At 32.6% G+C, this 268455-nt stretch overlaps 18 protein-coding genes across 25 annotated transcripts; 5 read left to right on the forward strand and 13 right to left on the reverse strand.

Annotated features, from left to right (window-relative positions):
- Positions 1-16435: 16435 nt before the first annotated feature.
- On the reverse strand, positions 16436-24262 carry LOC140051729 (uncharacterized). The gene is made up of 12 exons (XM_072097024.1): positions 23970-24262; positions 23504-23827; positions 23195-23360; positions 22571-22881; positions 22105-22428; positions 20706-21029; positions 20240-20563; positions 18645-18697; positions 17442-17628; positions 16975-17298; positions 16678-16832; positions 16436-16449 (listed from the first exon to the last, which is right to left on the reverse strand). Exons 1-12 carry the CDS (start codon positions 24260-24262, stop codon positions 16436-16438), a joined length of 2799 nt encoding a protein of 932 aa, XP_071953125.1.
- Positions 24263-27997: 3735 nt separating this feature from the next.
- Positions 27998-43416, reverse strand: LOC140052519 (uncharacterized). The gene is made up of 13 exons (XM_072098128.1): positions 43230-43416; positions 41417-41767; positions 40628-40735; positions 39315-39479; positions 35733-35916; positions 34778-35155; positions 34170-34493; positions 33717-34040; positions 33268-33591; positions 32814-33137; positions 32359-32682; positions 31923-32226; positions 27998-28027 (listed from the first exon to the last, which is right to left on the reverse strand). The coding sequence occupies exons 1-13, from the start codon at positions 43297-43299 to the stop codon at positions 27998-28000; spliced, it is 3210 nt and encodes a 1069-aa protein (XP_071954229.1). The 5' UTR covers positions 43300-43416.
- Positions 43417-44239: 823 nt separating this feature from the next.
- Positions 44240-55238, forward strand: LOC140051465 (coiled-coil domain-containing protein 178-like). The gene is made up of 19 exons (XM_072096686.1): positions 44240-44355; positions 44691-44902; positions 45372-45419; positions 45626-45871; positions 46707-46877; positions 47115-47339; positions 47549-47699; positions 48371-48440; positions 48873-49015; positions 49795-49898; positions 50337-50482; positions 51228-51364; positions 51600-51783; positions 52170-52394; positions 52634-52747; positions 53143-53288; positions 53625-53784; positions 54150-54299; positions 54483-55238. Exons 2-19 carry the CDS (start codon positions 44827-44829, stop codon positions 54750-54752), a joined length of 2766 nt encoding a protein of 921 aa, XP_071952787.1. The 5' UTR covers positions 44240-44355; positions 44691-44826; the 3' UTR covers positions 54753-55238.
- Positions 55239-55532: 294 nt separating this feature from the next.
- LOC140051466 (cilia- and flagella-associated protein 53-like) lies at positions 55533-61622 on the reverse strand. The gene is made up of 7 exons (XM_072096687.1): positions 61387-61622; positions 58770-58999; positions 58460-58633; positions 57836-58139; positions 57068-57286; positions 56384-56600; positions 55533-56000 (listed from the first exon to the last, which is right to left on the reverse strand). Exons 1-7 carry the CDS (start codon positions 61453-61455, stop codon positions 55657-55659), a joined length of 1557 nt encoding a protein of 518 aa, XP_071952788.1. The 5' UTR covers positions 61456-61622; the 3' UTR covers positions 55533-55656.
- A 5390-nt stretch (positions 61623-67012) lies between these two features.
- LOC140051439 (uncharacterized) lies at positions 67013-73868 on the reverse strand. The gene is made up of 4 exons (XM_072096656.1): positions 73763-73868; positions 69607-69669; positions 69188-69306; positions 67013-68852 (listed from the first exon to the last, which is right to left on the reverse strand). The coding sequence occupies exons 2-4, from the start codon at positions 69653-69655 to the stop codon at positions 68427-68429; spliced, it is 594 nt and encodes a 197-aa protein (XP_071952757.1). The 5' UTR covers positions 69656-69669; positions 73763-73868; the 3' UTR covers positions 67013-68426.
- A 2958-nt stretch (positions 73869-76826) lies between these two features.
- Positions 76827-96712, reverse strand: LOC140051644 (coiled-coil domain-containing protein 112-like). The gene is made up of 13 exons (XM_072096919.1): positions 96687-96712; positions 95683-95783; positions 95349-95470; positions 89429-89518; positions 88098-88173; positions 86841-87036; positions 86297-86383; positions 84640-84789; positions 84087-84221; positions 82874-82969; positions 79296-79541; positions 78978-79096; positions 76827-78102 (listed from the first exon to the last, which is right to left on the reverse strand). Exons 1-13 carry the CDS (start codon positions 96705-96707, stop codon positions 78072-78074), a joined length of 1470 nt encoding a protein of 489 aa, XP_071953020.1. The 5' UTR covers positions 96708-96712; the 3' UTR covers positions 76827-78071.
- A 259-nt stretch (positions 96713-96971) lies between these two features.
- LOC140052717 (sperm-associated antigen 8-like) lies at positions 96972-99994 on the forward strand. Its single transcript, XM_072098408.1, has 4 exons — positions 96972-97122; positions 97838-98018; positions 98532-98755; positions 99736-99994. The coding sequence occupies exons 1-4, from the start codon at positions 97048-97050 to the stop codon at positions 99853-99855; spliced, it is 600 nt and encodes a 199-aa protein (XP_071954509.1). The 5' UTR covers positions 96972-97047; the 3' UTR covers positions 99856-99994.
- An 860-nt stretch (positions 99995-100854) lies between these two features.
- Positions 100855-121653, reverse strand: LOC140052716 (myosin-IIIb-like). 3 transcript variants are annotated; one of them, XM_072098405.1, is made up of 29 exons: positions 121474-121653; positions 121248-121313; positions 120661-120794; positions 120115-120217; positions 119676-119778; positions 118956-119112; positions 118608-118713; positions 118007-118126; positions 117654-117882; positions 117294-117394; positions 116396-116482; positions 115596-115661; positions 114624-114740; positions 114263-114374; positions 113653-113732; positions 112985-113050; positions 112577-112696; positions 112172-112257; positions 111743-111838; positions 110480-110736; positions 110122-110234; positions 109730-109929; positions 108945-109034; positions 108317-108434; positions 107591-107638; positions 106567-106647; positions 105411-105545; positions 104122-104160; positions 100855-103996 (listed from the first exon to the last, which is right to left on the reverse strand). In XM_072098405.1, the coding sequence occupies exons 1-29, from the start codon at positions 121582-121584 to the stop codon at positions 103928-103930; spliced, it is 3210 nt and encodes a 1069-aa protein (XP_071954506.1). In that variant the 5' UTR covers positions 121585-121653; the 3' UTR covers positions 100855-103927. The 3 variants fall into 3 exon arrangements, with proteins under 3 accessions (XP_071954506.1, XP_071954505.1, XP_071954507.1); XM_072098404.1 differs by having other exon boundaries at positions 105372-105545; XM_072098406.1 differs by lacking the exon at positions 105411-105545.
- Positions 121654-123621: 1968 nt separating this feature from the next.
- LOC140052521 (chondroitin sulfate proteoglycan 4-like) lies at positions 123622-151682 on the reverse strand. Its single transcript, XM_072098129.1, has 3 exons — positions 151610-151682; positions 127899-132527; positions 123622-127678 (listed from the first exon to the last, which is right to left on the reverse strand). Exons 1-3 carry the CDS (start codon positions 151680-151682, stop codon positions 125208-125210), a joined length of 7173 nt encoding a protein of 2390 aa, XP_071954230.1. The 3' UTR covers positions 123622-125207.
- Positions 151683-153170: 1488 nt separating this feature from the next.
- Positions 153171-163552, reverse strand: LOC140052373 (RNA polymerase II elongation factor ELL-like). Its single transcript, XM_072097956.1, has 11 exons — positions 163323-163552; positions 161808-161855; positions 161604-161701; positions 161110-161229; positions 160400-160699; positions 159951-160071; positions 159501-159607; positions 158893-158992; positions 158016-158254; positions 157095-157311; positions 153171-156790 (listed from the first exon to the last, which is right to left on the reverse strand). Exons 1-11 carry the CDS (start codon positions 163452-163454, stop codon positions 156680-156682), a joined length of 1593 nt encoding a protein of 530 aa, XP_071954057.1. The 5' UTR covers positions 163455-163552; the 3' UTR covers positions 153171-156679.
- Positions 163553-163596: 44 nt separating this feature from the next.
- Positions 163597-172492, forward strand: LOC140052372 (N-alpha-acetyltransferase 35, NatC auxiliary subunit-like). 5 transcript variants are annotated; one of them, XM_072097952.1, is made up of 16 exons: positions 163597-163689; positions 165023-165091; positions 165388-165487; positions 165574-165760; positions 166182-166349; positions 166945-167055; positions 167370-167420; positions 167543-167626; positions 167839-167968; positions 168335-168513; positions 169121-169357; positions 169812-169910; positions 170159-170325; positions 170424-170628; positions 170983-171246; positions 171538-172492. In XM_072097952.1, exons 2-16 carry the CDS (start codon positions 165046-165048, stop codon positions 171670-171672), a joined length of 2163 nt encoding a protein of 720 aa, XP_071954053.1. In that variant the 5' UTR covers positions 163597-163689; positions 165023-165045; the 3' UTR covers positions 171673-172492. The 5 variants fall into 5 exon arrangements, with proteins under 5 accessions (XP_071954053.1, XP_071954052.1, XP_071954054.1 ...); XM_072097951.1 differs by having other exon boundaries at positions 163624-163693; XM_072097953.1 differs by lacking the exon at positions 163597-163689 and adding an exon at positions 164053-164090.
- Positions 172493-173413: 921 nt separating this feature from the next.
- LOC140052374 (uncharacterized) lies at positions 173414-181745 on the reverse strand. Its single transcript, XM_072097957.1, has 6 exons — positions 181653-181745; positions 178464-178547; positions 177300-177593; positions 176555-176842; positions 175867-176139; positions 173414-175346 (listed from the first exon to the last, which is right to left on the reverse strand). The coding sequence occupies exons 2-6, from the start codon at positions 178513-178515 to the stop codon at positions 175255-175257; spliced, it is 999 nt and encodes a 332-aa protein (XP_071954058.1). The 5' UTR covers positions 178516-178547; positions 181653-181745; the 3' UTR covers positions 173414-175254.
- A 2454-nt stretch (positions 181746-184199) lies between these two features.
- Positions 184200-190283, forward strand: LOC140052088 (phenazine biosynthesis-like domain-containing protein). 2 transcript variants are annotated; one of them, XM_072097484.1, is made up of 9 exons: positions 184200-184364; positions 184786-184885; positions 185085-185183; positions 186079-186188; positions 186470-186499; positions 186996-187087; positions 187677-187870; positions 187967-188029; positions 188437-190283. In XM_072097484.1, the coding sequence occupies exons 1-9, from the start codon at positions 184248-184250 to the stop codon at positions 188553-188555; spliced, it is 924 nt and encodes a 307-aa protein (XP_071953585.1). In that variant the 5' UTR covers positions 184200-184247; the 3' UTR covers positions 188556-190283. The 2 variants fall into 2 exon arrangements, with proteins under 2 accessions (XP_071953585.1, XP_071953586.1); XM_072097485.1 differs by lacking the exon at positions 186996-187087 and adding an exon at positions 186826-186914 and having other exon boundaries at positions 188437-190280.
- A 4138-nt stretch (positions 190284-194421) lies between these two features.
- On the reverse strand, positions 194422-200992 carry LOC140052522 (arylsulfatase J-like). The gene is made up of 8 exons (XM_072098130.1): positions 200738-200992; positions 199698-199884; positions 197917-198089; positions 197645-197794; positions 196287-196347; positions 195911-196181; positions 195154-195314; positions 194422-194822 (listed from the first exon to the last, which is right to left on the reverse strand). Exons 1-8 carry the CDS (start codon positions 200990-200992, stop codon positions 194536-194538), a joined length of 1545 nt encoding a protein of 514 aa, XP_071954231.1. The 3' UTR covers positions 194422-194535.
- A 1822-nt stretch (positions 200993-202814) lies between these two features.
- Positions 202815-216456, reverse strand: LOC140050997 (inorganic pyrophosphatase-like). Its single transcript, XM_072096053.1, has 13 exons — positions 216273-216456; positions 212349-212410; positions 211548-211604; positions 210587-210706; positions 210056-210142; positions 209270-209333; positions 208687-208749; positions 208501-208541; positions 208011-208097; positions 206496-206581; positions 205680-205755; positions 205157-205190; positions 202815-203793 (listed from the first exon to the last, which is right to left on the reverse strand). The coding sequence occupies exons 1-13, from the start codon at positions 216427-216429 to the stop codon at positions 203762-203764; spliced, it is 966 nt and encodes a 321-aa protein (XP_071952154.1). The 5' UTR covers positions 216430-216456; the 3' UTR covers positions 202815-203761.
- Positions 216457-223096: 6640 nt separating this feature from the next.
- LOC140052523 (nodal homolog 2-A-like) lies at positions 223097-226035 on the forward strand. Its single transcript, XM_072098131.1, has 3 exons — positions 223097-223521; positions 224694-225403; positions 225697-226035. Exons 1-3 carry the CDS (start codon positions 223167-223169, stop codon positions 225979-225981), a joined length of 1350 nt encoding a protein of 449 aa, XP_071954232.1. The 5' UTR covers positions 223097-223166; the 3' UTR covers positions 225982-226035.
- Positions 226036-226327: 292 nt separating this feature from the next.
- Positions 226328-250667, reverse strand: LOC140051450 (synaptic vesicle 2-related protein-like). The gene is made up of 13 exons (XM_072096671.1): positions 250582-250667; positions 241097-241197; positions 235864-235962; positions 233360-233431; positions 232684-232805; positions 231701-231761; positions 231293-231421; positions 230856-230984; positions 230274-230535; positions 229788-229899; positions 229187-229358; positions 228592-228705; positions 226328-227690 (listed from the first exon to the last, which is right to left on the reverse strand). Exons 1-13 carry the CDS (start codon positions 250607-250609, stop codon positions 227643-227645), a joined length of 1449 nt encoding a protein of 482 aa, XP_071952772.1. The 5' UTR covers positions 250610-250667; the 3' UTR covers positions 226328-227642.
- Positions 250668-251788: 1121 nt separating this feature from the next.
- Positions 251789-267210, reverse strand: LOC140051139 (bifunctional 3'-5' exonuclease/ATP-dependent helicase WRN-like). Its single transcript, XM_072096261.1, has 29 exons — positions 267164-267210; positions 266424-266690; positions 266058-266189; positions 265732-265801; positions 265251-265326; positions 264679-264746; positions 264198-264306; positions 263467-263541; positions 263218-263300; positions 262984-263090; positions 262537-262643; positions 262360-262437; positions 261697-261871; positions 261205-261277; positions 260690-260798; positions 259982-260083; positions 259451-259531; positions 258837-258990; positions 257364-257419; positions 257007-257038; positions 256773-256918; positions 255556-255726; positions 255204-255316; positions 254609-254777; positions 254310-254414; positions 253694-253790; positions 253243-253308; positions 252680-252831; positions 251789-252466 (listed from the first exon to the last, which is right to left on the reverse strand). Exons 2-29 carry the CDS (start codon positions 266673-266675, stop codon positions 252308-252310), a joined length of 3117 nt encoding a protein of 1038 aa, XP_071952362.1. The 5' UTR covers positions 266676-266690; positions 267164-267210; the 3' UTR covers positions 251789-252307.
- Positions 267211-268455: the final 1245 nt, after the last annotated feature.

Consider the following 268455-nt stretch of genomic DNA (forward strand, 5'->3'; position numbering starts at 1 on the left):
AGTACCGTTAACATTAGTGGTATGCATTTCAATTATTCCTGATGACTTCTCCAACACGCTAAAACAAAACAGGTAAACAAACAATAGTAAATTTAACAGAAAATAATATCATCAATGAACATACAGCCTCAATACTTAATTTCCATAAAATATGGGAGAATAACTTTGGTTTGTAACCGAAACATATTATTGAAAACTTACGTTATGTTTGTAAAAATAACTGGTTCAAGACACTGGTCGTCAACACAAGTTTGAATATGAACACAACCCATTGCATACGGTGTAGTAAATGTTTCTGGTAATTGTGTTGTTTGTTCCCGACATTGGAGAATAAGAGCAACTTCGCTACAAGTTCCTACTTGACAATCACCGGTAGTTTCCGGAGTGACTGTTGCATTGGCAATTGATCCATCTTCACATAACGCAGAAACAGTAATTGATTCACTGACCGTAGCAGCAACACATACAGTACCGTTAACATTAGTGGTATGCATTTCAATTATTCCTGATGACTTCTCCCACACGCTAAAACAAAACAGGTAAACAAACAATAGTAAATGTAATAGAATATAATATCATCAATGAACATACAGCCTCAATACTTAATTTCCCTAAAAAATGGGAGAATAACTTTGATTTGTAACCAAACATATTATTTAAAACTTACGTTATGTTTGTAAAAATAATTGGTTCAAGACACTGGTCATCACCACAAGTTTGAAAATGAACACATCCCATTGCATACGGTGTAGTAAATGATTCTGGTAATTGTGTTGTTTGTTCCCGACATTGGAGAATAAGAGCAACTTCGCTACAAGTTCCTACGACACAGTCACCGGTGGTTTCCGGAGTGACTGTTGCATTGGCAATTGATCCATCTTCACATAACGCAGAAACAGTAATTGATTCACCGACCGTAGCAGCAACACATAAAGTACCGTTAACATTAGTGGTATGCATTTCAATTATTCCTGATGACTTCTCAGACACGCTAAAACAAAACAGGTAAACATACAACAGTAAATGTAATAGAAAATAATATCATCAATGAAAATACGGCATCAATACTTAATTTTTATCAATTATGGAAGAATAACTTTGTTTTGTTACCTAAACATATTATTTAAAACTTACGTTATGTTTATAAAAATAACTGGTTCAAGACACTGGTCGTCAGCACAAGCTTGAATATGAACACAACCCATTGCATACGGTGTAGTAAATGTTTCTGGTAATTGTGTTGTTTGTTCCCGACATTGGAGAATAAGAGCAACTTCGCTACAAGTTCCTACCACACAATCACCGGTGGTGTCCGGAATGACTGTTGCATTAGCAATTGAGCCATCCTCACATAACGCAGAAATAGTAATTGATTCACCGACCGTAGCAGCAACACATACAGTACCGTTAACATTAGTGGTATGCATATCAATTATTCCTGATGACTTCTCCAACACGCTAAAACAAAACAGGTAAACAAACAATAGTAAATTTAACAGAAAATAATATCAATGAACATATGGCATCAATACTTAATTCCCATAAAATATGGGAGAATAACTTTGGTTTATTATTTAAAACTTACGTTATGTTTGTAAAAATAACTGGTTCAAGACACTGGTCGTCAGCACAAGTTTGAATATGAACACAACCCATTACATACGGTGTAGTAAATATTTCTGGTAATTGTGTTGTTTGTTCCCGACATTGGAGAATAAGAGCAACTTCGCTACAAGTTCCTACAACACAATCACCGGTGGTCTCCGGAGTTACTGTTGCATTGGCAATTGATCCATCTTCACATAACGCAGAAACAGTAATTGATTCATCGACCGTAGCAGCAACACATACAGTACCGTTAACATTAGTGGTATGCATTTCAATTATTCCTGATGACTTCTCCAACACGCTAAAACAAAACAGGTAAACAAACAATAGTAAATTTAACAGAAAATAATATCATCAATGAACATACAGCCTCAATACTTAAATTCCATAAAATATGGGAGAATAACTTTGGTTTGTAACCGAAACATATTATTTAAAACTTACGTTATGTTTGTAAAAATAACTGGTTCAAGACACTGGTCGTCAGCACAAGTTTGAATATGAACACAACCCATTGCATACTGTGTAGTAAATGTTTCTGGTAATTGTGTTGTTTGTTCCCGACATTGGAGAATAAGAGCAACTTCGCTACAAGTTCCTACTTGACAATCACCGGTGGTTTCCGGAGTGACTGTTGCATTGGCAGTTGATCCATCTTCACATAACGCAGAAACAGTAATTGTTTCACCAACCGTAGCAGCAACACATACAGTACCATTAACATTAGTGGTATGCAATTCAATTATTCCTGATGAATTCTCCAACACGCTAAAACAAAACAGGTAAACAAACAATAGTAAATTTAACAGAAAATAATATCATCAATGAACATACAGCCTCAATACTTAATTTCCATAAAATATGGGAGAATAACTTTGGTTTGTAACCGAAACATATTATTTAAAACTTACGTTATGTTTGTAAAAATAACTGGTTCAAGACACTGGTCGTCAGCACAAGTTTGAATATGAACACAACCCATTGCATACGGTGTAGTAAATGTTTCTGGTAATTGTGTTGTTTGTTCCCGACATTGGAGAATAAGAGCAACTTCGCTACAAGTTCCTACAACACAATCACCGGTGGTCTCCGGAGTTACTGTTGCATTGGCAATTGATCCATCTTCACATAACGCAGAAACAGTAATTGATTCACCGACCGTAGCAGCAACACATACAGTACCGTTAACATTAGTGGTATGCATTTCAATTATTCCTGATGACTTCTCCAACACGCTAAAACAAAACAGGTAAACAAACAATAGTAAATTTAACAGAAAATAATATCATCAATGAACATACAGCCTCAATACTTAAATTCCATAAAATATGGGAGAATAACTTTGGTTTGTAACCGAAACATATTATTTAAAACTTACGTTATGTTTGTAAAAATAACTGGTTCAAGACACTGGTCGTCAGCACAAGTTTGAATATGAACACAACCCATTGCATACTGTGTAGTAAATGTTTCTGGTAATTGTGTTGTTTGTTCCCGACATTGGAGAATAAGAGCAACTTCGCTACAAGTTCCTACTTGACAATCACCGGTGGTTTCCGGAGTGACTGTTGCATTGGCAGTTGATCCATCTTCACATAACGCAGAAACAGTAATTGTTTCACCAACCGTAGCAGCAACACATACAGTACCATTAACATTAGTGGTATGCAATTCAATTATTCCTGATGAATTCTCCAACACGCTAAAACAAAACAGGTAAACAAACAATAGTAAATTTAACAGAAATTAATATCATCAATGAACATACAGCCTCAATACTTAATTTCCATAAAATATGGGAGAATAACTTTGGTTTGTAACCGAAACATATTATTTAAATCTTACGTTATGTTTGTAAAAATAACTGGTTCAAGACACTGGTCGTCAGCACAAGTTTGAATATGAACACAACCCATTGCATACGGTGTAGTAAATATTTCTGGTAATTGTGTTGTTTGTTCCCGACATTGGAGAATAAGAGCAACTTCGCTACAAGTTCCTACTTGACAATCACCGGTGGTTTCCGGAGTGACTGTTGCATTGGCAATTGATCCATCTTCACATAACGCAGAAACAGTAATTGTTTCACCAACCGTAGCAGCAACACATACAGTACCATTAACATTAGTGGTATGCATTTCAATTATTCCTGATGACTTCTCCAACACGCTAAAACAAAAGAGGTAAACAAACAATAGTAAATTTAACAGAAAATAATATCATCAATGAACATACAGCCTCAATACTTAATTTCCATAAAATATGGGAGAATAACTCTGATTTGTAACCAAACATATTATTTAAAACTTACGTTATGTTTGTAAAAATAACTGGTTCAAGACATTGGTCATCACCACAAGTTTGAATATGAACACAACCCATTGCATACGGTGTAGTAAATGTTTCTGGTAATTGTGTTGTTTGTTCCCGACATTGGAGAATAAGAGCAACTTCGCTACAAGTTCCTACTTGACAATCACCGGTGGTTTCCAGAGTGACTGTTGCATTGGCAATTGATCCATCTTCACATAACGCAGAAACAGTAATTGATTCACCGATCGTAGCAGCAACACATACAGTACCGTTAACATTAGTGGTATGCATTTCAATTATTCCTGATGACTTCTCCAACACGCTAAAACAAAACAGGTAAACAAACAATAGTAAATTTAACAGAAAATAATATCATCAATGAACATACAGCCTCAATACTTAATTTCCATAAAATATGGGAGAATAACTCTGATTTGTAACCAAACATATTATTTAAAACTTACGTTATGTTTGTAAAAATAACTGGTTCAAGACATTGGTCATCACCACAAGTTTGAATATGAACACAACCCATTGCATACGGTGTAGTAAATGTTTCTGGTAATTGTGTTGTTTGTTCCCGACATTGGAGAATAAGAGCAACTTCGCTACAAGTTCCTACTTGACAATCACCGGTGGTTTCCGGAGTGACTGTTGCATTGGCAATTGATCCATCTTCACATAACGCAGAAACAGTAATTGATTCACCGACCGTAGCAGCAACACATACAGTACCGTTAACATTAGTGGTATGCATTTCAATTATTCCTGATGACTTCTCCAACACGCTAAAACAAAACAGGTAAACAAACAATAGTAAATGTAATAGAAAATAATATCATCAATGAAAATACGGCATCAATACTTAATTTCTATCAATAATGGAAGAATAACTTTGATTTGTTACCGAAACATATTATTTAAAACTTACGTTATGTTTGTAAAAATAACTGGTTCAAGACACTGGTCGTCAGCCCAAGTTTGAATATGAACACAACCCATTACATACGGTGTAGTAAATATTTCTGGTAATTGTGTTGTTTGTTCCCGACATTGGAGAATAAGAGCAACTTCGCTACAAGTTCCTAAAACACAATCACTGGTGGTCTCCGGAGTCACTGTTGCATTGGCAATTGATCCATCTTCACATAACGCAGAAACAGTAATTGATTCACCGACCGTAGCAGCAACACATACAGTACCGTTAACAATAGTGGTATGCATTTCAATTATTCCTGATGACTTCTCCAACACGCTAAAACAAAACAGGTAAACAAACAATAGTAAATTTAACAGAAAATAATATCATCAATGAACATACACCCTCAATACTTCATTTCCATAAAATATGGGAGAATAACTTTGATTTGTAACCAAACATATTATTTAAAACTTACGTTATGTTTGTAAAAATAACTGGTTCAAGACATTGGTCATCACCACAAGTTTGAATATGAACACATCCCATTGCATACGGTGTAGTAAATGATTCTGGTAATTGTGTTGTTTGTTCCCGACATTGGAGAATAAGAGCAACTTCGCTACAAGTTCCTACAACACAATCACCGATGGTTTCCGGAATGACTGTTGCATTAGCAATTGAGCCATCCTCACATAACGCAGAAATAGTAATTGATTCACCGACCGTAGCAGCAACACATACAGTACCGTTAACATTAGTGGTATGCATTTCAATTATTCCTGATGACTTCTCCAACACGCTAAAACAAAACAGGTAAACAAACAATAGTAAATGTAATAGAAAATAATATCATCAATGAAAATACGGCATCAATACTTAATTTCTATCAATAATGGAAGAATAACTTTGATTTGTTACCGAAACATATTATTTAAAACTTACGTTATGTTTGTAAAAATAACTGGTTCAAGACACTGGTCGTCAGCACAAGTTTGAATATGAACACAACCCATTACATACGGTGTAGTAAATATTTCTGGTAATTGTGTTGTTTGTTCCCGACATTGCAGAATAAGAGCAACTTCGCTACAAGTTCCTAAAACACAATCACTGGTGGTCTCCGGAGTTACTGTTGCATTGGCAATTGATCCATCTTCACATAACGCAGAAACAGTAATTGATTCACCGACCGTAGCAGCAACACATACAGTACCGTTAACATTAGTGGTATGCATTTCAATTATTCCTGATGACTTCTCCAACACGCTAAAACAAAACAGGTAAACAAACAATAGTAAATTTAACAGAAAACAATATCATCAATGAACATACAGCCTCAATACTTCATTTCCATAAAATATGGAAGAATAACTTTGGTTTGTAACCGAAACATATTATTAAAAACTTACGTTATGTTTGAAAAAATAACTGGTTCAAGACACTGGTCGTCAGCACAAGTTTGAATATGAACACAACCCATTGCATACGGTGTAGTAAATGATTCTGGTAATTGTGTTGTTTGTTCCCGACATTGGAGAATAAGAGCAACTTCGCTACAAATTCCTACAACACAATCACCGGTGGTTTCCGGAGTGACTGTTGCATTGGCAATTGATCCGTCTTCACATAACGCAGAAACAGTAATTGATTCACCGACCGTAGCAGCAACACATACAGTACCGTTAACATTAGTGGTATGCATTTCAATTATTCCTGATGACTTCTCCAACACGCTAAAACAAAACAGGTAAACAAACAATAGTAAATGTAATAGAAAATAATATCATCAATGAAAATACGGCATCAATACTTAATTTCTATCAATAATGGAAGAATAACTTTGATTTGTTACCGAAACATATTATTTAAAACTTACGTTATGTTTGTAAAAATAACTGGTTCAAGACACTGGTCGTCAGCACAAGTTTGAATATGAACACAACCCATTACATACGGTGTAGTAAATATTTCTGGTAATTGTGTTGTTTGTTCCCGACATTGGAGAATAAGAGCAACTTCGCTACAAGTTCCTAAAACACAATCACTGGTGGTCTCCGGAGTTACTGTTGCATTGGCAATTGATCCATCTTCACATAACGCAGAAACAGTAATTGATTCACCGACCGTAGCAGCAACACATACAGTACCGTTAACATTAGTGGTATGCATTTCAATTATTCTTGATGACTTCTCCAACACGCTAAAACAAAACAGGTAAACAAACAATAGTAAATTTAACAGAAAATAATATCATCAATGAACATACAGCCTCAATACTTCATTTCCATAAAATATGGAAGAATAACTTTGGTTTGTAACCGAAACATATTATTAAAAACTTACGTTATGTTTGAAAAAATAACTGGTTCAAGACACTGGTCGTCAGCACAAGTTTGAATATGAACACAACCCATTGCATACGGTGTAGTAAATATTACTGGTAATTGTGTTGTTTGTTCCCGACATTGGAGAATAAGAGCAACTTCGCTACAAGTTCCTACTTCACAATCACCGGTGGTTTCCGGAGTGACTGTTGCATTGGCAATTGATCCGTCTTCACATAACGCAGAAACAGTAATTGATTCACCGACCGTAGCAGCAACACATACAGTACCGTTAACATTAGTGGTATGCATTTCAATTATTCCTGATGACTCCAACACGCTAAAACAAAACAGGTAAACAAACAATAGTAAATTTAACAGAAAATAATATGATCAATGAACATACAGCCTCAATACTTAATTTCCATAAAATATGGGAGAATAACTTTGATTTGTAACCAAACATAGTATTTAAAACTTACGTTATGTTTGTAAAAATAACTGGTTCAAGACATTGGTCATCACCACAAGTTTGAATATGAACACATCCCATTGCATACGGTGTAGTAAATGATTCTGGTAATTGTGTTGTTTGTTCCCGACATTGGAGAATAAGAGCAACTTCGCTACAAGTTCCTACAACACAATCACCGATGGTTTCCGGAATGACTGTTGCATTAGCAATTGAGCCATCCTCACATAACGCAGAAATAATAATTGATTCACCGACCGTAGCAGCAACACATACAGTACCGTTAACATTAGTGGTATGCATTTCAATTATTCCTGATGACTTCTCCAACACGCTAACACAAAACAGGTAAACAAACAATAGTAAATGTAATAGAAAATAATATCATCAATGAAAATACGGCATCAATACTTAATTTCTATCAATAATGGAAGAATAACTTTGATTTGTTACCGAAACATATTATTTAAAACTTACGTTATGTTTGTAAAAATAACTGGTTCAAGACACTGGTCGTCAGCACAAGTTTGAATATGAACACAACCCATTACATACGGTGTAGTAAATATTTCTGGTAATTGTGTTGTTTGTTCCCGACATTGGAGAATAAGAGCAACTTCGCTACAAGGTCCTAAAACACAATCACTGGTGGTCTCCGGAGTTACTGTTGCATTGGCAATTGATACATCTTCACATAACGCAGAAACAGTAATTGATTCACCGACCGTAGCAGCAACACATACAGTACCGTTAACATTAGTGGTATGCATTTCAATTATTCCTGATGACTTCTCCAACACGCTAAAACAAAACAGGTAAACAAACAATAGTAAATTTAACAGAAAATAATATCATCAATGAACATACAGCCTCAATACTTAATTTCCATAAAATATGGGAGAATAACTTTGGTTTGTAACCGAAACATATTATTTAAAACTTACGTTATGTTTGTAAAAATAACTGGTTCAAGACACTGGTCGTCAGCACAAGTTTGAATATGAACACAACCCATTGCATACGGTGTAGTAAATATTTCTGGTAATTGTGTTGTTTGTTCCCGACATTGGAGAATAAGAGCAACTTTGCTACAAGTTCCTACTTGACAATCACCGGTGGTTTCCGGAGTGACTGTTGCATTGGCAATTGATCCATCTTCACATAACGCAGAAACAGTAATTGATTCACCGATCGTAGCAGCAACACATACAGTACCGTTAACATTAGTGGTATGCATTTCAATTATTCCTGATGACTTCTCCAACACGCTAAAACAAAACAGGTAAACAAACAATAGTAAATTTAACAGAAAATAATATCATCAATGAACATACAGCCTCAATACTTAATTTCCATAAAATATGGGAGAATAACTCTGATTTGTAACCAAACATATTATTTAAAACTTACGTTATGTTTGTAAAAATAACTGGTTCAAGACATTGGTCATCACCACAAGTTTGAATATGAACACAACCCATTGCAAACGGTGTAGTAAATGTTTCTGGTAATTGTGTTGTTTGTTCCCGACATTGGAGAATAAGAGCAACTTCGCTACAAGTTCCTACTTGACAATCACCGGTGGTTTCCGGAGTGACTGTTGCATTGGCAATTGATCCATCTTCACATAACGCAGAAACAGTAATTGATTCACCGACCGTAGCAGCAACACATACAGTACCGTTAACATTAGTGGTATGCATTTCAATTATTCCTGATGACTTCTCCAACACGCTAAAACAAAACAGGTAAACAAACAATAGTAAATGTAATAGAAAATAATATCATCAATGAAAATACGGCATCAATACTTAATTTCTATCAATAATGGAAGAATAACTTTGATTTGTTACCGAAACATATTATTTAAAACTTACGTTATGTTTGTAAAAATAACTTTTTCAAGACACTGGTCGTCAGCACAAGTTTGAATATGAACACAACCCATTACATACGGTGTAGTAAATATTTCTGGTAATTGTGTTGTTTGTTCCCGACATTGGAGAATAAGAGCAACTTCGCTACAAGTTCCTAAAACACAATCACTGGTGGTCTCCGGAGTTACTGTTGCATTGGCAATTGATCCATCTTCACATAACGCAGAAACAGTAATTGATTCACCGACCGTAGCAGCAACACATACAGTACCGTTAACATTAGTGGTATGCATTTCAATTATTCCTGATGACTTCTCCAACACGCTAAAACAAAACAGGTAAACAAACAATAGTAAATTTAACAGAAAATAATATCATCAATGAACATACAGCCTCAATACTTCATTTCCATAAAATATGGAAGAATAACTTTGGTTTGTAACCGAAACATATTATTAAAAACTTACGTTATGTTTGAAAAAATAACTGGTTCAAGACACTGGTCGTCAGCACAAGTTTGAATATGAACACAACCCATTGCATACGGTGTAGTAAATATTTCTGGTAATTGTGTTGTTTGTTCCCGACATTGGAGAATAAGAGCAACTTCGCTACAAGTTCCTACTTGACAATCACCGGTGGTTTCCGGAGTGACTGTTGCATTGGCAATTGATCCGTCTTCACATAACACAGAAACAGTAATTGATTCACCGACCGTAGCAGCAACACATACAGTACCGTTAACATTAGTGGTATGCATTTCAATTATTCCTGATGACTCCAACACGCTAAAACAAAACAGGTAAACAAACAATAGTAAATTTAACAGAAAATAATATCATTAATGAACATACAGCCTCAATACTTAATTTCCATAAAATATGGGAGAATAACTTTGATTTGTAACCGAACATATTATTTAAAACTTACGTTATGTTTGTAAAAATAACTGGTTCAAGACATTGGTCATCACCACAAGTTTGAATATGAACACATCCCATTGCATACGGTGTAGTAAATGTTTCTGGTAATTGTGTTGTTTGTTCCCGACATTGGAGAATAAGAGCAACTTCGCTACAAGTTCCTACTTGACAATCACCGGTGGTTTCCGGAGTGACTGTTGCATTGGCAAATGATCCATCTTCACATAACGCAGAAACAGTAATTGATTCACCGACCGTAGCAGCAACACATACAGTACCGTTAACATTAGTGGTATGCATTTCAATTATTCCTGATGACTTCTCCAACACGCTAAAACAAAACCGGTAAACAAACAATAGTAAATTTAACAGAAAATAATATGATCAATGAACATACAGCCTCAATACTTAATTTCCATAAAATATGGGAGAATAACTTTGATTTTTAACCAAACATAGTATTTAAAACTTACGTTATGTTTGTAAAAATAACTGGTTCAAGACATTGGTCATCACCACAAGTTTGAATATGAACACATCCCATTGCATACGGTGTAGTAAATGATTCTGGTAATTGTGTTGTTTGTTCCCGACATTGGAGAATAAGAGCAACTTCGCTACAAGTTCCTACAACACAATCACCGATGGTTTCCGGAATGACTGTTGCATTAGCAATTGAGCCATCCTCACATAACGCAGAAATAGTAATTGATTCACCGACCGTAGCAGCAACACATACAGTACCGTTAACATTAGTGGTATGCATTTCAATTATTCCTGATGACTTCTCCAACACGCTAAAACAAAACAGGTAAACAAACAATAGTAAATGTAATAGAAAATAATATCATCAATGAAAATACGGCATCAATACTTAATTTCTATCAATAATGGAAGAATAACTTTGATTTGTTACCGAAACATATTATTTAAAACTTACGTTATGTTTGTAAAAATAACTGGTTCAAGACACTGGTCGTCAGCACAAGTTTGAATATGAACACAACCCATTACATACGGTGTAGTAAATATTTCTGGTAATTGTGTTGTTTGTTCCCGACATTGCAGAATAAGAGCAACTTCGCTACAAGTTCCTAAAACACAATCACTGGTGGTCTCCGGAGTTACTGTTGCATTGGCAATTGATCCATCTTCACATAACGCAGAAACAGTAATTGATTCACCGACCGTAGCAGCAACACATACAGTACCGTTAACATTAGTGGTATGCATTTCAATTATTCCTGATGACTTCTCCAACACGCTAAAACAAAACAGGTAAACAAACAATAGTAAATTTAACAGAAAATAATATCATCAATGAACATACAGCCTCAATACTTCATTTCCATAAAATATGGAAGAATAACTTTGGTTTGTAACCGAAACATATTATTAAAAACTTACGTTATGTTTGAAAAAATAACTGGTTCAAGACACTGGTCGTCAGCACAAGTTTGAATATGAACACAACCCATTGCATACGGTGTAGTAAATATTTCTGGTAATTGTGTTGTTTGTTCCCGACATTGGAGAATAAGAGCAACTTCGCTACAAGTTCCTAAAACACAATCACTGGTGGTCTCCGGAGTTACTGTTGCATTGGCAATTGATCCATCTTCACATAACGCAGAAACAGTAATTGATTCACCGACCGTAGCAGCAACACATACAGTACCGTTAACATTAGTGGTATGCATTTCAATTATTCCTGATGACTCCAACACGCTAAAACAAAACAGGTAAACAAACAATAGTAAATTTAACAGAAAATAATATCATCAATGAACATACAGCCTCAATACTTAATTTCCATAAAATATGGGAGAATAACTTTGATTTGTAACCAAACATATTATTTAAAACTTACGTTATGTTTGTAAAAATAACTGGTTCAAGACATTGGTCATCACCACAAGTTTGAATATGAACACATCCCATTGCATACGGTGTAGTAAATGTTTCTGGTAATTGTGTTGTTTGTTCCCGACATTGGAGAATAAGAGCAACTTTGCTACAAGTTCCTACTTGACAATCACCGGTGGTTTCCGGAGTGACTGTTGCATTGGCAATTGATCCATCTTCACATAACGCAGAAACAGTAATTGATTCACCGATCGTAGCAGCAACACATACAGTACCGTTAACATTAGTGGTATGCATTTCAATTATTCCTGATGACTTCTCCAACACGCTAAAACAAAACAGGTAAACAAACAATAGTAAATTTAACAGAAAATAATATCATCAATGAACATACAGCCTCAATACTTAATTTCCATAAAATATGGGAGAATAACTCTGATTTGTAACCAAACATATTATTTAAAACTTACGTTATGTTTGTAAAAATAACTGGTTCAAGACATTGGTCATCACCACAAGTTTGAATATGAACACAACCCATTGCAAACGGTGTAGTAAATGTTTCTGGTAATTGTGTTGTTTGTTCCCGACATTGGAGAATAAGAGCAACTTCGCTACAAGTTCCTACTTGACAATCACCGGTGGTTTCCGGAGTGACTGTTGCATTGGCAATTGATCCATCTTCACATAACGCAGAAACAGTAATTGATTCACCGACCGTAGCAGCAACACATACAGTACCGTTAACATTAGTGGTATGCATTTCAATTATTCCTGATGACTTCTCCAACACGCTAAAACAAAACAGGTAAACAAACAATAGTAAATGTAATAGAAAATAATATCATCAATGAAAATACGGCATCAATACTTAATTTCTATCAATAATGGAAGAATAACTTTGATTTGTTACCGAAACATATTATTTAAAACTTACGTTATGTTTGTAAAAATAACTTTTTCAAGACACTGGTCGTCAGCACAAGTTTGAATATGAACACAACCCATTACATACGGTGTAGTAAATATTTCTGGTAATTGTGTTGTTTGTTCCCGACATTGGAGAATAAGAGCAACTTCGCTACAAGTTCTTAAAACACAATCACTGGTGGTCTCCGGAGTTACTGTTGCATTGGCAATTGATCCATCTTCACATAACGCAGAAACAGTAATTGATTCACCGACCGTAGCAGCAACACATACAGTACCGTTAACATTAGTGGTATGCATTTCAATTATTCCTGATGACTTCTCCAACACGCTAAAACAAAACAGGTAAACAAACAATAGTAAATTTAACAGAAAATAATATCATCAATGAACATACAGCCTCAATACTTCATTTCCATAAAATATGGAAGAATAACTTTGGTTTGTAACCGAAACATATTATTAAAAACTTACGTTATGTTTGAAAAAATAACTGGTTCAAGACACTGGTCGTCAGCACAAGTTTGAATATGAACACAACCCATTGCATACGGTGTAGTAAATGATTCTGGTAATTGTGTTGTTTGTTCCCGACATTGGAGAATAAGAGCAACTTCGCTACAAGTTCCTACAACACAATCACCGATGGTTTCCGGAATGACTGTTGCATTAGCAATTGAGCCATCCTCACATAACGCAGAAATAGTAATTGATTCACCGACCGTAGCAGCAACACATACAGTACCGTTAACATTAGTGGTATGCATTTCAATTATTCCTGATGACTTCTCCAAAACGCTAAAACAAAACAGGTAAACAAACAATAGTAAATTTAACAGAAAATAATATCATCAATGAACATACAGCCTCAATACTTCATTTCCATGAAATATGGAAGAATAACTTTGGTTTGTAACCGAAACATATTATTTAAAACTTACGTTATGTTTGAAAAAATAACTGGTTGAAGACACTGGTTGTCAGCACAAGTTTGAATATGAACACAACCCATTGCATACGGTGTAGTAAATATTTCTGGTAATTGTGTTGTTTGTTCCCGACATTGGAGAATAAGAGCAACTTCGCTACAAGTTCCTAAAACACAATCACCGGTGGTTTCCGGAGTGACTGTTGCATTGGCAATTGATCCGTCTTCACATAACGCAGAAACAGTAATTGATTTACCGACCGTAGCAGCAACACATACAGTACTGTTAACATTAGTGGTATGCATTTCAATTATTCCTGATGACTTCTCCAACACGCTAAAACAAAACAGGTAAACAAACAATAGTAAATTTAACAGAAAATAATATCATCAATGAACATACAGCCTCAATACTTAATTTCCATAAAATATGGGAGAATAACTTTGATTTGTAACCAAACATATTATTTAAAACTTACGTTATGTTTGTAAAAATAACTGGTTCAAGACACTGGTCGTCAGCACAAGTTTGAATATGAACACAACCCATTGCATACGGTGTAGTAAATTTTTCTGGTAATTGTGTTGTTTGTTCCCGACATTGGAGAATAAGAGCAACTTCGCTACAAGTTCCTATTTGACAATCACCGGTAGTTTCCGGAGTGACTGTTGCATTGGCAATTGATCCATCTTCACATAACGCAGAAACAGTAATTGATTCACCGACCGTAGCAGCAACACATACAGTACCGTTAACATTAGTGGTATGCATTTCAATTATTCCTGATGACTTCTCCCACACGCTAAAACAAAACAGGTAAACAAACAATAGTAAATGTAATAGAAAATAATATCATCAATGAACATACAGCCTCAATACTTAATTTCCATAAAATATAGGAGAATAACTTTGATTTGTAACCAAACATATTATTTAAAACTTACGTTATGTTTGTAAAAATAACTGGTTCAAGACACTGGTCATCACCACAAGTTTGAATATGAACACATCCCATTGCATACGGTGTAGTAAATGATTCTGGTAATTGTGTTGTTTGTTCCCGACATTGGAGAACAAGAGCAACTTCGCTACAAGTTCCTACCACACAATAACCGGTGGTTTCCGGAATGACTGTTGCATTAGCAATTGATCCATCCTCACATAACGCAGAAACAGTAATTGATTCACCGACCGTAGCAGCAACACATAAAGTACCGTTAACATTAGTGGTATGCATTTCAATTATTCCTGATGACTTCTCCAACACGCTAAAACAAAACAGGTACACAAACAATAGTATATGTAATAGAAAATAATAACATCAATAAAAATACGGCATCAATACTTAATTTCTATCAATTATGGAAGAATAACTTTGATTTGTTACCGAAACATATTATTTAAAACTTACGTTATGTTTGTATAAATAACTGGTTCAAGACACTGGTCATCACCACAAGTTTGAATATGAACACATCCCATTGCATACGGTGTAGTAAATGTTTCTGGTAATTGTGTTGTTTGTTCCCGACATTGGAGAATAAGAGCAACTTCGCTACAAGTTCCTACTTGACAATCAGCGGTAGTTTCCGGAGTGACTGTTGCATTGGCAATTGATCCATCTTCACATAACGCAGAAACAGTAATTGATTCACCGACCGTAGCAGCAACACATACAGTACCGTTAACATTAGTGGTATGCATTTCAATTATTCCTGATGACTTCTCCCACACGCTAAAACAAAACAGGTAAACAAACAATAGTAAATGTAATAGAAAATAATATCATCAATGAACATACAGCCTCAATACTTAATTTCCATAAAATATAGGAGAATAACTTTGATTTGTAACCAAACATATTATTTAAAACTTACGTTATGTTTGTAAAAATAACTGGTTCAAGACACTGGTCATCACCACAAGTTTGAATATGAACACATCCCATTGCATACGGTGTAGTAAATGATTCTGGTAATTGTGTTGTTTGTTCCCGACATTGGAGAATAAGAGCAACTTCGCTACAAGTTCCTACTTGACAATCACCGGTGGTTTCCGGAATGACTGTTGCATTAGCAATTGATCCATCCTCACATAACGCAGAAACAGTAATTGATTCACCGACCGTAGCAGCAACACATACAGTACCGTTAACATTAGTGGTATGCATTTCAATTATTCCTGATGACATCTCCAACACGCTAAAACAAAACAGGTAAACAAACAATAGTATATGTAATAGAAAATAATATCATCAATAAAAATACGGCATCAATACTTAATTTCTATCAATTATGGAAGAATAACTTTGATTTGTTACCGAAACATATTATTTAAAACTTACGTTATGTTTGTATAAATAACTGGTTCAAGACACTGGTCGTCAGCACAAGTTTGAATATGAACACAACCCATTGCATACGGTGTAGTAAATTTTTCTGGTAATTGTGTTGTTTGTTCCCGACATTGGAGAATAAGAGCAACTTCGCTACAAGTTCCTATTTGACAATCACCGGTAGTTTCCGGAGTTACTGTTGCATTGGCAATTGATCCATCTTCACATAACGCAGAAACAGTAATTGATTCACCGACCGTAGCAGCAACACATACAGTACCGTTAACATTAGTGGTATGCATTTCAATTATTCCTGATGCCTTCTCCCACACGCTAAAACAAAACAGGTAAACAAACAATAGTAAATGTAATAGAAAATAATATCATCAATGAACATACAGCCTCAATACTTAATTTCCATAAAATATAGGAGAATAACTTTGATTTGTAACCAAACATATTATTTAAAACTTACGTTATGTTTGTAAAAATAACTGGTTCAAGACACTGGTCATCACCACAAGTTTGAATATGAACACATCCCATTGCATACGGTGTGGTAAATGATTCTGGTAATTGTGTTGTTTGTTCCCGACATTGGAGAATAAGAGCAACTTCGCTACAAGTTCCTACCACACAATAACCGGTGGTTTCCGGAATGACTGTTGCATTAGCAATTGATCCATCCTCACATAACGCAGAAACAGTAATTGATTCACCGACCGTAGCAGCAACACATACAGTACCGTTAACATTAGTGGTATGCATTTCAATTATTCCTGATGACTTCTCGAACACGCTAAAACAAAACAGGTAAACAAACAATAGTAAATGTAATAGAAAATAATATCATCAATAAAAATACGGCATCAATACTTAATTTCTATCAATTATGGAAGAATAACTTTGATTTGTTACCGAAACATATTATTTAAAACTTACGTTATGTTTGTATAAATAACTGGTTCAAGACACTGGTCGTCAGCACAAGTTTGAATATGAACACAACCCATTGCATACGGTGTAGTAAATTTTTCTGGTAATTGTGTTGTTTGTTCCCGACATTGGAGAATAAGAGCAACTTCGCTACAAGTTCCTATTTGACAATCACCGGTAGTTTCTGGAGTGACTGTTGCATTGGCAATTGATCCATCTTCACATAACGCAGAAACAGTAATTGATTCACCGACCGTAGCAGCAACACATACAGTACCGTTAACATTAGTGGTATGCATTTCAATTATTCCTGATGACTTCTCCCACACGCTAAACAAAACAGGTAAACAAACAATAGTAAATGTAATAGAAAATAATATCATCAATGAACATACAGCCTCAATACTTAATTTCCATAAAATATAGGAGAATAACTTTGATTTGTAACCAAACATATTATTTAAAACTTACGTTATGTTTGTAAAAATAACTGGTTCAAGACACTGGTCATCACCACAAGTTTGAATATGAACACATCCCATTGCATACGGTGTAGTAAATGATTCTGGTAATTGTGTTGTTTGTTCCCGACATTGGAGAACAAGAGCAACTTCGCTACAAGTTCCTACCACACAATAACCGGTGGTTTCCGGAATGACTGTTGCATTAGCAATTGATCCATACTCACATAACGCAGAAACAGTAATTGATTCACCGACCGTAGCAGCAACACATAAAGTACCGTTAACATTAGTGGTATGCATTTCAATTATTCCTGATGACTTCTCCAACACGCTAAAACAAAACAGGTAAACAAACAATAGTATATGTAATAGAAAATAATATCATCAATAAAAATACGGCATCAATACTTAATTTCTATCAATTATGGAAGAATAAATTTGATTTGTTACCGAAACATATTATTTAAAACTTACGTTATGTTTGTATAAATAACTGGTTCAAGACACTGGTCGTCAGCACAAGTTTGAATATGAACACAACCCATTGCATACGGTGTAGTAAATTTTTCTGGTAATTGTGTTGTTTGTTCCCGACATTGGAGAATAAGAGCAACTTCGCTACAGGTTCCTACTTGACAATCACCGGTGGTTTCCGGAGTGACTGTTGCATTGGCAATTGATCCATCTTCACATAACGCAGAAACAGTAATTGATTCACCGACCGTAGCAGCAACACATACAGTACCGTTAACATTAGTGGTATGCAATTCAATAATTCCTGATGAATTCTCCAACACGCTAAAACAAAACAGGTAAACAAACAAAAGTAAATTTAACAGAAAATAATATCATCAATGAACATACAGCCTCAATACTTAATTTCCATAAAATATGGGAGAATAACTTTGGTTTGTAACCGAAACATATTATTTAAAACTTACGTTATGTTTGTAAAAATAACTGGTTCAAGACACTGGTCGTCAGCACAAGTTTGAATATGAACACAACCCATTGCATACGGTGTAGTAAATATTTCTGGTAATTGTGTTGTTTGTTCCCGACATTGGAGAATAAGAGCAACTTCGCTACAAGTTCCTACTTGACAATCACCGGTGGTTTCCGGAGTGACTGTTGCATTGGCAATTGATCCATCTTCACATAACGCAGAAACAGTAATTGATTCACCGATCGTAGCAGCAACACATACAGTACCGTTAACATAAGTGGTATGCATTTCAATTATTCCTGATGACTTCTCCAACACGCTAAAACAAAACAGGTAAACAAACAATAGTAAATTTAACAGAAAATAATATCATCAATGAACATACAGCCTCAATACTTAATTTCCATAAAATATGGGAGAATAACTCTGATTTGTAACCAAACATATTATTTAAAACTTACGTTATGTTTGTAAAAATAACTGGTTCAAGACATTGGTCATCACCACAAGTTTGAATATGAACACAACCCATTGCATACGGTGTAGTAAATGTTTCTGGTAATTGTGTTGTTTGTTCCCGACATTGGAGAACAAGAGCAACTTCGCTACAAGTTCCTACTTGACAATCACCGGTGGTTTCCAGAGTGACTGTTGCATTGGCAATTGATCCATCTTCACATAACGCAGAAACAGTAATTGAATCACCGATCGTAGCAGCAACACATACAGTACCGTTAACATTAGTGGTATGCATTTCAATTATTCCTGATGACTTCTCCAACACGCTAAAACAAAAGAGGTAAACAAACAATAGTAAATTTAACAGAAAATAATATCATCAATGAACATACAGCCTCAATACTTAATTTCCATAAAATATGGGAGAATAACTCTCATTTGTAACCAAACATATTATTTAAAACTTACGTTATGTTTGTAAAAATAACTGGTTCAAGACATTGGTCATCACCACAAGTTTGAATATGAACACAACCCATTGCATACGGTGTAGTAAATGTTTCTGGTAATTGTGTTGTTTGTTCCCGACATTGGAGAATAAGAGCAACTTCGCTACAAGTTCCTACTTGACAATCACCGGTGGTTTCCGGAGTGACTGTTGCATTGGCAATTGATCCATCTTCACATAACGCAGAAACAATAATTGATTCACCGACCGTAGCAGCAACACATACAGTACCGTTAACATTAGTGGTATGCATTTCAATTATTCCTGATGACTTCTCCAACACGCTAAAACAAAACAGGTAAACAAACAATAGTAAATGTAATAGAAAATAATATCATCAATGAAAATACGGCATCAATACTTAATTTCTATCAATTATGGAAGAATAACTTTGATTTGTTACCGAAACATATTATTTAAAACTTACGTTATGTTTGTAAAAATAACTGGTTCAAGACACTGGTCGTCAGCACAAGTTTGAATATGAACACAACCCATTACATACGGTGTAGTAAATATTTCTGGTAATTGTGTTGTTTGTTCCCGACATTGGAGAATAAGAGCAACTTCGCTACAAGTTCCTAAAACACAATCACTGGTGGTTTCCGGAATGACTGTTGCATTAGCAATTGAGCCATCCTCACATAACGCCGAAATAGTAATTGATTCACCGACCGTAGCAGCAACACATACAGTACCGTTAACATTAGTGGTATGCATTTCAATTATTCCTGATGACATCTCCAACACGCTAAAACAAAACAGGTAAACAAACAATAGTAAATGTAATAGAAAATAATATCATCAATGAACATACAGCCTCAATACTTAATTTCCATAAAATATGGGAGAATAACTTTGATTTGTAACCAAACATATTATTTAAAACTTACGTTATGTTTGTAAAAATAACTGGTTCAAGACATTGGTCATCACCACAAGTTTGAATATGAACACATCCCATTGCATACGGTGTAGTAAATGATTCTGGTAATTGTGTTGTTTGTTCCCGACATTGGAGAATAAGAGCAACTTCGCTACAAGTTCCTACCACACAATCACCGGTGGTTTCCGGAATGACTGTTGCATTAGCAATTGATCCATCCTCACATAACGCAGAAACAGTAATTGATTCACCGACCGTAGCAGCAACACATACAGTACCGTTAACATTAGTGGTATGCATTTCAATTATTCCTGATGACTTCTCCAACACGCTAAAACAAAACAGGTAAACAAACAATAGTAAATTTAACAGAAAATAATATCATCAATGAACATACAGCCTCAATACTTAATTTCCATAAAATATGGGAGAATAACTCTGATTTGTAACCAAACATATTATTTAAAACTTACGTTATGTTTGTAAAAATAACTGGTTCAAGACATTGGTCATCACCACAAGTTTGAATATGAACACAACCCATTGCATACGGTGTAGTAAATGTTTCTGGTAATTGTGTTGTTTGTTCCCGACATTGGAGAATAAGAGCAACTTCGCTACAAGTTCCTACTTGACAATCACCGGTGGTTTCCAGAGTGACTGTTGCATTGGCAATTGATCCATCTTCACATAACGCAGAAACAGTAATTGATTCACCGATCGTAGCAGCAACACATACAGTACCGTTAACATTAGTGGTATGCATTTCAATTATTCCTGATGACTTCTCCAACACGCTAAAACAAAAGAGGTAAACAAACAATAGTAAATTTAACAGAAAATAATATCATCAATGAACATACAGCCTCAATACTTAATTTCCATAAAATATGGGAGAATAACTCTCATTTGTAACCAAACATATTATTTAAAACTTACGTTATGTTTGTAAAAATAACTGGTTCAAGACATTGGTCATCACCACAAGTTTGCATATGAACACAACCCATTGCATACGGTGTAGTAAATGTTTCTGGTAATTGTGTTGTTTGTTCCCGACATTGGAGAATAAGAGCAACTTCGCTACAAGTTCCTACTTGACAATCACCGGTGGTTTCCGGAGTGACTGTTGCATTGGCAATTGATCCATCTTCACATAACGCAGAAACAATAATTGATTCACCGACCGTAGCAGCAACACATACAGTACCGTTAACATTAGTGGTATGCATTTCAATTATTCCTAATGACTTCTCCAACACGCTAAAACAAAACAGGTAAACAAACAATAGTAAATGTAATAGAAAATAATATCATCAATGAAAATACGGCATCAATACTTAATTTCTATCAATTATGGAAGAATAACTTTGATTTGTTACCGAAACATATTATTTAAAACTTACGTTATGTTTGTAAAAATAACTGGTTCAAGACACTGGTCGTCAGCACAAGTTTGAATATGAACACAACCCATTACATACGGTGTAGTAAATATTTCTGGTAATTGTGTTGTTTGTTCCCGACATTGGAGAATAAGAGCAACTTCGCTACAAGTTCCTAAAACACAATCACTGGTGGTTTCCGGAATGACTGTTGCATTAGCAATTGAGCCATCCTCACATAACGCCGAAATAGTAATTGATTCACCGACCGTAGCAGCAACACATACAGTACCGTTAACATTAGTGGTATGCATTTCAATTATTCCTGATGACATCTCCAACACGCTAAAACAAAACAGGTAAACAAACAATAGTAAATGTAATAGAAAATAATATCATCAATGAACATACAGCCTCAATACTTAATTTCCATAAAATATGGGAGAATAACTTTGATTTGTAACCAAACATATTATTTAAAACTTACGTTATGTTTGTAAAAATAACTGGTTCAAGACATTGGTCATCACCACAAGTTTGAATATGAACACATCCCATTGCATACGGTGTAGTAAATGATTCTGGTAATTGTGTTGTTTGTTCCCGACATTGGAGAATAAGAGCAACTTCGCTACAAGTTCCTACCACACAATCACCGGTGGTTTCCGGAATGACTGTTGCATTAGCAATTGATCCATCCTCACATAACGCAGAAACAGTAATTGATTCACCGACCGTAGCAGCAACACATACAGTACCGTTAACATTAGTGGTATGCATTTCAATTATTCCTGATGACTTCTCCAACACGCTAAAACAAAACAGGTAAACAAACAATAGTAAATTTAACAGAAAATAATATCATCAATGAACATACAGCCTCAATACTTCATTTCCATAAATATGGAAGAATAACTTTGGTTTGTAACCGAAACATATTATTAAAAACTTACGTTATGTTTGAAAAAATAACTGGTTCAAGACACTGGTCGTCAGCACAAGTTTGAATATGAACACAACCCATTGCATACGGTGTAGTAAATGTTTCTGGTAATTGTGTTGTTTGTTCCCGACATTGGAGAATAAGAGCAACTTCGCTACAGGTTCCTACTTGACAATCACCGGTGGTTTCCGGAGTGACTGTTGCATTGGCAATTGATCCATCTTCACATAACGCAGAAACAGTAATTGATTCACCGACCGTAGCAGCAACACATACAGTACCGTTAACATTAGTGGTATGCAATTCAATAATTCCTGATGAATTCTCCAACACGCTAAAACAAAACAGGTAAACAAACAAAAGTAAATTTAACAGAAAATAATATCATCAATGAACATACAGCCTCAATACTTAATTTCCATAAAATATGGGAGAATAACTTTGGTTTGTAACCGAAACATATTATTTAAAACTTACGTTATGTTTGTAAAAATAACTGGTTCAAGACACTGGTCGTCAACACAAGTTTGAATATGAACACAACCCATTGCATACGGTGTAGTAAATGTTTCTGGTAATTGTGTTGTTTGTTCCCGACATTGGAGAATAAGAGCAACTTCGCTACAAGTTCCTACCACACAATCACCGGTGGTTTCCGGAATGACTGTTGCATTAGCAATTGAGCCATCCTCACATAACGCCGAAATAGTAATTGATTCACCGACCGTAGCAGCAACACATACAGTACCGTTAACATTAGTGGTATGCATTTCAATTATTCCTGATGACATCTCCAACACGCTAAAACAAAACAGGTAAACAAACAATAGTAAATGTAATAGAAAATAATATCATCAATGAACATACAGCCTCAATACTTAATTTCCATAAAATATGGGAGAATAACTTTGATTTGTAACCAAACATATTATTTAAAACTTACGTTATGTTTGTAAAAATAACTGGTTCAAGACATTGGTCATCACCACAAGTTTGAATATGAACACATCCCATTGCATACGGTGTAGTAAATGATTCTGGTAATTGTGTTGTTTGTTCCCGACATTGGAGAATAAGAGCAACTTCGCTACAAGTTCCTACCACACAATCACCGGTGGTTTCCGGAATGACTGTTGCATTAGCAATTGATCCATCCTCACATAACGCAGAAACAGTAATTGATTCACCGACCGTAGCAGCAATACATACAGTTCCGTTAACATTAGTGGTATGCATTTCAATTATTCCTGATGACTTCTCCAACACGCTAAAACAAAACAGGTAAACAAACAATAGTAAATGTAATAGAAAATAATATCATCAATGAAAATACGGCATCAATACTTAATTTCTATCAATTATGGAAGAATAACTTTAATTTGTTACCGAAACATATTATTTAAAACTTACGTTATGTTTTTAAAAATAACTGGTTCAAGACACTGGTCGTCAGCACAAGTTTGAATATGAACACAACCCATTACATACGGTGTAGTAAATGTTTCTGGTAATTGTGTTGTTTGTTCCCGACATTGGAGAATAAGAGCAACTTCGCTACAAGTTCCTACTTGACAATCACCGGTGGTTTCCAGAGTGACTGTTGCATTGGCAATTGATCCATCTTCACATAACGCAGAAACAGTAATTGATTCACCGATCGTAGCAGCAACACATACAGTACCGTTAACATTAGTGGTATGCATTTCAATTATTCCTGATGACTTCTCCAACACGCTAAAACAAAACAGGTAAACAAACAATAGTAAATTTAACAGAAAATAATATCATCAATGAACATACAGCCTCAATACTTAATTTCCATAAAATATGGGAGAATAACTCTGATTTGTAACCAAACATATTATTTAAAACTTACGTTATGTTTGTAAAAATAACTGGTTCAAGACATTGGTCATCACCACAAGTTTGAATATGAACACAACCCATTGCATACGGTGTAGTAAATGTTTCTGGTAATTGTGTTGTTTGTTCCCGACATTGGAGAATAAGAGCAACTTCGCTACAAGTTCCTACTTGACAATCACCGGTGGTTTCCGGAGTGACTGTTGCATTGGCAGTTGATCCATCTTCACATAACGCAGAAACAGTAATTGATTCACCGACCGTAGCAGCAACACATACAGTACCATTAACATTAGTGGTATGCAATTCAATTATTCCTGATGAATTCTCCAACACGCTAAAACAAAACAGGTAAACAAACAATAGTAAATTTAACAGAAAATAATATCATCAATGAACATACAGCCTCAATACTTAATTTCCATAAAATATGGGAGAATAACTTTGGTTTGTAACCGAAACATATTATTTAAAACTTACGTTATGTTTGTAAAAATAACTGGTTCAAGACACTGGTCGTCAGCACAAGTTTGAATATGAACACAACCCATTGCATACGGTGTAGTAAATATTTCTGGTAATTGTGTTGTTTGTTCCCGACATTGGAGAATAAGAGCAACTTCGCTACAAGTTCCTACTTGACAATCACCGGTGGTTTCCGGAGTGACTGTTGCATTGGCAATTGATCCATCTTCACATAACGCAGAAACAGTAATTAATTCACCGATCGTAGCAGCAACACATACAGTACCGTTAACATTAGTGGTATGCATTTCAATTATTCCTGATGACTTCTCCAACACGCTAAAACAAAACAGGTAAACAAACAATAGTAAATTTAACAGAAAATAATATCATCAATGAACATACAGCCTCAATACTTAATTTCCATAAAATATGGGAGAATAACTTTGGTTTGTAACCGAAACATATTATTTAAAACTTACGTTATGTTTGTAAAAATAACTGGTTCAAGACACTGGTCGTCAGCACAAGTTTGAATATGAACACAACCCATTGCATACGGTGTAGTAACAATTTCTGGTAATTGTGTTGTTTGTTCCCGACATTGGAGAATAAGAGCAACTTCGCTACAAGTTCCTACTTGACAATCACCGGTGGTTTCCGGAGTGACTGTTGCATTGGCAATTGATCCATCTTCACATAACGCAGAAACAGTAATTGATTCACCGATCGTAGCAGCAACACATACAGTACCGTTAACATTAGTGGTATGCATTTCAATTATTCCTGATGACTTCTCCAACACGCTAAAACAAAACAGGTAAACAAACAATAGTAAATTTAACAGAAAATAATATCATCAATGAACATACAGCCTCAATACTTAATTTCCATAAAATATGGGAGAATAACTCTGATTTGTAACCGAAACATATTATTTAAAACTTACGTTATGTTTGTAAAAATAACTGGTTCAAGACATTGGTCATCACCACAAGTTTGAATATTAACACAACCCATTGCATACGGTGTAGTAAATGTTTCTGGTAATTGTGTTGTTTGTTCCCGACATTGGAGAATAACAGCAACTTCGCTACAAGTTCCTACTTGACAATCACCGGTGGTTTCCAGAGTGACTGTTGCATTGGCAATTGATCCATCTTCACATAACGCAGAAACAGTAATTGATTCACCGATCGTAGCAGCAACACATACAGTACCGTTAACATTAGTGGTATGCATTTCAATTATTCCTGATGACTTCTCCCACACGCTAAAACAAAAGAGGTAAACAAACAATAGTAAATTTAACAGAAAATAATATCATCAATGAACATACAGCCTCAATACTTAATTTCCATAAAATATGGGAGAATAACTCTGATTTGTAACCAAACATATTATTTAAAACTTACGTTATGTTTGTAAAAATAACTGGTTCAAGACATTGGTCATCACCACAAGTTTGAATATGAACACAACCCATTGCATACGGTGTAGTAAATGTTTCTGGTAATTGTGTTGTTTGTTCCCGACATTGGAGAATAAGAGCAACTTCGCTACAAGTTCCTACTTGACAATCACCGGTGGTTTCCGGAGTGACTGTTGCATTGGCAATTGATCCATCTTCACATAACGCAGAAACAGTAATTGATTCACCGACCGTAGCAGCAACACATATAGTACCGTTAACATTAGTGGTATGCATTTCAATTATTCCTGATGACTTCTCCAACACGCTAAAACAAAACAGGTAAACAAACAATAGTAAATGTAATAGAAAATAATATCATCAATGAAAATAAGGCATCAATACTTAATTTCTATCAATTATGGAAGAATAACTTTGATTTGTTACCGAAACATATTATTTAAAACTTACGTTATGTTTGTAAAAATAACTGGTTCAAGACACTGGTCGTCAGCACAAGTTTGAATATGAACACAACCCATTACATACGGTGTAGTCAATTTTTCTGGTAATTGTGTTGTTTGTTCCCGACATTGGAGAATAAGAGCAACTTCGCTACAAGTTCCTAAAACACAATCACTGGTGGTCTCGGGAGTTACTGTGGCATTGGCAATTGATCCATCTTCACATAACGCAGAAACAATAATTGATTCACCGACCGTAGCAGCAACACATACAGTACCGTTAACATTAGTGGTATGCATTTCAATTATTCCTGATGACTTCTCCAACACGCTAAAACAAAACAGGTAAACAAACAATAGTAAATTTAACAGAAAATAATATCATCAATGAACATACAGCCTCAATACTTCATTTCCATAAAATATGGAAGAATAACTTTGGTTTGTAACAGAAACATATTATTAAAAACTAACGTTATGTTTGAAAAAATAACTGGTTCAAGACACTGGTCGTCAGCACAAGTTTGAATATGAACACAACCCATTGCATACGGTGTAGTAAATATTTCTGGTAATTGTGTTGTTTGTTCCCAACATTGGAGAATAAGAGCAACTTCGCTACAAGTTCCTACTTGACAATCACCGGTGGTTTCCGGAGTGACTGTTGCATTGGCAGTTGATCCATCTTCACATAACGCAGAAACAGTAATTGATTCACCGACCGTAGCAGCAACACATACAGTACCATTAACATTAGTGGTATGCAATTCAATTATTCCTGATGAATTCTCCAACATGCTAAAACAAAACAGGTAAACAAACAATAGTAAATTTAACAGAAAATAATATCATCAATGAACATACAGCCTCAATACTTAATTTCCATAAAATATGGGAGAATAACTTTGGTTTGTAACCGAAACATATTATTTAAAACTTACGCTATGTTTGTAAAAATAACTGGTTCAAGACACTGGTCGTCAGCACAAGTTTGAATATGAACACAACCCATTGCATACGGTGTAGTAAATATTTCTGGTAATTGTGTTGTTTTTTCCCGACATTGGAGAATAAGAGCAACTTCGCTACAAGTTCCTACTTGACAATCACCGGTGGTTTCCGGAGTGACTGTTGCATTGGCAATTGATCCATCTTCACATAACGCAGAAACAGTAATTAATTCACCGATCGTAGCAGCAACACATACAGTACCGTTAACATTAGTGGTATGCATTTCAATTATTCCTGATGACTTCTCCAACACGCTAAAACAAAACAGGTAAACAAACAATAGTAAATTTAACAGAAAATAATATCATCAATGAACATACAGCCTCAATACTTAATTTCCATAAAATATGGGAGAATAACTTTGGTTTGTAACCGAAACATATTATTTAAAACTTACGTTATGTTTGTAAAAATAACTGGTTCAAGACACTGGTCGTCAGCACAAGTTTGAATATGAACACAACCCATTGCATACGGTGTAGTAAATATTTCTGGTAATTGTGTTGTTTGTTCCCGACATTGGAGAATAAGAGCAACTTCGCTACAAGTTCCTACTTGACAATCACCGGTGGTTTCCGGAGTGACTGTTGCATTGGCAATTGATCCATCTTCACATAACGCAGAAACAGTAATTGATTCACCGATCGTAGCAGCAACACATACAGTACCGTTAACATTAGTGGTATGCATTTCAATTATTCCTGATGACTTCTCCAACACGCTAAAACAAAACAGGTAAACAAACAATAGTAAATTTAACAGAAAATAATATCATCAATGAACATACAGCCTCAATACTTAATTTCCATAAAATATGGGAGAATAACTCTGATTTGTAACCAAACATATTATTTAAAACTTACGTTATGTTTGTAAAAATAACTGGTTCAAGACATTGGTCGTCAACACAAGTTTGAATATGAACACAACCCATTGCATACGGTGTAGTAAATGTTTCTGGTAATTGTGTTGTTTGTTCCCGACATTGGAGAATAAGAGCAACTTCGCTACAAGTTCCTACTTGACAATCACCGGTGGTTTCCGGAGTGACTGTTGCATTGGCAATTGATCCATCTTCACATAACGCAGAAACAGTAATTGATTCACCGACCGTAGCAGCAACACATACAGTACCGTTAACATTAGTGGTATGCATTTCAATTATTCCTGATGACTTCTCCAACACGCTAAAACAAAACAGGTAAACAAACAATAGTAAATGTAATAGAAAATAATATCATCAATGAAAATACGGCATCAATACTTAATTTCTATCAATTATGGAAGAATAACTTTGATTTGTTACCGAAACATATTATTTAAAACTTACGTTATGTTTGTAAAAATAACTGGTTCAAGACACTGGTCGTCAGCACAAGTTTGAATATGAACACAACCCATTACATACGGTGTAGTAAATATTTCTGGTAATTGTGTTGTTTGTTCCCGACATTGGAGAATAAGAGCAACTTCGCTACAAGTTCCTAAAACACAATCACTGGTGGTCTCGGGAGTTACTGTTGCATTGGCAATTGATCCATCTTCACATAACGCAGAAACAATAATTGATTCACCGACCGTAGCAGCAACACATACAGTACCGTTAACATTAGTGGTATGCATTTCAATTATTCCTGATGACTTCTCCAACACGCTAAAACAAAACCGGTAAACAAACAATAGTAAATTTAACAGAAAATAATATCATCAATGAACATACAACCTCAATACTTAATTTCCATAAAATATGGGAGAATAACTTTGATTTGTAACCAAACATAGTATTTAAAACTTACGTTATGTTTGTAAAAATAACTGGTTCAAGACATTGGTCATCACCACAAGTTTGAATATGAACACATCCCATTGCATACGGTGTAGTAAATGATTCTGGTAATTGTGTTGTTTCTTCCCGACATTGGAGAATAAGAGCAACTTCGCTACAAGTTCCTACAACACAATCACCGATGGTTTCCGGAATGACTGTTGCATTAGCAATTGAGCCATCCTCACATAACGCAGAAATAGTAATTGATTCACCGACCGTAGCAGCAACACATACAGTACCGTTAACATTAGTGGTATGCATTTCAATTATTCCTGATGACTTCTCCAACACGCTAAAACAAAACAGGTAAACAAACAATAGTAAATTTAACAGAAAATAATATCATCAATGAACATACAGCCTCAATACTTCATTTCCATGAAATATGGAAGAATAACTTTGGTTTGTAACCGAAACATATTATTTAAAACTTACGTTATGTTTGAAAAAATAACTGGTTCAAGACACTGGTCGTCAGCACAAGTTTGAATATGAACACAACCCATTGCATACGGTGTAGTAAATGATTCTGGTAATTGTGTTGTTTGTTCCCGACATTGGAGAATAAGAGCAACTTCGCTACAAGTTCCTACCACACAATCACCGGTGGTTTCCGGAATGACTGTTGCATTAGCAATTGAGCCATCCTCACATAACGCAGAAATAGTAATTGATTCACCGACCGTAGCAGCAACACATACAGTACCGTTAACATTAGTGGTATGCATTTCAATTATTCCTGATGACATCTCCAACACGCTAAAACAAAACAGGTAAACAAACAATAGTAAATGTAATAGAAAATAATATAATCAATGAACATACAGCCTCAATACTTAATTTCCATAAAATATGGGAGAATAACTTTGATTTGTAACCAAACATATTATTTAAAACTTACGTTATGTTTTTAAAAATAACTGGTTCAAGACATTGGTCATCACCACAAGTTTGAATATGAACACATCCCATTGCATACGGTGTAGTAAATGATTCTGGTAATTGTGTTGTTTGTTCCCGACATTGGAGAATAAGAGCAACTTCGCTACAAGTTCCTACCACACAATCACCGGTGGTTTCCGGAATGACTGTTGCATTAGCAATTGATCCATCCTCACATAACGCAGAAACAGTAATTGATTCACCGACCGTAGCAGCAACACATACAGTACCGTTAACATTAGTGGTGTGCATTTCAATTATTCCTGATGACATCTCCAACACGCTAAAACAAAACAGGTAAACAAACAATAGTATATGTAATAGAAAATAATATCATCAATGAAAATACGGCATCAATACTTAATTTCTATCAATTATGGAAGAATAACTTTAATTTGTTACCGAAACATATTATTTAAAACTTACGTTATGTTTTTAAAAATAACTGGTTCAAGACACTGGTCGTCAGCACAAGTTTGAATATGAACACAACCCATTGCATACGGTGTAGTAAACGTTTCTGGTAATTGTGTTGTTTGTTCCCGACATTGGAGAATAAGAGCAACTTCGCTACAAGTTCCTACTTGACAATCACCGGTGGTTTCCGGAGTGACTGTTGCATTGGCAATTGATCCATCTTCACATAACGCAGAAACAGTAATTGATTCACCGACCGTAGCAGCAACACATACAGTACCGTTAACATTAGTGGTATGCATTTCAATTATTCCTGATGACTTCTCCAACACGCTAAAACAAAACAGGTAAACAAACAATAGTAAATTTAACAGAAAATAATATCATCAATGAACATACAGCCTCAATACTTAATTTCCATAAAATATGGGAGAATAACTTTGATTAGTAACCGAACATATTATTTAAAACTTACGTTATGTTTGTAAAAATAACTGGTTCAAGACACTGGTCGTCAGCACAAGTTTGAATATGAACACAACCCATTGCATACGGAGTAGTAAATGTTTCTGGTAATTGTGTTGTTTGTTCCCGACATTGGAGAATAAGAGCAACTTCGCTACAAGTTCCTACAACACAATCACCGGTGGTTTCCGGAGTGAGTGTTGCATTGGCAATTGATCCATCTTCACATAACGCAGAAACAGTTAGAGATTCACCGACCGTAGCAGCAACACATACTGTACTGTTTTCATTAGTGGTGTACTTTTCAATTCTACCTGATGAAATCTCCAGCACACTAAAATATAGGTTACAAAATAAACATTTTTAATTGCATTTTTTTCAAATACAACTCCATTATTATAAATATACAATAGTGAGAAAGAGTAATCTTTTTTTTTTATTAATAATTCGATTATTTGAAACTTACCTTATGTTTCTGAACATAACTGGTTCAAGGCATTTTTCGTCACCACAAGTTTTTATACGAACACAACCCATTTCATATGGTGTAGTAAATGATTCTGGTAATTGTGTTGTTTGTACACGACATTGCAGGATAAGAGCAACACTGCTACAAGTTCCTACTTGACAATTACCAGTGCTTTCCGGAGTTACTGTTGCATTTGCCATTGATCCATCTTCACATAACGCAGAAACAGTTACGGATTCACCGACCGTAGCAGCAACACATACTGTACCATTTTCATTAGTGGTGTACTTTTCAATTCTACCTGATGAAATGTCCAGCACACTAAAAAATAGGTTACAAAATAAACATTTTTAATTGCATTTTTTTCAAATACAACTTCATTATTATAAATATACAATAGTGAGAAAGAGTAATCTTTTTTTTAATTAATAATTCGATTATTTGAAACTTACCTTATGTTTCTGAACATAACTGGCTCAAGGCACTTTTCGTCACCACAAGTTTTTATACGAACACAACCCATTTCATATGGTGTAGTAAATGATTCTGGTAATTGTGTTGTTTGTAAACGACATTGGAGGATAAGAGCAACACTGCTACAAGTTCCTACTTGACAATCACCAGTGCTTTCCGGAGTTACAGTTGCATTTGCCACTGATCCATCTTCACATAACGCAAAAACAGTTACGGATTCACCGACCGTAGCAGCAACACATACTGTACCGTTTTCATTACTAGTGTACTTTTCAATTCTACCTGATGAAATCTCCAGCACACTAAAATATAGGTTACAAAATAAACATTTTTAATTGCATTTTCTTAAATACAACTCCATTATTATAAATATACAATATTGAGAAAGAGTAAATTTTTTTTTAATTAATAATTCGATTATTTGAAACTTACCTTATGTTTCTGAACATAACTAGCTCAAGGCACTTTTCGTCACCACAAGTTTTTATACGAACACAACCCATTTCATATGGTGTAGTAAATGATTGTGGTAATTGTGTGGTTTGTACCCGACATTGGAGGATAAGAGCAACACTGCTACAAGTTCCTACTTGACAATCACCAGTGCTTTCTGGAGTTATAGTTGCATTTGCCATTGATCTATCTTCACATAACGCAGAAACAGTTAGAGATTCACCGACAGTAGCAGCAACACATACTGTACCGTTTTCATTAGTGGTGTATTTTTCGATTCTACCTGATGAATTTTCCAGCACACTAAATATAGGTAACAAAATAAACATTTTTAATTGCATTTTTTTCAAATACAACTCTATTATTATAAATATATAATAATAAGAGTAAAAATTGTTTTATTAATAATTCGATTATTTGAAACTTACCTTATGTTTCTGAACATAACTGGTTCAAGGCATTTTTCGTCACCACAAGTTTTTATACGAACACAACCCATTGCATACGGTGTAGTAAATGATTCTGGTAATTGTGTTGTTTGTACACGACATTGGAGGATAAGAGCAACACTGCTACAAGTTCCTACTTGACAATCACCAGTGCTTTCCGGAGTTACAGTTGCATTTGCCATTGATCCATCTTCACATAACGCAGAAACAGTTACGGATTCATCGACCGTAGCAGCAACACATACTGTACCGTTTTCATTAGTGGTGTACTTTTGAATTCTACCTGATGAAATCTCCAGTACACTGAAATGTAGGTTACAGAATAATCACTTTTAATAGCATTTTTTCAAATACAACTCCATTATTATAAATATATAATAGTGAGAAAGAGTAATTTTTTTTTAATTAATAATTCGATTATTTTAAACTTACCTTATGTTTCTGAACATAACTGGTTCAAGGCACTTTTCGTCACCACAAGTTTTTATACGAACACAACCCATTTCATATGGTGTAGTAAATGATTCTGGTAATTGTGTTGTTTGTACACGACATTGGAGGATAAGAGCAACACTGCTACAAGTTCCTACTTGACAATTACCAGTGCTTTCCGGAGTTACAGTTGCATTTGCCATTGATCCATCTTCACATAACGCAGAAACAGTTACGGATTCACCGACCGTAGCAGCAACACATACAGTACCGTTATCATTAGTGGTGTACATTTCAATTTTTCCAGATGAAATATCCAGCACACTAACACAGGTTAAATAACAAGAATATTTGTATTGTACATTGTTTAAACAATAAGTCTATCTTGATTATATTATTCTAATGAAATCTCCAACAAACTAAACAGAACTTGTAACACATTATTAAAGTATTAAAACGTAAAACAATCTAATCTGCATAGTATTTAATGTGCAATGAAATTTAGTTGTTCTGTCGAAAACCAAAAATTGTTATGAGAAACTCTCCACATGTTAAATGTGTAATGGTGGTGATTGCGCTAAAACTAATAATGGGTGTATTAAACTTACTTGACATCGTAATCGGGGACATAAGTTAGACATTTGTCATCACTACAAGTCATTATACGAACACACCCCGATTGGGTACAGTTAAATTCATCACTTCCGTCACTACAGTCCATTTTTCCATTACATAATGTATCATATCCAATACATTCACCACTTCCACACATAAAACCATTACATGTAAGACATTTCATAAGAAAAAGAGCTTTAGAACATTCTGCATCTTGGTTGGTTGTATTCAATTGTATAGTAATGGTTTCATTATTGATGGTGCAACGGGTTGTCACATTTACTTCAGAGTTTGTCTTGACAGTGAAAACTACTTTTCCACTCGCATCAGTGAAATTTGAGTATCCATATGAATAACTATGTCCGACAATTCTGGAGAAAAAAAAAACAACCGAAAATTAATTATGGTTATATGTCTGCTGGATATATGGCTATGACAAAACGTTCGAACCTATGACTATGGCAACAATGTGAAAAAAAGAAATACACAGTCTTAGTATATGACCGGCATTGAATCATCCAACTAACTTTTAATCATGTGTGTATGGTTATTTTTATTCCATTGACATTAATATAAAGAAGCCGATACAAGAGGTGGTTTATTTTATAGATAGGGTTCTTTTTAGTCAAATATAATTGTAGTTTACGTCTATAATATTACTGTTGAATGCGTATAAAAAACAAAATGGTAAATTTTATACGGCGGACACTGCAGGTTGACAGGTTGCTCGAATGTGATCAGTCAAAGCCTCATATCGCGCATGTGGTTTCTCACTGTTTAACAAAACTAAACGCCCAAACCGAAATTGCAGTATTCGCATATAAAGACATTGCACACTCAATAACGTAATAATATTTCACTAAAACATTGATTGAATATTATAACCTACAATCCTCAAAGACAAAAACCTACTTAGGTATGTTAATTACAATCATAATAAATACTTACTCAACGTAATGGTCAGGAACAGGTTGCGTACAATCATAATCTAAACACACAGATACATTAAGACAAGTTTGCTCATCAGAAACAATTCCTCCCTGCCACAGTGACAAATGTGGGAGTGATGCTACCCAGTACAGCTCACCAGAAAACACCTCAATATGTCCATAGTCTTGTGGTTTCCATGCACCTAATATGTATTACAGTAAAACCTGTTTTAGTGTACTATAATTTGTTGTTTATTTATTGTTCTTTGTATGTTTCATTACATGACAATAAAATGACAATATAATTTACTCTGAATCTTCATTATCATAAATAATAAGTGTTGTTAGTTTATCAATAATAGGATAATAAAATGTTAAATATTTTTCCCCCCTGTACACTAAATTTCAGCTTAATATTTAATTTAACAAAGTAAAAAACACACATAATGACAAGTCCTTTTTTGTTATGTTAAAATACCTTTTCCACTTTAGCGAATGACAATATATTATCAAGTCGGCGCTGGATGAGGTCGTGCAGTATATTGAGTTACTGTGTTTAGTGTATCTAAGACTATATATAAATTTACGTAAAGGCAAAATTCGGTAAATCGCGTGTTATTTCTAAAATATTTACTCGATGGTATATAAAGTTGGTTAGAATCTCGGTACTGATTTTAACCACCTGATTTAACCCTTTTTACTAATTAAATTTAGTTAGATAATTAGTTATTGACAATTAAAACGAATTTAGGTTCAACGATTTGCCCCCAATAGGGGTGTTTTCTGATCGTGGTATACACTGTCTAATGGATATCCTCATGAAAAAATACCTGCACACAATAATACGAGGATACTTCGCATTTTCCTATCTCCTCCTACGATAATTGTTTTCAATAGCTGAAAACCGGTTGAACAGCTCGAGTACAGTATCATAATGTTGAAGACAGACCGAGAATCTCGGTACTGATTTTAACCTGATGTAACCCTGTTTACTAATTCAATTTAGTTAGATAATAAGTTATTGACAATTAAACGAATTTAGGTTCAACGATTTGAACAGCTCGAGTACAGTATCATAATGTTGAAGACAGGCCGATTTTCTTTAAAAAATAATATTTTGATAGATTTAATATACGTTTATACAAATGTATTGATTTGCAATGAATGGAACATTCCCAATTATTTGGTTTAACCATGCTTGCATACATCCATAGTTTAACACAAGTAAGTAAATTTATGGGCCCTTGGAGAATAAACATAAACAGTATTGTAATGCTATACAATACTATAGGTATTAACCACGTTTGATCATCATAGTCATATATACTTTATTGTCCATTTAAAAAACAGAAATGTGATTTGAAAACTGGCAAAATACAAAAATATAAAATACAATTTACAAAAACACACACAAAAAGTTAAGAGGCTAAAAATTGTTAAAATTAGATAAAAATTATTATTATTTAATTATATTATATGATTTATTATTATATTGAACTAACGATGATTTAAAGTTTATATAAAAGCATTAAAACTATAAAAATAAACAAAAGCGGTTACATTTTACCTTTGTACTCTGGAGTTATATAAGTGTATAGCATTAGGTACAAACGAGCACCTAAACCGTTTTGTTTTGGTATTAAGTGCACGTAGTCTTATCGCCATTTAAATCGCATTTAATTTCTTATTGTGTGTGTTTGTACCGCTAGATATAATATAAACAAATATACTAATAAACTTTATTACTGTGAGTGTGGGTAGCCCCTACTTTTAGATTATAAACACATAACAATAATTATAATAATTTATTACTGACAGTTGCTTCTCATCTTTTGTATAAATTAATAATTACAAAAAAATATAAACGTCGTAGTGGTGTATCGTTACACGTACTTTACTATTTCAATCGACTATGACAGTGACAATTTTAACATAGTTATTAAATCGGAAATGTTTTACTCTATTTAGTGGTATATTATTTATAAGCCTATAAAAAAATATGTCGTTACTTATAAAAATAAATATAAATAATAAAGAAATATAAAGAATAATTTATTATAAAGAATATATTAAAAAAGTGTTCCTCTTTGTATCCCTCATCCCTAACCCTCAACAATAATGTTAGATAGAAAACAAAAATTGGGTTTGTTAAATAAATCCAAATCAAACATTTGGACTCATTTTGTGACAAGTTTCTCTTTTGGAAGTAATTTCCAGGGTGCTAATTTTGGTTGACTACATAAATTATTGTGTCTATTTATTTGTTTATGTAAACGACAATGTTTTATAGTCATGCGTTACGTACATTTGAAATCGCCAGTTCTTTTACGCTGAAATTACTATGTAGGCCTATTCGAGAACCATCTGTGGACATGATCTAGTAATACATAATTGAAGCTAAAGTAATTTTGGTAAATAATTATTTCTAGATTGTACATGAATTGGATAAAGTATAATATACGGAAATCAGCAAGCCATGACGTTTACTTTCATTATTCATGGTAGTTGTAATATTGTGATAAGTGGTGTCACTTTAATGGGCCATCATTAGTAAAACTACCTTATGTAAGTCAGGATTCAGAACCTTTTTTCTGCGAAACCAACATACATAACCATACATGTATAGCGTTCTGATTTTTTTACTGATAATGATACTCGTCGTGAAGGTAGCGATAAATCATCGCTTGTTTGGGTTGTTCCATACCTTTTCTGGCATTCTACAATTTGTTTCTTGGCTCGTTTTACTTCAAAATCCGAGTCGATGGCAATTTGCGTTATTTTTAGTTCATATATTTCGGCCTTAACTATGGATAAGTTATAGGCCTATGCTCTGTTTCTATAACTTGGTTCACGTAAAGATTTTATTTGTTCTTCTTTGTTTATTATACATCTTGTCCATGATTTTAGTTTTGAGTCGGGTGGGGGGGGGGGGAGTGGTAGTTTAATTAAATTTAAATTAATTAAGATTTCAGAGATTTAATTTCCGTTCTGAGATTTATATTTTCAGTTCCAATAGAGAGTTTCAGATTTTTTAATTATCGCAAATTTTCAACACCACTCACGTTAGACAGAACGCTTACAGTTTAAAAGTAGCGATTGTGAACAAAACAACGATTACGTAACATGAACAAAAGGCACGAGTGGAGAAAGCACTGAACTCAGTAGACCGTGAAGAATGTTAGAAATCTCTCAGTGAAAAAAAAACCAATATATTTGTTAGCCCAGAAAATAAACGCTAATTACAGGGCAAAGGTACAGTCAGAGTCGGTACAGTTCGTTATAGTGGTGGTCTATTTTAAGTGACTTAGCTTAGAAAAACAAAGGTTGTTTCTACTCTCCAGTATTTGAAAATCATGCCTTTATTTCCCCATCAAGCTAAGATAAAGTTATTCCTGAATTTACCTGTGCAGTTGTGGTTACCTAATTGATAGATTTGAGCACAAAATTGAGATATCAGTTCAAATGTACAGTGTACTTGTGTTAGACTGCCTTCGGTATTAACGGCATCAAGGGGGAAGACAGGATGTACCATGACAAGCTAACTTTGGTTAGGTAGGCCTAAGTAAAATAATTGTAATTAATAAATGAAACATTTGCTTACCGGTTAACTTCTCGTAATAAAAGGATTGGACGACATCACCTTGTTTTGCTGAACCAGGTAGTATAGGAACAGAAACAATAATTGATTCATTTAAATTAACCTCCTGACCAGTGTTTTTGTCTATCAACGTCAGATCAAAACGGGTTATCGGCTGAATGAGTTTACCTGTAGAGAAATTGTACAGTTAGATAAAACATACAAATCAAATAGATGACAGCGTATGTTTTTAGGGCAATATAAAATAAAAAAGATGACAGTTTTTATATTTCGTTACAAAGTCTTCATTTTGTCCTCTTTCGAGTTCCCCGTGTTGTCCTGTTTTTTTTTATATTTCAATGTTATGGGCTGCCTCTCACGAGCTTTGCTTTTCTCATTTACAGCTGAGTGCACTGGGAGTTGTCGGGAATTGAACCCGGGTCTGTGTGGTAGGGTGGCCAGTTCCTTTCCACGCCGCCTTTTTCTCCCTAGTATTTTCAACTAGGTACTCATTTACAGCTGAGTGGACTGGGAGTTGTCGGGAATTGAACCCGGGTCTATCTGTATGACAGTCAAGTGTCCTAACCACTCGGCTATCCAACTCCAACTCTTTAAATAATAAAATACAAATACAAACAAAATAACATTACAATATACTAATAGTGACGGATACAAACACTAATAAATAATAAATTCTCTTATATTATGAGGAAATAGCAAAACAGAGTGATACATGTTATGATTACAATATCTATATGAAGAAATAGTAAAACGAACATATTATTACAAGTGATACAGGACAGTATTATATGGACAAATAGTTAACTATTTAATTATTATAATTTATTATTATTAAATTATTCTCTCCATTCAATCACACAAGCCCACAAGAGAACCACGTTTTATCACGGTATCTAAATATTCCCACAAAAACAAGTTAGTAAGCTTTCTTCGAGAGTTATATAAATCATATATTATGTATATAATTATATAATTTTTACAATATATTGTAATAATATGTATTTCAACAAAATGATTAACACAAGCTCTTACAGTTGTAGTTTGATTGTTAATGCCGATTAAAGAATTTCGTTTACGTGGGACTCAAACGCTATGCTCTGATTCTACTGTATTCCAAAGAAGAAGAAACTAAATATATTCAATGAAATCTAAAAGCGTAGCCAATGCCAAATCGAATCTATTATCCTTAAAGTTTAACAGTCAAGGTAAATCTAATGAATCTAATAGATTAGTCTACACCTACTTAAAAAAAAATAAAAACCTTTCATTTTAGGTATACAATAGTTGTTTAAAGGTATTTAAACAGTTCGACTCACCTTTCGGATCAACAGACGTAGGTATGTTTAATAACTGGGTTTCATCACCAATGTTAGTAAAACAAACTGAAATGTCCACTGTATCGTTACCAAGGTTATCTAAACTTCCTGAAAATGTAAGGTAGTTTATAATTTATTCAAGATGAATTTTGCAAACTTTGTTATATATTTTGTTATATATTATAAATAACAAACTAAAACAAAACAGAACATATTTTCGAAATGTATGGTCCTACAAATAATACAATAATGTTCAGTGCATTCATCTTCTGAAACCAATAACTTTCTTTTATGAATCATCATAACAAACTTTATGAACCTAATTAAAAATTAATCATGTGAGCATGATAGTAATTATATATATAATAATATAGGCCTACATTAATTATATAATAATTTTTTTTAATCAAAGATTCATTAATTCTCTCATTTATCTTCTCATTTATCTTTGAACGCAAGATGCTATTACTTTAACTAATATCGCTAATGATAATAAATATTACTGATTAATATACTGGGGCAAATTCATAATTATGTGGTATGGACGCGAGATTAATATGGACCTCTAGTTGGCCAACAAATTACAGAACCAGTACAATGTCTGGAAGTATGTAAAGTGAAAATGTATTAACTGACCAGGATTGATATGAAAATTTGCAGTAGGGGTGGAGCTGGGAGTACTTAGCCGTGTTTGGAGGGAGAGAGAAGAACATGTTTAACCAGGAAAAGATATCATTTGTGAGCGACACTTGAAAACTCTATATCACCTTTTTAAGTATGCAAACTTACCAGGTGTAAATAAAATTGACATTTGTCCTCCCGACGGCATATCAATTTCCACCGACGTACTCAAAGTAGTATCTACTTTTATTGTTGAGACAATCGTTAGTGGTATCAGCTCAAATTCAAAGGTTGTGTACGATGAAGTATGTTCTGGAGTTTGCCAAATTTTACTTGCTTCCAAAAAACCATGTACGTCTATGGTTATTGTGCCACTTGAATTCCCTGGTAAAAGAAAAACGTTTTCCTGTCCATCGTAGATTATAATCAGACCACCACTTGTATGTTGAACAACTGTTACAGACGGGTTGTTTAGGTCAGCCCAACGTATGTTCGTTGGCCTTAAATAGACATAAGAATCTGCAAAATAATGTAAATTGTTTCAACAAAAATGACTACTTCCCAGAAAACTGTTGCAACAAAAGCGATTAATCTACTTACCAAAAATAACATAAATTGGTTCAACAAAAGTGTCTACTTCCCAAAATAATATAAATTGGTTCAACAAAAGTAGCTATACTTCATATACCAAAAAAATGTTTATATATATTTACATACCGTTAGATAATACCAATTTTCATAGATAGACTATTTTATTGAATCATTATCGACCAATGGACTGCAACGTATCTTATTTATTATATTTATTTATAACTGTGTAGGACTTAATTAATTACAGTAACTAAATTTAGTAATTATTTTCATACTGATAGCATAAATACTATATATTTTTCTATAACCAATTATTTAATTGTCAGTTACACTAATTGTTCTGTTTGTATTTTTCACTTTTTATGTCATGTTTGTTTTGTTGCTGTATTTATTATCTCGTCTTGAATTTTATACCCAGGTAACCACATATCATGTATGTATTTATATGACGATGAATAAAGAATCTTGAAAGTTTTAAAAAGGGCGTTACATATTTCTTTATTCAAAATATTTATAATATTTTGTTGATTTGATTGAGAAAACGTTTTACTTCTAAACCAGATCCTCAAAAAAAAAGAAACAACATCTTTATATTAACATTTAAATATGTTATATATTTATGTTAAATATTTATGTACTAATATACTTTTTTTCTTGCTTGAATACATAATACTATTATTGCGAAACTGAATATTTGAATAAAGAGAATAAATCATTTTGAGCACTTATTTCTGTAATAACACACTTGGCAGCCATATTAGGCCCACAGCAAATGTATTCATCGTTTTGCCCTTTGTATTTAACAACAACGATATTCAAGTATTGGTATTATGTTATACTGCAAAGAATTGAAGAGACAGAAAAGATTTAGGTTAGGGCCTAGAGAAATAGGTGCCGCGACTATGGTCCAACAAAAGGCTGTACAACGTCAACTGTTTAGTCTGATAAATTGTATAGAGGTAATATTGACAGTGTGGAAACAAAGTGTACAGCGATAGTGCAATGTTGTCAAAGTACATCCAGTGTCATTTTAAATAATTCAGAAAACTGGGATGATAAAAAAAAAAGATATTTTAATTGATGTACTTTAAAAAGGTATATTTTTCTAACACCATGATCACGTAAAGATTCGAGTGAGACATTAAATTTAAAGTTTGTTAGCGTACAGTGTCTCTGGTGACACGTACTTCATGCATGGCACACTAGACACTGTTGTCTGTTTTGTATAGACAGACATTAATAGCAATTAATTGTAATATTCCTATTTTATATTAATTTATTTTACTTTCGCATCTATAAACCTTTTCTCACTATTCATAGCAAAATCGTTATTAACCATTAAATTAGTTGATTCACTGTGCCTAACTAACTATAGTCAGTAGCCACTAACCTGTTTCCCTGGCATTTATAGAGGTGTGTGTTGAAACAAAGAGAAAAAATGACAAGATTAACCGCTTCATTTTTCTCGATAGACCGTAAGCACGTCTCAATCTTTAATAGGCCTACTTATCCATGATATGCGGCAAAATCAGTTATATTTCCTACAGTATGTTTCGATATGTGTTTGTAATATCAGAGCTAGTTAAATATTGGTTATTGAAAGGCAAATTGTATTGTATCCTTTATGAAGGTTCTGCTTAGCCAAGCATATACAACTGATCAGTACAATTCAATTTCAACAGAATGTGTGTGTATTGTATTGGTTAAAAGCAATTGGATAAGTGAATTGACGTTGATTTATCTGTATTTTGACTTTTATATCCCAATTTAGAAAGTCATGGTGAGATGGAATGGGAAAATAACTAGTGGACAAATGGATGGAACATTTTCTTATTTTAACTTTTAAAGGGCACTATAGTATTTTATTTAGTGACATATATTTTAATTTTAATTTGAAAAATGTATTTTTTATGCCCGTTTTTATGTCATTTATTTACTTTTTGTTAATTAAAATCAATCAAACTACCACTTCTATTCAGTCTACATTTTCAGATTATTGTTTTCTAACAATATATAAACACGAATGCTTATGAGTGTAATGTGGCAAATAATTTCAGGTGAAAAACAAAAATATGAAATGTCATCTTTACACTGAATGAACTTATATGCCTCACATGCACGAATGTAAAACATAAAACGCTTTAGGAGTGCTTCATAAAATGTATTTAATTGAAAACCATGTGGCCCACAATTGTCCCATCAAATGACAAGAATCTAGGCTACGTGTGGGTTATAAAAAATATAGGTCTATGCCTATGTATAAATGTTATACTATTCGCCATCTTCTCCCTCTCACGCGCGCCAGAGCGTAAAATATCGAAAGTTTGCCAACTTCAATAATATTACACGCATGGCGTTCCATACCCCGGTGCCTGGAAACGGGAAAACAATAATAACTTGCATACAAAGGGTTTTCCCCGTAGTAGGCCGTGCCGCGACGGTCTCTTCTTGTTGGGCAAATATTTATAAATATGTTGTGGGTCAATGGCAGCTCAAGGAAGGCCAAGGCATTTTTGGTAGGCAAATGTAATTGAAATAATTAGCATAGTTAGCAGCAGTAGCTAGGGCTAGGTTGTGCCGAATAGGCCTATATACCTAGTACCTAGGCCTAGCCTATTATTAGGCCTAGTTAGGCCTAGCCTACTAGACAGGGGCGCGGTGGCTTGCCGTTGGGCTAGTGGCTAGCTATCCTAGCCTATAGAGGCCTGGTGGCCTAGCTAGACAGGCTATACTACGCATAGGCTCAATTATGGGACTACTACTACTATATAGTATAGACATAGGCCTAGCCTAGGCTAGGCCTACTTAATTTGAGTAATTTTACCATAATTTTTTATTCTGTCAATTATAGATTATGTTCTTTTCTGCATGATCAACATTCATCTTGATTGAGCATTCCATCTTTTTGCAATATGGAAAACAGCTATTAATATTATTGCGACTCTAAAACAATCTATGCATCAGTAAATGAGAATCCAGCACTACCTATGGATACAGAGGTTTTCATTACAGAGCCAGGTGGTGTAGTGTCATACACAAGAAGTTCAAGATCCTCTACCAACAGTAATAACAATTAATATATAAGACAAGGGCGTATCACTTGTTTTTGTATTGTGAATTGGATCCACAATACTGATTTAAATAATATTATTTATTTTATTTTGTTGGTATTTTACATGATAAAATCCCTAGGGTTAATGGTGGGATGTCATATCAACCAGAACATTTTACACTTCACCAGGAGGAGAAAATATGTGACTGGTCCCTGCTTTATTAACTGCATGTTAATCAATCGTAATGCTTTTTCATGAGAATCATGCTGCCTACCACAGCTGTCAATGGGAGATGCTTTTGTGTCTTGACACAAAGGCCGATATTGACATATATTACAAAATACTATCTTAACAGTTTAATAAATTTGGCTATACAATACCACTGTCATACGTTAGAATGTATACTGATTTAAAAATCCTTGACTATAAATATATTTATTAGGATAGTTAAACGTTTCAATTTTGTACTATGCTATTAGGTGAAGGAGATCAGGAACCTGGTGAACTTCTAGAAACCAAACCAAAAGGTATGAATATGAGACATTACAGATACGTCAATTTACAAACAGTCAAAAAATTTCCAATAAATAAATTCACAGGAAAAATTTAGACTTTTCTCTCCATGAAAATAAATGTATGCTTGCCCTTGCCCTAACTAATACCGAGAAAGACTTATTTTTTATTCATAATAAATACTATTCATAATGTAGTGGGTTAAACTTTTTTTTTCAAGCTTATCAGATTCCAGAAGGATGGCCAAAGCTTCATGAAGTTATATTTAAAAAACGGGCACTTTACTTCCAAAAGCCTGCCTCAAATAGCGTCAACAGAGTTGCAGAGAATCTTCAGAAACTGCAGGACCGTCTTGAAGAATGGAGTAAAGATGTTGAGTTGGAAATTCTATCTAGTTGTGGATCTAATCTTTCAGCTTCCAAACTGGCCAAACTCGTTACCTCAAGAAAATCATCAGAAGATAAAGGTGAATTGACAATAATAATAATAGTTTGTAAAAATCATGAACAACATGAGAGACAGTGAGCATTCCCATGTTATCTATATATAAATTTACGTAAGGGCAAAATTCGATAAATCTCGGTTTATTTCTAGAATTTTTACTCGATGGTATATAAAGTTGGTTCATACTTTCGGTACTCATTTTAACCATCTGATGTAACCCTGTTTACTAATTAAATTGAGTTAGGTAATTAGTTATTAACGATTAAAACGAATTTAGGTTCAACGATTTGCCCCAAATAGGGGTGTTTTCCAATCGTGGTATACACTGTCTAATGGATGTCCATCTTGAAAAATACCCGCCACAAAAATGCGAGGAGGCTTCGCATTTTCCTATTTCCTCCTACGATAATTGTTTTTAATAGCTGAAAACTGGTTGAACAGCTAGAGTACAGCATCATAATGTTGAAGACAGGCCGATTTTCTTAAAAAAATACTATTTTGATAGATTTAATATACGATTATACAAATGTATTGATTTGCGATGAATGGAACATCCCAATCTCACAGTCTGCCAGAGTTTGGTTTAACACAAGTAGGTAAATTTATGAGCCCTTGGTTTAACACATACGGTAGGTAAAATATATGGGCCCTTTGAGAATAAACTTGCAATAATTTGACAATACTGTAAATACATATTAACTATTTTTGGTCCTCAATGCCTGGATGTCCATCTTGAAAAATCGAAGCGAGCGTACCATCTAGTAATAACAATTCATTGTATTCATTCCATTGCAACTGGTACCAAGATTGAATTTATTATTGAATTTGTTTTCAATTAATATTGTTTTTCTTTTTAGCATCAAGAAGGATTCGATTTGCAAGTCATTCAAGTCATTATGATTCCTCTTTGTTACCATTTAGTATGAGTAAGCATAGCAGGCCAGAATTGGTGTCGACTTCGGATGATGGAATAAGTGAAGAATTGTCAATCCAAGGAATTGGAGCTGTCATACCAACTTCCATTTCAGGTATAATCATTTCTTTTTTCATAATACAGAAAATCTTTGTTACCAGTGTGTAACAAAGGTTTTACAATAAAATTTAATTTAATCAAATGTATTACTTGATTATTGTTTATTTATAGATATCATATTGTTTCGATATTATTAAATTAAAAATTATGCTCCATCTGTTGGATACAGTCCAGTTTTTCTTCGAATTTGTTGTTCACCTTTTAATTAACATCTATGGTTTAACAAATACAGAAACCAAAGCTGCTGAAAATATTGATGAAGAATCTGAAATACCAAACTTAGGAGCAGAACCAGTAATAGATGAAGTTGTAACATTGTTAGGACGACTCGAGTCTGACCGTGTTGATACTGAAAAGGCACTTTCAAAAGAAAAACAGAGGGTCGTCTGGCTTCAAGAAAGAATTGATAAGCTGGCCAATCAAAGGATGCAAGAACTGCCTAAAGCTGTTCAAAATGGTCTGTATTCATTGTATTATTAAAGAACTTAATGTTTGGAATTATTGTTTGTTACTGTATTTCCAATTAAAATCAGTGTATCTTGTAGGCCCCAACTACATCTTATTTAATAAGAATGTAATAATCCTACTTGTACCTTGCTCTGTTTTGAATGTTCCATTTACAATGTTAAAAAGCAAAACAAAATTGTGTTTTATTTTCCATTCTAGAACATGAAGCTTGCTCAATGGATATCAGTGAATTAAAATGGCATTGTTCATATCGTAATCGACAAAAATCCCGCAAACAAAGCCATGTTGAGGTGGCGCAGACATTAAATTCACGTCTCAAGGAGGACATAAGCTTTGTCACAAAGCATTGGTTTGTATTTATTAGCAATATCAACAATTACTATACAACTAAATATATTTATCACATTAGAATTGATTTCATAATAATCTTTTTAGTTTTTCCTTAGCTTCATTTAAATACACAATCCTAATGTTAAATCATGGTTCCTACTAGAGGCGGCAAACAAGAACGTAGATGCAACACAACTGAGTTGACCTATGGCAAGCAACAGTTCAAATAATCCTTCGCTTGTGATAGGTCAAATCACTTGCACTTACATCCTTATGCGTTGTGTCTTAAGCCTGGTTTCCATAAAATCGCTACATGACAGAGCGGTAGCGATTCTATGGAAACGCTAGAATTTATCGGGGATCTAGTACGCGAGCGCTAAATATTCTTTGGTACGCGTATACGATTCATTGCAGACACAATCGGCAAAGTTGAACATGGTTGAACTTTGCCGATTTGACTGCGATGAATCGGGGAGCCTTCCCGATTGCGTCGGCGACATCTGCGCGTGTAGCGATTTTAATGGAAACCAGGCTTCACTGGGAACTAAGCCTTAAAGTGCAGTCACTCTTATTCCTGACATAATTTAAATGCATATGATCTCAACCACGTTCTTTCATTTGGTGATTTAGTACTTTTTAGCTTATTGTAATGTTTAATATTTTATTTAATATGATTATTATTTTATTTAGTCCTCTTGTTGAAGAGAAGTTAGAACTTGAAAGAGGTGCAATGGCATTGATTGACAATGCACAAAAACAGGTATTTATTTTTTATTTATTTAGGATATTTAAATGGCATTGTATTGAGTGATAAATAATAAATAACTGATCCACTAAATGTTCTGAATTGTAATACTACATATTTTATTACACTTACTTATTTACTATTACAATAAAAATAAGTGCAATTTCTGGTATATATTTTTTTTTCTCATATCAGGTCTCATAGGGGTCAATGTTTTCAAATCTACCCCTACCACCAAATCATGCCTCAGCCCTATAAAACATTTTTTTATTTTACAGTATATTACAAATCCAGCATCACAACAAAATATGCTCTCAGTTACACATTGATTTAATTATTTAATTTAAAGAGTGATTGTAGTAATTATATTCCTTGACGTTCCATTTCTTAAAGAAGATAGTTTAATATACAGTAATTGATTTTTTTGTGTTAAATATTGCATTGCAGACTACACTAGAGCAACTGAAAACAGAAGCCAAGTTAAAGCGTACAAAAGATAAATCAAGAGAGGCTCATGGGAAGGCTAACATGGAGCGTGCTCATATGAGAAAGGAGCTAGACTCTGTCTGGGAAGTTCTGAAAGAGATTAAGTAATCATAATAAACTTATAAATGATTTACAAAAGAAACCAATATAATAATATACTGGCTTAATTGTACCCCTTCTGACTAAACCAAGTCTATTAGTTTTATTACCACTTGTTAGTATTATTGATACCAAAATTGTGTTGTTTTTTGTTGGGGCCATTTAGTATTCAAGATTCAATTTATTGTCATATAATATTACATACATGACATTTGTTTCCTGAGCTTAGAAACATAGTACAATACAATTTAAAACACAATATAAAAACTTAACAGCTTTACAAATTATCTTGAAAAATGTGAAAATGCACAAATATTCAGACATCAAATTAAGTTTAATTATTTGGAAAATTACCATTCATAAATGTATTATTATTATTATTATGCCACTTTTACCTAATTTGTATACATTTTTATTTTGTATTATGTTTTGTTGGGTCTTTCTGAGACAGGCCTTGGCCTCTAAGTCTGATCCAAATTAATGATATCTTTATTTGTTTATATTGTTTACATTGTTTAAGTTTCCATTAATTGAATAAATGTGAAATGAAATGAAAAATGTACATTATATAGATGAAAAGTATAGAAAAAAAGAGTCTCTAAATCGGTTGGTTTTAACTTTGCATTGCCAATTTCTCAGACCAGATCTATTAAAACTTACAATACTATCTAGTGTTGTAAGTTTTAAAAGATCTGGTAGAAATTGTCAATGTTAGTAATTTATCGTTAATTATACATACTAAATTTCAAAATTCATATTTTGTTTTGTGGGTTTGTTATTATAGAATGGAGTTAGATGAAGCTAAGGCCTTACATTTAAGCTATTCTCACAACTGTACTGACTTAAGAGATAAATTGAATGCAGACAAACAAGAGAAAATAATACTTGGTATGTTAGCTATATTATTAGATCAGAAATCTCTGATTTTGTTGGATGTAGTATTGTGATTATAGTAAAGAACCTTTCTTATTCTTGGTTGTTTATCCAGAATTTTGTCCTGTAGCTTTTTCTACAATCCATCTAATCTATAAATTATATGTCATAAAAAAAGCAGCTGCCATGTTTACAGAATCAGTAACTGATTGTCTTTGTAAGTAAAATTAATTTTCCAATGTGTAGCAATATGTGAAAATGGAGGCTGTCTACTCTTAGTAAAGCTTTTACTTATTTTCAAGAAAGGCCCGTTTTCACACAAACACGTCAAATTTAACGGATGTATAACAGCGTAATTTAGTGAATGAATAATGTAGTGTTTTTAATACAGCATGGTTTCCATATTAATAGTAATTTCATTGTATTTAAAATTAAACACATTTACATTTACAGAAACAAAGAGTCAAAATGCAAAAATATCTGAAAAAATGACAGCTAACAAGGTTAAGACAATACAAGAGAGTATAGTGAATGCTGAATATGAACACAGAAAACTGGCTGATGATAATTATGTTATCATTAATGCAATTGATGAAACAGTGAGTATATAGTTTCTTTTTGTTATTCTCCACAATTTAGTTTTGAATGAGAACAAATAAGGTTTTAATCAGTGCTATCACAATAGCTTACATGCAGTATAATATGGTGGTTATAATATGAATGATTAGATACAATTCCTTACAAGGCATAGTTCATACTAAAAATAATAACATTTTATTTTTACTATTTAAAGAAGAACCCAATCTGTCTTATTATGTAAATACAAGAGAAAGACCAAAATCAACATGGATGATGAAAGTTAAAAAGGAAATCAAAATTTATGTAGCCACAACTCAAAACCATATCCTTCCCATAACAGAGTAAAATGGCATACAATAGTTGAAAGCATCATTGCAAGATGAGAGGCATGACTGATAAAGATAAATACCACTGTAGCGCTCCATATATACAGTGGTGTCATGTAGGATAAACAATTATCCTCCTTCTGGCATGGAAATCACACCAATTGGTGATCTGTACCAGAAGAAGGATCGCCCAAAAAAAGATTTTTCACAATCACAACTGGTGATCCACTTTTGGGTGTGTCGAGTTGGAAATCTCAAGTGTGTTATTTAGTAGACCAACTTGATGATCGATAAAATCGACAGCCCTATGCCTACCGCCAATAACACATTAACATTAATTCATCATTTGTTCATTGTTCAGGTGCTCATACAGTATTTTGAAAGTTTAATCTTGAAACAATCATAAACTTTAATACGCACAATGCTTTTTTTTTTCTAGAAAAAGAAAACTGAAAAAGTCACAGAGGCAAATGTGAAGATGGAAAAAACCACATTAGAGGAGTTGCGGCACATGCAACATAGATCAAAAGAACTGCTAATGGAAAATGAAGATATTAGAGAAAAGTTAAGAGGAAGGTTAGTATAGTACAATGTATATGAAATCTAAATCTTTCAAGATTCTATGTGAGACATTTTTATCAGCCTTTATTGACATGTATATCAACGGATTTTTCACAATACACTGAATTTTCTATGTTTTTAAATGTTCAATTCAATGTTACATTGCATTTGTGCTGGTCACTTAACTCATCCTGGTGAGATGAGTCATTTAGTTCTTTTACTAATGTTTTCCCCCTCTCTTTATATCTAGTGAAAAACAGAAAGTTTCAAATGCCAAGAATTCTGAAAGGATACGACGTGAATTTGAAAAAGTAGATGTTCAATTAAATGTTGTAGATGAAGAGTTTGAAAAAATAAAAGTGATATATGAAGCAATGAAAAACAAACTGTCGGGTGAAGAAGACAAGGCTAGACTATCTGAAGATAGTTTTCAGGTACACTTCAAAAGATCTTGTTTTGAATCTGAAAAAAGTAAACTTTTCTGTTTTGATTTAAACTTCTTAAAACAAATATAATTTGCACACAATGAGTGAATCTAACTCAAAATACAAAGCCACTTCTATCTATCTATCTTACCAAAATTTGGACCAGAATCATTATAAATTGGGTTTTCCCGATTTGTGATAGTCACAAATACAACAGTTTGAAAGGTTTTAAGAAAAGCTGACCATGTCATCATTGAAGAAGAAAAAATAATGCCCAAAATAGCACATGATACATAATCAACCAATCAAATGGCATAGATACAATGTAGTTTTTTGGGATTTTTTTCCTAACCGTTTTACTGTTTAAAGTAATATTATAAATATTTTATAATTAGGGAACATGTGATAGTTTAAGGAAACAGGTTAAAGAGGAAACTCATTCTAGAACAGTTCTGCAAGCCAGGATTGCATCTGACACAACAGATTTACAGAAGCAACGTGTAGAAGCAAGAAAGAAGAAGGCAAAGGTGTCAAAGAAAGCCACTGAACTGCAAAATGCTGTTGCAGTATTGTTAGCAGAAGTAAAGAAACTCCGCCAAGAACATTTTGAAAAGTCACAGGTATATCAAATCTCAATGACATTTATCTTTGACTTTACTTCTACATTTTCTGCTATAAAGCTGTCTACAATATCAAACCTTATGTTACAAAAAAGTGACGTCAATTCACTATCATATTTGGACATATTACTACCATATTTTGACACATCACACCTTTTGCCTACTGTTGATAGTGCAGAGAGAGCTTAAGAGTCTTTGGAAGTTTTTGTAGATGAATATAAGATTTATTTTTCTTTTAGGCAAATGGTAAATTACGAGCCTTGATTGACAATTCAAAAACAGAAACTGTAGACACAAATAATGATCTAAAAGGCATGATTGAAAAACTTCAACCAGAAAAGAAAAGATTAGCAGTAAGTATTATTGTGAAGATGGGTTGGGTGAATTATTTTTTTGTCAAGGGTCAATAATTATTCACATTTTGAGCAATAAGATTGAGTTACTGCTTACTTATTCATTGGCTATCAAATTTAAAAAAAAAAAAGTGCAAGGAACATGCATAATATAACATATGCAATTCTTGTACATGCAATACTATAATGCAAAATATGTTCATGTAAATGACATGCAAGTCAATTGTAGAACTAAAAAACGTATTGTCTGTGATATACGTCATAATAGCATATTACTCTAGATGGGCATTATCTCATAGATATAAAACTATGACTATGGCAGTTCATCTCATATATCTATATAATAGATCAATTACACATGGTGCCTATAAGTAAATCTGTATTTTCTACCACAGACAGAGAATCTGAACAAAGTGAAACGTATAGATCATATGAAGTATCGTACCGACCTCATTCATAACAAGCTAGAAGAAATGGAGCAGTCAGCCAAGTATATGAACAGAGTGATCAACACAACAGAAGATGCTATAGAAGATTTAGCGTAGGTTTTTTTTTTGTATAAGAGCGTGTGTGTTGGACATTGCATTTCTGATCGTGAGCTCGAAAGTTTGATTTCAATGCTCATTGAATTCACTTTACTTGCTTTTTTTTACTTTGCTAAACTCTACCAACATGTACAAATGGGTACCTGGTAAGCACAAACTGCGCGGCTTTCTATAGCTACCAGATATGGAAGTATGTTTCAAAAAATTGAATAGGGTAATAATGTGAAGTGCTTAGAAGCGTTTTTGAAACATTTTATATCTTGTTTATAGGAGTAACATATGGATGTATGTAGGATACTGTTACTACTCGCATTTAAATGCTTTTATTTCAGTGAAGAGATGAATGAGGTATCAGTTCAATTAGAAACAGGTCAAAAAATGCAGGAAGAGTTGAAGTCATCTCTTGAAGAAGTATCGCAACAGATCAATGTGCGTAAAAACCGTCATGATGATCATATGACAGAACGACGCAAAGTTTGGTATGATCTTGAAGTAAGCTGGTTTTTTGTATTGATTAATAATAGATTAAAATATTTTAGAAGAATATTATATAGCTATAAAAACCATTTACCCTATGACTGGAGAGGGACCCCAACATCCATCATTGCATACATATATAAACTAGAAAACATTTTAGTATCCATATAAATATGCAATTGCTGATACAGGGATAAAACTATTAAATTAATAATAACTGTAAATAGAATAGGCATAAGTATCAAACATCGCAGATTAATAAATTTCGCTCCTAGTGGCTTCATTTACCCAGTGTCCATAATTAAGCCTGATTTTGGGACATTTTTGAGCCTAAATAAAAAAAAAGTTATTGTTTGCATGTTATATTACATTTTTTTAAGGTTGAGCTTTGTCAAAAGTTAACAGAGAATAAGAAGCTTGCATCACAGTACCGTGGTAAACAACAGCGAATGTATAGCATTAAAAACAGACTGATGAATCATTTTGAAGATCGTATTAAGATGGAATCAAGCTTGAAAGACCACAAACAGGTAATTTAGTATTATTAGTGAAAATATATTCACAAGGTGTATCCACGCAGCCTACAATGTATGATACTGAAGCCTACAGGAATATTGTGTAGTTTTTCTAGACGCTTTTCTCTCAATACTTCGCTTCACTATAATATGTATATCTTCACAATATAAATTTAAACTTTTTTTTATCATTTGTAGTTAAATGGTTTACAAAATCGTTTGCACAACACATTGGCGCAGTACTATAAAATCCGTGGACTGTACAACGAAAATGAACTGTCTCGCTTTGAGGAGATCTCAGATGCTAATTCTAGTAGAATACTGGATCTCCAAGAAGACATGGACACATGTATCGCTACTGTCAGCAAATTCCTTTTAGATCAGGTTGATGGAACAGCAGCTAAAATGGTCACAGCTACTGCAAGGGCTGCTCTGAAAGATGACAAGCCTTCTATTCAAGCACAGTAATTGTCGGAATTATCTTAATTATTAAATAAAATTAATTTTGTAGGTTGTCAGCTTTGATAAAAGTATTTGTTGTTGGTTTTTTTTTTTATTTACGTATTTAAAATTGGCATTTCAACCACATATAACTTTTGAACAGGACATTAAATACTTTTTTCAGACATAAACTGTGTTATATAATAACTATTGTGCGATAAAGTGTAATACTTATTATTTCATACAGCACACTGGAGTAATTTTGTGGATTTGTCTGTGTGGATAATGATGTTTACACAGGCCCTAGATTTGAAGGGTGCTACTGGATGTAACAATTACATTTTGTCATTTTACATCCAGTATATGATTTGTCTTTCAATTTACATTGATGATGATGCTATGTTCTTCCAGATAGTAAATAAGTTTACTTATTTCTTTACTTATTGTTTGTTTTTTTTGTTGTATATCTTTATTTGCCTGAATAAATGAAATTCTCATATTTACAAAATAAAATTTGTCTTTTTTTCATTCTGTAACTTTAATTAATCTTTTTTTAATATAGCAATAACAATGAAATAAATAACATTTCTATATACAATTGTTGTAATTTTAGTTTGATTGTATTTTGTTAAAGATAGTTAAATTACCAATCATATTTATTTTATCAAATTGTAATAGCCCTGTTTCTATGTTTTGGAAAGGCCCATTCAGTTTCCTTCGGAATAAAGTACTATTGAATTGAATAAATTTCAATATTATTTCCAAAATTACGTCTATTTTTCATATCATAATTACTTAAAAAAGAAGTTTACAGTAATAATATTAAATGATTTAATATGACAATAAATGATTTAATCCTATTAACAAACATATCTACAGTACTACACACTGACATTTAAACAAATTATATACAATTTATTTTTAAATGGAATTATAATAATGGACTGCCTGTTTTGCTATTTCTTTGCATGTGAACTCGTCTCATAGGATGGGCTTTGTCTACATTTGGTCTAGCAAGTGCCTCTTTTAACTTTGCCTGGTAACTTGCTTCTGCCTCTATTCCTTTAAGGTAATGTCTGTATTCCTCATCTTTCTTAACTTCTTTTTGCCGATTTATGTATTCTGCTTGTTGCAATAGGTCATTCTGATATTTCAAATTTTGTTGTCTGATATTCAACTGGTGTTCCTCTTCCAGGTGTTTGTGCTCTGTCATTGCAGCCTGCATCAATTCACGCTCCTTCTGTGCCACCTTTTGAGCTTCAGAATTTGCAATTACTAAATAAATACAATAGAAGTCGTTATCAAATTAATCTATACAAACTTATAATTAGCAAATAATATTACCGTATGTGACATGGTATCAAGGGCAAGCATTTTTTAAATGGGGGGAATCGCTAAACATATAAAGTCTGTCAAAAATAAATATCAAAAAGTAGTTTGGATCTGGATTAGACTCCAAGTAGAATCTCATGTTAAGCTTAATTCCACCCCATTATTTAGGCTACATTTAGACAATTATCTTGGAGTATAATCCCATCCTTTAACGTTCATCAAATTTCATACCCAGATCATATACGGTAAATAATCTAATATTTTTTTTAAAGTAATTATACTGTCCTGAAAGTTATTAATAAAAACAGTTACAAGATTCAACTTACAACGTTCTTGTACTTGTTTGTGTCTGACACTAAGGACGTTATCCATTAATTGTTTTCGTGCTGCTCGTTCCTTTGCCCATTGGTCTAGTCTTTTTTGCCATTGTTTACGAACTTCTTGATCAATCATTTGATCGATTGCTTTATCTCTTCTAGCTTCTTCTTTCATTTGTTGTTTTAGATAATCTCTATAGACTCTATCTTCTTCTCTTAGCACTTGCTAAAAAAAACAAAGATACAAAAATGTTAACTACAGAAAATTGCATTAATTTGAGTCCAATTCAGCATGTACTGCATGAGGTACTATAACATAGTGGGATTTATCCCTTACTCTCTTAAACCCCTAGTTAACAGGTTGCAGGTTCTATTAATTAGTTAGTTCAGGTTCATTTTTAATACTACCATATATAACATCAGTAAAGAAAAACATAGAATGAATTGTAACAGTAAAGTATACAAAAGACAATTCCTCCAAAAATTGTACTATATATTTTTGTGAGAACAAAAATTGGAAATGTCACTCTCACTATGACTTAGTGTTGCCAAAATCAGAAGGAGGTACAGTAGGGCTATAATACTAATTGAGTAAAGAAGACTTCACAGGCTGTGAGAAGATCATCACCAGCAAAATATGCTAGCAATTTATTTAATGAAAGCTTTCGATGAATAAGACACAATTGTACTCACTTTCTTCTGGGCAACCTCAAGTGCTTCATTGTGTGTTTCCTGCAAAAGGTTCTCTAAGATGTTCATTTCATGCGCTAATTCCTCCTGCAATTCTCTTGCTTTAATCTTCATTTTTAGCTTAATTGACGTATCCAAATCTTGTCTTGTTTCTGCCTGGCTCCTGTGTTTTTCTCGGACAGCCAAGTCTTCTTCAAGTTTGCGAAGTTCTCTTTCTTCGGACTATGGAGAAATAAACCTTACTGATTATATAAAATCATCAGTGTAATCGACCTTTTAGTCTATATACGATTATTTAAATTTTCTCAAAAATTTCATTATTCAATGTTGTCACCATCACAATTATGTTTCATGAGTATTACATTACTTTCATTTTAAGACTGAAAAATTTCAGTCATATACCTATTCAAATAATACAAAATACAAAATACAAAAAAAGTTATGTGCACATATTTTAACATGCAAAAAGTTGTGTTTGCTCAGACCATATAATCAAAGATACTGCAAATGATGAATGAATGATTTAATAATATACAAATATGTTTATGAATGTATGGTACAAATAATAGCATGAGGTGAATGATAAAAGGTTATATCAGATTTTTTTTTTTCGTGCAAGTACTATTAAACAATCGTTTAATAGTGCGTACAATTGCACGCCATGTGATCCACAATCATCCAATCAAATGACAGGAATTTATATAGGTGTTATATAATATATTACACACATGTCAATCCACAAGTTAAACCCTGTCTCTGTATATAACTTACCAAAAGTCTTCCTTCTTCTTCCTTCAATTGTTTTTCCTGCTTTCTCTGTTCCTCGAGAGAAGCTCTTTGCTTCTGTAGTGTTTCCACCATCTCTTTATTCCTTTCATGTTGTTTTTGTGACTCATCTGCCTCTCTTAATGCCTTTGCCTGTCGATCCTGTTCCCAGAGGTCTGCATACATTTTATCTTCATCTCTTTTTTGCATTTGCATTTCACTCTTCATGCGAAGCTGTTCAAATCGTTCTGTACACACCTCATCCATATGACGTCTTGAGAGTGTCGCTCTAAGTTCCTCACATTCCTCTCTTTAAAAACATAACATTGAAAGATCATTGACACAGTGCTTCTTGTTTAAAAAATATATCATAAGTATGCTGCAAAAAACTATCCAGTCGACTGGTTTCAATTAGTTGTTTGGAAATTTGAGAGGTTCAATTCAACAACTAAGATGACACTCCAGTGGAATTAAAACTCATCCTTACTAGCTTTTCCACAAACAATAAATCTACTGAATCGTACAACCCTGGCCTGGTGGTATGTGTCTTTATTGGAGTTTTATTTTGATGATTTGCTAATACTAATCTAGAAAGAATTTAATTAAATAACCATAATTTATATACTGTACCTCCATCTTTGATCAAGTTTCTCAGCAACTATTTCAAGCCTTTCATTTTCTCGTTTTTCTTTCAAAAACTTTGCTCGTGTTCTCATCTTTGCTTGTCGTTCCAACAGTGTTTCTTGGCTGGCTTCCATTTCAATAATGTATCCACGTTCCTCAGTAGCAAGTAGGTTTCTCAATCTAAATTATCCAGAAAAGTTTTTGAAAAGAAAAAGGAAATGGAAGTCCAAAAAATTGTAGGTATAACTTAATCAAACCTTGGACAATAAATAAATAATCAATTGAAGAATAACGAAAAAAATCTTTATCATAATACCTTTCTCTCCTGTCTTCTAATGCAAATTCTTCCTTCTGTAACAAACAGTTAACTCGACCAGTCACTGTGTTGTTCTGAATGCGTTTGTCTGTGATTCTCTCCCAATCATTTTTCAGATCACACAGCTTGTTATATTTTGTGATTGATTCTGCCTCTTCCCTTAAATCATCTTTACGTCTTCGTTCTAAAATAAGATGATCTGTAGGCTGCTTGCTGGGATATTTTGCTCTCTAATTTAAATAATAAATGTATTTGTTACATTATTACAGAGATACAGTAGGACCTACCTAGCCTAGGCCTATGTACTATTAGTAATAAAACTGGAAGTAGCCTAGGAGGCCTAGCCTACGCATAGGCTAGTATATATTCGTGAATGTCTTAAAAATGCTTCACACCAACCAAACATTATGGTACTTGTTATTGTTAAGGCCTAGTTAGTCTAGTAGTACTAGGCCTAGGCCTAGCTAGGCTAGTATCAATACTAGGCCCTATTACTATTAGTATAAATGTTATGCGCGATTTGAACGATTTGCGCAATTTGAAATTGCGCAAAAAAAATCCTTGCGCAATTTGAATTGAAACATGTGTTTCAAATTGCGCAAGCAACGTATTAAATTGCGCAAGTAATCTGCAAATTGCGCAAGGTTTTTTCGACAGATTGTGAAATCATGCACACCCATATTTTTATAGTAATTTCTAAGAATGATTCAAAATTAAAGATAAATATCGCATTTCCTTATTTTAGTAGTGCAAATATTGTTATAAGTTAGCATACCGTCGAAGAACCGACGAAGGAAAACGAAGCGGTGGTGTTCCACCAGGCGGGCGCGGCGCGGGCGGCCGGCTATACTACTCTAGCCTAGCTAGGGTCTGGTGGACTACTGATACTGACTAGGTTACATGGCCTAGCTTAAACTAATATTAAAAACTTAATTTTTACATTTATTTTGATTTATTTCAAGTTACAGTGATAATATTATTTAATTGTAATAATAAATGTTATGTATTTATTATACACATGTTATCTTCGCATTTATTATGTTTTATTTTGAGTTATTTAGTTTCCAATAAATTATTATACGCCGTGGTTAGGATTCCGGCACCGGAACTCAACTGCCCACCGTTAGGGAATCCGACACGCTATTGCGCATGTCCAGAGCTCTGGGAAGTGAATTAATTATAGCTTGCACTAATAATAGTGCCACACCACGGAGAGTCGGAGTGTTATAGGGATTTACTGTAGCCTAGATAGTCGTTGCGCGAGCGAGAGAGCGATGGATGAAACTTGGCCTATGCCATACATGAATTAATAATTAAAATATGACTACGCGTTAAAATAATTATAATGATATTAATAAGTATCAGTATCTATCTAAGAATCGTAATGCTGTTTTTAGCGTTGTGACCCTGACTTCCCGAACAGTTTTTTCACATCCACGCGGTGGCTGCCTTCAACAAATCAACTTGTGATTGCATGTTGTATATGTAGGCCCTACAGTATAATGCGTTATGAAAAATCAAAAAACTAGTCATGTAATTATATAATTCATAATGATATGAATTTAATATATGAATGAAGCAACCACTTTTTAATTACAAAATAAATACTATAGGCCCACAACTGGTCACGTAGTCTAACTGGGATGCTAGTCAAGTCGCCCCATCGCAAAGTCGCCCCATACAAAGTCGCCCAATACAAAGTCGCCCCATCGCAAAGTCGCCCCAAAACAGTCGCCCCATCGCAAAGTCGCCCCATAACAAAGTCGCCCCGGCACAGTCGCCCCATCGCAAAGTCGCTCCATCACAAAGTCGCCCCAACACAGATATGATTAAAACAGCGTACTAACTTTGTATTGGGCGACTTTGTATGGGGCGACTTTGCGATGGGGCGACTTGACTGGATCCCGTCTAACTGGTAGCCCTAGCTTAGATTAGTGGATCCCATATTAGAAGGCCTCTAGGCTAGTTCGCCGTGTGGCGCAGCTATGAAATAATCCATCGCTGTTGATAAGTATAGAGTCGCCGATTACCTCGCTCTGGGCATGCGCAATAGCGTGTCGGAATCCCTAACGCTGGGCAGTTGAGTTCCGGTGCCGGAATCCTAACCACGGCGATTATTATAATACCGATTGTCTGGTAGAATTTTGTTGCGCTATTTGAAAATTTACAGTTCGTTTTCAAATTGCGCAAAGGTGTCATATTGCGCAAGAACTATCTTGCGCAATTTACAAATTGTGCAGCGCAATTTAAAATTGCGCAAAGATTTTCTTGCGCAATTTGAAATTGCGCAAAAAAATCCTTGCGCAATTTTAAATTGCGCAAGAATTCTTTGCGCAATTTCAAATTGCGCAAGGATTTTTTTGCGCAATTTCAAATTGCGCAAATCGTTCAAATCGCGCATAACATAAATAATAAGTAAATACATTTTAATATCTCAATAAAACTGGAGCCTAGCTAGAGCCATACAACATCATGTCCTGGGCCTAATACCTAGGCCTGGCCTAGCCTAGTCCTACAGTATATATCCTACATGTTTTATTAACATGCATGCCTAGTAGGGCATAGTAGGCCTAACTAGGCTAGGCCTAGCTAGAGTACTAGCTAGAAGGCTACTTACGATGGCAACCGAGTGAGGCGTTGGGCCCGTAAATTCACGTGTTTTTCTGGGTTTTTGGGTGGCTAACATGGTAGTTGTTCTCTTCAAAATTGAACTGTATTAACAAAAAACAATTCAAATTCTGAATATGTATCCAAATAAAATGTTTAACAACAAGAAACCAATTTCATTCTAGGCCTACGTGCAAGAAAAACCATTTGCTGTCCCACAGTGATACAGCACACAACAACACACATCGTTTTGTGTCATCGCTTGTTGACAGTACATCACGTTGCCGTGGTTATATGGACTACTATGGAACGCCGTTCATGCAATAATTTATGGACCCATAATTTATTGAGTTATTTCACGCGAAATACCAGGGAGTTATAAATAGCCGGTGGTTATTTTAATGTAATTCATTGAAATAAAAGCTAGTTCTCATGGAATGAAATATTAGTAAAACTCAAAAGCCTGTTTAGGCCTAAGTATTACTATATTTCATTTATTCCACATTTATTTAGTCATCAATTACAGTACATCATAATTACAGTACAACTGAGAACAGGGATCCTGCATAAAAAAGCTGTAGCTTCGTTTTTTTGTAGGACCCTTTTACGTTACATTAGGTGGGAAACCCACCAATCTCATAATCAACTTTGTTCCACACAGCATAAAAATTAATTTAAACTTACAGTTAGTGTAGTAGTAGAGGCACAGCAAAATCGGTCAATGAGTTCAAATCGGGCATTGCTAAATATTGGTCTGACCACCACATCAAGTTTCGCCCGTACGTTAATGAAGAGTTTGCAGTTATGACGATGGAGGGACAAATGAGCTAGTTCTCAATGTCCGAAGTTCAAGGTAAATTCAAGGTAAATTCTGAATAAGAATTTCCGAAACTAGACATACTGCAAACACTCGTTTTATTGACATCTTGTAAACTAGGACTGAGCATGCTCAAACCCTAAAGCACGTCTTGGGGGAAGAAGCTGGAGGGAGAAGAAGAGAGAGAGTAGAGTATTATTGTTCTGAAATAAACAAGAAATATTTCTTACAAAAAAGTTGCTCGCTTGTTGACGTAACTGTTTTAAAGATATATTTTCCCCCTGAAAAATATTTTTTATTTCAAATTTTTTTTTTAATGTGTCATTTTATTGTCACATAATATAGTTATTAATTGCCTGAAGAAAAAAAATGTAATTTAAAGCAAAAAATACATACTGTCCCTGTCAGACAATGGTTTTTGGGTTATAATTAAACGTTTCTTTTCTGTTTTTATATGTGAATAAATATTTACAGAAGTGAATTATAACTTGTTTGTATTTGAAGTAAAATACAACAAGATATACTTTGATATGTCATAATTGTGCAATTGAAATTGAAAAATAAAAAATACTGAATCTCTAAAAGATGTGCTTATTAAATAATTTATAATATTACTTTATTATACTAAACAGACTCAATTTTTGTCACTTTAGTTTATTTTATTGCTAAGGTCAAGTATGGGGGTCACTTCATCAAGCCTCAAGCCTTCATTCATAATTCATATCTTTGTTTCTTTGCAAGTACAGATCGTTTCTCGTTCGAAATGCCATTGAAGATGTTGCCATTTGCTCCCCAGTGTTTTCTTTAACTACAGGTTTTTCCACTATATTGCTTCTTCTGTCTTAAAATATTTTTTTAATGATGGCAAAGTAATAGTAGGCCCCTAATAGATTTAATGCTCCATCTGCATTCAAAGTTTCGATTCCATTTCCTGAAATTTTTTTTAAATACTGCTTGTTGTAGAAATTTAAATACTGTAATTAAGTACCAATTATCAATTTATTCACCATTTCAAATTATTTCAAATTCATAAAGATTTATAACAAATGCTGGTGTGGATGACATAAGATCAAAGCTTGTTTACCGGTCACCGGTAGTGATGGCAAGTTAGAAAATTACCCAAACCCTTTGAATACCGTTGATATGCAGTATCTTTAACTGATGGTTCTTCATCCTTGTTGGCACAATATAATGTCCTTTATGCTCGATGAATCTTGGAAACAGCATTATAATATAAGCCAAAAAAGTTGTTGACTTGGTCACCAAACAGGTAAAATTCTAGCAATGAAATAGCAACTTTGATTGCAGATGAAGATGCTCACTTGTTATACCAAAAACTGCAATATGACATTATTTATTTCATGTGTCATTTCAATTTTGGATGTTTCCATACACGTTTGATCCAATAGACTGGAGTAATAATGTTTCACAACATTAGGCGCTATATAAATCCACGATATTATTGTATGAAAACTATTAATTTGATATCTAATTATTATACTATATGTGTATAGGCCTACATATTACCACTAATTGCAAAGCATATATAGCTTAATATTTAATGGGCTAGGCCGGCTATGTGCAGGTGTTCACGGGTCCCCAGGGCACAGAGAACTACATGCACAACAGGCCTAGGATATGCGCAAAAGCAAGGGCAAGTCAGAAAATTATGCGAGGCATCGTTTTACCATCATCAAAAAATGCGAGGCATCATTTTATCATTTCCCAAAATTTAGGATCGATTATTATTCTTTGAAAACAGAACAGTATCAGCAGTAACATATTACAGCATTTTTATTGACAAATTAACAAATATATTGAGATTAAACGTGTTTTTCACCAATAAATGCATGAGAAATTGACTCATTCCACTTTGTTTTAGTCCTCTATTATCATTTTGGCCGTGAAGCTTAATAATTCTATTTCCTTATTCTGAATTGAAGGCATATAATACTGTAGATGAAAAAACCTCAAAAACGAAACCTCTACTTCCTCTGGTATCCAGTATCATTTACACTATTGATAATTTTATAAATTACAGTAGGCCTACGTTTTTTTTTGTAAACATTTTGTACTGTACTTTTATAAGTGTTACCCTAAATTTCACAACAATCATTAATATAATATGGTAATATCAATGCATAAATAAAATAAATTATACACTACTTTTTAGCAGTTTTCTCAATTTATATATTATTATTATTATACTGATGTCTTTATCAATTGTTGTTTGTATACATGTAACATGTTTGTTTTTTTACCAATTTTACAATCTATTTCTATTCCGAGAAATGTTTTGATATAAATACGTTGTTGTTGTATTGAATTAATTCTGTGATGTCTTTTTGACCAACTCTTTCATTATCATTATGAACAAACAATTTGAACATTGTAGTCAACTTATACACGATATGACTTGAATGATAAAATAATAAAAACAGTCGTTACATAAAAATAAACAACATAGCATGATGAGTGTATACACGAATCTATTTCGATACGCTAGGCCTATTTTAAAAATATAAATAATTAATTATTAGGCCTATAATATAGCATAATAGCACGTTAAGAAATGTCTCGCACCTTTTTGAAATTGTAAACTATATGCCTCGCACCTTTTTGAAATTGTAAACTATATGCCCCGCATGCCTCACACTTATATTTGGTGTGCCTCGCTGCCTCGCACAATCAAATTGGAACAATACAATGAAAACCCCAGTGGTCTAATGGTTAGGAGATCTGCATATCAAGCAGAAGGTTCCGGGTTTGAATCTCGGAGAGGGCTTTTTCTCATTCTCACAGGTTTCGTTATTTTTATTTTTTCTAATTAATTAAATTTCATTATATCGGGCGGATTAGAATTTATTCTGTGATGTTGATATACTGTATATATATATTTTTTCTCTTTTGTGGCGCAAACACTACTTTTATTCACATTCCTATTATCTCATGTCATTAAATCATATTATTTAACACATTTTGTTAATTCCAAATGTCATCAGTAACATTTTTACATTTATGAATTCCGTATTACCTCCTTTTTTCATTAATTTTCTTATATTTTTCTAAACACTTGACAATGATCATCATTATCATCTATCTCGTTTTAAAATATTTTACAAACAAAGAACAATCCCTTTGTGAGTTTTTTATTTTCATTTCTTTGTTTGCCTCGCACTTTGTTACTACCCTGTTTGTGTGTGTGTTTAAAATAGGCGCCATCTTTGATTTCAACATGGCGGCTGTTTACAACTTTAATAACAATATATTTGGAATCCTCAGTATCACAAACATAGGTACTGTATAGACATCATTTCTAACCTACTATGTTACTTATATGTCAAGTTATAAGCCAAAATACGTTTTAAATGGCGACCATCTTGAATTCCAACATGGAGGCTGAAATAGAATATTTACAACTTTAATAACAATATATTTGGAATCCTCAGTATCACAAACATAGGTATAGACACCATTTTTAACTTACTACGTCACTTAAAAGTCAAGTTATAAGCCAAAATAAGTCTGAAATGGCGGCCATTTTGTTTTTCACATTTTAAGGGTGAAGATCTAAAAATTGAGCTGGGTAAACAGCAAATTTGAATTCAGCACCCCAAAATTACCCTAAAACACATGTTTATTCGCTTTTAACACGAAATGCCTACAGCATCTTATTAGAGTGGAAATATGACTATCTTGACTAGTCTAATATATCTTTATTATTCAAATGTAAACAGTACGATAAATTTGAACAAAGTACATCGTCGAGATTGTACTTAATGCTTTTAAACGGAGCGAGGTTTTACACCTTTTTACCCACATTGTGTCCGAAGTCATTCTGAATCATGCAACATTCTACCATGGCTTCTTGCTGTGGAGTCTGGTGTAACTGGTGTCAGTGCAGGGTTGGGCTTAAGAATCTATCATAGGTCATTACGACGAGCTTTGAAGTTAAATTTGACGATGTGTACGTCACTGGCTATTTTACCTTTTTTACCAATCAACAATGACTCGTTAAGTTGTTGACATCTTGAGGTCGTTGCCTGGAAGTATGATTGAGAAAAATCCCGCCTTTGTCAACTTACAATTCGTGCTTGCTTACCTTACTAAATGGACCAATGATACAAAACGGAAAATAAATCCGGCTGTCCGGTTGTATTCTTGTCGTCGACCACCTCTTCCAGAAATCGTCGACCTACGTATACTGCTACATGTTGCTACACGGTTAAAATTCTTGGCATCCTTAATTTTTGATGAGAATTCAAAATGGAACAGTAACACCGATTCTCTATTAGACTGGGGGTGTGTGGTGTAGGCCTACTGCTAAAAGGTAAAGGAATACAATGCGAAATTTTATACAATTTGAAATGTCACCAACACCATGATCAACGTTCAATAAGAGAAATCGAAAAGTGTAGTTTAGCTATAAAGTATTTTTTGAAGATATTAATCAGTACAGTACTTTTCATAGTAAGTAAGCGTCGTAATGTATCTTTAATCACTTACCATGACTTCGGGAATGTGTTCGATTCAAGTTAATATATAAAAAAGGTAATCAGTTTCGCAGCAGCAGCTGCTAAACACGTTGTTCTTGAAATAAAACAAAAACCATGAGTTTTAAAAAGAAGATTGCAATGTCTTTTGTTAACACATGGGAGCCGCGAAATTATAAACCGAGCGTGTGTTTTTTATGTTTTTGTTATTTAAGCGGAACGTCCCAGTGACCAGTTCGATTACAATCAAAACGTCCTGCAACACAAGAGTTGTTGTAATTTAATTGTGGTGTGATTTACTGTATAAGCCAATAACAAAACAAGTATTCCTGTATTTTTGGGAGTATTTCAAAATTTAATGTATTTCTCTTGCATCAGTTAAAACACGTCATATGAAGAGAATCATTCAATTTTTACGTAATTATTATCGCATCGTTAAAAACAGTATGGTATTCCTAAAGTTGTATTGTCCTCCAAAAATCAGACTTTGAAAATGCCATTCAATCGTTTTAATAAGGTCAATAAAAAAAACCCGGAAAAATAATGTGTTCAGTTTAAATAAAAGAATTCAACCTAATTTGTTGTTTATATTATATTAAATGGCATATTTAACAAATATTTATTTGTTATTGTTTTTTTAGGGGACAATATATCTTTAAATTGTTATTGTTTAGAAATATTAAAAAAACACAGACTTAATATAAAAGGCAAGACTGAAATGGTTACTGTAGCTTAATAACATTAATAATCTAAATACTGACTACAACGATACTGTAAGAACAGTAGCTGGCTGTGGCGTAAACACACTCATCGATAAGAAATACTAATAGATCATACATGGTAAAATTCATAACACATTTGACCATACAGGTATTTATTTTCACAATGATTTCACCGGCCAATGAATTTCTGTACGGAGAAACAACCGTGATGGTATTTTGACTACTGTTTAATTTCATGGCGGACATGGGCTACAAAGCGTGTGTTATCACTAATTGCCGTGCAGTTACTTTGCGGTAATTAAGTTATTTACCCGTAAACATGCCCTTTATAAACAAAAAAAGAACAGTAAATTCACACGATAGTTGACTTTACAAAACCGCCACAAAATTGGCAAGTTTTAGCACAAACTTACATCTACATGAGGGACCGATATCAGCTGCAGGTCTATCAGTAAGTGGCCATAGTAGGTTTCAAGTTGATAGAATGGCTACTTACGATTCTTTTTACTGTTTTGCAATCATCCTAAATAGTTTCCAAGGCCCTAAATACCTTCCCATGCACACATTTCTATCGGTTAAATTTGGGATAGGATTAGACATGCCAAATTCATAAATAATCTAGCGCTCGCTTTGAAAATTATCATCTATGCAATTTCACATTTTGGCCCATCCTTCATTAAAGAACTAGACGAAAATAGCGTATTGTTTATAGTTGAGTTGAGTGAATACTTGTTAGATATTATATAAAACTAGAATTCGTGGAGTTGGTAGATGGCAACATTTCGCATTCGAATAAACCGACGCTTTCGCACAAATAAATTAGTCTCTAGTGGAATATAGGCTTCACTTCTACTCTGTGCCACGTTTCGACGTGGAATTCGCTGTTCCCCGCGTTCAGTGCCACCGACATTTACACTTTATAATTGGAATTGTTACGCAGTAAAAACATTCCACAGTTTCAAACATGAAAAAAAAACATATATTATTTTAAACTAACAAAGACTAATGTAATTGATTCCTAAAACATTGTTGTACTAAGCAGACTTGTGAACATAATAGTTGCAAGATTAATAACAACACTAACAGCACTTGATGGCGTTGTCATATCTTTGGCTACTGGTTCTGTTGGTTCAGGTTCTGCTACCCCAGCTCCTCCAGCTCCTCCGGCTCCAGCAGCGTCTCCGGCTCCCCCAGCTCCGCCTGCACCTCCGGTTCCTGCTGCGTCTCCGGCTCCTCCAGCTCCGCCTGCACCTCCGGCTCCGCCTGCACCTCCTGCTCCGCCTGCAGCAGCAACAAAATCTCCATTGCAGTTATCTGTATCACAGCAACTCATGCATATGTCCATTCCTTCGACATTCATACAACCTGCCATACAATATTGCTCGCAAGTCCTGGAGTACAATACCATTTGGTTTCCCATAACATCCATCGTTGTTTGGGAGGTCTGAAAGTGAAAAAATAGATTTGTTTACCGTATGTCTATTGCAAAGTTTAACTAATAAAATTAGTGAATTTTTCAACCCTATAATTGTTGAACGGTTACTTATAGTAACTACAGTAGTCTAAATATAAATAAATAAATACTGTAGAATTATTTTCTATTATGTATGTTGCCGGCCATATTGTTTGAAATAGGATCAACGACGCATGTGAATTAACTCAAAAAGCGAGAGTAAGATGATTCATCGCGTCGTAATTGGTCAAATTATTCACGATTACGTTGCGTTTCAGTGACAACCAATATTTAATAGTAAAATACCGTATGTTCCATAGACTTACCATGCACTTTCCTGTACATGATACTTTTTGAATGCCGGCAGTGGCTCCTAGCGTGGCTCCACAATTAGTTGGATTCTCCATCGAGGTACAATTGTAACACATGAATGCGTTGCTAACATCTGTAAATCAAAATAATGAGTGTTAATCACATTTTTAGATTTTATGCAATCGTCCATCAAACGTCTGTGGACAAGCTGTTATTTTAGACTGCAGTATTACGTTAACTTATACCCATTCTAATTTTTATCAAATTGATACAATAAATTGTTGAAACTATTGAAAATTAAATTGCCAAGAATAACACAATTGGACAAATTTTCTAAAACGATGCATGTCTGCAAAATGCGTGTTTCATTTTAAAAAGTTAAATTTTAAAGCCATAAACATACAACATCATTAGTGTATTGTATTATACTTACCAATCATGTACAGTGTGAACACTGCTAAAAGTAATGATTTTGAGTTCATCTTTGGATGTTAGTCTATACATAAAAGAAAAAAAAACAATTGTTATTGTATTGAAACTATTAAATCATGATTGATAATGATAATGATAACTGATAGTGATTAAAACCCGAATACAGTTACTAATTTGTCAGTAGGTCAAAGTATATTTAAGGAAATTTTGTAGGCCTGTTCCTATATTCCAGATATGGAATACAGTACAAATTCTTTCAGGCCGGAGAGAGATGTGTCCTGTCAACAAGATCTGAAGGACCCACCAGATTGTTACATGAACTTTGTTGTACTTTTCCGAAAACAACATGAATTAGTCTGCAGTTCCTTATCAAATTAATTCGAACAAGATGGCAGGTGGTCATGTTATACAGTATATAAATTTAGATGCCCCAAAGTCAGTTTCTGACTGAGATTGACGATATTTTTTAATACATGTCAATATGCTTGAAGAGAAAATGTTATATGTAAATTCAAGGATTGATGACCACAAATATAATAAATGCGTCGACCAATTAATTGTGTGTTATAACGCAGCTTATTCTGGCATCTTTCTGAATTTTCTTAAAAGCCAGGTGCGAGCAAAAAATGTTTATTTATCATTAATTCCAATATTTATCAATCTATAGTTTCCCGGTCCCCTATAATTTTTTTTAATTTATATGTTTTACAAGATCTTTGTTGAAAATAAGCACTATTTACACAGTAAATCTCTAATTTTTTTGTACACTATATTAATGCCGAAAAGCAAGAGGTTCTCGTGGTTAATGGATTAACAATTAATATTTCAGAAGTTACAACCTAGACTAAAAGTTATGTATCGCATTTAAACGTTAGCCACTACGAATGATTTACGATTAATGAAAACCCTTAAGAAGGACTCGGACTGCGATAAGTCAGTCCTTGGAGCCAAGTGGAAAAAGATATTTCCGGGAAATTATTAAATTATGATGCTACATCCGTTATCATTATAGGCCTACAATTTTATAGTGATGTACGTATTATTTAGTCTGTCGCCCCCTATAATAATTTTAAACGCACTCAACTTACTTTACAATTTATGATTTTTTAGTCAGTATTTATTTTTCAGTCAGTATTAATTATTCGAAACACTTGACACATTTTACGCCTATTGTGTAAAAGACAGTCTGTGCAGATTTTTAAATATAGGCCTAATCGGTGTTTTTTTTTTTCATTATGAGCATGTATTTATTTTTCACTTTTTAATATCTAAAAAGGATTGAAAAAATCATGATACTATAGGATATTCGTAACGGTTAAATTAATTTAACAAGTTAATACAAATTGCGATAGAGTACTTGAATACAATAATAAAAGACAGTTTATACAACATACGACAACTTTGAAATTACAATAAGTTATGCGTTCTATTTTTATAGACGATAATGGCAAACCGGGACGCATTATTTTTTCCTGTGAGGTTAAAGCTCGAGTCCCACGATCGGGTTTTTTCTTCAGTCTTCCAAAGGGACACTGTATTGATTGATGGAAAGTGCCTGTTTCCAGTCACCTTTAGGGTCAAATCTATTATTTTAACTGCTCCCTTGTGTATAAAAGAGAGAAAATAGTGACTTATAAGTTTTAGTGCATGTCCTATTATTAACGAAACTGACACCAGTTTTTTACACCAATAGCCAATCAGATGGGCAGGAATTTGGCTTGGTAGGGATCAACATCTGAATATTGTAGCAGAGAGATATAATATAGTTCTTTTGATTATAGATACCTGAAATAACATTAGTTAGGAGTTGAATGGAATACAAAGATTATAAAGTGTTATTAAAAGTCATAATATATTATATATTTATATATAATTATAGATAAAATTATTATATTTTTCTATGTCTTCTACTTCCAGTTCCTTTATTAAATCATGGTATGAGGAAATCTGTGATAATATATCAATCAATCAATCAGATTTATATATCGCCAGTATCCATAATAATGTTCAAAGGCGCTTGACAAAGTTAAGCAGAAAATGCCTCTGTGTAAAAATGGGTTTTTAGTCGTGTTTTGAAAGTGTTGATGTTTTCAGATGTCTTTATGTCGATTGGCAGTTTATTCCACAAAATGGGTGCTGCACAGGAAAATGCACGATGGCCTCCATATGTCTGAAGTTTCCATTTAGGAACATGAAGGAGAAGTTTATTAGATGAACGCAGTGTACGAGACTAAGTGTAAAGTACAAGAAGATCAGCAATATACTGAGGTGCAAGTCCATTTAGAGCTTTGTATGTAATGAAAAGCAGTTTGAATTTAATACGGAATTGAACGGGCAGCCAATGCAAGTTCCGAAGTACTGGTGTGATGTGTTCATGTTTTCTAGTACTGTACGAGTGATGATCAGATTCTGGCAGCAGTGTTCTGAGCACGCTGAAAAAGAGATACCGTATGAATCCGGTAGGTAGTCCAAACAAGAGTGCGTTTCCATAGTCGAATTTAGCAGAGAGTACAGCGTAGATTATGGTTTTACATGATTCCGGAGATAAATATATTATATATACAGTATAAATAGCGACTTAGTAGTAGTAGTAGTAGTAGTTTAGTAGTAGTTAAACCGAATATAGGAAAAGGTACATACAAATGATTTCTCTAGAAATCAACATACATCTTAATTTGTATATTGTTGCTTTTTGCGAAAGTTTCGGGTTTTTTCTAAAAAGAAAATTAAACCACACCCTAGCAGATCAGATGGTGATTGTTGTTTTTGTCTACAGTATATTTTTTTATGACGATGGTTCTGACCTCGCATTGACCTGGGTTGCATGAGGTATCCTCCACGAGTGCGGTCTCCCAACATGGTCGTCTTTGACATTTTTGTGATACAAGGAGAGAATAGCTATACTTTTCTTTAACCACGGTGTTAAATTAAAATACAGTATATATTTTTATAATATTTCTATAATAAAAGATAATTTAAATGTATGTGATTTCTTTTAAATGTCAATAAACTGAAAACTTTGAGCTAATACAAACAAGATACTGTACATAAAATTGGAATTGCAAGATATCTAAAAACCAATAAAAAGTACAGAAAAGCAAACATTTAGAATTCGAAATTGCGACGTACGACGAGAGAAATTAAACTAAAAGATTAGAACTATAACCACTAGAGGTGTGTATTATCATCATTCTAAAGATTTACTTCTTTCTGATCATCAAATATTCGATGACACGCGAACTTCCACATAATAAAATCTATATTTTTTTCGGACATACAGGTTTTTCTCTTTTCATAAGCTTTACATAAATAGGTTGCAAAAGACTAAATTTTTTGGGTTTCATTGTTTACAAACATATTTTTTAACATGTATACATTTAAATCAGAGATACATTTTTTTCTTAATGTTTTTATAAAAAGGACAATAAAAAGAAAATGTTTTTCATCTTCTAAACTTAATTGATCACAAAACATACATATTCTAGATTATCGGTTAATTTTTAAATGTCGTCCCTTTTCAATGAACAGATTATGGCACGATAATCTAAAGCGTGATATTAGTGTTCTATACTTAAAATTTAAATCATAAAAAACTCATCGTAAAAATGGTCAAACTTATTATTTTTATAAAAATTAAGACGTGTATTATTACTAATAACAAGACAAGAATTGAATATCGTATAAAGCTAAACTTATATTGTTTTAAACATAAATCCAAGGCTCGGGCGTGGCACTTGGCTACTCAACTTCTTCACAAGATTGTGTCAGAGTTGAACATTATGTCATCACATGTCTTCTGCATTATGAGGTATCGCCGTTTAAACTAGTTATGGATGTACACAACTGACAGTACACACAGGGAGTGGCTCGCAGATGTGAAATATATTTAAAACTTCGCTGAGACTCAATGTACCATAATTTCAACAATTAACTGTACCTTGGGCTACTTTATTGTTCAATATTAAGGAAAATTATAAAATACGAATTGAATTATCGTTAAAATAAACATTTTTTTGCAAAAAAAAGAAAACAATTTTACATCTTTTTTCCTAAGCTAACATGGAAAATGAACCATCACAAATTGATAATTAATATAATAATAAAAGGAAATTGAACGAAATATAATTTATTGAAATAAAAAACAACTATTAACTTACTGTAAACCTGATAAGAAATCCGAGGTTTCGAACGAGTTAAAGCGGCAGGAGAAGTGATGGAAGTATTGTAGCATGAGCAAAGCGATGCTGGTTATGCTAATCATGACCTTGTAGCAAACCGGCCAATAGAAACAACTGAAGACAAAATGATGAATGCACTCTCGGGATTGGATCAATTCCTAATCGGACGGCCAAGAAAGGTAATACTGTACTTACTGTAAATCATGTTGATTTTAAGAAAGGTGGTGTCTGGTACCAACCTGCTCACCATCTACGGTCAACGCGGATTTTTGTATACTGCGGTGTCATCAGGTACCAACCAAGAACAAGACATGAAAATACATACAAAATCCGTTTCATGAAGGTTACATATTGTTTAACAATCAGAAAGATAATTATGTTGAGCAAAAGTAAGTTTACTGTACATCATTAGTCTTAAAAATAATAAATTAAAGTCTAATAATGTATAGTAAACTTACTTTTACACAACAGATCTTTCGGATTGTTAACAATTTTTAAACCTACATGAATGGAATGAACAAAGTGTAAATGTTTGTTTCTGATTAAGTTCACCAAAATTGGAAATCAAGAAGTTGATTAATTAGCATAAATAATAAAGGCCGCCATTTAGGCCTACCAGTTTCTTCATGATTTAACATAGGCATACATCCACATTATAACTGGGCATGCATCAAAAATATTCTGGAGACCTTGGAAAGATTACACAGTTTCCAATTCAAAGTTAATCCTTACCGAAAATTAATGATAGGACGTGGCAATATCCGATCTTCTATTTTTTTACTGATTGTTTATCCTGGCCCCGATCCTGGCCTGGACAGAAGATTGCTTGGCTGAATATTTAGAAAATAATCTTCATCACTTTGTTTCTTTGAAAAGGCAGAGCTTACGATTCTAAATAATCTGGAATTGTTTCATCATAACAGTTCCGTTTCTGTCTATAATAATAATAAAATAATAATTTATTTTAACAGGGAAAAGCTTTATCACCACAAAGGTGTTCTTCTACAAGGAAGAGCAAGAAAATAAACGAGTTTAAAAACTATATAATACCAATATAACTAACTTATTGTATAAGAATATTCGTTGATATTCGTATGATCATACCGTATGAACGCAGTAAGCCACAGTACCGAGCTTTGAAATTATAATTACAATCATTAGTAAATTATATAAATTACATGTCCTTGAACTTGTAGTAAAAGTCATCAACAGTGGTAGTGTACCGTACAAACCTATTTCTCCATGACCGTACGCAACATTACAATACCGGGTACAATGCATACACTTTTATTATGTAGATTGTGTAAATACGATTAAGATTAATAGAAGCATGTTCTAAACTATATTTGATGGTGCTCAGCTTATATTTGTTCTATTGAATCAATGTTATCTTTTTCTTCGATTTTTTTCTCTTTCACAATGCAAGGATTTGAAAATAAATGTCATAAAAAATCTATCCATCTATTTTAAGAAAGTATCAGACCGCGCTATTTAAAACATCATTTTTAGAACATGTTTCTTCTCTTCATAATTTATTGGAATAATTTAATTTAATTTTCATCAAAATATGTATTAATTGCAAATAAAAATAGCTACATTGCTGCTCAATTTGTTTTTGGATTTTTTTCCCATTTGTTTTTGGTATTTTTAGCTTAACATTGTGTTTTGTCGTGTAGCGTGATGCCCACAATGTAGTTTTTTTATTTCTTGTTTTTCTCTATTATTTCTTGCATCGCACACGTGGATGTGTGCCACTGTTACCAAATTGGAATTTCCTAATAAACATTATTATAGCAGATGTATCGGAAGTTTGTAGATCGTGCAGGAAACTCTCACTTTCGTTTTAATTTAACACCAAGGCTCAAAGCTGGGTACTGTATAACCATGGAGCTATAAGTATTAAGTAACAGTTGATATATTCAACATCCATGGTTGAAGCATGAAGAATTTCTTTCTTTATGGTTAAAGCACTGTGAGGGTGAGCGCGGATGTGAACCAAAGTCAACAATTTCCATTTTGATTTCCAAACGATATAATTTGGTTATGATGCGAGTTTGTTGCACAATTGATTTATTCAATAATATGGCAATGTATCGTTTCTACATTGATGAAAATAAGTCGCAGTTTCAGAAACCGTTTTATATATGTAGATCGCGAAAATTTTAAATTTTAAACATGATTCTTTTTTTGTGAACCCATTTCTGCAGTCAAGAAAATACCGGGTTTGGGTTTTTTTGTTGTCAAAACACGGTATTAATACCGCTCAACTGAAACAGGCCCGTCATCAGAGAAATGCTTCTTCTCATGTGTGGCAATTATAATCTGTATTAATCTTCTCACTTTGGATGTTGGGGGAAAAAAACAAAAACGTCTCTGCCGGATTGATTATTGACTTATGACTAATGCGTGGTTTGAAATTGATGCAAACGTAGAAACAAACATGTTTATTGCCTAGGCGTCTTTTCGGGCACTGCGTGTTACAATCGCAAATGTAGAAATCGCCACAGGTAAAATAGATATATATTCATGTATAACGTATAGGCCTAGGTCTCTGTAAACTTTGAACTCCAAATAAGCAGAGGAGAAAGAAAGAAGAATAAGGAAGACAAATATCCGTCCTGTGTAGAGGTAATTATTACCTCCGCGGTAATAGCGTATCATATTGCGCGCCAGGCCTATCACATTTTGAACGTCACACACTTTTGTGATGTAATGTCATTGAAAGGTACCGTACCACCTGGTTGCATGTCACGGAATCGCCGATCACGAAATTCTGCTTGAGCCTGAGGGTAGGAGGAAATCATAGGTTTAAAGCTTTATATATTGCATTATTTTGGATGTACTAATAATTCAGAAATACTAATGTTTAGAACTTATTTGTAAAAATATTATCTGAAGATTTGCTAGACCTACATTTATTTATTGTTTTTTTTTTAAAGGGAAGAAGAGAAATGTAACATTAAAGGTCAGATCTATCAGAATATCCAATTCAATTCTTAATTAATATTTCCATGAAGTAAACTACAACAATTACAAAAACACATTTCCATGTCATTATTTTTATTTCATTTATAGCCAACATAAATTATTCGAGACATTACATTATTTTAACACTCTTCTTCATTATTTATTTTTCCAAAATAAAAGGCAGGCAAGCTTCTACGTGATAGTGATATAGTTTCCTAATGTTTTCGTCCTCTTGAATATAACTGGCGAAAGGCGCGGCGGGAAAATATGCGTGAAACGTCGACTGTGACCTTTCCATTACAAAATCCACTAATTGGCATAAATTTGGAACCACGATGTATGATGTGTACATACAGTAAGAATGCACCCATTTAGAACAAAATAATGAATCATAAGTATTTTAGGTTAATAAAAACAATAAAAACAACAAAAACAGAAAGTATAAGTACCATGAAGTAAAGAACAAAATAAAGTGAAAATGTGTTGTTTAATAATATATACTGTACTGTATATATTAATGTAAAATCTGTGAAATAGTATACATATAAAAACCTTGAAAATATTCTGAGAAAGTGGTGTCGACTTTCAATAAATATGATGACCCAGTTATGCAATCACCCTACAAACTGTATAAAAATTAGTAACCTTTCCTTAACATTTGTACATGTACCTGGTTCATGGTTTGTATTTTAAAGTTAAACTAATTTGTATTTGAGGTCCGGGGGAGGGGGACGGGGGTTTGTGTTAGTGGTGTGGATAATTGTTTTTCCCACTAAATCATAATATCTATATTACGCCAGCCTCATTAGAAATTATGTTACAAATAAATACACCAGAATGACTTAAATATTAAAAATAGATTATGAATTTATGAATGGTAATAGGAAAAAATAATAAAAATGATAGATTGCACATTAAATGCAGAAAAAAAATGTTAAATAGTTTATGGATGATGAGTAATGGATACTGATAATAGTGGTGTGGATAATTGTTTTTCCCACTAAATCATAATATCTATATTACGCCAGCCTCATTAGAAATTATGTTACAAATAAATACACCAGAATGACTTAAATATTAAAAATAGATTATGAATTTATGAATGGTAATAGGAAAAAATAATAAAAATGATAGATTGCACATTAAATGCAGAAAAAAAATGTTAAATAGTTTATGGATGATGAGTAATGGATACTGATAATACAAACTGGCGAATATGTGCAGTAATATTGACACTATGTCATGCAATCCCTCAGTTATTTGATTTTCTCGTAGAAGTCCTGCTTAAAATAAGTAATGACGTCACTTGAAATACGAATTATCATAATCCACTTCTCCACGATGGTACAGCTCTAAAATAAGGAATCAATAATTATCTAGCATTACTATCATGTTATCAGGAGTAGTCAAATGGAACTTTTGTTCACTTTAGCATAATTATAATAATTTTCTCATCTTTATAATTTCATATTATAAGATTATCAGTATTGATGTTCTTTTGTTAATGTTAGTACACTGATTTACACAAAACTGTAGTACAAATGACTTTAATGCTTATGTCAATAATCTCTTCTTACACCCTTGATAGTAAACAGAAAAAGGACAAGAGCAAAAATAATGGAAGCATCATAATAGTAAGAAGGTTTGTCATGACTACTCTGTATTCTGTTATCCAGTAGGCAATACATTCATGTCATTAGAACATTCATGAGTTCTCATTGGTGTAACATTTTTTCACATCACAAAAAAACAAAAAAGTAGTTAAAAATGTAATTACAAAATTCAAAGTTAAGTTTCTGATTTTAAGTATAGTCTAGTATGTCAATTGATGTAAAATTAAGAATGTTTATCCATCAGTATTATCAAAATGAGAATACACAGTTGCACTAATCATGGAGTAAAGAATCTGATTCAAACCATGGAGGTATAAAATATTATTTTATACCTCCATGTTCAAACCATACTTCCCTACTTCCACAATCGGACCTACATCAGAGTTGGTGAAAATTGGTTTTTAAGATATTGTAGGTTGGTTTTGTGGAAGTTGCTTATATTGTTAATTTTCTGGTGTGTAATTTTTTTTCTTCTTGTTTTGTTTTGTATGATTTGTATAATGGATGTACTATGCGAAATAAAGAAATCCATGAATGAATAAATCATTCAATCACAACCTTTTCTTAGTGCACTTGCTTTAAAATGTATAGCAATTAAAATATGATGTAACAACCTGTGAGGTATGTGAAGGACCTGTGCATTGCCTGATGGTCCAGAATCCTTGGTACGCTCCTTCCATCCCTTAGTCATGCGGTAGAGACGTGTGGGATCCCTTTCAACATTAACTGCAACCTTAAAGCAAGGAAATAGGAGTAATCAGATTATTGATAGATTTACAACAAGTCTCAAGTTATTGTTTTTTACAGCACTACCAGCAGGCTTTTAAATTCCAGCTCAAGTATCAGAATAAGATGCTATGTATGTCAAAATATAAGCTGCATCAATATGATAATTTATTAATAGCATGTTGCAAAATATGTAAATTACTTACTGTTTCTTTTAACCTATGTAACCTCTCCTCTTTTTCTTTGGCTGCTATCTGTTTTTGTTTATCCTTAATTATTTTCTTGTTAATGTTATCTTGGTCACGTTCTTGAAATCGTTGTATCTCTAACTGACCAAAACGTCTCTTTTCAGCTTGTTCCCTTTCTTTTTGTAATTCATTTTCAACATTCTGTTGTTCTTCCATTTCGCGTTTACTTTGAATATAAGATTCCACCTTAGATCTTACTTGAATCTATAAGTAAGTCACAAGATATTATGTAATTCCACTAAATTTTCAATTTTTTATAATTATGATTAATAACTGTGTGAATAAATTACCCTCAATTTCTTTGCTGCAGAACCAAGACAAATCGATTTAATAAAGGTTGTTAAATGGCAGTGCGAAAAAAATGGTTAAAAATACCCATTGCGGGATAGGACGCCATTTGACAGTTATAGCTGTGCATTTTTTAGCTGCAACATGGTTATTTCATTGACTGCTATTGAGCTTATCTTAAGCCAACCGAATTGACTTTCTATGCGCATTTCACTTTGGCCAACAATATCCATTGACTACCACCCATTCATTTGAACGGTTATTTGGGAGCAAAAATTAGCAGAAATGCAATCAATATAAAAATTATATTTGACATTTTTCTTTAAATAAACGGTATGCAGCAGAAACAGACCCAATAATAAGATGCTGAACTTTATGTAACCAAGAAAGTCAATATTATTGATTTGGTGAACATACTGTATTCTAGAACTGGTCTTATACAGTATATGAAGTATACACTGTTGCACTATTGTGACCTTTTAAAAAATTACCAGTAACACCACATAAAGATCATATTTTTTTAAAAGGTTGAGATTGAGTAATAAAGCTACAGTCAACAAAAAGGAAAAAGTACATTGTGCTTCATGAAATCTGTCTTATTATGTATGTGTCCTGTCATTGCCATGTTTTTATTGTTATACAGTATATAGTAGTTCTTTATATAAATATGTTTGTGTTTGTATATAAGTACAGTCACATTACCGAGCATTGCTGTTTTGGTTTTTTGAAAATAAATGTAAATAAGTGGATTAGTCTAGGTTTTAGACTCTGTACTAAGAAGATAAATAATTTTGGCACATTTTAGATAAAAATTTAAAAGCGAACTGATGGAGTAAAACATAAAAAATAAAATAACTAGACTTAGGGCAAGTCTATAAGCACATAATCAAAACAGAAAAGTAAAGTATATTTACAATAAAGACAATAAATGACATACAGTAGGCCTACTTGAGTGGGAGAAAACAGTCAAAAGGAAGCGGAAAGGGCAGAAGGATATCTAAATTAGTCTTGAAAATTCTAAACCGTTTTGGGTGTCACAAAGGAGGGGTTCTACAATAGTAAATAACATTTAAATAACGTTTTAATTTTATCATTGTTATTTTGTCAAAAAAACTGCTTTAGAATCTGCATATGCCACCAAGTCTTGGTGGCATATGCAGATTCTAAAGTATGTAATTACCATGCACTGTTAATAAGAACAATTATTGGTTGAAATAGTAAACAACTAAAAACAATTTTTGAGATTGGGACAACTTGTTATAAGAACAAAAAAGTAGTCTAGTCATATCATGCTTGTCTGTTCAGTTTATATATTATAATAAAATATGAACATTTAACCCTAGGAATGTACTGGTGGTTTATAATGGAGAAAAAAAGAAGAGGGTTGTATTACCATACCGTACTGTAACTGCTTAAGGGCCTGTTTCTGCTAAAAACTGTTAATTTAAAAAAATATAACTTTTTATATCTGTCGATCGAAACATGCAAATGCAAGGTGGCCAAATGTTTAAGATTCTACAGTTACTATAGACCCACGTCATTGCAGTATATTAAATAAATGTTTGTTTGCATTGCAGCAAAGAGGTGGGTGTTTTTAACTGTTGTGAGAATACATTTCAAACAGTTATTGAAAAAGTATCCTGTTTCTGCTGCTGCCAAGAAATTATGGTTAAATTTGGTTATAATTAATCCTTATTTTTCACAGCAGAAACTGCAGGTCCATTGTTTTGTTTAGGAAATGTCTACACACACAAGGGACATTAGTAATACAATTGTTTCAGAGCATGTGACCTTCAGCTTTCCTTAGGACTACTTTTCCCCAAGGCATGGAAGCTGTCAGGATTATTATGAGATAACATATGGGATGTGTTCCTGCCTGCATGCTGCAAAATCAATGGGTCATCATTGATGAAAATGTCATCATTACATTACCAAATTAAAACAAACATAGTCTATTTACATATATACATATTTACAGGCATTCTACTGAATATTATCTATAAATTAATTTAGTTTGTGTTTCTCTTCTAAAATGTGTAATTCACAGGTTTCATATCAGAATACTGTCAATATTTTGAGAACATTACCTAACTGATCAGAAAATGGAGGTTATAATTTATTTATGTCATGTGACCAATGTTGACAATACACTGTATGATTTCTATGGCAAAGCTGATTGACTAAACAAGATAAAAACATGGTTGTTGATGTGATTATCACAGTTCAATAGTTTGATTGACCAAAATATAAATTACATTTTGTGACGCTCAGATTTTATAGTTTGTAGTAAAATCCATGATTCAATAACTATTACGGTATTTGTATTCATTCTGTTTTAATGCGTTAATCATGTAACCTTTAAATAGTTTGTTATTTGCTATTAACAGTTTGATATCATATATTTAATTAATTTTTTCGACATTATTGTTATTGTTGTATTTTTTATATTGAAGGATGCACCTTTGTATTATTAATTATTAAGTGTGGCAACGATGTAACAATGTAAATCCAAATAAATAAACATGGTATTAATAATACAGTAATATAAAAAACCTCTGCAATAATAAACACAACTCATCTGCTGAAGCCACAAAGTACAAGTTACATACATAATGATTACATACAGTATTTGCGAATGCTGCAATAATGTTCACGTTTTATTGTATTTATATGCCAAGTTGCAATTCTTCTTGGATGTATTTAACTCCATTTCCATACATCCTAATTAGGCAGGATGTCTCTGTCTGATATTTTGACTATTTTCCTTCACTCAATGTATGTTTTCAATTATGCATCATTGATGATGAAGAGATTGTACCTAGTTGACCTTGCCATTTACTTGGCAGTGTGTAAATTGTATAGCAATGACATCATTGTTGACCATTCAGAGAGTAGAGGGTTGTAATTGGTAAATGAGAAGGTTGTAATTGGTAAATGAGAAGTGTGTAATTGAGAAGGTTAACTTATAATCATGGCAGAATTATCAAAGACCGTGTTCGTACGGCGATTGAAATACACGTTTATTTGGTTTTTACCCTTGGGGTAAAACCCACTCCATGGTATACTATATAATAAAACAGGTTATATTATAATATGATATTAACCAATTCTTTTAAGCTAAACAAAATATAAAATCAATAAATTATTACTAAGATAAATAGATGGAAATTAATATTAATTAAATACCTGCATGAAATTAATAAAAAAAAAAGTATATGACCAAGAATAGGAAAACTATACGCATGTACCTGTCTCAAGCGTTCTTTTTCCTTTTCTTTATCCCTCTTCATTTCCTGTTGCAGTTTTGTCTCTTCTTCCACAGCTTTTTCTAATTCCTTTTGAGCCTAAATTTAGAAAAATATACATGAATACAGACAATACAATGTTAAATCATTGTGTGCATGTGGTTGGGATGTTCTTCCTCACTATATTTGGTGGTTCCTAGGCCGCAATGCACAACACCACATCAATGCATGGGTGCAGGTCAAGTCGGCCCTAAACCGTCTCGGCCAAAGTCAAGTCGGCCCCACGTCAACTCGGCCTCAAGTCAACTCGGCCTCAAGTCAACTCGGCCTCACGTCAACTCGGCCAAAAACTAATCGGTTAACTCGGCCACAATAAAGTATGGAACGCAAAAAGTGCTTAATATTATTATGATTCTTACTATCCACGCTTTAAAAAAAATAAAGAAATAAAAAAAATAATATAATTAAATAATATATAAAAAAATGAACTCATTGCCGATATGAATATAAGTACCTGCATGTTATAAAAACACGTGCAGGTACCGCATTTTAGTAAATCGAAGACAACATTTGGCCATAGAAAAAATGATCGTACATATCGTTTTTGTCCATGATTTGCGTTTTTAAAAAAGGGGAATCCCCCGGTCAGTGAAAACACGTAGCAGTTGTAGATCGAAAAAGCTGCCAAAGGCGCAGGGAGGCGCGCGCAGCTACGAATTGTTTTCAATTGTGCAATTTGAAATTTTATTAAACGTAAATAAAGGAAAGTTGGTGAAATCATTCCTATTTTTTTTGCTAAATATATTATTGTCTAAATATTAATATTCATTAAAAGTCAGAATTATTTATAGTTAAAAAATTGTGAAGAAATATTATTCTATCAATCCCCTTCATTTGCACTTTTTGCGTTCCATACTTTAACGGGGCCGAGTTGACCGATTATTTTTTGACCGAGTTGACGTGAGGCCGAGTTGACTTGAGGCCGAGTTGACTTGAGGCCGACTTGACTTGGGGCCGACTTGACTTGGGGCCGACTTGACTTTGGCCGAGACGGTTTAGGGCCGACTTGGATCGAAATCCAATGCATAGGTCAAATCAATAGCTCCCTATTACATGTCCAAGGCATTTGGCAAACTGGATTCAGCAAATTGGTTGGGTATATTAGTAGTGAAACAAAATATTTTGACTGTTATAAGAAAATACAGAATTTTCCTACCTTCCAGGCATTTAGTCGCCTTTGTTTTTCTCTACGTTCTTCTTCAACCTTTTTCAATCTAACTTGCTCCTTTTTTGCCTTCTCTTCTATGCTTTCCACATCATCCTCAAGTGTTAACATTTCATCTCGTTTTAACTGAAAATAAACGTGTAAAACGATAAAAATTATCTGGATACAAGATACACGTAGATTATGCAGATAAATAAATAATAACTTCACGTCCACTCTCACCAAATTGTTTAGCCACATGATTTATTACTTTGACATACTATTACTATGTAAGAAAAATGTTAAGGTGTAGTGATGTAGGCATTTTACAGTAAAAATTATAGTGTTAAGGAATCATAACTTTTAATTTGTAAAGAAAAGAGTAACTTGTCCTCCAAAAATATGCAATTATATTTTTGTTGGTTATGCTTCACTAATCAGCATTGTTTATCATTTATCAAAAATGTCTTCTGTACAGTGAAGAAGGTGTATTCACTGATTTTCGTGTAGGAAAATTATAGGCCTACTGTAGATAAAGGTTTAGAGTGCCTTCTAGTCATTATACCTGCTTTTGTGATCTCCATTTTTCTATAGCCTGCTTTTTCTCCTCTAATAATTTGTTGTACTGCTGATACCAAGTTTCATGCTGTACTATATCTGTAATGGATCGTATAGGTAACTCATTTACTGCAACATCCATGAATGCTGATTTTCCCTGTAAAATAATTTAGGTTTTTGGGGGATTGACTTTAGAAAATAGTGCAAAACAAAAGGTACAATTCTGTAGATTATTAACAGTATTAATGATTATAAAATATCAAGTAATTCTACAGCAGTAAACATCTATAAATGTAATGCTGTATCAATGTGAACACTAGTAGTCTAATTTAATGGTAGGAAGGTACTTTAAAAGATTCCAGATTTGAATCTCGATTGGGACAAGTTTGAATCTCAATTGAGATAGCTTATATATAATTAATTTTCAATATATCACAGGGTGGTTGGAATTATTTATATACTGTACATACATAAATTAACTTTGATTGGAATTAAACCCACAATAGTGATTAATTATTTAAACAATATTTAAGACACAATTAAATACACCAAAACAAATGCATACACGTCCACATCCTCCTCCAAACACACACAGATTAATATATAACAAATACTATGAAGAATAAAATAGCATTCACATTAAAAATAGTTGGTAACAGCTAGTAGTAATAGCCTGAGGCTCATTATGAAGAGTTTTAACACTAGTAGCAACATACCTTAATATAAGGGTATGTTCAGACTCGCGGAGTTACGGTGGAGTTATGTAAGCGGCATACATATTTTTGTGTCTGAACCATGCCGCGGATTAGCGTTAGGAAGCTGTTACGCGGTGCCAGTGGCGTTAATAAGCAGGAGAGGGTAGATTTCATAACGCTAATCCAGTGATGCATCGGTGATTTTAACCTTAAACAATGAAAATACACAACCACGATTTGCAGACAACAACTACATACTCGTACCCTATGATACGACAGCGAAATAGCTATGTCAAATGTATTTTCAAACAGTAAAGTTGGCGTCAGTAATGATATATTCATAAATTAAATCAATTATTTGAATTAAAATGCTATTCTACAAGTAGTAAGAACAAATCATTGAAGGTAAACATATAAATAAAAATTTGAAAAAAAACCAATGTAAACGATGTAAACTTTCATGCATTGTCATGAATGTATATATATAGTTCTATCAGATAAACAGTGGGGGTGGTTGGGTTCGAAATCTGTTGAACAATAACTTGGCCACGGTTTCTATTGTTACTATATTCTGTACAGAGATAAAGTTGGCAGAAACAAATACAAATTCATACATCATTGAAAATATACTACGGTATGAATTTATTAAGACATTTTATTAACCCACTGTATTCTTTATGCTGAAACATACATTTTAATATTTATGTATATTATATGAACAGCATAAAAAGTATTGAATAGATGGCAAAGCATATAGAATTTTACACATTTTAACACTGGCATTGTACTATTATAGCATTGCATGAACTAATGGAATGCTAATGACATTGCCTACTACACAAGCAACACAAAGCATAATTGCAAATGTGATCAAGTAAAAAAAAGTGGATTTTTTATTGACAGATAATTTAATCAATAGTGCTTAGATTAGAATAGTAACATAATCTTACCATCACATAACCAACTTACTTTGAAAGTACTACGAATTTTAAGAAATGTTTGATGATCATATTCATCCCATCCTCCTCGATTACCTCCATTTTGTTGGAGAAATTTCTACATATTAAATGAAAGATAAATATCAAAGGCATGCAATGTTGAATTGTTCAAATGGTGAGTCGCTATACCGTATTTATTTGAATAAATGCCTACCTCCAATAAACACCCATCCTAGAACATCTGAATAAATGCTCACCTTGAATAAATTCCCCAGGGCCTTTATTTATTTCCTCTAATAAACACCCCATAACACACAATATTGTATTAGAACACAGTTGTACATTAGTAGAATTCATTGATTGACATGATATAGAACTTACCAAGCAATTTTATAAAGATTTTAATGTATCTTATAAACTTCCCGATATTAATTATGTTGTATTTTTCATATCTAGGGGGTATTTATTTGATCATATATTACCATATTACACCTAAAAAAACGCCTCCCACGAAATAAAAGAACAAACGAGATAAAACAAGTATTTCTAGCCCTGGTTAATAAACAAATATCAACCTCAAATGTTATGACTTCTAGGGGGTAGTTCTGAGCAGTAGTAGTAGTGGACGACCTCTGTTTATGTTTAGCTGAAATGCTAGGTTTTGTCTTTGCAATTGGTACACTTGTTATTTTTGACCAGGCTTCAAATCTCTTCTCAAGTGCTATTACTTCCTGGCAACAAATCTTCTCATCCCGAATCAGTTCTTCATAACTGGTGAATTAATGAATGGAGAATTGCAGATTTATAGAGTTAGTTTTAAAATATTATCATTAAGAGTTACCAATCTGGGAGATCCTATTGTGTGACAGATTCCACTTGTTGGAGGAAGTGTATAGACTCTTGTGGGGTGGACACATTTGGCACTCTTTGATGGTTTCATAATATTATTTTATTGACAATATCAATTAAAATTGCAGCATCGTTTTCACCCATCCATCTGCGCGCACACGACTTACTAGAGAAAAGGCCGGTCTACACAACAACGCATTTTTCAGTAAAATCATTTTCAAAATGAGGGACCATCCTGCACGATATAAATAAGACAGTTGGTAAATATGATTCATCAAAATATAGGCTCCTTATTCAACGAATATAAACATACTAATTTCATTGTGTCTAGTAAAACTGTACTTTACTTAAATTTTATACTGAACTGAACAAGATAAATAATTACTCAAATGGCATCAAAGATACATAATTAGCCTGCATAATATTATTAATTATTAAGTAACACTAACTGTACACAGACATGACATTATCAATTAATTAATAAATCCCCTCCGCTGTTATTGTTAAAAAGGATGCATTTTCATGTTACATCACTAGATTAGAAATGTGCGAATTAGTGGCTAGATCTTAATGACCGATACAAACCAATAAAATAAGCTATAAGTTTAAAGAAAAGAAAAGTTGGCATGATATTGATCTAAATTATATAAGGAATAAGCGACTCACTTGCTATTATTTTTTCTGATCGATTTTTTCTGTAGTTTTTCAAAAACGAGTAAATAATGATGTACTTTCATAACATAACCACGATGTGCAGGACAATTGAAATACCACTAATTTTTTTAGCTGTAATTAATGCTGCCACGTTAAATATTTCAGAGTTCCGGTTAAAAAAGGTCCTAACAAAAAACCCTTAGATTAGCTTAAAATATTCTATTCCTATTGATTGAGGAAAATCGAAATACTGTCACAAAAACATCTTGAGATTTATCTTCAATACGGGCAGAATGACAAGTATTTAATTCATTGTTATTTTTACTTACACTGTTTTCTGGTTTTCTTTGAAAGTGTTCATGTGAATCTCAATGTCTTCCATCATAATTTTTAGTTTTTCAACAACTAAAAATAGTATAAACAATTGTATATTAAAAGGAGGTTGTCATAGTATATGAAAAAACCATTTTGTAAAAATTTGCAAGGATGTTGATCAAATTAACTTGGGTGAATACAAAAAAAAAAAGAATTTTAGGGCTAGGTTTATGTGAAAGGAATGTTCCTATTGGCATTAGTTATACATTTTAAACAGAAAGCAAGGGAAAAAACCTAGCCTAATAAGTAACAGGCAATTAGCACCATCTATCACTAGTGTTAACATTACAGTATATCGAATTACTGTATGTGAAATGCTTCACCCATATATGAATGTGTGTGTGCGTGTACATACATATTATGTATTGTTTATTTCATGTTTTTCTTTGCGATAATATATTTTTTGTCTTTTTTTGCCAATATTGTAACAATGTAAATATTTATATATTTTTGAATAAATGTGGATGATGATGATGATGACTTGGAAATGAGGAGGATGAAATGAAGAAAATAAAATAAATATTTTTGGGAATCTCATATAAACTAAATTTAATGAACAATAAAAAAAGGTGGTCATGATTCATAATAAAAAAAAAAGAAGTTATAGTCAACTCTAAATTGAACTTCCTCAACAGGATATTCTCCAAAAAGCATAATTTTCTTAATCCATACATTATATTAGGCAGTTTTCGACAGAATATGTACCCTTTATTGGATAATTTCACCATTAAATAATACGATAGTATGCATATGAGCATTAATAATAGGCTCTATTATAATAGAGTTATCAATAACTATAACATACAATTTCTTATTGATTTTGATTCTCTGGTTAGATGCAACATACATTCTCTGCAAAATGTACTATTTGTATAGAAAATCATAACCCGATGGAAGACTTTTTATAAAAGTGCATTGGTAAGGTGATTTGGAGCTGAATTATTCTTTTTTACAGATTTATTTTTAATAAAAAGTATTCTTATGCTCTTAATTCTGCAATATTATTAATGAATTCATACATGTATGATCGTAATGTTTCAATATCCCTTTCTTTGATGATAATTAAAATAAAGTTTTTGTAATTGTATGGCTTCGCATAAATTAAACTTTAGGCATAAGCACATCAATTTGTTACCATTATGCAGAATTTGCACATAGTATAAAAGTTTAAATGTTCTGTCAAAAACTCTCCGTTATTTAAAACATTCTGATGAATGAAAACTTTGGAAAACAAGATATTTTTGGGAAATCTCCAGTCCGGGGTGTCTGATTGTTTTGAACTTACATTCAGGAGATGGTTTAACATTCTGTAACTCCTTTTGAAAACGACCTACAGCTCCTCTCATTCTATCCAGGTGTTGCTTCAATTTGATTTCTTTAAAAACAAAAATTAAATGAAAACATACTGTGCAAGAAATGTGATCATCAAACAAGGTTTTTGAAAGTAATATAGCAAATGTATTTTTAATAGTATAATAAGATGAAATGCTCTATTAAAACTTAAATTACACCTAAAGACAACCTTAAGACACCAAAATCTATTATTGTGTTATAGGCTAATTCTAAAAAATATTTAATTTCTTTATAGAGTATCATGGTGCTGACGTCACAACGGTAGGTGGCGCTGCGTGGTTGCTAGCGCAACCAAAAATACGTTCAGCCTGCCTGAGTGACTCCAAGATCACCAATGGTTTGGAATAGGCTTATTGAAGTAGTCATTTTAAAACTTAATAACAAACAAACTAAAATTTCAAAAGATCACTAAAAATAGTAAATATTTGTTTTTAATAATCTATTTATTCTTCAACTACAGTTTAAGTTAAAAAAAATCAAGCTAAGATACATAATTTGATAGAAATACAGATCTTTACTGTTTATCAACATCGTAGTGCTGAACGCATTTTTTAGTTGTCTAGCAACCATGCAGCGCCATCTATCGTTGTGACGTAGCATCGTGATGTCGTACTGCTGTTTGCTTCTATTTTTTATTGATTTATTGTCTCAATTGTTCACTTGTTAATTATATTATATTAGTTCGGATAAGGGTCTTATAAGTGACAAGAATAATTTATTCTTCTAGTATACATCCTCAGTATCATATTGAAATAAAAATAACCATCGGGGAAAAAAAATTAGGCACTTTTATATTATAGGCTTTATTACAAAATATGATGAAATGGAAACAAAATTAGGATTAATATATTATAACACTATTATGAGATACATCTCATTAATTAGTCCTTCCTGTTTACATAAATAAAAGCCACTTGCTGATAGGCTATCCTTTTCTTTAACCTCCCCACGACCTGAATGTGTGAGGTTCGAAGATTGCTATTTCAAAGAAGAATTTTCATTCTAATATTATAGCTAAACACATCAGGTGAATTTGAGGGTTGCCCAGCATGAATGGCTCCATGGATTAGGAGCAGATATAGCACCCAACACCTCAGCTATTATAAAAGCCATTGCTGCTAAACAAATTGGCTCACATGGGCTCAAAGTATCAAGTCTTTCTATTCATAGATTTTATGCCTAGACATCATATTACTGTAAGTCTCTGGTAAAACCATGGAACTATAATATAAGTAAAACCTTTAGATTATTAGACTATACTTTCTTATCCACTACTGGTAGGGAGGAATTTTAATGAATATTTAATTAATTTATTGAGCTTAAGGTCCTATAGGATGCAACCCAAGGAAGATTGCACAACAACATTGCAAGTTATTTGATTAATCTCAATTGCTTCAGTTTGGATGATCCAGCGCTTGTGATTGGCCAAATGACTTGTACTGTGTATAGGTCATTGCATTTATTCCATAATTCTGTAAAGAGAGCATCTAATTAGGGTAAACAGCAAAGCTGAAAATATTACTTTTTTGATTCATGTAAAATATTTGTTCTTCTTTCCCCAATATAAAAGGTTTTATTATTAATTAAGTACATTACTAAATTTGTATTAATAATGTCATCGATCATCTACCATCAGCATCGATATACCCTGAAGAGACAGAAAGTCAGCTACCTCAGGAAATTGGTCCAGATTTTAAATAAGCATCATTGTTGAAAAATATGATTTTTGTCAACAAGCATGTACTGATAGTTGTTTCCCTCTTTTATATTATTAATGATGAATCTTTATATGCCTTTTTTGTTTAATGTTCAAAAGGTACTGTACTGTACTCACAAAACAGTGTATCGGTCGGTCGGTTGGTCTGTCGGTCGGCCAGTCGGTAAACACTAACTCAAATTTGCGCACACGACTGCAGCCATGTATATGGCCTTGCAAGTATTTCATGTTTTAATTTTCTATTGCGTATTGAATTGATGTGTTTTAATGTCCAATGATTTTTTTTTACAACCCATATATTTTTGCTTTTTGATTGATTTTTCATATCGAAATTGGACTTGATTTAAAAATAAAATATAGTCTTTAATGTGTAATTGTGTAAATAAAAATGATAAAAGAACTTGTTTAAGAGTTTCTTTACATTTTTTGGTAAAACTTATTATTATCATCGCCTTTAAAGATAAGTATTAAAATAAAAAGAAGATTACGAATCCTAAAAATATTTTTGGATCTATCAATATGATTGCAGGAGAGACATGTTTTAACAAAATAGTCACCACCAAAAATGTGTTGATCAGTTTCCTTCAGGGGAAATCAGGTCAGGCAGAGCTGTTCCTTGTACATGTTGCAATGCATGGTAATATTAGATGTTTTGACCTTTCATGTCCTGTTACTAATTAAGGTCCTGTTTCTACTGTGAAAAAATAAACATGAAAAAATTACCCACATTTTCTAATAGCAGAAACACAAAACATTGTCAATATCTGTTAAATAGCAGAATGAAAACAACGGTGTTAAAACGACGCTATTTAACTGGTTACCCAGGACTGGTTATCACTTGGAAACTTTTAGGTGCAATGCAAAATAAAGGTTATTTGATTGACCTTGATTCAACTACACTGTAGCAAAATTTGATTGATCGCCAGTGTAATGCTAACGATTTCAGTTGGCAACAAATTGAGCAGAAATGCATTCGATATTAACATTACATTTTAATTATACTGTATTTCGAATTAAACAGTTTATTCGGTGAAACGCAGCAGAAACAGAACCTATGGGCCTGTATGCTGCAAATACATAACAATTAATAACTGCATGAATATATAGAAGAAACAGGCTCTAAGAACCTGACCTCTTTAAATGTATTGTGTTTAGTTGACATTCAAGCCAAGTTAGTTCTGAATCTTAGCTGGTAGCAATATCCATGGTATCTCACAAGTAAATATGTTAATGTTTAGCATCCCTGACCATAGTGAAATGTGTTCAAATATGAACTCTCCTTTACGATAATTTCCAGTAGGTAAGTAATACCATACTGTATTACATACAGTTTTTTCATGCTATTTGGTTTATTCTCATAACTACTGTTTTAGAAACAAATCAAGTATAACCCCAAAAAAGTATTGTCCCCCAAAATCATGAAAAATAAAGATTTTTAAAATCAGACTTTGAATAGGCCATTTTGCAGTTTTAATGAAGTTGTTCACTTCCATAAGAAAAAAAAACGGGGGAAAAAATTATTTCACCTATAAAAAGACAAAATAAACAGTTAAATTACCCAAAAACTCATTGTCTTCCAGACAATTTGACCATTTTTTTGCTTTAAATTACATTTTTCTCAGGTAAATAAATTTTTTTCAGACCCAATTTTTTGTGAGAGTGAATAACTATTATGTGACATTAAAATAACATATTCAACAAAAAAATTTAAAAAAAAATATTTTTTAGGGGGACAATATATCTTTAAGTGTTATTTTCCATAAAAAAGGTGGTTAGTGCGTAGCATGGAGTAATAGTAGAGGAAAATTGGAGCAAAAAAAAAATTGTACCGCAACCGGCAAATTAACAAGCTGAAACATGTATAAATATGTTCTATGACATATTGGGGTCATAAAAATGGATGATTTAATTTTTGGTTACCCTCATCTCCACGCTGCCTTTACAGAGAATCCTAACAGACCTGGGTTCGGAAATATGTATTCCAATGTTTCAGGTCTGTTAGGATTCTCTGTAAAGGATCCATATTGATGACAGCGTGGAAAGGATCAGATGAGGGTACCCAGGCTTAGGCCTAAGAGGTTAAAACAAAATCGCGAGCGGGAATGACATACGCCGCCAATAGTTTGACTTTTCAATTCAATTCAAACATTTCATTCAAAACATTTCATTCAAAACATTTCATTCAAAACATTTCATTCAAAACATTTCGTTCAAAACATTTCATTCAAAACATTTTATTCAAAACATTCAATTCAAAACATTTCATTCAAAACATTTCATTCAAAACATTCAATTCAAAGCATTCAATTCAAAACATTTCATTCATATATCGCGCCATTCAATTCATATCGATGCATTTCATTCACATATCACGTCATAAAATTCATATCATCAAAATGTTGCGTAAACGGAGTTCCATACTATATTGTTTAGTAGACTAAATTATCAATATTCAGAGGAATAAAATGTGTGCGTATTGTGGGTAACATATTAAACAAGACCTTTGACACAAGCATATCCACAGCTTAGCAAGACACAAGGAGGTGAAAGAACATCCAATATGGCTGTATAATACGATATGCCAGTGTCATTGCCCCTAGCATCCATCTCCGCAAGTAATTAATTGACATTGTATGGTTCAGTGCAATATCAATTACAGTAGCGTAATATTATATATCATATAACTATATTTATTAATAAATATATTATACCCTTGACATTAACAAAGGAATAATGTCCAATACTACATATAGTCAATACTACATACGGTAAAGATAATTTAAAATTCAATATCTTTTGCAAATTAATCCCACACTCAACTAAAGTCCTGATTTTTTATTAGGAGGTGTCATTTTTAGTTACCTCCGCCTTCTGTATGATATGTTGTAACCACCCTGTGTAGAGGCCGTTTTTATCTGAAACCAACAATTTTGCCACAATGTTCTATGACCCAACATATTGATTTTGAAGGGGAAGGGTCGAAGGTCAAGCTTACTGTACATCCACAAAAAAGTAATTTCTTATATTGACAACCTACAGACCACATTTAATTTTTATTTGATTCTTGCCTATGATCCATAATCTATGGCTAGTTAAATTTTAAAGGGAAAAAATAAAATGTCACAATCACAAATAACAAAAAATCACCCACTTAAGACAAAAAATCAATAAAAAACAAATTTAAAATTACTATATTAAAAAAAACTGCCATCACAGGGTGGGGGAGGGGGGGGGGTGCTATAAGCAGGATCAGAAGTAGTTTCAACAATCACCTTTGTCTTGGTTAGGAAACTTGCACAATTACTTGAGGGCAGCAGTCAATTCAACTGGATGAAAACATTTTATTTGTTAAAGGGGTAAACTAGTGGCCACATTTTCGAACTTTGATTGACTGTTGAATGACTGTACGATCTTTTCTGGAAAATTCTGATTATAAATCTGAAATTCCCTTGCCCACATGTCTTTGCAATGACTTTTATTTGCGAACTCTTATTGACTGTTCCGAAAAAAATGAATGACTGTACGACCTTTTCCGGAAAATTCTGATTACAAATCTAATATTCCATTGCCCACATGTCTTCGCAATGACTTTCCTTTGGAATCGAAATATTAGTAAAAGAAAAATCAAAAACATGATTTTCCAAAATATCTAAAACAGTGTATACCATTGGTGTATAGAAGGAGCATGTGGCTAGTGTGTTGGAAGTTGGATTTCTGATCGCTTGATTGGGAGTCCAATGCATGCCTGTTGCATTGGCTTTGTCTTAAGCAAGACACTTTACCCAGGTGTACATATGGGTACCTGGATACACTAGGTCAAAACACCAACTGCGCTGATTTCTGTCTGTAAACATTATGAGCGTACAGTATGTTTTCCTATGTGTTTGATCGATAAAAACTAACCGGGCGGTGTAATAATGCAAAAAGCGTCATTTGAACAACGAATTTGCGCTATATAAATGAATACATTATTAATATTATAATATGTGAGTTCTTGATATGAATGTCAAAAGCCTTTATAAAATGTATCATTAAAAATAAATGCACAATAAAATATATCTGCTGGTCAACTAACAAAAAAAAATGATTATGTTGCATTGGATTATATATTCATATTTCCATAGAAATGACTTACTCTCTGCTTTCCTCTCTGTGTTCAGTTTAAGTTCCATTTCTTCTAATGGGCAAAACTCTTTCCTGAAATCGTTTCGTTTGTTATATAATTGAGTGTTCTTCTCGCGATCTATTGCTGTAATCCTGTATTTAATTCAAGAAAATAATATAGGTTTCAATTTCTTTATTGAGCTTTCTAAACCAACTAAAAGTTCATTAGAGAAAGAAGGAATCACACAATTAGCTGTGGTTACTATATTCAATGTTTAATACTTCAATTTCAAACTTCATTCTTGGACATCTCTCTAAAAACTTTCGACCTTAAATATTTCTAGCTTTAAAAATCAATGTCTTACTTGTGTGTTAACTGTTCAAGTTCCTTGAGAACTTCAATTTTTTTGGTCTTATCCGATTTGGATTTGACGGCCCATGAGGTGCCCTTGTCTACAGACATATTCTAAAGAAAACAAGATTCAAGCAAGTAATGCACTTGTCAAATTTGTATGACCCCGGGAGAGGTGCGTCATTTACAAATAATTACTGACACTGGGGTACATAAAAAAACCTAGAAGGTACGTCACATCAATGAACAATTGTGTGTCAATGTCCGTCACTTTACCACTCAAAATATCATAAACAACATGGTCACAGTGCGTCAAAATGGGTGTGTCATGGTCACCTAAAGGCAAGTCACATTTAATTTATTACGCACCCATGCGTCATGGTACTCATAAGGTATGATGCACATCGGACAAATTACGCACCTCTCCCGGGGGTCGTATAGCCTAGGCCTAGTGGGTCAAACAATTGACAAGTGCATAGTAGGCTAGGCCTAGGCCTAATATTATATCACGATATTTTTTATAAACAAATTTTATCAAAAAAACACAAAGATATAAAAAAAAGAAAAAATACATAGGCCTACAAAGTAAATAACATTAATAACAATAATAATTACAAAAAGCACAAAACTATTTTTTTTAAAGTGGAGCTTTTTAATTGTGATAAATAAAAAGATGTGAGGTGAGTCGACTACTACTACTCCTATTCTAGGCCTAGCTAGGCTTGCCTAGTAGGCCTCTAGCTAGTAGGGCCTAGTCTAGCTAGAGGCCTCGCCTCTCCTAGCTAGGCCTACTAGGCCCTACTAGCTAGACCTAGCTAGTAGTAGGGCATAGGCCTATATAGGCCTAGGCCTAGGCTAGGCTAGCCTAGCTAGGCCTAACTAACTCCTAGGCCATTTAGTTTCTCTTTTAATCCATGTCTTATTAAACACTAGGATTAAGCCTTTTAATTTCTTTCTTTCAAGTCATAACCTGCCAAGGCATGATGTGTAAAAAATACAACAAAAAGTGTTTTTTACCTTCTTCGCGGACGTCGCCATTTTGCTCTTTTATCGCAGAAATTCTGAAATAATGTTTTTATAAAATATATTACCAATATATAAAATTATATTCTTTTCTTGTTTTATCTTCTAAAAATATTTATATGACTAAGTGTTATTTTATATTTAAATTATTTGTTTTTCTATTTGAATATCAACATTTATTTAAATCGTATTATAAAATACAATATAAATTCCATGGCAACGGCTTAGCAACGCTACGCACTGGGACGTTTTTAACCAGCATATAAAAACTCAAACAGAGTAGGCGCGCCTAGTCAGCAGAGCGGGAGAGAGAGAGAGAGCGGTAGCTTCTTGTCTAAAATTGAAATTGTTGAGAATGACCACTCTTAATGCTACTAGAACTATCAATAATTCTGATGGCAGGTGCCTTCTGGAGAATTGGGTAGAAGAGGTAAGATAATAGACAACAGATTACCGTTATTGAACTACTAGGCCTAGGCCTAGCGGCCGCTTTGTTGGTTGGTTGGCGGCCGCTTCGACCGTAATCCCTACCGTAATCTCTATCTAGCCTAGCTAGGCTAGATAGAGGCCTAGGTTAGGGTCATGGGCTAGGCCTAGCCTCCTTTACTTTAGGTAGGCTAGGGCCTAGGCTTATCAGATTGGCTTATCCTTGGGCCTACTAGGTTTAAAACTAGGCCTAGGCTAATAATACTAATAGCCTCGTAGTAAGTAGGAATAGGCTAGCCTAGCCTAGGCTATTCCTACTTACTACGAGGCTATTATTAGCCTAGTTTTAAACCTAGGCCCTAGGCCGCCTAGCTAGCCTAGGCCTAATTAGCTAGGCTACTAGCATACTAGGCCTAGGTCAATCTAAACTATAATAGATAGGCTAGGCCTAAAAGCCTAGCTAGCTAGCTGGGCCCTAGCCTAGCCTAGGCCTAACTAAGACTTAATTTAAAAACTCATTTATTAGAAAATTTTAGGATACAATTCCCAATGATCATCTTTTTTGAATTTGTGCTTGCCTATATAGGCTAGGCTAGGCTAAGTATATGGATAGGCCTAAATGTTTGCTTAGCCTAGGATATCGTAATATTATTATTATTATTTTTAACTAGGCCTAGGGCCTAGCCTAAATAAATTATTATCTATTTTTCTTATTTAAGAGATCCTGTAAAGATTTGGGGTATGAAGAAACTTCACATCAAGACAATGAAAAACCAACAACTGCAGCTTTTAAAGATGGGCACCCAGGAATCATGTCAATTAATACAAACGAAACTGAAAAATTAACAACTTGCAAAAACTCCTACCAAGAACCTCCAAAATCACAAGTTCGTACTAAAGGTAGGTCACACATTTGTTCCTCTAATTAACCTGTATTCTTTGATACCTTCCTTTTTTTGGCATATCTGAGCAATGCTGTTACTACTAGTACTACTTACTAAATATTAATGCTAATATTTTAATAATTAATATGTGTAGTCTTTGCTGTGGTTTTAGCGTTTGATTGTTTGTCATTTGAATGATAAAATATGCATTGATGTACTTGATAATGTCAACAGTTTATTATTAATAGCATTAGTAGCATTTTATGATGATAATTTAACAAAACCACAGTACAAGTTTTATGATTTTATAATCAGCCTGTAAAGTTATTGAATCTTAAGTTGTCAATCCGCTTATGCCTTATATAAAAAGAATGGTACTGTACTATATAGAAACTCATTCACTCACAACTCAGTGCATACAATACTTATAATAATGCTACCGTTGACTGATAATTCCTTGCACAATACCTGTACATATGGTTTAACTTATTTTTTAGTTTTTGATAATATATTCATCACTGTTTGATAGGGCGGAAACGTGAGCTTTTAGAGAAGGCACTGTTTGAACAAGTAGCACAAGAAGTAAACCAGGAATTCAATCCTCCTCCTCCAGATGTAGAATATGTTTCTATTACCAAAAAAGACTTTACCGTGGAAGGTTTTCAATCGAAGGAAATACAACCTCAATTTGAGCACAATGTAGAGACAGAACAGCCAGTAACATTTTGGAGTACACACAAAAATAAAATCCATGTAAGTGATACTTGTGCATTCAAACAAAATTAATTTCAGTAGTCCTGCTTAAAAATGTTCATAGCAAATAGACAATTTCAGCAATTTTTTTTATGCAAACTTGACATTGCATTGTCAAGTTTGCATAAAAAAAATTTCTGAAATTGTCTATGTTATAATTATAACCTATGAGCCTTCAAAATAAAAGGCCACCACACTGTCTTTTATGTTTGGGAAAAACCTCGGAAGACAGACATTTTTGCTATGTGGGGAATTGATTTATTCATAATTATTTATGTGTTTGCTGGGGTTTCCCATAATTAAGGAAATTTGAATTTAAGGAAAGGCTTCCTGAAATTCTTTTATTTATCACACATTTTATAATCTATCTATTTTTTGTAAATATTCTTGCTCTTTTAATTTTTAATTGCCAAAATGCTTGCAAAGAATTTGCCAAGGTGTGTAAATAATAGATGCCCATGCCTATCGATTTCTTAAAAATCAATATGATGATGTCACAAACGCTTATTGCAATCTTGAGTTACTGTACTGTATCATCAATAAGATATTCAACATTACCTCAGTTTATTAGCACTTCATTTATTCAACGTATTCCATATTAAACACATCAGCTACAAAAATATAATATTTACTACTACTATTCCTTTAATCTACACTCATACACCCAAGTCTCACTATTTATCTAGATTTCCTCGGCATCATAGGAAAATTCTGTAATAATACAGCATCACATGTGTGTCATATGTATCACCTAGTACTTTCATAGACCATAAACTATAAACCTACATGATACAGGTCATTGATAGACATGAGAGATGCTGTATTCAAGAATTTTCCTATGATACAGTGGAAATATTGTTTTATATGGAGATATAGCTCTGAGAATGTTGTGTAATATTGTACTGTATGTTATGTTACATGTGCACATCTATATTTCAAATGATAATAAACTGATTTTTTTATTTTTTATTAATTCACAGGGTGTTACCCAAGTTAAAACTGATACACCATTCAAGAAGAACACATCGTTTAGTAAACCAATATCAGAATACACCGATGAATCTCAGCCATATGACGCTGAACGATATCCATGGATGTGAGTGTCTGTCGTAGCAAGTGTAATAAATATATTTTAATGGATTTTTCTTCATAATAATTGTACACTAATAATACCACTATTTCTGTGAGGCATGAACATAATATTTTGATGATAAAATATAGTACATAATGGGGTGAAAATTGTTTTGTTTGAGTGGAGAACATATTTTATATCAATAAAATTATCAAAAACAATACAATTTGCCCATTTTTCATTGAAATGCCTATTTACTAATGTAATAAATATAACAGTAGGTTCGTGGTTCGGTATGACTTTCATTTACCATGCACTAAAAAAAGGTAACTCTGTCTTTACCATGCAGTGATATTCCAAACTGTAGGCCTATAGATGGATTTAAATAATTTATTGATTTATTTAAACTTCTTTGCAGTGTGGTCTATTGAAATTAACAATTATCCTAACACCCCTGCTGGCCAAATACGCCTTCCATAAATTGTCTAGCTTTATACGAAAATGCATATCAAAGAATAGAATTTGACCTGTACATGGTTTTTCACTCGACTAATTGTGTCCATTTATGAATTTATAATTACGTGCTGTTAAAAGGAATGAAACTGAACGCCATTTACTGGAGTCTCATTAACATTTTTAAATAATTTTTCAAAATTAGTTTCTAATAAAGTCTAGTTTTGCATAAATCCTGAACGTCAGATTTTCAGGGAGTAGTATGTGAATGTTTTTTTTTGCATTTGAAAATAATACATGTACCAAAAATAGTAATTTTAAAATTAATTTCATTGTCAATTTCTGAGATTTCAGTCTTAATTGTGTTCCTAAGTACAATACATCTGCTTCAGGAGGCAATAAAGATTACATTATGATTTTGGGGTAGGTCTTTTTGACTTTCCCCTTCCCCTCCCCACATCACTGAACTACTTTTTTTCATAGTTTAACTATTTTTATAATGTCATTGTATAATATTAATTATATAGTTGTTATGTGGAAATAAATAGAAATTGAGAAATTAATTAATGTCCAATGGATGATTTATTCTCATTTATGCAATTCGTATGTGTATTTTTTATTCATGAACAATTATTTATATGGAAATAAATAATAAACAAATGGAGTACTGTACTCAAGTAAACTCGATTATCTTAGATACCTGATGAGGCTATATTCTTTATACAATCAGCATATATTTATTTATTCATACACAATTATTATTTATTCATATGTACACTTCATCAATGTAAATTATACTTTATGTAGCTCTCATATGTAGATTTTGGAATAAATTTCACCATTATTTGGTTATTAATGTCTTCACTGTTGTGAATCGTGATGAATGCTTTTGTCATTGTTTGTAACTACTGTGGAGTAGCTTTGCATCAGGATGTTGAGTAATTGGTCAGATGTTTTGCCCTACTCTGACGTAATTTGTTGCGTATTTTTTCACAAGTATTACTTGCATATTTTTTCACAAGTCATAGTCATAGTCATATATACTTTATTGTCCATTTAAAAAAAACAGAAATGTGATTTGAAAACTGGCAAAATACAAAAATATAAAATACAATTTACAAAAACACACACAAAAAGTTAAGAGGCTAAAAATTGTTAAAATTAGATAAAAATTATCGGTTACATTTTACCTTTGTACTCTGGAGTTATATAAGTGTATAGCATTAGGTACAAACGAGCACCTAAACCGTTTTGTTTTGGTATTAAGTGCACGTAGTCTTATGCCAGAATTCATGAGAGCAAATTGTTTGTGAAGAGGATGTGTTTCATCATCAATGATACTTTTTACTTTTTTTAACACATTTTCTTTATACAAGGATTCAACATCAGGTAAGTGCTCTCCTACTAGTCTAATTGCTCTATTTCCTATTCGATTAAGTTTAATTTTATCTTTTTGCATTGTATTACCATAAAAACAAACATTACAAAAAAGTATTACACTGAGAATTACAGAGTTATAAAACAATTTAAGTATAGTTTTGTCAATTTGTAGGTACTTCATTTTTCTTAAAATAAACATCCTTTGGTTGGCTTTGCATGTGGCTTTATTTACATTATTTATCCAATTTAGCTTATTGTCAATTATACAACCCAGATATTTGTACTCATTTACTACTTCAATCTCATTTTCATTTATAATCAGAGGTTCTAAGGGTTCTTTAATTTTCCTAAAATCAATTTGCATTTCTTTTGTTTTCTTTATGTTTAGTTTCAGGTTGTTATTGCAGCACCAGTGATAAAAATCACATCCTAGTTGTCTATAGCTTGTTTCATCATTGCCAGTAATGTATCCAGTGATGACTGTGTCATCTGCATATTTTACTATACAACATTCATTTGAATTGGCTCTGAAACTGCTGGTGAACAGTGAAAACAACATTGGGGAGATAACAGACCCTTGTGGCGTGCCAATGCTAACAGTTCTTTTATCAGATAAAATACCGTTTAGTTTAACATACTGGAACCTTTTTGTTAAGAAATTATATATCCATGAAGTCAATGTGTCGTTTACGTTCATTTCTTTAAGTTTGCGTACTAATGAACCAGGTTCAACGGTATTAAAAGCACTAGAAAAATCTATATACAAACATCTTACATATGATTTAGGCACATCTAAATGTTGGTAAATATTATGTAAGTGGAAGAGCACAGCATCTTCAACACTTCTATTACTCTGATAGGCAAATTAGTATTCTCAATGTACTTAGAATGAAGTACAAATTACGTCAAAGTAGGGCAAAACATCTGACCAATGAATGCTTTTAATAAATAATATTGAATTTTCAGTAACATTTTAACATGTTGCCAAATCAGGAATACAAAATACACTCATTAACAAAGGAGACAGGAACAACCAATAATTGTTTTTTATGAGTTATTATTTATGAAAAATCACTTCAAAATCAAGGCATATTTAAGTTTTTACTTGCATTAATACGTTTTTTTAAGTCTGTAAATGCCATATACCATATATACCATTCTATTCTGTAGCCTACTTTAGAAATAATACAATATATGAAAAATTATTCTCTATACAAATGTTTTAATATTTTAGTTTTAAAATATATATTAATTTACTTTATTACCATCAATATTTAAAGTATCACTTAACTTTTGAATCTAATTATTTCATTACAGCAGTAAAATAAGTTGTTGTGTTAAAATCGACTCTAATGCAAATGTATACAAATAAAAGATGTCAAATTATATTCAGTGGTACAAATATTTGGAATATGGAATGTCTATTGATTGGGTATATGCAAATATTCATTTTAACACTTAATGAAGAAAAATGTGCTTGTTACATCCTGGTACCATTCAGTACCCAAATTGAAAGCATCTACAGTACAAAAATTCCATAAAATATGTCACAATACAGTATTTAGAAATTATTTATTTATGAATAAAATTAACATATGTTTATTACATATTATTACTGCAAGCCATTGAAATTCTGAAAAATTCTTTATCATTCCTTGTTATTACGATATACGTGTATTTTTATAATTAAAAAAAATATATTTTTAACCCGCATGTTTAATTATATATTCTATGTTGAAATATTTCCACCACCAAACAATTTACCATTATTCTATAAAACATTGGTACAAAAATCTTTACCTAGGTAACCTTTTAAATTTATTTTCAAGAAGTGCAAGGCAACACTTTTACATATAATTATAAAAATAAGAAATATGAATAATTCCACTTTATTATACACAGTCACATACTAATAATCTAATTAATACTACTAATTATTAATAACTAATAATAAATTAATTTGCATTATTAATAGTAAAAATTAATTATTTTGTTAGTAGTGTATGATGAATGAACTTTGATACATTAATTACACATAATTAATCAAAATTGTTATAAATTTGCACCATAATTTTGGTTAACAAAATATAATATTTGAAGAATTATAGTTAACTAATGCAAGTCATTTCGTTTACGAGACTATGACACAATACTGTATTAACATTCTCAAGACCCTTTATACTATCGTATTTATCATAAAATGTGATATCCAGGCAAATAAGCGATATTCTAGGTGGTTTAATATAATTTATTTTCTTTCAACAACTTTACTTCTTAGAAAAAAATGACCGAATACTGCCAGCGATAGATGTTCTTTTATCTTTATCAGCGGGCTTCTGTAAATGAAAAGAAACCAAAAATATATAAAAATACTAGAGATTGCGATAGTAAAAATTGGAGTGAAAAAATATTTTAATGAAAAAATTATAGAAAATGTTTATTATATAATGGTTGTAAGTACCTCTTTTACTTTTCTGACTTGAACAGGGGCAACTGGTTCCTGAAAAAGATGCATATAAAATACTGAACACAACTGTTAAAATAATGTCATACATTCGGTCATTTGGTTGGAAAATTTCTAACACTGTTTCCTACTGTACTTAGATAAAATATAGTATTTCTCTCATCCTGTTACCTGTACCGGCAATTTTTAAAAAGCTGTACATACAAAGTACAAAATTCATTCCTATATGAGAACGTATGTAGTTACTGTATCATGAATTAATTAGTCCCATATACTATCACTATGTTGTAAGATTACAGTAGCTAGCTATTATACTAGTGTTATTAATGTTGAAACACCATTGAGAAAAAACCAGTGTTAATTAATCCCTGTTTATACAGATCATTCACAGATGTCAACAGACAGCAGCAACTTTATAGACAAATAAAATAAATTGAAAATGTGATGATTATTATACAGTAGTGTGCAGTGAAGTTTCATACAGTATAATAATGAGTGATTAAAGTGGGTAGTTAATGATTGTGCAATTGAAATAAACTGAAAAAAATATAACTTTATATAGCTAATATGACATTGACACATTCAAACTACATAAATAACACCAAGAAATCATCATGTACTACTAATAATATGATTAAAAAAAGTGTTTGTGAAAACAAAGCTGGTTATTAAGGCCAAATGCACATTACCATGCACCATCACCCCTTCCCCCACTCTCCCCAAAGAAAGAACAAAACAACAAATCTGCTTATAATGTAAGTTAATTTAGCAAGCTCAAAAATGTCTCAGCAGCTAAGTCAAGTGAACCAAAATTATTATACAAAAATGAACTTGTTTTTAAAACAAATAAGCAGGCCATGATAACAAAAATTCTCTAAAAAAAAAAAAAAATGATGGTATTCAGAAGATACCTGTATGAATGAAATGCTGCAGAACCAAAAGCAACCTGTATGAATTAAATGCAGTTGCAAACCAAAAGCAAGCAGTTGTCAATTATTTTTGGCACCAGTCATTTTGGCCGCCGTTTATAGAACGCCTAAATTCATGACATGCCATTCTCATTACTTCATAGCTTTACTTACCAATCTTCTAATATGGCAGGGTAATAAATACATTCTCAACTCAACTTGGTGTTAGCCAAATGAAAATGATATTTGTCCTTTTTGGCGAATCATGAATTTGGGCGCTCCATACTTGGTGGGCAAAATGAACAGTGGCCGATATGCACTGTGACCAAGCAAGCATACCTTTTCCCCAATAAGACTAATGTAGGAGGCTCGACTTACAGCTGTTTCACCAGACGCATTTGTAGTTTTTTCCTTAGATGTGAGACGGTTTGGCGTTCTTCTTACACTGGCTGTATCACTGCTTGCACCTTCACCAGCCATAGCATTTCTTGGGGAGAGATAGTCTTCTTGGGGCTATGTGAGGAACAAGTTATTCTTGCTTTTGCCTTTCTTTTAAAAACTACTCCAAAAAGTAGTTGTATATAGGTTTCATTGTACATTATACAAATAAAAGATGTCAAATTCAGTGGTACGAATATTTGAAAACATAGAATATTTGATATTTGATATGTAAATATTCGTACCAAATAATAACATTTATTTATTTTGTATAACACTTTTATTCAATTCTTTCAACAACTGTGTTGTTTCACCCTGGTACAGTAAATGAATGTGCAAGACAATGACATAGAGTTTAATACAAATTTTATTTTATTTCTAAAATATAACGAGGGTGGTCCATTCAGTCGAAGCTGATCATTATCAATGCTTATAATTGATATATGGACAATACTTTAAACCTCTCTGCTCTAAGCCCATTTTAAATGCATATTCAGTACCACCATTTTAATGGGGCCATTAACAAATGAGAAAAAGGGTGGAAATGATTAGTCATAATAAAAAGAATAGAATTGAAATATCAATGCAAGAATCTATATGTGTCAGTTGATAGCAGGTGATGTGATTTTAATCTTTTGTAAAAAAAAAAGTGAGCTCATGATAAGGCCAGGCAAATTACAATATATGGTTCATATCAGCAACATCTTGGTGCAGGATTTTAGTAAACTTTCCTCTTCAGATTATAATCACATGCGCAAACACATTGACTCAAGGTCAACAGGTCATAGTAATTATAAGTATCCTGTTAGGCCAACACTTTTACTATGGATATATGAATACAAAAAGTCATTTTGTGAATAGAATGTAACATACTATCCGCTATTTTCATTTTTCCCGGTCAATCTCAGTTGTTTTATTATATTTCTTAAAAAAACAAGAACATTTTATGATAATTTCCAATGAAATCAGTTGATGAGAACCATATAATGTACTTCCCATGGCCTAAGATTAAAATAGGATTAATTAATCATTTCACCAACATTTTTATCATGACCATCATTTTTTTTTTAACGTTTGGAAAATTTGTAAAACTTACTGCAATTGGTTCAATTCCTTGGTAATCATCTGATTCCGATTCATTAATGATCAGCTCTGCATAATCAAAGTCATCAGATACCTGAATAAAAGTTACTATTCATTATCAAATTTCCATACAAAATTGTTAATACTAGGCCTATAGTTGTATGGGAAATTCTGTCTCAAGAACAAATATCTAAGTTTGAGACTCTCAAATTTGTTCAAGGTTGACTGGAGGATATTGATCAAACTATTTATTACATTATAATTATATACATACACTTTCAGTACTAGTGTAATGTGGTAAAGATTTATAAAACTATATGACATTTTGTTAAATTTATTATAAATTAATTAATTATAGTCTGAAATATTATATTGTAATGAAGAAAATACAGAAAAGCATACACCAATCCATTGCAGTATTGGTTACTATTAATGGGTTACTATTACAGTATTACTACGTAGTATTAATAGGTTACTATTATTTGGTTACTAAAAATACTGTATGTTGTTTACAAAAGTACAGATTACCATTACAGTATGGTTTACCATAGAGATATTATAGTTCACTATAATATCTCTATGGGTTTACTCAGTATGGTTTACTATTACAATCAATAAAGTCGGCTCTTGAAATGATGTTTAAATCTATAGTTCATAATATATATAAATAACAGTACAAATTTGTATTTATCTTAATTAAATCATCTCCAAATGTTCATATCTAAACCTTTTTATTCCCCAAATAGGCATCATTTCCCAGGGCCTTGCCACCTGACTCGTCAGGTTTAACCTTTTAACAGTAGGCCTATACCATTGATTGGTTGATTGATTTATCATTAAGAATATTAATAAAATGCATCTACATTAATGCTAATAGTACAAAATACACATGACAGCCACATGACCACTTCTACCTAAATCAATCGTTACAATCTAACTTAGTCACATGTCTATTACTAGGTTACAGTTTGGTACTGACTCCTACATATGTAATTATTAGAGTAATGTGTTATTAATTAATATTAATTAATACACACCTGTCCACATGCTTCAGTTAAGTAGTCAGAATAAGGAGATACTGGATTCTGTAAAACAAAATGCATTTCATTTGAATTAAAACATTTAAAATAATTTTTATCTAGATTTAGTATTAAGAGTATTAATTTATTTACAGACATTCAGAATTATAAGTTAACTAAATTTTCAATGAAAAAACAACTCAACATCCCCAATCAAAAGGACCAATCCAATACTGCGAAGTATTGTAAATCCACAAAGAAAGCCCTATTAAGCTCTGTCTACACTATCAAACTTTATGTGACAAAAAAGTTTGATGTGCCCAAATATGGTTGTGATATGCCCAAACATGGAAGTGATATGACATCATCATGTCCATATATGGGCACATCACATTTTTTTGTCACGTAAAGTTTGATAGTGTAGACAAGGCTTTACAAGCAAAATTAAGGTACAGATATATTATAACCTGTGTATCTTGCGATGTAATTAATTAACTATTTATTATAATAAATTATTTATCTGCTTTGTTAATGGAATTGTATTTGTATGTCTTTCTATAATCTAAAAAAGAAAAAATTGTTAACCATAATTGTTGTAACTTTTGGAATTTTCCTCTATTATATATGCATGCATTTCTTTAATCATGGACCATTTGTAAGAACATTATTTAAATGAAAATGTCATCCATGTAAAATAAGTTTATAAATAAATAAATAAATTATACAGTAGATGTGTACCAATACCTTTTGGTAGTATGCAACCATCTCATTTAGTGTTTTAAATACTGGTAGCTCCCCAACCACAACATACTTGCCATTGCGTAATTGATCAATCATAAAATGCTTAATTTTTGATGGTGTCCTAAAAGAAAAACATTTTTTCCTTATTAACATGTACACTGTAAAATCACTGCAACACTTCATGACGGAAATGTACATAGGTAGTCTAGCATACGATGACATACGATAGGTGTGTAGGCCTATATACAGGAACATATTTTTAATATTATAGTAGTGTAACCACTCACAATTATACAACAAACAAGAAATATGTACAACATTTACATAAAAAGAACTTATAATCAAAATATTCAAATTGAAATGTCAAATTGAACCTAAAGGAATTCATTCTCAAACCATGGAGGTATATACCTCCATGCTCAAACACACGCAATGTGAATACCACTAATTACATAATATTGCCTACCATTAAGAAGTTAATAGTGAGAAATACAGAAACAATGTTGATACTGAAATATATGATATAAATTTTTAATATTGTTTGGAATCTGGTATAATTCGACTCAAACCTTTTCTTAAGGCTACAAACTACATTGTGATCTGATTCATAAAACTGATACACAAAACTTACTTAATTGACATCGAATAACCAAAGCGACTTTCACTAACACGTATCAAGAAACATCCAATTGTTTTATTTTCCAGTAATTGCTCAGATGCTCTGAAAATGGAAAATCAATACATTTAAAACAATGAACCATCAGAGTAGTATTCGAAAATCATGTTCATCCAACAATACTGTGTATGTGTCTTTAGCCGAAAAGAGTAAGTGATTGCTACTGGCAGCGAAAGGTCTGTGGGTCCTCAGTTACAACCTCTACATTTGATATGTCCCTTTCAATTAAATGAGGCCAATATTTCATAAAGTGACAACTGAGTGAAGTGAATCTAATAATGTAATGACTCAATTAAATATTAGCGATGGTAGACAAAGAATGAATATTAAATCAAGCATACATTCCCAATAATGAATTTTTTTAATTACTGTACAGAATCTCAGTTATTCTGCTGTGATTTGACAAAGGGTAATAAATCTTACTTTACATATTACTTTATGGAAGTGATCATAATTGAAATAAATGAAATTATAAAAATAACCAAAAAATCAAGGGTCATAACTTTATGACTATGATGATAAGGACTTTACATTTAATAATGTCTTGATAATTTCACAAAACTTATTCTTATCTATTTTCCCTTTCACACCCATATGCTATACAGTGTATGATATAGTTGTTTTACAACAATTAGTAGATTGTGTTAGGAAAAAAAGAAAATTCAAAAATTGAATCTATTTTACAGTAGGCCTATATAAACTTTTACACATGCACAGTATATAAAGATAGGCCTACCCACCTCCTCGTAATGATACCATGAAACCAAGGCGCAAACTGTCCATCTGATGTCTGTCTAACTTGGTCTGTCTGTGTCTGTTGAAACCAACGTACAGATGCTGCCCGTGTTCCCTTTTCGCCAAACTTTCCAACCTCTTTTGTACGAATAAATTCATCTTCCAAAATGTCCTCTTGATCTGTATCACCCCCTGACTCATGGGCCTAAGTTAAAATATTTTTGGGTAAATTATGAGTGCTTGATCTATCACTAACTGGCTCAATAGTTAAAAGTGTCACCAGAATGGGTTACTCCTAACACCGTTCACTCTACCCCTAAAAAATGGCATTATTGATACTACAGAAAAGGTGCCTCCCTGAATGCAAAGGTCATACTAAATGGTTCAAACTACTCACTTCATCTCTATTCTCTGCTGTAGTAGATGCAGGAGCAAAGTTTACCGTTGGTGGTGGTGGTACATCAAGAATTTGAATGACTGGTGCTGGTTCATTCTTTTCATCAAAATAATCTGAGAAAAAGTGTATACAGCAAACCGGTCAACAAGAGTATTTTAGTATGCAAGTTACAAAGTGAAATGCTATGAACACATACTGTGTTACTATTTACGAATGTATATTAAAAGAAACCATATAACAAAATTGTTTTTTTTTTTAACTGGGAATTTTTCAAATGGTATTGAGGCTCAATAAGTTTTAATTTGTTTTATAAACATCACCTTATTGTTGAATGCAAACTCTTGCAATTAAAAGTTACCTGAAGGAATATCCTTATCTTGTTCAACTAATTTCAACTGGATTTGTTTGTTCTCTAAAGACAATTGTTTCATCTTTTCAAGAAACTCCTTTGCCTCTCTTGCTTCACGGCGTGCAACTTCCAACATTCGTCGGAATTTGACACGTACCAAGAAGCCTCGTACAACTTTCTGCATCTGAATGGCAGACTTTCCCATTTCAACCATTTTCTCTTCCAGTTTTTCTTGATGATAGTACTTCAGGAATACTTTTGTCTTTCTACAGATATAGGATTAATATTTATTTATAATATATTTAAATTTATGATACTAGAAATTAATTAATCAATTATATACATTTAACTCATTTAGAAATTTTAAACCACCCAGTGATATACTGGAAATTAATTAATTAAAGGCATAGGGAAATTCTAAACCACCCAGTGATGTACTGAATTGATTACTTATATACATTTAACAGGCATATCATTATATTTATAAATTACTACTTATTATAAAGCTGCCTCAACCAAGATTTGAACCTACAATATTCTGTTTGATATACAAACATCATACCATTAGACCACTGGGGCTTTTTGATATGGTTCTTCAAAATCAATTATAATAATACAGTAATAAAACAATACAAAATGACTTCACACTTTATTCCCTTGAAGTTTAATAAAATAGATTCATCTTTTATTTCTTTCTTCCTTCCTTTAGGCGATGATGTTCACATGTTAGTAGCTGTGTATTAATACTACAGATCTCATTATTATTATGATAGTCTGACTCATGCTGAAATTGATTTGTTTCTGTGGCATAAGAGTGTGAACTATAGCTGAATATGAAATGGGTCAGACCATCAGCGCACAAATGTCAATGCCTTGCATATATTTTAGGCTCAACTTATCTTTAAATCCAATATCATGTGTTTTTTTAAATATATTAATTATTACACAAAGGCACCTCACAAGTTGGAAAGACCTTTGCTTCAAGGTGCCTCAGCTAACAAATACAACATTTTAAAACAAAAAGACAGAAACATCAATCAAATCTTCCAGAATTAACAAGAAATTGTTGTACATAATAAAACACTAAAGCATTTACACAAGTCGAAAGAAGATCATGTTTTATTATCATCATAGACAATTAAGCATTGGATTTGATTGATTATTCTGTGCATATATCATCACTACAAATTATCCAAATTATGTTAAATTGAAAAAGTATACAAATATTTTTGAGAAAATGTAAAATAAAAAATATAATATAATAAATCCTACCCAATCTGCCAATCAGTTAGTTTCATGTCAGTCAAAATCTTGATAACTCCACGGTTATCTGTTACAAGGTTTGGACTTAATGCCAAGATACGGTATCTGTAGAGGGAAAAAAACAATTACAAAAAGTCACTTTACAAATTTTTAAATTTTGAATGTTTTTTTAATCTATTTTTGCTGTCATATTTTCATATTCATGTTGTTAATTTTAAGGATTTTAAACACATTTTAAACAGAAGTAGGTTGATTGCAAAATGTAACTAAAAATTGTGTCTTTAGACAAAATTCAGCATCGTGTTATTTATGCATAATTAGTGATCCATTACAGATTTTCAAACACGTACACATTTATTTAATGCAAAGTTTAACTTTAAATGGCATCCCTAGAGAGACATCTACAATATAAAATATAACAGTAATTGATACGGTAACCTTTTAACAAAATCTGCAAAAAGAGGTCGAACTGCATATCCAAGCTTCCTAATCCTAGTTGTCTCAAGCATGCCTGTGTAACGGAGCTAATAATAAAGCATAATGCATTAGTGTGGTACTTCAAATCTGTTCTATAAAAGCATCATCAACCTTTTGTATATCTCAATATTTAAGTTAATAGTTGAAATAAATACAAAAAAAATGCTTGTATGCTTTTTTCATTGTCCTTTATATGAAATATATAACATAAATGGTTTGTCCCTTTCGATTTGACTTTGTACATTGGATACATTTGTGATGTTCGGTGTTTGAACAATTATCTAGTCCATGATGAATACTGTTATTTATACTCTATTCACATGAGGAAATAATATTGTTATAATAATTGTAATGTATGATTCTCACCTGAGCAGTGACAAATTTTGCTTCAAATTTCCGAGCAGCTTTTGAAGTGTTTGGTTTCACACATCGAATAAAATGAGGGTTGGATAGATCTAGTCGTTCCATTAACACTGACAGTGAGTTCTGAAAATTTAATTATAGTAAATGTAGGCTTACATACAGTACAGTACAGTGTATAGATATTAGTTTTATCTATTTATTTGTTGACCATGCACCTTTGAATCAGTGGCATTCCTTATGTTAAGATTTTTAAAAATTGCAATCAATATTAAAAATTACAGAAAAAATATGTTAAATGTTGATGCATATTATGTTTACATAGTTTGTAAAACATTATTAGTTTATTTTTATTCCATTGAATTGTAAATTTTTAGTTCACTACGACTTGGCCTTAGAAATTATAACAATTACCTTAAACTGTGCACAAACAGTAAGTTTCTTCTTTCCAGCTGCAGCCTTCATTACTTTAGGTGTTCTCTAAATGTAATATACAATTTACATTAATATTGTATAAATTATATAAGTAAGCCTATAGTTCTCCTAAAGTTAACATAAATCTGTATTCTTATTAGCCGTTTACACAAAAATTTAGTGGGTTCTTTTATATATTCTACTATTAAACAGAACGTACGGTGACCATGCGCTCATGGATATGCACCAAAACTTTGGTATAAGCTTCCGGCTGAACTCCAAACAATGAAATCTTACGAGTTATTTTTCATACAATATCAGCAAAACTTGAAAACAAAAATATGGCTTCTATATTTTCTTTACATTTTGGCTCGCAAAACTTTTGTGTTTGGTGTATCAGGTGAGTTATATTATAATCTATGCTCTTTTCACACATAAATTGCAGCATATGCGGTAATGAAGCTAGTATTGCTACAGAAAGTAGTTCTTTTTAGTTAATTTTATCGTTTTATGTGTGAATTGGGGACAATTTGCATCTTTACAGAACAAAAAGGATTTTTACACACAATCTGGAGTTTTGTGAAGTTATTGTAATATAACCGTCTCACTGATCTGTGTAAAAAAAGCTATACTATAGAATTCACTTATTTCTAACTCAATGTTCTTACTCTTCGTCTTCTTGATTTAACTGTTGATTTTTTGCTGCTTCTTCTCTGTAATGCAAGCGTTCCTGTGCGTGATATAGTACCTGAAAAAATTTTTTTTTTAAATTATTAATGGTGCAACAGTAATAATGCAATGATGATAGACAGTTCAATCCAGTTTGTGTAATTTGTGTAAATTGATATAGGTAAATATGCACCGTAATTGAGCTTAGCTACTAGTTAAGATTACATTTAAATGTCAGGTAATTGAAACAGATGTGTGAGGTGTCCTGAATGATTGGTTTGGTCTACTAGTGTTCCTGTTCCCAGACATGAAAGAAATTGAACAAAAGTTTTTTTTTTAGAGCCTGTTTCTACTTAGCAAGAAAATACAGATTATAAATACCATATTTAAAAAAAACAGTATTTTTTTGCCAGCAGAAGAATTGTTTATTGGTTTTAAAATCCCAATTGATTGCAATTCTCGTCAAATACCAGTTTTTAAAATGTTTCTCTGGAGAAATGTTTAGTTGCAAAGCGATCCTTTTCATAAAAATGGTTTCTTAGGAAACTGTTCTTTTGACATTTTTCAGTAGAAACATATTTTACAAAAAGTGTTCCACTAAAAATATACCTTTAAATATAAGGCTAAGAAGATGGATGCTTGACCTCTGAAACACTTGCATAGTTCCATTTGGTAATGAGTCACGATTCTTCTCAAGAAAATTGTTAGCATTGTATTCAACCTATAAATAAAATACAGCACTTTAATATTTAATATTTTAACATACAATTATCACAAATAAAATTTTAAAAATTCTTGTCATACTAGTAGAACGCCTACTTTGTTTCTATGAAACAATGAGAGAAATAAATGCGCTATATAGGTAGATACTAAAAGTGTGTTTTAAAACCTCATTATAATCACGGAGTGATGATGATGAAGGTTTGAACTAAAAACCCTATGTCTATATGGTAAGCATAATTATACTGACCCGTCCAGCATAGTGGTCAATGCTGAAATTATTACTGGTAGACACTTTTGCCTTTATGTAATGGTGATTCTTAGAAAAGTTTTGACCCATCTTCTCAACCAGTGAATGGTCAGTTCCCTGTATACACACATAACAAATATTATTGAATATTTAAAATAAAAAATATCCATCTGGAAAAATGTAATTATTAGTGACAACTTGTGAAACTTATTTGAAATTAATTGAATATTAAATAAGTAGGTTATAAAAATTGTTAAACTCATGGTGATAATGTTGAATTGACTTTATAATCATTTTGCTTGGATAAAGATGGTGTTAATACAAAATAACAATTTGATTTTAAATTGTTCTAGAATGAATTCATTCATACATGCAATTTATACAATTTTGAATTATTATAATTTTTAAGGCATATAATGAGAGAAGATCAATTATATAATGTTAAAAAATGATCATACAATTACAAGTAGGCCAAGTAAAAAAAAATGTAGTTTCATGTCCAAAATTTATTCCTTTTTTTTTACTATTTACTTTATTTTTATAATTTATTTGGTAATGGAAAACTGAAAATTATTATAATAATTTTACTAATGATTGCAAGTGGGTTTTTGTCTAAATTTGGCAGTTTATTACGTTTACGGATTAGTTTTCCTTTGGTTTTCCACAAGCGACTTTGAGCACTTTGGTGGATATATTCACTCAACAATGTTGAGTAAATTGAATTTCTTTTTTTAACTGAATAAAATCATTTGTCTTTTTTATGAAAAAGAAAATATATATGTGTATGCTAATCATGCTAATTTTATAAGGGAGTGGATGTGAAACTAACTTTTTTTTTGATTTGGCCTTATTAAATTATGAACTATTGCACTCTGAGGAAGCAATATCTTGAATGATTTATAAGAGAGCCTACGGACATGTGATTGACAGATAAGACAAGTGATTTGCTGTTTAAAATTAATATTCACAAACCTTGGGGAAATGGCTTTCTTCATCCAGGAGTGCAAATATTCCAATTGGCTTTGCAAGAAACAGATCCTTTATAAAAAATAAAATTGATTGTTTACAGGCTTTGCACAAACAATCACTATACACACTACTAAATAAATTATTAAAACAGTGCTCATATTCAGAACATATTCCTGATATAAGCAATGTTTCAATAATTTGACAGTATGATTTATATATATTGCACTGATGAAGGGCTAGTGTTGCCCGAAAGCTCTACTAACTTTTCTGACTGTTTTACTTTATCGTTTTGATTTAGCTTTTCACTTTCTTTTTGTATCTCCATTGAGATCCAGCCACTGATACCCACAGCATTGTCATTTTTTTCAGTAATTTGCCTTTGGATTTATATATACATACACACTATATACACACAGCAGGCAGAAAACATGAATTCTAAACCGCCTGGTGGTATACTACACTGTACATTGGCAAAAATCTGAAATTTTGAGACAGTGAAGGAAATTGTGAACCGTGATGATGTCACTAAAAATTTAAAGTTCTAAAAATTTTTGTTTGTTTGTGGTAATGTTTTTTAACAATATTCGAAAAAACATGTAACAACATGAATATAGTAGAACAGTCAGAACAACAGTTAATACATCTTATCCGAAGATATTTTATTTAAATTATATTACCTGAACTTAAAGAAAACTACTAGAATAATGGTTTTAAAAGTTCCTATAATAGCATATCATACATAGGCTATTTATATAAAATGGTTAAAATCTATTTTGTATAAAAACAGAACGTTGAATACTAACCAACAGTGGCTGGTTGTTAACAAATGGTATATTTTTCCAATCAACTCCTTCATTCTTGTACTCTTCTTGCTCCAGAAGAAAAATGTGCTATATAAAAATATTAAAATTGGTGTAATGGTCAATTTCTATTTAGAAGTTAATTTAAAGTTTTTTTTTAAACTGGTATTTTAGTGCCAATATAAATGGTTCCTCACAGTAAGGAACACGTTTTTATTATAATATGAATTTTATAAAATGGCAACATATAATTCTTCTTATTTCAAAAAATAAATAACTAAATTTACATGTAAATTTGTTCATAATAGCATGTTATACACAATGATTTGCAGAATTATTACTGGACAGGTGGTTTTTGGCAACATCTTTCTATCCATTAATATTTATGGTGCCATAATGCATAATGGGGCAATTAAGCAATATGATATTAACAACAGCAAAAATTAACAGTGCATCTCTCAAACATGATGGTTTCAACGTGATTGACATTTTCATAAACTTAAATATGAATTTAGGTCAGGGTTAAACCAATTGAATATTAAACTCCTTGATTTAACAGAAGCTTGAGGAAATGCATTTTTTTGTCCATGTAAACATGTAATAAGATTGTAGAGGGGGCACTACATGTTTTGAAATGTATGTACTTCTATACTACGTTTGCTCATAAATTCCTTGAGTGATATGCAATAATTATTTGGGGAGTTGCAGGGGAAACGAAGCTACAGAGAATACACATACTTTTTAAGAGCTTCGGCTCATTACATACCCATTTTGTATCAAATACGTTTTCCATTCATTATGATTTAGATTAAACTTATAGAAATATTCTTGTAAAAGAAATACTATATATATAATTATAAATAAATAGTATGTATAGTACCGCGAATGATGATTTACTTACCTGGTTAAAGAAGAATTGAAGCTGCTCATTTGCAAGGTTAATGCAGGCTTGTTCAAAGCTGTTGGTTTGTAGATGTTCAAATCCAAATATATCTAAAATACCTGTGAATATACAGAAAAGGAACATTTGAATAAAAGCTGCCCTTTTACTGTTATCTGGTAGTTAGGAGGTGAGGCAGTGCATCAAAACATGTTGGGAATATGGATCACTTTTAATAGGCGCCTAATTTAACTATGTTTTTACAAATGTTCAACACACAGATGAGCTGGACCACCTTTCAATGCCAAAGCCTCTGGTATATTCAGGTTTAAGCCTCCCTAAGAATTTGAGAAAGGTCCAATTAAAAATAATTGTTCTTACCAACTTCTGTACATTTACTTGCATCTAGATCTTCTTCAGAGGCTAGAAGCTGGTTAATTTTATTCACAATCCAACTAAAGAGACGGCCATACAAAGCTTTAGTCATAGCATCTCTAGCGTCACAGGCTTGCTCTGCAGTGTAGTTACGTTGAAAGACTTCTCCATGAGCAGAACTTGTTGCATATGTCAAAATTCCACATAACTCATCCTTCTGCATTCCAAGCAAGTCCTACTCAAATAAAACATTTAATACATTTTTAAATTTGCGTTGAATCAATAACTAGATTAAATAAAAGAAAACAATAGGGTGTATTATTTTGTAACATAATTTGACCGCTGAACTAAATACTCACACAAATAACTTGCACTGCCTGTGGATTCTTAATGATGGCTGCATCATTATCATTTGTATCAAACTCAATTTGACCGAATGCCAGAACCGCTGCAAGGATAACAAACATGTCCTCTTTTTCCTAAAATACAATCAAAAGTCAACAATTACAGAATAACTACTTTTTGGACCACTGAGGTTTTTAATTAGTGACCATAACAGAACATGCTTAAAAGAGCTTAGGGTCTAAGCAACAGAAAAATGGAGCTACATAACATTTTATTAATACTGTATCAAGAGTTTATAGAAAAAGAACTATTCATTTCTTTATATTTCAGCTTCAATCCATGGAAAACTGTAAATATCAGATATCTTTAAAATCTAATCCACAAATTATATATATATACAGTAAATGTAATATTAATGATGGTTTGGCCAAAACAAGAGGGAAAAAGACATGAATAGCTTTTACATATATACATTACCAGATTTCTCTGTTCTGTTTCTGAAAAGTTGTAATTCCAAGTTGATGGTTACAAGAATAATCTTCTTATTTGAAGATCATTTTATTTACATAAAAATTAAAAGACCAAGAAAATAGAAAATTAAAATGTCTAACTCACCTCATCAAGGAAACCAACCAGATCCATTGCATTATTCACTTCAGAAAACAGTTTTTTTGTTTCTGCTGATTTTGTCTGAACTCTTCCAGAACCATTTGTTAAATATCTAAACAGAAGAAAATAATTTCACAGTTTGTCTATTTAAAGTGTTTTATTGTTTTAATACTTCTCTAAGGTAATAATTTGTTGTATTAACGCCGGAAAGTTCAGAACTTACACTGGGTAAGTTTAGCTCAACGGCAAAGATATCTTGCAGTGCTTATATCCTATTAAGGCCCATTACAAATACTAAATAAACAGCTTTACTCAATATAAAATAAAAATATGAAACTGATTTACTAATCTTACTTGTAGTTTTCTGCATGTTTTAGTTTATATCTTTTAGAATCTTCTGTACTTAAACCAGCAAACATATAGTAGAAGATATGAAAATTCTCTTCCTCTGAATTTTGATAAATAACACGTGACTTCTCAAGCAGATATTCTGAAATTTTAGCTCCCATGACTTCATAAAAAAAACACAGTTGTATTAGAAATATAAAAATAAATTTCTACAAATGGTCACAAATACCAATTGATAATTGTGCTGCACCAATACTTTGGCATATTCTTACAATCGAGAATATCTACTTTTCTACGTTCTACTAAGTACAAATAATTTGAACATTCCTTGTACTGTATTTGGAAAAGATTTTAAGTTTCAAATAGAAAATAAGGCCTAGTGTTTAACATTCATACTTTTTTATTTACAAAAATGTTTTTTATTATTCAATTAGAATTTTGAGAACAGAAAGAAATAATATGATGGCAGAAATAAAGTTCTAGAGATGGATGGGGCATGGTCTGACGAAAAGATGAAAGGGTAAATAAGTTAGAAGTTGGATGTAGAAAAGTAAAGGTGACCTGCAAAGATATGATAAAAGAAAGATCAGTTTGGAAGAAAATGATGCACAAAACAGGAAGAAGTAGAGAGATCGTGTAACAGCATGGGTGAGTGTCAGTGACTACTTGGAAGAAGGAGAAAATTGCTTTTAATAAAAGATGATGATTGGTATGCCTTTAACTTACCAGCACCATTCATGAATTTAAGCTGAATATATTTTCCAAATCTACTTGAGTTATCATTCATAACTGTTTGTGCATTGCCAAATGCCTCAAGTAGAGGATTCACCTATAAATATAGAAAAAAACAAAGCCATTATTATTTGAATTTACAGTTATTTACAGGTTATGGAGAAAGCATCATCTTTTACTCTTTTCATGCATATAATTCTAGTAAGTTATTATTTGATTTTTTTAATTTTTCAACTCTTTGATATGAAGTTTATTATATCTGCATATTTGTTTAATTTCATATATCTTTCATATTTATATTTAGTTTGTGTCTCTTGATAAAATGTCTTCTTTCTTCTTCTGTAGGCATATTTTATTAGTTATGATGGTTGTCTTTTCTAAAATTTTATCAGGTAATATAACTAAAATAAACGCATTTATCATTTTTAATTACCTGTAGAATCTGTTGTTCAAGTTGAGATTTGCCATGACAAATGTCAATGAGGTGTTTAATGATCAATTTGGTGCTCTCTGTCTTCCCAGCTCCACTTTCACCACTTTAACAAAAAAAGAATATCTTTAAAAAAAATTATTTTTAACACCATACTGTTCAATTGCATACTTTGTTTTTTTCAAAAATATATTATTCATTCTCAATTGAGGACATTTGGATTGGGTTCTCTGTGTACCAACAGCATGCACAGTGCAACGCTCACAATGTACTGCTGTACATGGAAGGGGCTGATATTGATCAGACACGTCACCAAGGTTACCTCCAGAAATGCACTGGGTTCTTGAAAGCGCCTACGAGTCAGATGTGTACACTAGAACTTAGTACTCGTCCGAGAAGACTTGTTCTATTATCGAGGAGAGCATGAACCATTTGTCCATTTTATGGCACTATATGCATATTTTGTTTATCTGTTGTAAAGACCAGATAAACCACTGCTTTATACTTGGGTCAGAACGCAAAAGCAATGGTCTCACAAAAATAAATTACCTGATAACAATACACTGGTTTCTTTTACCCCCTATTGAACTTCCCGTCACCATAGCCTGATATGCAGCATCAGATACTCCAAATATATGTGGCGGATTCGCAGTACGCTTTTGGCTCTTGTATTTTTCAGAAACCTAAAGAAAACATTATTTTTATTGAATTGGATGAGATACTATACATTATATTTTCTTTTGATTGTCTGAAATGTAAGATTTAAATATATATTATATAAATCCAAACTTGCGTTCCATATTTATATAATAATAATGTATTGTTGTATTGTTTTGATATAATAACAACAATGCACTTTAGTACTTTATGCCCTCTAATATTGGAAAGATAAGGCATTACAAACGTTTTTCAATCAGGGTACTACTGTAATAAAGTACATTAGTACAAAATACATTAATTGGTTTTGTTTCAATTATTACTATGCACTTTTAATGTAACATTTCCTGTTCGCTATCAAATAAAACAGTATGCATGCATTATTACGTTCTCTGTAAACATTGACCTTGGATTTATTTACTATTGTTATGATACGCATGGCTTTGTTATGGTAATTTTTGTAAAGTACACCTTCTTACCTCTTTCCCATAAATCCCAATGTCTCGAAATGGATTCACGGCTACTAAAATATCTCCAACATAGGTCTGAAAAGATTATATATTTTTAATATTAACATACTTTGTTTAAAATGCATTGAATTTTCAGTACTAAGCCTACTACGTCGACTCTTGTACCCACTACCAATGACGTGTACTGTAAACAACCAAGAAGGGGCTCTAATTATTAGCCCTGAAAGTAACTCACGTAAATTTTATCCTGGTTGTAGCGGCATTTCAGTTCTTCAAGTAGAATTGCTTCATCAAGATTAGAGAGAGTTGCTAAATCGTCTATATTTCCAATATCAGTTCGAGACATATTTAATGATTACAATCCTCAAAGTGTCTACTACTATTAGGTAGTATAATACTACCAACTCATTATATCGACAACAGGTGCGGTCATTCCGAATAAAAATAGAAAAGGTATTGTCACTAGCATATACAATACAAACAATATATACCAGTATCTGATTGGTTACCTTTATTTAATGTATGCGTCATAATGCATCATCAGGTAAGTTATTGAAGTTTACCGATCAACCATGATATAACGGGCGTATACAGACGTTCTGTTACGTCAATTGCTGTAAACTGAATTAATCATCACACAATTTAATGAAAAATACTAACAAAATAACATAAGCCTATCTGGTTTCCTAACCTTATTTTGGTTTTTTTAGATAGTACCTAGGTGATCAGGTCTGGGGGACGAGCTTTAGGCCTACAACGTTACACTATTTACTTCCACACTGTGCTAATAGTATCCTACCTTGCAATAATGTGTATACATAATATTTTGGACTACAAACTAGAAAACTGTACATTAAGTTCTGAAACTGTGTATGAAAACAAACATTATTTTATATCGACATCAATATTCTAGAATCAGAATAAATTCTAGTAAAGGACGATCATACGGATTAACATTTACAACCTAAAAGACAAAAGTCTTTTAAAGAAAAAATCGTATAAAGTTGTGTAAAAATAGAATGTTTATGAACAGTTACAACTTATATTTACCTATTGGTTTTGCTCACTTTATATTCCTGTTTTGTGATATAAAAGGCATTATACTTAATTAAAATAGGTAAATCTTAACTTAACTCAAATATATTTTCCAAATCCACTGAATTACTTTGATCCAGGCATTGTCTCTTTCGGTTTGTAAACTGATGTATTTCCGTCAAAATGTTCCCTTCAACGGATCAGCTCTTATAAGACAATTTAATTCCAGCTCGATTTGGGCTATTTCATATACCATCAAGTTTTCGTGGCATTTTTACATATGTGTTCGTCTATATTTTTATCTGCATACTTAAAAATATCTCCTTCCTATTCTCACTATCGATAGGATGTCATTGCCCAATTGATTGATTGCAACATTTACAATTTGACAGAAAATGAGCTAATACATCTTCTGAATCGGCTGGGTACATTTGATTTGCGTTCAAGCGCTTCATTTTAAAAAACATGGAACTCTTTTTGAGTGATTATCCTGGAAAGCATTCTCGGTTTGTGGTTCAAACATATCTCCATTGTTGGACTTGAGTATCCGCTGTTCCTGGTAAGTTGTTGTCATTCTCTATTGGGTCACGATTGCTGAGATTATCAATATATATTTTATTGTTCTTGTTGTTATTGGTGCTTTTCCTCCCTCCTATTGTCATAGGCAAATTACTAATGACAAACATTATCAAGCAAAACAATTCATTCCTTCAATATCATGCATGGGTGCTATCTTGTTCTTAAATAACAAATGAACACATTTCTCTACTCTCTTTTTTTTTACGTGTTTTAAAACTTTCTTTAACAACTTTTTCTTTGTAATTTTAGTGGAGTTGCTTGCTATTCTCGTACGATTAGGGTTACTTCTTTTTTTTTTCAATTTACGAATAGTTCGTTGATGAGGTCAACCACTTAAATTATCTAGGCTCAGTTAAAACATCCACTGCAAACTGCACAATTGATATTAAGCCAATGTTTGGAATGGCTAAAAGATAGATAGAACTTCAGGAATGATCACGGTCTTACAACAGCACTGAAGATGAAATTAATCAAAACTTGTATGGAGTGTATTTCTTTACGTTAAGAAAGCCAATGCGAATCGGATGCTTGCTGCTGAAATGTGGTTCTTAAAAAGATTACTAAAAATCACATGGGAAGAGAAAAGAACAAACAAAACAAGGAACTTGGTGTGAAGAGACAACTGCTTTGAGAGATCGTGAAAAGAAAGCTAGCCTACGTTGGCCACATCTTAAGAAGCGGAAGTGCACTAACACTACAGATTTTTTTTTCGTCAACGGTTATTTTTATTTCAATATGAGATGAATACAGAAAAAGTTCACATAATAGACAATGAAGCAACTAGAATCATATTGAGTATATACACTAAAAGAATAAAATATTCTTGTCACGTAACGTCACGTAAGACCCTTTTTAAACTAAAATCATATATTTAATTAACTACCGGTAAGTAAACAGATAAAGTAAATCAGACAATAAACCAAATATCGAATAAATGAAAACAAAATATTAATAAGAAACATCAGTACGACATCATCAGATAATAGAAAGAAGGGTAGAAGGGAAGAGAAAGAGAGGACGGCAGAAGAAACAATAGTTTGATAACATCAATGAGTTGACAGGATCGAATTTAGTTCAAGCCAAAACGGACCTGCTTGGAAAAACAAATGAGATGTGAACAGATGGTAGCCAATCATCAGTATTGACGACAGCCGAACTTGAACTTGAGTACGCATTGTGATTGCATTTTTTTATTTTGTGATAAACCCCATGATTATATACCATATATTTCATTTCTTTTGTTGTATATGCAAATAAATCCTCTTGCACTTAATAATGTCATTTCAAGGTAAATAATAAAAGGACACTTCTTGGTGAAACAGTCTAATAAATACAATGTAGACTGGGTTTTGGAGTTGCATACATTTGATATATTTATTGTATCTAAAACATAATTAGCATAAAAAAGACTATGGTCAACTTTTAAACATAAATATATTATATTAACATATGTATAAAGAATAGTAAAATGAAATATGTACAAGATGAAATAGACTACTAACAACACTAAAGTCAGTATTTACATTATTTACAAAAAAAGAATGTTCAGCTCCCAAAACCGCGTAATTCATGTTGGAAAATAGACATTATTACTGTAGGCCTATATTACATTGTTACTTGGTACATGGCCAAACCATTTTTTTTCCTTTAACAATTTAAATATATTGAAATGTTTTTTAAATAGTTCTACAAATAAAAAAAAAATAATCTGTTTTTTCAAACTTAATAAATACTTTGTATAAATTAAAAACTTAGAAAAAGTAGTTTTTTATGTTTAAAACTGTTAAATTGATAATACAGTAGTAATACTGTTTGTAAAACTTGAAATTAAAAAAGCATTATACGGTTTGTGTTTCAAACCGTTTCTAATATACATGTTCTTATAAAACTTACACTACTTTCTTTGGTGTTTGGAATTTAAAAAGTCAAATTTATATTGTCATAAAATACAATAAATGTATATTACTGTATAAATCATCAATTGTTTTTAAACTACAGTAATATAAAATGTATGAAATTAAAAGTAAAAAACACAGGTATGGTACAGTAGGTGTCAACAAAAACAAAGCTAATATGGGTTTAGTTTTACTTTCTGTTGATAATACTGACAATAAAAACCAACTGACAAACCAGTAATGGTTCGAGTAATAAGGTACGCTAAAATGTAATCTTGCTTTTAAGAAACAGGCACATACCTGCTTCACACTATAGTTTTAGGCAGTGCAACTTAGCAGAATTGAACACTATGGCTATTATGAAAGCATACAATGGTAATTAGTATTAACATAGCAAATGTCAGAGATTATGCATATAATTATGCAAATAATTATGCAAAATTAATCAAAACTTGAGATATTAGACCCAATACTGGCTCTTTTTTAATTTAGGAGTATGCATTCCATGAGAGTCATGAGATAGACTATAAGACAATGAACCTGTGCCATTTGAATTTATACTTACCATCGACGATTTCTTAATAGAGGACGGAGAAGGAGGACGTCCAAGTGCTGTGACAGTTACCTGTGGTACTGCTGGACTTGCCACAGGACGATGTAGTGAACCAGATCCATTGTATGGAAATTCATGCGATGCTGCACTATAATTCACAGCACACACATTGAGAGGAGGTAAAATACCAGCTCGTCCTGGTATTGTTGAAGCACCCGGGTATGGCCCACCATCCATGTCTGGATATGGCGACTCTCGTCCACTATTACTTTCCTTTCGCTTTTTTTTCACTACAACTAAAACTACTACAAATATTATGATAAGAAAAGCAATGATTACAATAATGATTGGAATGATAATTGGAAACAGACTACTGTCCGAAGGAACATTGTCAATATTCTCTTTAATATACACTGGTAATGTTGTAAGTGGTTCTTCTGTGCCAATATCTTTGGCAACACTTGACAGATCAAAGTCTGCAACAAAATTAGGCCCAACTACTGTACCACTACCTGTATCAAATGAAGTTGTTTCAAATATTTCTGTAGTAGGTTGAAAGGGAGAGGGGAATATTGTAAAAAATCCATTTAATTGAACAGGTTGGGCTTTTATTGAGCTAACAAGTAAACTGTACATATCAGTCAAAGTTTCATTATCTTCAAGATCAACATGATGCATTTCAACAGCAACAAAACCTTCTGTTAGATCCATGAATGTAAATTCTGATAATTGTATCGATGTTGATGCATTTATTATGGCACCATAAGCTGGGTTATCTACAACGGTAAAGATTAGATCTGTCTCAGTATTTTCCTGAAGCTTGGTTGCACTGATTTGATCTGTAGAAAGTTGGAATGTATCTTCAGTAGTGACATTGAAACTGTTAAGAACAAATGCAGGTACAACAGTGATGTTAAGCGAGCACTCTTGAGAAATTGTCTCATCAACTGTTGCAACATATGAGAAACTATCACCAGATACAGAAAGATCCCACTGTACGTATTGAACCAGTTCCATGTCAACGTCATCTTGTAAAAATACTGTTACAATTTTTCCTTGCATCACAAAATTTCCAAATTTAGGTGCTGTAGTAATGTTGTAAGCAAGTTGCAATTTGTTACCATTTGTTGTTGAATTTAAATTGGATCTGTCAAGAAATATTTCAGTATTTCCTTGAAGAAGAAAAATATCTTTACCAGGCATTACGTCTATTGTGGTTGGAATGACTTTAACACTGAGGAGTTTGAACAAAGGTTTATGAGCACCATCTGAGACTTCAAAGGTAATGGCACCTGGTGTTGTACTGCCATCCTGAATAAACAGTATATCATGTGCGTTTATGTCTCCTTGTGTGAATGTCATGACATGGAGCTGTATGTTAGGTTTTAAAGTAATATACCCATTGGTTGGTTGAGTAAGAAGTTTGTATACTATCTGATCTGGTGGAGTGTCTTGATCGATGGTCTGCAAGTCATTTTTAGTGACAACATATTCTGCTCCTTGTGGAACCTCCATCAATAACTGCTTTGTAACAATCTCAAACATTTCATCATTAACTGGAGTAATAGTAATATTAATTAGTTCACTTTGACTAGTAACAACCAAATTCTGTTCATCTACAAGTGCAACTTTGATTTTTATAAAGTCTTTTTCAGTGTCTGAATCATCATGCACATATGTAATCTCATTCTTTTCTATGTTTTGATTTGTAAAGGTTTCATTTAATTCCATATCAATGTTATTTAACTTGAGAATTCCTTTATTTGGAAGTTCCGTTACAGCATAAAGAATTTTGAGATTTTCATCTTTTCCATCAGAAAATGATGGAAATGTAAACAGCTTCTCAGTAAACAGATTTGTGACACGAATGACAACTTGTTCGCCTTCTGTTACATTCAAACCACTATTATGTATATTCATGCTCTCATTAGCCTGAAGTGGGGTAATAGTAATGTTAACCATTCGATTAGTGAGGTTTTGTGAAAAAGGAACAAAAACATCAAATCTGAAAGAATCATGTATTGCTGGATTATGTATATCTGTATGTAGATAACATATAGTGCCATTTGAGATGTCATTCTGTGTAAACTGGCTAACTTGAAGGTGTGAAGAACTGGTTGCAGAAGTTAATTTTACAATCTCTCCATGCTGAGGATTCTGAGTGATGACATAAGTGATTGGATATCCTTGAATTTCCTGATTGGCAGTAACCAGCATGTTATCAATTGTGATTGGTTTTAAAGAGTGAGTACTAACTTTGAAAGGTTGGTTACTTGTTAAGCGTATTCTAAGTTCTTTTGCTGTAATGCTGAATATCTGTCGATTTGAAGTGTGGGTACCATCTGTAACATGAAAGGGAAATCCACCCGTACAGGAACCTAGAAGAAAAACAAATAAAATGGAAATTACTATTATACAATCAATAAAAGGCATTCAGGCATTATTAATAACATCAGCGTCATAACTGAATAAAAGTAATAAACTAATTTACAGCACATTTCCAAGAAATCTCTTATTTGGAGTGACATATTTTTTAATGAAACATGTTTATTTATGATTAGTACACATTGAATATTGTATTCGGATTTAGTGTATTACCTCTGTGTACAAAAATGACTTTTTCCTCATCCAGATCTTGCTGGGTAAAGGTCAAAATCGATTGGTTCCTGGCTCCTTTCATAATCAAGTGACCATTATTTGCTGAAGTTAATGTGTACACAAGTTCATTTGGACCAGAATCTTCATCAACGGTTCTTAGTACATCTCCAGAAAGAATTGCAGTAGAGTTAATGATAACCCCAAGTCCTTTATTTACAAGAACATTTGGTTTGTGATCATTAACAGTTAGCACATTAACCAGCATTTTGTATGTGTTGCTGACCTTACCAATTTTGGTGAAATTTGCAATGAAAGAGAAGCTATCAAGCAGGGTATTGCTACCATCATGAACATAGTAGACAAACTCATCTTGGATATCTTCCTTTGTGAAACTGGTGATGGGAACTCCTGCATTTCTATAGTGATCCAATATTCCATGTGATGGATTTGTAGTCAGTTGGATGATGTAATCATCTCCTTCATAGTATGGATGGTCAATACTAATGATTTCTGGTGTTATTGCTTTAGATCCACCTTCTTTCACAGTGATATTGTTAATAGTTAGTGGAATAATATGTGGTGCAATTTCAATAGTAAATGTAAGATTATAAAGCATTGATTGTCCATTATTAACATCGTATGTAAATGTATCTTGACTTTTACCTGCATCTTTGGTTTGAATATATTCTACTCTTCCTTGATTGACATCATGCTGAGTAAAAGTGAATTCTGCATCTCTTCTTTTTCTTGTATGTCTATTGGAGTTTAATTGTAAAATACCATATCTAGGTAATTTATTCACCATAAAAATAATATCGCCTGGTAAAGAATTCTCATGGTATACTCTAAGGTTTGACTTGCTCAGGACAACAGCTTTGCCTTGCTCCACAAAAAAGGGCTTGTTCTTAAAAATCTTTGGTGGAACCTGATGACTTTCAACATAAATGCTAATGGTAAGTGATCCATCCGTAACTAGATCTCTAGAAACAACAACAAAATCAAATCTATCCTTTAGATTTTCTAGACTATTTGTCTGTTCCGTACTCTGGTACTCAATTTTCTCCAAATACATATCTTCAAATGTAAATGATGTAACTGGGGAACCAAGATTCAGGATTTGTCCAAATACTGCAGGTTTCACAATATCAACAACAACATTTTTGTCCTTTATATTCATATTTGTTTCAAGTTGCAAGTATGAACCAGTAATAGTAGTGGTAGCACCATGTTTTACAGGCAATTCAGAATTGGTTGTAACAGTGAGAAATGGATCAGAAGCTATGACTTTAAAATAAGAAGTTGTTAATCGACTTTGATCATCATCTCTAACAACCAACAACATGCGAGCCTCATCCACACCATTGTGCTTAAATAGTAACTTTTCTTCATCAATATCTCTCTGGCGAAACCTATATACTTGCGTTTCAACATCATGAACCCAAACAAACTGTCCATTGCGTATTCCCTGTCTTCTGATTTCAATATCAGCATTATCAAAATTGATATCGTCATCTACAAATTTCAAATCTCTGTTGGTGAGAAGTTTCTTCCCATTCCGAACAACATGAAAAGGTTTGTCTACAATACGTCTAGGTTTATGATCATTGATCAAAATCACAGTTATATTAAAGTATCCAGGCTGTTGCACTTCATGCATTATTCCGGCTTGGTCAACAAATGAAGTTGATGCTAAGAAATTAAATGAGTCATTAAAACCTTCTGAATGATCATGTTGGTAGCGAACAGCACCATCTACAAGATCACTGTTAAAAAATGCTGAAATATTTCTAGATACAATTTTAGATGTTGAATCAATCAGCTGCAAAGAACCATGTTGCAAAGTTGATGTTAAAATGAACTCAAAATCCTCATTTTCCTCTACACTCACATATAATTGTTGAGCAGTTATTAGGCCTGATGCACCTTCTTTAACTGTGATTCCCAAATTTGTCATATTTAGTGGTCCAACTTCCGACACAAAGGAAAGATTGAATTTTAAGTGTGATGATTGCGCATTAGAAACAAAAGCTTGAAAGAGAAAAGAATCATTAATAGTTTGACCAACATCATCATTTATTTTATACTCTATGATTCCATTATTTATATCTCTTTGAGTGAAATTTTGACCAACCATTATTTTGTCTCCATTTTTTAGCAAATGACCCTTCAATGGAGGTCTGAGTATATTAAATCTTACTGGTGATGGAAAGGGTGCATCTATAACATCTGCTGACAAACTTTCCTGTGTAATCAATCCTTGTCGTTGTTTATTAAGTGTTAATCCAGTGTTGTTCAAGATTCTAATTTCAGTAATAAGTATATTTACTAAAACTCGTATATCCTCACTGGTTTGATCCAAGCAAGTCGCACGAACAGAAAAGGCATCACGCTTTCGACCGGCTCCATAATTATAATTATTAAGAATGTATCGTAACTTGTGTTTATCAATATGCCGTTGAGTGAATATGTTAACCTTTTTCCAAAGATTTCCATTTGTATTTTTCTGTATCTCACCATATCGTGGATTAGCAACTATTTCATAGCTTACGTCTAGTTCTTGATTGTTGGCATTTGATTCTATATCTAAATTCTCTTTTGTTATGATGACAGAATTTCCTGGATTGACACGCAATTTAGTACCATGAATCACAGACAGCTCTAAAGGGACTGCTTCAATTCGTAATGGCACTGGCCGGCTATATTTAAATCCATCGTTAACACGTAGTGTAACTCTTGATTTATTTGTAGGCCCAGTATGTACAAAAAATACCCTCCCTGCATTAACATCAGCTTGTGTGAAATCTTTTGTACGTAAATTGTCTACCGTTACATAGCCAATTTTTCTTGAATCTAAAACAGAATATGTTAAATTGCTTGTGTCTGTATCAGGATCATTAGCATTTAGTTCAGTTGATGACAATACAATGCTGGACCTTCGAATTATTTTAAGAATGTTATCAGATGGTATCAAAAGTTTTGGTGGGTCATTCACAGGTATTACATTCACATCTAAATTAAATTCTGCATTTTCAAACTGTTCTGGTAAGTTGTTCTTCCCAATCACTTCCAACACTAGCTTGATCTTATCTTTGAAATGTTCACTACCATCATGCCGATATGTAATCTTAGAAGAACCACTTAAATCGAGTAGAGTAAATTGCTCCGTTTTATCATTCTTCCTTAAAACATATCGATACAATCCACCATGCTTCGGCGGTTTTTGCTGGCGAAACAAAATTTGGGATGGACGTAAACTGTATAACGTAAGGTCAATGTTCAAGCGAATATTATTTGATGTTATAGTGACCCTGCCACCTTCTAGTAATGTCACCGGTTTTGTGCTAATTGGTTCGTTAATGACATCTACTGGAGGAAGTGTTGTAATTGTTTTAGTTGATTGGGAGATGTATAACGTAGGGTCCATTGTAGTGGTAAAATCTGCATTGCAGCTTTGTGAGGCACAATTACATTCATAGTTCTCTGTACCTATATCTGTGCAAAGTTCTTCTGCTTTGCATGGATTATCGTAACAAGGAAATCGGTAAATACATCCCATGCTAACGCCATGTGTAACACGTGTATCAGCTAGGGTTAGCTGTTGATTATTTACTTCAATATCACGTATACATCCTTGGAATGAACCACCTCTACTTGAATGCGTTATAGAATGAATGCCACTTTGAAGCGCATCAAGACGCGACTTTAGCACAACACCACCGATAAACATCATTTCATTCATGTTAAATATTTCGGAATCAGCTTCCAGCTCTTGGACCTCTGCTTCATAATCAACACTAATACTTATTGATGTGTCTGTAAATTCAATGATTAAATAATGCCAATTTGAGTTATCAATTTGTATACTAGAACTGAAGTCTACAGCACCGCTTCCTCGATTAAAAGTTGTACGTACTTTCCCATCTTTTAATTCTACAGCAATGAAATCCTTCGTGATTCCTCCTTGATAGAGAATTAAACCATTTGAAACGGACGTTTTCAACCAACAAGCAAATGAACCTCTTGTTAATATAGCCCATCTTGGCATCTGTAAATATGCTGTGTCCGATAAAAAGCTTATAGGGTCATTTGGGGCAGCAACAAATTGTGCGCTGCAGTTTGGAGTGATGTCATTTGATGTGGCATCATCAGTTTCCAGAGCCAGCTGGAATACATCAATATTATTAAATAAGACATTCTCAATGCAGCCCCTAAATGACTTTTCCACTTTACTTGAATAAGTGTGATTAAAGTGAATTGATGTGCCTCCGATATATATTCCATCTGTCACATCAAATACATAATTATTTCCAGGGAGATCCACTATTTTTGAGAATTTTTGATCAACAGAAAGCTTGACTGATCCTTCAAGTTGCTCAATAGATATCTGATGCCATTCAAGGTCATTGACCTTGATCTTCTGGTCAAGGGTCATATGAATTTCACCAGATCCAACTTGCATCCATACATGTATTCGGGAAGATTCAATCTGTATTATGCAGTAATCTGTTTGGCCTACAGCCATAAACAATAGTCCTCTTGTACGACTGGTACGGAACTGAAAAGAGATTTCATTCTCAGATGAGACATCTTCAAGTGGAAGGTGGATGAAACTTGTTCCATAGAATGAAGCTATAATAATAAAAAAAACATGATTATTAGTATACAAATATATATTTCTACTAATTAACATACACCATTCACATACTGGCTAAGGGTGGGCTAAAAGTCTTGATTCTTTAAATGTAACAAATTTGTAACACAACAAATCCTGGCAGATCCAGGATTTGTTGCTTAAAAATTGCATATGTTCTATCTGTATATGTCCTGATTTTTTTCTTCTCACTGACATTAGTAAGCGGGAAGTTAGTGCCTCATCGGCAGACTAGTTGTCGATGAAAAGTCACAAACTATTGTGGCGTATGTTATTCCCGCTCACAAGTTTTTTCTCAACCTCTAAAGCCTTGGTACACTCTTCTACACGGTCAAGCTACCAAGAGAGCGCAGTGGAAATGATATACGTTACCATAGTTTGACTTTTTCAAGCATTCAATTCAATCCATTAAAAACATTTCATTAAAAACATTTCAATCAAAACATTTCATTCAAAACAAAACATTAAATTCAAAGCATTTCATTCAAAGCATTTCATTCAAAGCATTTCATTCATATCGCATCATTCAATTCATATCGATGCATTTCATTCACATATTGCATCATAAAATACATATCATCGAAATGTTGTGTAAACGGCGTTCCATATGCAACAGACATGGTACTGTGGATAAAAATATGGATTTGAGTTTGAGTAATCTGTTTCACATTTTTGTACAAAATATGGTAATTAGGTATTTAATGACATTTATGTTATGTACAATTAAGTTTTATTTGCATTTAAATTTACATAATCTTGGAAATAGCGAACATCTTGATTTCAAAAGCGTAGTCATTTTACATGTAGTAATTGATTTACCTAGAACAGCTGAGATGATAGCCAACTAAAATAACTACTACTACAGTATAACCCTACAAGTCTCTCACATTTCACCCAATCTCATCTGACATAATAAAGGCATGTTGTTTAGTTCTCTGCAATAAGCTGTTTAGGAGTATTTAATTCCATTGGCATACACCCTACTTTTAACAAGAGGCTAGGCCAAGGCCTAAACCATAAAATCTTTCGAGACGAGTAGGGAGTTACCCCGGTGTATTACTACATCACAGCCACTGACCACCAACTGGGCCCTCTGGGAGATCAGTCTTTGACTGAAGAGGTCACCCAGTATAAAGATAAAACAAACAAACAAACAAACACAATTTGTGGAGGCAGTCCATTCCAATTTTGTAGAATAATTATAGACGGCGCACACTACAGGCTGATTTTCGAAAGTGCCCAGTCAACAGCCTATCCTTGTGTTGCGCGTGTGGTTGTTGCTCATTAAACAAGGATGAACCACATACAACAAAATTCAATGGGATAATTTACAAGATTGCACTTAAAATGCATAGTTGATGACATAAGAGTTCAATGGAGTAGTTATTGAATATCATCTGACCCACAATCCTCCAATCAAATGTCAAGAATCTACTACTATGTTACAATAAAGGAATAAACTCTTTACATTCAAACAATTGTTGTTTATTATACTGGGTAGGGCACTAGGAAAACATTTTTTTTCGACAAAATGAAGATTTTTTATTTACATTCACCAAAATAAATAATCATTATATATGCCTCTTTTGTTTTTATTTCTTTTATTCCTGTCCACTTAAGCAGCGCTTGTCTGATATAAATCTATCTATCTTGTCCAAGTACCTTCACTTGCACTGATGAAGGGCTAGTGTTGCCCAAAGGCTCTGCTAACTTTTCTGGCTATTTTACTTCATCGTTTTGATTTAGCTTTTCGCTTTTTTTTTTTATCTCCATTGAGATCCAGCCACTGATACCCACAGCATTGTCATTTTTTCAATATTTTGCCTATATATATATATTCTAAAATATACAGGCAGTACTGTAGAAGACATTTGTATGCCAAAGGTTACAACATTTATATTGAAATACGTTCATCTGGCAACAACTCAAACATATCAATATGCATTATTTGCAATTAAGTAAATTAAAACATTGATCTTTCAGCAGGAATTATCTGATAAGTTTCAAATAACATTAAGCTTGATACTAATCAACGTGATAGCACATGACCGTACAATCTGGTCTAGTGAATACATTGACATAATTAATAGGATTCAAATTTTACCAATCATAGCGATATTATACATAATAAATAGGACTACAGGGCATTCTAGTTTATAATAAATAAATGCAATTAAAATTACTACTGCATATTATTGAGCTAGTGATGTGTTTTGATTTAAAGAAGATGACTGCCACCTGGAACTTGATGTTTAATTTCTTTGCAACTCATAACAAAGCTATTCTGGGTTTGCCAAAAAAATGTGCAATAACTTATTAGGTTACTGAACTGAGGAAAAACACTGGTGCATTGAAACTCATGTTCTTTGTCAACTAAAAAAAATGGTGGAGATTTTGCACTCATTGCACAATGAATTACTAACTTGAAGCAAAGCAAACTTCATCCTCAAAAATAATAACTTTTATGTAAATAATTCTTCGTACACATCCGTGTTAGGAAATCAAACTGGAACTAAACTCATTTTAAAGATAATTAAGTTTTTTTAACCTCTACATTTATACATTATAAATAATTATATTATAATATTATGTGATTACAGTTTTTTAATTAAATGTTATGTTGTCATTTAAAATCATTTGAAATCAAGCTCGAACTACACTCATTTTAAAGATAATTAAGTTTGTTTAACCTCTACATATTTATATTATAATTATGTTAATAATATGCAATATCAGTTTTTTAATTATGTTATGTTGTCATTAAAACCGAATTGCATGTTCAAGGTTAGTGGTCACCCAGTGAATGACATCAAATAATTATCTAATTCTGAAGAGATACAGTTTAAAAGTATTTTAAAATGTCATTTGTAATTTGTATTGTACTGAAATTTGCCAAAGTCCCAAAAATGGTTAAGACACAGTCACTTCAAGTCTTCCACTTATAAAAAATAAATTAAATCAATTTTAGAGAAATATAATCCAATTCATAATTCCAGTTTGTTAGCATTAGCAAAACTGCGTTGTTAAAAAAACAATTATTATGATTCACAAATCAGCAGTCCTACAATATAGCAGGGAGTTGTAAAATATTTTCTTATTTTACAACTCCCTGAGTATAGCAACATATTATCTGATAGGTTTTATGGGTTTTAGCATGGTCCTAGCAAACATCCTATCCAGCAAACCCGCTCTTAAATAGTAGGCCTTAGTATTATTTTTTTTTAATGTTATAGCATTTTTAACCTAAGGGTTTATTTCTGCTGCATATAGCACAACATAAGCCATTTTAAATTTCTAAAAAAGAAAAAGAAGCCCTCCAAAATAAAAGAAGAAGAGTTTCAAAATTTGGCCAAAATGATATGAATAAGCTCTCACGCTGAGAGTAGGCTATAAAGTCAAAATGAGCATTAAATTAAATCACTGACGCCATGTTGATGACAAACATGTTTTAGTACAAGTTTAGTACAGAGAGAACATTGTTTTGCGAGTAACATCCTATCTATCTTTAACATCTAATTTTATTTTAGTACTTATCCAATTCTTGATCTTGTCAGTTTTGCTTCCAACGTAATAATCTGTTAAAAACAAGATCTCCACTCAACTCAAACTAGATTTAGAATGAATTGAAAATCAATTTGCCTTGCCCTGAGTTGAAGAGATAATTGTTGTCAGTTTTCTTTTTTTCTTTTCTCTACTAAACCATATTTTGCATATTAAAGGGAAAGTTTTGTATTGTACTTATGAAAATAATGTACACTTTAATTTGTCAATAATAGTAATATAGTATATTGAACACACACTTGAGTGTATTCTTGGTTAATAGGTTAATTTCATATGTGCGCTGCTCACTATTAGTTCAAATTAAATAGCACAGAGTGAAATACGGTATTCTCTTAATTCAATGAATACAAAACATTCAAAATATTTTCACTATTTAGTTTCACCATTTATTTTAACTGATTCATGTCAACCAATGTTAACATCTAAAACAATGATATTAATATACACAACATAAAATGATAGGTTAGAATTTAAATTTATTTGTCGTACTAATTCATACAAGACAATTGATAGTCACTGGTCTACCAGTGTTGTGCATTAAAGATTGTATTGTATTGTCCCGTCCCCTTAAAAAATAATTTTTACAATTTTGTTTGTTGAATATGCCATTTTAATGTCACCTAATAGTTATCCACTTTGAGCAAAAATTAGATTGGAAAAAAATGTATTTACCTAAAAAATGTATTTTAAAGCAAGAAATAGTCAAATTGGCTGCCAGCCAATATGGTTTTTTATGGTTTTATGTTATTTTATAAGTGAAACATTATTTTTGTCTATGGAAGTGATTAGCCTTATTAAAACTACAAAATAACCTATTCAAAAGTCTGATTTAATTAATCTACATTTTTCATGTTTTGTGGGGGGACAATACATTTTTAAATTAAAATTTTACTAATCTACACAAGACCATTGATGGTCACTGTGCATTAATGTTAAATGATTTTGTTTATTCTTGCGATACTTTACAACCTACTAGAAACGAAGAAGAAACCTGACAACTAATTGCTTTCAACCTTAATAACGAAATCAATAAAATTAATTGAATATGGAAACGTGATAATAGCCATATTGAAGCCTGTATGAGAGAGTCTAGCTGCCTTTGAATGAAACCAATTACAGTACTTTGTCAATGAAGACTAAAATTTACTCTTTTCATCAATGAATTATAATTAGTAAATTTGAGAATGGGTCTAATAAGAATTGTGTGTAGTCAGCATACTGTAGATTCCAGGTAACAATATATTATAGCAAGCCAAGAATAAACCAATTTAGAAAACAGTATTTTCATTATTAATGCTGAAGCTGAATGAAACAGTGTTCATAAAAATACTTATTACTGTATATTTATCTCAATTGTTTATGTGTCATAGGTAAACAAAATTTGTATACATATGTTTTATCCGGGTAAAAAAACGATTGGGATTCCCGGGATCCCGCCCGGCAGTGATTTGCGTAAAATCCCACCGGGAATTATGGTCTGGATCGATTCCTGGTTGCTTTTCACGCAAATCCCATCAGGATCCCGCTATAGTATTGCGATGTTTAGATTGTTCTACTCAATATTCATGAGTTTTCATGTTAAGTAAGTTTGTGTTTTTAAAGTGCACATTCCTAGTTTACATGACTCATGTAATTCAAACATCCAGCTTAATGACAATATAAGCACATTGTAAACAATTGCAGTGAAATGAACCAATTACCATAAAGAATGTTGCTGTTACTCATAAGTAAACTAAACAAGCTTAATTGTCTGTCTGGTGATGAGAGAATTCTATCAAAATATCATACAACCAAGGAAAACCATGTTACTAAAAATTGATTGCAAATATATATAAAGACCCTTGCACTAAACTATCATGCAATGTTCTCAACCTAATTTTGTATTACTGGTAATTGCATGATTTGATCTAACAATTATCATATATAGGTCTGGTAACAAAAAATAAAGAAATTCTTTTTACTCGGGGTACCCGAGTCTAGGACTCACTCACCTTCTCCTCCATCCGACACTATTGAGTAAAAAATGCGATTTATAAAGTACTACTCCTCCCTTATTCGTTGTAGTATTGAGCTGGGATTTGGCATGAATATACTACAGGGACATGTCCGCAAAGCTATAAAGCCGGATTTTTAAATTTCAAACAGGATGCAGCCATATGACGTCTCAAAGACGGTACCGTATAGCCGTATAAACTATTTGGTAGCGAGGTTATTGATGTGTATGTGATGTCACATCCCGTCTGACATCGACGTCATTACAGCTTCTTTTGTGGTACCGAGTATCGCACATTCGTGCTTGTTTTTTCTATCAACAATTGTCAACAATTCAACACACTTCATTTAAACAAATAAATAAATTAATAAATATTAATATTTTCTGTACTGTACAGGGTATGTAATTGAGAGATTTTACTGTAACTAAATATTGCTGTATTATTTTCCCAAAATAAATGGATACTGAATGGATTATTTATTAACATGATATACACAGAAGCTATTCTCAAATGATACACAGAAGCTATTCTCAAATGATACTCATCATCTAATATCTAATAATACAATGAAAATTAAATCACAACTGACCACCAGATAGCGATCATCAGTTCAAGTATATTGACCAATTAGTTAACATCTGGTAATGTTTAACATCACAGGTTTTTTATGATAAACTAGAAAGAATGGAACAAATTACACAGTCCATTAATTTCAGGGATATGGTACCTCTTAAGGAATTAACACTGCATAAAAAATGTGACTTGAGCAAGAAAAAAAAACCTTTTCTGTGTAGACTAGGAGATTACCTTTTCTTTAAAATAATTTAAAAATTAAAAGTATATTCTAATACTTACTGTATTTTAATAATTAGACATAGATCTTACATATTGTACACCATTCCTATTTCTCCTGCAAAAAAATAAATGATTGAAAACCTCCAATTGCTGAAAACTTTTAGGTACAACACAAACTAATTTATTTTCGCCATTGACCTTAAGTGACCTTACTACTGTACAGTAGCATCTTGAACATTTGACCACATGAGAGTATTGCATTTTGGGTGATGTTAACATTAGTTTTTGACACCACTGATACGGTTATTTGGGAGCACACATTTAGCAGGTTATTCAGCAGAAACAGACCTATATAGTGCTACATGAACTATTAAATGATCCACTTTCCGTGTTGTTGTTTTATCATGCTAATTACTTCCTCATTTACATACAACCTGTCCTATTGGTATATAAGTACTCTAGGCATGGTTTTCTGTTCCAAAATGAGAATAGTTTCTCCTAAAAATAGCACATTTTAAGGCAGTTTGCCTATTCTTTAAATGTCTCACTATAGTTATTTTAACTTGAAAGTTCAGTGGAATCATTCATGAACTAAATGACTTTTTAAAATAAGTTCCAGCATGTTTTTATTCTACTGTCTAATATAAAAACAATGAACTGATCACAATGATTGACATGCTGTGTGTGTTGGTATATAGTAACCACTCTTGTCTTATATTGGTATCAATTTCATCAGTCATCAATAAAGCATATATAATTGTGCATTAATTTAGATGAGAAATTATTGATGAATTCTAGGTTTAGTCATGTATAAGATATCTATTGCAGCAGGGAACTTGATCTATGCCTTAACACCTCTTCCTTGTCACCTGGCAATTAATTGTTTTGTTCATAGCTAACCTACTGATGCAATTTTTAAAATATGATTTTAAATATCATGCCAATGGAAATCACTGAGAAGCAGCAGCAAATATGAAGAGAAAAAGAACAACTAAAGCATTAAGCCTTTTACATAATTCTATATAACCAGTTGCAGCCGGTGATTTTCTTTTAATTTAAATTCATTTTCAAATCCTATTTTTGATTATTTAACTACAATGGTATTAAACTACCTGTACATCTATAAAACAGATTAATTACTATTTAAGAAAAAGTTATAATAAATTATCACTTTTCAAAATATGAAGTACAGTATTTGTATTAGTTTGCTGTAGGTGTGTTACAGGAAAGGTGACTAGACAGCTTTGCCATCTAATTGCTCATGGTATAAAAAATACACATTTAACATATATCTATTTTATATTCTAAATAATCAAATTAATAGTAATAGCCAAAACAATGAATTTCATAAAAGATATAACTCTCCTCTACTACTAATTTGTACATTCTCTTAATATACAGTACAGTACCTCAAAGATCAAAGGGCTTTCTTCAATGCATAGGCATACAACACTCTATTATTCTCAATAAATATTTTACTGAATAATAAACAAACAGCTAATATATTGTTATTCATTGTTCTGCCACACTTTATACAATATAGTCATTCACAGAAAGCTAATAGTCTACACAATGAATACAAAGATTGTTAACAGGCTAAGTATTGTAATTGCTTACAATTCCACATCTCGTTTTAACTGCCAGAAAAGTACTCATGGATTATATTAAATGATGTGATGTAGGCCCATATAAATCATTTTTGTGGTAGCAGAAATTAGACCAAATTGTTTTAAAACTTCAAATAAAGTGATTATTATTCTCAGCTTATTGTCTGTTAAAATTTGATTTGAGATCTGGTTAACAACAGCAATGCAGAAATATAAACAGAGAAAGATGTTTGCCTGACACTTAAAAAAATATATTACAGAAATTGCACAGAAGAACACAAAGAGTATTTAAATATGCCTATAGTATATAGAATGTGTAGTAATTATTCTAATTATTTCCCAGTATATTTTAATAATAAAGACACTTAATATTCACTTTAAGAATAATAGCCTTGATGCTTTTCAATACTGCACAGTGGTGTTCTTGTTTACTTTAGTAAAAGTCAAATATTGAAATAAGAGGTTAAAATAAATAATTACATACTAAACATTGTAAATAATTGTCAGTGCATTAGGAATTTGCAAACTGTTTTATCTTACAATGTATCTCTACAATTACAAGCATGGGTTATAAATATTATTAATATTGGCAGGTACAGTAGGCTTTCATTCAAGGGAATCTATGATTTGTAAAAGGTAGATACTTAAAAAGTGGTACTGAGGTATACAGTATATAACAGTAATATAGTAGATCTAGTATACTGTTAACATATTTTTAGTTATCCGCATTGAGCGGATAACTCCTTGTAACTGTACTGGATCAATTTCTATGTTTTTCTTCTTTCTTTCCTCCACTTTTTTGTGGCTCATGTATCTCTAAAATGTGTTAACATAACATTTCATAACTTTGTCAACATATGAACATTTATATGAAGTTGTGCAGCATGTATTTTTTAAATACGTCAGAGTTGCGCAACATGACTTACGTGCGATTTTATGAATTTCAATGATTGATCATAGATTAAAAACCAAGCATAATTTTTTTTTTACACTTTGTGAAAATTTAAGTCATATCAAGGGCAAACTTTTTGTGGATTAAAAATGGCATGTTTTACAAGAAGTTACGCGCACACGCGCATTTAAAATTTCAAAATGCGCAAAATTTATTTCTAATCAACTTTATACGCGTTTCATGTCATTTTAAGCTTGTCAAAAATTCCCAAGGATGCGCAAATTTTTGCGCGCGCGGTTTACACAAAGCGTGAAATACGTCAATGTTTTACGTAAATCATATTTTTCCAGCCTTTTATAGTAATTTTACCAAATATGGAACCATTTCTACTTAAAATTACGTCAATACGAGCACGTCGAATTGGACAATTTGCGCATGTTTTTGATGAAAAAGTTCAAAAATTCGTCAAAATCATGCCCTTTTTTAAACAGTCATAGTTTCTAAACTAAACGGTGAAAGTTATTTTTATTACATATTCTGGAAGTTGATGAGTTGTAGATATCGGTTCATGCTTTAATATGGCTAACCGGACATTGTGACGTCATCGTATGGCCACGCGAATATAAAATATAGGATTTTTGTATCTTTCGTCATAGCTCATCACATTTAATAGAGCGCATCTCCACTTATCTGTTTTTCATTTTCATCCCGATTTTTATATTTTCTAGGTCAATCAACTATCTTTCGCATGAGTTAAAAATATTTTAATTTTTATGACGTAATGATGTCTAAAAATGTAGATAACCTGGGTCACTTATTTTCATCTTTACAGTAAATTTCAATCTGTTATAGCTCGTCAGAATAAAACGTGATAATCATGATTAAAACATTTTCAGGAAGCTATTGGATTGTAGATACGAATTCATGTGAACATTTGCCAATTAGATGTTGTGATGTCATCATATGGCCAGTTAAATAAAAAAAGTCGTATTTTCATCTTTTGCATCATAGTTCATTACATTTAAAAGAGCGCGCATCAATATTTCACATATTCAAATTTCTTAAATACGTTAATATGTTGTTGCTGAGATAATTTCCTTCCGAAATTGCTATCTTAGTTTTTCATTTTGATACCGTCGCCATTTTAAAAATTGGAATAAATAGCTGGTCCCGTAATTTCACCTATTCTACACTGTATGAAGTATACAGATTATACCGTTTGCACTGTATATACCATATGACACAAAATTGACAGAATTCAGCACTAAACAGCATATCATATTCTTCAGTTCAGGTCATAATCTTTTTCTGTGTGCAAACTGTCAACGTATGACGTGCACGTGGCGTTTGTGTGGTGCGGATAACTAACTCGTCAAAGTGACGAGTTACATGTCTAGTGTACAGTAGCTGTTGTATTTTTTTTTATATTTTAAACATATTAATCTCTAGAGCTCTAGAGTAAAATTATAAATTATTTTTTAATTTAAAAAATATTTTCTCTTCCATAAACAGATTATAATAAGTGAAGTGTCAAAAGAATTGAATCCAGGAATTGGACATCAAGCACTGTGCAATAAGATGGTTGACTTTCAAGAAATGGTCAAAATCTTCAACAGGAGATAAGAGAAAGCCATTATTTTTGAAATAAACAAAGAGACTCATAGATAGGCTGTCTATTTAAAGCTGTAAAAGATAATGAATACATTACTGGTGATATTAAAATATGGCCTGACCGAAGTTAAGCAACGTTGGACTCAGTTAGAGCTTGGATGGGAATACCTGCTGAGGTCCCATTAGGCATTTGAAATCAGCACTGCTGAATGTTATGGCAGCCCCTGCATCTAGTATCTGCCTCAGATGTATTGGCTTATGCATCTCCTCTGGTTAAGGTGGGCACTGGACGAGAGAAGCCCTTGGTCAATGTTGGGACCAGCCAAAGGTGAACAGTCCTGGCTTTAGTCATCAGTCAGATGAATGTAAGACTAATTGACATTTTCGTTTACAACAGAAGTTGGCCATATATACATTAAAATAACAAACTCCATTCATGTTCAGTTTACAGCAGACTTTAATAAACATGAATACTATAAAGTGTTGACATCCTTCTAAACCTGTACACTCTTCTTCGTAATTGAGACAATCAATCAAGTTTTCACTATTAAATCACAACACATGATGACTAGACAGTGATTAAAGTACTCATGCTTTAAGTTTTAATAAGCTTACACGCTTCAAATACAAGTCGATGAATCATACATTACTTTAATATCACAAATTATTAATGAGGTAATTTCAATAAAACATTAAATTGGAATGATGGAACTTTATGACTTACAAAGGTTTAGTGCAGCCAACAAAATCTATTAATCATACTGTTTAATAATTATCGATCTATAGTTTCCTCTTAGTCTTATCTTAAAAAAATTGTGAATAAATAATGATATATATAGGCTATATGATTTTTTTTTTGTTTATTGAGATATTTCAAATTAACCAGTAAAATCCCTATCCTTTTGTACACAAATGTTGTAGTAGAGCCATCCAATAATATGAAAAATAAACTGTGTGCAAAAAAATGTTATCAGATGAATATATATAACTGTACTGTAATGTAGGTAATTTAACTTGGATTTTTGGGGCATCTGTAAAGCTACATACTTTCACACACATTTCTGTTTCATGGAATGGAAGACGTTAAAAACGTTTAAATAATGAAAAACTATACAGTATAAAGAATTTAACTCTGCCATCTTCCAAAAACAAAAGTGTGAATGTAGCTAAAGCACAGTAAACCATAGTAGCATACTACTGTATGTATATAAAAGTACAGCTATTAAGGCCCTGTTCAGACCCATGGCGTTAGACCGTTTTAGCGTACAACGTTACTATCAAGGTCACGTTACAAACCGCAGAGAAAAAAACGAGGTGTTCAGACCCATAGCGTACGATTATCGTTACAACGGAAGTACGTCATCCAGGTTGTTTCTAGTTGCATATTCATGTGCTCTTACCCACGTGTTTTCATCATTATTTCCACTGTATATAGGCCTAGATCTCAGCCCTACAATTATGACAAAATTTGCCGTAAATAAAACATACCTCAGCATTTATTTAAAAAAAAAATATAGTAAAGCCAAATTTCTGTTTCTATTGTTTTTATTTTGTAGTAAAAAACATTTTCCCCAGGCTCTTGTGTTACGAAAATAAAGCAGGCCTCGTAATGATGAAGAAAACAATGATTGTGATTAGTCTATCCAGTCCAGTCAAAGATATATATTCTTTAGTTCAGTCGGTTGAAAATAACCCTTAACTTGCTAATAAAAGGGACACAGCTCCCCTTGTTTGTTTACTGATTTTTTTAGGAGTTAGGGGGTTTTCAGCATTAAACTTGTCCAGTCTAGTCTGCCTTGATGAATGAGTGACTTGATGTCCCACGCTAGTTTTTAGCTTGAATGAAATGCGTGAATGGCTCTAGGCCTAGCTAGGCCTAAAAGCGGATGGGATCGTAGTCCCTATGTTTAAATACAAGGTGCATGTATTTATGTCATTTGTTAGAAAATATAATGGTAATCAGTTGATAATAGTTTGTTTGCCTTTGTAACAGTTGTATTTGTAGTGTAGTTAGGCCTTATTTATTCTGGCCTTTTTGTTATTGAAATCCATCTCACACATTGACGATACAAGATGTCAGCCTAGGTCAAACCTTGTTTCGCGTCATAACAGGAAACGTTCTGATTGGATACAACGTTGACTTACAGTAGCGTCGTACGCTAAAACGGTACTATCAACCGTTTTCCACTACAACGCTACAACCGTTGTACAACGCGTTGTACGCTAATCCCCAACTGTTCAGACACACATTCTTTTAGCGTCGTACGCTAAAACGGTCTAACGCCATGGGTCTGAACAGGGCCTAAAATAAAGTATGCCTGTCTATCTACAAATATTTTAGCATTACTCTCTAGGGTATGCAATATAGAAATGGAATTATAATTGAAAACATGTGTGCATTGAATTAAATATCCACCCTTCTGTGTACAGGTCACTAGGGGTTTAAGAAAGAAATGCTGCTGGTATTGATGTTGGTAAATCTATCATTCATTTTTACAGTGGTGGAGCCAGGATTTGCCTGAGAGAGAGGCTAAAATAAGCAATCGTTATTCTCCATAGTTAGCAATTCCACTGGATAACAATTAAAATTTAAAAACAAGAAATATTTCTTACAAAAAACGCCGCGTAACTTTTTGACTGGACAGTTGTAAGAACAGTCTTCATTAATCTAATATAATAGGTCGGCCAATCAAAACGCAAGTGAACAATTGGGACTTTACTTGTGATTTATGTCATTGGCCTGTCAGCACAGTCGTTTCTTTCTAGAATTAAACGCACAAACTTGTACTGTATTGGGAATAATGTATGTGGTTATTACTATCGCATTTAGGTATTGATAATAATAATAATATGGCTTTTGAATATATAATTACTGTCTGTAGAATAACATTTATACATTTTCGGTTCGCGATGAAAAGTTATATGAATGGATTTGTAATAGGTATTTATAATAATAGTATATGGGTTGTATTATTGCTAAGCTATCACCAAATCGCGTTATAACATTATTTCTCAGGGTTTTTTGCACCATTGATCAATACCAAACGCGTATCGGTATTATAGTTTTTAATGAATCATTACATTAATAAAAATACCCAATTAAATCAATCGCGTCAGTCTAATTCCGACTTATGTTTCAATCACATAGTTCTGTGTCTACACTGTCCCAACTAGTTTAACAAAAAAAGTGTGATGTGCCCAAATATGGTAGTGATATGCCCGATTATCGTAGTGGTATGACATCGTCATGTCTATAATTATAATATGGGCACATCATATTTAGTTTGATAGTATAGACAGAGCTTAAGGATTATATTTAAAAAATGTTTTCTTACATTTTGAACGGAAGTATTTATTTGTTTATAAGCCCAATTTTCCAGTCTTAATTTTACATTTTGAAAAAAAGTATTTATTTGTTTATAAGCCCAATTTTCCAGTCTTAATTTTACATTTTGAAAAAAAAGTATTTTATTTGTTGATAAGCCCAATTGTGCAGTCTTATTTTACATTTTGAACGAAAGTATTTATTTGTTGATAAGCCCAATTTTGCAGTCTTATTTTACATTTTAAACGAAAGTATTTATTTGTTGATAAGCCCAATTTTCCAGTTTAATAATAATGACCCCTTCCACAGTGCTTATACCATATACATTTTACATGATATTGACCGTGGGTTCTTTACGCCTCTGATGCATTTGTTTTTATTGTACCTTTTTAATAAATTATTATATGTTTAGGCCTAATCACACCCAATTTAATGAAACGGTCAGATTCCGATTTCAATTGAACGAAAGTAGTACTGTATTTATTATTCATTGATAAGCCAAGGGTCCCATGGCGTTAGCCGATATCTTGAGCATTTGACTCTTGTGTCAACCTGTAACACAAATCATTCTTCAAAATCTAAAGAAAGAACCTCACACGTCTTTTTTGTGAGTGATACACTATGGATATGCCCACGGAAATAATATGTGGACATTGCAAACAATCATAGGCCTACAGTAACAAACATAACATGGCTAATAAGCATAACATTCAGACTTGCTTGTTTTCTAGTGGATTTTTATTTACTTTAGCATGTAGAATAAAACTAGTAACAGTGGCTATATTAATAATTATACTGATTATCCTTGATGTTATCGCGTCTAATAATAAAATATTTTGTTGTTGATAAGCCCAATTTTTCAGCCTTGATTTTACATTTTGAACGAAAGTATTTATTTGCATGATAAGCCCAATTTTGCAGTCTTAATAATGACCCTTCCACAGTGCATTTTACATGATATTGACCGAGGGTTTTTACGCCTCTATAGCCACTGATCAATACCATAATTAATGTACTTTTTTAAATGAATATTGAAATGTTTCAACATACCCAATTCAAAAAAACGGTCCGTTTTCGAGTTCAATCTTTTGATTAGAGAGGTTGGAGTTTCATTTTGAACGAAAGTATTTATTTGATTGATAAGCCCAATTTTGCAGTCTTAATAATGACCCTTCCACGGTGCATTTTACATGATATTGACCGAGGGTTTTTACGCCTCTATAGCCACTGATCAATACCATAATTAATGTACTTTTTTAAATGAATATTGAAATGTTTCAACATACCCAATTCAAAAAAACGGTCCGTTTTCGAGTTCAATCTTTTGATTAGAGAGGTTGGAGTTTCATTTTGAACGAAAGTATTTATTTGATTGATAAGCCAAATTTCTAGTCCTAATGATTTGAGATTCAACGGGTTTTGCTTTCAATTGTATAATAATATAATTATAATTATATATATATATATATAAATATAATATTAAGTATAATTATGAATTCACCAACACTTTCAGGCCCGGGGCCGAGTTTGTGTAGACCAGACTTCCATGCACAGCCACATGTTAAGGAATATGAATCTCTTTATGATTTTAATATGGTTCGAAATGATATTACATAGCAACGATTAGACAGCAACTGTGCAAGAGTCCAACTAATAAAATCGAAATGATCAATTAATTGAACATTTGCAGCATAAGGCCCATACACTAGGACGATAACGATCGACGATAAATAGACAAATGTGCATTTTTAATACATAAACCAAAAGAAATATAAACAATTCCTTTGATGAAAATTATATTTTCACACGTCCAATCAAATGACGTCATGATTAGTAAGACCAATAATATCGTGACAATACAGCGATTTTATTGTTTTTATTTATCATGACGTCATTTGATTGGAATTTGAATTATTTTTATCAAAGACAGCATAAATGATTATCCTATAGGTCTAGAACGAAAACCTTTCTAATTTCTTTTGGTTTATGTGAAAAAAATGCATGCTATATATTTATCGTCCGTCGTTATCGTCATAGTGTAATTGAGCCTTTATACAAAAAAAAAATAAATTGATTACGAAGTTACATGTCATTTTCACCTTTCACCAAAAAACTAACCTTTTCAAAACTAATTAATTGTTACGAAGCCAATTTATATTATATATTTCATTAAAACTGAACTTTACGGTAAATGAAGAGTGAGTATCAGTTAATATGAATAATATAACTAGTAGGTCTATGAACTTGCGTCCAGACACAGAACTGTGACATTACTATCATAAATGTTGAAACCACTTATAAAACCTTTTTTTTAAAGAAAATATAATTGTGTTAGGAGAAGGCTAATAAACAAATAGATAATGTACAAACCTTTTTCTGGATTAATTAATGGAGCAGGCGTTCCTAATAATCTGCTGCTGCTACTAGACTGATTGTTCACCTTCTGACGATAATTGATTGGACCCCCCACGGCATCTGATAACCAACAAAAAATTTACGAGGACTGTTTCAATGATTTAATATCTGACGGCGTATTATTATAACATTGGCCTAGATTGACAGTCAAAGAAAGTCATTGTAAATACCTCCCTTTATGTTGACAGAGCCAAAATAAAGTTTTGACCATTATCGAATGATTATTTGACAGTGACTTATTATAATACCGGCCTGGTTGACAGCAAAAACGAAGTTATTATTTATTGATCAAGATTTTACAGATTTCCGTCTACATCTCAATAATACTGTATTATCAGCAAAGGCTTTCATATAGACTCTCTTCTCCCAGACGTTTTTTGGGTCCAGCTACCTATAAATTATAGTCGAGTTTCCAAATTCACAAAACTGTCAGCCTTAGATACTAAAGCTACCGCTATGAAACAGCTTATTAATGAATGTGTCCTCCTGGGACATAGCTGGCTAGAGCCGCGGCGCGACAAATCATTAGAAAATACTGTACTATATAAAACCCATTACCCCAAAACACTGTTGACTTGATTGCCACAAAAACAAAGTGTATCAAAAAACAGTTACATTCAAATCAAAGTAACTACAGATAAAACCCGTCTTCAGGCCTGGTAGTAAAGTACAGTTAGAGGCTAATGTTAATAATACAACATGAAATTATGAAACTTGACTCTTAAAACACAGCAGGCTGCAAATTAAATCAATATTATAAAGAAGTTTGAATTTCCAAGGTGTACTTGAAACTATTATTATATATCAATAAACAAACTGGGAAGAAACAATTTTTATTGTGACGTTCAAAGAATATGAGATCTTATACTTACAAGTTCAGCCCAGGCTGAATTATGCAAAAAAATTAACCCTATATTTGAAGTCTGCCCCAAGCCAACCTAAATTTAGTTTCAACCAGTTTAAAGTTCTTTGTGCATGAACTGGAGTGAGGGCAATTTTCTTTCTGCAAATTTTTTCTTTTATTTCAAATTAAAAAGTTGGACATAAACAATGCCTAATACAAGTATGCCTATGCAATTAATAAATAAATACTACAATTATTACAAATTAATGCTATGAGGTGGAGAGAATATTGTACCTATTTCTACAATATTACTATAATCAGCATTTTAGGTACTTATGTTTTTTTCTAGTAGCTACACAGATGTTAATGTCCAAGAGTATTATTATTATTTTTAGTAATGTAGGCTAAAATCACTGATGTAGGACAGTATTTTGGTATTAATTAATATTCTTGGAAATTGCAGAATTAGCTTATGTTTTGCTTTAAAACATTTCAAATCCATTTTAATCATGGCCTAATTCCAAACTTGAAATGCCAATATTTTCAAAATACACCAACCTATTATATCTTGAAAGTATCATAATACCCCTTGAGAAATATAAGTGAAACCATGGTAAATTTATTCCAAAAAGAAAGTCTTTATCAAGCCTAACAGTGGTCAATTTAATATACTGTAACTGTACACAGAGGTAGGCCTATAATTGCAGTTGCAAAATATAGTTTCAAAGAAGATTTAATTGTGTGAACATCTCCAGAGACCTGTCACTACCACTTATGCCAATAAAATATACTCACAATGTTTCCCTTTTGTATATTTTTAAAATAATTGTATTCTAAATTTAGGTACCAGTATAGTTGTCTGTTTATTTCATTGACATCATGAAAATAACATGATTAAACCAACCAAGTAATTCTTAACATAAGGTATAGTCCCATATGAGGACCAATCACATCTTCCACTAGATTAAAAGAACAAATTTATTTCTGTTTTTGATATAAGAAAGAGTGTGTATTGAATACTGTATACGTAGTGAAGCTGAATTTTACTACAATTGCTTTAGTGTAGCAATTTAACTTTGAGAAAAGAAACTGTTTAATTAAGCATAAGAACATTGTCTACACAACAATGAATCTAGAAACATAAACAATCTTTTGCTTCATTGGCATAGAATTAGGTTTCACACCATCTATATAACTTAAATTAGTATCAAATTGTTGTACTTATATTTCTTGGACTTTTAGACACCTTGACCCTCCTTTGACCTTAACAAAATAAACAAACTTGTTTGTAGTGGTTGGGGTCTTGCTACTGAATGGGTCTTGCTATATTCATATAATTGATGATTGAAAACTAGAATATAACAAAAGTAATACGCAAACATACGCATCATTTTAATCCCATAGCAAAAGTCTGAGTGTGTCATATCTTATTCTTACAGCATTTTTGTTAACGTAACCTATTTCAAACATCTTTGTATAGAGTATTACCTTTGATAACAATATAGAGTCCAACGGCAATCATACATATTTTAGGCAGCAGCAAAATACTGTACTACATCTATTTGCACATGCCCCATTAATCAACAACCATGCGAGATATGTACGTTTAAAAGCGTTTAAAAAAACTGTTACTGCTACAATTTAAAAGTCATCTCACTTCATTAACCATTGCCTGTCTGATAAAAATTTGCTGTCTTTTTAAAAGATTCTAATATTTTTTAAATTCTCCAATTTTTAAAAATTGTCAAACCAGGTCCATTATTATTATGATGGAGAAATAAAACTCTAGCATGGACCTGGTAATTCCTAGTGGTAGACTGTTGCTTGACATGACATAGCGTACATATAAATAAATTGAGAATGTATAGGGATTTTACATTTATGACACACCACTATCTGTAGTGGTACCATAGCAAGCAGCAGAGAACCGACCTTGATAATTGGCCTACTCTACATACTCCCGTCTTGTTGAAATGTTCTGCTTGGTCCGTGTTTGATGAAATAAAACAGACTTACCTGCGTAGCTAAGCACCTGGATGGAGAAGAAAATCAAAAGATAGCAAGATAAACGTTTAGCATCCATTGTCATCTTTGCTGTTCATTAACTTTCATTGGAATTACTCGACTTTTATTTAAGCATCTCGGCGAGTACAGAAGCATATTCGTCGATAGGCTCGATTGCGTCTGGTGGTATGCAAGAAGGTTAACGCGAATGTATGGAACGCCGTTTACGCAACATTTCGATGATATGAATTTTATGACGCGATATGTGAATGAAATGCATCGATATGAATTAAATGGTGCGATATATGAATGAAATGTTTTGAATTGAATGCTTTGAATTGAATATTTTGAATGAAATGTTTTGAATGAAATGTTTTGAATGAAATGTTTTGAATGAAATGTTTTGAATGAAATGTTTTAAATGAAATGTTTTGAATGAAATGTTTTGAATGAAATGTTTGAATTGAATTGAAAAGTCAAACTATTGGTGGCGTATGTCATTCTCGCTCGCGATTATTTTCTCAACCTCTTAGGCCTAAGCCTGAGTACCCTCATCTCTTTTCTTCCACGCTGCCTTTACAGAGAATCCTAACAGACCTGGGTTCGGAAATATGTATTCCAATGTTTCAGGTCTGTTAGGGAGTCTCTGTAAAGGATTCATATTGATGACAGCGTTGAAAGATGAGGGTACCCATGCTTAGGCCTATTAAGAGGTTGAAAAAAAATCGCGAGCGGGAATGACATACGCCGCCAATAGTTTGACTTTTCAATTCAATTCAAACATTTCATTCAAAACATTTAATTCAAAACATTTCATTCAAAACATTTCATTCAAAACATTTTATTCAAAACATTCAATTCAAAACATTTCATTCAAAACATTTCATTCAAAACATTCAATTCAAAGCATTCAATTCAAAACATTTCATTCATATATCACGCCATTCAATTCATATCGATGCATTTCATTCACATATCGCGTCATAAAATTCATATCATCGAAATGTTGCGTAAACGGCGTTCCATACGAATGCTTACACTTTGTAAACATACCACGTGAGTAAATATGGACCAATCGTTTCATCGCATTAGGACCAATACTTTAAAAAGTTACAAAACAATGATGAATGCTTTTTTTTTTTGTAAAAATGTATAGTTCCAATTTATTAAGAGTTAACAATTATTGGATTTTAAATAAAAAAAACAATTTATTTTCTTTAATTGTAGGGAAACTACTTTCTATACTTCATTCATAGACAGTTCCCTATGTGGCAGTGAGATGGCCTACTAATATTAATAATACAATTACTTTTGTTGAAACATAAAAAAGATACCATTGTACTGTATTTCAATATATACTGCATCAATTGGCTTTATTGTATTGTATAATTTGTATTCATTCAGAGGCATTCAGATTGAGTGTGATATATGTGTTATTGTTTATATTGTAAAATCCAGAATAAATTGAATTGAATTGATACAAAACATCAAATCTTGTCTTAAAATATGTCACTAATAAGTTACAAACAAACAATTTCTATCTGGCTATCAACAATATCTGTTACTGTTGAAAATCAGTGTTTTTCTTTTAATATCCACTTGAAACAATACAAATATAACATAGCAAATATCTTCTAAATATTAAAAATGCTTATCATTCCTAAATAGAACAAAAATTAGATGACATCATTCAGTGTTGGTTAAAGATGTATTGTACTATAAACAACAGAATATTTTTACAAAAGTAAAATATAATTGTTTTTTTGAATTATCAGAATTAACAATTTGAGTTGATGTACTATACAAAATTAGATTTTTATGATGGAATAAAACAAATAATTTTGTGTAGACTGGTAGCTACTTCCTGATTTTTTTTTTATTATCTGATTCCTATAGAAAGTAACAATTTATATTTCAATACAAAATCTAATGACAAAAAGACTTGGAGATCAATGTAATGACCATCATGGAACCATTTTCAAGATAAGTATGCTTCCATGATGGTTCATCTTTCGTTTGTCATTCAATTTTGTATTGAAATAATATAGTTTTAATTACTAATTTATATTTTCAACTTAATAACTTTGTCGACACTTTAAAATTAGCAAATTACGATGTTTGGTCAATTTTTCGGTTATAAATTGAATTTGGAGTACAACTCAAGCCTTTATGCAACAGTAAACAAAACAAGCATGAATTGGCTAAACATTTTTACAAAGCAATTAACAGATAAATGAAAGTCTTGTTTTGTATTATAAGTTTACTCAAAACTATATTTTGTTATTTATAATATATTGCAAGAAAACATGTTTTAATGGCAGGCAGATAAGCGTTACATTTTTATGTAGAATTTCACATTTTAAATCAAAGATGTTACTGTTTATAATTATATTAGAAACAGATAATATTAATATTAATTTTAGATATAAATCATCTATATAATATTTATCATTATAGTAATTTAGTACCTTATTTAAGTAGAAGGTTACTTTGATATATATTCTGTAAAAAGATGTGATGCATATTAATTGACATTCATAAACAATTCTTATGTAAAAAAAAAACCAAAATCATTAGGACTTTACATATTTTGTTATTTTAAATGAAAATCTCATATCAGTAAAATTTAGTCTTTAAGCTTGGTACCCGCTAGGACGCAATGCAAGGATGTCGACGCAATGACAACTGACAGCATAAGCATGGTGCCGTAGACGTATATTTAACACCACTTTCTGTATGTCACAACAGTGATAATTCAACTAGGGTGTGAAAGAAGTGTTTCTTTACCGCTCATTATGTTGCGTTGCAGTTTATTTCTAGTGGGAACCAAGTTTTAATGCTGTTACTACTGCATGTTATGTAACTATTAATAACATTGGTCACCCTGGTTAAAATTCATATTGTTTAATTATAAAATACAATCAATTATGACCACACTTATTAATGCCATTTTTCATGTGAAAACGAATGAGTGACATTTACCTGTTAGATTTATGGATTCCAATGACTACATTAGTTACATAAACATAAAATATTACATTCTATGTAAATATGACTGCTATTCATATTTAAATAGTTTTTAATAAATCAAAATTGCATCAATGAGAGTACCTTTTAGTAAATATTTTCAAACGTGAAAGAGTCATTTTTTCAAAATGCTCATTCTGCTAATTCTTAAGCAAATCTATTGCATAATACATTTAAACAAATATTTGACAGGCAGGTAATCTAATGCTAAATTCTTTACCACAAATCTCATATTTTGTATTAGACCAGTTTTCATTTTTCCTTAAATTAAATTAAATCGATCACTGAATAAATAAAATATAATTAACAAAAAATATATTTTTTATGAATAAATTAAAAGTTTTTTTATAAAGCAAAAAAACGTAGGAGATTTACTGTAAATTCATTTCACAGAATATCTGTACATAATTTTGTTTCTATAAAATAAATTACGCATGGACAATACAAAAACCTACAAAATTGTGTTAACATGAAAGATGAACAATACAGTATACCTTTTGCTATGCATAATTAACTGTATTAACAGTGTACAAAATGTTTTGTAATTAAATGTAACATAGCTTCATTATTTAATGTACAATTAGTTTATGAGAGTCTCATGACACAATTCAAGCATATTTCGAAAACATTGATGGTAAATTAATCATTTTGGATAATCTTATTTTGTACAAAAACACAGCATTCCTTTAATGAATTCTTTCAATGAAGCATAGAGCTTATGGGTGTTTATCAGACAAATTGTTATAGGAATCATAGTGCACTGGAAGCGAAGCTTATTAGAAAAGAACATGTATTAGAGCAAGTACAGTAAATACAAATTATACATTATAAGTTTAAATTTAAAGAATTGTTGTATATTTTTTTTTAAATACTAAATAGTCTTTATTTCATAGCCAAGGCACTTTTGTAATAAAACAGTTATTTAATTTCAAAATGAATTTAATATTTTAGCACCAATTAAGTAGTTAGCCAGAGACAATTTCAACTACCAAATCAAGTATATTCTTTCTTGTCTTGTCTATTCATGATACCAGTTTTATTTTGTGTAATTATTTGTTATTTCCATTGATGTATTATAGACTGGCTAGAGAGCTAACTATCCATCAGCGAGGTGATGCCAACAAGGTTGGGGCTACTAAATAAAGGCTGCCACATATCTGTTCAAATATATCCAAAATATTCAGAAAAACACATTTCTTAAATTTATGCTTAACACAGGAGTAGCAGTACGTTACTGCGTAGGGGGATTGCCTTCAAACTGGTGTATCTTATTAACCGATTGCTGCAGCCATATACTGTGTACTTTCTCCATGATGAATCACTTAACTGTGATAACACTGGAGTTAGCTCTCTAGGCAATGTATTTAACTTTTTAACTTTAAGGAGCTTTCAAAGTGGCGATGCAGGGTGGCGAGACATGAAAGTCAGTATCACAATAAATAAAATCACATATTAGGGATGCATACAGAAAAACCAATTTTACAATGTAAATTTAGTCAAATATCAATTTTTAGGCTTCTGTGCCTATGACAAACTACCTTGCTTACGTTCACATGCACCGCCAAATCATTCATAGATTATTGCCTGTTGTCTGGTCTATGGAAGTTCTTTTGTATTCGCATGTGTATTATAAATAACAACAAAGAATAAAATATTTTTTAATTGTATGCTTGGTTGCACATGGTACAGTGCCACATTTAAAAAGCTCCCTAGTCTATGCATGTATACAACAGGTTTGGAAATATGCATATGTTTTCTAATACTCTTTGTAATTATCTGTGCTGTGTAAAGAAACTGTATTATGCATTATGCATTGTTATACAAAAGCTGAATATGAACCAAAACAGGAAGTTTCATTAGAAAGACTGTACAGCATTCAACTCATATTTTTACTGTGTTTTGTAAACACAAACATTTGTTAATACACTTCCAAAAATGTTATAATAATAAACTATGTATGGCCAGCTAAAGGATTAGAGACCATTACCCCCTTTGGTAATACTTTTGTGTCAAAGAAGTTCCCTTTAACTATAGGTCCTATATCCACTTTCATTACTATGTAAGTTCTTGTTGGGCATTGTCATATTCTAGTACAAGACGTTTGATGAATCCAAGTTTTCCATGTAGTTCGTCAAACCTTGCTCTTTCCATTGCATATTTTTCATCCTGAGAAATATCAAGAAACAATTAAAAAAACACAGTAAGTTAGAAAATGACGATCATAACTTAATCTTGAAAACTAAGACAAGAAATTGATATCAAAGAAACCAAATTATTGTGACAACCAAATAGGGATTGCCAAATGGAGAAAAACAGAATGGCAGCAGGCATTTATTTGAGGGGCGTTTATTCAAAGCTTATTTGAATAAATACACTAAAATAAATCTACAGTGTTATATAATGCAACAGCAAACCATAAAAGGTAAAATATGAAAAAATGCAAGGATTTTTACAACTAGTGATCACCTACCTCTTGGATCTTTTCATATTCTTCCAGCACCTGATTTTCTATCCGTTCATATTCTGAGCTATTTCTGTCCACTTTGCTTAATCTTTCTTTTAGGTCACTAAATTTACATTGAACATTTTCTATTTTTTTGTAAACATTTAAATACTCCTTGTATTCTTCATTGAAGACATTTTTATATTTAAGTCGTTGTTCAGGGTTGGTAATCCTTTGAAAGTTGCTGGAAAAATAAAAAGTTAAAATTGAATTAGTTCTTATACAATGTATTTTATGAAATACCATGTCAATATAAAACAAAAGTATACAAGTATATTAATTCAAGACATTGTATATAGTTGAATAAACTTTAAATAAAAGAAAATAATAAACAACTTTGATATGTGAAACAACATACAGTACAACAGGATTTTATTAGATTTTGCATTGCAGCACATCAAAATAATTCATTAACAATTTAATGTTCTGTGAAACTCCTCTTTGAGCTCTTTTTATTTCCCGTTGTTGCGTACTGAGTTTGAATTTACTACACAATGAAACATTTCTTCATCAAAAGATATAACAGAGCAATATTATCCTCTTCATTAGGTAAATATCAGGGCCTAGCCAGCATGAGGCAGAAGAGGCACTTGCCTCGTCTGAAATTTTCAATTTTCACCACTCACCCCAATTCACCTTCACAGATCATCATATTTTATATAAACAATTATATTTAAATTATCTTTGCCACATCTGTTTTTAACCTCCCGCTATAGCCTTTAATACATAATTTTATTCTCAGATTTTAAACTAGCCAATCAGATACTAAATTGAATTCATCAAGACATCAGTCATTAATTGAATTGTATCGGAATCTAAGAGATTGAACACAGGATTGATTGATTGATTGAACAAACCATTAAATTTTAAAACAAGAAAGCTTCTAACCTCATATACTCTGGTGTTGACGAGGTTGATGAGACACCTTCTGTGGGTGATGGTGCCTTTTGATCAGCATTAGAATCTACATAATCATTATCATACTTAGGAGAATTTTTACTTGTGGTGACCTCACTAGGTGATGAAGGTGTACACACTGTTTTTTCATCGCCTTTTTTGGAATGTGCTATTCTTTTCTGGATTTTAGGCAATTTGTAATCGGCAATTTCTGGCAAGATTGGTCGTTTCTACAAAAGAATTTTATATTATATTATTAACATACAAGTGTTGAAATTTCTTTTTCTGATGTGAAAGCCTAGGATTGTGCTCAAATATCTCTCTGAAAGCCTCTTCCACTGAGATGTTCCAGGTTCTGAAATATGTTTCATGTTATCAATAAGTAAGAGAAACCACCGTATAAGGGCCTGTTTCTGTTGCATAGCGCAGAATAAATCATTTATTTAAAAAATGTAATTTTTAGAAAAACCACATTTCGGGTAAATTTGTGCTCCGAAATAACTGTTTAAGTTAATGGTTGAACATTGACAGAAAATGTTAACAATAAAACCTAATAATGCAATGTGATCATGTGGTCAAAGTTCAAGATACTACAGCTGTCAATAAATAACCGTTATGTTGCGTCACAGTTAAAAGTTAAATGAGGTTCTAAACCCTAATCATTTAGGTGTTTTTAAATGTAATTTTCACACTGCCTTTTAACCGGTTATTAGACAATTTCTGCAATAAAGAAATTGGGAGCAATTTATTCAGATGGATATTATTTTTCCAGCAGAAACATGCCCATAACAATGTCTATATTAGTTAACATTTTTGAAGACAAATAAAGGAAATAAGAGAAAAATAATAATAAATAGAGCAACCTTACCACAGCTTTGGGTGGCTTTTTTGGTTTACTTTCTTTCTCAGTAGTAGGCTTTGGATGATAGTTTTCCTCATTTTGCTTTTGATTAAATTGTTGCAATTTCCTAAAGAATAATATGTCAATTAAGCACATGACTAACATATAATACTTAAAATCAAATAATTAAGATTTGGTATAATTGGCCATGTATATTGTAAACCATGATTGTTTTTCTCTTTCCCTATTCCTGAAATTTCAAACAATAAACTTTAAAATAAAAACACCATACAAATTAAAATTTTTTTTTCTAATAAATAGCCTACATATGTGATTCTTACAGATACAGGCACATGTTACTATTGTATAACAATTACAAGAATGTTTTCCTATCAGTTGTAATTTTAATTTAAATAATATTCATTTTTACTGTATAAATTGATGCATTTTATTTAGTCAATATTTTGACGATTCTATACTCATGTCAAAGCTTAACACAAAAAAAAAACAAGAGAAGGAACGATCGGCCAATCAGAATAAATGTATTTATGAGGTAATTTGTATTATTTTTATACTTAAATTATGATAATTACATACTTAGATTAATGTACCAAAATCTCTGTATTATATCTTACCCTTTCAGAATATCTCTATCTGCTGTGGAATAGAGAGGCCAGTCCTCCCTCACCTCATTGTAAATGTGTCTTAGTAGGGTATAACTATTGTCCTTGGCGGAAGCTACCTGTTTTAACCGAAAAACATTATGCATTGTAAGACACACAATTTGTAACGATATGGTATTTAAAAAGTTATTAAATATAACTAAATTATAAAACAAAAACAAAATGCGCATTTTTAGTAAAGCATATAAAGCTATTACAAAACATTACTGTTTTGCCATACCACACCGAAAATGTTAAAGAGTTGCTATTCAATCGGGTTTGAACTACACAATGAAGCCCCAGTGGTCTAATGGTTAGGACAGCTGCATATCAAGCAGAAGGTCCAGTTTCGAATCTCGGTTGGAGCTTTTTCTCAGTCTCACAGATTTCCTCATCTTATCGTTTCAAATTAATTTTCTATACCTGTTGTAGGGTGCTACTGATTTTATCCTTTGAACTACCAGAAAATCCTTCTTTTGATAACTTCAATATTAACTCTACCCTTTTATAAGGTCTGACAGCAAGTGCATGGATAATGTGATCCCTAGAACACAAAATGATTTGTAAAAAAAAAAATTGATTAAGCACTCAGAAACTAGCGAAATACTAAATAATAATGAAAGCAATAGAGGATGTGCTATTTACTATTACGGTCCATATTGAAGATAAAGATAACTCCAGATTTATCATATCACCAATATATTGATTTCTCTGAAAATGGCATATTTAAATGGTCAAAATTCAGAAGAACAACTTTAAAAAGTGTCATGTCATTGTCATCAATGCAAACAAACAGAACAATTATTACAAAAGTATTATTAAAAAAACAATGACAACTATTAATGAAATTTCAAAAAATATCTTGTGATTACCTGCATGGATATTTGCTTGTCTGCTTTGGACTACTTGTATTGCTAGAATTACTATTTTGACTGGCACTGCTATAACCACTACTACTGCTACCGTTACTACTACAGCTGCTGTTACTCATGGGTGTACTCGGTGTACTGGGTTTTTGCACTATACTAGGCTTGCTAAGAGTGGTCTTTTGTTTCCATGGAGGTATTGCACTTTCTGTTTTTTTCGACTGAAATTTTTGAAGAGTTGAGGTCGGTGTCCGAATCTTTACTTTGCGTCCTTGTTTGAGACCCTTCTGCTCAATCACTTTTGTACTAGAATGAAGCGGAAAAGATGTTACATTGAAATATGGTACTACATGGAAATGATTGTATACATAAATGTAAATATTCTCAAAATGTACAGTGTAAGTACAATTAAAACTCCAACATACTGACTTTATGCAACTGAAATGATCCGACATAAGTAAAGTCCAACATTATTAACCTTTTTATATTTGTATAATTTTGTTTGTGCTAATTTTAAATATAGTAGGTATGTTTGGGTTTATGCCTAGTAAATTATGTACTATATTTCACTAATCATTCTTTTAAGCTCTGTCTACACTATTAAACTTTGTGACATAAAAAATGTGATGTGCCCATATGGACATGATGTCATATCACTACCATATTTGGGCATACCACTACCAGTTTGATAGTATAGACAGAGCTTAATATTATACCTGACTTTCTTCAGTTCTTCTTCAGCTTGCTTCATCTTATCTGACGTTGCAGTGTAGCTATCATCTGTTGCCTTTATTGTCACTTTGTTCATTATGCAGCCAATACTTTCAATCTGATCACTAAAAAAAGCATATCTTAGATTATAAATTGTAATTACATTTTTAAGTCGAAAAATGAAATATTGTGATAGTTTGTATATGTATGTAACACTCTATAGACTGATAACGATTGTGTTTTATATATATATATATATATATATATACTGGTGGCCAATAACATCAAAACAGTGATTTATTCTGCCATTGTTGACAGGGGTTGTGATGCAGAATACATGAGAGTTTGGGTTAAAAACAAGTATTATATGTATTTAACAAGATTTACAATTACCCATACCAACCCCTCCAAACCCCCAGCCCTGAACCCATCTTGCCCTGACCACATCCCCCACCAACTCTCTCCTTTCACTTCCTGCCTTCCATAAAGCAATACTTACTAATGCTTATGCTGAAGGCATTCACAGCTGTTGTCTGGAAGTGTTGTTACTTGTATTTTGAATTCTCTACATCCTGAAACACCAGGCAATGATATCGTCTGAAAAAAAGAAAATAGGAGTTTAATTACAACTATATCAAATTAAGTTTTCTAAATTTATTTTGAGTATGTTAATGAACTGAACAAAAAATAATATAAGACTTACGCCTTGGTTGCTGTTAAAGGATATGCTTCCTTTACGTTTCGGGCCATTCTGAAATCATAATTTGAATACATACATTATTTTAATTTACATGTGGTAATGTTACATAACAAAAAAACCTGCACATTATTATCAGTAGAATAACAAACGCATTTTCAACTATAAATAATTAAATCATTTTACAAATTGTGAACTGCAAGCCAGACTTAGTTAGCGAAGGGTTCTCAAAATTTTACACAGGATTAAATTCAAGGCAATACGTGGAATACTGTGCAGTCTGAAGAATAAAAAATTAATCATGTTTCTAATGGTATGCAATTCGGAAAATTAAGTAAGAGATATATTGACAGATAACCGTATATTTAATATTGCCTTGTTTTTTATAATTCTTCAGACTTCAGATCATTCAATTCTAATCAACAGCTGAAATCAGGGAGTTGTACGGTAAACGTTACCTTTTAAAGATGACGTTTCCAACATTCTATTCACTTAACAGCACTTGTTTGTTTTGTTTTTATTTGAAGACGGAAGCATAGACCGAAACGCATGTGTCAAATAAGGTTCTCAATGTATGTAACAAAGTTAATATTTTTGTAATATTTACGCATGTGAAAATCGTAAGTGGTCAAAGCTTGCCTGTTTTTCAGGTATTGAGAAACTATCGTTAAAACTGACCAATTATTCAATGGTTTACACTTACAGATTATGTCATTATAGTTTGTGTACAAAATACGCATGCGCCGATAATTCTTGACTTTCCACAAAGCGGTGTTTTTTACCCAGTTGCATGTGCCTTCCTTCGGTTTGCAACACTTCATGTGAGCATGAGCAACTCTCGATAACACCAAGAATTATCACTTTAAAATGTGTATATTGTTATTTACAGTATTCTCAACTTTTATGAAACAATTTGAAAACTCTCCACAACTCTACGTCAACTGGAAAACCTGCTTTTAGGAAATAGCATTAATGTTTAAATGCTTGTGCGGAAACTCCCTATACGTAATCTCACTGCTCAGTCAATGAGTAGCTGCGAAAATTCAGTTACCGTCAAAAATCGCACTGATAGACAATAAATAGCAAATAACATGCACGGTTGACTGTGCCATTGCCATGCCAATGGTGGATCACCTTATTAGGAAATGCTAGAATTAAAAGACTGGTATAGTAAGTTATTATAGGCCTATCCTGCTCAGTTTTGGCAAGTCAGCAACTATTTTTGTAGACATCTGTTGACAATAATTTAGACCAGTCTGTCTTATTATGCGCCTGACTATTATTATGTGTACCCGTTTTTTTAAACTGTAAGAAGTAATTGGTTAATTATTAACACAACACGAATTTAACACAGACAAATCTATACAAAAAAGTGTGTTTTAAGACTTTAAGAATTGGCAAATGATTTTAATAAGATAAAAACGCTGGCGCCCTAACATAACACAAAAACGTAAGATAAAAGACTGACGAAAGAAGTTGACACTTTTTAGAAAGTGTTAGATTAAGAAATAAAATGTGTACCTTTATTTTTTGAAAGTCCTCAAGTACTTTTAAAGATGTGTCAGTTAATTTGAGCAATAGCACAGTTTTATTTCTATTTGAGAGTTTACTACGATCAAAAACATATTGCTCATTATCTTTCAAATCCGCCATATTCGACGATTTGAGGTTTTAATTCCAGCCTTCAATGTCCAGACGTTAACAATTTCGAGACACACGTTGACGACGACGGAAAGACAAATTATTATAGACTAATTTATATTATTTATATTTAGAGGGCAGCATCTAGGCTAGTGGTTTTCTTTATTTTTGTTTCTTTAAAAAAAAGAACAGAAAGACAGTTTGTAAGTTATATCTCACCTCCCAGCAGGGAAAGTGAAAGTAAGTGGTGAGTAAGTATTGACATTTTGTTATTAACCTAGACCTATGCTATAACATTCAATCAGTAGTAAGCCTATATAGAATAGCAGTAAGCAGGCCTCTCTCTAGCTAGCTAGAGGGCCTCCTAGCCTAGAGGGCCTAGGCCTACTATACTACTAGCCTAGGCCAGCCTATAGGCCTAGGCTAGGCGGATGCTACTACTCTACTAACCTAGCCTAGGCTAGGCCTAGCTAGGCTCTAGCTACTACTAGGCTTAGCTAGCCTAGGCCCCCTTGCTAGCTAGGCTAGACCTAAACTAGAGGGCACTCATTATTGTGGTGGGCTAGCTAGACGGTGTGTGACCGAAAAGGCTGCCGACTGAAACGGCCGCCAACATTTTCTATGGGACGCCAATACAGTATTATAAACGTACAGTAAAGCCTATGAAACCACGATGGAGGAACAAATAAATGAAACCAACCAATATATGTTTAAGAATAAAATCAAATGACAAAGAATAAACATATTTTTTAGTTAAGTTTTTATGAAAATAATGTTTTAATTATAATAATTCACCATTCTGAATTTATTTAACGTATTCAAACAAATACTGTATCAATTAATGAAGTTGAAATAGGCAAAACAGTCGGCGGCCGATTTTAATAATATAATATTTAATGTAATGTAAAATTAAAAAATAATGATAATTAAAAACATCTATATAAATATTTATTAAGTCACATGCGTCTAAAGTCATTTCAATCTGAAAAAAAAGTAAAACAATTGTATTAAACCACACGTCGTTTTGATTACACGTTGTTGACAAACGGCACACGCGACGTTTCATACATTCAATTGTGTTTTAATTGGCGGCCGTTTAAGTCGGCGGCCGTTTCGGCTGTAAACCAGCTAGACCAATTAAAATTACTACTAGCTAGCCTAGGATAGGTGGCCTCGGCTAGGCCTGGTTCAGGCTTGCAGTTCAAAAATTATTTATTGTTTTTGTTCTGAGATGTTCCAAATTCTTGCTGCATGCGTATTGCCCTGGTATTAACTAACCAATCATAGTAAATCAAATAGGCTAGCGCTCAACTATTCTTTCCTCCCAAGATTTCACAAGGTTCGCATATGCGCATACGCGAACCTTGTGAAATCTTGGGAGTGTGAAAACTTGGTGTGTGAAAATATGTCTGGAGATCAAACCTGGTTACAATACAACTTGTACAAGTTGTAACAATTTATGCAGATGTGAAAAGGTTATAAGTTTTTTTTTCCATTTGTAATTTAGTTTCGTTCTCTATCTTTCTTCACCGCTCCCCCTGGTTCTGCCCCTGACTACTGCTTTATTTAAATAACTGTAGGTAAAAGAGCAAATACAACAAAGATGGATGGAGGTGAAACAAAAGAGGTACCAAATGCATTTTCTCAAGGTAAGTGATCTTAATTTACTGTTCTTTAAATTTGAATTAATGATGTCCGTTTTAAAATTAGAAAAATGGGATTTTTAATTTAAATGCCGATTAAGATAAGCATCACTTAAGGTAAGGTAAGCATCATCATTTTATTTTTTCTTAATTAAAAATATCCAGTTTTTTTACAATTCTTATGAATTCTCCAGCTTATTATATCAAGCAGCCGAAATGTCTTCATATTATCTGTCAAGTGTTTTAAAGTATAATACGCTATTATTTTATTGATTACATTTTCGAACAACTTTTTTTTAAAGAATGTTCAACACAAGCACTGTATAATTGGTTAGATGTCACAAGTGATTTTATTGAAGCTACAGAAGAACTTCAGCAAGGAGAACTCTTTCATGATTCCAGGTTTGTTTTTCTTTTCCTTGAATGGTGTGAAATCCCCAGATCATTTGACAAATAAAACTTTGCTAAGCACCTTTATTTTTTTTTAGTTTTGGATTGTTTGAAGCAATGTCAGCAATTGAAATGATGGACCCCAAAATGGATGCTGGTATGGTTTGCCATCAAAAATGTGAAATATCAAATCTTGAACAAGGTATAGAAACGGGAAAAATTAAAATAAAGGATATTTCATTGCCGGATCAGATTGCAATCATTGATACAACATTTGCATGTTTGGTAATTTTTTTTGAATTTCTATTTCTATTTTCCACTGTAGTTGTTGCATTTAAGCTTTTTGGTCAGTCTGTCAGTTTTACTATCATTATTTTCTAATGGATTTTGCGGATTCCTCTTTCAAACTTAAGGTCAAGGAAGCCCTCCACATCACGTGGAGTAAACCTGCCTTGAACAAACAAATCTATAACTTATGTGTCACGCTTGCCATTATGATTGTTTGTTAACTATGTTCCTGGTTGTTTTATCATGCTAATTACTTCTTCACTTACATACAATCTGTCCTATTGGTATATAAGTACTCTAGGCGTTGTTTTCTGTTCTGATAATGAGAATAGTTTCTCAAAACATGTCACATTTTAAGGCAGTTTACCTATTCATTAAATGTCTCACTATAGTTATTTAACTCATTATTTTATCATAGGTAACTTGGCTTGAAGGACATTCATTAGCACAGACAGTATTTACAAGTCTGTATACACACAATGCAGATATCATTGAAGATCGTTGTATCAGAGCTTTCACACTCGCTATACTCAAGATGGTTGATATCATCAAGGATAAGGTCATCAGGGCTGCTGTTTATGAAGAGGTACCATTTTATTTATTTTTTAATAAATGAGGTTGTTATCCCTGTTTTTCTACAATCCAGAAAATGTTTTCGAGACGAGTGGTCAAGTGGTTATGTCAAGACTGCAGCAAACTATAGCCAAAAAATTATGATCAAAGCGCTGCTCAACTATATTTCAGGTGGTAGAAGTGTGGTACAGTGTACACACACTCATGAATTTTAAAGAACCCATTACATGATCTTTCGGAGAAGAGTAGAGGTTTTCTTCAGTGTACTGGTGTGGATTGCAATATAAAGACTTTGTCTTAGGCTTAGATCTAAGCCCCTCGCGAAAGTCATTAAACCAGCCTTGGCTTAGACTTCTTATTGCAATGGTCTTAAATCTAAGACCATCCTTGCTAAGGGTTTCATCTTGGGCTTAAATCTAAGACCGCTGTTAAGACCTTATTGCAATCTGGTCCTGGACGAACAAATTAGTGCCATTTGGTGGCAGCACTTACACAAGAGGACCAATAGAGAAGAGTAACATCTGGTCTACTCCGCTGAGACCATTTGAGACAACAAAGTCTGATTTGTTTAAAGCCAGTTTAATATGCTTTTTTTTTCATTTTGTTAGGAGGACTTTCAGCCACTTTTATATGGTTTTCAATTGGCATCAAATGTAACAGAGATGCGTGTTTGTGGCATGTTGAAGGAAGTTGAAGAAGAGTACAACAAAAAGATAAAAGTAAGTTTTTATACAAGTACTTGTAGTTTTAGTTCTTAAACTCTTATTATGCATAGTGATTTAAATATTCCTTGTTTTCATAACTTATTGTAAAATTATGGGTTAAGGTGCCTGAAATAGTAGTCCCTTTTCAGGCACCAAGGCCATAGTTGTTATTCTTTTATAAATTTAAAACTAACAAATATATGGTTATAAAAATATCACAACTTACTCAAAGTCTTGACCATTTTCTCATGTTCCTAAAAAGGGTTTCTTTTAATGTAAAACGAAAAAAAGATGATTATAATTTTACTAAAACAGTAACAATTTTTCAGATGACAAGACCACGTCCAAATGAAAAGAAAGATGATCTTAAAGAATTACAGGTACATTTTTTCTTTGTTTTCGCACAAGCATGTAAACCTTAACTTTAACGCTATTTATATATATATATATATTTCAGCATTTTCTAGAGAGAACTATTTATTATATCATTTATTATTGACAGCATGAGCAATACACTGCAGTCTACACTAGGATCAAGGCTACTAGAATGATTTACGTCACCTTGCTAGATTTGAACAAAAAAGAGGTATGTTTAACTACATTTCAACCAAATGAATTAGATGAGCCACGCAAGAAAACAATGTGCATGTTGATATGGGAAATATATTTGGTGTTTTGTTTTATGTTTATTAAACCTGTTGCAGTGATCATTGTCATTGGTTTAAGCAACTGAATTAAAAGCCTAGTGATGTATTTATATTGAACACAATTTTTATTGTTTTATTAATATATAAACAGGTAAAGGCTGGTGTAGAGGAAGCTAAGAAACATTTAGACCAATCATCTAGTCTCCTTTCAACCGTCAAACAATCCATAAATCTAGGAACAAATCAAATGAAAGAGTCGGACACACAACAATCGAATCCAGGTAGTTTGTCACTCAATTTACAAATTTATAAAAATTATAACAATCATTGATTGAAATTGATTGAGCGAAATTTACTAGTTCAAATTGTTTCTATTTTTTGCGAAGTAAAATATTGCGATCAGAGATCTGGAAATGAGCAATGATGCTTTCATGAGCACTTATGCGAATCGAAAAGCTCAGCAGTCATGTGAGGAACATAAATGTCACAGCTATTCGTTCATGTAGTGGAAAGAGAGTAGGCGATTGTTTTCTCTTTGAAACGTTGGATTCGCGCGAACAAATTCGTCTAGTGGAAAATCGGCTTAAAATGAAATGAGAACCATCTCATAGTGTAAACCTTTTGTTTTTATAATCTTTATATTGCAGATATATCCACTGTAATGGGCTTTGAACCTCTTGTTAATCAGCGGTTACTGCCACCAACGTTTCCAAGGTATACAAAGATAGTGGGACGTCTAGAAGCTATAGAATATCTTATAAAACTCATTGAACGATTAAAGAAAGTTTGCCAAGTTACAAATCAAGGAAACTTTCAGGCTATAATGGTGAGTAGACACAGCTTAAAGATGTAATGTCCCCCTGAAAAAATATTGTTTTAAATTTTTTGTTTTCGAATATGCCATTTTAATGTCACATAATAGTTATTCACTTTGACCAAAAATAAGACCAAAACAAAAAAAAATTTACCTGAAAAATCTGTAATTTAAAGCAAAAGAAAAAACAGTCAAATTGGCTGCCAACCAATGGGTTTTTGGTTGAATTTAACTGTTTATTTTGTCTTTTTATAACTGACAACATTCTTTTCCGGTTTTTTTTTCTAGTGAAGTGATTAACTTTGTTAAAACTACTGTACAAAGTCAGATTTTATTCATTTTCATTTTTAATGTGTTTTGGGGACAATACATCTTTAAACAATCTATTTAGATTTAAGTACAATTTTGAAGCATGTGTGACTTTCTATACAGATATGAAGTATTAATTAACGTTGAATTCACGTTGCATATAGTTTTCCATTGAATTTTTAGTTAAGAGTGTTTTTAGTTAGTTCAGTTAACAGATTTTCTGTTGAACAAAAATGTTACCAAATCGGCTAAAAGCCTGATCAACTTTGTCTATGGACATTATTCAAAATGTTTTTGTTTTTTCTCTAAGGATTTTTTTATTGACTTCAGCAAAGAGTGTCCGTGTATTCTGTCACGATCAATACTTCAGCTAATCTTCCTTCCATTCAATAACAAACGTGTGTTTGCTGTTGAACTGATACAAGATTCAATCAAAGATTATCTCCGTACACACATGTGTTTCCCCATCTTTTTAACGCGTCATCCATTATTTAGCAATCAACAAGCTAAGGAACACATTGATGCTTTTTTAAACCGAGCTGTAAGGGTACGTAGTTATTGTTTAGAAATTTGCCTTCAATTTAAAATGTAAAAAAATCATTGAGAAACACTTTTATTATAAGGCTGAGTAGCTTTACCAAGAATTGAAGAACATTGGCTGTAATGACCGTCAAGTGAGCGGTTTTAGTAACTGGGCATTATACTACACATTACGTACAATTATACAGTATACAGGATACAATGTAAACACAGGTTCTTTGAATACTGAATAAAACTATATAAAATAAATATATAAAATTTCTTACAGTCATAGGAAGCAAACTAATCTGTAATGTACATAATTTATTGTGTAGAAATTCAAAACACAATTTCAAAGTGAATACAGTATTCAATTTGCCAACATTTGCTCAATTTAGTGTTGAGTAACTGTTGCAAAAATAAATTTCCTAATTATATTTGTTTTTTATTGTACGCTTTATTGCTCTTTTACTCTCATGTAGCCTATTTGTCAACTAATGCAAGTTCATGGTCACAATCGTGCACGTCAACGTGAAAAACTAGCTCATGCTCTCGAGGAACTATCCACATTACAGGACGAAGTAAGCCAATTAAGTTTATATTGTTTGAAAGTTTGCGGTACATCACATAAATAGTTCTGAAAAGAACTGTTGAGTTTCTCACTTTTTGACCAATATGATTTGATCATCGTCTAAGTTTGTTTAAAAAAATTATCCTGCGTATTTAAATTCACATAAAGTCTGCCCCTTCCATCTTGTCAACAATTCACATTTATTAATATGCCTGACAAGACATACTTCACATGACTGTAAAAAACTTTTATTATTAGGCTGAACAGCTTGACCAAGAATTGAAGAACATTGGTCGTAACGACCGTCAAGTGAGCGGTTTTAGTAACTGGGCATTATACTACACATTACGTACAATGATACAGTATATGCAGCTAGGGTTTGAGTTGGAACTGTATGCTGTACATGAATATCATTACATCTATTGGTGAGGAATCAAATCTGTAAAAAAAGCTGTATATAAAATTACAACCCGAACAGAATTCTATGCAAATGCTTATTTTTTTTTTCATTTTTCATAATTAGGTATCTGTCTGAATTCCTGTACAAATGGTTGGAATCAACACTGAGACGCTTAGAAGTCATGCTGCAAGAAAAAGAATCCCACACTGATCAAACGCAGAAGTCGCGTATAAATCGGAAGAAAGCTAAAAGGAAAAAGAGTCGTCCAATCGATCGTGAGATGACGTTAGTAGAAGCATTCCAAGCTATGACCTGTGGTTACTACAAGGTAACAATTGTTGCTGTTATATCGCTCATATCCCCAAAGAACATAATTTTATAGGACGCAAAATCTTCTTTCTTTTTTCTCTCTCTTTTTTTGCTTGTAAATGTGCAATGAATCAGATAAATACCATAATAAATATTTTGAATTATTACTAAAAGCGTAAAAGTAACTCAATTTCAGCAAAAAAAAATAGATTTTGGAAACAACGCTATGTTTTCTTTATTATATAACATAATTATTTTATTTCATTAATAAATTATGTATACCTATACTTTTGATTTTTTTTGGTCTTTTTTACATAGCTGGATACAATTTTATGTTTCTATATCATGTCAAAATATGTTTTCATTTTTAAAGGCTATGATTGGTTTCAAGATGTCTCGTAAACTTATTCAACCAAACTGCGATTTTGATCAAGAACGAATCCGCTACGAGCATCGTTTATCTGCATTTACAGTCATAATGACTCCTCCTCCTGTTCAATACGAACACTTTTTAGAAATGACGAATCCGTCTAAATACCACCACATGCCAACTTCTACTAACTTCTTCCAGATGGCTCAACAAGAATTCCAAATGGCATGGAAACGATTTGAAAGTGTCTCAAGCCCAACAGAAGAAGTAAGTAGATTATTTTTGTAAATCCACCCACAGCCCTTTAATATGTATGCAATGGTATATTATTTGATATTATGTAACACCTAAATAAATTCCTGCAATTTGATTGGACGATTGTGGGTTCAAATATAACTTTTCATCATTCACCTCATGCCATTATTTGTACCATTACACTCATAAACATTCATTATTTGTATATTATAACACTTTTGTATCCTTGCTAGAAGAATTGTTTTTCCATACAAAAAAAAATGGGAAAAAAGTACTATATTGTTTCTTTTATTTTTGTTATAGATGATTATCCTTGGGAAAATAGCAAAGAGAAATCATGTTGTTGTCAAACTACTTGCCAGTGGAAAAATGTCATCAAATCCACCTGAATTTGATTTTTCCAGTCATTCTACTTATCCAATCATAAAACTAAAATGATTTATTCATGAATCTACACCATAGAAAACTAATTGAAGTTACTATACATGGTTCTGAGATTTGAGATTCAATTCATTAAAATATATATGAATTGTAAACAAAACCAATCTGGCCATGTTGTTTTACGTGGCTGATTTTAAAAAAGTATGTGAAAAAATGTGTAAAAACAATTTACAAAAATAGCAGTAAGCACCTCTTACAATCTTAATTAGTGTAAGTAAATCTTAACACATTTTATTTAAATTTTTATTACCTAAAATGTCAATAGAGAGTGTTTTTTTACCTCATAGGGGCTCAGCGAGTACAATCAAAACGAATACGAGGAATTTATTAAGCATTAGGTCAGAGAATGTTGACTGACTACAAGTTTACTGATCAGTGTATGCATCACATGATGCATATAAATTAATTTTAGATACAGAATTAAAATTAACTGTGCACACCATGGAATTAAAATACTTGGTACATCCTGTCAGTAATCTTACATCCTGTTAATGTTCAAGTGTTTTACAGTGAGTGAGCCAACAGTTTGTAATTTACTCAATATAAAAAATATTAAAAAGTAAATAAATTAACAACCATAAAGAGTGACAGTTTAGGTTTTTATTGAAAAATGTCATCATTTGCAGTTAATATTACAAGTTTATTGAAAATGAATAAAGGCCTTTTTATACAACGAACGATAAAGTGAAAAATACATTTATTTAGAAAGATAACAAAATTAGAAAAGTTCTTTGAACTACTGTATAGAAGAGAATGATAGTATTCCTCTTACTAATCATGATTGGACTTGTGAAATATAATTTTTATCAAAGATAGCATAAATGATTATCCTAATAGTTTTAGATGAAAATGTTATCTTTTTCTGTAGGAAAATGTATGTTTATTATCTATCGTCGATTCTTATCATCCTAGTATAAATGGACATTTGAAGTGTGTAAAAGCTTAGTTTGAACCTGCATGTACTACAATGTATATCCTGTGGCTTAACAAGTTCAAAGTGCAATTGGATACAAAGGATGTCTTGACTAAACAACAAGTATTATTTACCAGGATGTAAACAACTAAGTTGTATGTATGACATACCATATGAAGAGCAAAACAGAATCCTGTAAATTATATGAACAATTTGTACATTAAGCTTTATTGTATGAGTCATTCATTACTCCATGGTCATTCAAAGGTGATTGACACGGATAACAAATACTGTACAGTATAATATAATATAAACAAAGGGTAGTATAGACACAGTTCCTGTTTACAAAGCAGTATTATTCTACAATGCACATTAATATGGACTTCATTCCAATTCTTTGAAAAACAAACACAAACAATAAAATAGAATAAATAACAGAACAGTATGTGGCGAGTGAGTGGCTGAGCGGTTAAGACAGTGGAACTGTAGTACATAGTCATAACATGGGCAAGGGGGCGAGGCTCACTCGCTCCATGGTTCTGTCTTCTCGGATAAGGACTATAAACTGCAGTCCAGTGTACATATATTGCTCATTTGCACTAAACCTAGTTTTTTTTTTAGATGAGTAGGGGGGTTATCCCTGTGTACTAGTACCCACACACACGCGCAGCCATTGTCGCATAACTGAAGAGGTCACCTAGTATAAGGAATAAATAATCTATTTTTGATAGCCTTTAATATTACACATTAGCACTCTCCTGGATCCGCCCCTGTGATCCATAAGCATATGTAGTAAGAATCGTTTGACAGAAGGCACAGACACTGTAACATTGCCAGTTTATCTTTTATTAAATGCTTATAAATTTTTTTCTTTTTATACTACATGCATGAAAAGGATGTAAAATTGGATGAAGAGTTGTATTGTCTTTGGTAATGAGTTATTTATCATACTGTATAGGCTATTGTTTTGGATGTATAAATAACATTTGGTAGAAAGCATTCACATCTCTGCAATCAAGCTTTTAAAAGCTACTGTTCAAATTATTTTACTATGAAAATTACTGGTCCCTGTCCTGTATCTGGCAGTAAACTATTTTTTGTGTACATTATTATATAGATCCGTATATTTACAAAATAGAAAATCATATGGCAAATTATTATCGAAAGTGACTGAATATCAATATAAGTAAAACCTTTATTAAAACATACCAAGTGGTATCATAACAACAACTATAATGTTTGTTTACCTTGAAGTAGCATTGAGTCAGGGAGCGAAGTTAATAATTGTTCAGATGTTTGTCCTACTCTGACGTCATTGTACTTTATACTAATTATTTCAGTATGCATTGCCATATATAGAAAGATACAGCACAGAGACCAGTACTTTGCTTATACAATAATTGTAACATAATGGTAGCTTTTAATCACACTCGGTATTCTCACATTTACTTAATAGTATAAAGTACATTCACCTCAAAGTAGGGCACAAATCTGATCAATCAAATGATGTTTGTCTGTAATATATCTACATCTAGGCCTATTGGGTTTATTCAATCAGTGGTTTATCAATTGAATAATCAAAAAGCACATCATGCCAGATGCTTGAAACTTAATTTTTTACAAAAGTTTTCAAATCGAATATGCCAATCAAGTTTTGCTATGCATCTAAATCTGTCTTCAAAGTTCAGTAAAGTCTGTTATGTTAGACCAGGGAAGAGCGAGATCTCACTTCCCCATGTTACAGATACAATATGAACACATATGTGTGGATATCCACTGCAATCAAGATTAGTCTAATTGAACAACAAATGTATACTAAATTATATTAAAAATTAGACCAATTTAATTAAAATATTTTCTTATAAGTGTATAAATTGCAATACATGTTTACAAATTATATATATATATATATATACAATATCTATATTATTAATTTTAAATGAATGTGAAAATCTGTGAAAAAAACAAAATGTTTTATATGCTTTTATGCATTAGTCTAAGCTTAAAGTGTAGCTCCTGTCGCCATGGGTCCATGGAGGGCCTAATTCTCAATTTCCAGTTAATAGAAACCTTTACATAATGGGGCCCATATTGTTTACCACGTTATTAATGAAAGCTCCACTGTATATATTGATGACAATTTGCTTATTGTTATAAATGGACACAAATGTGAATATAAATGTAACAATGTCATACCTCCACACAGTTTAGTTACAACTGGCATCATTTTGTATACATGTTTCTTTAATTTTTTTTTTTTAGTAACTGCAAAATGACAGGAAATAAAAAAGCTATTCAACCGGCCCTACTAAACACCACATGCACCAAATGCCGCACAATGCTATACCAAAAAGTACCACAAATTCCAGCTCAATACTACAACTAATAAGGGAGGAGTAGTACTGTATAAATCGCACTTTTTACTCGATAGTCTCCAGATGGAAGGAGAAGATGAGAGAGTACTAGACTCGGGTACCCCAAGTAAAAAATATGATGTTGATTATTTAGGGGTTATGTTGATAAGAGTACTATTAGTACATAGGATTTAGAGTTAGGCATGTGTGGTACTATTTTGTTCAAGGCTTTCTTTAAAAATATCATATCAATATGGAGTTGAATACTTCATATTGCAATTCCACATAAACATGAGTCTGCAATCACACCAGTTACACATTTAAGATGTACTTAACGCAGATATACAATATAAGAAATGCACTAAAAGACCATCTTGATAGTTCAATGCTACATCCAGAAGAATCTAAAAAGAAACAAATACAAAAGAGTTTTAATAACAATTAACCATTAATATGATTGGATGGTATTAATCTTCATCCAGGAAAAAAATCGTATACACGTATACACTGTAGTATAGTGAGAAATTATGAAGAAGGTTAGTTGAAGTTAATATTAGTATTTATATGCAATGGTATGGGCCTCGGCATCAGATGCAATTGATGCAGGTTGTCTCTAGATGTGATACTACACAAGAATCGGTTGTGTGTTTACTAGATCGCTTTTGTACTGTACCTTTACAATATGCTAGAGCCTTCAGGTGTCACAGTCTGCTATATCAGAATCATAAATCATAATAATAAATTTATGGTCTCTCTCCATAGTGGAATGCTGATTATTGATTTTATTGCATCACTGGTGTAGTAGTACCTCTATGGTTTTACCATTGTTCGATCAGAAGCCAGATTTACAAATATTGAATACACCCATGCTGTGTGCAATAGAAACAGTTTGGCTACTAATGTAAACTAAATGAATATACTTACCTATATTTATTTCAAAACTTGTTGTACTCGACCCCAAGATGTTAGAAGCTGTACACGTAATTTTATCTTCGAAATTCTTATTAGAAATTTCCAGAGATGATGTCACTGTACTTAAATTTGCATTTTGTGAGCTTATGCCTTGTAAATCACCAACTGATCCACCCCACTGAACACTTGCATATGGATATCCCTTTGCCGAACAATTAATCTGCGCACTTATCGTAGTGCCATCTTTAACATTTAGTTTAATATCTGATGACAATTCTATACGTGCTAAAGAGTAAAGAAACATAAAATAGTATAATAAAGGCCTTTGCAATAAACCATCATTAAATTGTGGTTTGAAGTATCTATAGTTTGTATGAATTGTGCTTTTTGAAGTCATACAACTATGAGAAGTATTTTAACACATTATATCACTAATTGTTAATCAATTCTAATTTGCATATTTTCATAATTATTAGGGAGCTTTCAATTTGAGATGACCAAAGGTTGATGTATCATCGGTTATTGCCTGGATGAAATAGTAATAATGATGATGATAAAAATAATAAAGATCATATTCCATGTCAAAATTATTATTATTATTTTACTGCAGAAACTACATATTGTTTACTCTTCAATCTATTTATAAATGAGTAATATCCCAAAAAATATCTTAAATTAAAATTGAAAGATCAGTCATTACTTTGTAAATCAATCTGACTCTCAACTTCAAGCGAACGATTATACTGGCCACAAACATATAAACCGCCATCTGATGCATCGCCATCTATTATGGTAAGTTCTGTACCAGCTAGATTTACATCCATTTTTCCATCCCCATCGAGATGTTCTCCGATTACAACACCATTTTTTTTCCACACCACGGGTTCATTAAGAACGTCATCTATACTGTTGGTTAGTCTACAAGTAAGAGTGGTGTTTTGTCCGTTAGTGATACTTGCATCTCTTGGCACTATCCGTGCTATTGGAACTTTTAACAAAACAAAACATTAAATTAATCATGATGAAATGATAAAAACAACATCAATATACTGTACTGTATACACTAGATTCTATATCCACTTTTCTGGAATGGTAAGCAGGGCCGTAGCCAGATATGACTAGGTGGGGATCGGACACAAAGTATTTAAGCCACAATGTCTGGCTGATTTTGCTTTCAGAGCACTTTAGATTAAAATTCAAAACTGGCACATAATGGTAAATTTCTGATACTCATTCTACATAAGAATTTGATGCAAGACTAACAATGTCTTTCATTTACTATCTTTTTCAAAAGTGGCAATACCATTCACAAGACATGATCACAAGATGCTCTACATGTTAACAACATAACATAATTCTTAAAAGTTTGTTTTTGTTTTTTTCTGACTGGATTTGCACCCAGGATTTGAACCCATTTGATATTATTGACAAAAAAAGAAAATTACCATCTTTAACGGTAAGGTCAGTCTGAGCAACAATGACTCCATTTCCCTGGCAATAATAAGTTGAAGTATCATCCACTTGTGCGGATAATATCTGCAATGAACTAACTACCGCTGAAGGATCACTACGGTCAACAGTTAAACCATAGTCTCCACCATTTTCAAGTGGAGTTGCACATGTAGACTCTAGACACCAACTAATATTATACGTTGTTGCTTCTACATTTGTACAACTGCAATCCAGAAATACGTCAATTCCGGGTCTCTCTATTGCATTGTCTTGATTTATAACGCAAACTGACAAAAAAAAGTTTTAATTTGATTTTGGATTGAATCAGTACATTCAAATTAAAAACATGACAAAAAAATAACATGAATAAATTTAAATTTTAAAAACAAATAAAGTTTATGAAATTCTCATTGTACATTGCAAGATAAATAGTTATTCAATTAATCATTTTGATTTTGGTCATCAACACAAAACCTACCGCTTCCATTTGAAATTGAATGTCAAAAATATAAATGAAAAAGAGCTGCTTTTCTTTAAAGCTCAGGTACAGGCATGGATTTTAAATATAATATCTGGTTTATTGTATATAAATCAAATATTTGTAATAGAAATCAAGACGAAAAAACATTAATTTCCCTTAAAATGGTCAAATACAAAATTTGGCAAAATTGCTGCTTTAAAAACCAGGAAGACTTAAGTTACTGTAGGTAGTTTAAACTAATGTAATAACATGTTTAGTGACTCCCTAGAAGGTGAAAAAAAGAGGGTGGATATACGGTGGATAATTTTTGCTATAGCATGAAAATAAAACTCTGAAGTTGAATCAAAATACTAGAATGTAAAATTCAAGTTATATTACCTATATTTAGTCATCTGATAACATTTTTTACCACACCGTTTTTCATAGTTTTTTTTAAAAATACCTCTTTATTTACAACATTTGTGTACAAAAGAATAGAGATTTTACTGTGATGTAATTTCAACTATCTGACTGACTGATGATAAGAAAGTGCTTATTTTCAACAAGCTGGTGTAACACAAATAAAATCCCAAAAATTATGAAACATAGGGGAAACTATAGATCGATAATCATTTTTTGCCCGCACCTGGCCATTAACACAAATCGTTTTTTTTTGTACATAATAAATAAATCTTACCTGCATGTGTGCCTTCTGCCACAATTAGCATAAGAGCTAGTACCCAAATCATTTCATAGATCGAAATTAGATTATCGATAATTTCTAAATAAGTATAAAACAGTATAATTATTTTACAAAATTGTATCAATTATATCAATTTAAAGTAGCATAGTATAATGTATTCAAAGGCTGTAGTCCTATGTCTGGATTTTTTTTTTCAAATAGTCATACCCAGTGTTCTCCTGAAGCATGTTTTTAACAAGATTTGCCAAACAGAAATAGAAAAAACAAAAGGAATAAGATAAGTTCACATTGAAGCTATAAGATTTGCAGATGCACACCAGAAAAATGAAAGAAAAGACGGAACGCGTGGTGATTGTCAAGCAAGAATACTAGGACTGAAAGTAAATTTAAAAAAAAAAAAATATAGAAAAACTGAATGTTATTGTTATCAGTTCACATACTTACTACTAGGTGCTGATAATGAAGAGTATGGTCCAACAAATTAATAGTAAAATAAATACTATCTATCACAACAAACATTATTGTAACTAGATGGTTCGCGAATGTACAGTAATTTCAGCGTAAAAAAACTGGCGATTTCAAATGTACGTACCACAGGACTTTAGTACATTGTCGTTTACAGAAACGAATAAATAGACACAATGATACCATCGAGTAAACATTCTAGAAATAACGCGCGATTTACCAAATTTTGCCCTTACATAAATTCATATAGATGACAACAGGGAGAGATAATAGACATATGGGCTTGAAAGGATACTGTATAGATGAGTTCAACTGTATACAAATATTCATTATTTAGATTCATAATCACTGTAATAATAATGTTTTTAAATCATGCACAATTTACTTGAATGAATGATCAATGATACTTTTAAGTTATTACTGCGAAATTATTTATTTTTATTTTTACAGGTTAGCATACTGTAAGTTATATAAGCATCAAATTAAAATAGGAAGCTATATAGATAAGCTAAACAATCAAGTGTTATTGGCATTCTTGATCAAAACAGCCTTTTATTCCCATAAGCTAGTTGATCTGTTTGTAGTATAGAGCTTTCATTCATTCAAATTTTTACCACTGGTATTTGTATTCTGTATTCTTGCATTCCTGTGTACTGTAGTGTAAATGCATTTTTACTATGACTGTAAATCCTGTAGGTTTTATTATGTGCATTGTTTTCTAAAATAATAGTATAAGTATCTGTTGCCTGAATAAATAATAATAATAAGTACAAAAATGTAAACGGTCAGTCTTATTACCAAAAACAACCGAAATTAACCGAAAACAACCAAAAACAACTATAAACAACCATAAACAACCAAAAACAACCGAAAACAAACTGAAAACAAACCGAAAACAAAATAATCTAAATACCGAAAAAAAATTTGTATAATATTTTTTTAATGTCACCCCTCTATTGATGGGTGTTTCTAAATCTAAGACCATAACAGAGAGAAAATCGTGTGTGCAAAAGCCAAGGAAGACCCTCCGATGGTAGTGTGCATAAAATACAACTAAAAATTATACAGTCAAGCAATGATAACATCGCATTTACTTACAGAATCTATAAAAATATTTTAATTTTAGTCGTGCGATTTTTGATCCAGAAACCAGCGCATTACTCCTCACAATAATTGTGAATACTTAAAGCCCCATTCCCTACGTTTTTTAGATCTAATTTAAGATCACAAACTATATTTAATGTAAAAATAATACTATATGGTCCTATTGCGATAACTTTTTTCGTCTTTAAACGGTTAAAAATGTGAAAAATAAGTCGATTTTAATAATTATAGCGGCCCGCTATAAATCCCAAAATGCATTGCGCGCGGATTGATATTTTTGTTTTTCACCTGTAATTCGCCCACTTTTCGATCGATCGTGAGGCCAAAACAAATAGAAGACTCCTAACTTTTCAGCGAAAATACCGGGTTTTCCCCAATTTGTATCAACGGAGTCTGGCAAAAATAGAAAGACAATTAATGCAGCAACTATACAACGTCAGGCTAGGTATATAGCTAGCGTACGATGTTCGCACATTACCGATGTTTACCAGCTAGGCCTACAAAACTAAGCCTAGCCAGGCTAGGCCTAAGACCGTCCACGAGAGGTCGATCGCCGCGAGCTACTTAACTTAGGTAGTGCATTGTTTCTCACTTTTTATCATAATTTACCATAAAACGTACATTTAAGACAAGGAATGACATGGTTTAATGTTTTTAAAGTGATATATATGTATTATTTTCCAAAAAAGGTCCAAAATTGCAGGGAAGGGGTCTTTAATCCATAGTATAGAAAGTAAATTGACTATGGTTATAAATCATGATCAATTTAATTATAGATTGTCAAAGATAATACAGTAATACAAAAATGATATTTTTTAAAATATTGATAATACTAGGGACTATAAATTATACTTAAAACAAGCTCACTATAAAGTATTCACAATAAAATCTATTCAGTAAAATTACCATAGTCGAGTAAACAACCTAAGTGACGAAAACTTTTTGAAAATTTTGAAACACTTTGTTCACATTCACCAATCACAATTGTCGTATTCGATTTAGACTTTCAGTTTCACCGTTGAGTACAGTTTTTCTGTTGATAACTTCTTTAACGGAGTATTTTGTGCGTTGAGATTGTTCTTAACGAAAAAGCTTTCGTTGTCAACGTTTTCTATTCGAATGACTTTCTGTTGAGCACAAATTTACAATTCGAATACAAAAAGTACTCAACGAATCTTTACGTTGACAACGAAAGTTCCCAATCGAATACGACATATTTCAAGAAAATTCTGAAAGTACTAGGCAGGCCTACTGTATTAAGCAGGCTAACACTTATTACTTGGACAGCAATGTTCAACCTTGTCTAACATTAGTAGAGTTAGTAATAGGCCTAGTTAAGTCACATCCTGGCTGAATTACTCACTGTGTAGCTAGTACTACTAGGCCTAGTAGTAGTAGGCCTAGGCCTACCTATCCCGCCTAGGCTAGTACTAGCCTAGGCCTAGGCCTAGGCCTAGTAGTAGGCTACGCGCGCCTAGGCTAGGCTAGGAGGCTATAAATGAACCGCCTACCTAGCCTAACTAGGCCTAGGCCTATAGTCTATTGAGAGAGAGGGGGCTTACTAGGCCTAAATACTTACTAGCTAGGTTAGGCCTAACAATGAAATATACTTACAAATAAAACAAGACGATTTTCTGTATGTATTTTAAGTTAGGTGTGACTCAGTATGTGTTTGTTCTTGTTGTGTTTGTCGTACTCTCTGTGTGTGGCTTGTTAAAGTGACGTATGTCCGGATGCTAGTCAAGTCGCCCCATCGCAAAGTCGCCCCATACAAAGTCGCCCCTTACACAGTCGCCCCATCGCAAAGTCGCCCCAAAACAAAGTCGCCCCGACATAGTCGCCCTATCGCAAAGTCGCCCCATCGCAAAGTCGCCCCAACGCAAAGTCGCTCCATCGCAAAGTCGCCCCATCACAAAGTCGCCCTATCGCAAAGTCGCCCCAAAACGTTAAAATATAGTTTACAAGTGCGTAAAATGTTGCAATGATACACAAAATAACACAGAACGTGTAGGCATAAAAGGGGAAGCCCCGCCATGTAGTCTCAGGTGGTCACACGATCGGCACGCACCCCCATATCAGAGAGGAAGCCCCGACTAATCACTCCGCGGTCGCACTCCGCGGTCGCACTAACGTGCTAGCTTACCATGAGAGGGAAACCCCCGTAATTACTCCGCCGTTGCCTTTGTCGCACTCTACAACGCACCATCTGAAGATGGGGAAACCCCGCCGGAGTTTTACGATGATATCAGTCGCGTTCGAAATCGGTCGCGATAAAATGATGTTATACGATCTAGATTATTTTTACTTTGGTCGATGAATATTTATTATTATTATTAGGCCTATATTAATAATTGATTTTTTATTTTATTTTACAGGTCAGTATTATGAGAAAGATGTGTGGCTTAAAAAATGACAATTTGTAAACATAGTTTAAGATATAGTATTATCCAGCATAATGTCATTTAACAGTACATACGTACTTATTTAAATGTGAAATATTTTATAGGAAACGTAGGCTACGTCTGTGTCTTTCATTTTATATGCAACAAATTACGTAAAACAATTTATTTATAAACATTCAGTTTACTATTATATACATAGTATTACAGTGAACATTGATTGTAAGACTCCTGGAAAGGCAATCCCATCATTATATCCATTATAAAATTGCATCATATCACCACTATATGTCGTAAATGATAACGTGCGTGTGTGTATTTGTCGTACGTCCGTGTACGTATTATTCCGTGCCTCTTCACTGTCTTGTTTAATTTAAAATTAAATAAACACCCGATATGAGAGGATATTTATTAGGCATTATAATTAGAATGTTCTATAACCAAAAGGATTGAAAAGAATTTCTTCAGTAAAATGATCATTGTGCTGTTGAATAAAAGGCGACTCGCCATCTGAAACATTCTCTGAATCCAATCGGAGCTGCGCCTTCTGGTATCTGTTTCCTCACAGCTGCTACGTCTTTCTGCTGACCGTCGGGGATTCCCCTTTTTAAAAAACACGCACACGATACTGTACGATGGTTTTTCCATGGTCAAAATGTCGCGTTTTAATTTTACTAATACCTGCATGTAAAACAATCACATCGGCGATGAAATCCCCTTTTTTTTCTTCATTTTGAAAAGTCATTATAAAATTAAGACACATAACTTGTCAATAAATGCAAAATGATCAATAAGTAGCCTATAACACTTATTGTCTTACAACACTGTTATTGTTTTAACTACTGTAAATCTATACGAAGGCCTACTACACATTTATACATTTATTATATTATCCTAAAAAATTAGCTGGTATCCACGCGTAGGTTGAAGAAAGATTCGTAATTGTGGCTGTGGTAACTAATTTTAAAATCATATTAAATTAACATTTTCGAAACTATAAATCAGGGATAATCTTTTTAGGGACTATTTTTTAAATGATTTTTAAAAAGCACATCACTCCATTAAAACCTGTAAAATAAAAATTTAAACACAAATTATGTATATAATAGGATAAACATTATAATGTATACGACATTTAGCGCGACCAAAGTAACAACGCAATCGATATCAAACGCACCCAATATGATTAAAACCGATAAAAACTCCGGCGGGGTTTCCCCATCTTCAGATGGTGCGTTGTAGAGCGCGACAACGGCAACGGCGGAGTAATTACAGGGGTTTCCCTCTCATGGTGAGCTAGCACGTTAGTGCGACCGCGGAGTGATTAGTCGGGGGCTTCCTCTCTGATGGGGGTGCGTGCCGATCGTGTGACCTGAGACTACATGGCGGGGCTTCCCCTATGCCTACACGTTCTGTGTTATTTTGTGTATCATTGCAACATTTTACGCACTTGTAAACTATTTTTTAACGTTTTGGGGCGACTTTGCAATGGGGCGACTTTGCGTTGGGGCGACTTTGCGATGGGGCGACTTTGCGATGGGGCGACTTTGTAATGGGGCGACTTTGCGATGGGGCGACTGTGCCGGGGCGACTTTGTTTTGGGGCGACTTTGCGATGGGGCGACTGTGTAAGGGGCGACTTTGTATGGGGCGACTTTGCGATGGGGCGACTTGACTGGATCCCTGTCCGGTATATCCGTTTCAACAATTTAATAAACGGTGGTCACGTGGACACGAGGAAGGGAATTCCCCCAAACTGGCTTATAGAGGTACGTGTGTGTGTAGGCCTCTATCTAGTCTCGTCGTCGATTATGATGGCAGTGGTTTCAACAAGCGCCAATATTTCTCTTCCAATATTTTTAGTAGATGCCTTCGCAGCAAAACAGTTTCAAGGAAATCCTGCAGCAGTATGCTTGTTACAAAATGAGGTAACTTTGTATTCGGCCATTATGAAGGCCCGTACTAGCCTAGCTAGTAGGCCTACTAGGCCTAGGCAGGCCTAGGATAGCTAGCTAGAGTAGGCTAGGCTAGGTAGGCTACTACGTAATCCTACTTTAGTACTTACTACTTACTATAACGGCTGACCCTGTCCAGCCCCAGTGGCATTGGGCCTCTACTTCTAGCGTTTAATTTTGCTCGCGATACATGCACACCGCTTGAGTATGCGTTGAAAATATGTCCTGTTCCATAATATTTTTATACTAGGCTATTAGGCCTAGGCCTAGTATAGTCTCTTTAACTTGCCTAGCTAGTACTAGGACTTACTAATTAGGGGCTAGTTAGCCCTAGGCCTAGGCTATTCAGAAACTGAAATAACATTTATGTGTTTTTATTAACTTTGAACACTAGATTTTGAGTGATGTTCAAATGCTTCAGATTGCACAAGAAATGAAACAATCAGAAACAGCATTTGTATCTCCAGTTAATCAAGCTGATAATTTTCAAACAGGTTTGACTGAATTTTTATTAGAGCTATGTTTTCCGTCTTACAGAATGAATCATTTGTTAAATAATATGGACAATTATATAAGGAATGAAATGGTGCTTCCATTCCGTGAAACATAAAAATGTGTTTATGTAATTGTAACTTAACTTTAATATATAAATTCAGGGACAATTATTTAATTAATTTAACAAATTGATCTCAGGTTCTAATTTCAATCTACGATGGTTTACACCTACCAATGAAGTAAATCTATGTGGACATGCTACTATGGCAACATCTGCAGTAATATTTGAAAAGAAATGTAAGTTTTTACATAAAGAACATAATCATTATCAAAACAGATCGCATGAAGCCTTTTATGTTGTTTGTTGTTTACCTAACAATCAGTAGTGAGTGAGTGGCCGAGTGGTTAAGACAGTGGAACCGTAATTACTTAGCCATAACATCGGCAGGGGTTCGAGGCTCACTCACTCCATGGTTCTGGTGGTAGAACAAGTCTTCTCGGATAAGGACTATAAACCGTAGGTCCAGTGTACACATCTAGCTCGTGTGCACTTTAAAGAACCTAGTACATCTTTCGAGACGAGTAGGGGGTTACCCCGGTGTATTAGTACATCACAGCCACTGATCATAACTGGGCTCTCTGGGAGACCAGTCTTTGATTGACTGAAGAGGTTAGCCAATACCCAGTATATTTCAATTAATCAATCATACTATACTGCAAGGTTTAAACACTTTCTGACTCAACTGCCAAATAAAATATAAACCTCTTTACATTGCAGTATGATTCTGTAATTTGTTATGCCTCACATATCCCCTCCCCCTCATTAAATAATTCATGGCAGCAGAAACAGACAAATTTTAAGGTTTACTGTAATGGCGATTGTGGGTCAGAACGGCATTTAACTGATTATAACGGTAATAGTTGTTTGATTGACAGTTGTAGTGTCTTGAAAATATGACTACCTTATCACATTGCATTTTGGGTAATTTTAACGTAGAAATGCTGCCAGTCTATTTTTAAATACCGGGTAACTGGTTTATTCGGCGATATGCAGGTTCTTGTTTATAGAATACATACACTATCCAGACTGCCTTACATTTCATTATAAGCAGCTTACAGTATATTTTAAAACAATTTTATCACAAAGAATTAAGATTTATTGTTTTATATTTATTATTTTTTTATTTTACAGGTAACGTTAATGAACAGTTAACCTTCCACACCAGAAGTGGCCAACTGATGGTAAAAACATGTCATGAGGATTTAGTAATGGACTTTCCCATGTACCCAACAGTTCCACAGGTTTGTTGTGCTAATTAATTATCTTCTTTTTAATTAATGATATCCTCTGGTTTTAATAACTTTGTGGAAATATTAACAATTTATAATTAATTATGATATTAAATAACTACTCCATTGAACCCTTACATGATCAACAGACAAACAAGTGGCAATCGCTTAAAATATAAATAAATTTTTCCCAAAATGGGCTTCCGTAGATAAGGTATGGGACGATGGTTTTGCATAAATCATTCTGCATAACATATAATTAATTTCGTTGTACTATTTTTTACATTTTATAGGAGGAATCTACTGTAAAAGAATTAATAAAGGTTTGTTTTTAACAATGAATTATTATTTTTAACAAATAACATATTATACTATATATTGTACTATTGCATTAAATACTATATTTGTTCACATATTTTTTTTGTCTTTAATTAATTAAAACAACAAAAAAGAATGTCTTTTGAATCTAGATAAAATTATTTTAAAATTGGAGAGCGTTTGATGCCTCAATTAATCTTTTACTTAGTTTTCTCGTTTGAATGAGCTATACAAAAACTAATATCACAACTTTTAAGTTGTGATATTAGTATTTTATTATTTTACTTAAAAGTCCTGCATAAATGACTTTTATCTTTTGAAACAACTTCAGATTGTTGTTGATGATTTACTAATAAAAGAGGTTGAATATTCAGAAAAAACTGGCAAACTTTTGATCCGGTTACAGGATTCATACACAAGGTATCCTTAACTAGGTTATTTGTACACTGTACCTCTTTGCTTTTGTTTTCACTGAATTAAATCATGTTTTTTAATTATTAGTTGAGTATTGGTGAGATTATACCACAGGACCTTCAATTTGCAACTTTACAATTTGGAGATCTTGTTATAAGGTTGCCAGATACATTATCAAGGTCAGCTTAATTTGGTTTTCCAAAAAAATATAAATATTGAAGTGGACAGTCATGTTGACACGCACTGAACATATGATGTAATGGCGGATGGTACGCAAGTGTATTGACCAGGCCAGACTATGTACTGTATAGGCGTAGTTTTGGTAGCTTATGCCTAGCCTAGATTCTAAATACCCTGAATGAAGGCTGTTATAGGACCTAACTTGTATTATTAAAATAATATATTTAAAATAACCACTAAAAAAAGTCATCGCAAGATCATTCTCCGCCATGATTGTGATAAACAGCTTTATGACGTTATTTATATGTCTACTCGGTAATATGTCACTGAATACGTTCTCAAATTTAGCAGTCAGCGTTTTAAATCATAAAAATGTCGACATAGTAGACATGCAAACTGTTCCAAATATTATGGAAATGCTCTTTTATGTCATAATAATGCAAACATGCTCTTATGTTGGAAAGCAGCATGTGTTAATGTTGTTTATTTGTTTGCCATTTAATTCTATATGTAAATGCTCTTCAATATGTAAATAATGTATTAATTGTAATGTAATTATTATCATACAATTTTAATTATTTATAACAGAAATGACCTTGAGAACTTAAAACCTGACACAACCGCCATGATGAAAGCGCAACCTAATGGCCCTGTTAAAGGTGTCATAATTACTTTGAAAGGAAGCCATGAAAATGGTGCTACAGATGACAATGATCAACAATTTGATTTTATTTCGCGTTACTTTGCACCCTGGAATGGAATACCTGAAGACCCAGTAACTGGTAAGTTTACATTTGCAAGTATACAATTTTATTTAATTATTTACAATTTACATTAACTTTTGATTAATTAATATTGTTTACCATTTATATATTTAGGAGCTGCGCACACAGTACTTGCCAGTTATTGGTCACGTCAACTGAACAAGACCAGTCTTTATGGTATTTGATACATTTAATTATGATTAATGGCATTAAATGGCACTATAGCTCATTTTTTCAAAAGAACACCAACAGAGAAATAAGCTCCAAATGTCCACCAGTCTGTGAGAAATTGCTCAGTTCTCATTGACAAGCCCTAGGCCAGTTTTTCGGGCCATTATCTGGAATCATTCTATATGGCATAGCGTAAACTTAGCATGAATCTACCATAGCCATTTAAAACCAACAGCCAACTGAAATGTTCTTTAAAACTCAAAGGAGTTGTTTCATTGTAAAAGAGAGGGCAGCCTTGTCAAAAATAATTGTATAGTTTATGTAAAAAAAAAATTAAATGTAAAGTTTATTATCGTCCAAATTAAAATCACAAATAGTTTTATATTATTACTCTTGTTTTTTTTTTCTTACAGCCAGACAATGTTCAGCAAGGGGAGGCAATGTTCGGTTGACTGTCAAAGAGACTCGAGTAGATTTAGCAGGAAAAGCAAGCATTGTTGTTGAAGGAAAAATTAATCTCAACAAATGTTAAAGAGCGTCTAAGTCGTGGACATACACTGCCACTAAATATCGAAATTATCATAGAAAATAGATGAAAACTACATTTTTTAAAACCGATATTTTCATATTCAAATTGTGATAATTTATTTGTAAAGACAACACAGTAACGTTACTGTACAGTATATACTTTTACAACTTTTGTCATTGTTTTAGTTTTCCAAAATCTTTAAAAATGTAACATGTGCACTGCCATCTGCTTTGTGTGTCTTATTTTCCTAATAAGTAGAGCTAATTGCTACAAAACTTACTACTACCTAAAATACTAAAGGGGGCTATATACACTATTTACAATTTTCTATATCTGAGTTTACATAGTCGCTCACAGTTCAACCTGGGAGATGGTTCAACAGCGTTCAGAGGTAGAGATATCACAGTATTTGATTTAGTGCATCAAATCTGGTATAATAAGCCCAGTCTGCACTATCACACTGTATGTGATGTGCCTATAATAATGGACACGATGACATCATATCATTATCATATTGGAGCACATACCATTTTATTGTCAAACTAGTTTCATAGTGTAGTCAGAGCTTTAGTCTAATTCTCAATGCAAAACAGCAGTGTGTACTAAGGCCATGTCTGTGAATGTGGTGATTAATGTTTCTCTACATTTTCCTGTTGCTTTTCTTTCCTGTTTGATAAATAACCACTTTTATTAACTTATGTTTTGTATATCAACAACATTTTTACCAATAATGAATTATTTATATCATAGATATTATAATATCGAGATATTACCATGCTTATGGTATTATAACATAGTTAGTATCACTTTTTTAATCACTGTATGGAAATATCCATGTATCTAAAGACTAGTTTTCTTTGTATGGACTTATGAGTTGTTCTTGATAATTTAAGTTTGCTTAATTCTGATAAATGCACTCATATGATTAAAAAATAAATAAATAAGTTCTCAAATATAAAGTTCAGATAGTGGATTTATCTAAATTTAGTTCTAGAATATTCACTAATCCAGTTTGGTAGCTTTAGATTTAATTAATTTTTTTGTGGAAAATACCAACATAAGATAGTGATTTTGATTTTATTATGTAATGTTTATATTTCGTGGTATGGTATTTTAAAGATAAGATTAATTAGAACGTACAATGGAAAAAATTATGTTAAAAAGTGATTAAAAAAGCAGTATTGAACCTCATTATTATATAGATACCATAAGATAGGCTGATAAGATGTAACAATTACATCTTAAAAGTACAAATTTTCTTCTTTTTAGAAATTTATTTTTTGTTTTTTATTATTCATCCAGACTAGTATTAATTTTAGAAAGATATCAATCTAATCAACTGGATTTACTTGTCTTGTTTAATAAACAGCGACGTTTCACGACCTATCCAGGTGGATTAGATTGATATAAAGTATTTCTAAAATATATTACTACTGGCAACCATATCTCATAAGTCATTAGCATTTTTGTATTTCTTAATATCTACATCTTTATGGCGCTGTTTAATAACAAAGACGATTAGGCTACAAATCCTAATATACGATTTAGATGAAGTTAGCATTACTTGTTTATTGAAATAATAGACATTTGGCTAAGTATCTACGATTGATATTAAAAATAATAACTGAAATTAAAAATTACATTTCTACAATTGATTTTATATTGTCTGCACGCGGCGAATCTCGTGTTAGTTTGTAAAAACACGTGGCAATACGCTGTTCTGCTACATTGCTACGTTGCGTTAAGTGGTATTGTGTGTTTTCTTTTCTTTTACTAACAATAACTGGAACAGTAAATTCAGTGATAGCAATTTACGATACCAGAATAATTACCTCAATTATAGGTTAACTAGCGGATGGGATCCCAGACATTAAAATAAATTGTTTTTCTTATTACATATCAATTCGAGATGAAATATTTCTAAAAATACAGCAGTGCATGTGGCGCACAGGCGGCGGGAAAACAACCCTGCCAAAAATACACCTGTACGGCTGTCAAATTATTAGAATCGGAAGGAGGGGGCGGAGGCAGGTTTTAGAATTTCTGCTATGCCTGTTAATAGTATACATTTAATGTTAATGTTGCTTCTTTAGGTCTTATTGTATTATTATTGATTGTCTCCATCCCCGAAACCTCGACTAAGAAATACTGGAATGGTGTCCGGCGGGCGATAGTTTATTACCATTAGTTAAGGTCCTATGTAAAGCACCTAGAGGGGTCAGTGATCCATTAGGCGCTATATAAATACTGTTTATTATTATTATTAATATATATTGTGCTGCCCTTTGGTGTGACTATCGTATGAAAACTATTAGATCTCTTATACAATACAATAATGCTCTGCGCCGTATACTGAATGTCTCTAGAAGAAGTAGGCTTAGTGCCAGTATGATGTTGAACGTGGTATCCCTTCCTTTAATAAGTATATACGAAAATCTATCTATGATTTCATGCAACGTATGTTGAATAGTTGTGTTTGCAAACATATATGCTTCATAACTCAAAAATGTATTGTAGATGGAGAAGTATCGTATATATTTAAGCTTAGCGAATTTTCTTTTTCTGTCTGTACGTTTGTTGATATGAATGAAATTTCCGAAATAAAAGAAACTAAAATTGAAATTAAATGCAAATATTGTGGACGGTCGTTAAATTTCGACAATAAATTCCAGGTGATAGTTGATTGTACCAAGGTCTAAAACTAGAAAACGTTGATATATTCATAATATTCATAAATTTATACTTGTGGACGAATGAAGTTACTAAACTTATAAATTAAGTCTCGAATCTTAAGAATCGAATCTATTTTATTTTTATCAACAATGTTTCCCTACGTTAACAATGTTTATATTTTTTAAATATCTTCAAAATAATGTATTGGCCTTTGTGCTTAAAACTAATGTAGACCTACCGGTATGCGTAGGCCTGTGCTTATAATTGTGTATTGTCAGAGGAAGTTTAATTGGAAGACGAAGAATTAATTCCAATTATGGACCAATAAAGAAAAAGTACGCAGATATTCTTGGATTCAACAAAAAGGAAAACACAAAAAAGAAATGATAATAAAATACGACAGAGGCACCTGCAACCAAATATATTAAGCCGTATGAGTGGATATGGTATAAAACATGCATTTTTAAATTACTAATTAACCGAAAGTTCATGGTCGAAGTTAATGTCTACTTAGATCGATTGGTTATAGATGGAATTATAGATTTTGTATATGATTTGCATCTTGTAAAGATGAAGCAGATCAAACGCATGACAGGGCAACTCCCTGGTTATCTATAGCATCTAAATTAAATATTAGAAAAACAAAGCAGCACAGGGGCGACAGACGATCACTAAGCCGCGCCGCAAAATACAATAACTCGCATCATCCAAACTTACTTCAATGTGTAATTCAATTGTATTTTGCTAACAAAGCCCGTTACTTACAACGTCAATACGCGGATATTTTATTGCAGAGAGGTGGGGGGGGGGGGGGCAATGTGATAATTAACAATGTCTAAATATATTATTATAAAATTATATACAAATATTATAATCATATTTAGGCATTATTAAATACAGTATCTGAGCATTTTCAGAGAATATTTCTACACCAACTAGTGCATGATTAATACAATATTTTGTTTGGACAAAGTGGATAAAAAAAACATTTTTAGTGAATTTAGGCATTAGGTTTTTTTAGAGAGCGATTATGTCTATATACCAGAATGATGTCTAGCCTAGCCTAGTCTACTATGCACCGCCCTATTGTCCATACATTTTCGTTCCCGATATGGCCACTTGCATTCAAACAAAGCAAGTGGGGGTGTCACGGTGGGTAGGTGGATTTGATCGAAGGATCATTTCTATATACAAATGTTCCGCTAAATTTAACTTGAACATTAACAATAATTATGTTTAGGCTACTAACCGACAGATGTTCTCTATGTTGATTAACACTACGTTGTGCGCAATTACAATAATTACTTTGGTTATCTTGATATAAAAGTGACGTCATCAGACATTTAGATGCACTAGTGACAGGTAATACTGATTAACATGAAATTAATAATATTGCTCGCTGAGTTCTATACATTATAATACGACAGACGGTAGACGATCGCTACAGCGGCAACAGTTGGTAGATGACAACCAGGAAAGCATCATGTTTGACCAAACTAAGTGTTCAGGTACAAATCGACATTCTCAAATAGTTCATATCCTAGAAAAGTTTCTTCGATTTACAAACGTTCAGAAAGAACTCAACAAGGTTGACTATTCTAATATAAATTCCTCATCTGAAGACATGGAAAACGAACAGAGCATAGATTTGAGTGACGAACAAGAAACGGAGAAGTTTACATTTGTAGTCAGACCTAGCGAAGTAATAGATAAACCTTCAACAATTCGACGACGAACTTTGAGTAGATTTGCTAAATCACGAGTTAGTGCAAGAAAAATTCAATCTAAGCGAACTGTTAACTTTTCGTCATGTTGCAAAGATTGGTCATGCCAACGTCAGTGTGAACGAACAAGTCCCTCTAATAGTCCTGTTCGTCGCCTGGCCGCGAACGCACGAGAGCGTCGTCGAATGGATTGTCTGAACACGGCATTTGACGACCTTCGCGCAGTTTTGCCATCACTTGGAGGGAATCAGAAGCTGTCTAAATATGATACATTACACATGGCAATGACGTATATAGACGAGCTGATGAAACTTCTAGAGAGTACTTCTAAGAAAACTATAAACTGAACGTAAGTTGGATCAAACATCAAAACAATTTTGTTGTTAATCTAATTTTTTTGCTGTGAATGGTTGCTACAACAAATGGAGGTGTTTTTTTCGCAGGAATACACAAATTATCAACTATCTGTTTTACAACACATGCAGTAGTAAAGGAATATTTTAAGTTTAAAAACAATTCCATGTTTTTTAAAGACGCCTATTTGTAATTGACTTACACGGACCTACCTATACTGTGTTTTTCTATGTAATAAATGTATTGCATTTTACAATATGAATTCCGAAATATGAATATAATATATAGTTATTGTGTTCTGAGATGTACTTTTCTCTTACTATTACAGAACTACATACGCGGTGTACCATCGTCGTGCAATCCTTCAAACATAATGTGGATGGTTTTAACTTTCTTAACTATATTAAGATACCACCAAGACTGTGTTAATTCAATGCAGATTACATAATCAAGGCTATAGGCCTATAAACGCCTTCAAGATAATTCCGTATTTTGTTCAATTTAATAACACGTTTTTGCCTTGCTTTTCATAGAAATGTGCGCTATAATGGTAATATTTGTATATATATATTTTTTCAAATTAAATAAATCATTTTCCAAACAATAGACATGTTATTATGTTATGTTCATAAATATTTGGGGAGGGGGAGTGTTGGTACCCGGTCTGGGGCGAATATACCTGGTCAAACTGTATAGCATTATTAGAGACAATGTAGTATTATTGCATACAATAATACGTTTCTTATTTCAATAAAAATTAATTTGATTCTTGACATGAGAATAAGAATTTTGACCTTCACCCAATATTAACATTATTTGTGTCCAGATATATTATAGAATAAGCAACAACATATCGCATAATAATTTGCTAAAGTTAATTCTAATGATGATTTGTTACATTTCTACTACTCTCTTTCTACTCACATAGCATATTAGTATATACATTAATATACATTAATTAAATTGTGATACGTCCGCGTTCTAGATACCTTGGATTAATGATTTTCGAGAAATATCGGTCTTCGACAAGTTTAAAGATTTTGTAAACTATAAGTCATAGGTCCTAGTAATTAAAATTTTTGTTGATCACTGGTCGTGGGAAAGTAATTAAGTTACAATACAAGATCGTCATTCATTTATTTTGTCAAAATCAATAGGTAATAATAATAACAACGAATATGAATTAATCCTATTTTAATTCCTATGTAGGCCCTAATTGTATATTATTTATTTTATGGTACTGGTACCCATGGGTCGAAGACACAATCATTTCCATTCAGGCATGGGTCAGCTTGTTCTCGCTGAGGAGCTGGAAAAAATACAGATACTGACTGGTTGTGATAGTTGTAGAGTTTAGTTAATAAGAACTTAACAACCATAGGATACGCTTCAGACAGGTCATTCATTTCAAGTGGATCTTTCCTGACATTGTACAACCAAACAATTTGATCGGTAGGGCTACTTTGCCCATTTATTGTGGTAAGGCCGGAATCGGGAGGTGCTATCCAACCTGTTTGCCCTGTAAAAAAAATAAACTAAAGGCGTAATAGAAGTAAAATACATATATTATTATTTAGACCGACACGATTAGAGGAAAACAACATTTGTCGACGTTTTTGTGTCCATCAATGCCATTTTTGTATTTAGGTGTTTGAAACGGGTGAGAGAGAAAGAGTTACGGCGAGGTTGTAATTAGGTATCAAAATGACCCAAATTATGGGAAGATTTCAGGCTACTTTTGATAGAGTTATCAACATATGACCGTGAAAGTTTTAAACTATATGAAGTGGGATCGGAGAGAGGTACCCGATTTTCTGGGGCGGGTATTTCAGTACCATTGCAAAACTCACCAGTATTTCCAGTCAAAAGCTTCCAGTTTCTGTATCGTATTGCAGCCTCAATACTGACATCAAATAGGCTCATATTGACAATCCAATCTCGACCACCAGAAACTACATTCAATGGATTGATGTTGTGCAAAAGTTCAAGACGACTAGAACGAGTACCGTACCTGTTGATTGAGATTGTCAAAATAAATAATAACACATTAAAGTGGCGAGACGTCAATCGATATTAGGAAGCATTTAAATTACGACGGCTACCTCCTGGTTTAAAATTTATATATATTTGTTTATCATAAAATTTAAAGCTTTGTAATAACAATAATAACCCTACTTATTTTAGCAAAACAATAGAAACTTTAAATCATGAGCTAACCTTTGAACCTGGATCTACCGAAACCTGGACCTACTTTGAACATGGAGCTACCCTTTAAACCTGGATCTATCCTTTATACCTGGATCTACCCCTTGAACCTGGATCTACCCTTTGAACCTGGATCTACCCTTTGAACTTTAAGCTACTTTTAAACCTGGAGCTCCCCTTTGAACCTGGATATACCGAAACCTGGACCTACTTTCAACATGGAGCTACCCTTTAAACCTAGATCTACCCTTTGAACCTAAATTTACCGTTCGAGCTTTGAGCTACCATTTGAACTTGGGACTACCCTTTGAACTCACACACCAGATACTATGAATAATATTATGTCATTAAATATTGTCATTTGGGAAATTACTGTATTGTTTTTAAGAATCATAGGCCTACTTGATAGTATTCCACTGGTTGATTCCATCCAGGGGTTTTGTCCCGTTTGTGTTCCATCCAGCTATACCTTCAACAATGGTGGGAAACCAATCACTAACGTGGATCAGTCGATTGTTAATAGTGCCCTTAACGTTTCCCGAAAGTAATGGACTATGGACAAATCCAACAGCTCGGATACCTCCTTCGAACAGCGAGAACTTGAAACCACGTAATGGCCAGTTATTACCGGCGCCTCCTTGAATAACGTCACTTCCTACAGCGCCACCATTATCTAGAATGATAATATGTATTATTTAAATTATCTATTCTGTTATTTCGACATAACAGAAAAAAATGTTGCCAACTTTGGATTAGGCGACAACAACGTAATACTCACCACTAGAAAATATTATGATAGTGTCTTCATAGATTCCAGTTTCTTTCAATGCATCTACGACCTAATTAATATTATTAAATCATAATATAATTTTTAAATATCATAATATTCAAAACAATAAATGTGATTTCAAAACACATCATCGTACATACAGATATCTTACCCTCACTTCCGTGAATATGGGAAGTCTACAGGACCCGACATGATACCAGCAAAATGACTTACTAAGCGGTTGATATTCTAGAAAGGAAGATTGGAAAGAGGGATATACATAGTAACATTACAGAGCAATAATGTTTATTTCCATGTCCTGGAAGCTGTTAACAGGCTGGCTTAAGGAAAGGAAGATTATCAGACCCGGAAGAGTATCATTGAACAGTACACTCATAGTGATTCTTGACAGGAAATCACTATGGCGTCTATATTAGACTGATCACTTATACATCCATTTCTTTTATGGTAAAGAAATGTCAGACAGCAGAACAAAAAAAAAAGATGCTGAATGGGTAAAGAACTATCAGACAGCAGAACAAAGTAAGCAAGATGCTGAATGGGTAAAGAACTGTCAGACAGCAGAACAAAGTAACAAGATGCTGAATGGGTAAAGAACTGTCAGACAGCAGAACAAAGTAACAAGATGCTGAATGGGTAAAGAACTGTCAGACAGCAGAACAAAGTAACAAAATGCTGAATGGGTAAAGAACTGTCAGACAGAAGAACAAAGTAACAAGATGCTGAATGGGTAAAGAACTGTCAGACAGCAGAACAAAGTAACAAGATGCTGAATGGGTAAAGAACTGTCAGACAGCAGAACAAAGTAACAAGATGCTGAATGGGTAAAGAACTGTCAGACAGCAGAACAAAGTAACAAGATGCTGAATGGGTAAAGAACTGTCAGACAGCAGAACAAAGTAAACAAGATGCTGAATGGGTAAAGAACTGTCAGACAGCAGAACAAAGTAAACAAGATGCCGAATGGGTAAAGCACTGTCAGACAGAAGAACAAAGTAACAAGATGCTGAATGGGTAAAAATCTGTGATAAAAAGCAGAATCCAGTAAACAAGATGCTGCATGGGTAAAGAACTGTGAGAAAAAGCAGAATCCAGTAAAAAAGATGCTGATTGGGTAAAGAACTGTTAGAAGGCAGAACCAATTATAATTCATCCAACATGTACGCAAAATCGTTACAGGAAAAAAGCAGCAAAACAACATGCAGTTCAGTTTATTACAAGTGTTACAACAGCATAATTATAATATTATTATAAGTTTTAAATTACAAAATTCGACGCTTATTACAAAGTGTCAAATAATAACAATTTTAATAAGGAACCTTAGTTTGAGTAAAATGTCAACTTACCTTTCCAATACCTTCATCTAAACAACTCACCATCGCGGCATAAGAAAGTCTGTTTTCATCAGTAAATATACCGCGCAGTGGTTCTTTATACTCATCTGGTACTTCGAGTGGAGAATGTGGTGCTTGGTACGACAGGTACAAAAACAAAGGCTGGGACAAAATGAGTGTTATGTTATTAAATATTTAAATTAATACCGTATAAGTAAATGGCCTGGACTTTTACATTGATGAGAGATAGGCATGGGTGGGTTGGGTGGTAATAGTTGCCTTACCTTGTCTTCCGTTTTGTTCTTTATTATGTCTATGGCTTCATCAGTAAAAACGTGAGTAGAGTATGTACCATTGTACTCAAATGCAGGCAAGTAGTTTCGATGGAAGTCGTAGCCATCAACCAGTGGTGGTATAGATCTGTGACTATAGTGAGTGGCGACACCAAGATACAACCCTAAACAGAACATACGTTTTGTTTGATTACATTAAGTTATGAAATGTGCAACTAAATTGTGTGACGTTATTTAAAAGATATTTAATATTTAAAAAATAATTGTCATGTTTACAATTAATAAATTAATCACTGTCATCACCATGGTCATTATTATCTTTATATCCGGTAATGTGCATATCCAGTTTAGACATTTTATTTTTCAGATTCGGATACCTTTTATTACACACTCTTGCACTTCGCAAAGGTTAAAGATGTATTGTCCCTTTGACTAATTCCCCCCAAATTTTTTTTTTAAATTTCGAAAAAAAGTGGGTCATTTTGAAGTATCATAAGAGTTATTAACTTTCACCAAAAATTAGTCGAAAAAAAAATAATTTAACCGAAATACAGATGTTTTTTTGTTAAAATAAAGTTTTCAATCAAAACATATCTCGTAATGCAACGCGCTTGTTTGGCTACTCTGTATGCATCATAAAACTTCCTCGCGATCTGTGTGAAAACACCTTCTCAACAGTGACGAGTTGTAAACAATCCTAATTAGCATCATGCATAATGCATACTCATGGTTTAAAATCTTTGTTTACTTTTTACGATTTCTCAGACGAAATGTAATCTAATTTATTTACCTGTTAATTATGTAAACTTGTTGTTTTTGGCTTGAATTTCGACTTAAAGTGAATAACTTTAATATTACTTTGATATGGCCAATTTAAATTTAGAATATTTTTTTTTTCATTTGTTTGTGTTTCAAGGGACAATACATCTTTAAGAAAAAAGCAGAGGTAACCATGCGAACTAGATCATCAACTGTTCTAAGAGCAGTTTTATAGGTCCTATTCTGCAACACTAATAATAATAATAATAAATAGATAATAACATTAACTCGATCATATAGGTTAAGTATTGTTCGATCTATAAGATTACCTTGGTTTTACTATTTCATTTTTTACTTGTATAATTCGCTTCTTATTTAAGACTTAAATGTTATTTTTGATACTTGTAAATGAACGGTGACGGTGCGTCTTATAAACGTGTGCCGCTGATACAAAAGCGTTTGTTCAATAAAGTTTATCCATGGAGGTATAAAAATATACGCTGCCGCTCCTGTAATCCAATGGACGTCAATCGAGCGGACATAATATTGTTTATTCTTTCGGTAACTACAATTATTTTAGTACAATCTTGTTGAGCGTGTCAAATGGCCGAGCGATTAAACCATGGGCGTTTTACCGTACTTAATATCGGCATGGGTTCGAGGCCGATTCTTACACTTACTTTGTATCATGTGATCCACAATTAAAAGAAAGGTATAGGATGTATGTTATAATAGAGGGTACTTTAGATAACTTTATGACGTTATCCAAATTCCTTCACTTGCACTGATGAAGGGCTAGTGTTTCCCAAAAGCTCTGCTAACTTTTCTGGCTGTTTTACTTTATCGTTTTGATTTAGCTTTTCGCTTTTTTTGTTGTATCTCCATTGAAACCTCCAGCCACTGATACCCATAGCATTGTCATTTTTCAGTAATTTGCCTTTGGATTTATAATAGTAGTTTAGTTAGATGCAATATTTATAAGGTGCGGTATTACTATGCAAATCAATATTTACCCAAGAATGAATCGAAACCTCTGTTATTTGGAAGACATGCCTCATCATAGTAACCTAGATGCCATTTTCCTACCAAATGAGTAGAATAGCCAGCTTCTTTCATCTTCTGAGCCAAAGTTATTTCGTCAGTTGGTAAGCAAGATGGTATTGAATCTGTGAAAACGCCATGCTGTAATCCTGTACGAATCTAAATAAAGAAAACCAAACGTTATTCTAAAATATATCGTTGTAATAAATTACCATTCCTTAATATGAACATTCTAGAATAAGATGTTTTGATTAAAGAAACCATGTATAATTATTATAAGAACAATCAGGAACATTCCAGTATGCTATTAATAGAAACTGTAATAAATCCAATAGAATAAGAAGTATAAAGAATGATCTAGAAGGATAGGAACATCTTGTATATAAAGGGATGTAAAACTATTGTAAGGTTGTTGGATTAGAGGTTGGATATTAGAGGTTGGATATTATTACCGTATATTGTAAAAGTTATTGTGAAGCTGTTGTTTAAAAAGTGCTTACTGGATTGTTGAAAGTTGAAGTTGATTGAAATTAAAGCTTTGTTTTTTGAGTTATTTTACAACTTTGTGGATTTTGTGTGTATACTTTTATGTCACAAGGGAGTTCCTAAAGTATTGTCAACCGCTCGGAAACATACGTAAGAGGAGCTCGTGACAATCGTTTGTCTGTCTTAATGCGTCGATAAAAAAATAATTATTAAACACCACCAAAAAAAGAAGGAATAAACTTGCCTCATCTGACCATGGATTAATCCATGATCTGAATGTACCTTATTCGAAGGTTCATTTGTTTGTCTTCGAGTAGGACATTATTAATACTATTTCAGGTAAATTCTACCCATACTGGCATGCTTTGGCAGGTTTATTCACGTTTATGAATAACTATCATCGTGTGACTGTTACTGCACTGCAGATGGATAGAATCAAGTAATTCTTGGTCATAAAATAAGATAACACATTACCTGATTAAATCTTCTGAACACGTACAGTAGTACTGTAGGCCACTAATCTTACCTGATATCGACCGGTCATCAGCTGACTTCTGGTGGGCGAACATCTTGTTTGAACGTAATAATTTTCTAACTTCACACCTTCAGCAGCCAATTTATCTATTACAGGGGTATCGAACAGCGCCCCGTGGTATCCGACATCCCGATACCCTTGGTCATCTGTCAAAATGAATATTACGTTAGGTTGTTTATAGCCTACAACAGCAGAGAACTGAAAGCTAAGGAAAACAAGAATAGGGTTAAGGATGTTACACGCCATTTTCTCACTAAACATTTACTTTTTGGTGCAGATCGTAGACAATGCCAACCAATTGGAGTTTGGTTGTGACTTTGTGTAGTAGTAAATATGAATAGGGCTAATCTATGTAATCCGTAGAATGACAATGGGGTGTCAGGAAACCTAAGACCACGAAAGCTAAGACCCCCTAAGACCTAAGATCACAAAAGCTAAGACCCAAGAACTAAGATTACAAATATTTATCTTTCGCACCTGCCTTGTATTTTAACTCCCAACATTTATTCTGAATACCACACCTTAGAATTAGAATGATCATATTTATATTATTGAAGTGCAATGATCGATAAAAAAAGGTAAACTCAAATAACAGTTTCCTTATTCCTTTTCATAAAGTTGTTTAAATTAAAATTTATCTAAAAGAAGAAAGAACAAATACTGGTCTATGCATTTGGAATAAATGAGAAGTACAGTATGACTATTGATTTCATTAGTTATTCATTAATCCATGGTATAATTAAGAACGAAATGATAGAAAAAGAAGAAGGTTAAATTTAAATTTCGCAATTAGACAATGTGAAAGATTTCCAATTTTCAAGAATGTAGACAGTTCTTTACGTTTGTGGCTCAGGGACGGACGCAGGGGTGTTGCTCCAGTTGCCCCAGTTGCCCGGGCAACACCCTAAATTTCATACTTAAATGTTTTTTTCTGCCACTAATACAGATTTAGATCCTATCTCATCATATTATAGATTAACTATTAACATTATAGAAGTCCGGGGTTGGAAAAGGCTATAGGGCCTAGGCCTATGTAAATTGACAGACTGTGCCAGCGTAAAATTAACCAGAAGTCAACAATACCGAGCATAATTTGCCGGCGGTCAGCGTTTTTGTTGTATGGTTACTGTTTGAATTGCTTGTGTCCATGAGAAGGTACAAAAATCCCGTCATATGAGTGGTTGATTTCTCCGTAATCATTGCATTTTGCCGGGGATTCCCCATCATTTTTAAGTATTTCCATATTTATCTTCATTTCCTTACTTCCGTAATATTTCGCCGCATTTCAGTTGTAATTACGGACGTTCCGAACTTTGAAAATACAGTGTTTAATTTTTTCTTTCTACAAAATTTGATTATATTTTCTTTTCTCGAGTGTGGTTGTACAGTTTATAGTGGATAAATGAAAATGAATTGATAATAATTAATTTGTATTAATTGATTTAATTCCTAGAATTTATTACATTACCGGAAGTACCTTCGTCGGGGACCTCCATCGACAGATGTTCTCTAAAGCTTGGTTCCCACTAGAACGTAACGCAAGGACGTAAACGCAACGCAAGCGAATTGACCAATCACAAGCGATGGCTTATTCGCTTGTGATTGCTAACTGTCTATAACTTCGCTTGTCATTGGTTAAAACGCTTGCGTTGCGTTTACGTCCTTGCGTTACGTTCTAGTGGGAACCAAGCTTTAGTGGTTTGTTTGCGGTTTTCTTTGTTGTTACGTTAGTGGCTTGTTTGTTATGTAATGGTTTTTTTGCTGTTACGTTAGTGGTTTGCTTGCTTTTACGTTTAGTGGCTTGTTTGTTACGTTAGTGGTTTGTTTGCTGTTACGTTAGTGGGTTGTTTGCTGTTACGTTAGTGGTTTATTTACTGTTACGTTCATGGTTTGTTTTCTGTTAGGTTAGTGGTCCATTTATTTTTTACGTTAGTAGTTTGTTACGTTAGCGAGTGATACAGTACGTATATCAATTGCAACATATACTTGCATTGATTAGGGAATTTCTAAATCAAATCAAATCGACTACTGTAAATAATTAAAACCAGTAAATAACGAACATAGTGACGTCAATATTTTATTCATAATCTTAATTAAATATCGAAAAAGCTGAGAGTTTAAATTACTGTATTACAGGATTAGCAATTATACAATTATATTGCTTATCAAAGATAATTATTATCCATAAAATAGAATGTAGGAGTAAGCCTATTGCATAATAAATTTAACCTTGCAGCTGCGTAAGCATCCATAACAAAATCAGACTATGAACCCTTTTGATTTTATTAAATTAGAAAAACAGGAAAAAAGTGTTCATTCAATTTTTTTTTAAAGAATACTGTATTATAATAAGCGATGAAACTGCTGACAATGCTGAAATGATTTATATGTTCAGTACAAAATGATGATAGTATATATTGACGAATTTGTGATGTTGATTGTCAAAGTTGAATGAATGATTATATGTTGTTATTAATTAGGTCTTTTGAAAATGAAAAAAACATGAAACCCACAGATTATTGCTACAAATGATTGTAAATAAAATATAGTAAATTAAATAGATTAAAAAATCACAATTCTGATGTCAAGATATTCTACATTTCTAGTAAGTAAAATACAGTAAAGTGTTGACTGATATATACCAATATATCGGTCAATATATCAATTAGGAATTTAAACAGACAATTATTAGAGAAAATAATTAGTAATTAAGGCAACGTTTAGAGTACTTTTTAATTTCAATTACTCTAGAAAAAATAGAAAACTCCATAGGAGCCTTTTACCAAATTTGTATATAAACATGTTTTTATATAAATAGCAAGAAAGCAGAGAGAAACTGCATTGGTATTGTAGGTAACGATTACAAATTCCATCAAGTATTTATACAAACAACATGAAAAAAATCATCATCATTGTATTAAGCAATGAATTAACTGTGCATAAACAAATTGACAAAGAAGACAAATCAACTAATAATAATTGCTTGAAAAAATTATTTTCTTCTTGAATTTCTGCTTATTCATTCTTGACAAAGTGCCATTTATCCACTGTGTAAAAAAAGAAAGAAACATGTTTGTTAATCTGAGAAATGACAACATAAAATGCTGAATTGTCCAATAAAAAAGTCCAATTATTCACGTGGCTATCCCTCCCTCCACCCCCCTCCCCCCAAAATCATACAACTTTTGACTGGTCTTTCAGAACACCAGATTCTTGGCCAAGTCTAACGCCCGTATTCTTAAACCGGACTTTAGTCGTAGTTCGAAGTTCGACTTGAAAAAGTCGTAGTTCGAGCTATTACTTCAAATTCGATTAAAAAACGAAGTAGTCGAAGTTTGCAGTTCGACTTAATGAAGTCGAGCTTTTAGTCGAGTTGCACACGTCTGGGTAACAAAGGCTATACATTGGCCAATGACAAGAGAGTATTTGAGGAGCAGACAAAATTTTGCGCATTGATATCACTTTCCATTTCTTACAACACTTTTTACGCATCAGGACTATATACATGAAAAATAATTTTAATCGTTAATTATTAGAACAATATCAGTATTAATTTAACAGTGAAGTATATTTGATTAACAACAAATAAAATCTTCAAAATATATTTAGGAACCATGGCGGTACGGTAACTTTTATATTTTCTAGGCCCCCAACAAAGTATGATCGCGACGAACCACGCACTTCAAAGCGTGACAAGAAAGCGCTAGGCCCCCTAAACATTCCATCGCGTGGTGAATTGCCGCATCTCCCATTGTCGCTATGGCGTGACGTAGCTCAAGTCGGACTTGCGCGAAGAAAATAATGTAATTTGTATACAGTTGTAAATAAAGATGATTTTCATTATTATAACTTATATTCATTAAGCTAATATAAATATAGATATTTCATTCTTCAATATCTGGCCAATATAACAACTCAATGACTGTTACGTTTTTTATAAACATCGTTTAAAAACCATTTAGTCGACCATTTAGCCTGCCCCCTCCAGGACTAAAAAAATCGATCAAAATCCGTCTCGATTTAGTCGAGGTTGGCCTGATTTAGTCGGTGATTTAGTTGAAGTTCGGTTTATGAATTAAAATGATGTCATTTTTTTAGTTTTAGCTCGAACTACGACTAAAGTCCGGTTTAAGAATACGGGCGTTAGTGTCTGATATTGGGAAAGTTACCCTTACTGCACGGGTGATGTGATTCAGTTACGATGAGTTCCTTTCAGTTCAGGAAAAAAATAGAACATAGGCCACTGAGAGCTTATGCTAACATTTTGTGTGCCCTTGTCAGTTGCTTGAAGCACTTGTGTTGACAAAGTTGAGTTGCATTGACATAAGCTTACCTTTACCATTTACACAATATTATTTAATGCTGGAATTGCTTAAATTACTCTGTCTTAAAGTTAAAATCTATACTTACTGTCTGCAGGTAAATCCTCAGATTCTGCTTGAAACTGCAAAATAAAAACACATTGAAAAAAAATCAACATCCAGCGACTAACAGTAACCCTCATTTCAATAATTTTACTTGGTTTACTACAAAAAGTATGGCAGCAACACATACACACAACATATCACTTTACATTTTAATAGTATTTTAACATTGCCATTTGCAATTTGATGTATTTCTTCTTTGTTGTTTATTGTCTTTTATGCCAAGCAAAACAAATTTCCATTTTAAAATGGACCAATAAAATTTCTTGAATCTTGAATGAAAATAACATACAAAACTAATGCACAAGTGTGTGTTTGTGGAGATGCAGTGCACTTGATGGTATTGAACAATGGTGTGACATGCACTACATTGTGAATACCCAATAAAGTGTAACATGCACGAGGCGCATATTGTGAGTACTAAAGATTCAAAAGTCCCCACTATCTCATTTCAAACAATATCATCATTAAATTCACAAGCTCCAGTAATTATGTTTGTGTAAACTTACAGTCTGTTTTTCAACTTGGTCCTGTGCCATTGCAGCTGGTATTGTATGCACACTACCAGCAACTGTCGTGTTTTGACTACAATCAGAAAATTTAAGTAAATTTATACAAACTAATAATGACATTTCACTTAAACGGTGATCTGTAGTTTTTTTCGTGAAATGTTAATGTAGGTATCAATCTTTTAAATTAAATCTAACTAAATCTTTTAACCTGTTCCTTAAGGCATCTTTTTCCACAAGACAGTACACTATTGTTGGTAGATTTGGATAACGCTGGCTGGGTTATCCAAGACCATTAAATAAAATTGGTACAGGGCCCAAAAGGAAACCACTGCATAGCAACTACGATTTTGAACAAAAAAAGACCCAAACTTTGTGCTGATTACTAGCTGCATTATGGGAGTATGTTTCCATACGTGTTGGATCCAAAAAATGACTGTGGTAATAATGTTCAGCGCTTAGAGGTGTTATATAAATCCAGCATATTATTATTATCCTGCCTCGCACAATTCATAGTAAATTGCTTACACAAAGATATGGAAAATGCATGTTGGATCAATCAGGAGGAATTATTTGAAAACTAAATAATTTCTCCATGAATCCTAATGGTTTTTTTTTTTTTATTAAACATTTTAATAAAAATGTAATCATTAAAATGGTTACCTAATCGCATTCCAATATTACAAAAAAAAAATTTAAATATGAAAACACATAAATTCAGCATGATTAAAGATGTCAAGAAATGAGATGGAATATTATCAAAAGCATAGAAAATCAATTTTTTTTTAAAACTAGCAATAACATTTAAGATATTACCATTTTATTCCTTTTGGTTCAGTTGTTCCCTGCATCAACTTTTTCCACTGGTCATGACATGTTTTAACAACTTTTGAAGCAAATTCCTTGAAAATAAAACAAAATAAAAATTGGTAGTTGATTCCAAATATATAAAAAACTAGTACTAGGCTTGGTCCACTTCTGCCTGCCACATATGTATTCACTCAATTTATCACGTTCTTCTGGTGAGCCATAGAGACGCCTATACTATATAGTATAGGAGTAGGCGAGCAGAGGACAGAACTGGAAGCTGTAAGTGAGATGAAAGACCTAGGCGTTGTAATTGATGATAAGCTGAGTTTCAGATCTCATGTGTCCCATGTAGCAGGAAGTTAGGTATTATTTATCAAGCATTTACATTTTTGGACCCTGAGAGTTTTTTGCTGTTATACAAGTCGCTTGTACGTCCAACCCTGGAATACTGTAATATTCCAAGTTCTTAAGTTTTTAGCAGATGAGGATAGGTTGGAGAAGCTACAACAAAAGGCCACCCGATTCATTCCGGAACCAAGGGGTACAGAGTATGTATGTAGGCTAAAAATACTTGATCTTCCTACGTTAATTTATAGAAGAAAGAGAGCTTCTCTGATCCAAGTATTTAAAATACTGAAAGGATTCGATATATTGAACATTGAAACCTTTTTTAATATGTCAACTATCCATTATACTAGAGGTCATTCTTTCAAACTATCAAAGCCGCGGGTCAAAACTAAATGGGGATCAAATAATTTTGGAGCAAGAGTAGTTAACGATTGGAACGCTTTGCCGAGAGTTGTTGCAGAGTCAAAGTCATTGAATCAGTTTAAGTCGAATTTGAAAGAACACTGGAAAAACTACCACCAGAAGTTTCAGCCGTATGTAAGAGATGTGTAATTCCAGAGAGGCAAATAAGCAATTTGCTTTAGCCTTAATTTCAAGGTAAATTATCAATGAGAAAACTAAACCTAAAATCCGCAAAAAAGACTGACCGACATAATTTTTCAAGTGATACAAAAGCGAAGACCTGAAGACCATTTATCTCGGCCTTTTTTCCCTATACGCATCCAACAGTGAATAACTAATTACAGGATGGATAAACTATTTTATAATTTATTGTGCTTATAAACTAAGTCTCATTTGAGGATGAGGAGTGGAGTTAAAAGAGTCTAAGTTACAACAATGACATTAGGTCAGGAATGAACCCTGGTCCTTGGGATTGGAAGGCAAGCACGTTTACCACCAAGGTACATACAGCTCCACTCAACCTAAAATCCTCGACAAAACAAGACTAACATAATTGTTCAAGTACAATACCAAAGCGAAAAACCTGAAGACCATTTATCCAGGTATTTTACCACAGCATCCTGGCTAGACCTAGCATTTGTATCAGTTCTCTACTTGCAAATGAAACACAAAAGGTACAAGCCTAGTTTTGCTAACCTAAATTGATATTTGTGATGAAAACAGGTTGTTATAAAATTAATTGATTTGATTTTACATTAAAATGTAACTTACTGCATTCTTGGGCTCTCCATTGAATGCAAATTTATTGGCTGGCTTTCCATCAGGTATCTTGTAAAGTTTAAACCAATCATGAGTGGCCTACAACAAAAACCATTTTAAAATTGTATTGGTACAAATGAGAAAATCATGATACATAGTTGGATAATATGTATACTGGATTGTTTCTAATGAACGCCCCCTCTGAGATGTTTTCCATATTGTAATGAGTGCTCAAACAGAATTGCATGTGGTATTAAAGGGAAAATATTTATTTCACAATGATGTACTCATTAGCGATGGACTTAATGCTGTTTAAATAACTAGAACACGGGATATGGCCTAGATAAAGCTTGCACATTAACTTGTTTTTCAACAAATAACACACTTTTTTAACTGTTTTAAAGCAGCCCCTTTGAAAAAATACAACGCCCCGGGTCGTTTATTAGAAACAATATAGTATGTGCCTTTTAAAAATGTATTCAGAGCAAAGAGACATAATTACCCTGAGGAAGCCAGGCATTAACCTTTCAATATCATCGACATCTAACAAAAGCAAAATTATAACAATTTTAAATAATTTAATATAAACAATCAAAAGACATTTTCTTTAGGTTTTATTATTAGTTCTGCAATGGTCTAGTTGTAGACCAATCTTAATCTTCTATGAATAATTTAATGAAATACAAACCATCTAACTTATCAGACAGTGGATCTCGAACATCAATTGCCAGAATTTTCCAGTCTGTTTCGCCTAAAAAATGTAAATAAATACTGTTAATAGCAACAAAACTGATAGTTTTCGTACAACCGCCTAAAAACAATTTTAACGAGAAAGAGAGAGAGAGAAAAAGTATAATGTTAAAAATGTATAGATTTGATTGATAAAAACCTTATTGCAATTTATAAATAAAATTGAAATACAAATTGATGTTGAACAATTCAACAAATTAAGAAAATATATACAAAATTACGAATTATATAAGTTATAAATAACGGAAACAATAAATTTAAATCTAAGTATAAATCTTAGTACCTGACTGCGCAAGGAAAACCATCTACCAACCATTAAAAATACCAGTGTTAATAATGAAGTGCTTTGATCTATTTGTATTGCACTTTAGTAGAGGAAATTCATTGACTGATCTTAATTTATATGGTACGCGACACGGTTGTGGAAGTACGTTGTGGAGAATATGGCTATGGTCCTCAAGCAAAGAAATATTAAAAAAATAAAAGAATATTTTTAAAAAGAAAATGTAATTGGTACATACCTTCATCAATTAAAGCCATCGTTCCCAATACTTTAATTTGAATAACCTCTCCTCTTTTAGCAACCTACAAATGTAGTGTAGTAAGGTATTAATTATTGTCGCATTATTGTCACAGTAATTGTATTTGACGCACAAAATATGGGAAATAAAGATGAAAATCAAACTAGATATGAGTAGGACATTATCATCATCATTTATTCATTCATACTGTACACATTTATTCAGTTATTTAACAATAACTGAGGCCCGCACTAGAAGCAATAGCTTGTCTCATGAGGGCCCCCTATCATACAAATTTGCAAAATACATAAAAAGAAATACAGTACTGTATAAAACAGTAAACGATAAAATAAGTCAAAAAAAAAGGAAGGAAATAAAATATTGAGCATAACAAAAGAAACTTGTTTAAATGGCTAATAGGTAACGTTTTACAAATTTTGTGAAAATTTCAATCATTACTAAATTTAAGTGGGCTGTAAATGGCCTGAAAGTTATTCATTGTGATGGACGGTGGACTACTGTACTTAACGCATGATCATGGGTTCGAATCCAATGCTCGTTCGCATTACCTCTCTCCAAACAGGTGTACAAATGGGTACCTAGTACAGGTCAAGACACATTATTACTGATTACTAGCTGCATTATGTGAGTATGTTTTCATACGCATTTGATCCAAAAATGACTGGGGTAACAATATGTACAGCGCTTAAACATTAGGTACTTTATAAATATAACATAATTTACTAATACATCTGAAGAGTGTTAAGTTGTTAATAGAGAACTTACTCTTTGGCCAATTTCACAGACATCAAGTGGATCATTGTCACCTGCACAATTGGTGTCAGGATCTGTATGAGATGGATCTTCCCAAGTCTATTAAAAAAGCACATGAAAATATCAGTAAACTACTATTATTGATATGATATATGTTTTAACCATTATCAGGAATCAGGGATCACATTTGTCAGTAAAATATGATTTTTAAATAGTGTCTACCAGACACCTGCGGGATGGCCAAATACTGCCCATCTGAGTTTCCGGAAAGTCTGGTAAGGAAAGAAAGCGAGAACTAAAATCTGGTCATCAGGTGCTACTGCACATTCCGAGGAGAAAACATAGTTGGGAAGATCAGACTTTAAGTGTTGCTGGACCTAGGCTCTACAACCACCTACCTTTGACCATTAAACAAACATAATTATTGAACACCTTTAAGTCACTACTCAAAATTCACATAATTTTGCAATATTTTTGATAGCGCCATGAGCAATAATTGTTGGAATGGCGCTATATGAATCGAACGATTAATTTATTTATTACCTGAGGGATGGCGCCATAGTTCCAGATATAACCTTGGTAAGGGAATACATTCTTTACATATCTTAGCTTATTCTTCTTTATGTCTTGCTTAATTGGGTTCATGTCCAACTTTGTTCCAATCTATGGTACAAGTATAAACAAAATATAAATGTATTTTTCTGATGTAAAAATGGACAATAAATGTGAAAAAGCAGTACAATCATTCATTCAATTCACATTTAGTACTGTACACCTTCAGTAGTATATTAGGCTGCTAATACCACAATAATTTATCCAGAGAGTCTAACCCTGATTTATCGATACAGTTATTGCTTTATACAGTATCTTAAACAGTATGATGATATATATTATTATTTCTTGTATACTACTGTATTAGGGGATGTTTTTTCCTTGGCAACCTCCTTTATGTGTTCAGTTTAGTATTGGTTCCGTGTCTGTGAATCAGGTATTACTGTTATTAGTATTTTATTCTATTGTAATTTATTTTTTTTAACTAACTGTCAGAGTTAACATTTAAAACCTAATATTACAGTTTTCGTGATATATTTTTAATTGCTAACTAATGTAACAGCATCTGAAACAAGGTCATCATTTTTACTCAGTCTCCAATACTACTGAACATTAGTAATTTACATGTATTTAATAAAATTGTCCATTACAGTTGTGTAACCTAAACTCGTTCCTGTCTCTTCATCCAAAACTGTTATTCACTACTGTATACAAATCAATTTGGTATAGAAATTGCAAACAAGTAAACATTTAAAAAAAATCAATATAGAAAATTATTAATTGAAACCTACAATCAATATTAGCAATTAACAATCAATACAAGCTGCATGTTGTGATTCATTAGAGTAATTAGTTAATTATTTTTGTAATGCTTGAGTGAGCACACAAAACTGAAACCCTGGTCTACTGTACACTACCAGCAAAATGCATACAATTAAACATTACTACCAACCTCCATTTTAGCATTTGTCCACCTAGGTATCTCCACAACCATATGTAAATTTGATTGCTGTAAACAAAAAATTACAAAATTATAGTAAAGCCTGTTTTCCTGTCGACGTCATTCAATGCTATCGTTAACAATAATCGACAATCTTCTACGTAAACATTGAAATGTTTCCGATTTACAGGAAAAGGTACTCGCTATCGTTATCATACCAACTTGATCGTTTTCAAACGATCGTCATTGAACTGTTAATGATAAATGACGATAGCGTCGATAACGTCGACAGGAAAACAGGCTTAAATTGTCAGTGTACTGTAAATACTGTATATTAACATTCAGTGCAATTAGTGTAAATATTCAAATTAAATTATCATCAAAATATTTTATAATGCTTTATTAACTTTAAAAAGAATAGGTGTCCATTAAAACAGTTACAATGTTGTAATTTATTTGTATTACTAATTAATACACAATGTTTTTATCCTTCTGTGCTCTCAACTGCTGGCTGTAACCCTCCATAAACATTTTTCAAGGAGGGTTAACACCGAGCAATGGATGACATAACCTACAGTAGGAGTGCATGACACAACCTAGGTGTAGATGAAAGGTGTAGATGAAAACTGTATACCGTCATACAAAAAAATCAATACATATTATTCTACTGCTCATTTCCATTGCCCTTTTTGTTATATACTGCTTGTTTAAATTTCCACAGTTTATGTTAAAATAATCACTGTGCTTGTTAATGTATACCATGGAGTATTACACTGGTATACAGTACATCATTCTTATCATTATTATACCTACCCCTTTGTTGGCATATACTGGAATATCATGAAATGGTGAAATATATGATCCATTAGAATTCCCTGTTAATTAAAATGGAAAAAAAATATTAATGCATTAAACAGAAAACAATCAAGAGGTATAAGCTGTACATGCAACCACATTTAACCCTACTTCTGATATTTTAACTTCATTTTATTTATTTACAAAAAGCAAAATTCAAAATATGTTGACAAAATGTGAATCAAATTAATAGTTAATGCCTTGTATCTGGAAAAACTCAAATAAGCACAGAGAGCTGCATCGTCATATCATTTAAGAAATATTCGAGGCATCAGAAAATACTTAAATCGTGCAGCTGCTGAGCAACTTGTACATGCATTTGTTAGTTCGCGTCTCGATATGTGTAACTCCTTGTTATTTGGTCTTCCACAAAAACAACTCCACAGGCTTCAGCTGATTCAAAATACAGCGGCACGAGTTATTAAAAAACTACCAAGATATGCACACATATCAAATACCTTGGAAACTTTGCATTGGCTTCCTGTTAGGTACCGCATAGTCTGGGTTCCAGACGGAGTTTTGTCTTAATATTAGTTAAAAGATAAATATTTTGGCACATATGGCGTTTCATACGTATACTACTTGATTTTGGATACTCCGTCTGGGGAAACACGCACAAGTCACGTGGTTTGACACCAAGAATTCTTGGTGCATACGATTATCCGGTTGACTAGTTTCAGCTGCATGCGATTGGCTACTCTCTCGTACACTGTTTAAATATTCATATTTAAGAATTTCAAAGACTCAACAACTAAGATGATGCGCTATGTTACGTTTAGACAATGTGTACTTGGGTACATTTATGAAAGTTCTGAAGGCTAGAAATTATTTTATATGCCTAGTAGTCTGGTAAACATTTGATGGGATCTTTGAAACATGAAAACTCGTCTTGATATATGATAGGCTAGCTTCTCCGCAAATCAAACATTGAATGGATCATTTATTACGCGGAGATAATTTTGATTTAATTCCCACCCAGACCCTGTCCAGTTCTGTGTGGTGGTGTAGCCCTGTTGTGTGCCGGTGGTATGTAGGCCTACTTCATTGGCGTTTTATTTGGCAGGTCATACGTGCGAGTTGAGTAGGACCTACGAAAGAGGCCTAGGCCAAGGACTAAACAATTAATAAACTTGGCATTACTATTTTATATTTCAACAGTCACAGTCATATTTCAATCGTACATTAAGCACTGGTAGGCCTACGTACTCGATCTCTTTCATTTTGAAACAAAATGATCATTATGGTTGATTCGAAATCCATATTTACATACCGCCCGCCCCATATAGCCAAATACGGTATGATAACCTACGTCATTCTTATCGTATGTTTGCGGTCTGCAAATCGATTTCTATACGTGTTTCACAAGTCTGTATTTTCAGACAAAAATCGCGGTCGAAATAAAAACAAATAAATAATAAAAAAAGATAATACAGACTTGGGGCAAGTCTAGGTACCGCATTGTTTTTAAGTCTATTAATGGGATGGCTCCTGAATATATTTCTGACATGCTTAGGCTGTATGTTCCCAGACGGAATCTGTGTTCTAGTGATACGCTGCTTCTACATCAACCTAAGTCTCGCCACTCATGGGGAGACAGAGCTTTCACCGTTACTGCTCCTCGATCGTCTATGGAATGCTCTACCAAGCTCTATCAGATTTTGCAAAACTGTTGATACTTTTAAAAAATTATTAAAAACACATTTATTCATTAAGGCATATGGAAATCATGAGGTTTCTTAAAGTTCTAGAATTTTATAGTATACTTTTTCCCGACCAGCATTATCTTTGGGGTGCCTCTGTCTTGGTTGTTGTCTCTGAGCACCCGGTCGTCTGTGGCAAGGCAAATGTGTATCCTGTTCCTTTGTTTGGTCACCTAGGTAGGGGTCCGGGACCGCGACAGAACGAGAACAGATGGGGACCCTCCAAAGAAATTGCATTTTATTTGTCAGGCATTTGTATGATTTGTTTTTATTTTTTTGAATGCGCCTTGAGCACTCTTGAGTGGTATGTGCGCTATAAAAATCCTGTTATTATTATTATTAAGACAGGTTCCACCAGAAAAAAAGTTGTTATAAAAAATTTAGATCAATGTTCATAGACAGAGACAAACCGGGGTTACAGACGGTACACACACTACGCAAGAGACCATGTATAGATGAAGAAAAGACAAACAAACAAATAGATAAGACGTGACATTATTATTATGGGAGAAGCATGTTGTTAAAGTTAAAAAAGGAAGTGCAACATCATAATTCACACAATTTTGTTTGAATTGCGCTAGATACAAATTTACATTATTAAATTATTATTAGTATTATAGAACTGTATACAATAATAATCATCATCACGATGGTTTCCATAACGATAGTAGCTCATAACTATTAGAGACCATTGTCATCATTTGCCATTACCATGGTGATTTTAACTGTAATGTTCTATCTTGAGAAATTATTTTAATATTTGGTCATCATCAAATGACAGTCATGATTACAAATTATTATCACATTTTACAATTCTGAACAACAAAAATTGCAAAAATTATTAACTTTACTTTACAGATGTTTTTGTTTTATAAAGCATACCATTTTTTGTACAGTAATTGTTTTTAAATATATTACCCTAAAAAACATTAATATTGTTTTACAGATTTGTGTTTTAGGTCTAATATTTTTTTCTGTAATTGTTTTTCACGATATTTTCCCCCAAAATATGAAGAATTAATAATGAATAAAATCAAAATTTGATTCAATTTTTTAGTTTTGATAACGAGAAAATAAGCAGTTAATTTTTACTAAAAGCCCATTGAATTCAAGACAATTTTCCGGTTATTGTATATGATTGTAGAGTATTTTACCTTGCAACACAACATTTGCAAAATAAATTTGCATATTACAGTAAGCATAAGAAATGAGTATACTAGAGTTATTTCTTTATCTAAGCTAACAAAATCTGAATAAAAATATTCACAATATTTTAAAATTTGTATTCTTATTCCGTCCACTCCAGTTTGGGAAACAACCTTTAAAAATACAAATATGTAATTGTAAAGTATAATTGCACTATATCTAGACATTTTACAATCAATAGGCCTATTAATTACAGTTAAATTAATGTATTGTATGATACTGTTCTTCCAGAATTTGTTATTTTCTCATATTTATTGTTCTTCATTTTCATATTAATTATAAATTAATTGCACACAGTGCAATATAAAAGTAGTTTGAATGCTGCATTTTACTACAGAGTATATTGATGAGATTTCAGCATCTGTTACACAAACAATGTAAAAAATCAATTATTTTTCCAAACATATTCAAGAAAAAGATATACCTTCAAGGAAATTTGACTGGGAAATTCCGAAGTGTTCAATAATACATTGTAATGAAACAACAAAGACATTATTAGTAATGGACAACTAGGTCTATTTAAGTTCTTTTAATAAAGGCTGGACAAAATATATATCTATGTGCATTAAAAAAAATGTATTTTATTGTTAATCACAGAAAACAAAAAAAATTTCCAATTTATAAAATTAAATAATGGATTCCCCCCCCCCCCCCCACAGTTATTTTACACCCCTCTCTGGTCTCTCTGTACTGTAGACACTGTTGGGCTAACAGACAAGAAGGGTGAAAAACACCGAGCGATTAAGTAAAACGGGATATCTAACACTATAATATTCAATAAAGATAATAGTGAGTAAATTATGAATTACAACGAGAGTGGCACACCCATGAATTTAGACAGCGGCCGAAATAATAATAATACGCTGACTGGCGACCGAGGTTACTACCAGTCAGCCGAGGCTACTAAGGCCGACAACCAAATAAGCTCAGCCTAGGCCTAACCTCTATGGTACAATATGCAAAGGAAACGTCTTACTAAAATATATACTGTAGTCTGATGAGTTTGGCGCTCCTTTTTCAACTGTGGAGTAGGTTGACATATTTGGTTGTTTTAGATGAGATCCAGTTATCAAAAGACGAACAGCAGGATTTACCCCACGTAATCCAGCTCTTATCAACAACGGTGGCGACATGTGCAAACAAAATTATGATGAGAGAGCTTGCCTTTTTATTGACCGCCGTTGAAGGAGTACGCCCCCATGTGTGGTGCTGGAGAAATATTTATTGATACAAGAGAGGGTGAGCTCGCTTCGCTCGCTCCCCCTCTAGGAAGTGTAGACGATGGTTCTCGGAATTCAATGATAATGTTCTCCTTATACGTTTTCTGTCGGTTGTTACCATTATTGAAAATGCTTGACATTCGTAAAACTAAACTACTTTGTTTCACAGTGTTTTAGATGATTAATAACATTTTAAAGTATAGTTTTTATTGTTTGGTAGGGCCCTTTGGGGAGGCGGAGGTCATTTGAGGGAGGTGCTTATTCGAGGGATATATGTTAAATTTTTTAGTTTTAATAATATGGTAACATTTTAATCAGATGAAATCCTCTAATAGATATGAAAAGTGGTAAAAAAGAATAACAAATGCTTGGTAAATTGTAGATAACAGTGCAGTGAATTCTACTACAAATAGTATGTTATTATAAATATGTGGATGGACGTTTATTAGATAGTTGGGTTGTGGGGGGTTATTATTCAAAGTGATGTTTTATTGGAGAGGCGTTTATTCAAATGAATACCATCCTAATAATTATTAATACATTATTTAATTTAATCATCTTTTGAAACTAACTGCCGTGACAGAGTGGGCCCAAGAGAGAACCCAGGTAGCAAGCCCATGGGCCCATATATAAATTACCTGGGCAAGTTTATGTGGGCTATGGAATATTCAACCCATATGGGGCCCAGGTGGGAAAACACACATATAACCTGCCCATATTTTACCCACATGGGGCCCATCTGTAAAATATATGGGCAGATACATATGGGCTTGCCCATTTTTAACCCATATGGGATTCATAAACCAAACAGCTGGGAAAATGCATATGGGTTTGCCCACACCCAATATACATGGGGCCCATATGACATAAACCTGGGTTGTTACATATGGGTATGCCCATATACAATGTACATGGGGCCCATCTGTATAATATATGGGCAGATACATATGGGTTGCCCATTTATGACCCATATGGGATTTGTAAGTTAAAAGCATGGGCAAATACATATGGGTTTTCCCATACAAAAAATACATGGGGCCCACATGCCATAAACATGGGCTGATACATATGGGTATGCCCATATACAATGTACATGGGGCCCATATATACAATTTATGGGCTGGTACATATGGGTTGCCCATTTTTTACCCATATGGGTATCGTAAGCTAAAAGCATGGGCAAATACATATGGGTTTTCCCACACACACAATACATGGGGCCCATATGCCATAAACATGGGCTGATACATATGGGTATGCCCATATACAACGTACATGGGGCCCACCTATACAAAAGATGGGCAGGTACATATGGGTTGCCCATTTGTGACCCATATGGGATTCATAAGCTACAAGCATGGGCAAATACATATGGGTTTGCCCACACAAAAAACACACGGGCCCATATGCCATAAACCTGGGCTGATACATATGGGTATGCCCATATACAACGTACATGGGACCCACCTATACAATAGATGGGCAGGTACATATGGGTTGCCCATTTGTGACCCATATGGGATTCATAAGCTAAAAGCATGGGCAAATACATATGGGTTTGTCCACACAAAAAATACACGGGGCCCATATGCCATAAACCTGGGCTGATACATATGGGTATGCCCATATACAACGTACATGGGACCCACATATACAATAGATGGGCAGGTACATATGGGTTGCCCATTTGTGACCCATATGGGATTCATAAGCTAAAAGCATGGGCAAATACATATGGGTTTGTCCACACAAAAAATACACGGGGCCCATATGCCATAAACCAGGGCTGATACATATGGGTAATGCCCATATACAACTTACATGGGGCCCATCTGTACAATATATGGGCAAACACATATGGGTTGCCCATTTGTGATCCATATGGGATTCGTAAGCGAAAAGCATGGGCAAATACATATGGGTATTCCCATTAAATGTATTTTGGAACACCCACAACATACATGGGGTTCATCTGTAAAATATATGGGCATGCAGTTGCCACATATGGGATAAGAAACGCCCTGATAAATTATTTGTTACCCACAAAACGTAAAAACGTATAAAACGTACATGAACCTACTACAGTATATGTAAACATTTCCATAAAGACATACAGTAGGCCTACTGAAAAGATATACATTTCAATATTACAGACAGATAAAATTACTGAAGTATGGGAATGAAAAGTATTGAAGATTGGGTGGCACGATACAGTATTAAACAATACAATACATATCGACCAATATGAATTAAAACAAACTAAGTACTAAAATCAATGCATTCATAATGTTTTATATAGGCATGTACTGTATAATCATTGGGAATCCTTGACAATGAAACAATCCGAGGTCAACTTTCAAAGGCAAGTACAGTATTCTATGGAACGCCGTTTACGCAACATTTCGATGATATGAATTTTATGACGCGATATGTGAATGAAATGCATCGATATGAATTAAATGGTGCGATATATGAATGAAATGTTTTGAATTGAATGCTTTGAATTGAATATTTTGAATGAAATGTTTTGAATGAAATGTTTTGAACTATAGTACAACAAGATGTAAGGTAAGTTATTAATTTGAATACTCTATTTATTATTATATAATACGGCCGGCAATGTAACAATGTAAAGCTTTTAATTACACTATTATTTTAGGCATCAATGCATGTGTGCAGCATGTATGTTTAAGAAGCAGGCTAGGCCATGGCTAGCAGATTATAAAATGTTAGAGGTCCATGTTTTGTGTATAATTATTATATAAAAATCATCTTAAGTTATATTTCTATTTAACACATTTTCAGACCATAGGCTCGTAATATGTAGCCGAGATAGCCAGTACAATAACATTGTAGCACTAGCTAGCAAAAATCAATTGGGTTGGACTGGAAAGAAATTTCAGAAAAAATAAGATGCCTGTATAATCTAACATCGGTAAGTGCGTTTAAATCACATTATATATTAGTCTTCTTTCCATTATTAGGGAACGTATTCACGTACACTTATAATACTATAATTCAAATTTCATAATTATTTCTTCTTTCAAAAGCAAGGTGGACATTGTTTTTCTAAATTATAGAAAATAATAAAACAATATTAACATATAAACATATTAACTTGTTAATAGGAGGGTAACATAAATAAATCTTGGAATAGATTTATTTTTTAAATCATTATTAAAAATATCATAATCGATCGAAATAAATCTGTCCTCAACAGTGTTTTGTTTACAAATTTAGCAATCTAAGATACGTAAATAATTTTAAGTTTACATTTTTGTTTCTTTTTTCAGGAACCCAAAATCAAATATTGTGGGAACAAAATGACAAAGTGACAATTTTGTAGAAGGCAAAGAAGTACTGATGGGGCGCGATGGAAGGCTTGATAAGCCCGAAATAAAACCCGTAGATAAACTTTACGACGCTTGATTTAAACGCTACAGATTCATGTTGAACATTGTCAAATGTTTCATTATTTATAGATCATTTAGTATTTTTGTTGTTGTAAAGAATTTAACTTTCGATAAATCAATCATCAAGTACTCACTTCAGCTATTTCCAGTAGCCTTTGTCACGCAAATTATAAATAATAAATTCATAACAGTATTTATAATTTTCCTGTATGTGTAAGTTATATGTGTATCTGTGCATTCTTTTACATTTCGATAGCCCATTGCAAATGCCCATACGTTTCTGGATATGGGGCCCATGTGGGTTTTGTATGGGATGGGCTTCCTAAGATGGGACCCACATGGGTACTGGGAGCAAAACCAGAAGAATCCAATATTTGCAACCAATTATGATACCCATTTGTTTTCAGATATGGGCCCCATATGGGTTTTGTTTGGAATGGGCTTACCAAGATTGGACCCACATGGGGCTTGGGTGCAAAACTGTTAAAATCCCATATGGGCAACACATAATTTGCCCATTAAGTCTTCGGATATGGGCCCCATGTGGGTTCTGTATTGGATAGGCTACTCAATATGGGACCCACATGGGTATCGGGTGCAAAACAAGATGAATCCCATATGGTACCCATATTTTTTTCTGATATGGGTCCCATGTGGTTATATATGGGCTATGTGGGCCTTCCCATGTGGGACCCATATGGTTCTTGGGTGCAAAAATAGTTGAATCCCATATGGGAAACATAATATGATACCCATATGCTTTGAAATATGGGCCCCATATGGGTTATATATGGGCTATGTGGGCCTTCCCATGTGGGACCCATATGGTTCTTGGGTGCAAAAATAGTTGAATCCCATATGGGAAACATAATATGATACCCATATGCTTTGAAATATGGGCCCCATATGGGTTATATATGGGCTATGTGGGCCTTCCCATGTGGGACCCATATGGTTTTTGGGTGCAAAAATAGTTGAATCCCATATGGGAAACATAATATGATACCCATATGCTTTGAAATATGGGCCCCATATGGGTTATATATGGGCTATGTGGGCCTTCCCATATGGGACCCACATGGTTCTTGGGTGCAAAAATAGTGGAATCCCATATGGGAAACCCATATGGTACCCATGTATGCTCTCATATGGGTCCCATATGGTTCCCATATGGGCTTGCTACCTGGGAAGACATTACGGCTTGCAACATGGGCAGACATCTCGGTCCTAACGGGACACAGGAAGATAGCCTACAGTTATTCATACTCAATAAAACTCAGCTATCGGGATTTCACTCGAAAAATGTCTTATCATCAAATCTCCCTATGTAATTTTATAATACTATTCCCCACAATATATTCTGATTCTTTATGGCGTATATTTAATTTGATCTTTATTAATTTGCAATATAATTTCTATTATTTAACTACTGTACCTTCACACACGCGCGGTATGTTTTAAAATAAACAAAAAACGGAAATAATACATTATTTAATTTAATCATCTTTTGAAACTAACTGCCGTGACAGAGTGGGCCCAAGAAAGAAGACATTACGGCTTGCAACATGGGCAGACATCTCGGTCCTAACGGGACACAGGAAGATAGCCTACAGTTATTCATGCAAGCTTACTCAATAACACTCAGCTATCGGGATTTCACTCGAAAAATGTCTTCAAATCTCCCTATGTAATTTTATAATACTATTCCCCACAATATATTCTGATTCTTTATGGCGTATATTTAATTTGATCTTTATTAATTTGCAGTATAATTTCTATTATTTAACTACTGTACCTTCACACACGCGCGGTATGTTTAAAAATAAACAAAAAACTGAAATGGCTATGACTAATGGCCAACTTAAGCTCCAGTCCTACTATCTGATTTTTTTTCGTCTTCCAAAGGGACACTGTATGATTGATGGAAAGTGCCTGTTTCCAGTCACCTTTAGGGTCAAATCTATTATTTTAACTGCTCCCTTGTGTATAAAAGAGAGAAAATATTTGAAACCAGGTTGTTGCAAGGTGAACTTATCTTAAACCCGGAAATTACTTTGACCGGGAAGAATTGAAATTGAGATGAAAATCTAATGTTGAAATCATAAATTTTGTTAAAAAACTCTTTATAATATCTTCCAAAGATAGAAATATGTAACAATAGCGTCGATGTGAACACTGATGTTATCAAATCTACGTTTCGCGGTACATCTCAGATAGATAAGGTAGGTATCCAAGGCGGAGATTTGTACCGAAGTTTTTGCATTGTGCTCGCCTATGTCAGAATTAACCATAATTTTATATATAGATACTTTCCAATAATTAGCGATCTGTAATTTCTGGTGTTTTTTTTGTTGTACACGATTTTGTTGAAAATAAGCAGATGACTAAATATAGGTACTTATTTTGAGTACATTTGTTGTGCTTTTATTCAACTTCAGATTTTTTTTTTTTAGTAATGGTAGGTCCTATATTATGTATGCTCCGTATTTAACCACCAACTTTGTTCACTTTTCACTTTCTTGGTGTCACCAATTATATAGAATTACTTTATGCATGGAGAAATAAGTTATTTCTCCATGCTTTATGTAAACTACACATATCGACTGAAAAATGTGTTTGACGATTTAAGGGATATTTTTTCGTGATTTCTGTTACACATATTATTTGTAATGTAGATTTTATTAACATGGTAGGCCTATTTATTAGAAAAAAAACCCCCATTATATTAATGTGTTTACTACGGACAATTTGCCGGGGGCTTGAAGATTACAATAGAGTACAATATCACCTACCCTACAAAGAGTGTAACAAGGTTTTCTCCTTTCTGTGACTCGAACAATTTAGGACGGACAGACAGAACATGAAGTTATAAAATCATAATAACTTGCAGCTTACCACATATATTTGAAAACTGATTAATTAATTAACTATGTCTCCATTGATTATTTGATTTAAACTTGTTCTCATTATGTAAAAGCTATCACTTGAAAATAATTAGTAATCCCCGCTACCCAAAATACTGCACAAAAGACTATACACGAGCCATAAAGATAAGATAATCAGTTTGACTCACAGTCGTCGCACGTCAGCAGCAGTACAGTACGGTAGTCATTAAAGAGGAAGTCATTCAGTCGTACTTTACAGAGCCTACTAAACGTCGATGATACTAGGCCTACACCACAGCAGATATTGCTTAGACCTAAGTAAAAGTGGTTGCTTAATTTTTCCCAAAGAATTATGTATACCTTAAGCCTAGTTTGTATTATTCACATTTCAGCTGCATTCGCTTTCGAGGCAACATTTGTTCGCAACACTTCCGAAATTGTTTCTGATACACCTTTTCCTCCGAACTACTCGGGTTCAAGAACCGAAGATGAGGTTCAGCACATCCATGATTTTCACGAACTTTGGTATGTTATTTTGGAAGAAGCTAGGCTGAACAGAATGGAACAAAACTCATCAACTCCGACATATATGTTAGATTTATATCGGTCAGTTAAGGGACCAAAGTCGACGATTCACCCATCAGAGGTGGAAGCATCAGTTATTCAGGATTCGGATACCGTAAGGAGTTTTTTACCGTTGGAATCAGGTAGGCTATTAAATTATTTTAAACGAAGTGTTTAATTACTTTACAGTGCAAATGTTTATTCAGTTGTTTACTGACTTTATAAATAAAATATCAAGAAAACCACAAATCATATTACTCAAAGAGTCTCCCAAAATAATCTGTTTAACATTTTTGTTAAATAATAGGCAATTGTAGGCCTAATGTCATAAAAAACTTTTTAACTAACATTTGCCTACGAAAGTGAATAACTTATTACAATTGCAAAATGGCCTATGCAAGGTTTGATTAATCTTCGTTTTTTATGCTTAGGCCTACATGGGACAATTTTAGTTAGGCCTATAAAAATAATTATTATAATGAAGACTTATATTTAGGCTATGTTATTGTCGCGTAAGCAAACACATCATACACATTTGATTAAAATATTCTAATGCTTTCTAAAGTTAACTACCGATTGTAAAATCCTGAATCTACTTACCGTTTCAATGTATTGTTTGGGTATTTAGACAGATAAATCGGCTTAAATTAGTCGTATTAGTGTCATAATACTAAGTTAACTTGCTTTGTTCTTCTCATCGAACTTAAAGTACACAACTTTACTGCCACTTATTTGTTAAGCTATTTTGTAAAAGGAACTTTGTAAGGAGCTAACGTTTGCCTAATTGTTAACGTTTTAAAGCAAAGAGATTAGCGTGTCATTTTCTTTAGTAGTAAACTGCCATCGATTAATGACACTCCAAACTTTTTATTCACATAACAACATAACAAAATTCAGTATATTTTAATCACAAGTTATTGACTTTTTTGTTTAATGAGTTTCTAAAAAAAGTTTTTTTTTTAAATTTGTGTGTTAAATGTGTATTTCATGCTATTCAGAATGTAAAATACCTGAACAAACACTTAGAAAATTTAACTCAAAGGGTATTTATTTTTGGCGTTGTATATTTCCTTGAATGCATCTTTTAGGCCTAGTATATCATCAAAAAACCCATTTTAGGCCTATTTTTCTTTGTGCGCTGCTCTAGACGTTTTTGCGCCTCCGGCTAGTAATCTCGAGCGTTTTATGTTTGTTCATTTTCTCTACTTAGTGCATACTACATAGAATAAACACACAAATAACAGTAACAAGCTGAATAAGTTCGACCCATAAGATATAAAATATCTCATGTTATACGGTTTTATGTTATTCACAGATATTAAAGAAGATCAAGGAAGGTTTAGTTTTAACCTCTCTGTCATTGAACCCGAAGAAGACATCCGACTATGTGAAGTTCGTGTTTCAAATAGATTGTTTCGATGGACTGATTCCGACGAGGTCCGAATCAGTATATACCAAACATGTAACAAGCGTTGCCAGAATCCAGACGCCTGTATCTCTTCTACAAGAATTTCAACAACAAAGTTTTCTTTAACAATTGATAAGGATGAAGATCAATATGTATTTGATATTACACGGCCAATACGTTATGCATTACAAATGGAACGTTCTTCGTATTGTGCTCTTGAGATAGTTATAACAGATGACGAGGAGTTACATGATAGTGGTGGTCGAAGCAGACGGGAGATACTTGGAAGAATTGATGTAGCTTCTGGGATGTTCATACCGACAGAAACAGCAGGCAGAAGTAACAGAACCGATAATGTTGTGTTAGTGGCGTTTACTCGTGATACAAGTCCTAAGAATGTCTTGAGAGATGCCAAGGTTCATGAAAACTCTGCTACGTCTTTTCAAACTGAAATTGTAGATACCGGGCGAGAGCGTCGGGATCTCAGAGAGGACAGGCGACGAAAGAAAGAGCGGGATAGAAATAAAGAGAAAAAGCAACAACAAGAAATAGAGAAATATAAAAAGCTTGCATCTGAACTGCTAGAAGTACCAACATGTCAGAGAGTAAGCTTTGAGGTAATTCAGTTACAATTTTCTACGCCTTCATCTCCCTATGTATTATTGACCTTTCTTCTACGGATAACTCTTTTTTTCTTAATCGTCACATTATCTGTTAAATCTTTCGTTATTTTCTTCTTTTACATTTGACAATATCCGGATAGTTTACAGAAATAGTTTATTTAAAGAAAAAAAGGTATACTTTTTTGCAAGTTTGTATGAAAAGAAGGAAATTGGAAGTCGTTGTTTAAGTTTTACAATTATATTATTATATTATTATTATATAGTGTTGTTCTTTTCTCACTCCTCAGATAAACTTTCAGCAGATTGGATGGAGTCGTTGGATCATCTACCCGCAAAATTTCGAGGCGTACCGGTGTGAGGGAAGTTGTATGGGTCCTATGACCTCTGAACACAACCCCAGCAACCACGCTGTCATGCAAAGTCTTGTGAACCAGAAGAGACCAGATTTAGTGCCACCGGTTTGCTGTGTTCCTACTAAGTTGGTACCATTGAGTATGTTATATTTTGAACAAGGTACAATCGCCTTGAAAAAACATGATGAAATGGTGGTTACTGAATGCGGGTGTCGATAGTCTGTCCACATTCCAAAGTTCCAATTTTTTCCCCAAATTATCATAAATGTCACAATAATAATGCAGTATAAAAGTCAATTTAATGATGAATTCGAGGTCACAATTCTTGAGCTTTGCCGTTCCGTGCGATTAGCTGAATTGATAGTGATTAGTAAAATGGAATAAAGTAAATTTATTTTGAAGCAAAATGTTCGTTATTTATATTTGTTCAAATTATATTAATACTGTATTATTTTCACCGAAATCTTCTATAACTTAAACACATTATAATGCTTTATTTGAGATGTATATTAATAACAGTACGGCATCAAAACAGAGTCCAGATTAAAAAAAAATGTTGCTTTAAGTTATTGCTTTAATTCGTTTTGATACATTCAATTAAACTATAATATATAATACAAATAAAATAACAAAACACAATTCCCATCCCGCAAAAAGAAGATACAATTGTGTTTTCACTACCTCTGTTTTCATATTTAAGGCACATTTACACTAGGACGATAACGATCGACGATAAGTAGCCTATTATAAGCATGCATATTTTTTACATAAAACAAAAGAAATTAGAAAGGGTTTCGTTCTAAAACTATAGGATAATCATTTATGCTGTCTAAAATGATATTTTAAAAATTTCAATCAAATGAGGTCATGGTAAATAAAAACAATAAAATCGTTGTATTGTCACGATATTATTTTTCTTATAATCATGACGTCATTTGATTGGACGTTTTAAAATATCATATCCATCAAAGACTGCATAAATGATTATTCTATAGTTTTTTAGAACGAAAACCTTTCTAATTTCTTTTGATTTATGTATGAAAAATGTCTATTTATCGTCGATCGTTATCGTCCTAGTGTAAATAGGCCTTTAGTCTGCACTGATATTATTTATATTAACAGATTTATATTTCATAATGATATATTAATAATTTATTTTCTTATTTTCAATTAAATATAGTTAAATTAATGATATTATTAACACCTTGTTAGTAATAATATCAATAATAAAAATTCAGTATATACCATAGATAGAACATTTCTATCATGTTACATGTCTACTACCATAAATAAATAACTTTATTTGAACAGACGCTTTTAGAACAGCGGCACACGTTTTATGACGGTGCGTTCATAAGTTTAAAGAAAAAGAAAAGGAAATGAATTATACAATAGTTGATTAACAAATTAAAGTATGAAAATAAACTTTAAGATCAACGAATACAGTATACCATATTACCATAGTTAAGATACTGTACAGTGTAAAGGCCATGGAATGAGAATTATAACCAACAAAAGTGTCACACAGGCATAACATTAATTTGTTAGTCAATATATAGGCCTAGATTATTGCACATGAAAAGTACTAATACATCTAGTCTATGATACTGTGTGAGAACTGGAACCCGAATAGATAAAAATAATCACATCGTTTAGCAGATATACACTGTCGCCCAATATAATCAATGAGTTTAAGATTAATTAACATCGGAAGTGATTTATTTAATTAGTTAAAGTATTAGTTTCTACGAAACCTAAAGTACTATAGAGACGTAATGAAAATAAAAAGGTTTATAAGATGATTCAGGTCTGAGTTATAAAAATAGCCATTGAATTGTCCACTTATGGTCACGGAATCATCTTGATACTAATTTCGATAGTTATTTTATAAATGATGTTTCTTCTTCCTCAATCAGGCGTGTGAAATCCTATATATTTGCAAAAAAAAAAAAAACAAATAAAAGTAATAGTAATAATGTATAATGTAATAAAAATTAATAATGTAATCACAGTAAGAGATTTGTGAAAGTTACTATTAAAATAAATATACATAACATTTTAAGGATACAGCACTATATTATGCTACCATCATCGCGCGACCGTCTGTGCAAAACCCCACTATATTATAATAATGTCATCATCAGCATACATATTGCAAGTTTATGAATGGAAAAGCATCTGCTTTATGTTAATAATGTATTGATCATCATTATTTTCTATTTTCATAATAAATTATAGTTTGGTAAAATCATAATTGTTTGATATCGATCCGAGTAATAATCAAAACATAGTAATGAGACGCTAAATCAAATATAAATTATTGATGCGTTTTATGGAACCTTCCTAATAATCTAAACTAACCAATATCAAACGTATACACACGCCATTTTAAGAATAAATACAGAAGGAATAAACCAGGGTGATGATAAACCTCGTGCATTTTCTGAACGATTTTAACGAAGGTTAAAATTCCTACCCAAGTGAATCACATTTATTATTATTACAGAAGATCAGATCAGATCATCAGAATAATAAATACGTAAACTTGTGGCCAAATCTGACATGAAAAAGAACATAGTATAAAGCTTGGTTCTTCCCACTATGACGCTATGACGGTAGGGACGTCAGCGCAATACCAAGTAATTTGACCAATCACAAGCGATAACTGTGCGAAATGTCGTCTCGTTACGCTTACGTCCTTGTGGTGGAGCACGAAGCTTTTCATAAAACAGTTTTACAATTTTGTTAGGATGGATTAGATAGGGATTGAATAATGTTACTTCAATTCCATTCATAAGATTTTAAATAAATAAGATGATTTAATTTTACCTCCATATTTTCCCCTCTTGTTTCTTTCATGTGAGTAAGAGGAATTATACAACATATAATGCTCGTTGCAGTTAATACTATTAGTGACATTTCACGGTTTTGATGCATAAGAACCTGAAAATTAATTGATAGTTGACCTAAATTTCCATTTGCTAATATAACTTTTTTTCATTTTTATCCTTAAAACAACACGTTTTTGTCATTCCATTTTATCAGATATCACTGAGCATCGTTAATAGTTAATGATGTTTAGAAACATGATTATAATATAGCAGTAGTAAAATAATTAATAATTAATAGATTAATTAAAATTAAGATTAACTTTAAGATTTGAATTTTAAAAAAAAGAAATTTAAGATTGGTATCCTTTGTATCAGTTGACACTCTATTTTTAATGTCTAAATTAAATACCAAAAAAATAAAAAGACAATTATTTACATTCACCCATCAAATAAACTAATACAAAATAATTAAAAAAAATTAGTACTCCACATAAATCATTGCTCTATTTGGGAATATCTAACAGGAAGAGTTTCATAGTCCTACTCCGTCCTTATTCAATTTACAATATGTGTTTGTCAATTAATTAACATACCTGTGTAGCTAATGGCGAGATTGCAGCTCCTACCATACCAACTGCCATGGAACTACCCACACCAATTCCACGCAATGATGTGGGGTAAATCTCTAAGGCGTACATGTGTAAAATTGTGAATATTCCTGCTGTAAATGCTAAGGAACCTGCTAGCCAAAATGTTAACATTACTCTGATAAATAAAATACAAACATTTTGAATTAGATTTACAGACTGTTATTATTATTATTATTATTATTATAAATTGTCACTAATTTCACGTTTTTATTGGCATTAGGTATATTTTTGTAAATGAAACGTCACTATCAGACGGGTCTACTACCTATAGCTATCTAGTTATTTATTTTTAATTTGGAGGGCAGGACCGTACCATCCGTTGTAAATGGTGTGTAGTTTTACCCAGTTTTTTTATACTGTTTATTCTTCTTTTTCTGGCAACATTTTAAAATGATAGTAGGCCTACTGCTTGCCGATTTTCTCCACATTTGACCAGCATGACCGGAACAATCCCCATTAATGTTCACAGCTTAGAATCCCATTTTTTGATTGTCTCTAGTTTAAAGACCTCTTATACTGCGATGTTTTAAACATATTAACTTACTTGCCAGTAAAGAAAACCATCATAAGAAACGACAACGCAGATCCAAAAGAATTTAGTGACAAAGTGTAAGGCCTCCCTATCTTTTCAACAAGCCACACATTAAGTGGTACTCCTGCAAATATGTAAATCGAAATAAGATTAACATGGATTTCTACTTATAATAAGCTATGCCACAGAGATTCCTCCTTTTGTTTTGTAAGGATTATTTATGTATGTTTATGATTATGTGAATGGAAATAAATAAAGAAAGAAAGAACACTTCACTATGCTGAACATTCAAAATTGTCCAAAATGTTACTAAACTTTAAGGGTTAGGCCTATAGGTTTACCAAATTACCAGACGTAACCTACAATTAGAAATAGGCCTTCATAGGCCTATAGCTTTCACGATGCATCTGGTAAATGGTTTCGATACCATTTTTTTCGTACTAAATTTGTGTAAAATATAATTGGTCGATGACACGGTCTCAATTATTCTTAACTTACCGAGTAGTTCGCCAAAGGAGGCTATACTTAACAGTATAAAACTATCAGTGTTAAATTTCATATTGCAAGATGCATCAAGTTCATCTATAGATTCATTTCTATCAATCATAAAGCTGATACCGGAGACTTGAACTACGTCAGTGCTACCTACATATATCCCATAATATGTGAATATACCGCAAAAGAACAGCAACCAAACCCGGACTGTGACCCACAAGTAAGCTGGACGAAACAACTCCTGTATACGACCACGACCTTTTTGCTGAAAGCAATTATCATTACTTAGTTGCATGTATATAATAACGGTTTTTCTACTTCCTCAAAGACTACACATTCAGAATTTAAAATCAGTAAACGTATTTAGAAAATTAGACTGCTATAATATTAGTAATGAAATGATCATATTCTTTATCATTAGAATTAGGGCTAATAATATACATAATTATACTGTAAACCAAGTCATGTAGTGACAAGTGAATTGAATTTCTTTTCATTTATCATAATTAAATAATTCAAAAAAATTAAGTCTTTTTGTGCGTTCAATCAGATTTAGGTATTTATTTGCTCAGGTAGAAAACACACCTCTTTTAGTCTTTCTAAACGTCCTGGTGGAAGTGTACAAGAATTGTTTTCGGCAACCATTCGAAGTACTTTTTCGGCCATATGTACCTGACCAGTTACGTTGTAAAACCGTGGTGATTCAGGTAGAAACTGGAAAAGGGACAAACATAATTTATCATAAGCATCATACTGTACTGAAATTGATAATAGCTAAATGGTAATATTTATAATTTCGTTTCAATATAATATTTTATAGTGACTTTTAAAAACGATATGTTTACTGGTTTTAATTATTTAATAATGCCACAGGCATTACGTCAGAATTGTTAATGATTAATTATAAGATATCAATAATAAAAGACATTTTTATGATATCATAGTTTAAAGGACGTAGCATAAAACGTACACGTTCGTTATAATATAACTCACTTTAGGCCCAAGACTTTTTTTATACTTACAGCCCAGCTTATTATCATCACTAGAAAATAAAGGAATGCAGTTGTTGCAACATAACTTCTCCAGCCTAACCATGGTATAATAGCAGCTCCAACAAGAAAACGAGTCCCGCTACCAATTATCCAAAATAACTGAATAACGTGAAACAATACTTTGAATGAGAATACGGCATAAGAGATCGTCATATACAACATTAAGTGGCAAATATAGTTCCTTTAATAGTGAAAGTCCAATATTGATTCGCGTTTCGATTCGAATCGTATATCTACTAATTTGATTATCTCTGCTTTTATAAAATAACAGTTTCTATAGTAGGCCTAAAAGGGTGTATTAAAAAAAAAAAAAAATTAAAAAAATTTTTTTTTTTCAGGGGATACATAGTATTTTATAGTACAGTTGAAATAACTTACTTGTTGAATGATAAGAATCTTTCTATGCTGAGGTTTAAGAAACTCAGAAAATAAACCTACCCTATAAAAAAGTGAAGGAAAAAATACCACAAATATTAAAAACATCATTTTAGTCCTGATTTTGCAAATAGACCAAATTAGGTTTATTATATATAGATAATGTTGTATGCTTGTACGTTAAAGTTCACACAATTTTGAAGAATTCCTGAATTTGATTGCGAATACCATTAACCAACTTAACATGCTATTGCGTTTGATATGAGGAAAATCAATTATATTGATGTAAAAAGCTAAATTCTCGAGTTATCTGTATTAATATGGGCCAGAAAATTAAACAGCACGCCCTCTGTCGCTCTCTTTATTTTTTTCCAAGAATTCCACATAGTTAATTAATTTATTGCATTTATTTCATTAAAGTATATCTCAATGAATACACCCATTGTTTACCACAGTTCTTTCTTAATTTTCGTTCGAATTTATATTATTTTCAATGAAATTCTACGAAGCATAAGAAGTAATTCTAGAACGATAATAAATAAAACATAATTTAAATTTATTTTGCAATTCAGGAAATAATCATTGCCTGACAACCACAACAGACATTATGAATAGACGACTAGAGACAATTACAATCACAGCTTAACGATTCCAATCTTTTCAGTCTGTATTTAAAGCAGCAATGTTTTCATACAAAACACGTATAAATGGGCTACCATAATTATTATGATACTTTCTTATTATGATTAAAGAAAGAATTAGACAAAGAAAGTGAATTATAGTAGGCCCTAACATCATAACCATAACATCATAACTATAAAGCATATTAAGTATTTCATATTGGAAACGATAGGCCTATTTAAATGACGGTGTGTAGGAGGCGTAGAATGTTTAATTTTAATGTGTTATAACTGTAATTACATATACACAGTGTTTTGTCATTAGATGTACTTTTGAAAAGCTATGTAAAATACCGTATTACTCACATAACCCGGCGAGATACTGAAGCTCCGCTGACAAGACGTAAGAGCATAAGCCACACGTTATTTGGAGAGAATATTAAAAGGAATACGTAGAAGAAGTGCCATACATTTAATAACATTAAAATCTGAAAAAAAAAGTAAGTTAGATTTAAAATCCAATAGTGCATACAGACGACCGAATGTAATATTATAGTAATTTTATTTCAATATCAACTGTTCTGATCTCATCAAAGAATAACAACCAAAAATAATAATATATTTGATAAAATTTCAATTCAAAACGAAACGTCTGATACAATTTCGCGTGGAGTCTATGTTCTTAAAAACATGATTCAAACTGTGAAAAGTCTATTTTTAGGAATGAAAACCTTTTAATTATTGCGACACAAGAGTGCATTTTCACACACCAAGAACCTGTAGTAAAAATAGGTCGTGAATTCGATGCGTTTTATTCACAACTTCATTCAGAAAAATGGCTACTACCAGTAGTAACATTTGATGATTAGTATACTGTACTAAATCTATCATGCCAATATGAAAAAAAAAATCATTAACTCATGTTCATATACTAGGATAAAGTAGTAAAAAATTCAGCCAATGTTAAAAAGTGAGGAAAGAAATGATGGTGGTAAAGGTATGCCTGACATTATAGATATTTGTTTTCATTACAAATATTTACCGGTCGGCGTCCAAATCGATCAGCAAACTCGCCAAATTTTGCTTGCCCAATGATCCGCGGTATAAAATATGCCTGTGTAAAAAAGAAAGAAAAAACACTATTACGAATGCAAAATGACCTTGAAGTATAATATAACTAAGTAGCGGTACTTACAGTAGGTTCAATTTCTTTTATGGTATTAATTTTACAAATTAGAATTTTCACTCTAAGAAAATAATAATAATACCAAAGTGCAAAATCTCTCGTGAAGACAAAATGTTTCCGTAATGATTAATTTTTTGTTGACCTATGATACAATAAACATGCAATGATTCGACATATGAATGTATATACCTGTACTGCAATTACACGCCGAACACCAGTTTCTCTTGTTGTTGCGCTTACCCAAGTTAGTTAGTTTGCATCGATATTCATTTCGGTCGTGTAATACTTAGGTTCTATAAGGCTCATGGTTATTCCCAAGACTTTTTGACCGGAATTTTTTGTCCTGAAAATTCCGCCCCATCTTTCCTATGATATTATCCCCCGGACCTTCACACTAGCATCATATTTAAATCACACTTATTCAGAAAAAATTAACCCACTCTTTTTAGTTCCTCTTCGATAGATGGAGAAGAATACCAGGTAATAGAGTAATTATTCCCTTTGTTGTTTGAGTAGGTAAGGTCTAAATGGAGGTTCACAGAAAAACAAAAAATAATATTCTCACTTCCTGACCGGATTGTAAATTTCAATTTCGAGACAATTGCATGTTGTGGTTTTACCGCCCTCAATCCGTGACACAGGTTTAAAATATCTCCTTAATACATTGCTTTATGATTTTGGCAAGAGTGGAATGGAAAAAAAATGTAACATGGCGTCATGTAGTATTTGGGTTCATAGTAATTTGATTTGTAACGCATTACTGCTAAGACGACACTTGTCTTCAGAAAGCTTATGCTTGAAAATCGATACATACAAGACTCCAGAGGGCAGTGAGCGACAGTACTTATATAATTGTTTTCTCACTTTCATTCAATAAATCATGCATAATTGCTATCATTTTGACGCTGCATTGCAAAACATTTTTTTAATGCTTAATTAATATTGCAGAAATAGAATATCAACTGGCCATTTAGAAAAATGAATTAGAGATTACTGTTCTAATATTCCTGCAGTGATAAAACCGCATATTAAATTAATAATGTGGAAACAGTCAGAATTAACGTTAAACTCTCTGAAACACTCAATCAATTAACAAATCCAATAAATTAATTAATAAATAAATCAATCAATCAATCAAATAAATAAATGCTATGTTTTATTGGTTTACAAATATTAAGACCAGAGCAGTAAATAAGTTTATCGATGATAATTTTATTAGTACATCATCGTAAATGCTGTATAAAAGCCGAATGTAGCTGTAAGACGCCGCAAGTAATGTTGACAATGTACAAATAAGATTAAAATATCATTAGCCATTAGTGACAATCAGTTTACAAATTAAGACCAAAGCTCCAAGCATGCTTATAATAAATTAGCACATCATCAAAACCAATAGAAATTTAGCTGTGAGTCGTCACAAGATATGTTTTTTATGAATAGGATTAAAATATCATTAGACAAAATTACTAAATTCAATAATTTTAAATCCTATTTAATTTATGATTACATTTGCTGAATTATCACCGTCAAAGAACACTTCTCGAGTATTGATTAAGAAGTTCACTTTAAATATAATCAGACCTTTAAGAACGAGAAAACACTAGAAGCGTTTTCATAGTAATTTGAGATGATGTTCGCTTATACTCTTGTTTGTTGCCAAAGTGTAGGCGGTTAGTACGGTTTAAACTAGGACCTATAATCAATTCTGATAGAAATGATGATTGACTGAAAAGAAAATGGGAGAGCGCATAACACACATAGTGAAGTAGAACATCGTTAAACCGGCGTTTTAGGCTAATACCGTTTCCCAACAATCGATAACATAAAACAACAATTAAACATGACCTTATTAAAGGAGTGAGAAACGCAATGTGCTTTACTGCGTACTGAAAAGTCCTAAATAAATTATAAATGTCATTTTGAGTACAATAGGCCTAACAGGGATGAGCAACACCAATTACATAACAGCACCATGTCGTCATCTACCGTATTTATAGATGATGTGTGGTTCTTTCAGGGTGTCGATATAATTCGCGGTGGTAGTAGGGAGAGGTTGTCGGAGAGGTTGTCAAAGAGGTAGGCCTACCTACCTTGTGTGTAAATCGAGACCTCTTTTAGAAAGAGGTGTAGAAACAGAAATGGATCACTGGTAGAACAAACCCGTTACGCTACTCACATACCTTCAAACCATGGAGGTAAAATATTCAAAAATCAAAAACAATTACATCAAAACTAATGTAATGGGTCTACTTTTACGAGAATTTATAGGAATTCAATCATTGTAATAGGAGTCATATAACTTAACAATGGAGACTATGTGTGATAGATTTACATAAACTAATTCTACGCTCTATACTTACAGAAGATAATAATCCTATTTGAAGACTATTAAATCCCATGTAACATGTCAACGATGGCCCAATTACCGATATCATTCCTACGTCACACGCCGTAGCCATCTACAATACAAAAATATATACATAACATCAATTATATTGTGTACAGGCCTAAACCTGAATATGAATAGTGACCACAAGAAACTGTAAATAATATGGATGACAATGGTTGGGATATTTAAATAGAAAATGCGACCAGTTAAATAGAAAAGAAAATTAAAAAATGTGTTGATTGAGAAGAAAAAGCAAGAATAATGACAGTGATAAAAAGAAACATGGAATAGAGTATACAAAACACAAACACAAACTGGATTGGCTGAAATAATGGAGATGGGGATGACAATAATAGTGAAAATGACAAAGATGCCGGAATGACTAAACAAACCTACCAGAGAAATGTTTAAAAACAATTTGGAAGATTTAGGATGACTATAACAAGGCATTTAATAAAAAGGCAAATTGCCTTAAAATTTAAATGTGACATGTTTCGAGAAACTATTCTCATCATCAGAACAGTAAACAACGCCTATAGTGCTTATATACCAATAGGAAGATACACGGCGGAAAATACTAAAGAATGTGGCAGATATACATTATTGGTGGGGTTGTGGCAGAGAAAAACACTGGTGAGAATGACATGAGATGAGATGAGCTGCGGGTTGGATTGACAACTGCAAGAGATGGAATAGTAATTTGTATAACTTGATGAGAAGGTAGTTTTCGATGTGGTACAGTAGTAATGTACAACTGTAAGAAAATATAGGGATTATGGAGGTGACAACAAACAATGATATCATAAATTATATGGCATTAACCACTTTATATTATGTAATACAATAAGTAATTTGTGTTAATATATGTCATCTATGTTTTACCAATATACACGTTTAAATGATGGTTTTTCTGTGTTTGTGTGTTGTCCAGTTCGGTCGCTAGAGTAACACAAATAATATTTATGAAGATGTGTGTTATGCCTAGGCCTATACTTCTAACTGTGAACCTTAATTATTATATGGATCTTTCATTGTACAACTACTCTCCCTTTCTATCTCACACAAATCAATTTGCAATACTTGTATTAAATATTCACTCCAAGTAAGGAATGATTTTACAAACAAAGCACTGATAATGACTGCAATTCATGGTTTACTTCTTCCACCGAGCGTGTGCTGTTAGTGAGTTGGCGCCATTGTTGTAAAAAAATCGATTCGACTTAAAACGTTAAGAAGTAATAATATATGTAAAATACTAAATATGTTTTATGGACAGATGCAGCTGTTTTGATAGCTAAAACAACCCCGTTTCTATTAACACAGACATTTATTTTATGGCTTCAATTACACTGATGGCTTATTGTGGACTGTTTTACATTATTTTTACTATCATCTTTGGAGATTCGTCACAAAATCAATAATCATATTCTCCTATAATGTACCCACTTCTATTAAACAAATTGGCATGGCATATTCACAAACAAAACATGGGTTGCGCTCTCTCCATTATAAAGATTGCTATTATTACTAAATATTTGTCAAATATTAAATAAGTAGGTAGGGTAATACAAATATAGTAAATATTAATTGATAATGAAATTGAAAATAAAAGGTTAAAAAATGGACCATCAGCATATTAAGCAAATAAAGTCCGCATTTTGCATTGCATACAGACAGTTTTGAAAGAGCTTATCTTCGATATAGGCCTATATTAACAGTACATTACTTTTAAACCATGATTGTTACCTTCCTTTGTTTACGATAATCGAACACATTTTTTTACAAATAAATCTATTCACAAGTTAAACATAAGAATTTTAATATTAGCCGAATTGCAATATACCATTGCTGTAATCTTTCATCTAGGTTAGACAGTAATTATGATAATAACATGCTGCAACTTTCGGCGACATCAAATACAGTACCTTGGAAATTAACATCAGGCATAGAAACTGCAATATTAAATTTCATGACTTTTTCAGACTGCGTTTTCGTTTAGCTCGGACATAATGTTTTAAGAGAAGGCTGTCACTTAAAAAATATTTTTGAATTGAATATTGTAAGACTTTATAAATACAAAACTTCCAATACAAAACCGTATTTGCCAATCGCTTTGATTAAGGCCTTAAAGTATATATTAAATAAATATAAAAGTATAAACCAAATGAAACGGAGTTTAATATTATTGTTATGAACAAAATCATTGATATAATTTAATAAAAAAAACCGTTGTATTTGAGTATCAACAGCAAACCAGGGATACGTAATTTACTTGTCACTGTTTACTAAATACCGAACTCATTGAGTATTCTTCTAATAGAAAGAATTTTAATCAAACATTCATAAAAAAGTTTTTCTATCAAATTTGAGTTAATGTTTACCGACCGACCGACATAGTGAGTTGTAGAGTCGCGTTTTCACGCGACTAAAAATGTGTTTTGGAATAGGCCTTATAACTGTTATTAAATTAACCCTGTAATTTTTATAGCGCAATTATCTTTTCATTTTGTAGTTTGGGCCTATAGTATTGTTAAAATTGTCATTCGCAAGAAAATAAAGTGCAATTGATTGTTTTTGTTCTACATCCATGTCTGTTTATAGGTCGCTAATGGCTGATACTAGAGACTAGTAACGAGAGACATGAAACTCAAAAAGGCTACATTACAATGTTTAATTTTGCAAGACACATGCTCGAAGGCACTACTGTCAATGTATGTTTATTTAGCTCAGAAGAGGAACTCGATACTGTATTAGCTTGTTGGTGGACTTTATTATAGGCTATATCAAAAGTCGATAATGACAAGTAATGATATGAGACATTTTTGATGAGAATAACTTTCAATGGGATGTTGAAGATATTATGGGATATTATATACATTTTACTATGCACATGTAGCCTGACAACATCTATTTGTAATAAGACACACTACTGATAGTAGGCCTACAGTATACAAAATGTGTGATTTTTAAAACTACTTCACTGAATCAAAATTATACGATGAAGGTATTATTAATATTATGACTGTTGTGTAAATATCTATTAGAAAATTACGGTTTAATGTTTATGTCTATGAGTCGTTTTAGTAGGTAGGCCTATTGTATTATTATTTGTTATGTATTTTGTTCGTAATGTTAGCTAACTGTGTATATAGGCCTACACTGGTTTTGTTGACATTAATAGTGCATTATATTTAGGCCCATCATTACATAATTAGATAAAATATACAATATAATTCAGTGCTTAAATTACTAGATTTATTATTCACAGAAAGTGCTATTCGAAACCATCATATAAACATTGCGCGATATAGTTACATGTCCAATACAATTAACCGAGAACAATATTTGGACAATTTATTAAGTTTGTTTTCTAAAACAATAGTAGATGCTTTCACTATCACTCATTTGATATCAAATAATATTGACTTAAATTTAAAACAGTTAATACATCATAAATCAATCTTATTTTACAACATTTGCCATTTACGATAATCAATAATTAATATCATGACGTCACGTTATGGATTTGATAATAAATGTAGTGTTATTTTGAATTATAAAACTGTATGAAAAATCAATTCTTCAACTAGCCGAACGGAAATGAAAAACACGAGCAAAAATCAACCTGAATGGCAATATCGTTTAGTTTCATTTCGTCCTTATTTCAGTATATTAATGGAAATTTTTAATTAAATATTTTATTATTTGCAATGATGGTCTTATTTATTGAAGATATAGGCCTATATAACAAAGCAAATTGTGTCGAATATCAAACTTACCCAAAGATAAATATAGTACAATGATGAAGAAAACAAACGGAAAAGCAGAAACTCGATCTAAACCAACGAGCTATTATTATGTCTAAATAATGTGAGACAGTAAAGATGTGAACAAAAAAAATATTGATTTTCATGCTTTTTGAGCAGAAAAATATAATATGAAAAATTACTGAAAATGTATGCGGTGTTTTTACAGGAAAGTAACGTGCATGATATTGTTTGGAGTTTTGTTTTTGTTCTAGGTCTAAAGGCTAATATAGCTAATTGATTGCTTAAAAAATAATGCTATGATGGGCAAGCCCAGCCGACTGACCCAAACATTATATAGCAGTGATTGAAAGTTGAAATTACATGCATATGTTCATTTTATAGAGTACCCTATTTAAAAAAGCTAATACCGTTCACAAAATCATCTAAAAAAAATGAGAAGAAAGTAAAAGCACTCAGGAATTGAGCGACAGAGGGCGTGTTATTTTATATTTCATCTTATATTGAAGATACAGTTAACTCGAGATTTCACTATAATAAGCTTTTGTGAAATCACCACTAATAAATAAATTTTCAAGAAAAAAAGAAGGCATATTCTGAAATTATATCTCTATTAAGATTCAGAACGATAACTTAAACATTACCTATGGACCACTTAAATAATTTAGGCCTCACTTTATTCAACAAAAAGAATTATTGTATACAAAATAATAATGTAATATTGTCAAACTTGATTAAGAGGAAAACTATAGTCAGGATAATTTTAATTACTGATTTTAAAAGTAAGAGACATGGCAAAACTAACGCAAAGTCTGGAAATAATTAATAGTTTTCATTATTTTAATGTACAATCCATTACAGGTTGTTATTGATATTAAAAAAAGGTTCAAATTCTGAGTCACTTAAGATTGGGTTCACTTTAGTTAGAAGTAGAAAGGGCAAATGTACCAGAATAGAACGAAGCAAAAGGTTATGTTGTAATATATGAATTATTTGTTATTTTGTTATTATTTGCTCTAGTTGTCAAGAAATTATAAATAGATTTATACCGAAATCTAGTAAAGAAATGTCTTCGAACACTAACAGTTACAAATTAATTTAATACTGCAACAATACGCCTAATTGTTTATGTAAATAACTGATTTATTATTTATGACCGCATACACTCTGCAGTTTTTAAGTTTAGTTAATAGGCCAAAGTTTTGAAAAAGTTTTAAAGCGCCTAGTCAGTGAATAAAATTATGTTATTTGCGCATAAAAAGTAAAATGATTCCATTTTTTAAATTGTGTATGTTGTCGTCAGTTTCACACGTGTGTTATAATCCTTTTGATGTTTGATGTTCATAACACGATACAGAGACCTGTTGGTTTGACAACCCGTATTTCAAGTTTTCGTTATTTGTAAAACACTTGAGGCCACACCGTTTCTTTACTTACGTAGGTTAAACCGACCAAACAAAGGAACTTGATATGGAAGCGACCGAAGTCAATGTGGTTGATGGCATCATCAAGTTTATATGATGAGTCGACCGGGTCATCTGCAATATAAAAAAATAAAGAATATATGTTATTAAGATAATGAGTATATATTAAACACTGGCAGTGATTGCACCTGCCACCAAGATGTGTTCCATTTTGTCTTTTCCTTTTTCTTCCTTCAACCCAATTTATGCAATACTTTGTTTGAAAAAAGCAGCATTGTTCGGTTTAAGTTATTATAAAATCAACATTTACAAAAGTCGTGTAAGAAGCACAATACAATGGTGATGTTAAAATTAAACCGGTGGGGTTGACACGACTATATCGTTTGATTATATTAGCGAGTAAGGTTGTTTACATATAAAATATCAGTCACTTCCATTGCTACCAAAGCAAATAATTAATAATGACAACGATTTAATCAATATTGTTTCTGTACTTGTCATTCCGCCAGCAAGACCATAAGATTGAAGATTGTAATTGAACAAAGCAAATGCATCGACACTGAGAATACTAAGAATGGATAACAATAATTGAACATTTTGAATAGCCGACTAGATTGAATCTGTAATTGGAAGACACTATAGTACAATGAATGAATACAATGAAAATGGATACAAAATAAGATGTGTTGAAACTAGATTGAAACATAACAAAATCAAGGCACACACCGTAAACCAATTATGGAAGGAATGATTGTAGAGTAATATTTTAATGAAAACTACGTCAATCAGTCCACGGAGTTACTGTATATCCTCCGTCGTATGATACCTATATATTATTTTTGTAGTCCTACTCACATAATTCAACAGGGAGCTTTCTTCGGGACGGGTAGAGCGGTTACAGTAAAAAATTCGGAATTCTCTCCAATGACAGATTTATTTTAGTATACAGGCCTAGCCTAGCCCCACAATGCAAGTAATTACCATGCATACACGTGCTCTAAATGCATAAATTCTATCATTATTAATTCATCATCACCGTTTCACCCGCTAATCGAGGTACATGCGGATCTGATTATATGTACTCTCGTCATTCGAGTATCATCATTATTATGACTATCATTATTCAAAATTATATTATCATCCAAATCATAAATCATATTAATAATTATCATTTATCACATCAATATTCCCATCTAATAATTAGGCCTATCATAATTATCACCATTCACTATTACTATTATTATCTCCATCATCAGTTACATGTATAATTATTATTTTTATATCCATGGTATTTTATCATTATTATTTAACAGACATTTTCATGGGTTATTAAACCTATTAAAGGCCGCATACACTTTAAGAGATGAAATTCGACTACATATGCATTTTTAAATTTGTAGGATACTTCAACTTAAATGAAATCAAACCGAAGAAACCGAATCATTAGTATAATGTTTTGGCGGGATTTGCAGAATATCGATCGCGCAACAGTGTTATTAATACTGAGTACCTGTCATTGTAATGAGTCACATTGAAGTGTGACGTCACATTAAACGTAGTCGTGTCACAATTTAACGTCCATGGCAAGAGACTAATAGGTAATACTTTACCTGTAAATCAAGGAATGTTTAATCACGAGTAGAAAACAAGTACCGGCATATTACAATTTATTCACAAAACCCAATAGATTTTGTTCAGACTAACTGACCGGACTCCTAAAAAAATGTCTGATATTTTATTTATTTTTTTTAATTTTATGTCTTTAGGCAATGTGGTAAGAAGTAAAAAGGTTTAGTGAAATAGAACAAACACAATGGAAAAAGACATTCAGTTCATAAAATACATTATAAGCATGACAACATACTGTTATGTTATGTTATGTTATGTTATGTTATGTGTGTTTGTAGTGTGGTACGTTTGAAGTAATTCACATTATCGGAGATACAACAAATATATAATGGAAGGTAACATAACATTAATATATAATCTGTACATTAAGTACATATTTAATCATGTATAGTATGTGAAAAAGTATCATTTTCCTTGATCCAAATGGTAGGCCTATGATATTGTTCCAGTAACTAATGCTGACTGTAAAGTTTGGCAATAATTCAATAAAACCTAAACCTCAATTAAAATAATGTAAAAACGCGGATATCTTTTACAGGATAAAAATGAAAGTTTAAATTGATCATGATATCTAGCTATTAGACTTGACAGTCTTGAACAATGTTCACTTCGATCAATGTAGTATTTGTAATGAAAATTTACAAACGCCTTAGGAAATGCACATTCTTTTATAGATATTAGAATTCGCAATTACTTATGTTCTAAATATCATTTGGAAATTTGGAGGGGGAAAAGTCTATTAATTTTAGATTATATATTGTAATGAATCAGTAGTAGTAGGCCTATGGTCTAATGAATAATAAGAATAATGGCGGTTTATAATTACATTAAATGGGATCCAAGTGGCCTATAGAGTGCATTAGTCTTTTCACTCTGAAAATGCAGATAATCTACCATTAAACCACTGATTATGCCAACACTAAAACAGACAAACATGCTGTGTGTAACAGTGGCTTGATCCGAATTATAACACAAACTAAAGAACAAGTTAAATGATCTATTGGCATTGCAACAAGCTGAGTGATGTTATGCTGTACTGACGTACGTTCATTCATATGCACGACATATAATTTGTTTATCTATCTTAAACGTGCTACTTGTTTAGTGTGTATTCATGATCTGTATTAGTAATAAAACTACATATAAAAGTATAAATCAATACACAACAATGGTTTAATCATACATATTTAAAACTCCCAGTAGAGACAGAGATCTCATAAAGGCAATTGCACGTCAGAGCATGACATGAATTACTCAAGACGATAAAAATATTATTACACTGTTATTTCAAATATCGTGTATTCGATTATTTTACTCCACGCAAAATACTTTTAGTCTTTTCAATAGTTCCTTCCGTAGGCCTAATGATTCCAGGTGATCGTCCCTCAGTCATTAAGGGCCGACACTGACTGGGCAGCACGACGCTCGTTTACTCCAGGCAACGAGATCATGACTCTTCTTTTCAGTGCCGTATGTTAGGTTGCAATTGACTTCAGTTAAAGAATGTTTATTACCGTAAATACGTATACACATCACTAATTGAAATTTGTGTAATAGCCCTTTGACGAGGGAGGTTTAAGGATCGCTGTGAAAAATGAAATCTGTAAGAGGGCCACGTGACAGATAGAACCAATAGTCAATAACAGTATTATACTACTCTGTAATGATTATTGATTAATGATGGTTACAATTCATGGTGATTCGAATTTATATTTAGACACAACATGAGGAAAGATACTAAATCATATTCTCACAAACATAAACAATTTGACATACAACCGTTATTCATTTTGGCAAAACGTTTATGTCATTGCATTTTGTTGATGCAGTATATATTTCACAACCGGTATGTATATATGGGAATTATAGAATACTGTCACATTTATATTTATGATATAACTTAAAACAGATATAAATTGTGAGAATAATAATGATTACAATTGCAATTCATTACAATAACTACACACTTGGCACGTACGTTAACACCCCATTACATAGAAATATACCAAGATTATCGAAGTTATCCTAATAATTTGACTAAAAGCTACAATAAGTCCGTCTCTTGTTAATTATGCTTGAAGTAAAAGAAAGCATTACGATCTAATCAAACACTGATAATGGATCTCACAGAAAAGAATCGTTTAAGTCTGTTTTTTCAACAACTTGTAAATCCGTTCTCTTTAGCTGCTGGCAAATCAATACTAAAGGATATGAAAGAAAAAGTTGGAAACTTTAACATGCACACAATGAATGCGATGATGATCTCAATGCAATTACCATTGAAAATATTCACTGTTAGACCTATTATAATATAACACCAGTATAATCATTGATGATAACTTTTGCATTATTTGTTTAGAAAACAATGCATTTTGTTTTACATTTATTTATCATATAGCCTAGTAGTATACGTAGGCCTAACTAGATCTAATGTAAAGCTTGATTATTATTTTTACTTGAGGTACCAATATGCTATTAAGTAATACTAATATCTACTTTATGAACGCATTCAGTTACTTGTTGGAAAAAGGACAATTTTGTGTAAGGTTTTAAATGTTTGAACTCAATCCCTCACAATGTGAACCTATTACCTCACTATATTGCCGTCATGATAAAACAAACAAGCATTGGTTTTCTTATTAGCAATATTTTAATTTACAGTACGTTGACTAGAAGACAATTTGGCTGATGACGTGGGACAAGTGTAGTTATAAAAAAATAAATATATTTATAAAATAGTAATTTTCAGTGACTTACAATCTTTAATCGATTAACTATTTGTAAAACTTATTTTTCCTTCGATTTCTCTTGAAAGATGCCTCAAATAGACATAGGTGTGCACAGCTTTGGTGATTCCATTCTCATGTATATATCTAATTAATATTTTTTTACCAAGATGAGCATTTACAATTAAAATGAATACAATAAAAATAAAGGGTCTGGTCTGGTGGTTACACTAACTCCTTTTAATCTAGGCCTTACAGTAATGTTAAATTCAACAATCTGAGTTCACGCAAGAAACATAAACGCACTTGGATTGAAAAACAAGCTGAAGAAAAACCATCGGCGCAACTCAACTACGAGTTTAAAATAGTGGTAAAAAGCAACAAGAATTTTAATTGGCCTAGATAAATGTCAAGAGACGTTTGGAGGAGGCAGCTTCGTGTCAACGGGGTGCTTATCGTACTCAAATCTCTCATCCCAACCGGAGTTGATGTAATATGTAATTTGATTTTGGTTAGAAGAGCATTTATTTGGATAATAATGCATACTTCAATACCTAGAGCACACTTTGTCCCATATAATTGAATTAATTTAAATTTCATAATATTTGGAAGCTATTGTTATGCATGACGTCACAGAAACAAACATTCATTAAGTTCAAATGGAGCAAAGCAATACTGCGTATCTTTCCAGTCGTCTGATATTACATTTACATCGCCAAATAAATAATAAATAAATATTGATTGATTGATATTAGGTCCAATATAACATCTTTTAGACATTCTCTAATGGTTGGAATATCTAGTGGAACCAATTGGTATCTTTGGATAGAGAAGTGAAGAACTTGGACTCAAATTAAAAGAGGTGTCAGCCAGGTTGTGTAGGCATATTTTAACCTGTAACTCACATAGCTAGAGAAATGATTTTGTTGATGAAAATCCGGGTTTACATGACATCATAATAGGGATATTGTAGTAAGCAGAATACTGATATACCGTACATTTCCCTAAATGATGTAAAAGAGGAGATATGAGCAAACACCTGTATTTTATGGCGGCCATTTTGAAAATCTAAAATGGCGGCTTTTTCCAGGCCAGATGAGCTGGAATTTTATTTTGGTGGATATATAGACCCTATATGACACAAATCAGTTGAGAAACACATTTTTTTAATTTCCCAGATTGGCCCTTTTAAGATAATATAATAGGGATACCGTACTTATTTCCAGTTTTGAAGTAGGTATACATAATAATTTAGAAAAGGTGATACAAGAAATGAAAGGAAATGTCTTAATTAAATTTTAAGAAGACAGAATGTATGGGATTCTCAAAGTGCCGATATAACCACACATGCACTTTAAGGATCGGAAATGAATAAATTGTGAAGTGAGATGTCTGGTATTGCAAACAATGCATTCGAGAAAATGGACAAAAGTTTAAATTTAATATGTTTATCCAATTCTAACGATATCCGAGTGTTTGGACCAAAAATAAAGCCTGAAAAGAGAATTACGAAGGAACTCCAACTGAATGTAACTCAAAGTCTTTAAAGTTGCTGAGAATCGAACTATTTGGAAAGCTAACCTAACCTCCAACATTCTTGTCGAAAAATTGCGGCCAAAGAAGGCATAGGTCCGATCAGCAGTATTCAGCTTAACTATAGCCTGAAATACCAAAATACATAACAACAAATTTCACGACAACGACGGTTTTGTGAAATATGTACATTTTTGCCTGAAGGACCTTTTAGATCAGAGGTAATTTTATGAGTCAGCATTAATTAAGGTGACCTATCTAATTCTATACAAAAGGTATTTGACCAAAGTATGAACTCAAATAATACTAAATAGAGATTGTAATGCCGAACAGGTAATCATTCATTTTATCTGCATTCTTAATTGAATTTTTAATTTTCAAAATAATGACTGTATGTCTATATATCCTACAATAATAATATTGCTAAAACAAATTATCGGTAATGAATTAAACTCATGTGTCCACCTTTTGACGATTTGACAATTTGAGAGACGCATGAGGTAAATAGATGTATCAATATTTTGGTTTTACAATCTAAAATCTTTCACAGTTGGACATAATGTTGTTAAAATCACTCTGACGGCGTTTCAGACTTTCTTAATATTGTCGATATCGATCGAATGATATCTCGGTTAGACTAGGCGTCAATTTCACATCTTCTTAAACGCTTCACAAAATAAAGCAACCACAGCTTTTACTTTGGGAACGCCAATTGAACCGTGTTGAAAACATTTAGTCGTAAATTCCAATTAAACCAACCAACGTAAGGTTATTAAATGGAAAGGGCAATTCATCTATTTGTATGCATAGAAGAGTAACTCGAGCGTTGTCTTTGCTGACATTAACAGCAACTCTAGATTACGCTAACCCGGGAGTCGATATTCTTGAGATAACAATAATTTTAATAATTATCATTTTTATTTTCTAAATCTTCTCTGGTCAGTCTAACAACAATTACTTTAAAAAGATATTTCAAAATGATCGTGAATGATCTACTATCTCTATAGATTATTATCATTTCGGTTAAATCATTACAAAAAACAAAACAAAAAAATATCTAGGAGAATTTGTATGTGTTGATTGATTTACTGTAACTGTGTGATGAAATCTGTAAAAGTATAACGAAGATTAAGTTGTCTAATTTACTCAAACTCCAAGTACAGATGCATTTCTATGTAACATCCAGTACTGTCAATAATGTCACTATATGTGTTTCAACAAACAGCAATTGTAACTTAAGACGGTTGAAATCAAAATTAATTTCAAGTAATCTAGAGTAGAAATATATATTACAATCTATTCTGTTATGATATTGATAAAGATTAATTTAAGGTCAAAAACCTGTCCTCCTGTCAATCAATATTCCTCAATAAATTTAAGATACTGTATTTTTCATTTCATTTCAGAAATATTAATTTCTCTTTTCTTTTCTATGTACAGAGTTTGTGATAAACAAGAGCGGCGAAACCCAAAAAGCGAAACTTGTGGAGGGCTGCCAAAAATAAGATACAATTTAATATTAAAAAAAACCGAAAAAAAAAACCAAAGTAAAAAAATTAAACCGATTGAAAATATTTGGATGCTCTAAGAATCTCTTACAATACCTTGGTATGGTCTCAAATGATGGTCTGAAATATGAATTATATTTGTAAATGAAATGGTATCCAGTGAACGTTCAAGAAGAAATATTTACATTTAAATACATTTTGAATCACATTGTAATATGAAAGACACTAGAACTAATACCAAAAACTCTTTTGAGATTTATGATTTTCTGAAAGTATCAAGTTATTGGTGTAAAATTGAACCCACAGACGAAGAATGATTAACATGGTTTAAACATTATGATTAAACCCTTACCATTCAAATGAACAGATGAAAATGAATGGATGAATGATTGAAATAAATTATATCAACCGAAGGTTGTGTTGGTTAATTAAATAGCGTTATTTCATCAAATTATAACATTCATGGTGGAACTTTTTGCATAATTTCACACACTGAAAAGACGGTTTTATCAACAGAAATGCTTTTATTACACAAATTAAAGGTTAGATATTCAGATATGAGATAGATTTATGAAGACATTGATCGATTATACGATTCAGAAAACTCCTTAGGGTGTTTGTAGTGGGGGAATTTAACATGCATATAACATTATAACACCTAAGTCAATTATTTAAAAATGTATTTTTACACTAACATTCTTATGGTCGATATAAATTCTCAATACACCTCAATAAACGACAAATATCATAATACAAATGAAACTACAGTATATAAAATAAATACACAAATAGAAGTTGTATGGTAAATGAAACTCTAGTTGATTTGACTGTGTGTACTCTTCTCATTATATCGCTACAAAGGTTCTGTCGTGTTTGTGATATTTGAATATGTGACTTATTTATTAAAATATAAAATATTTTCATTGTAGAGGACGAGGCCTGTTTATCTCCGACGGACATTAGAACCAGTAAACATAGTCTTACACGAGAGTGGATGAAATCTTCCAATGACAACTATGTACAATATAACGTACTTTTAATGAATCTCGTGCATGTTGGTTGATGCATGAAACACATTTACAACCAACTCTTAGTTACCATATCAATTCTGAGCCATTCCCTACTGAGCGTACATCATTTGACAAGCGATTTGATATATGATCAAGTTTTATGTATGCGTATGATCATCAAAACAAAAATACTCTATTAATTTGATATAAACGCATTATGTGGCCTAGAAACAAATGGATAATAAATTGACAAACAATGAGATGGTAAAACAAATTCAGCCAATATTGTACGGTATCACGTCTAGCGACAATAAACAGTTTGCAGTATCGTGTCTGAAAGCAACAGGTTCAACAGCTGATATGAAGCATCCTATAAATTACTATATAGATGGTAGCAATAAAACACATATTAATAATTATTTCGTTACGCACGTTACTGTGACGTCATAAAGGTACTAAGTTAATGAACGTGTCACTGCATAAACTTCAAAGATTAGCAAACATTTCGTTGTTTGTATTAAGATCTACATGTTCATTAAAACTACCTATACATTTTAATGACAGATTTGAGCCCAAGGGTTATTATCAATCGCCTCTACACACAAATAAATCAGTCGGCTTTCGCCGTTATTTTGTGCTAAAACTATGTTAATTTGAAGTTGGCGTTGTAAATATATAACAGTAGAAACAAACACGATTCGTCTCAACAAAATTATACACAATGTATTTAGGGTTAGTGGAAACTACGGTTTACAAATGAGCATATAAAACAGTCATCAAATAAAATTAGCCCTATATTATTATAATTTCCTTTATGATAGTGCTACATGAATATATACAGTATAGTAGACCTAAAAATAATAAAACTAAATAGAATGAAAAGTATAGTGAGCTAGTAGGCATAAATACCAATCGAATTTCACGACAGAAATTCCAATTTCGTTTACACGTGTAAAATCTTAGTAAGCTATATCTGGGTTGACGTATTGATTGCAATGACACTTAAAAAGCAATATCAGTCAACAACTCAGAATGTAATCCGCAAGATTTAAATAAATGTGTTTAAAGATTATTTATTACATAAAAGCCTACCTCTTTCTTGCACACTTCGATAAACCATATTTCGTTCCTATTCTCTGGTGTGATTGTGAGACGCACTTTGGGTCATATCTCTTAACGAAAGACTCAAATCGCACTTAACGCACGAGCGCAGACACTGCTAATATCAAAGTTCTGAGCATGCGCAAGTGTCCTGCGTTTCCAGTGGTTAATGCCGTGACACACTGCATCAAAGGTAAATTTAACGTCACTTCCGTTACCTTTTCAATTTTCATTTGAATGTGCCGACATTCGATTAGGATTACGTCGGAAATGTATTATTATGTTTCAGCTGCTTCTGACGAAGAGAATTTAATACTTCAGCTAAGAATTTACCTAGGCCTGAGGATAAACCAAAAACAATATTTAGAATTCAAACATGAAATCGTTTAAACGTTCAGTATGATAATATTAAACGGAATAATGGAGTTGGTGAAATCGATTAGAGGGTTTGCGTTGGAAGAATTTATGAATAAAATACATCAACCGTGTTGAACGGTAATTTGAAGCAACAGGTTTTGTGTTGGTTGTATAAGAAAACTGGGTGGATAATAATAATTTATTATTAGAGAGAGAGAACGTGATTAATTAATCTTCCCTGGTAGTAACTAATAAATTATGGTACTACCGTGCTTACAACCTTAATAGATAAATTATAATGTGACAGGGGCGGATCTAGGATTTTGATAAAGAGGGGACCGATATGGAAAAATAATCGTTTAGGGGGGTCCGTCTAGGGGGGTCCGTATGCTCTCCGGAAAATTTTTTTTCTAGACGTCCGGAGATAGCAAAGATATTTCTTTGAAGGCCTAAACAAATTAATTTTAAATGGACGCTACAAAAATAACCCTCCTCTTAATCACTGCATGGATACCTAATTATCAGACTAGAACGTATCTTTGTTACGTTTTGCTTTCAATCAATTTTCATATCACGCAATTTATTTTAAAAAAATATAATAATAATAATAATACAATTGGAATAGTGAGGGATTAGTTACACTATTGTACTGGCGCCAACGAAACTGACCTTCACAACCAAATTCTTTAAAGTGCACACAGGTTATAACTGTGTACACTTTTACCTTCTGACTTTATTTAGCATTTAATTCAAAATAACAATTTTACATTTTGATCAACATATTTATAGCAGCAGCTTCATAACTGTTTTTAAATTATTAATTAATATTTAATTTGCATTATTGATTATATTATTAGAATTTGTTACCTTACCAGAAGTACCTTCATCGGGGACTTCCCCTGACGTTCGCATTGAACGCAAATGTTATCCTGTTGTTCGCGTATAATACAATCCTCGGTTTGCCAGCGCATTTCCGGCGAACTAGCATGATGTACGTGCGAGAGTACCATTTGCGGTCATCTAGGGGTGTCACAAGTGGCTTTTGACATGAGTGGACTTTGAAACAGTAGACTTTGACAGGGACTGAATAGGACATTAGTGGCCCTTGACACGATTGGACTTTGACAGAGACTGAATAGGACATAAGTGGCCTTTGACATGAGTAGATTGTTTGGTGCCTTTTTTTCTTAACAACAATGTTCTACCAAAATGTCTCACATTTCATAGGCTCCAATAAAACTGCAATGCTGTAAGTAGTATTAATTTCTAGAATCTCATACAGTTTCCTTTATTTCAATATTATATTTACACTGTATATTTGTTTGTTACCAATACTAACTAAAAAGTCTGTCATGAAGTTTCAAAATATAGAGCTTTTCTTTTTCAATGTTGTACTATTGTTGCATGATTTTTTGGCGGAATTAGCATTTAACCAATCTGGAATTTTCCGTTTGCCACCAGCACTGCTGGAGTCATTTGACTTTGACGTAGATGTTGTTATTTTCGAACTGGTACTAGCCTGAAAAACGATTTTAAAACATTAAAACATAGACAAACAAAAGTCAGTATTTGATTTCTCTACTTATCAGTAGACTTTACCGTAGAATCATTAAAAAAACTAAGTATTGGAATACCAATGTATATTTATCACTTATTTTGTAACTTTATTGCGTTATGCTGGTTGCCTAATGTTAATCTAATATAATGTATTCTCTTAGGTGTATGTCAATACCTTATCAAATTGTTTTCCTGTGACCTTTGGTTTTTCATCTACAACTGATGGTTGTCCAAACTTTTTTTGCAGAATTACAATCGCCAGTTTTATTTGGTAATATTCAACGTAATCGGGCAAAACATCCTTGATGGCTTTTACGTAACGAATATCTACAAGACGTACAAATCAAAAACTTACAATAAGTAATAGTAGTAATAATAAGTTTACAATAAGAGAGTTTACTCACCTAAACTCTAGTAAGTGTACATGTATGAATAATGGTTAATTACCATAAGAATAGAAGCAACCATTTGATGCACTTATATATTTTATGTTACTTTCCTGGCCGCAAGTTTATTCAGTGTTTAACATGAAAAATGTATTAAGAGTATCAAAAGTAAGGGTAAGAAATGTAAATATGTGCACTGGAACAATTTAAAAGACCATTGAGCAATTGTTCTATTTGCAAACAATTTAATACGGTGTACTATTTTGTTGCAACTTGCACCCAAATATGTTGAAGACAAGAAAACTTGGTTTGGCTGAAAACTTTGAAATACAGCTGTGAAAGTAATATTTACCAGAATTAATTGGTGGTGCTCTAATTGCATCTTCAATTAATTTCAGTAGTTTGTCAGTCATTCCAGCTGCAAAGAAAAAACATAACAAACACAGAATTAACATTGAAAAAAAAACATCTGTATGTAACTAATCTATATATAAATAATAATGATTGCAAAGGCAAAATACTGAAAAAATGACAATGCTGTGGCTGGATCTCAATGGAGATACAAAAAAAGCGAAATCAAATCAATAAAGTAAAACAGCCAGAAAAGTTAGCAGAGCTTTCGGGCATAATAATAATAACTGTTATAAACTCCTCTTCCAAAAACCGTCAACTCTCCTAATCATTCTTTCCTACTCTCCAGTAAAGTTAGGTCAGTGTTGTACACCTTGCAATTCCAAAGGTAAATAAAATATAGAAAGTCTTCTGGAAAAATTCCCTTCACAAACAAATGTTTTGATACAAACCTCTTTGAATGTCTACAGCATGGCCTGCCTCTAAAGCATCAGCAATATGACCACCTATCGTTGAAAGTTTAAATCCTCTAGAATTGACAATTTCTTGCTAAAACAAAAAAAGCAATGCATTGATTTAAAGTTAACCAAACTAAAGTAATTAGTTAATTACATGTGACTACTTTTTTAAATCGTAAACATTGAGTCTGATTTCAGTTGCAATTATGGAGTGTTATTTTTAGTTGCAACTATGAAATCAGATTTTAGTTGCAACTATGCAGTCTAATTTTCAGTTGCAATTATGGAGTCTACTTTCAGTAGTAGTGTTTTTAATTAATTAGTACTTCTTAGTTTTGTTTTTTGTATTGTATAATAATGATGGAGTAAGAAAAAGAGAAGTTTTCTGTTTGGGCTCATGCCTATTACTTGCTCCTGTCAAGATAAAATGTAAATCCTACTTTTTAGGAAACTTTTGCCGAATAAATATTATTATTAGATTAAGTTGAAGCTTATGGAGTCTCATTTCACCTACAAAACCGAAATAATTATCACTATCTAGATAATAGGTAGGTAGGTATTTATACATATATCTACATATGGTTCATCTAGAAAGGGATCAATCTCTTACCAGTGTTCTTCCTTCCTCCATGAACATGTAGTAGGACATTTGTTTTGTTTCAGAAAGAGGTTTCTTGACTCCCATTTGTAAGATGCTATTACTTTTGCTTGATTTCTAATCATTAAGAAAAATTATATACTCATATATACTGTACACTCAAATAATAAATAAATAACATTATCACTTAATCCTAATAGATAAATTAAAACTATCATCTTTTAGGTGGATTTTTTTCTTTCTTTAAAGCTTAACATTTGTATCAATTAAAGTTATACTGTAATAAATTCAGACATTTATGGTGTACCTACTGGAACAATATCAGTTGTTGTTTCCACTTTTTCTTCAGGAAAATTATCAACATCTAAATTATGTTCTTGACTGAATTGTTTGATGGCGTCAATAAATCGTTGACCGTATATCTGAGCACGCCCCTCAGAGATTCCATCAACCTTAAGTATTGATTTCATTGAACTAGGTCTATGCAAAGCAGAAAGATAAAGTATTATACAAACAACGAATGAGTTAAATATCTTGAATCAATAGGGACGCAGCAGGACGGGAGAACGTTGGTGAACACAGCTTACGTGTTCATTGAAGCATGACAATCATTCCTTCATTACCAAGCACAGTTTTATAGGGCTAATAACACATAATATTGAGACATTTCAAGTTACATAATAATAGTATAGTGGTATAATACATTTTTGGAAACTACATGGCAGACTAGCCTAAATTATTTAGAAAGGTAGAGCCATACCGGATACAGAATAGAACAGTTATAGACGGTGCCTAGTACTTTTTACATTATGTAAACTGTGCAAAGAAATTGCCACAGCAATGCTGTTTAAGAGATATGTTTTGTAGGTACACAATTCTGTTTCACTGTGCTTTCGCTTTGCTTACCTGATAAGGGAAAGTGCTGTGAGGTTCTTATTGTTTGCAATCATATAAGGTGCTGCACCTTTTTCATCAGCAATGGCATTTCGTAACTCCATCAGTTTAGTATATAACTTGCCCTATCAATCAAACAAAACTATTAAAATTAATATTTATTCATTTCTGAATTGAGTTGGAATTATAGAGTATGATTTATGTTGCAACTATGGACTCCACCTTCATTTGCAACTATGGAGTCTGGCAATTGCAATGGAGTCTGCAATTGTAACAAATACAGTAGTTACAATTGCAATTAAACTGCTTTAGCAGTCTCTCAAATATATTTTTAATGCATAGAATTAAAACACATAACACTGACCTGTAACATTTGAACTTTAGGGTCAACTGCCTTTTGTGTTGGTCTTATTTCTTCCCCAGTATCTAAGCTGAAATAGCTGCTTGTCCATTGAGAACTCTGTACTGAAGACAATATAGCAGGCTGAGGTAATAAGTTGATCGGTTTCTTTTCTTTGTTTAATGATTTCAATTCCTGAAAATAATATTAAAGTATTAAAACTAAAATGACAGTATAAACTTTGGATTTCAGAACAGGAAGAACTAGCAAGTTCTTGCTCAAATGATTAAAAATATTCTGGTTTTTAATAGATTAACTGTGCTTAAATTTTACCAGTGTTCCTATTATTATTTAAGACGAGAGACATAATTCAGTTTTTTTCAATGTCATATACTATTTGGCCATAGAATATTACACAAATAATGAATGTTTATGTGTTTGATGGTGAGAATATTTAAAGCAGTCATGGAATAAAATATTCTCTCCATTTAACGAATACAAAACATTTATTATTTGTTTTATAACACACCTACTGTTTTAAAATAAAATGATATTAAATGTATCCATCATTAATCATTATGAAAGCGAGGCCAGGAAGTTAGGCCATTCAAAAAGGTAGTGCTCCGACTTGCACATGGAGTAGAACAGCTATAAACGGCACGCACTACAGGTTTATTTTCGAAAGTTGGTCAACAATCTCACGTAACAAAAAGTTTACAAAAGACTGAACATATATTAAAGACCATTATCACCATTAGATATCACTTTTACACATGACGCCTAATTAACCAATCAAATGGCAAGAATGTGTGTTATAATCATATATATATATATATATATATATATATATATATATACTCAGGTTGAAATTATCAGACCGTTAGGATAGAGTGCTCAATACCAAGGTAGAGCATAAATAAATAAAATAACAGCAGAAAACTTGGTATATATATATATATATATAAACAAATCAGGCAAAGAACATTAATTCTAAACCGCCCGGTGATATACTGAAATTTAATTAATTAATTTGAAACGATAAAGATGAGGAAATCTGTGAGAATATATATATATATATAAGCCATCTACCTGATTTGTTTATATAGATATAAGCCATCTACCTGATCTGTTTATATATATATATATAGATATATGCCATCTACCTGATTTGTTTATATATATATATAGATATAAGCCATCTACCTGATTTGTTTATATATATATATATATAAGTCATCTACCTGATTTGGTAAGAACTTGTATGAAGGGTTATCATTGTTGTTGTTATACAACCAACTTCTGCCTTTTGTTGAAATACCCATCAAACTGCCAAATTTGCTTTTAGACTTTCTTTCTTCTAGTATTCCTTGTAGTAGTAATTGCCGACCTACATTAAATAAGTTGTAATTTGTTTTGTTTTTTTTTCTCAAAAACTTAATTAATAAATGAATATAAATTAAAAAAAAAAAACTTACCAAATACTTTCCACCATTTCTCTGACTTATCTCTGAAAACAAAAACAGAAATCTGAAATTCCCTTGTTTTGTCAATATTAATGTTACTGTTGTTTCTAAATGATATTTGATATATAGCAATAGTAGCAATTATTCAGATTAAAATGACCTTAAAACCTTCTAGAGGCTTTGATTTTAAAAAGGAGTTATCAGTAAATTTAAATCTATCGAACTCTAATCCGATTTTTGTTGTTAAAATTATTAATATTCACGTTAAAGATTTTCTGATTTATGCATTATCTTTTATTTTTACCAAACTGGACAGTAGACTGTTAGTACGCTACCACCAAAACAAATTTGTATGATGGTATAACTTACTTTCCTTTACCAAATATCTTGTGGTTAGTCAACCATTCCGGCATTCTTTGATTGGTCTGAAAACAAAAATAATTCAATTCTCATGATATTCTTCTGTAAGACAGTAGTTGAGAAGAGTATGAATGAAACATAAATAGTAGACAACTGTTGGTATGAATTCAATTAATGGTAAATGGATCTGCTGAATAAAAAATAAAAAAAAATCCTAAATATAATGTGCATGTGAACACAAATCAACGCAACAGAAGGGTAACAAATATAGTACAATTACATAAAATACAGCTATACTGTATTCATACTTATAACTAAGAGCGAATTAATAGCAGCATTACAGATATCAATTGTCTATAAGTTTAGGACAATTTAGTTCAGTACAAACTGCAGTGCATGCAGCATATATTATATATGATTGTACTAACAGTAACTTTGTGTATAATGTAATGTACAGTATGTAGGCCTATGTGGGTTCATTTAACCTTTCTGCTTCTGTTTCGAACCTCATCTGGTATTTGGTTGTCCTGACAATGGTATTCCCTAACAATGCGCGTCCCCTGTTATAATTAATGGTCTATTCGTCTATTTATTTATTTATTTATTCTTTTTACGGTATCTTAATTAATGTAACTAGTTTTTAGTGGGCCTCCTATCACAAGCCCCTTGGGGTTTCTTGGAGGTCCCTATCATCGTTATTAAAAATATGTTTTACTCCTTGCTTGTTTTGTTTGTTTATGAGATGAATAAAGATATTTATGTATGTGTGAGTGGTGGAAGCTTCCATTAACTTATAGGGTAATCATTTACAGTTTTTTGTGAGAGTTAATACATGTTTTAACACCAACTGTATTTAACTTCAATGTACTGCTATTATACTACTACTACTGCGTCGAGCTTGCTCGGATTCTTTTGACTACTCCTTGCACTAAACCTTGACGTGGTGGATTGGCTTGCGTGTTTTGTTGATCCGGAGAGCTATGCTGGCGGGAGCCTCGGCTCCTGGTAGGGTTACCCAAGCCAGACAGGTCCAAAGGGAGAAACCAGACGAAGATAGTGCAACCAAACCCATGGCGCGACTGTTCCAGCATCTGGCGGCAAAGTGGTAGTTGTAACCTCTGTGTCTGGAAGTAGCTTTCGACAAGTTATAACTATTTCTTAACTGGCTGTAGAATTGGCGAGCGCAGTCAGTATATTCAGCCACCGAAAGATTTAAATGACTACACAAATTCCCCGACGTTCATCCCGCATCGCTCGTCGCGCGGTTAACCAAGGAGAGCGTTCTACCGCTGTCCTGGATTCTCCAGCGGAGTCCGAAAAGTCAGCTAGAGATCCAAAAACAAAAATGAACTTGCTGAAATGCAAAAACTTCATCATTATCTCAACCTTTAATGTTCGTACTTTGAACACCATCAATCAGATACCTGAACTTATCGCAAACTCGACTGCTATTATAAAAACTAATAAAGTGAATGAACTCACAGACCCACGAAGCATTTGAACTGGTATTCCTAAACCAAATCTCTCATTGCCTGCATCAATAGCTAACAGAAGATTCTTAACCTCTGGACCAAACTCCTTCTCATCATCCACATCTTCAGCGATGCCATTAATACGATTTTCTTGTTGCTGAATACTGTCAATAGAAATACAAATGATTATGATTATTGTTGTTTCTCACTGGCTACACTATTGAAGATTTAAATGAAATAACCAAGTCAGGTTTATCCTTTATAGCAAGTGTTAGCTCTCTGATCTTTGGTGAAGGAGCAGCTGTTAGCAGCAGAACAGTATCTGGTAGGGTTTACTTGGAAAAGCTGCCTGGCAACTTCTGCAGTAGATCTAGTTACATTTATTTTTTATCATTAAATTAAAATTGAATAGGGTTCTTCTTCCATATTTTCTTTTAAATTTACGATGGGAACAGTCAACCACGACCCATGTGGACGTGACCGTCATGTGCAAGTTCAGTCAATCTAAAAGTCCCTAATTATGCTTAGTAGAAACAATGGAGTTTATGATACGAGCATGACAATGATAATAATGGTTGTTATAAAAAAGTTCAACTAATTTAAAATGTAAAAAACTAGACCTACGTTCGCCTACAATTATCACAACAGTGGAAGGTTCCTGAGATTTTACTTTGCTGATTGCTTTCAAAATGAGACAATATTGCACTGAAAGAAAGAACAATTGAAATATTGGTACAATTTAATAACAAAGATAAATTGGAAATTGTATCTATTGTCAATTTACCTGCAATATTTTATATAAATCCAAAAGCGAATTACTGAAAAAATGTAGGTATCAGTGGCTGGATCTCAATGGAGATACCAAGAAAATTCAAGAAAAACACTAAATCCATATGAAAAAGTAAAACAGCCAGAAAGAAAGTGCAGAGCTTTCGGGCAAAACCAGCCTTTCCTCAGTTTAAGTATTTCATATTATATTTTATATAGTAATATCTCTTATTCATTGGAATGTTCTGGGTTTGAATGTTTATGTTACAGATTTCCTCATCTTAAGCATTTAACATTCAATTGTCAGTATAAAACAGGGAGATTAATTGTTTCTCCGTGTCTGTGAATATACAAACACACAGACATGTTATATTGTTACAAACTAACTTTCTTCTACATTTGGTACTGAGAAGGCACTCTTCAATCTTTTTCATCATCCCCAACTTATGTTGGTATAACTTGTCACTTGTTATATCTTGCAAAAAAAATCTGAAAGAAATATTATAAAACACAATCATTACTAGTAGTAATTTTGTTCTGGTGAAACCAGACTTAAATCTCTTATGAGCTTATGTGACTTTCTTGAAGACTTTGCATCTTATTAATTTAAAATGTAAATAATAATCTATATCAATTTGTTAGATGCATTGTGAAATAAAACTGAATGAATAAGCATGGTTTAAATCTGTATCATATTGGATAGAAGGTTGTTAACAAACATTTGCAGTAACACACAACAATAACATATAATAACAATATTAATATTACTATTATTATTACACGTTACCCTTTAAACAAAATGTTATGCAATGCTAAGAATAAATTATGAGCTGAATATAATATTCAATGAGACATTTACGACTGTCAGTATTTTAAATAACGAGATTGTTTTCTTTGATGTATGGTATAATTTTGCATTCTTATACTCAACCTAAAATTACATTGATGATACATCGACATTGAATTTAATTTTTTTTCATCTTAAAATTGTCACAAGTTGCCTACACTGTCGTCACAGACAGCAAATCTGAAGCAATTATTAAAGAAGACAAAAACTGATCAGCAACTAAATCATTTTTTTGTGATGAGACTTACCTATTAAAAGTGAAGTCTCCAGAAGAATAAAATGTGTAACAGGAACTAGGCAGTCCATCTCTACCTGCTCGTCCTATCTCCTGATAATATGAGTTAATGTCTTTAGGTGCTGCAAAGAGGATAACCATCAGATATTATAACAGCTTTTGCCAATTGGACAAATGCTTAACCGTGCCACAGACAGGCTATTGACCTGAAAGAACGGCTGGGTTTTCTTTTGAGCAATCAGCTGACAACCATCCTATGCCGGAATGACTCGGCGTCATGAGCAATGACAGTTGAATTGGCGCTATATAAATTGAACGATTGATTGATTGATAGCTTAGCTGAAGTAGGCTATAACAATCAATTGGTATTCACATAGGCGATACCTTGAAAAAAAACCTCCGAGGTGAACCCAGGACTGGATGTTAACAAACAGGAGAGGAGTGTTGTGGACGGCTATAACCAAAGCATTATAAAACCCACTTAATATGTTATATTAAATAATAGAAAGACATTGTACAAGTACGTACCTCCATAGTGTATAATAGTCCGTACATCCGGTTTGTCAATTCCCATTCCAAATGCCACAGTAGCTACAATACACTAGATAAAATAACGATAATCGATGACACACTATACAGGTATATACAGTCTCTATCTATGTTCTAACTTAACTGCATTTATGTCTACATATGAGTTGCTTCGAGCACTCATGTCGATCAGTTAAGTTGAGTGGTGACCTAACACCGGATAAGGACTATGAACCGTAGGTCCAGTGTACATTTGGCTCATGTGCACTTTAAAGAACCTAGTACATATTTCGAGACGAGTAGGGGGTTACCTCGGTGTATTAGTTCACTGTCATGGACAGAAGTATTGGCACCGTAGCTGGCTGCCGATGACACAATGGGATCCTTAGTGGCTGGCAGTAGCCTTCAACTATGAAGTTTGCTCCTTAAAATAGAAGTAGAAGAAGTAGGAATAGAAGGGTATCAAATGCATGTGATTTGTACCAATTATACCTGCAATTGATCTCTAACAAACATGTGATGAACCTTCTTGCGTTTATCTTGGGACAACCCAGCATGATATATGTCACATTTAACGCCATACCTCTGCAAGATTGCACCAACACTTTCAGTTTTTTTCTTTGACGGACAATATATTATTGTTGGACCATCAAATTCATAATGAAACCTTTGAAAACAAGATAAACAAGTATTGTAAATACACCATAAATGTTTGAATGGTTTTAATGATTTGTTTACAAAAATAATAAGTTTTGTAAAATTGCGTAGTAAAACAAATCTGGTTACCTAATGCAGGGCTCCACAAACTTGTTATTTTGTGGCCTAAAATCCGGTTTGCGGGACCTAGCCATGGCCAAATCACCCAACTGGACTAACGTAATAAAGGTGATATAAAAAAGTGGGGCTGAGGTAAGATAATTTTAGAAATATGGACCGCTAGGTCAGAGGAAATTGCATTGTAATTTTACCAACCAATCAAGAAAAAAACGAGGGCAGCCTGTAGTTTCCTCCTACACAATTCAGTAACATCAAACACCATCATTTTGACACTTGTTTGTTGCAAGCTGCATATTGTATATATAAAGGCGCTTTTTCTTTGAATTTCTCAAACCAAATTTGGGCCGCAAAATAATGAATGAATGATATAAAACAAACCTGGATGATTCAGTCATAAGTGCAACAATGTCAGTATCTACATTGGTTTTCTGTCGAATTTCAATATACAAATTGGTTCTTTGAAATAAAAGAAGAAAACAATGTTAGTTAAAAAAATTATGTGGATGGATTCAGTCTAGGCATTACCATGTTATGTTTTATATAATACATGCTTACCTATCATAGGATGTACAGGTTAACAATGGTGACTGTAATCGCAACAATTTGCAAATATCCTTGCGAACCTCTGGTGTTGCTGTGGCTGTCAGTGCTATCACTGGAACCTGTTAGTAGACCAAAATAATATGTTATGCACCCCATTTTGGACATAAAAATGTATAGAAATATAGAATGATGGCTGTTTTCATCATAGTTACAGAAGTTATCACAATGGATTTGTTTTGTGAGCATTCAAATACGTTCTTAAAGCTCTGTCTACACACTCAAACTTTATGTGACAAAAAGATGTTATGTGCCCATATATGGATGTGATAATCTCATATCACTACCATATTTGAGCTCATCACACTTTCTTGTCAAACTAGTTTCACAAGTTATAATGAATACAGCATTGTTGTTGCATAGACAATGACTTTCCTGAGATAAGATTTTATAATAACCAACCTTTGGTAACAACTTCTTTAGGTTGCCTAAACTTCTATAACTTGACCTAAAATCATGACCCCACTGGGAGACACAGTGAGCTTCATCAATCGCAATAAGTGTTATCCCTGTAGTTAAACAAAAATGTGGCAAATCTCAAATCTCAATATCAAACTAAGTTGGAAAAAAAATGTTAATGTACAGTGAGACACATTTTGGCAATACATCACCTTTCATTTTTATCGAATAACTTACCAACAGTTTTGTCAAGTTTAAGAAGGATATCAGATGCACTACTTGCCAACTCAGGGGTCATGTAGACGACCCTATAACGACCTCTACAAAGCAACACACAAGAAATTTGTCAAATGTAATAAACCAAAATAGTGTATCATTATTCATTTACTGACTATTAGCAAAAGAAATTCATATTTGATTTGATAATTTTAATAAGTTTTATCCTATAATTGAATAGTGTATCAATACACATTCAGTCATACATACTTATACATATCAGTAGTGACTTGGCCCATGTTCTTCTGAGCGGATCCAAGGAAACAAGCAGGAATATTTGCCACTCTAGAAATAAAACAAATTAACATTACATAACATCTGTGGCTCAATTGAATATGATCTGCTAAATTAATGATAAATCAAATCAAAAACATAAATGATAGGAAAATTACATATATTTATTATCAAAATAATTGCTTCTTACGACATCACTCTCTAGGTCTTGGTACCTTTGATTACAAGCTGTCTATGAAAACAAAGCTATAATGCAGTTCTTTCCTATAATCAAAATGTTTTCTAATAACTAGTTTGCTGATCTCTAGTTTTCTGACTAAAGCTTGGTTTCCACTAGGACGTAGACGCAAGGCAAGCGAGTTGACCAATCACACGCGACTAAACGAATAATCCACTGCTTGAGATTGGTCAAATTACTTTGCGTTGCGTTACGTCCTTGCGTTGATTCCTGGTGGGACCATGAAAATGAGTATGACCACGTCCAAGTGTGAAAAACAACCCAATGCCAGACTGGCAATAAAAACTTTTTTTTTCAAAAAAGTTTTGTTAGTCTTTCGTACATGCCTAGTTATACTTGGACGTGATTGATCATGCTGGTGTCTTCAAACTTGGAATCAGCAAACTAGGTTTCAGCAAACTGGTTCAGAAATCTACAGACCAAAGGTGTCACTGTTCACTTTAAAATTATTGAAAAAAAATATACATACTCAAGCGCAAAAACCTGGTCCTCCATTAAAGAGATAAGAGGTGAAATCACCATACTGACGCCTTCTAAAAATACTGGAGGAAACTGGTAACACAAACTTTTACCATAACCTTAATAAAAAAATTAAGAATATATCATATTATTGATCAATAACTTGGTTGATTATTGATAAATATACTGATGCATATAAGTATTAAGTCTGTGTATGTTTGTTTCTTTGATAATTATTAATCTTCCATGGATGAAATTCAGAATGCAACCACAATACAGTGCCTACTGTTAGGAACAGGATCTGATATGGACCAGTTAACCAGGGTTAAAATCCTACTCTTACAAAAGGGTTCTTTAAAGTTCACATGAGCCTTCGGTTTTAAGTCCATATCTTAGAAACTTGCCCGATTATATGGCTGCGGTTTGCGTCATGACATTTCGTCAAAAAAACAAATCATGACAGATATATAATGTAACACAGACAGACATACCAGTTGCCATAATTACACACTGATCTCGTTTGTCATGAAGTAATGTGCTAATAATCCGCCACTGCATTCTGAAAAGAACAATTAATACAGTGTAAATAATAATAATATCCTGGATTTATATAGCGCCTAAAGTTGTGAAACCTCTAAGAGCTGAACATTATTACCCCAGTCATTTTTTGGAATCAAACACCTATGGAAACATACTCCCATAATGCAGCTAGTAATCAGCGCAAAGTTGTGTCTTGATCTAACCGGGTTCCCATTTATACACCTGGGTGGATAGAGGCAAACGTAAGTAAAGTATCTTGCCTAAGATTACAAGCAATGCGGTGAGAGTTGGATTCGAACCTCGATTTCACGATCAGTAGTCGAACGTCCAACACATTGTGCCACAATTTTTAAGCAAACAGGAAGTAGTTATTATAAATGAATTGGCTTTCCTGTAATAATTCTATATGCTGTAATTATGTAATTAATATTTTTGTATCTACTTCTGTATCTAGAAAATTCAATCTTCCCTCTAGTAGAATTTGAAGTTAGTACAGTGATATGTAAAATGCGAAATAACTTACGGTCTAAATTTAGAATGTCCAAACTGCGTCTTTAAAGTATTTATGTGTTGTGCTGTTGGTGGTACTATGTCTCCATCTGTAAGTATAATACGCATTCTTAAAACTAAAATTTCATTAAAAAATTATGAATGAAAGTAAAATAAATAATATTGATGTCAAGCTTCCTTTCAAACTGAATTACATATATTTAATTTAAAATCTAACAGTAGTACTGCCTTTGGGGCATTCATACTCAGGGGAAATTCCTATTAAGGGGAAACTTTTGGGTGTGCCTATTAAGAGGACAATAGATTTTTTCCCATCACATTTATATATATTCACAAAAATGGATAGCATAATAATTATGATACTTTATCTGGTTCGAAAGTTTTCAATTTTAAGTCCAGGTCAATGAGCAATTATTTTTGTGTGTTTAGGTCCTGGAGGCGTCCCCTTAATAGGGGCTCTACTGCTTTATAGGTAAATTGACAGCAAATCTTACCAACTTCATCTTCTTCCTCCTCCTCTGTAATTTCACTGTTGTTGGATATCTCAAGAACTGCATCCATCTCCTATAACAAGATTGTTTCCAAAAGTGTCACTTTTAAAGATCTTTAGATAGTTCTTAACTTTGCAAAAATTGCTAAATATTTAACATACTTTAAAGATAAATATTGCATGTGATCAACAATCGAATGAAAAGATACACTTATCAGAAAGAGGTAAAGATGGCAATGTAGTTTTTTTTAAATAAAAAAACACTAATGACAAAATATACTATTAATATAAGAAGAAAAGTGAGAGAAGATAAAGTCATTGCAAATTTACCTTGATAATTTCATCATCATCTTCATCCGGCCAAAGTTCTTCCTTTGTGTCATTATTTTGATCAGCAACATTTACATTACTGTTTTTATCTTTGGGTTTGCTAACATTTGATTCTTCTTCAATGAATGATGGCTAAAAGCATTAAATAAAACATTACAAAATAAATTGTGAACCGATATTCAATTATAAAAGCATATTTTTTTTTAAAGAAATGTCATGAAATTGTAGTTTTTTGTATATAATTATTATTTCAAACAAAGCTTAGTTGTTACAATGTTGCAAATCAGTCAAGTGAATTTTGTTAAAATGAGTCTGCAGATTAGTCTAAAAACTCTGATGACACTGATAATTGGTTTAGTGACTTGCCTCTAAAATAGATTCAGATTCGTCTATAAAACTTTCATCAGGGCAGGGATCAAAAGTGGATAAAGTCTCAGCAGAATCTAGTTCACAACCTAGTTTAACCAGCCTAGAGTAAGCATAATTAAGTAACTCCTCTCCAACAGACACACTGCTAGTAGGGATATCAAAGCTTGATGATAACAGTTTCTTTTGAAGTTTTGACACCTCTTCAGATAACTGATGAAGGCCATTGAGAAGCTTGTCTTTACCATTCATCTTCTTTCAATGTTTCTTGACAAAAATATAAATTTATAATCAATGGTTATAATATGGATAAACATTTGTTTTATTGACATATTAGCAGAACATACTTGAGTCTTTTTTATATGTATTTAAAGATGTTATCTGCAATTGCTTCTCTATAATATTTTATCATTATTTCAATAAATATAAGCAAAGAAAAATATAAATAAGGCACATTTGGCATGCCATTATTATAAGCGACCGATTCGAAACGCGACCGCTTTCAAACGCGACCGAAATGACATGTAACCCGCTTGTTTAGGCTAGTATTTACTTTATATAGGCCTAGCCTGGGCCTACTAGCCTAGGCCTAGACACTGCCCTGGCCGGGAATCCCCCTGGCCTTACTATCCTAGCCTAGGCTACTAGAGCCTGGCCTTATGCCATAACACAATGCTTAATATAAGTAGACATGACGTAGACCTAGCTAACTAAACTAAAAACTGAACATGAATACTTACTGTATATAATTATTTAAGCATCCTATGACCTAGGCCCGCAGACGACGTAGGACTACAGCACACTAGTGTAGCTAGCCTCAAAGAATATATATCACAAGAATGAGTATTCCGCGATTTTTGCATGAGAAATTTGTAACAGAGAGTTCCAGAGAGTGATGCCCGCCCTCATAAGGGCGGATGTATACATACTAAATAAGACTCGATTTAATAGACATGATACATGTCACATTAAATAGAATTATTGTCGTGGTACGTGAGACTATGCCCGGATTGATTTGGAAGTTTTCTCCCCGGGTATCAAGCGTGCGAGGCTTGGCTCAAATGAATGCAATATCAAGACCAACAGAAAGACAACAAGTTGTTGATTGCCGTTATCAGACCATTTATTGTGTACAACTCCACGTCACTCAGAAAATAAAGAGAACGAAGAAAGGAAAAAACCCTGCAAATATACAAACAAGCGTTACATAATTTCAATAACAGTCAGTTTATAACTTCACTTTACCACTGTATTACCACTATACTTAAACACACTGTGTACAAACTGGTTATCATTCAGAACAATACAATCAATTAAACGTCATTACAAATGATTAATACCTGAATCAACTTGAATGATGTATTTACTAACTAAGAACGAAAGATCGTACAGCAATCAACCATTTCTCTATAAATTGAAGTAAAGATTTGAGAACATTATTTGCTTTATTTAAGTTGTATGCATGCAATTTAGTATAATAAATTAACAGGCAATGATACGTCTATCATGCAATATAATTCTTTTGACTACTTACAATGGTAACTTCAACAACGGCTTAATAATATATATATACAACACGGTAACAAAAATCACATCTTCCTGTGTTTGCAACAAAAGCTTTTCTGACGCGCAGACAGAAAAACCAGGTAGTTAAACAAAACATCACCTATATGCAAATGCACCAAACACAATGCTCGCAAAACAACTAGCAGCAAGACACTTATATGCAAATACGCAGAACGCACACGAACAACAACTGATCCATGACATTATGATGATAGTTTTTGCAATTGTAAACTATTTTATAATACATATTTATTAACAAACTAGTGTTTATTCACTTTTACAGACAATTATTTACTAACATGCTAAGTTAGTTCACAAAAAAGGCCTAACACAGCAACACCAAAAATCAACGAATATTATTACTCAGCACGGCCTATTCTTTACCATTGCCGTGTACTACTGTACGCCCGGTAAATTAAGTATTGTTTTTATGATATAAATTAGTATAAAACACATGTTATTAATA

Source organism: Antedon mediterranea, chromosome 6 (genome assembly GCF_964355755.1).
Source record: "Antedon mediterranea chromosome 6, ecAntMedi1.1, whole genome shotgun sequence".
Lineage (NCBI taxonomy): Eukaryota > Metazoa > Echinodermata > Crinoidea > Comatulida > Antedonidae > Antedon > Antedon mediterranea.

What these genes read in the sequence shown, in the direction of transcription:
- LOC140051729 (XM_072097024.1), bottom strand. Translation starts at nt 24,262, where the DNA reads ATGCATACCACTAATGTTAACGGAACTGTATGTATTGCTGCTACGGTC. An exon ending in GTTATTTTTACAAACATAAC is followed by an intron (nt 21,030 to 22,104) that starts GTAAGTTTTAAA and finishes GTTTTGTTTTAG; the next exon opens with CGTGTTGGAGAAGTCATCAG. An exon ending in GTTATTTTTACAAACATAAC is followed by an intron (nt 16,833 to 16,974) that starts GTAAGTTTTAAA and finishes GTTTTGTTTTAG; the next exon opens with CGTGTGGGAGAAGGCATCAG.
- LOC140052519 (XM_072098128.1), bottom strand. Translation starts at nt 43,299, where the DNA reads ATGAAGCGGTTAATCTTGTCATTTTTTCTCTTTGTTTCAACACACACC. An exon ending in TACGTCTGTTGATCCGAAAG is followed by an intron (nt 39,480 to 40,627) that starts GTGAGTCGAACT and finishes ATTTCTCTACAG; the next exon opens with GTAAACTCATTCAGCCGATA. An exon ending in GTCCCCGATTACGATGTCAA is followed by an intron (nt 34,494 to 34,777) that starts GTAAGTTTAATA and finishes AACCTGTGTTAG; the next exon opens with TGTGCTGGATATTTCATCTG.
- LOC140051465 (XM_072096686.1), top strand. Translation starts at nt 44,827, where the DNA reads ATGGATACAGAGGTTTTCATTACAGAGCCAGGTGGTGTAGTGTCATAC. An exon ending in GCCTAAAGCTGTTCAAAATG is followed by an intron (nt 47,340 to 47,548) that starts GTCTGTATTCAT and finishes TTTCCATTCTAG; the next exon opens with AACATGAAGCTTGCTCAATG. An exon ending in ACAAGAGAAAATAATACTTG is followed by an intron (nt 49,899 to 50,336) that starts GTATGTTAGCTA and finishes TTACATTTACAG; the next exon opens with AAACAAAGAGTCAAAATGCA.
- LOC140051466 (XM_072096687.1), bottom strand. Translation starts at nt 61,455, where the DNA reads ATGTTAGCCACCCAAAAACCCAGAAAAACACGTGAATTTACGGGCCCA. An exon ending in TTGAGGTTGCCCAGAAGAAA is followed by an intron (nt 56,601 to 57,067) that starts GTGAGTACAATT and finishes TGTTTTTTTTAG; the next exon opens with CAAGTGCTAAGAGAAGAAGA. An exon ending in CAAACAAGTACAAGAACGTT is followed by an intron (nt 56,001 to 56,383) that starts GTAAGTTGAATC and finishes GTATTTATTTAG; the next exon opens with TAATTGCAAATTCTGAAGCT.
- LOC140051439 (XM_072096656.1), bottom strand. Translation starts at nt 69,655, where the DNA reads ATGAACTCAAAATCATTACTTTTAGCAGTGTTCACACTGTACATGATT. An exon ending in GTTCACACTGTACATGATTG is followed by an intron (nt 69,307 to 69,606) that starts GTAAGTATAATA and finishes TTTGATTTACAG; the next exon opens with ATGTTAGCAACGCATTCATG. An exon ending in CATGTACAGGAAAGTGCATG is followed by an intron (nt 68,853 to 69,187) that starts GTAAGTCTATGG and finishes TTTCACTTTCAG; the next exon opens with ACCTCCCAAACAACGATGGA.
- LOC140051644 (XM_072096919.1), bottom strand. Translation starts at nt 96,707, where the DNA reads ATGGCGACGTCCGCGAAGAAG. An exon ending in CACAGAGAGGAAAGCAGAGA is followed by an intron (nt 89,519 to 95,348) that starts GTAAGTCATTTC and finishes TTGTTTTTAAAG; the next exon opens with AAATCAAATTGAAGCAACAC. An exon ending in TACATAGGTTAAAAGAAACA is followed by an intron (nt 79,097 to 79,295) that starts GTAAGTAATTTA and finishes CCTTGCTTTAAG; the next exon opens with GTTGCAGTTAATGTTGAAAG.
- LOC140052717 (XM_072098408.1), top strand. Translation starts at nt 97,048, where the DNA reads ATGACCACTCTTAATGCTACTAGAACTATCAATAATTCTGATGGCAGG. An exon ending in TGGAGAATTGGGTAGAAGAG is followed by an intron (nt 97,123 to 97,837) that starts GTAAGATAATAG and finishes TTCTTATTTAAG; the next exon opens with AGATCCTGTAAAGATTTGGG. An exon ending in CACACAAAAATAAAATCCAT is followed by an intron (nt 98,756 to 99,735) that starts GTAAGTGATACT and finishes ATTAATTCACAG; the next exon opens with GGTGTTACCCAAGTTAAAAC.
- LOC140052716 (XM_072098404.1), bottom strand. Translation starts at nt 121,584, where the DNA reads ATGTCTCGAACTGATATTGGAAATATAGACGATTTAGCAACTCTCTCT. An exon ending in TTGAACAACAGATTCTACAG is followed by an intron (nt 119,779 to 120,114) that starts GTAATTAAAAAT and finishes CTATATTTATAG; the next exon opens with GTGAATCCTCTACTTGAGGC. An exon ending in TCTTAGCCTTATATTTAAAG is followed by an intron (nt 113,733 to 114,262) that starts GTATATTTTTAG and finishes AAATTTTTTCAG; the next exon opens with GTACTATATCACGCACAGGA.
- LOC140052521 (XM_072098129.1), bottom strand. Translation starts at nt 151,682, where the DNA reads ATGACAATGGATGCTAAACGTTTATCTTGCTATCTTTTGATTTTCTTC. An exon ending in CCAGGTGCTTAGCTACGCAG is followed by an intron (nt 132,528 to 151,609) that starts GTAAGTCTGTTT and finishes TTATTATTATAG; the next exon opens with CTTCATTCTATGGAACAAGT. An exon ending in AGTCATTTTTGTACACAGAG is followed by an intron (nt 127,679 to 127,898) that starts GTAATACACTAA and finishes TTTTTCTTCTAG; the next exon opens with GTTCCTGTACGGGTGGATTT.
- LOC140052373 (XM_072097956.1), bottom strand. Translation starts at nt 163,454, where the DNA reads ATGGCGGATTTGAAAGATAATGAGCAATATGTTTTTGATCGTAGTAAA. An exon ending in TCAGTAGCACCCTACAACAG is followed by an intron (nt 159,608 to 159,950) that starts GTATAGAAAATT and finishes CGGTTAAAACAG; the next exon opens with GTAGCTTCCGCCAAGGACAA. An exon ending in AAAAGCCACCCAAAGCTGTG is followed by an intron (nt 158,255 to 158,892) that starts GTAAGGTTGCTC and finishes ATTCTTTTGTAG; the next exon opens with AAACGACCAATCTTGCCAGA.
- LOC140052372 (XM_072097952.1), top strand. Translation starts at nt 165,046, where the DNA reads ATGGATGGAGGTGAAACAAAAGAGGTACCAAATGCATTTTCTCAAG. An exon ending in ATGATCTTAAAGAATTACAG is followed by an intron (nt 167,421 to 167,542) that starts GTACATTTTTTC and finishes TATTATTGACAG; the next exon opens with CATGAGCAATACACTGCAGT. An exon ending in TTTTAAACCGAGCTGTAAGG is followed by an intron (nt 169,358 to 169,811) that starts GTACGTAGTTAT and finishes ACTCTCATGTAG; the next exon opens with CCTATTTGTCAACTAATGCA.
- LOC140052374 (XM_072097957.1), bottom strand. Translation starts at nt 178,515, where the DNA reads ATGATTTGGGTACTAGCTCTTATGCTAATTGTGGCAGAAGGCACACAT. An exon ending in TGACCTTACCGTTAAAGATG is followed by an intron (nt 176,843 to 177,299) that starts GTAATTTTCTTT and finishes TTTTGTTAAAAG; the next exon opens with TTCCAATAGCACGGATAGTG. An exon ending in AAGTTTTGAAATAAATATAG is followed by an intron (nt 175,347 to 175,866) that starts GTAAGTATATTC and finishes GTTTCTTTTTAG; the next exon opens with ATTCTTCTGGATGTAGCATT.
- LOC140052088 (XM_072097484.1), top strand. Translation starts at nt 184,248, where the DNA reads ATGATGGCAGTGGTTTCAACAAGCGCCAATATTTCTCTTCCAATATTT. An exon ending in AGTAATATTTGAAAAGAAAT is followed by an intron (nt 185,184 to 186,078) that starts GTAAGTTTTTAC and finishes TTTATTTTACAG; the next exon opens with GTAACGTTAATGAACAGTTA. An exon ending in TTGCCAGATACATTATCAAG is followed by an intron (nt 187,088 to 187,676) that starts GTCAGCTTAATT and finishes TATTTATAACAG; the next exon opens with AAATGACCTTGAGAACTTAA.
- LOC140052522 (XM_072098130.1), bottom strand. Translation starts at nt 200,992, where the DNA reads ATGGCGTGTAACATCCTTAACCCTATTCTTGTTTTCCTTAGCTTTCAG. An exon ending in TGATGACCGGTCGATATCAG is followed by an intron (nt 199,885 to 200,737) that starts GTAAGATTAGTG and finishes TTCTTTATTTAG; the next exon opens with ATTCGTACAGGATTACAGCA. An exon ending in AGAACAAAACGGAAGACAAG is followed by an intron (nt 197,795 to 197,916) that starts GTAAGGCAACTA and finishes ATTTTGTCCCAG; the next exon opens with CCTTTGTTTTTGTACCTGTC.
- LOC140050997 (XM_072096053.1), bottom strand. Translation starts at nt 216,429, where the DNA reads ATGTCGCCACCGTTGTTGATAAGAGCTGGATTACGTGGGGTAAATCCT. An exon ending in TAATGCCTGGCTTCCTCAGG is followed by an intron (nt 208,098 to 208,500) that starts GTAATTATGTCT and finishes TTTTTGTTGTAG; the next exon opens with GCCACTCATGATTGGTTTAA. An exon ending in ACCAAGTTGAAAAACAGACT is followed by an intron (nt 205,191 to 205,679) that starts GTAAGTTTACAC and finishes TTTATTTTGCAG; the next exon opens with TTTCAAGCAGAATCTGAGGA.
- LOC140052523 (XM_072098131.1), top strand. Translation starts at nt 223,167, where the DNA reads ATGTATACCTTAAGCCTAGTTTGTATTATTCACATTTCAGCTGCATTC. An exon ending in TTTTTTACCGTTGGAATCAG is followed by an intron (nt 223,522 to 224,693) that starts GTAGGCTATTAA and finishes TGTTATTCACAG; the next exon opens with ATATTAAAGAAGATCAAGGA. An exon ending in GTCAGAGAGTAAGCTTTGAG is followed by an intron (nt 225,404 to 225,696) that starts GTAATTCAGTTA and finishes CTCACTCCTCAG; the next exon opens with ATAAACTTTCAGCAGATTGG.
- LOC140051450 (XM_072096671.1), bottom strand. Translation starts at nt 250,609, where the DNA reads ATGGTTTATCGAAGTGTGCAAGAAAGAG. An exon ending in TCAGTATCTCGCCGGGTTAT is followed by an intron (nt 231,762 to 232,683) that starts GTGAGTAATACG and finishes ACTTTTTTATAG; the next exon opens with GGTAGGTTTATTTTCTGAGT. An exon ending in AGATTCTTATCATTCAACAA is followed by an intron (nt 231,422 to 231,700) that starts GTAAGTTATTTC and finishes CACGTTATTCAG; the next exon opens with TTATTTTGGATAATTGGTAG.
- LOC140051139 (XM_072096261.1), bottom strand. Translation starts at nt 266,675, where the DNA reads ATGAATGGTAAAGACAAGCTTCTCAATGGCCTTCATCAGTTATCTGAA. An exon ending in GGAGGAAGAAGATGAAGTTG is followed by an intron (nt 265,327 to 265,731) that starts GTAAGATTTGCT and finishes TTATACTTACAG; the next exon opens with ATGGAGACATAGTACCACCA. An exon ending in CTTATGACTGAATCATCCAG is followed by an intron (nt 261,872 to 262,359) that starts GTTTGTTTTATA and finishes TTGTTTTCAAAG; the next exon opens with GTTTCATTATGAATTTGATG.